The sequence below is a fragment of the Pseudophryne corroboree genome, chromosome 2 (genome assembly GCF_028390025.1).
Source record: "Pseudophryne corroboree isolate aPseCor3 chromosome 2, aPseCor3.hap2, whole genome shotgun sequence".
Classification (NCBI taxonomy): Eukaryota; Metazoa; Chordata; class Amphibia; order Anura; family Myobatrachidae; genus Pseudophryne; species Pseudophryne corroboree.
In genome coordinates this window covers 269806687-270095044 of record NC_086445.1, presented here as the reverse complement: position 1 = coordinate 270095044, position 288358 = coordinate 269806687, and the positions used below count along the sequence as shown (strand labels likewise).

General features: G+C 44.2%; 2 long non-coding RNA genes and 1 pseudogene across 4 annotated transcripts; 2 read left to right on the top strand and 1 right to left on the bottom strand.

The window, feature by feature from the left end:
• Positions 1 to 45704: 45704 nt before the first annotated feature.
• On the top strand, positions 45705 to 46990 carry LOC135050717 (uncharacterized). Its single transcript, XR_010241762.1, has 3 exons — positions 45705 to 46335; positions 46409 to 46527; positions 46756 to 46990. It is a non-coding gene; the product is annotated as an uncharacterized LOC135050717 (long non-coding RNA).
• Positions 46991 to 68469: 21479 nt separating this feature from the next.
• LOC135051846 (5S ribosomal RNA) lies at positions 68470 to 68588 on the bottom strand (annotated as a pseudogene).
• Positions 68589 to 141300: 72712 nt separating this feature from the next.
• Positions 141301 to 285005, top strand: LOC135015440 (uncharacterized). 3 transcript variants are annotated; one of them, XR_010213710.1, is made up of 7 exons: positions 141301 to 141371; positions 141454 to 141560; positions 143878 to 144140; positions 144430 to 144627; positions 144918 to 145115; positions 145405 to 145569; positions 284807 to 285005. It is a non-coding gene; the product is annotated as an uncharacterized LOC135015440 (long non-coding RNA). The 3 variants fall into 3 exon arrangements; XR_010213704.1 differs by lacking the exon at positions 284807 to 285005 and adding an exon at positions 185744 to 186615; XR_010213698.1 differs by lacking the exon at positions 284807 to 285005 and having other exon boundaries at positions 145405 to 145921.
• The last annotated feature ends 3353 nt before the right edge of the window (positions 285006 to 288358 follow it).

Here is a 288358-nt window from a genome sequence, read left to right as displayed (position 1 = left end):
TGTAAAAACAGGGAATCTGCTTGCCGCAATGTGTAAAAAGGGGGACTGTCTACCGCAATGTGTAAAAAGGGGGAATCTGCTTTCCGCAATGTGTAAAAAGGGGGAATCTGCCTGCCGTAATGTGTAAAAAGGGGTAATCTGCCTGCCGTAATGTGTTACAAGGGCACGCTGTCTGCCGTAATGTGTAACAAGGGCAGACTGTCTGCCATAATGTGTAACAAGGGCACGCTGTCTGCTGTGTAAAAAGGGGGAATCTGCCTGCCGCAATGTGTAAAAAGGGGGAATCTGCTTGCCGCAATGTGTAAAAAGGGGGACTGTCTGCCGCAATGTGTAAAAAGGGGAATCTGCTTTCCGCAATGTGTAAAAAGGGGGAATCTGCCTGCCGTAATGTGTAAAAAGGGGTAATCTGCCTGCCGTAATGTGTTACAAGGGCACGCTGTCTGCCGTAATGTGTAACAAGGGCACACTGTCTGCCGTAATGTGTAACAAGGGCACGCTGTCTGCCGTAATGTGTAACAAGGGCACGCTGTCTGTCGTAATGTGTAACAAGGGCACGCTGTCTGCCGTAATGTGTAACAAGGGCACGCTGTCTGCCGTAATGTGTAACAAGGGCACGCTGTCTGCCGTAATGTGTAAAAAGGGCACGCTGTCTGTCGTTATGTGTAAAAAGTGTACGCTGTCTGCCGCTATGTTTAACAAGGGCACGCTGTCTGCCGTTATGTGAAAAAAGTGTACGCTGTCTGCCGCTATGTGTAACAAGGGCACGCTGTCTGCCGTTATGTGTAAAAAGGGTACGCTGTCTGCCGCTATGTTTAACAATGGCACGCTGTCTGCCGTTATTTGTAAAAAGTGTACGCTGTCTGCCGCTATGTGTAACAAGGGCACGCTGTCTGTCGTTATGTGTAAAAAGGGGACGCTGTCTGCCGTTATGTGTAAAAAGTGCACGCTGTCTGCCGTTATGTGTAAAAAGGGCACGCTGTCTGCTGCTATGTGTAAAAAGGGCACGCTGTCTGCCGTTATGTGTAAAAAAGGGGGACGCTGTCTGCCGTAATGTGTAAAAAGGGGACGCTGTCTGCTGTAATGTGTAAAAAGAGGAATCTGTCCGCCGTAAGGTGTAAAAGGGTCTCTACCTGGTGTAGTGGTGCTACTGTGCGGCGTAATTTGAATAATGGAGACTACTGTGCACCGTTTTATGAATTGGTATTATTTTGTGGCCACACCCCTTCCCCACGAAGCCACGCCACTATGTATTTTTGCGCGCGCCTACGGCGCGCACTGCCCCTGTTTTGCATGCAGGGGTGGGGCTCCGATGACGTTTCTTGCACACAGTGCTAAAATGTCTAGTTATGGCACTGTTGCTAGGTATCCACTTCCCTGAGCAGGTCCCCCTCACCAGATCCTCTCCAGGGGTGAGGGGGTGGACTTGGATGGGATAAGAACGCTGGAGTGAGGGCCAATAACGAGTGGTACAGTTATATTAACGTACACTTGTCGGGATACTGACCCGCTACATGTTGCAGAGTATATGTTAGAACAATGACATGGGCACCAGCAGGGATATGAAAAAGCTGTATATTTCGCCTGCTGTTTTAATAGAGAAATAAGTTATTTTTTAAAACTAGTGGTCATCCACCTTAAGGGTGTATGACTTTGAGAAAAGATATTAGTTTGAGAGTGCCATAAACAAGGAATACTTTGCTCTCTTGAGCTGTCTTGGCATGCAAATGGTGGAAGGAGCCACCTTTTCCCGTCCAGTGTTGGGAAGGTCAGGTTCGCAACCGCCGACACATTTGGACTCTCCTTGGGGATTTGTGATACCATCTTAGAATGCACAGTTTTTTGCTGTGTTTTTGCCAGCTTAACTCTTATAATTTTTCTAGCAGGAGGGTGAGGGCTTCCATCGTCATGTGAGGCTGAACCACTAGTCATGAACATAGGCCAGGGCCTTAGCCGTTCATTGCCACTCCGTGTCATAAATGGCATATTGGTAAGTTTACGTTTCTCCTCAGACCATTTAAATTTATTTTTTGGGGTCTTTTTACTGAACTTTGGCTTTTTGGATTAGACATGCCCTTTACTATCACATTGGGCATCGGCCTTGGTAGACGATGTTGATGGCATTTCATCATCTATGTCATGACTAGTGGCAGCAGCTTCAGCACTAGGAGGAAGTGGTTCTTGATCTTTCCCTATTTTATCCTCCAAATTTTTGTTCTCCACTATTTTTCTGGAGTTATATAACACAATGGCCCTCATTCCGAGTTGATTGCTCGCTAGCTGCTTTTAGCAGCAGTGCACACGCTAGGCTGCCGCCCTCTGGGAGTGTATCTTAGCTTAGCAGAAGTGCGAACGAAAGGTTAGCAGAACTGTGCGTAAAAATTTTCATGCAGTTTCTGAGCTGTTCGAAACTTACTCCTACCTTGCGAACACCTCAGTCAGTTTAGTTCCTGCTTTGACGTCACAAACATGCCCTGCGTTCGGCCAGCCACTCCCCCGTTTCCTCAGCCACTCCTGCATTTTACCCAGACACGCCTGTGTTTTTCAGCACACACCCTGAAAACGGTCAGTTTCCGCCCAGAAACACCCACTTCCTGTCAATCACACAACGATCAGCAGTGCGACTGAAAAGCGTCGCTAGACCTTGTGTAGAACTGCATAGTTTTGTGTGAAAATACTTTGCGCCTGCGGACTGTGGCCCGTACGCATGCGCAGAAGTGCCGCTTTTTCAAGTAATCGCCGTGCGGAATGAGAGCCAATATGTGGCACAGGACAGCGTATCCCTACACCACACAGGGCAAACCCTTTTAAAATTATTTGGATTAAATATTAATAACCCCTTTAAATGGAGTAAATAATATACAGCACAGGTCAGTACCACTGGAATTATATGGCAGTTTCACTGGATTTATGTGGCAGTATCACTGGAATTATACGGCAGTACCACTGGACTTATACGGCAGTACCACTGGACTGGATTTATACTGCAGTACCACTGGACTTATACGGCAGTACCACTGGATTTATACAGCAGTATCACTGGATTTATACAGCAGTATCACTGGAATTATATGGCAGTATCACTGGAATTATATGGCAGTACCACTGGACATATATGGCAGTATCACTGGACTGGATTTATATGCCAGTACCACTGGATTTATACGGCAGTACCACTGGACATATATGGCAGTATCACTGGAATTATATGGCAGTAACACTGGACGTATACGGCAGTATCACTGGACTAGATTTATACGGCAGTATCACTGGACATATACAGCAGTACCACTGGACATATATGATAGTATCACTGGATTTATATGGCAGTACCGCTGGACATTTATGGCAGTATCAATGGTCATATACGACAGTATCACTGGATATATACGGCAGTACCACTGGACATATACAGTACAGCAGCACAGGGACACCACCACTGGACTGGTGCAGGATAACACAACACCACTGCAATGCACTGGACTTATACAGCAGCACTGGACATATGGCAGCAGAAGACACCACCACTGTGACTGGACTGATGCAGCACAAGACACTACCACTGTACTGATGCAGGACAATACAGCACCACTGCAATGGACTGGACTTATACAGCAGCACTGGAAATATGGCCGCAGGGGACACCATCACTGTGACTGGACTGATGTAGCACAATACACCACCACTGAACTGATGCAGCACAACACAGCACCACTGGACTGGACTTATACAGCAGCACTGGACATATGGCAGCAGAGGACACCACCACTGTGACTGGACTGATGCAGCACAAGACACCACCACTGGACTGATGCAGCACAAGACAGCGCCACTAGACTGGACTTATACAGCAGCACTGGACTTATGACAGCAGAGGACACCACCACTGTGACTGGACTGATGCAGCACAAGACACTACCACTGTACTGATGCAGGACACTGATGATAGAGACACGTCCTCTCGCTACACTCTCCAATGCCGTAGTGAAAATTGCGGCAATGCGTGGCTCCTTAAATGGAATCCAAACCCTGCGAGAATCCGACAGCGGGATGATGACGTTTTGCCTCGTTCTGGTTTCCTAGTCAGGTGGGAAAACCCGAGCCTGACTCAGATCCGAGCTCAGGTAGTGAAGTCCGATAGGGTTCAGTTCTCAGGGAACTGAACCCGTTCATCTTTAGTTAGGACCTTCTCCTCTGTAAATGTACTTTCATTTACTTTATTATTATGCATGTCCTTGCAACTTAACTGTGGCCCTTCCCTACTTCTGTTGTGAATACTGGGCAAAAATAATTATTTAGATGATCTGCTATTGCCTTGTCTCCCTCCTTCAAGTTGTCACTCTCTGTCTTCAATCTTATAATTCCTCCATTTGATTTTCTCCGTTCACTTATATACTTAAAAAAGTTTTGCCCCCTTAATCTACTGACTAGGCCATTTTCTCCTCAGCTTCTGCCTTTGCATGCCTAGTCACTTTCGTAGCCTCCTTCCGTCTGTCAAGATAAACCGCTTTGCCGTTATTATTTTGAGTCTGTTTGTATTTCCTAAAGACCACCTTTTTCGCTTTTACCCTCATTGATACTACTTTTGTGAACCACACTGGCTTCCTTTTCATGGTGATACAGGTCCTTTTGCCTTTTGTATTGCACTTTTTAGTTTTTCCCAACTCTCTGCACTCCTTTCAAGTTCCTCCAGTCTGCCAATGAATCACTTAAACATCTCCCCATTTTTGCAAAGTCAGCCTTCCTAAAACACCTTTGTTTTTGTGTGACAGGAGTTGGACCCTGCATTTATACTAAACCATACTACTTGATGACTACTGGATCCTAGTTTCTCACACGCATATATGTCTGATATCCTGTCACCATTTGTGAGTATTAAATCTAATATTGAGTCTTTGCGAGTGGGTTCCCTCATCAATTGCTTAAGAGATGCTTGAGAGATTTGCCGCTTGTAGTTGAACTTGCAAAAGATCTCTCCCAATTTACATCAGGTTGATTAAAGTCTCCCAGGAGTATAACCTCTCCCTTTAAAGTCATTTTAGTGATATCCAGCAATAGGTTTCTGTCCAAATCATGCTCCTGTCCTGGTGGTCTATAGATCACCCCAGTGCGAATAAGGGCCCTCATTCCGAGTTGATCGGTCGGTATTTTTCATCGCATCGCAATGAAAATCCGCTTAGTACGCATGCGCAATATTCGCACTGCGACTGCGCCAAGTAATTTAACAATGAAGATAGTATTTTTACTCACGGCTTTTTCATCGCTCCGGCGATCGTAATGTGATTGACAGGAAATGGGTGTTACTGGGCGGAAACACGGCGTTTTATGGGCGTGTGGATGAAAACGCTACCGTTTCCGGAAAAAACGCAGGAGTGGCTGGAGAAACGGAGGAGTGGCTGGAGAAACGGAGGAGTGGCTGGGCGAACGCTGGGTGTGTTTGTGACGTCAAACCAGGAACGACAAGCACTGAACTGATCGCACAGGCAGAGTAAGGTTGAAGTTACTCAGAAACTGCAAAGTAGTTTGTAATCGCAATATTGCGAATACATCGGTCGCAATTTTAAGAAGCTAAGATACACTCCCAGTAGGCGTAGGCTTAGCGTGTGTAACTCTGCTAAATTCGCCTTGCGACCGATCAACTCGGAATGAGGGCCAATGTTCTTCTCCCCTTTTTCTAGGGTGACCCAAAGGGCCTCAGTTTTTTCATTAAATATTTTGTATTAAAGTACCATCTATGCTTTTTTTCACATACAATGCTACTCCTCCTCCAATTCTTCCCATTCTATCCTTCCTAAATTAATTGTATCCTGGTATAGCTATGTCTCAGTCATGATTCTCATTGCACCATAATTTCCATAATATCTCATCCCTTGTCAGTATCACAATTAGGTCTGGAATTTTGTCTCCTAAGCTCCTAGCGTTTTAAGAATCAAAGCTTTAAGAATTTTTTATTTACATCTGTTATTAGTAGCCATGTTCAGATAGTACAAAAAAAATTGTCAAGTCTAATGTTGCTATTAATGTTTGGTGATGTTGTTCAATGTTTTTTTTTTTTGGGGGGTTTTAATGTTCAGAAATTACTTACAACATGGCTGCATCTCACTAAATTTAAATATATAGTAAGTCTGTTTAAAACAGGCTACACCTGGGGCGTGGCTTAGCTGTCCGTAAGGAAGGACGCATTACCGGTGAGCTCCTGCTGCCTTTCCCTCTCCACCTCTCACAGGGAGGTCTCCGCTCCCTCTCTCAGCCCCCGGCCCTGACACTGTGTCTGGGTGACCCCCGTCGCTCTTCTCCTGGCTGGCCACAGCACTCCCCGCTGTCTCCCACGGTCGCGGCCTAGATCGCCGCCTGAAGCCGCGGCCTTGTCTGAGCTGCAGTTCCCGGCCGCGGGCTCCACATTGCTGCGACTATTGTGATGACTGTTTTGTGGCCCCGCTGAGCAGCACAGGGCCCTGCTGTCCTCAATGCCTGACCCCTGGCAGGTGTCCCCGCTGGTGGCTTGCTGCTGGAGGCTGCAGCAGCTTAGCTCCCCTTTCACTCTAGAGCAGTGAATGTACTGGCAGCCATCTTTGAAATCCTGATGTACCTGGATCTGACTGACCTGGACCACTCTTTCTGCACTTAATACCAGGTGTGGGGGCCAATACAATACACTACTGCCTCTAGCCCAGCCAGGTGCCCTCTCATATCACAAAGGGCTGTGGCAGCCTTCACAGCAGAGCTTTTTGAGAGTGTTATTACCTGCAGTGGAATACCGGCATACTCCCTTACCTACTATATTTTTACACTGTGCCCTCTCTCATGCCTTTGGCCCTCCTGCTGCAGGAATCCATCTGGCTGATTGTGTGTACCCTGCCTGTGTCCTACGTGTGGCTGCTATCCCCATGATTACCTGCTCCATCATGCTGTTTATGTAACTCTCCTTCCTCGCACACATGAGACCTCACCTACTACTTCCTGCATGATTTGGCCTTGTCTGCATATGTACCGTTGATTCTCCAGCTGCTGCCGGCTAATTTCTCTCCTGATCGGCCATCATGCCCGTCAAACGGGGCAAGCTCTCCACACTGGCTCCTCCCATTAGATTTACTGCTCAGAAATCTCCTGATGTGGCACCCTTCAGAAAATCTCCTGCTGCATCAGTTTCCATGGCTGCGTCATTGCCTGCCTTGGACTCTGGTTCCAACCCACCGGCTGATGCTCCGCTTACGCTACATGTGATTCTCCAAGTGCTCCTGTCTGATATTACATCTGACTTCCAGGCCTCTGTCACGCAACTTCATAGTGAGGTGGCGGACATTGGAGATCGCACCAATCACTTGGAGAATACGATGCAGGACCTGGTCTCCTCTCATAATAATCTTCTCACCTCACACAATTCGGTACTAGCCGAGCTTTCAGCAGTTAAAGATAAGCTTGCCGAAATGGAAGACAGGTCCAGGAAAAATAACATTAAGATCAGGGGTGTTCCAGATTCCTTGACTAATGACGCACTCCGGGACTTTGCATTGACTTTTTTCAAGAAATTGTTGCCTTCTGTGGAGGATCGTGACCTCTTGATTGATCTGATCCATCGTCTCCCAAAGCCTCGCTCCGCTCCTGCAAGCTCTCCCCGGGATACTCTTTTACGTCTTTACTTCGGGCTGCTCGTTCGGAGGAAGACTAGAATGTACTGGATGGATTACATTTGTTCCTAGACTTCTCGATGCACACTATCACCAAACGCAGGTCTTTCCAGAACATTGCGAAAGCACTCCGGGACTCTGACGTGCAGTATCGCTGGGGGTAAACGGTCAAACTTCCGGTGCATAAAGATGGCTACACTCACGTCATTTCGACCACTGAAGCAAGAGTTAAGCTATTGACGGAATGGAACATTCCTGTTTCCTCTGACCTGACTCCTCAGAGTCTCTCTATTCAACTTGAATGGTCCAAAGTAGGATGATGACATTCCGACCTCCAACGTACTGTTCCCTCAGGCTCTCTTGACAGTACTTTGGCTGATGCCGGTTTTGCTTTGCAGTGGATCATTGCTGACTGCTTTACTCTGCCAACCTTATGTACTGATGAGCTGAATGTTATTCTGGACGCTGTCTCTCCCTGACCGGCCACCCTATGTACTCCGGTCCTCCTTTTTATGTACCGAATTCAGCTGTCTCTGGCCGCAAGTATCTCTTGATATTTGATATTTGTTCTCTACTGTATTTCCGTATACTTTATTTAGTTTGACTCATTGATTGTGTTATGTCAATCTACTGTTTTATTTGGATTTTTTTTTGCACATGTGTTCTGCTTTGCACAACCAAGGTTTTTTCTGATTTGCTTTAGATCTGAGGCTTTCTGTCTTGTTCTGTGGCCTAGTTTTTGTTTTTGTGTTTGTAGCCACATTATGTACTACGGTATGTTTTGTATATCAATGCAGTTATAACCTGCAGTTACATGCTTTATTCTCTGTTAGGTCTCATGGGTGGGGTATGTGTTTTCCCGCCCACACCAGTTTACCATGTTGCCGTTTTTTTCCCTTATGGCGACTACTGAAATCCGATACACTGGGTATTTTGTTTTTTTTTGCCTCCCCTTGGTTTGTTCTCCTCCATCTCCCCTGCCCATCCTGTCCCCCTCTCCTGTTCTGTGTGACAGGTATATCTCAGACCTCCCTATCTCCTTGTTTTATATTGCCCACAGGTTAAAATGTTTTCCTTTAATGATAAAGGGCTTAACTCTCTGCATAAGAGACGGCTGGCCCTCTCCATCTTCCATAAACACAGGGCCAATATTGTGGCTTTACAGGTGACTCATTTCTCCTCCAAAGCTCCCCCTATTTTCAGAGACCACAGGTACCCCTTGTGCTACACCTCTAATTGCCCCGCCAAGCGTAATGGAGTGGCCATACTGTTTCATAAAGATACCCCTTTTACTCTCCACGATAAAATTGAGGACAAGAATGGTAGATATCTTATCCTCACTGGTCTTGTAGACGATACCCCAGTTACCCTAGTTTCTTTGTATGCACCTAATACTCGCCAAGTTCCGTTCCTTTGGAACACATTTGAGGAAATTATAAAGGTTCGCCAGGGCACACTTATTTTATTAGGAGACTTCAACTTAGTAATTGACCCTAAAATGGATAGATCCTCTCCTCGCTGTCCTACTCCTTCACCCTGGGATTTACGGCCCTCATTGGCCTTTAAAAAATTGCTAGCTGAGTTTGACTTGTATAATGCTTGGCGAACGTTCTACCCCTAGGTAAAAGATTTCACTTATTACTCCCCGGTGCATAATAGCTACTCTAGGATCGATTTCATCTTTTTAGATAAATTAATCCTTCAATTTACCAAGAGGGTTTAGATTCTTCCTACCACGTGGTCTGACCACGCCCTGATCCTTTGGGTTTGGGATTCGAAACGTTGCACCCCGTTTACACGCCCTTGGCGACTGCCTGACTATTAACTTTCTGCTCCTGAGACTCTGATGGCTCTTAATGATACTCTTGATATGTACCTACAGACTAATTCTCCAGCTGATACTTCTGTCTTTACGTATTGGTGTGCATTGAAGGCGGTGATCCGTGGTACCTCCATTCAGAAGGGGGTTCAGCTTAAGGCTTGATCCTGTAAAACACAGAACGATCTGGAGCTGTCTCTTCGAGATTGGAGTCCCAGAATCAAACCCATCCCACTAGAGCTTTGCGTAAACAGCTGCAGGAGGTAAGGCACCAATTACAGCAGCTTTTTATGCAACGTATGCAATTGGCCCTCACTCGTCTCCGGTATAGATTTTACACAGCGGGTAATAAAGCCTCACTCCTATTGGCCCATAAGCTCCGTGGCCAACAGGCTCGCAATCAGATTAAGTGCCTCCTGGCCCCTAATGATTCAAAATGTCTCAACCCTCTTGATATCGCTAATCTGTTTGCCGAGTATTATGCTGGTCTTTATAATTTACATGGTGACCCTTCCACTCCCCAGCCATCATCAGCGACTATCTCCATGTTCCTAGACAGTTTCCACTGCCCCTCCCTAGATAATGACAGCCTGGCGTCCCTGAATGCCCCCTGGTCTTTGGAGGAGATACAGATGGTGATTCACCAGTTACCAAAAGGGAAAGCTCTTGGTCGTGACGGTTTTATTAACTCCTTTTATTCTACATTTAGTGAGACCATCTCCCAGATTCTTTTGCAGCTTTATTCAGAGGCTTCTAAAACTGGTGCATTTCCAACAGAAATGGTGGAAGCTCAGATTATTACTATTCCGAAGCCTGGTAAAGACCCCTCTGACTGCAAAAATTATCTTCCAATAGCACTCCTTGACACTGATATAAAAATGTATGCTAAATTGATTGCCAACTGCCTCAATCCTTTGCTTCCCCAACTTATTCACTCTGATCAGGTAGGTTTTGTTCTCAGACGTCAGGCTACTGATAACACCCATAGGGTTCTCGACTTAGTTGAATGGATGTCTTACACCAAATCACCATTTCTCCTCCTCTCCCTCGACGTTGAAAAGGCATTCGATTGACTCCATTGGTGATACATGTATCAGGTGTTATCCAAGTTTGGATTTCAAGGTGATATATTGCGCTCCATTTCCACTCTTTATGTTAGGCCGTCAGCCCGCGTCTTTAGCAATAGTTTTCTTTTCTCCCCTTTCCCAATTTCCAATGGAAATAGGCAGGGGTGTCCCCTTTCCCCACTGATTTTTTTATTGGCCATCGAGCCCCTTGCCCAAAAGATTTGCTCATCCTCACAATTCCCTGGGCTTTCTGTGTATGACACTTGTCACAAATTATGCCTTTTTGCTGATGATGTTTTGATGTTTGTAACTAACCTGGAGACCTCGCTGCCTTGCCTTCATGACATTCTCGATTTATACAGCGCTGCCTCCTACTATAAATTGAATACTACCAAAACAGAAGCCCGTCCCATCAATATCCCTCATGTGAGTTTGCAGTTCCTGAAGACTCGTTTCCCCTTCATTTGGAAAGATAATCCTCTCTTTTATTTGGGTATTCACATTCCTTCTTCCATTTCTGATGTTCACAAAGTTAACTATGCTCTGCTGTTGACCCAGCTGACATCACTGGCGGCAGCCTGGATGACTCACGAGTTCTCCTGGTTGGGCCGACTAGCGGCATTCAAAATTATGTTTTTACCAAAACTGATGTTTCCCTTTCGTGCAATTCCTTATGCCATTCCTTGTAATTTATTGCAACAAATGTGGAGGTTAATTCTCCCATGTATTTGGAAACATAAGCCCGCTAGAATGGCGTACTCTCATATGACCCGCACTAAACCGCAAGGGGGTCTCACCCTTCCTGACTTGACTAGGTACCATGAGGCCATCCTATTATCTCAACTATCTGACTGGTTTCTCCCACCTGGCATTAAGCCTTGGGTAGACCTGGAATGCGCTCTCCTTCAAGGCTTTCCTCTCCCTGACCTCCTCTGGTTGCCCCGACAGTTTCGTCCTCAACTCCCATTGTTCCTTCTGACTGTCTGTGATGTCCTTAAAGTGTAGGACCTTCGACATCAGTCTCATTTTGAATTTTCTCTCCCCACTAGAAATGTCTCTCTCCAAGCACTGACTAAATCCCTGTTCCACCTTCATATCTCCTATTGGGTGCGTTTGTGTGTTGGAACTCTGTGAGATCTGCTTTCATTGTCCTCCATTCTCTCCTTCCCTGCCCTCTGCTCCAAATGGTTTTACTTTTTACAACTTAAACACTGAATTGATAGCCTATCTAAAGATACTGCATTATTGGGCCTGCCCTCGGATAATATACTGAGTAGATTGTTCAACCCTTCCTCCTGAGGTGCCATATCATACTGGTACCATTTATTATCTCCCCCTGATTTAACTGAAAAGTCCTCTGTCCATCTTACCTGGGAAAGAGATCTCCATCGGACATTTACCATGAAACAGTGGCAGACTATTCATCTCTCCTCCTTCTCCCTCTTCAAATGCACTAACCACACAGAGATGCACGTCAAACTGCTTAATAGGTTATATCTGACTCCCACCAAATTACACAAAATGTTTCCTGCATCCTCCAAATTTTGCTGGCGGCTCTGCCATGCAGAAGGTACCCTTTACCATATTTTCTGGGATTGCCCAGTTATACAGCCCTTCTGGACAGAAGTATTTTCCCTTATTTATGATGTTTTAGACATCCGCTTGACTCCAGACCCTTCTCTTGCTCTTTTGCATTGGTACCCCCTCATTGTCCCTAAATCTGCTCGCTATGTTTTAGGTCATATATTATTATCAGCTAGGGCCACCATTGCGCAGCACTGGAAGTCCTCCTTCCCTCCCCCATTCCAGAAAGTTACATCCAAAACCCACTTCCATTTTGAAATGGAGACTAGAGATGTACCATACTCTACTGCTCCCTCTTCTCCCCTCATGAAATGGCTTCCATGGCATCTGTATGTTTCAGATGGTAAAGGTGCCCGCCCGGCCTGCCCTGTGTGACAAGGCTCAACTCTTCCCTTCCCTTTGACGGAAATCTCTCTTGATGACCCCAATGCCTAAATCTGTTTTTTTATTTTTGTTGTGTGAATAATGTCTGTGGATGACCTGACCTCCTTATCTCCCTGTATTTCCCTCCCTCCCCTTGTCACCCCCTCCCTGTTTTTCCCTTATTTTTCTTATTTCTGTACTCTATAATTGTTTTGCTCATGTTCAATAAAAATGTAATGATGGAAAAAAAAACAACAGGCAACACCTGACCACAAATGGCCAAAGCATATAATTAGCACTATGTTTGAGTAGACACCAGGCAGCATGCATCAATAAATTCTCAGTCACTGAACAACTTCCCCACAAAAGCAATACCAATTACAAGCAATTCATTAAGTTCAAAACCTGGAAACCATACAAGCTCAAAAACATAGAAAAAAAGGGGGATACCTATAACCTGAATAGGTTAACACTCTGAGATGGTCGAGCACTCATACATTAATGGTAGCAATTTGAGTATATGTAATTAAAATGTTACTTTTATTCTTAAACTTAAAATAGTTGTAAAGTGAAATATTGACAATAAAAATAAACAAACATACACAGTAATAACACAATAATAAATGATGTCCAGGTTCTGTTTACCATTCCCACAAATAAAACCAATTGTTGCAATTTCCCAGTGTGCTGTAAACCGCTGGAATAGAAATAGATAGGCAGGACTTGTTACAGCACTTTCAGAATTCTGCTGTCCCCCATCTGCTGAAGCATTGAATGGGGGATGAGAGATTGTTACTAATGCCAGCCCTTGGAAAAAATATAGTAGAGTCAAAGATTAAGGAAACCATTCATTTCTGCTTTTGGCTGTTGATAAAAATCAGTGCAGCCAATGAGAGAACTACTGGGTAACCTATACTTTGACTGAAATGAGAGATGACGAATCATACACAATCAAGTGATAATCAGTGTATATATCAGCACATTAGCACTTTAACCAACAGTTACAATCTAGTAATGATCAGTGTAAATACCAACACATTAGCACATTAACCAGCAGTTACAATGTCACATAGTATTTTTATACGCAATTAAGGTCAGAAAAATTTATTTGATCAATAGGTAAAATATCCCTAGTCTCTTTGGAGCAAAATAAGTCAGTACAAAATATTATCAAAAGATTATCTCTTCATTGTAGCTGACCTATTGATCCCACATTGTTCACTAGATCAAAGCAAATCACATGTAACTTATGAGATCATTACCAAAATAGTAATAGTAAGTGTATGCGCCAGCGTATTAACCAGCGGTAACAGTACAACTTAGTAAGTTCCTCTAGCAACTTTGGTAAAAAAAAAATACTCAATCAGTAGGTATAATGTGAAATCCCAGATCTCTTTAGGCAGCATCAATTAATGTCAATATATTGCAGATAAATTCTAGATCAAACCTAATCACATGTAGCCTAAGAGGTAAATGACTGGTCACGGCTATAATGAGCCTAAAATAGTTATCAGTGTGCCTAATCACACGGTGACTGTCTGAGGAATGATAATTTTGCCTTAAGCAATAAATATAATATTGGGTTGCTTACTGGACCTGAACATCGGGGTATCCCGCTATGCACAAATCGCGGGCATACCCTCATGCTTCCTGACGTATGTTTCACCGGGTGGAGGGCTTGTTCACAAGGAAAGAGCTCACAGAGACTGGAGCTCCATTCTGCACCTTTATACCTAGTGCTTCCGATTACTGACATCATCATGGGAGGAGTTTCCATTCACCTAGTATGTGGTTCTAATGCGGCAGGTGTCCTGTGTTTAATGAATTAAGTAGCTCAGCGTTTCTAATAGACAACACATGGAAACAAACATATGATTGTATAAAAAGTGTCTATTACAATTGCAACGTGGTAATATATCGGTAAGTGAATCGGTAACAATGTATCCACGTTGTTACAGGGAATCCTATTAATAAAGGATTTTCTAAAGACAAAGGCTAATTTTTTAAAACTTAGTGGGATTCATAATTGATCTCCCTCCAAGGTAAATACAGTAAATCGATTGAGTGGCATATCATATTTCCTGCCCTTAATATATTTATAATTAGTAACATTGAGAAATTGATACAAATCCAGATAAGATTATAACCAAAATACAATTCTTTGTAGATAAAAGTACTGGTTCAAAAAGTAAACCATATCTAAATGGGGGGGGGGGGGGGGGGGGGAAAGAGAAAATAACGTACAATGGGATATCATCCATATTAGTTAAATATCAGTCGTTGCTGAAAGATATACATATTTGTTTAGCAACGATATCATTGTCGTTGTCTTAGCATAGTTCAACAATGTATAAATGTAAGGACGCTAACATGCAATGGAAGAAATCCCAGAGTTCACATGTCAGTCTGATTAGTGTGATCCTCTGCACAAAGAGCATAGCTGCACCTATGCATCTCTTATAGCCGTGATTGTGCGGTAACCACACAGAGCCCTAGTCTGTCAGAGGAAAAACATGTCACTCTAGTTTGAAACTTTGATCTAGTGGGCTACCATACTTAAATATGCATCCAATGCAAGTACTGAACACTCAGAATAATAATTCGGAAACATATAAGTCAAATTCTGTGTCCAACAGTTACAGGGCAATCATTGCCGTTGCACCGTTAGATGAATTCATCAATCATTAATTATATGAGTATCAAAACTATAGATACATATTCCAAGTGTGTCCGCAAGTAGTTAAACATCCGTTGTTGACAAGAATCACCTAGATTTTTTTTTTAAATAAAACTAAAAAATATATGTAAATAAAATAAAATTAAAAATAAAAGAGGTAGTCTAATAAAGGAGACTTAATTTCCCATATTACAAAGTGCAAAACCTAAAATAAATTTATATTGTGAACAAGTGAAATAAAAATACCAGATACGTGTGTGTACATAAATATGCATGAAATAAAAGTATGCTAAGATGAATCACTAATGAGATGAAGAGAAAAGAGTAGTATCATTGTATGTGTATGTGAATAGATGTAGTTTAGTAATACCCCTTTCACACTGCCAATACTGGATCCCATCCGGGAATTGGAAACGGGTCCTTCCCGGGTGGGATCCGGCATTGGCCGCTGCTGCTGGCTTCCACGACCCGGCAATATGCCGGGTGGGTTGCCATAGCAGCGGGGGGCGGAGCCGGCAGCGGGGGTGGAGGTGGAGGCGGCGCTTGGAGATTAGATAATCTCCATGCAGCCACTCCCTGCTGTAGTAAACGGTCCCGGGTTGCATCGATCCGGGAGCCCGTTTACACTGCCTTTGACCCGGTAGTCAACCCGGGTATAACACTGCTTTATTCCCGGGTTGAATTGCTGGGTCAGGTGACCTGGGATTTCGGCTATGCCCCGTTCACACTGCACACTGACCCGTGTCAACCCGGCAAAATGCCGGGTCGATGCCGGGTTATTTGTGAGGTGTGAAAGGGGTAAGTGTATCAAATAGTAAATGAATAAGTACATAAACACTAAAAGGAAGAACAATAAAACAAGGCAAGAACAAGCAAGAGAAAGACATGGAAGAAGAGAGACGAAGGAGAAAAAGATTTGTTTATGTAAAAGGAAACATCGAGTGTAATGCAAATTATTGTAGTCAAAGGTGATGTACAGTGCAGCGTATGTCCTTGGAATGATTAAAATGTGTTAAGTGCAAAATGTTATAATTGCTTTGAAGTTTATAACACTGTTGTGCCAATTAGTGATTTTATATTAAAGAACAACATATCTTATAAAGTGAATCAGAGTTCTTCTATATGCTAATCATGTACTGTATTATATAAGTGAGCCAATCTGGTAATGAGTGAAACATAGTGAGATCGAAATTGGATAGTAAAAAAGTGTGTATATTAATGGTGTGAGCTGAATTGCTATGAACCTAGTAGTGAATAGATGAGTAAACGAAAAATGAATAAATAAAACAAATTAACTAGGATGTCGTAAAATGTAAAGACCAAAGTGCCGAGACTTCATATAGTATGAAGGAAAAAAAGTTAAGTAAATCAATTTCTCATTTGGTCAAAAAGGGGCTGAAGCTATTATACTCATTCATACCAAATGGTGTCACAGTTCCTAGTTTGAAGATCCAATAGGTCTCCTTCTTGAGGAGGGTATTGCTCAAATCATCTCCCCTTATGCCTAAATTAACTCTTTCCAGACCAAGAGCCCACATTTGTCCAGGATCACTGTTTTGCTCTCGTAAGAAATGCCTGGCCACTGATGTAAATTTTTTATTTTTCTTAATATCCGATTGGGCATTCCATATGTTGTTCACGTGGTCCAGTATTCTCACTTTCATCGCTCGTGTAGTTATGCCCACATATTTGAGGTTACATGTGCACTGTAGACAATACACTACCCCAATTGTTTTACAATTCATGAAGTCATGAGAACTTAATTTCACTGTTTATCTGTTACCTTGTTTGTTTTCCTAATATATGTACAAACCTTACACTCTCCACATGGGACTGTTCCCATGAGTACAGATGGTTTTCTCTTTGTTCTTTCAAAGTGGCTATGCATCAGATAATCTTTGAGATTCTTTCTCCTCCTCCAACTCATGGAGACTGATGTTCCTATTACTTCCTTCAGACCAGAGTCGAGTTGTAATCCGGACCTGTGTTTGTTGACAATGTTTCTAACCTCCCTCAATTGATCGCATAAATCTCCTATAAACCTAACTGTGTCAATATTGGTTGTTTCTTTTGGTTTAGGGAAAACCAGAGTATCCCTATTCATTCCGCTCACAAGATATTTAGCTTTTTTAATGGAACGATTGCTGTATCCTCTGTTTTGGAGTCTCTAACTTAGGTCTAGGCATTGTTTCTGAAAGTTTCCTTCATCCGAGCAGTTTCCTCTAAGACGTAAGAACTCTCCTTTAGGTATATTGCTAATTGTTGGTGGGAAATTGCAACTAGTCTTATGTAAGAGACTGTTCGTGGCTGTTTTCTGTACAGATCTGTTACGACTTCACCTGTTTGCTCCTTGGAAATTTTTAGATCTAGGAAAGAGATGCTTAGTTTACTAATCTCATAAATGAGTCTTAGCTTCAGAGAGTTATCATTTAATCTGTTGACAAATTCCAGAAATTTCATCGATGTATCTCAGCCACTGTACGACATGTTTGGTAAATTCATCATGTCTCTCTGAGAAGACTTCCTCACATTCCCACCAACCCAAAAACAAATTAGCATAGGTGGGGGCACATGTGGAACCCATCGCTGTGCCCCTCACCTGTAAATAAAATTTGTTATCAAAGATGAAGTAATTCTTGTTTAAAATTAATTTAAGGAGATTGACTAGGAAGGTATTGAAGTCATTGTCACCTTCATCTCCCATGTCCAAAAAATATTGAGCTGCTTGAATACCATTGTCATGACTGATAGAAGTGTACAATGACTACATCTAGAGAGATCAACAGATGATCTTCCTTCAGTTTTATTCCATGTAATCTCTGTAGAATATCTGTTGTCTCTCAAATATGAGGGTAAATTGGTTACATGTTTCCTAAAATGAATATCCACACAATTACTGGCTTGTTCTGTTAGTGCTCCTATGCCGGAGACAATGGGTTTTCCAGGGGGATTTAGGGCATTTTTATGAACTTTGGGAAGTGTATAGAAGGTTGGTACCTTGGGATTGGTAACTGTAAGAAAATCAAACTCTTGTTTGGTTATTACTCCTCTATGGAAATTCTATTTGAGCAATCTGTTATAAGAGATAAGGAAGTTATCCATGGGATTAAACATTAATAGTTTGTAACATGAGGCATTATCAAGTTGTTTCCTTATTTCCTTTAGGTACATTTCCTTCGGCCACAGTACCACATTGCCCCCTTTATCAGAGGGTTTAATAATAATGTGGTCCCAGCCCTGTATTTCTTTTAATGCCTGATGTTCTTTCCTGGTAAGATTTTTGTTATTATTACCAGGTTTGTTTCTATGTTGGTTAATCTGTAAATTGTCAAAGTCTCTAGAGACTAGTTGTAGAAAAACTTGGACTGGTGAGCAAATATTAGCTTGTGGAAAGACAGTTGACTTTCTTTTGCAAATTGGTCTTGTTGTGTCCATCCAAAAGGTATTGGTCGGACTTGATTCATCAAGGAGAGATACGAGGTCTAAGAGGGCTTCCTCATCAATCAAAATCAAAGAGGGTTGATTCAGTGGTTCAGATGGCTGCATGGTATCTGCATTAGCTCTATTTCTTGTCTGAATTGAAAATATTTTTTTTAACAATAGTTTTCTACCAAATAATTGGAGGTCTTTCTCCCACTTAAATCTGTCAAAGTGGGAGGTAGGACAGAATGTGAGACCTCTCTTTAACACACTTGTTTGTGATGGAGTCAAAGCTTCCTGTGACAGATTGATAATTTTCAAGTCATCCGGTTTGGTATCTACTCCTATTTCCTCCTAGTTGCCTGTGATGATTGCCTCTGGGGCATGGGTGAATCCCATATTGTTCAACTTCTTCCTCTTTTTAGACCTCTTGCTCCTCCTTGTCCTCCTCTTGTATGGTACCTTTCTTTGGTACCGTGACCAACATCTAAAAAAGATGAATTGCAGGAATCAGATAAAGTAGGTCTTAGATTCCTGTAATGGGTAATTACTTTGTCTTCACCCCCTGAAGACTCTAACTCAGAGGAGGAATAATGATATTCCCTTCTATTATCCTCTAATGATTTCGGTATTCGATTCCACCTAAAAATCCTTCCCGTGGCAAAATCTTTCTTGTCACGACTGATTTTGTTCCTTTTGCATTCTATTAGTACTTTCTCAAAGTCATCTCAAAGTCATCCAAATCCTTTTTATTCTTTTCAAAATGTTTTTGGAAGTTGTTGTCCTGTTCCCACTTTTGTAATTTCTTACCTAACTCGTCAATCTCCTTTTCACAGTTCTCCAATACCAGCAAATTGTGTTTAATTAATATCGTAATTAATTCTTGAGAACACTTAAGGAGGGAGGCCTCCAATTCCTTTTGGAGGTTTTCAGTGATCAGGTTAAAATTAGGAAATATCTTTGGGCATAAGCCCCTTAGTGATATTTTTTGTTTTTGATAGTTCTCTAGGGTTGTAAGGTCCCAACTTGTTCGTAATTGTTTATGTAGGTGGAACTTTAGCTGCTTAAAGTCCACCTCCCAATTTATACTGGGTGGGTTTTCCACATATGGAAAGATACATAGATACACAAACATAGATGTTAATTTTTTGTTGCTGCTTGAGAACTGAATCACATACTTTTGTGGCATTTATGCAGTCCATCTGTAGTAGTGTTGGTTTGTAAAAGTTTCCCTTCAGTTTTCCTTTGGTTTAACGCAGGTATAATGCTAAAATCTCCAGTTCCTGGAAATACATTTCTTAGCTTTTAATGGGAAAAGAAACTAGAGAGTCCCACCTTTCAGGAGGCACTAGGGACTTGGAGCTCATAGTTCAGGAGCCAGAGCAATCCACCAATGAAAATATAAAACTGCATACCAGGCATGTGGAGCTGGAGAAGGGACCAGCTGCTTGAAGACTGATATCTCTGGATCTGTGCATAGTAGAGGCAAGCTGCCAGTGTCCACAAAAAGGGAGAGTCCCAGCATTTTGTGTATACCCTCAGAAAAATTCAGTCAGACAGAGCCCAAGATATCTGGCTGCCAAGAGCAATTAACAGGCCTGGATGGGGACCACTGCTTTGAAGTCAGATATCTCCAGTTCCCCAGGGCCAAGTTAAAAAATGTTGGTAACCCTGGAAAAGAGGACCCTCAGCTATCAGCCTGGGGTCCTTATACTACTGGGGCGCTTGGGCAGCTGCCCATTGAGCCCAAACAAAAGGACATCCCTGCACTCTGGGTCACCAATCACTTTGTGATTAGAGGGGGGAAGGGGGGGTACCTGGCAGTAGTGCATGTGCAGCATTTCTCCATGAAGTGTGGAGAGAGGATTTGCCGGGACAAACTCTGCGATGTATTCAGTTTTGAGATTTTTGGTGATTTCAGCACATCCTGTCCGCATCTGGGTGTGCCCCATAGTCACCTTATTTTTGGGCTGTAAACCCCATGCTCTGAGGAAAAAGTTACTTTAATTGGTCAGACTGAAAGTCTTTTGCAATATTATCAGTGTTTTCCTGTTATACCCCACACTATGTAAAATTAGATGGTTACAGGATTTTAATTTATCTTAATCTTTATAAATAATAAATACTTCACCTTTTTGTATTCAACAATCCAACAAAAATCATTAGGTTGTCGCAATAGACTTTTTTGCAATGATACTGTATGGTAATTCTCATATGATATTCCCCTTATATACCAACCAATAAGACATGGTAACATAGTAACATAGTAATTGAGGTTGAATAGAGGCAAAATGCCCATCGTGTTCAACCTATATTAAGTTGTGTTGATTATAATGTACCTGCTGAAGTAATGTTTTATGACTAGTTAACAACTATAAATCATGTTACACCCAGATTAACAACGTCAATATTTTAAATGTTATAACCTTTATCCAATCATTTTTTAAATGCATTTACAGAGTCCGCCATTACTACCTTCCCTGGCAGTGAATTCCAATTTCTTATTGCCCTAACAGCGAAGAACCCTTTCCTCCGTTGCGTACGGAAATTTTCTCTCCTCCAGCCTCAGCGAGTGCCCACGTGTCCTAAACAGTGTTATTTTAACAAATAATTCCTCTGATAACTCTTTGTAGTGCCCCTTTACATATTTGAAGATATTAATAATGTCTCCTCATAGACGCCTATTTTCCAGAGTATATATATTCAACCTAATAATCCTTTCCCCGTAATCCAGTCCCTCTAGTCCTTTCATCAATTTAGTAGCTCGTCTTTGAACCCTTTCGAGCTCACTGATATCTATTTTATACAGTGGTGCCCAAAACTGAACACAATATTCCTGGTGCGGACGTACCATTGATTTATACAGCTGCAGGATTACATCCTCGTCCCTTGTCTCAATTCCCCATTTTATGCACGCTAGCACCTTACTTGCCTTTTTTACTGTGCTTTGACATTGTGTACGGTTATTAAACCTATTATCAATGAGTACTCCCAAATCTTTTTCCAATACTGTTACCCCTAGACTTTCCCCATTTAATATGTAGGATGCAAGTTTGTTTTTAGTCCCGAAATAGGGCCTTATCAATGTGTGATCTGAAATGAAAGAACCCAGGCCCTATTTAGAGGTAAGTCCTGAATACATTTATAGAATGTGATAGTATTAGGAATGTTAGGGACCCATGTGATGAAGTCACCTGGCCGTGGTACATGGGCCCGCATATTTGTGCAAATGTGTGCTAAGAACTTCAATTATACTCCATGTTAATTGTGAGGGTTTATTTAAATTATTTTTACTATCAGTGTTCTTAGCGCTAAGAGTGTGCATCTGCATCTCTCTTCCTCCAGCTTGGTTACAAGATGCCCCAGGAATCGCGGTATCGTCATAACTTTTTAAATCTTGTGCTTTTTTGGCCAAACTGCTCCAATGTAATTGTTATAGCAAGAGGTGTAACTAGAACTATGTTTTGTGGGTCTCATAACAAAATGCTGAAGGTTCCCCCAATGCTTCTAGACAGAAACTTCTCTCCACAGTATAACATTGTATAACATTGCTTACTGGATAAGCTAACCACAGTTTTTATCCTGTATTCTACATAAACGAACCCTTATATATTCTTTCGCCCTGCTTATTTTGTCCTGTGGTGCAAGTGTGTGGGTACGGGTGGGTACGGCGTACCCGTAAGAATTTGGCCGTGGATACGCCGTACCCACACCGACGGGCCGCCGCTCCTCTTCCCTCCCTCTGCTGCTCTCCGCCGCACCCGCCGTCCCCGCCGCACCCGCCGCTGATGTGAGGGGAGGAGAGCGCAGCCTGCGCCTCTCCTTCCCCTCAGTCTCCGGCGGGTGTCTCAGTTTAATTCAGCGCCGATTTGGGGGGATATCTGGCACTGGGGGCATATCTGGCACAGGGGGGCATATATACCTGGCACTGGGGGCAGTGGCGGAACAAGCAAGCGGTGGGCCCAGGTGCGACAAAATGCTTTGGGCCCCCCCCCCATCCCATCCAAGTCCACCCCATGGGCAGTGCGCGCAAAAATACATAGTGGCGTGGCTTCGTGGGGAAGGGGTGTGTCCACAAAATAATACCAATTCATAAAACGGTGCACAGTAGTCTCCATTCTTCAAATTACGCCGCACAGTAGCACCACTACACCAGGTAGAGACCCTTTTACACCTTACAGCGAACAGATTCCCCTTTTTACACATAACGGCAGACAGCGTGCACTTTTTACACATAACGGCAGACAGCGTGCCCTCGTTACACATAGCGGCAGACAGCGTGCACTTTTTACACATTACGGCAGACAGCGTCCCCATTTTACACATTACGGCAGACAGCATACACTTTTTACACATAATGGCAGACAGCGTGCCCTCGTTACACATAGCGGCAGACAGCATCCCCTTTTTACACATTACGGCAGACAGCATACACTTTTTACACATAATGGCAGACAGCGTGCCCTCGTTACACATAGCGGCAGACAGCGTGCCCTCGTTACACATAGCGGCAGACAGCGTGCACTTTTTACACATTACGGCAGACAGCGTCCCCATTTCACACATTACGGCAGACAGCATACACTTTTTACACATAACGGCAGACAGCATCCCCATTTTACACATTACGGCAGACAGCATACACTTTTTACACATAACGGCAGACAGCGTGCCCTTTTTACACATTACGGCAGGCAGATTCTACCTTTTTACACATAGCGGCAGGCAGATTCCCCATTTTTATACATAGCGGCAGGCAGTCCCCCCTTTTTACACATTGCGGCAGGCTGATTCCCCCTTTTTACACATTGCGGCAGGCAGTCCCAACAAATAAAAAAAGAAAGAGACAGAAAGAAAGAAAGAAAGAAAGAAAGAAAGAAAGAAAGAAAGAAAGAAAGAAAGAAAGAAAGAAAGAAAGAAAGAAAGATTATACTTACCCTCTCTGTTGGCTCAGGCTCCTTGTGCAGCTTCCCGGGCAGTAGAGAAGAAGGAGGAGGGAGGTGGAGGAGGGAGCCGCAGCAGCGCTGTGTTATTGGTGGAGGCGCTGCTGCCCCTCTGCTTCACTATAGGCTGTTCTCAGAGACAGCCTATAGTGAAGCAGAGGAGCAGCAGCAGCAGCGCCTCCACCAGTAACAAAGCGCTGCTGCGGCTCCCTCCTTCACCTCCGTCCTCCACCTTACCCCGTACCGCTGCAGTGCGCGCCGCTCCTCTCCTCTCCGGGCGGCTGTGCGCTGCGGGCAGCGGTTGCCCGCAGCGCACAGCGGCATGTAATGAGTCAGTTTGACTCATTACATGCTTGGGCCCCTGAACAGTGGCGGGCCCCAGTGCAACGCACTGCTTGCACTGCCGGTAGTTCCGCCTCTGACTGGGGGATATCTGGCACTGGGGGGGCATGTATACCTGGCACTGGGGGATATATGGCACGGGGGGGCATTTATACCTGGCACTGGGGGATATCTGGCACTGGGAGGGCATGTATACCTGGCACTTGGAGCATATCTGGCACTGGGGGGCATGTATACCTGGCACTGGGAGCATATCTGGCACTGAGGGGGACTTGTGTACCTGGCACTGGGGGATATCTGGCACTGGGGGCATATCTGGCACTGGAAGGACATGTGTATCTGGCACTGGGGGCATATCTGGCACTGGGGGGACATGTGTATCTGGCACTGTGGCCATATCTGGCACTGCGGAGACATGTGTATCTGGCACTAGGGCATATCTGACACTGAGGGCATATCTGGCAATGGGGGCATACTTGTGTATCTGGCACTGGGGGCATACTTGTGTATCTGGCACTGGGGGCATTTCTGTTTCTGGCACTGGGGGCATATCTGGCACTGTAGGGGCATTTCTGTATCTGTCACTGGGGGGCAATGTATATCTGACACAGTGGGGGCATTTGTGTATCTGGCACTGTGGGGCAATGTGTATCTGACACTATGAGGCAATGTATATCTGGCACTCTGGGGGCATTTCTGTATCTGGCACTGTGGGGCAATGTGTATCTGGCACTGTGAGGCAATGTGTATCTGGCACTCTGGGGACATTTGTGTATCTGGCACTCTGGGGGCATTTGTGTATCTGGCACAGTGAGGCAATGTGTATCTGTCACTGTGGGGCAATGTATATCTGGCACTGTGGGGCAACGTGTATCTGGCACTATTGGGGTCATACGTGTATCTGCCCCTCCCCCCATATGTGTATCACGCCCCCATTTCATTGGCCACACCCATTTTTTTGCGCGTAAGACATTTTTTCTACTTGCACCACTGATTTTACCTCACTATATATTTTGTTGACTGTATATCCCAACTACTGCATTATATATCTCCCATAATTATCTAAACTTGTCAGCCATTTTAAAAATGTACTTGCTGTTAATATAAATCCTGTATATATTGTCTGCCACAAAAACTAACCCTTCTACTTTTTGTCTCTTAAAACTATCAGTACTAAAGCATCTAAAAAACATATCACATTGTTTTATAAACCAGTATTTGCCATTAAATCTAAGCTAGTAGGTACATATAGTACACATTGGCAGGAAAAGGTATGTGAACCCTTTGGTATTACCTGAATTTCTGCATAAATCGGTCATAAAATATGATCTAATCTACAGTACAACTAGGTCACAAAAATAGACAAAAATATACAATCACACTCCTCCATGTGCCCTTTTGTGTCATTCGACTCACATTCCCATAATATGCTATTAGACCCTTTCACTTGCCCTAATGTGCCATCAGACCAATCCTTATGCCCGTTATACACCATCAGCCCCTTTTGTGGCATCAGACTCCTCTACATGCCTATAATATGGGGACACAGTTAATTTCCCAACTGTTGGGATCCCAGCGGTCGAAATACCGATGCCGGAATCCCGACAATCATTGACATGCCAGCATTTTGAACACAGCCCACCTCCCGGAATCCCCACTTTGCTGAGGGGGAATAGGTTAGTGTCACCACTGGGCCCAAAAGTGTGGTGCGTGCAGCTAGTCCACAGGGGGATACGCTGCGCTCGAGGTCAGTATTCCAACTGTCGGGATTCTGGCATTGATATTTCGACCTCCAGGATCACGCAGTCGGGATTTCATACCAAATCCATAATATGCTATCAAATCACTCCATATGCCCCTTATTTGCCATCAGTCCCCTCCAGATGCTGGCCCATGCCATAACCTGTTACCTTCCACCACATGGTTATTAATAAGCAGCTCACAGTGAGTTCTGACCAAAATGCTCAAACACCTCTTAATCTCCAGGCAGTTCTCCATCACTTCTTCATCCCTCCTGTCACAGGTTGACGTAAAGAATTCTGAGAGCATGACAGTTCCTCCTAGCCAACAGTGTTTGGCAGAGTGAAGGGACCTGGGAAAATGAAGGAGGTGGACCGCAGAGGCGGGGTAAGGTAATGTGAGATAAGTTGGGCAGAGCTAGATTTAGCTGGGCTTCTCTTGGTATAATATTTCTGCATAAATCGGTCATAAAATGTTATTTGATCTTTATGAAAGTGACAAAAATAGACAACCGCAGTCTGCTTAAACTAACACCAAACAAATATAAAAAAAAATGTCAATATTGATTACATATTTATAACATTCAATTGTATATAAATAGTTGTAAATTATATTTTCAGTCCTTGAAAAGTTCAAAGTGGGGTTTAGCCTGTGAGAGCAGGTAGAGAGCAGCCTGTTCCTGCAGCCTGTGCAGTCCCATATAGTGGACGGAGCTGTATCCAATGCTTTTGGACTGTGTTGCTAGTTTGTGCTGTCCATAATAGAATCAGCAGAATTCCCAATGTGGTGAAGGTTCTTATCACCTTAATAGTATATAGAACTGGGAGAGTCTTTAGTATCTGTGTGGGTACTCCATGACCAGTGGAGTCTAACATGTTTTGCTGATAGCTTTAGCTTCATTAGAGCCTGTGCGGCTCATTTTATATAGACAATCCCATTCAATCTCAACTTCCTCCCAGCAGTCTAATCCAAAACAGCTATGATACTTACATTATCTTCACTTCACTCCTAACCATAAACTCCAATTACAGCTCATAACCTCAACCCAACTCTACCTAGTTTTGAACAATATATACACACAAAATCCGGCGCTATTGTTGTTGTGAAAACGCCTACCCTGTGTCCAAAAGGCTAGGTTCGCAGCCTGAACAACAACATACAAAAATACAAGGACAGCGCTGGCACATTCACATTAAAAATAGTTGTTTTTAATAACCCATATAAGAACATTCAAATATGCAATATTACTATTTAATATAATAAAAATATGCAATTCATACCATATTACTATCTTTTGTTGCCAACCAGAGAATTTAAACACTCCTAACTATGTATAAATACGTGCAGCTAAACACTTAACCTGAGCAATCTCATCCAACACGATTGTCACAATTGTAACCTTTTTCGTCAATCTGCTACAATAGTAACTGGTGTCTCAGTTATAATTTAATGCCTGTGTAGCTGTTTATCAGGCCTCTATTTGTATTTCAAGTAGCAGTTCTTTGAGTGCACAATTGGTTAGAAAGCGGTTTCCAAACGGAGTTCCCCCGTATACTTATGCTGGTATTAAATAGTACTTCCAGTTTTAATAGTCATTCATAGTCCCCGCTCATCAAAACCATAGGGCTGTTTATCCACATATTAATTTGCAGCTTTACACGTGCTTAAATACTTCTCCTCCAAAACTAGCCTTATCCGGAGTCCACTGTATGATGGATAACAGGTAAGATGTCCACTCCTTTCCGTATATTTGAATGTTCTTATATGGGTTATTAAAAACAACTATTTTTAATGTGAATGTGCCAGCGCTGTCCTTGTATTTTCCTACCTAGTTTTACCATTTGCCAATAACCTTTCCTGTAAATAGACCTGAGAACACCCATGCTGAGTAGCATTGAAAAACTGGGGAGGCAACAAGCTTCAGAGCAACAGACACCAGAGCTCAGAAGTCAGGAGCTGGAGACCCCAGGGGATGGTAAGCAATCAACCACTGTGTCAGACTGGGGCATGAAGGACCCATCAGGGGGAATGCAGTTTTATGAATGTGGCCAGCCACCAGGTGTGTGTGGTCAGCCCCCATATCATTTTTGCCTAACCATTAGAGCAGGCATTCCCAACCACGGTCCTCAAGGCACAACAACAGTGCAGGTTTTAGTGATATCCAGGCTGCAGCACAGGTGACTTAATTAGTAGCTCAGTTATTTTGATTCAACCATCTGTGCTGCAGCCTGGAAATCACTAAAACCTGCACTGTTGGTGTGCCTTGAGGACCGTGGTTGGGAATGCCTGCATTAGAGAGTACATGGTCTGGGCCCCTTGATAAATATATATAGTAAATACTGCTAGTACAGTACGTGCATTTTAGTGTACCAGATAAATAACAACAATGCACTGTACAAATTCTGCCATAGTCCTGAGCAGTATAATGTAAAATATATATACTGTACAGATGTAGCCAAGCTCATCGTTGCTGCTACTGCATCATACAGGTGTCTTAGTCGCGCCATACAAATAGCGCCCGAAGGCGAAGTAAGGAGTGATAAGGCACAAGAGGATCCACAGCATGCAATACACAGTTTTATCACCGGATGGTGATTGTTCCAATAATGAAAACTACAGTACAATGCTGAATAGTAGTGGATGTATATGGAACTACAGAATACTGAATAATGTAGTAAACCCTGACAAGCGGGCCAATGCACATTAAATATAGTAGTTCTGTTTTTAATACATTGCAGGGCGGAGTACAACATCACTGGAACGGCAGGCACCCAGTGACAACATGCCTTAGAACTGAAACTTTGCCTGGTGCGCTGTCAGGGGCGGATCCAGAAGAAAATGATAGGGGGGGGGCACCATGGAAGGGGCAAGTACATTTGCGTGCGGCTTCGGTGCATGTGAGGTGGCGCTTCTTATACAATGCCCACAGTTGTAGCGCTCATTATGCAATGTCCACTGTACTGGTAGTGCCCCTTATACAGACCCCATAGTCAGTGGCGTAAGTTCGCCCCAGTCGCCCGGAGGCATGATAAAATGTTGGTGCCCCCCCACCACCCCTATACATATAGGGATGTATATATATATATATATATATAAAACAAAACGGGCGGCACTCGGAGTCTCAATCTTAATAATCAAAGTGCAGTGACTTTATTGTCAACATAGACTTCAACGTTTCGGGGTCGCAGCCCCGTCGTCAGGATCCCCCGAAACGTTGAAGTCTATGTTGACAATAAAGTCACTGCACTTTGATTATTAAGATTGAGACTCCGAGTGCCGCCCGTTTTGTTTTCTCTGTTGCTGGGCTGCAGCCCTGTGGGAGGGCACCGTGAGCATTGTATTTTATTACAAGGGACTGCTGAGTGCCGGGTCGTTATGCACCATATATATATATATATATATATTATAATTAGTGATGAGCGGGTTCGGTTCCTCGGAAACCGAACCCCCCCGAACTTCACCCATTTTACACGGGTTATATATATATATATAATTATATATATATAATTATAATTAGTGATGAGCGGGTTCGGTTCCTCGGAAACCGAACCCCCCCGAACTTCACCCATTTTACACGGGTCCGAGGCATACTCGGATTCTTCAGTATGGCTCGGTTAACCCGAGTGCGCCCGAACGTCATCATCCCGCTGTCGGATTCTCGCGAGATTCGGATTCTATATAAGCAGCCGCACGTCGCCGCCATTTTCACTCGTGCATTCGAAATGTTATGGAGAGGACGTGGCTGGCGTCCTCTCCGTTTATTCATTGTTGATGCAAATATTTGTGCTTGCTTATATCTTAATTGTGGGGACTGGGGAGCAGCTGTATTATATAGGAGGAGTAAAGTGCAGAGTTTTGCTGACAGTGACCACCAGTATACGTTGTCTGCCTGAAAAACACTCCATATCTGTGCTCAGTGTGCTGCATATATCTGTGCTCACACTGCTTTATTGTGGGGACTGGGGACCACCAGTATAATATTATATAGGAGGAGTACAGTGCAGAGTTTTGCTGACCAGTGACCACAAGTATACGTTAACTTGTCTGCCTGAAAAACACTCCATATCTGTGCTGCATTGTAGTATATAGTAGGAGTACAGTGCATAATTTTGCTGACCACCAGTATATAATATATAGGAGTACGGTACAGAAGGCCACTGCTGTACCTACCTCTGTGTCATCAAGTATACTATCCATCCATACCTGTGGTGCATTTAAGTTTTGCACAGTTTGCTGACCACCAGTATATAATATATAGCATTACGGTACAGTAGGCCACTGCTGTACCTACCTCTGTGTCATCAAGATTACTATCCATCCATACCTGTGGTGCATTTCAGTTTTGCACAGTTTGCTGACCACCAGTATAAAATATATAGCATTACGGTACAGTAGGCCACTGCTGTACCTACCTCTGTGTCGTCAAGTATACTATCCATCCATACCTGTGGTGCATTTCAGTTTTGCACAGTTTGCTGACCACCAGTATATAATATATAGCATTACGGTACAGTAGGCCACTGCTGTACCTACCTCTGTGTCGTCAAGTATACTATCCATCCATACCTGTGGTGCATTGCAGTTTTGCACAGTTTGCTGACCACCAGTATATAATATATGGCATTACGGTCCAGTAGGCCACTGCTGTACCTACCTCTGTGTTGTCAAGTATACTATCCATCCATACCTGTGGTGCATTTCAGTTGTGCGCATTATATATAGTAGTAGGCCATTGCTATTGATACTGGCATATAATTCCACACATTAGAAAATGGAGAACAAAAATGTGGAGGTTAAAATAGGGAAAGATCAAGATCCACTTCCACCTCGTGCTGAAGCTGCTGCCACTAGTCATGGCCGAGACGATGAAATGCCATCAACGTCGTCTGCCAAGGCCGATGCCCAATGTCATAGTAGAGAGCATGTAAAATCCAAAAAACAAAAGTTCAGTAAAATGACCCAAAAATCTAAATTGAAAGCGTCTGATGAGAAGCGTAAACTTGCCAATATGCCATTTACGACACGGAGTGGCAAGGAACGGCTGAGGCCCTGGCCTATGTTCATGGCTAGTGGTTCAGATTCACATGAGGATGGAAGCACTCATCCTCTCGCTAGAAAAATGAAAAGACTTAAGCTGGCAAAAGCACAGCAAAGAACTGTGCGTTCTTCTAAATCACAAATCCCCAAGGAGAGTCCAATTGTGTCGGTTGCGATGCCTGACCTTCCCAACACTGTACGGGAAGAGCTTGCGCCTTCCACCATTTGCACGCCCCTGCAAGTGCTGGAAGGAGCACCCGCAGTCCAGTTCCTGATAGTCAAATTGAAGATGTCACTGTTGAAGTACACCAGGATGAGGATATGGGTGTTGCTGGCGCTGGGGAGGAAATTGACAAGGAGGATTCTGATGGTGAGGTGGTTTGTTTAAGTCAGGCACCCGGGGAGACACCTGTTGTCCGTGGGACGAATATGGCCATTGACATGCCTGGTCAAAATACAAAAAAAAATCAGCTCTTCGGTGTGGAATTATTTCAACACAAATGCGGACAACAGGTGTCAAGCCGTGTGTTGCCTTTGTCGAGCTGTAATAAGTAGGGGTAAGGACGTTAACCACCTCGGAACATCCTCCCTTATACGTCACCTGCAGCGCATTCATCATAAGTCAGTGACAAGTTCAAAACTTTGGATGACAGCGGAAGCAGTCCACTGACCACTAAATCCCATCCTCTTGTAACCAAGCTCCTGCAAACCACACCACCAACTCCCTCAGTGTCAATTTCCACCTTACACAGGAAAGCCAATAGTCCTGCAGGCCATGTCACTGGCAAGTCTGACGAGTCCTCTCCTGCCTGGGATTCCTCCGATGCATCCTTGAGTGTAACGCCTACTGCTGCTGGCGCTGCTGTTGTTGCTGCTGGGAGTCGATCGTCATCCCAGAGGGGAAGTCGGAAGACCACTTGTACTACTTCCAGTAAGCAATTGACTGTCCAACAGTCCTTTGCGAGGAAGATGAAATATCACAGCAGTCATCCTGCTGCAAAGCGGATAACTCAGGTCTTGTCAGCCTGGGTGGTGAGAAACGTGGTTCCGGTATCCATCGTTAATTCAGAGGCAACTAGAGACTTGATTGAGGTACTGTGTCCCCGGTACTAAATACCATCTAGGTTCCATTTCTCTAGGCAGGCGATACCGAAAATGTACACAGACGTCAGAAAAAGAGTCACCAGTGTCCTAAAAAATGCAGTTGTACCCAATGTCCACTTAACCACGGACATGTGGACAAGTGGAGCAGGGCAGACTCAGGACTATATGACTGTGACAGCCCACTGGGTAGATGTATTGCCTCCCGCAGCAAGAACAGCAGCGGCGGCACCAGTAGCAGCATCTCGCAAACGCCAACTCGTTCCTAGGCAGGCTACGCTTTGTATCACCGCTTTCCATAAGAGGCACACAGCCGACAACCTCTTACGGAAACTGAGAAACATCATCGCAGAATGGCTTACCCCAATTGGACTCTCCTGGGAATTTGTGACATCGGACAACGCCACCAATATTGTGCGTGCATTACATCTGGGCAAATTCCAGCACGTCATATGTTTTGCACATACATTGAATTTGGTGGTGCAGAATTATTTAAAAAACAACAGCAGCGTGCAAGAGATGCTGTCGGTGGCCCGAAGAATTGCGGGCCACTTTCGGCATTCAGCCACCGCGTGCCGAAGACTGGAGCACCACCAAACATTCCTGAACCTGCCCTGCCATCATCTGAAGCAAGAGGTGGTAACGAGGTGGAATTCAACCCTCTATATGCTTCAGAGGATGGAGGAGCAGCAAAAGGCCATTCAAGCCTATACATCTGCCCACGATATAGGCAAAAGAGGGGGAATGCACCTGACTCAAGCGCAGTGGAGAATGATTTCAACGTTCTGCTAGGTTCTGCAACCCTTTGAACTTGCCACACGTGAAGTCAGTTCAGACACTGCCAGCCTGAGTCAGGTCATTCCCCTCATCAGGCTTTTGCAGAAGAAGCTGGAGACATTGAAGGAGGAGATAAAACAGAGCGATTCCGCTAGGCATGTGGGACTTGTGGATGGAGCCCTTAATTCGCTTAACCAGGATTCACGGGTGGTCAATCTGTTGAAATCAGAGCACTATATTTTGGCCACCGTGCTCGATCCTAGATTTAAAACCTACGTTGTATCTCTCTTTCCGGCAGACACAAGTCTGCAGAGGATCAAAGACCTGCTGGTGAGAAAATTGTCAAGTCAAGCGGAACGTGACCCGTCAACAGCTCCTCCTTCACATTCTCCCGCAACTGGGGGTGCGAGGAAAAGGCTAAGAATTCCGAGCCCACCCGCTGGCGGTGATGCAGGGCAGTCTGGAGCGAGTGCTGACATCTGGTCCGGACTGAAGAACCTGGCAACGATTACTGACATGTCGTCTACTGTCACTGCATATGATTCTGTCACCATTGAAAGAATGGTGGAGGATTATATAAGTGACCGCATCCAAGTAGGCACGTCAGACAGTCCGTACGTATACTGGCAGGAAAAAGAGGCAATTTGGAGGCCCTTGCACAAACTGGCTTTATTCTACCTAAGTTGCCCTCCCTCCAGTGTGTACTCCGAAAGAGTGTTTAATGCAGCCGCTCACCTTGTCAGCAATCGGCGTACGAGGTTACTTCCAGAAAATGTGGAGAAGATGATGTTCATCAAAATGAATTATAATCAATTCCTCCGTGGAGACATTCACCAGCAATTGCCTCCAGAAAGTACACAGGGATCTGAGATGGTGGATTCCAGTGGGGACTAATTAATAATCTGTGAGGAGGAAGATGTACACAGTGAAAGGGGTGAGGAATCGGAGGATGATGATGAGGTGGACATCTTGCCTCTGTAGAGCCAGTTTGTGCAAGGAGAGATTGATTGCTTCTTTTTTGGTGGGGGCCCAAACCAACCAGTCATTTCAATCACAGTCGTGTGGCAGACCCTGTCGCTGAAATGATGGGTTCGTTAAAGTGTGCATGTCCTGTTTATACAACATAAGGGTGGGTGGGAGGGCCCAAGGACAATTCCATCTTGCACCTCTTTTTTCTTTCATTTTTCTTTGCATCATGTGCTGTTTGGGGACAATTTTTTTGAAGTGCCATCCTGCCTGACACTGCAGTGCCACTCCTAGATGGGCCAGGTGTTTGTGTCGGCCACTTGGGTCGCTTAGCTTAGTCACACAGCTTCCTCATTGCGCCTCTTTTTTTCTTTGCATCATGTGCTGTTTGGGGACTATTTTTTTTAAGTGCCATCCTGTCTGACACTGCAGTGCCACTCCTAGATGGGCCAGGTATTTGTGTCGGCCACTTGGGTCGCTTAGCTTAGTCACACAGCTACCTCATTGCGCCTCTTTTTTTCTTTGCATCATGTGCTGTTTGGGGACTATTTTTTTGAAGTGCCATCCTGTCTGACACTGCAGTGCCACTCCTAGATGGGCCAGGTGTTTGTGTCGGCCACTTTTGTCGCTTAGCTTAGTCACACAGCTGCCTCATTGCGCCTCTTTTTTTCTTTGCATCATGTGCTGTTTGGGGACTATTTTTTTGAAGTGGCATCCTGTCTGACACTGCAGTGCCACTCCTAGATGGGCCAGGTGTTTGTGTCGGCCACTTGGGTCGCTTAGCTTAGTCACACAGCGACCTTGGTGCACCTCATTTTTTCTTTGCATCATGTGCTGTTTGGGGACTATTTTTTGAAGTGGCATCCTGTCTGACACTGCAGTGCCACTCCTAGATGGGCCAGGTGTTTGTGTCGGCCACTTGTGTCGCTTAGCTTAGCCATCCAGCGACCTCGGTGAAAATTTTAGGACTAAAAATAATATTGTGAGGTGTGAGGTGTTCAGAATAGACTGAAAATTAGTGTAAATTATGGTTATTGAGGTTAATAATACTATGGGATCAAAATGACCCCCAAATTCTATGATTTAAGCTGTTTTTGAGGGTTTTTTGTAAAAAAGCCCGAATCCAAAACACACCCGAATCCGACAAAAAATTTTCAGGGAGGTTTTGCCAAAACGCGCCCGAATCCAAAACACGGCCGCGGAACCGAATCCAAAACCAAAACACAAGACCCGAAAAATTTCCGGTGCACATCACTAATTATAATATATAATACATACACCATATGTAGATATCTGGTATCTGGTACACAGGGTGAACAGTAGCAGCGTACTCACGTGCCTTTCAAAATAGTATAGATACACACACACACACACACACACACACACACACACACACACACACACCTCTTTTCTTTGCACACACACGCCTTTTTCACTTAAAACACACACACCTCTTTCACTTACACACATACACACACACACACACACACACACACACACCTTTTTCACTAACTCGCACGCATCTTTCACTTACACATCTCTTTCATTTACACACGCCTTTTTCACTTACACACACCTTTCTTTCACTAACTCACACGCCTCTTTCACGTACACACACGCCTCTTTCACTTACACACGCCTTTTTCAATTACACACAATTACACACACACGTCACTTTCACTTACTCACAATTACACACACACGCCACTTTCACTTACATACACACGCCACTTTCACACAATTACACACACACACACACACACACACACACACGTGTCACTTTCACACATACAAATTACACAAATGCCTTTCACTTACACACACACACACACACACACACACACACACACACACACACACACCACTTTCACTTACACAAACACACACATGCCTCTTTCACACACACACACACACACACACACACACACACACACACACACACACACACACCACTTTCACTTACACAAACACACACATGCCTCTTTCACACACACACACACACACACACACACACACACACACACACACACTTACACACACATGCCACTTTTACTTACACACAATTACACACACACACATGCGTCTTTCACTTACACACACACCACTTTCACTTACACACAATTACACACGTCACTTTCACACACACAATTATACAAACACACACATGCCACTTTTACTTATACACAATTACACACACATGCCTCTTTCACTTAAACACACAACTTTCCTTTAAAAACAGACACACACCTCACTTAAAAACATTCACACACATAAACACAGTGCTGCCAACATTTATTAAAGATACCCCCCCGACACACACACATAAACATACACCACACACATACACACACAATGCAGCAGTTGGAGGCAGGTGGTGCCAGTGCCTACCTGTTGCTATCCCCAGGACGGAGGAAGAGAGAGCTTCAGCCGGCCAGCTCTGTTGGAAGTCCTGTGAGCAGCTGTGCGCTAGAGCTCCCCCTAGCTGCAGCCAGCTGTCAGCTGAGCTCTCGTCTCTGTGCATAGATACGAGGAGGCAGCTGCTGCTGCCGTGTCCACAGCTCCTCCGTCCACTCGCGGCGATGGATTGTCGGGTGGGAGGCAATAGAGAAGTGCCCCCTGGAGGTCAGGAGCCCGGCGGCAGCCGACTCCATTGCCTCCCACAGTTCCGCCACTGCCCATAGTAGTGGTGCCCCTTATGCAATGCCCGTATTGCCCCCAGTAGTAATGTTGCCTGTAGTAATGCCCCCAGTCATTTAGCGTCCTAGTAGTTATGCCCCCAGTGGTAATGCCCTTGCAGTTATAACCCCAGTAGTTTACCCACCCCTTTAGTTTAGCCTCCCAGTGGTAATGCCCCCAGTAGTTTGCCTGCTTGTAGTTTAGCCACCAGTAGTAATGCCCCCCTGTAGTTTGCCCCATTGTAGTTTAGCCCCTGTAGTTATGCCCCCCTTGTAGTTTAGCCCCCAGTAGTAATGCCCCCAGTAGTTTTGCCCCTGTAGTTATCCCCCAGTAATTTGGCCCCTGTAGTTATGCCCCCAGTAGTTTGGCCCCCCTGTAGTTTAGCCCCCAAGTAGTAACACCCCTGTAGTTACAACACCAGTAGTAATGCCCCTGTAGTTACACCACCAGTAGTAATGCCCCTGTAGTTACGCCGCCAGTAGTAATGCCCCTGTAGTTACGCTGCCAGTAGTAATGCCCCTGTTGTTATGCCGCCAGTAATAATGCCACTGTAGTTACGCCGCCAGTAGTAATGCCCTCCTGTAGTTTGCACCAGTAGTTAGCCCTTTTGTAGTTGGCCCCCAGTAATAATGTCCTCCAGTAGTTTGCCCCAGTAGTAATGCCCCTTAGGAGTTTGCCCCCAATAGATGACCCCCAGTAGTAATGCCCCCAGTAGATGCCCCCAGTAATAATGCCCCCAGTTGTAATACACCCAGTAGATGCCACCAGTAATAATGTCCCCCAGTAGTTTGCCCCCAGTAGATGCCCCCCAGTAAAAATGTCCCCCAATAGCTGCCCCCAATAGATGACCCCCCAGTAGTAATGCCCCCAGTAGATGCCCCCCAGTAATAATGCCCCAGTAGTTTGCCCCCAGTTGTAATGCCCCCCCAGTAGTAATGCCCCTTGTTGATGCCCCCCAGTAGTAATGTCCCCCATAGTTTGCCCCCAGTAGATGCCTCCCAGTAAAAATGTCCCCCAGTAGTTTGCCCCAGTAGATTCGGTTTTACTCGTATTTACTCGGTTCTCAAAACGGCATCTGATTGGCTATCCAAAACACGTGACATCCGTGAGCCAACAAGATGCTGTTTTGAGAACAGAGTAAATCCGAGTAAAACCGAATCCGCTCATCTCTAATTAGAGCAATGGGGAGACTCAGGAAGAAGTACAGTAAGCTCAGTCTCATTAAGATATGTCTTATGTAATTTGAAAAGCCATACTTGTATTGTACTGTACATATGTGTAAAAAGTGGCTTTTACAGCTTATTTTTTTTATAATTTTGAATGTATATCCGTGTCCATGTCTGAGTCTGTACATGAAGCACAACAGAGCTTGTTTTGGGAAAATTCTAAAAAAAACAAACCCATGGATGCTATTTTTTTACAGATATACAATATAAATGTACAAAAGAATTTGATGGAGTGCGCTGTCAATAGCCGCTGGTGTAGGGGGTGGTAAAACCCCAGGACAATGTAAATACAGAAAAAAACAAGAATCACCAGCACTCTGTTGCTAATGGGGGTATATCGCCCAGCTTGATTAAATAAATATATAGTGTAAATAATAATATAGAATCTAAAAAAGGACGGTAGGTTTTCAGTTGAAATAATAATGAATAACTTATATATTTAATCAAAACAATGTCTAAAAACACAGATGTCTTTCTAACATATAGAAACATATATTAAAAGTGAATAAAATTCATGGGTCATGACACATTCACAAATCCCCTCAGGAGAAGGGAAAGTGTCCAATTGATGCCGTCTGGGTAGAGTTGAAGAATGTCTCAAGTATTGCTGAGGGGATTTTTTAGAAGTGTCCAGCAGTCTCGTCTCAACGCGTTTCGCTGGTGTTAACAGCCAGCTTCCTCAGGAGTGAATGCCCCTTTTCCCATGGACATCACCAGCTGTGGAGGAACTGGAGGTATCCCTACCTGCATGAAAAAGCTTGCACTACTGTGCTTAAAAGGGACTTACTGAACTCCATCATCCTACCATTCTTCAATTTGTCAGTGTGGACTTAATTCCGGAGGGAGTCCTAGCCGGGGTATGATTTACTTCTCCTGAGGGGATTTGTGAATGTGTCATGACCCATGAATTTTATTCACTTTTAATATATGTTTGTATATGTTTGAAAGACATCTGTGTTTTTAGACATTGTTTTGATTAAATATGTAATATATTCATTATTATTTCAACTTAAACCTACCATCCTTTTTTAGATTCTATATTATTAATTACACTATATATTTATGTAATCAAGCGCTGGTGATTCTTGTTTTTTTTCTGTATTTACAATACAAATGTGTTCTTTGTGGGAATTGGACCTTAGCTCACAGGCATGGTAACCATGGTGATACCACTATGCCAAGGGAGCTATGGAGACAGGTGATTGACACATGCAGTGACATAGTGATATTGCTCATTGTAATTTTTTTTTTAAAGTGCTGTGTGTCCTAACTATATTGCTGATTGTAATGATTTTTTAAAATTATTTAATGGGGATTATCCAGATACTGTACACATAATATTACACAATAAACCCTGCTTCCTTAGTTAAAATTTGCATTTTTCACTTGAGAGAACTCCCAGCAAGTAATCTGTGAAGTAAAAATGTGCTACAGAATTGAGGGTGCTAATTACACTGCCAGAATTAATTGCAGTCTGTGATATTTAGATGCAAAGTCACTTCATTATTTTGACTACTGTTCAAGGAATAAAACATTACTGGCTTTGTTTTCAGTCACATTTTACTATGTGTTTCTCAGCAAAAAGTAACATTTATGGCTTCTGTGGAAACAATACACAGCACAATCACAGTCACTCATAACACTGGCCAGATGAAGCATAATTGTAGGTTGATATCAAGAAGTAATAATATAATTACTGTATATTTTATTCCTCAGAGGGATACAATCAACTTTTCAGCAGTGTTTGATTCAAAAATTCAGGCAACACCTACATTATTAATAGTATGTAGAAATACATATACAAGGCAATACGCTAAAGCTGTACACTATATATATATATATATATATATATATATATATATATACACACACACATATTTATATTTATATATATCTATATCTATATATATCAGGGACGTGCAGTCAGGGGAGGCAGGGGAGTCAGTGCATCCCTTGTCATTATTGATTAAAATAATACAAAGAAGATACTTATGACACATATTTTGTGTTATAAGTATCATCTTTATATTATGCTAATCATTTTAGCACCTTAAATTGGATTGGGAGGCACCGATAGCAGTGCCTCCTGTTGGCAATGGGAACGGGACTAAGCAGGGGGCGGGGCCTAGCACTTGGGCTGTAAAAGCCAATAAAAAAAAAGAAGAAGGTAGAAGCGGTACTTCTACAAGTGTCTCGTTGACAGGGACACCACTCCCATGTCCGCAAGGCAGCTGTGATTGGACACCGGGTCCAGTGCTGATTCCGCTGTCCAATCACCTATACGTGGCGGGCGGAAGCGGCGGCGAGACCTGTGGTGACTGGCGTTGAAGCTCTCCCTCCCTGGCTTCTACAGCAGCGGTGGTCCTAAAGGCATTGGGGCTGTGGTGCGTGCGGCGGAGACAGAGGACAACAGCACTCTTCCCTTCCTTCCACCCTCCCAGCCAGCAGCAGCGGCACTGTCCTGGACACGCAGGTGAGACAGGGGGCCGCTGGGTTGGGTATTGCATTGATTATATATATATGTATATATATGTATATATATATATAAAAGAACAAATGAGGAGCGCGGAGTATAAGTAAAACAGTTGTAAGCATTTAATTAAAAAAGTATATGCATACATACATCTCAGTTAGAGAGAAGCAGCTTGATGTATCACACAGAAACGCCTCCGGACAGCGTCAGTGGAACGGCCGCTATTCTCAGCTCATCAACCGATCCCTGGCTCGGGACCACACATGATCAAGTCAGCAAGGACGTAATTACATCAAGTGTCCAGTTACCACGCCATGTAATTACGTCCTTGTGGGTTTTTTCTCTTTCCAGAGGCAACTGCCTGGGTGATGACCCCTAAAGGGGCCCCTTTGGAGGTGGAGGCTACTTCTGATGAGGCTGTATCATTGGTGTCGCTGGCTGATGTGCTATGTTGATGTCTAGGCGGTCTGCGTCTACGTCCCCTGTTGGGGCGTGTGCCTCCCTGGTTACTGGCATTATTGGATAACCATGTGTATACGCGGTGCTGTTCATAGTCAGCCTGCACCTTGCGCAATTTTTCTTTTTTATATTTGGTCAGCTCAATTCTGTACGCATCTACTTGAAACTTCAATTTTTCCAGCCAGTTAGTTGACTTGTCATCCGCCAATGTACGTAGATGTTGTTCTTCAAATGTCTGTAATTTCTCTTTAGTGAGGTTAACCTCACGGGTGGACTCCTCAATGCCAAGCAGCATCTGGTCCATTGCACATTTGTTAAGGACCGAGATCCAGCGTTTACAGAATAAGGCATTATACCGCCCAATCGTGGGGGTATTCTGTACGCGGAATCCCTGTGGGATCTGCTTGTTTCTAAAATAATCAGACAGGGTCCTCCCATGGTACATAAAATCAATCTCACGCTTGCGTAGCTTAAAGAGCTCACGAAACACCTCTTCATTCGTTGCCATGGAGTCCTCCTCACCAATGGGTTCTTTGATAAGTATCTGTTCAGCTTCTATATCTGAAAAACTTAGCGTATCATAGTTTTCACACTGTAGCACATAGGTCAAAGGGTCGCCTGGCTCGACTTCCATAGTAGCCATATTTAGCCCCGACTGCTGCACAGTTCCAGCAGCGTATGTAGCTGCTGTGGCTAGATAATGCTTGCAAGTTACAGATATCAAATACAGTCTCTTGTTCCCAAGCCCCCGTGCAGTGTGGATGGCTGTATTCCTGAACGGAATAAGTATTCAAGCAAAAGGGGGAGGTGCCTTGACTGAAATGAGTCCGCTGGGTCACTCGACGCAGAATCCCACATATGTATTCCTCGCTGCAGTCCGGCACTCTCACTCCACCTGGGTACTGGCTCGGGTGCCTTCCTCAAGGAGTATGCTTCATTATACAACCACAGAAAGGATATACACTGCTCAAAAAAATAAAGGGAACACTAAAATAACACATCCTAGATCTGAATGAATGAAATATTCTTATTAAATACTTTGTTCTTTACATAGTTGAATGTGCTGACAACAAAATCACACAAAAATTATCAATGGAAATCAAATTTATTAACCCATGGAGGTCTGGATTTGGAGTCACCCTCAAAATTAAAGTGGAAAAACACACTACATGCTGATCCAACTTTGATGTAATGTCCTTAAAACAAGTCAAAATGAAGCTCAGTAGTGTGTGTGGCCTCCACAGAGTAACTACACCATAAGAAAATACACTAACAACGTCATTTTGGAAAAGATCATACCTAGTTACATGTAGAAATAGCTCATGGCAGCTTGTGGGCTCTGTACATGTGTCAGACACTCAGTCTGTAAGGAGGCACAACAGGAAAAAATAATCACCAACCGTAATCATGTGTCAGAAGGGAGCTGCAGGAGAACCATACTCACTGCTCAAGTGTCCAGAGCCAAATGGAAGCTGCATAAAGTTCAGCCTCAGCTGAGCACTATTTAAGGATCAACCACAGGAAGTGCCAATTAAGGAGATTAGTATAAACCCAGTCTCTCATTAACTGATCACCTCTCAGATAACTAACTCAGACCAACTGGGAAAAAAGTTACAGGGTTCACAGGACAGGCAGTGGCTATCGCTAACGCACGGCTACTTAAATGAGTGTATTTTAACGATTTGGAAGGGCAACTGTATGTTATTAATCTAATTGCTATACCTGTTTGAGTTTTCCAGTCTAAAGAGTGTTATGACTCAGAGCGGGGTATATTTGTTGGATGATGGCCTACTGGCCAAAGCTGAAACTGGTATAGTTTCATTTACGGATGAGGACACTGAAAAATTACTATTCGATAAATTAGAGTTTGAGGCCTTACCAGCCGAAACCCCTGTGGATTTGTTTTACAAAGTGCTTAAACACAGACAAAAAGAGGTTGATTTGACTTTACATGGTCAATTTTTGTCGGAATACCTCAGGAGAAAACAAATCCCCCGGGGTTTCCGTATTTCTAACGTTCCAACATTGGGTAGAAACAACCCTGTCTTCTGCAGCCGGTGGTGTGGAGTATTGAACAAATGTTCGCTTGACCTCATGACCCTGGTAGTGGAGGAAGTTGGCATTGAGTTAAAGAAATTATCTACTGAAGTGGATATTACCATCAAATCTCACACCACCGTGCTGCAGAATGACAAAACCCAAAATTGGATCGAACGTCTACAGACACAGGTGGACACTTATAAACGTGATCTAATTTCTTTTAAACGAAAAAAATTGTCCACTGTAACTAACGACTACCAAACGCATACTGTATACCGCTGGTTACTTGGAAACAATACTAGTGAACGTCAGAATAGACAATACACTAGGCGAAGGGCCCAACCTTTTGCCCATGAATTTGTTTCCTCCGCCTCTACCTCAGACACCGATTATTACGAAGGGAACAACGACTCCACTCGTTTTTTAGATCGAGGAGGAGAGGCCTCCTCTACCCGTTCCAGGGTTCTCAGAAGCGGCACAGACCGCACCCGAGGAGAGGGGGGTACCAAGAGAAGAGGGAGGAGGAGACAGTAGGTGACAATGTCTTTAATCTATCTAGCGTAGAACTGAGTCCAGCGGAAACTAAACTTCTTGCCCGAGGTTTATCTTTCGTCCCCACATGCAGAATTAATTCATTCCAACAAACTATAGATCAGTATAAATTTGGCCGCTCCCTCCGTCTGCGGGAGTTCTTTGCTAACAAATCCACTAACAAAGAGATACCTCAATTCAGACCCAAATCGACATTCGATCCTCCATCCTCCAATCCCAGCATCAAAACTTATTTACGGTTAGTCCAAAGAGACTCTGAGAGCTCACCCCCCAAAAGGATGTTTGATAACCTGTCCATAGCCGAGAGGAAAGCATTAAAAACTTTAAAGGATTCTCCCCATATAGTCATCCGCCCGGCGGATAAGGGAGGAGCAATAGTCGTCCAAGATTGGACTGACTATGACATGGAGATCAACCGACAATTAGCAGATGACATGACCTATCAGAAATTAACCACCAATCCGGTTCCTAAAATTAAATCTAAAATCGATCAATTTCTGAAGTTAGGTTTTGAGCAGGGCTACATAAGTGAAGACACATTAAAATATTTGACCATCAATTCACCCAGGTGTCCCATCCTATACACTCTGCCCAAAATTCATAAGACATTAGTTCACCCTCCCGGCAGACCCATTATTGCCGCGGAAGGCTCTCTGTTACAGCCAATTGCTGTCTTTATTGACAGTATCCTACAGCCTTTGGTATTAAAAACTGATAGCTATTTAAAGGACACTGGGGATTTCCTCACACATCTACGGACATTTACCCATCTTAGTGAAGGCACTCTTCTGGCCACTATGGATGTGGGGTCCCTTTATACCGTTATACCACACCACTTAGGTTTGGATGTTATACGTCAATTTCTTTCCAACAGCCCCTGCAAAGATTACCCCACTGAGTTTGTGTTGGAACTGACCTCATTGGTTCTTACGTGCAACCACTTTATGTATAAAAATGATTATTTTCTTCAAATCGCCGGAACCGCGATGGGGTCGAATTTGGCCCCCGCCTACGCTAATCTGTTCATGGCGCACTATGAACATACGTACCTGTTACCTAGGTATGGGCACAAGATTGCCTTCTTTAAACGGTACATTGATGACGTCTTCTTGCTGTGGGAGGGCACCGAGTCTGAGTTTCTTGACATGGTGAACCAATTGAATGCTTTGGATAATCCTATCAAGTTCACATACACAGTATCGGCCACTAACATCACTTTCCTGGATGTCAGTATCACCAGAAATGGTGACCGACTGGACACCTCGTTGTACCGTAAACCCACTGACCGCAATCTGACCTTGCATGCTAGCAGCCATCATCCCCCAGCCCTCAAAGAAGGATTGCCCATATCCCAGTACCTCAGAGCCATGAGGATCAATTCCAACGCAGCACTCAAAGATCAACAATGTAACGAGATCACTTCTCGCTTTCTGGAGCGAGGGTACACTAGCAGTGTACTTACTCGCTGTCTCAATAAAGCGAACAGCATTTTTCATGGACAACAGGTTAAAAACCCCATTCGTAACAATCGGATGATTTGTTCCACTCAGTATGATGGTTCCACTAGTGCAACCAGAAAGGCCCTACGGAAACATTGGCCAATAATAGCCACCGACAACAGTTTGCCTTTTCTTAAAACACCTGCTCCTATGGTTGCATACAAACGAGGGGCCAACCTAAAGCAATTACTAATGAGACCCACGATTTTCCCTGAACAGAACACATCTCAAATCCAGCTTATGCAAGCCAAACCTGGCAGTTTTTCCTGCGGGGGGTGCACAACGTGCAGATCTATGATCACTGGTCCTTTTTTGTATCACCCACACACAGGGAAAAAAATCTTTATCAGATATCATCTCCACTGTCGACTGGATCATGTCGTCTACCTTCTAAAGTGCCCATGTGGGTTATGTTATGTCGGACTAACCGCGCGTCCCTTTCGCGACAGGATGGCAAACCATCGGTCATCCATACACACGGCCCTCAATGTGGGCTTTTCTGACAAACCGGTAGCACGGCACTTTTTGTCAGTTAGACATCAAGTATCTGCCCTGAAGTGTCAGCTGATTGACTGGGTGCCGCCACCTGTTAGTGGAGGCGATCGCACCTTGTTACTTAAACAGAAGGAAAGCTTTTGGATACACAAACTCAATACAGTGTCACCAAAGGGCCTCAATGAGGCCAACCCCCTTAATATTTTTCTTTAGAATTTTATTTTGCCATAGTTGATTGGATACCTTGGAACACACTTTGTATGTTTCAGGGACATAGGGCACTGTGATACAATCAGCACATACAGGCTGGGTTTCGATTTGTGTTTTATATGTTCTATGTTTTATTTTTTTCATTTTTTTCATTTTTGTATGTTCTTTTTATGTATATAGATTAAGAAAGTAAGGACAGTTATTTATACGTCCTTGCTTATGTTTTTTATATATATTTTTCTGTTGTTTCCCGGAGCCTTCCCAGGTCCTATACTAGTCACGAGGGTCCACCAATTTCAATGACCACACCACCCACTATTCCCTTTTATTATTTAAAATCTTTTACTACATTATACCAATGTATTACTATAAAGATATTACACTCACATCAGTATTCAATTTGCCTTTGTTGATCAGATATATGTTAGTTTGTATGCGTAGGGTGAGTTGTGGTCATTTGATCTGGTGCCCTCTTATGTCATTTTTGACATTTTTGACATTTCATATTATGGATCATTATTTACATTTGCACTCTTTTTCTTCTGTGGTGATTGACAGGCTACACATAGGTTAATCCAGGATTATACGTGAGGAGACCTCCGGTATACCTCCGAGTCCCTGTGAGCTATGAGTGAACCTGTACATTGATGATTCCACCTGGGGGAGTGTTCATTCTCTGAGAACACCCCCCTCTAGGTTGTACACCTCCTTTAAACATTAGCCAGTGGATAAGCCTAATTACGGTTCTTTCCGCGAGTGGAACGCAGAGACTTCCGGCCAGCGCCTCTTCCGCGGAATGGAACGCATGGTGTTCCGGTCGGTGGAACGCAAAAGACGCGTCTCCGGCAGTTGCCCTTCCAAATCGTTAAAATACACTCATTTAAGTAGCCGTGCGTTAGCGATAGCCACTGCCTGTCCTGTGAACCCTGTAACTTTTTTCCCAGTTGGTCTGAGTTAGTTATCTGAGAGGTGATCAGTTAATGAGAGACTGGGTTTATACTAATCTCCTTAATTGGCACTTCCTGTGGTTGATCCTTAAATAGTGCTCAGCTGAGGCTGAACTTTATGCAGCTTCCATTTGGCTCTGGACACTTGAGCAGTGAGTATGGTTCTCCTGCAGCTCCCTTCTGACACATGATTACGGTTGGTGATTATTTTTTCCTGTTGTGCCTCCTTACAGACTGAGTGTCTGACACATGTACAGAGCCCACAAGCTGCCATGAGCTATTTCTACATGTAACTAGGTATGATCTTTTCCAAAATGACGTTGTTAGTGTATTTTCTTATGGTGTAGTTACTCTGTTATTTATCTAATAGGTGACTACGCCTTGCAGCTTCCCCTACGTTATAGGCTTTTTAACTTCATTATGTGATCAGGCATGTTGCCAACTTTGAAGGCCATTCCACACATCTGAGTGATCTGGCTTGCCGTCCAGGTAATCATTTGCCTATCTAAACAGATAGTCCTAATGGTGGAGGTGTCTCTTTCATCACACGTGGATTATTTCCAAGTATCTCTTTTTTACATATATAAAAAAACAGCTTTTTAATACGTTTTCTGGTTTTTGTGACAGTCTTCAGGGCCTGGGAGGCACTGGTGGTGTTGGTGTTGAATAAATCTGGGTTCTTATACATATTAATTGTAACTGTTTCTGATTGTATAGGTGATTTAAGTGCCAATCTTGATAAAGGTCCGCATAAGGACCGAAACGTCGATGAAATACGGCATCAACAGTGAACCCGAATAAAAATATACTGAATTTACAAGTGACTTCAGAGACTAATTTCTGGGCGTGAGTGCACCTTCCACCTAGGTGGTTGTTGTGGTATATTGGTGGCCTCTCTGGTCATTAGGAGCACCCGCCGTCGTTATTACTTTTGATGAGAGTGCAGGATCTTCCAAGACTATATATATATATATATAGCAAAGATTGCTAGCAGAATATTTTTGTACCAGAGCAGGTCGGTGTATATGTAATTGTAGCTAGGAGGAATCACGCTGCTTCCAGAGGAAAAAATACAAATCTCCCGAGATGTTAACTAGAAGTATGTTTGTCATTTATTGTAATTCTATTATTCATTTTTCAAGTGATCCTAATTATGCTGTCAAAGAGAAGCAAATCTGTATAGTATTTCACAATATAAAGAGCAGGATAGATAAGAATGCATTATACTGTTAAGCTTTTATTGCTCTGAGAACTGTGATGTAATAGTGCTGTCATTTGAGGATGGTAATGAGCAAAACACTAGTGTTTCAGATTTTCACATTAACTGAAATGTGGAGCTGTTAATCCAGTATTAATAAAACTGCTGACTATCCACATTTATTTTCTGCTTCACAGCTATGTTTTAGTACATATGCCATAATGTTAAATTCATGATATATACATATATTTTTTTTTCCATGTAATAAAATAATAATAATAATAATAATAATAATAATAATAATAATACCCGACAGCAGACTAACGGGGATCCTGAGGGTCAGAATTCTTATGGATCCTGGAAGTAAATACCGATCTTGGAGTTAGGGTTAGACACTATGGGGAGGGTTAGGGTTAGGCTGCGTGGGTGGGGGAGGTAAGTAAGGGTTAGGCTGCTGGGGTGGGGGAGGTTAGGGTTAGGCTGCTGGGGTGGGGGAGGTTAGGGTTAGGCTGCAGGTGGGGCAGTTAGTATAAGGATGTGGGGGGGGGAGTTAGGATTAGGCTGCGAGAGGGGTGGGATAGGGTTAGGCTGCAGGAGGGTGAGGTTAGGGTTGGGCTGTGGGAGGGGTGGGTCAGAGTGAGGATTAGGGGTATGGCGAAAATACTTACCGGGATTCGTCAGGATTCTGATGGAATTTCATACTTAACCCCTTTATTTCTCTCCACTTTATCGCTCTCCAAGGCTTAGTACATCTGCCCTTTATTCATCTACAGTATATTGAAAACAGAGTTTCAACTTTAAGAACAGCCATCAAACTCCTGGTTTTGACTAGTGTAATCATACTGTAGCTCCCGTGTAACCATAGCTAATGTGTAATCATGCTTGCTCAACATGACAACTGGAGGGAATGACCAGTGTATGGCAGGTCTAACATCACAAAGCTAGCAGGGAAACTCTCTACAAATGACTTATATTTGTACTTTAATCAAATAAAAAACTTTTTTCTCTTACGTCCTAGAGGATGCTGGGGACTCCGTAAGGACCATGGGAATAGACAGGCTCCACAGGAGACATGGGCACTAAAAAGAACTTTAGGTATGGGTGTGCACTGGCTCCTCCCTCTATGCCCCTCCTCCAGACCTCAGTTTAATACTATGCCCAGAGGAGACTGGATGCACTACAGGCAGCTCTCCTGAGCTTCCTGAAAAGAAAGTATTTTGTTAGGTTTTTTTTTTTCAGGGAGACCTGCTGGCAACAGACTCCCTGCATCGTTGGACTGAGGAGAGAGAAGCAGACCTACTTAAATGCTAGGCTCTGCTTCTTAGGCTACTGGACACCATTAGCTCCAGAGGGAGTCAGAACGCAGGTCTCCCCTAGCGGTTCGTCCCAGAGCCGCGCCGCCGTCCTCCTCGCAGAGCCGGAAGATAGAAGCCAGGTGAGTATAGGAAGGCAGAAGACTTCAGAGGCGGCAGAAGACTTCAGATCTTCACTGAGGTAACGCGCAGCGGTAACGCTGCGCGCCATTGCTCCCACACAGAACACACACAGCGCACACTGTTGGGTGCAGGGCGCGGGGGGGCGCCCTGGGCAGCACTGTATTCCTCTAGGACTGGCTGTAAGTAAATATACACTTATTTGTGTGTTTTGGTATCCCCGCCAGTTTGTTCAAAGAGCGGGACCGAAGCCCGCCACTGAGAGGCGGGGCTTCTTCCTCAGCACTCACCAGCGCCATTTTCTCCACAAGCACACGCTGAGAAGCTGGCTCCCCGGACTCTCCCCTGCTGATCACCGGTGACAAAGGGGTTTAAAGAAGAGGGGGGCACATAATTTGGCGCAGTGAATATACAAATAGCGCTGTATCTGGGTAATTTTTTTTCCCAGGGTTATTGGCGCTGGGTGTGTGCTTGCATACTCTCTCTCTGTCTCTCCAAAGGGCCTTGTGGGGAAACTGTCTCCAGATAGAGTCTTCCCTGAGTGTGTGGTGTGTCCAGAGCCGGCCCTAGCCAATTTGATGCCCTAGGCAAAATTTTGTCTGGTGCCCCCTAGCTCCGCCGCTAGTTCTGCATCTGTACCTGCAAGGCTCAGGTAGTGGGGCCCACCGGGGGGGTTACCCTGTGGGCCAGTTCAACTCTGCACAATGCCACACAGTAATGACCATAATACATATAATTCCACACAGTAAAGGAACCTTACATATATGCCCCACATTAGTAATGCCCATAATACACATAATGTCACACAGTAATGCACCTTACACATATGCCCCACATTAGTAATGCCCATAATACACATATACTGCCACAGATACTGCCACACTTGCTGGTTATACAAAAAGATCAGTATCAAACATGTAGAAACTGTCCATTCTCTTCACTATTCAGTGTGTTTGCTGGTGTCTGTTACTCCCGTTAACTGCATGCACTTTACTTTATACTGTGGGAGCTAAATGCTCTGCCCTCCAGTCTGATGTGTCCGAAAGTCACGCTGCACTGATGTTTCATATAGAAATAGCACAACGCAACTTACTGACCACGTTACAGTGCTAGATGGCAGGGGAATTTTACGATATGGACTGACTAGGAAATAAAGTGTGGGGAGAACACTGCCCATGTTATGTCCCTGCAGACACCTGGGGTTTGCACAGGGATAAGGGACACACACAGGATGGCAGGGCCCCCCTCCCCCATGTGCACAAGCAGTATAGGTGATGTCAGGTTTCTGTGAAGCAGTCTTCCAAAATACACATGTGTTATCATAAGAAGCCATCCAGTAATAACCTTATATAGTCAGTAAAAATGTCACAGGTCCGGGAATTGCATTTACTGGGCTTCTGCTGTCTGTCTGAGGTCTCACAAGTCAGGGGCATTCGAGCAAGTCGGAGGAAGTTTAAGGCACAGTGTGCATTTTTTTTGACAAATGTAAACAGCAGTGTATACAAGTACTGATTGAATACATTTGGAAAGTAACAGTTAGTTTGCGGACTGTCCCTCTCAGCATGAGATACTGCAGGGACATGCTTGGATGCCCCTAGACATGCTTGAATGCCCTAGGCAAATGCCTAGCCTGCCTATAGCTAAGGCCGGCTCTGGGTGTGTCAGTACGTGCGTGTCGGCATGTCTGAAGCGGAAGGCTCTCCTAGGGATGAGGTGGAGCGCAGGAGTGTGGTGTCTCCGTCGACAACGCCGACACATGACTGGATGGAAATGTGGAATATTTTAAATGCAAATGTGAATTTATTGCACAAACGTTTGGACAAAGCAGAGTCCAGGGACAGTACAGAGGGTCATACCCTGCCTTTCCCTATGTCACAGGGGCCATCGGGGTCTCAAAATTGCCCACTTTCTCCGGTAGTTGAAACTGATATCGACACAGATTCTGAATCCAGTATCGATTATGATGATGCGAGGTTGCAGCCAAAATTGGCAAAGAGTATTCATTATATGATTATTGCTATAAAGGATGTGCTGCATATTATAGATGACCCCGCGGTGCCTAATCCAAAAATCCACATGTTTAAAGATTAGAAACCTGAGGTTACTTTTCCACCTTCTTTTGAATTAAATGAGTTATTTGAAAGTGCTTGGGAAACTCCAGACAAGAAACTGCAGATTCCCAAAAGGATTCTTATGGCATATCCTTTCCCGATCAAGGACAGGATACGGTGGGAATCCTTCCCAAGGGTGGACAAGGCGTTGACGTGTCTTTCCAAAAAGGTGGCGCTGCCGTCTCACGATACCGCTGCCCTCAGGGATCCTGCGGATCGCAAGCAGGAAACTACCTTGAAGTCAATTTACACTCATACCGGTACCTTACTCAGACCGGCAATAGCGTCGGCCTGGGTTTGTAGCGCTGTTATAACGTGGACCGATACATTATCTGCTGATATGGATTCAATGGATAAGGAAACTATTTTATTGACCCTGGGCCATATTAAGGATGCGGTCCTTTATATGAGAGAGGCTCAGAGGGATGTAGGCATACTGGGGTCCAGAGCGAACGCTATGGCGATTTCTGCCAGGCGAGCACTGTGGACCCGACAGTGGACAGGTGATGCCAATTCAAAATGGCATATCGAGGTTTTACCTTACAAGGGTGAGGACTTGTTTGGGGAAGGTCTTGCAGACCTGGTTTCCACGGCTACTGCAGGTAAATCAACTTTTTTACCTTAAGTTTCCTCACAGCCTAAGAAAGCGCCACATTATCAGATGCAGTCCTTTCGGTCACATAAATCCAAGAGAGCTCGGGGATCTTCCTTTCTTGCCAGAGGTAAGGGCAAGGGGAAAAAGCTGCCAACTACAGCCAGTTCCCAGGAACAAAGGTCCTCCCCGGCTTCTACTAAATCCACTGCATGACGCTAGGGCTCCGCGGGAGGAGTCCGCTCCTGTGGGGGCACGTCTTTGTCTGTTCAGCCAGGTCTGGGTTCACTCTCAGGTGGATCCCTTGGCAAAAGACATTGTTTCCCAGGGGTACAAGCTGGAATTCAAAGAGGTGCCCCCTCGCCGGTTTTTCAAATTGGCACTGCCGACTTCTTCCCCAGAGAGGGAGGTAGTTCTGGCAGCAATTCAAAAGTTGTGCCTTCAACAAGTGGTGGTCAAAGTTCCCCCGCTTCAGCAGGGCATGGGCTATTACTCAACCCTGTTTGTGGTCCCGAAACCGGACGGTTCGGTCAGACCCATTCTGAATTTAAAATCCTTAAACCTATACTTGAAGAGGTTCAAGTTCAAGATGGAATCGCTCAGAGCGGTCATCGCAAGTCTGGAGGGGGGTGATTATATGGTGTCCCTAAACATAAAGGATGCATACCTTCATGTCCCCATTTATCAACCTCATTAGGCGTTCCTGAGATTTGTGGTGCAGGATTGTCATTACCAATTTCAGACGTTGCCGTTTGGGCTTTCCACGGCCCCGAGGATTTTTACCAAATTAATGGCAGAGATGATGGTGCTCCTGTGCAAGCAGGGTGTCACAATTATCCCACTTGGACGATCTCCTGATAAAAGCAAGATCGAGAGAACGATTGATGGACAGCGTATCACTCTCCCTGAGGGTGTTGCAACAACACGGTTGGATCCTAAACCTACCAAAGTCACAGTTAGTTCCAACGACCTGATTGCCTTTCTTAGGCATGATTCTGGACACGGAACAAAAGAGGGTTTTTCTTCCAAAAGAAAAGGCCCAGGAACTTCAGAGCTTGGTCAAGGACCTGTTGAAGCCAGACAGGGTGTCGGTACATCACTGCACTCGAGTGCTGGGAAAAATGGTGGCGTCTTACGAGGCCATTCCATTCGGCAGGTTCCATGCCAGGACTTTTCAGTGGGACCTTCTGGACAAGTGGTCCGGGTCACATCTACAGATTCATCAGATGATCCGCCTGTCCCCCAGGGCCAGGGTGTCTCTCCTGTGGTGGCTGCAGAGTACTCACCTTCTAGAGGGTCGCAGGTTCGGCATCCAGGACTGGGTTCTGGTGACCATGGACGCGAGCCTCCGAGGATGGGGAGCAGTCACACAGGGAAGAAACTTCAAAGGTCTATGGTCAAGCCAGGAGGCTTGTCTACACATCAACATTCTGGAATTAAGGGCCATACACAACGGCCTTCGTCAGGCGTAGACCTTACTTCAAGGTCTACCGGTTCTGATTCAGTCAGACAACATCACAGCAGTGGCTCATGTAAACCACCAAGGCGGCACAAGGAGCAGAGTGGCAATGGCAGAAGCCTCAAAGATTCTTCGATGGGCGGAGAGTCATGTAAGTGCTCTGACAGCAGTCTTCATTCCAGGAGTGGGAAGCAGACTTCCTCAGCAGACACAATCTGCATCCAGGAGAGTGGGGACTTCATCAGGAAGTCTTCGAAGAGATTGCAAGTCAGTGGGGACTGCCTCAAATAGACATGATGGCTTCACTTCTCAACAAGAAACTTCCGAGATATTGCGCCAGGTCAAGGGACCCTCAGGCAGTTGCAGTGGATGCACTGGTGACACCGTGGGTATTTCAGTCGGTCTATGTGTTCCCTCCTCTTCCTCTCATCTCAAAAATACTGAGAATCATAAGACGAAGAGGGGTTCAGGCAATTCTCATTGTTCCAGATTGGCCTCGAAGGGCCTGGTATCCGGATCTGCAGGAAATGCTCACAGAAGATCCGTGGCCTCTTCCTCTCAGGGAAGACCTGTTACAACAAGGGCCGTGTCTGTTCCAGGACTTACCACGACTGCGTTTGACGGCATGGCGGTTGAACGCAGGATCCTAGTGGAGAAGGGCATTCCGGAGGAGGTCATTCCTACTCTGATTAAGGCTAGGAATGGTGACATTGAACATTATCACCGTATCTGGAGGATGTATGTGTCTTGGTGTGAAGCCAAGACTGCTCCTCCGGAAGAATTCCATCTGGGCCGTTTTCTCCACTTCCTGCAAACTGGAGTGAATTTGGGCCTAAATTTAGGCTCCATTAAGGTTCAGATTTTGTCCCTATCCATTTTCTTTCAAAAGGAATTGACTTCTCTTCCGGAAGTCCAGACTTTCGTGAAGGGGGTGCTGCATATCCAGCCTCCTTTTGTGCCTCCGGTGGCACCATGGGACCTTAACGTGGTGTTACGGTTTCTTAAGTCTCACTGTTTTGAACCGCTTCAAACAGTTGAGTTGAAGTATCTCACTTGGAAAGTGATCATGTTATTGGCCTTGGCCACGGCGCGGCGAGTGTCGGAGTTGGTGGCTTTGTCTCACAAAAGCCCTTATCTGATTTTCCATGTGGATGGAGCTGAGTTGTGGACTTGTCCTCAATTTTTGCCTAAGGTGGTTTCTTCTTTTCATATGAAACAACCTATTGTGGTGCCTGTGGCTACAAGGGACGTGGAGGATTCCGAGTCCTCTGGATGTGGTCAGGGCATTGAAAATTTATGTGGCCAGAACGGCTCGGGTTAGGAAAACAGAGGCTCTGTTTATCCTGTATGCAGCCAACAAGGTTGGCGCTCCTGCGTCTAAGCAGACTATTGCTTGCTGGATCTGTAACACGATTCAGCAGGCTCATTCTACGGCTGGATTGCCGTTGCCGAATTCGGTTAAGGCCCATTCCACTAGGAAGGTGGGCTCTTCTTGGGCGGCTGCCCGGGCCGTCTCAGCATTACAACTTTGCCGAGCAGCAACTTGGTCGGGTTCAAACACTTTTGCAAAATTCTACAAGTTTGATACCCTGGCTGATGAGGACCTAATGTTTGCTCATTCGGTGCTGCAGAGTCATCCGCACTCTCCCGCCCGTTTGGGAGCTTTGGTATAATCCCCATGGTCCTTACGGAGTCCCCAGCATCCTCTAGGACGTAAAAGAAAATAAGATTTTAAACCTACCGGTAAATCTTTTTCTCGTAGTCCGTAGAGGATACTGGGCGCCCGTCCCAGTGCAGACAACATCCTGCAAGACTTGTATATAGTTGTTGCTTACAAAAGGGTTATATTTTTCAGTTGGATCAGTTTTGGACTGATACTGGTTTTGTTTCATACTGTTGACTGGTTCGTATCTCCCATGTTATACGGTGTGAATGGTGTGGCTGGTATGAATCTTGACCTTGGATTTACAAAATCCTTTCCTCGTACTGTCCGTCTCCTCTGGGCACAGTTTCTCTAACTGAGGTCTGGAGGAGGGGCATAGAGGGAGGAGCCAGTGCACACCCATACCTAAAGTTCTTTTTAGTGCCCATGTCTCCTGTGGAGCCTGTCTATCCCCATGGTCCTTACGGAGTCCCCAGCATCCTCTACGGACTACGAGAAAAAGATTTACCGGTAGGTTTAAAATCTTATTTTTACTAAATTATGTTTTAGTCATAGTAGTCTTTTGGGCCACACATGCTTAAATATAAAAATTGGAGCAGGCTTACTCAGAAACATTACAGAACCACATGATATAAAATATTCTAGGAAGAAAAATGGGTACATTTTTAGATAAATCTCTGATACTTACAAATATACAGTTAAACATACAAGATGTAAGTTAAGTTCCAATATGCAATGAAAGATTTGTTTTGCCTCAGTCAAGGATGACCACAAGTTTCAATGGATTACCTCCCAGATCTTTCACAGTAGAGTATTATAGTTAGCGAAAATAGTTTTTAAATCACCTAGAAATGTTGCTATTAATGCAATATTCCAAATGATGACTTAATTACAAAATATGGAAATTATTGCAGATGTAATAGGTAACATTTGCAATTGCAACATAATATTTGTATGTATTTATCTACAGCTGAAGTATTCATGGCTGAAAGCATGACTAATAAATGTAATTTTCTTTATTAAACTTTTTCTTATGAACTATTTGTATATAATAGAGATTATAATAGAAAAAAAAATTACGTTAAAAATAATCAAATTAACTGTAGTTTCTCAGTTTTTACTTATATTATTCCCATTGGATGTTAACTTTTATATCTCTGTTGTTAAACCTAGGATCATCTTTGAATGCCTCTCAAAGATTTTGATGGTGCTAACTCCGGAGAGTTAAGTAAATGGGTACAGGGTGTGTGGCCAGGGGCGTAAGTTAATACCAGACGCCCGGAGGCAAAAAAATATAAATCCCCCCCCCCCCCCCCCTGGCCCAGTTATGGTATACACACACACAGCCACAAATACACACACGCATATGTATACAAATACACACCCACCCACATATACACACAGTCATATATACACATACACACACTATCCCACTTATACACAAATAGACACATATACACACACACAGCCACATACACCTATACAAATACACACATAGCTACAAACTCACACCTATACAAATACACACACACACACACACACACACACACACACACACACACACACACACACACACACATTGACGTACACACTTTCCCAACCCTCACACTCTCCTCCATCATTCAGTTACAGCTTAGTTCTCACCATTGGCAGGTGTCAGCATGTAGGCAGGGCCGGTGCAAGGTTTCTCGGCGCCCTAGGCAAAATTTCATCCCACTGCTCCCCCCCCCCCCCTCCATCAATATTTCTGAAAGTGAATTCTAATAAACACGTGAAGTGTGAGGTGTGATATAGAAGCTGTGTAGTCTGATTCTGATCTTCCTGAAGCGGCACATAGCACAAAAAGAAAAACTTATGATTTATACAGTATTACGTAAATGAAATGTTAATATGAACCCAGTCCCAAAAACAGATAAGGTATAATACAGTACCACAGACTGTTGTTTTATATTATAGATAGGCACTATCTCATTAGTAATAACACACACACAGCCATAGGCGTGCGCAGCACATTTTATTAGGGGGTGCACCATCGGAGGGGCGTGTCTAGTGCCACCTAATGTCATTCCTTTCCATTCCAAATGCAGCTTACCCATTTGGTGGTTTCTCACAACAAGGAACCTCTGAAGAAATGTGTTCTCCCTGGGCAGACGGCGTCTTCAGTCAGTATTCACTATCATGTAGGATAATACATGGTCCAGAAGATGCCTGTTTGTGTAGGAATAGAACCAATGTCAACATACAACAGAGGTTCAGCCAGACTCATGTCACCTCCTGTCCTCTGAGTTTCTCAGCCACCCCATCTCCTGCTTGCATCTCACAGCCCCATCATCATCTCCTCCCTGCATCTCTCTGCACACCATCATCTCCTCCGAGTTGTCTCTCGGCCACACCATCATCTCGGCCACATCATCTCAGCCGAGTTGTATCTCTGCACACCATCATCTCCTCCGAGTTGTTTCTCTGCACACCATCGTCTCAGCTGAGGTGTCTCAGCCACACCATAATCACCTCCCTGTCTCTCCGCCACACCATCATATCCCGCTCTGCATCTCCCTGCCACGCCATCACCTCCCGTCTGCATCTTTCACCATCCCCCTTCACTCTGTGCCTCTCAGCCTCCTACTCTTCGCTATTTCTCAGCTTGCCCCCTACACTATCTGCCTCTTGGCTTAACACCCACACTTACTCTAGGTCTCTCAACTGCTCCCCCTTCAGTCTGTGCCTCTCACCGTTGTGTCTCTCAGTCTGCCCCCCTTTCACTCTGTGCCTCTCAGCCTCCCACCTCTGTGTGTCTCACTCCCTCTGTTTTCTAAACCCCACTTTACTCACTATATACTATTAACTTACTGTCTGTTATGGGCCCTACATACATGCCGATATCACTGCACGATATGAACGATCTTGTTCATTAATGAACGAGATAACGTTCATATCGTGCAGTGTGGAGGCACCAGCGATGAACGATGCGCGGCCTCGCGCTCGTTCATCGCTGGGGCCATGTCGGCTGTGCATGCAGGCCAATATGGACGAGATCGTTCATATTTGCCTGCATGTCTACGGAGCCGGGTGACGGGGGGAGTGAAGAAACTTCACTCCCCCTGTCACTGCCCCTCCCCGCCGCCGGGTCGCCCGTATCGGCGTTCGGGCAGCTCGGCGGCACATCGCAGAGTGTGTAGGGCCTATTACTTTCTTTCTCATCCTGTCACTTTCATTTTGACATGTTTCTCACTCTTTTTTTTCTGTAGTAGAGTGAGGGAGTCGAGATCTAGCAGGCCTGTATGCGAATCTTGGGCAGCGTGCAATTCATCACACACAAGAATGTGTGCTTGCACTTGCTGTACGGTACTCTGGAGGGAAGGAGCTGCATGGCATGGCTGTGAGGATATGCTGTTTTCCTCAGTACAGCTCGGCCTCATACTCTGCGGAGCACAACATGTGCCCCCCTTCTGGACCACCATGGATATGCGATCGCGTCTCTCTGAAGTTTCAGGGGAAACTTACAACTACTGAAACCTCCCTGTATGCGCACTTGTCAGCGATGAGCGCTGACAGCATTTCAAATGTGGCGCCCGAGCTCACGTTCTGGCAGCCAATCAGAAGCTGCCGCTCCTGATTGGCTGCTGGTCTGTGGCCTCCAATTGGCTCGCGGCCAGTGCCACATTTCAAATGCTGCCAGCTGTTCTGTATCTCCATGGCTGCTAAGCATAGTAAGACGTTCCTGACCGGGTGCAGCGGTGCAGCAGGGGGAGAGGACGACACAGGAATCGGCATTCTGCACTCTGATACTGCAGCAGCAGGCGCGTGTGTGTGGGGTGCCTGTGCGCACCAGGCACCCCCCATGGCACACCTATGAATACAGAATGCATTGCACATATATACACACACGCATATCACTAGAGATGAGCGCCTGAAATTTTTCGGGTTTTGTGTTTTGGTTTTGGGTTCGGTTCCGCGGCCGTGTTTTGGGTTCGAACGCGTTTTGGCAAAACCTCACCGAATTTTTTTTGTCGGATTCGGGTGTGTTTTGGATTCGGGTGTTTTTTTCAAAAAACACTAAAAAACAGCTTAAATCATAGAATTTGGGGGTCATTTTGATCCCAAAGTATTATTAACCTCAAAAACCATAATTTACACTCATTTTCAGTCTATTCTGAATACCTCACACCTCACAATATTATTTTTAGTCCTAAAATTTGCACCGAGGTCGCTGTGTGAGTAAGATAAGCGACCCTAGTGGCCGACACAAACACCAGGCCCATCTAGGAGTGGCACTGCAGTGTCACGCAGGATGTCCCTTCCAAAAAACCCTCCCCAAACAGCACATGACGCAAAGAAAAAAAGAGGCGCAATGAGGTAGCTGTGTGAGTAAGATTAGCGACCCTAGTGGCCGACACAAACACCGGGCCCATCTAGGAGTGGCACTGCAGTGTCACGCAGGATGGCCCTTCCAAAAAACCCTCCCCAAACAGCACATGACGCAAAGAAAAAAAGAGGCGCAATGAGGTAGCTGTGTGAGTAAGATTAGCGACCCTAGTGGCCGACACAAACACCGGGCCCATCTAGGAGTGGCACTGCAGTGTCACGCAGGATGTCCCTTCCAAAAAACCCTCCCCAAACAGCACATGACGCAAAGAAAAAAAGAGGCGCAATGAGGTAGCTGACTGTGTGAGTAAGATTAGCGACCCTAGTGGCCGACACAAACACCGGGCCCATCTAGGAGTGGCACTGCAGTGTCACGCAGGATGTCCCTTCCAAAAAACCCTCCCCAATCAGCACATGATGCAAAGAAAAAGAAAAGAAAAAAGAGGTGCAAGATGGAATTGTCCTTGGGCCCTCCCACCCACCCTTATGTTGTATAAACAAAACAGGACATGCACACTTTAACCAACCCATCATTTCAGTGACAGGGTCTGCCACACGACTGTGACTGATATGACGGGTTGGTTTGGACCCCCCCCAAAAAAGAAGCAATTAATCTCTCCTTGCACAAACTGGCTCTACAGAGGCAAGATGTCCACCTCATCTTCACCCTCCGATATATCACCGTGTACATCCCCCTCCTCACAGATTATCAATTCGTCCCCACTGGAATCCACCATCTCAGCTCCCTGTGTACTTTGTGGAGGCAATTGCTGCTGGTCAATGTCTCCGCGGAGGAATTGATTATAATTCATTTTAATGAACATCATCTTCTCCACATTTTCTGGATGTAACCTCGTACGCCGATTGCTGACAAGGTGAGCGGCGGCACTAAACACTCTTTCGGAGTACACACTTGTGGGAGGGCAACTTAGGTAGAATAAAGCCAGTTTGTGCAAGGGCCTCCAAATTGCCTCTTTTTCCTGCCAGTATAAGTACGGACTGTGTGACGTGCCTACTTGGATGCGGTCACTCATATAATCCTCCACCATTCTATCAATGTTGAGAGAATCATATGCAGTGACAGTAGACGACATGTCCGTAATCGTTGTCAGGTCCTTCAGTCCGGACCAGATGTCAGCATCAGCAGTCGCCCCAGACTGCCCTGCATCACCGCCAGCGGGTGGGCTCGGAATTCTGAGCCTTTTCCTCGCACCCCCAGTTGCGGGAGAATGAGAAGGAGGAGATGTTGACAGGTCGCGTTCCGCTTGACTTGACAATTTTGTCACCAGCAGGTCTTTCAACCCCAGCAGACTTGTGTCTGCCGGAAAGAGAGATCCAAGGTAGGCTTTAAATCTAGGATCGAGCACGGTGGCCAAAATGTAGTGCTCTGATTTCAACAGATTGACCACCCGTGAATCCTTGTTAAGCGAATTAAGGGCTGCATCCACAAGTCCCACATGCCTAGCGGAATCGCTCCCTTTTAGCTCCTTCTTCAATGCCTCCAGCTTCTTCTGCAAAAGCCTGATGAGGGGAATGACCTGACTCAGGCTGGCAGTGTCTGAACTGACTTCACGTGTGGCAAGTTCAAAGGGCATCAGAACCTTGCACAACGTTGAAATCATTCTCCACTGCACTTGAGACAGGTGCATTCCACCTCCTATATCGTGCTCAATTGTATAGGCTTGAATGGCCTTTTGCTGCTCCTCCAACCTCTGAAGCATATAGAGGGTTGAATTCCACCTCGTTACCACTTCTTGCTTCAGATGATGGCAGGGCAGGTTCAGTAGTTTTTGGTGGTGCTCCAGTCTTCTGTACGTGGTGCCTGTACGCCGAAAGTGTCCCGCAATTCTTCTGGCCACCGACAGCATCTCTTGCACGCCCCTGTCGTTTTTTAAAAAATTCTGCACCACCAAATTCAAGGTATGTGCAAAACATGGGACGTGCTGGAATTTGCCCATATTTAATGCACACACAATATTGCTGGCGTTGTCCGATGCCACAAATCCACAGGAGAGTCCAATTGGGGTAAGCCATTCCGCGATGATCTTCCTCAGTTGCCGTAAGAGGTTTTCAGCTGTGTGCGTATTCTGGAAACCGGTGATACAAAGCGTAGCCTGCCTAGGAAAGAGTTGGCGTTTGCGAGATGCTGCTACTGGTGCCGCCGCTGCTGTTCTTGCGGCGGGAGTCCATACATCTACCCAGTGGGCTGTCACAGTCATATAGTCCTGACCCTGCCCTGCTCCACTTGTCCACATGTCCGTGGTTAAGTGGACATTGGGTACAGCTGCATTTTTTAGGACACTGGTGACTCTTTTTCTGAGGTCTGTGTACATTTTCGGTATCGCCTGCCTAGAGAAATGGAACCTAGATGGTATTTGGTACCGGGGACACAGTACCTCCAACAAGTCTCTAGTTGGCTCTGCAGTAATGATGGATACCGGAAACACGTTTCTCACCACCCAGGATGCCAAGGCCTCAGTTATCCGCTTTGCAGTAGGATGACTGCTGTGATATTTCATCTTCCTCGCAAAGGACTGTTGAACAGTCAATTGCTTACTGGAAGTAGTACAAGTGGGCTTACGACTTCCCCTCTGGGATGACCATCGACTCCCAGCGGCAACAACAGCAGCGCCAGCAGCAGTAGGCGTTACACGCAAGGATGCATCGGAGGAATCCCAGGCAGGAGAGGACTCGTCAGAATTGCCAGTGACATGGCCTGCAGGACTATTGGCATTCCTGGGGAAGGAGGAAATTGACACTGAGGGAGTTGGTGGGGTGGTTTGCGTGAGCTTGGTTACAAGAGGAAGGGATTTACTGGTCAGTGGACTGCTTCCGCTGTCACCCAAAGTTTTTGAACTTGTCACTGACTTATTATGAATGCGCTGCAGGTGACGTATAAGGGAGGATGTTCCGAGGTGGTTAACGTCCTTACCCCTACTTATTACAGCTTGACAAAGGGAACACACGGCTTGACACCTGTTGTCCGCATTTCTGGTGAAATACCTCCACACCGAAGAGCTGATTTTTTTGGTATTTTCACCTGGCATGTCAACGGCCATATTCCTCCCACGGACAACAGGTGTCTCCCCGGGTGCCTGACTTAAACAAACCACCTCACCATCAGAATCCTCCTGGTCAATTTCCTCCCCAGCGCCAGCAACACCCATATCCTCCTCATCCTGGTGTACTTCAACACTGACATCTTCAATCTGACTATCAGGAACTGGACTGCGGGTGCTCCTTCCAGCACTTGCAGGGGGCGTGCAAATGGTGGAAGGCGCATGCTCTTCACGTCCAGTGTTGGGAAGGTCAGGCATCGCAACCGACACAATTGGACTCTCCTTGTGGATTTGGGATTTCGAAGAATGCACAGTTCTTTGCTGTGCTGCTTTTGCCAGCTTGAGTCTTTTCATTTTTCTAGCGAGAGGCTGAGTGCTTCCATCCTCATGTGAAGCTGAACCACTAGCCATGAACATAGGCCAGGGCCTCAGCCGTTCCTTGCCACTCCGTGTGGTAAATGGCATATTGGCAAGTTTACGCTTCTCCTCCGACAATTTTATTTTAGGTTTTGGAGTCCTTTTTTTTCTGATATTTGGTGTTTTGGATTTGACATGCTCTGTACTATGACATTGGGCATCGGCCTTGGCAGACGACGTTGCTGGCATTTCATCGTCTCGGCCATGACTAGTGGCAGCAGCTTCAGCACGAGGTGGAAGTGGATCTTGATCTTTCCCTAATTTTGGAACCTCAACATTTTTGTTCTCCATATTTTAATAGGCACAACTAAAAGGCACCTCAGGTAAACAATGGAGATGGATACTAGTATACAATTATGGACTGCCTGCCGACTGCAGACACAGAGGTAGCCACAGCCGTGAACTACCGTACTGTACTGTGTCTGCAGCTAATATAGACTGGTTGATAAAGAGAAGATGTCTATGTAACTATGTATGTATAAAGAAGACTGAAAAAAATCCACGGTTAGGTGGTATACAATTATGGACGGACTGCCTGCCGAGTGCAGACACAGAGGTAGCCACAGCCGTGAACTACCGTACTGTACTGTGTCTGCAGCTAATATAGACTGGTTGATAAAGAGAAGATGTCTATGTAACTATGTATGTATAAAGAAGAATGAAAAAAAACCACGGTTAGGTGGTATACAATTATGGACGGACTGCCTGCCGAGTGCAGATACAGAGGTAGCCACAGCCGTGAACTACCGTACTGTACTGTGTCTGCAGCTAATATAGACTGGTTGATAAAGAGAAGATGTCTATGTAACTATGTATGTATAAAGAAGAATGAAAAAAATCCACGGTTAGGTGGTATTACAATTATGGACGGACTGCCTGCCGAGTGCAGAGACACAGAGGTAGCCACAGCCGTGAACTACCGTACTGTGTCTGCTGCGACTGGATGATAAATGATATAAAAAATATATATCACTACTGCAGCCGGACAGGTATATATTATATATTATATAATGACGGACCTGCTGGACACTGTCTGTCAGCAGAATGAGTTTTATTTTTATAGAATAAAAAAAAAAAAACACACAAGTGAAGTCACACGACGAGTGTTTAACTTTTTCAGGCAATCACAATATAAGTATACTACTAACTATACTGGTGGTCAGTGTGGTCAGGTCACTGGTCAGTCACACTGGCAGTGGCACTCCTGCAGCAAAAGTGTGCACTGTTTAATTTTAATATAATATGTACTCCTGGCTCCTGCTATAACCTATAACTGGCACTGCAGTAGTGCTCCCCAGTCTCCCCCACAATTATAAGCTGTGTGAGCTGAGCAGTCAGACAGATATATAATATATATAGATGATGCAGCACACTGGCCTGAGCCTGAGCAGTGCACACAGATATGGTATGTGACTGACTGAGTCACTGTGTGTATCGCTTTTTTCAGGCAGAGAACGGATATATTAAATAAACTGCACTGTGTGTCTGGTGGTCACTCACTATATAATATATTATGTACTCCTGGCTCCTGCTATAACCTATAACTGGCACTGCAGTAGTGCTCCCCAGTCTCCCCCACAATTATAAGCTGTGTGAGCTGAGCAGTCAGACAGATATATATAATATTATATATAGATAATAGATGATGCAGCACACTGGCCTGAGCCTGAGCAGTGCACACAGATATGGTATGTGACTGACTGAGTCACTGTGTGTATCGCTTTTTTCAGGCAGAGAACGGATATATTAAATAAACTGCACTGTGTGTCTGGTGGTCACTCACTATATAATATATTATGTACTCCTGGCTCCTGCTATAACCTATAACTGGCACTGCAGTAGTGCTCCCCAGTCTCCCCCACAATTATAAGCTGTGTGAGCTGAGCAGTCAGACAGATATATATAATATTATATATAGATAATAGATGATGCAGCACACTGGCCTGAGCCTGAGCAGTGCACACAGATATGGTATGTGACTGACTGAGTCACTGTGTGTATCGCTTTTTTCAGGCAGAGAACGGATATATTAAATAAACTGCACTGTGTGTCTGGTGGTCACTCACTATATAATATATTATGTACTCATGGCTCCTGCTATAACCTATAACTGGCACTGCAGTAGTGCTCCCCAGTCTCCCCCACAATTATAAGCTGTGTGAGCTGAGCAGTCAGACAGATATATATAATATTATATATAGATAATAGATGATGCAGCACACTGGCCTGAGCCTGAGCAGTGCACACAGATATGGTATGTGACTGAGTCACTGTGTGCTGTGTATCGCTTTTTTCAGGCAGAGAACGGATTATAAAGTAAACTGCACTGTCCTCACTAGTAAACTCTCTCCACTCAGTCTCTACACTTCTACAGTAACAGTACTCCTCCTAGTCAGCTCCAGTAAATCTCTCTCAGTCTCTTATAATCTAAATGGAGAGGACGCCAGCCACGTCCTCTCCCTATCAATCTCAATGCACGTGTGAAAATGGCGGCGACGCGCGGCTCCTTATATAGAATCCGAGTCTCGCGATAGAATCCGAGCCTCGCGAGAATCCGACAGCGTCATGATGACGTTCGGGCGCGCTCGGGTTAACCGAGCAAGGCGGGAAGATCCGAGTCGCTCGGACCCGTGAAAAAAAACATGAAGTTCTGGCGGGTTCGGATTCAGAGAAACCGAACCCGCTCATCTCTACATATCACACACATACAGTATGCATATTTACAGTATATATACACACATACAGCATGCATTGAACATGTACACACACACACATACAGTATACACAAGGTATAGATACACACACATACAGCATGCATTGCACATAGACACACATATACTGTACAGCCTACACATATACAAACACAGCTTTGCTCCTGTCCGCACTCTGTCCACTACCAGCCTTGTTGTGACACAGGGTCTTCTGCATCCAGTTAATATGGCACAGCAGGGAGAGGGCAGCAGGGCGCAGTGTCCTGACCTCCAGGATTCAGGCTGCTGATCCACCACTGTACCTCTGCTCCCGTCCAGAGAAGCTGCGCCCCCCCGAACCCATCACTTCCCCACACAGCAATAGCATGCCCTGCTCCGCCGCCGTCTCCGTCCAGGCAAGCAGCCCCTGAACCCGTCACTTCCGCACACATCAGCCGCAGCAGCACGCTCGGCTCCGCCGCCTCCTCCACTCACCAGTGTCTCTCTCTGTCAAGAGAAAGTATACCCAGGCATCCCCCGAGCCTGTCACTCCCGCAAACGCTGCAGCATACGCGGGTCCGCCGTAACCACCGCCGCCTCCTCCGATCCCCCCTAGTCAAACAACAGATGCAGCTGTTTGGACAAAAAAGTTGTTTTAGCAGGATCATACCGCCCTCCAGTGGCAGGCGCCCATAGGCAGCTGCCTAAAGCTGCCTAATGGTGGCGCCGGCCCTGCATGTAGGAGTCGGGCAGCGGCGCTGAGGGGAAGTAGCCAAAGCTGGCCAGCTGTGCTGTGAGGCGGGAGCCGGGCAGCTACCCTGTGGGGCGGGAGCCGGCCAGCCGTCCTGTCATCAGGCTGAAGCCGGAGCTGGGCAGCTGCGCCTTTGGAGTGACAGGGAGGGCGGGCGGAAGGCGGCCAGACATGCTATCATTATGCGGGAGCCGGAGCCGGCCAGCCGCACTTGTCGGGGGGTGGGACCTGGCGGGTCATGCGGGAGACGGGAGCCGCAGCCAGAGGCAATGGAGAAGGTGCCCCCGTCACTGCTGGAGCCCGGCGGCAACCGACTCCATTGCCTCCCGGACTTCCGCCACTGTGTGTGGCATAGGCCTCCTGAAGCGGGGGATCTGTGTGCATTGCACACCCTGCACACCTATGTCTGAGAATGATAAGTTATAGAAAATTCCTAGAACCTATTAGAAACAGCCACATTCTACATAAGATTGGAGTCATACCATCTCCTATTTTGTTTCAACAAATCATCGTGTTTATAAAAATAGCTCATATCCTCTCCACATTGGTGAGGTAGATATACATGTGTGTGTGTGGTGGTTGTGGTGGTGGTGGCAGGCCGGAACCAGTGTATGGGCGTTGGGCAATTGCCTTAGAACCTGCAGTGAATTCAAGTGGACCCTTAGGAAGAAGATGGACAACATTGCGTTGTAACTGTGTCAAACTTAGCTATAGTATGCAGCAATGTAGTGTTAAGGTGTGTACACACGGTGAGATCCTTGCTATGCCCGATTTTCACTTGCGATTTCCCTTGAACTCCCCGGAGCCCAGATAGTACAGATTTTGACTAACTTTTCTTGAAATATGGACTATGTGTGCATACGATTTTCAAGAAAAGTTAGTCATAATCTGTACTATGTGTGCATACGATTTTGGCTTATGTGAGATTTTGGCTTATGTGAGATGTCATTGACATGTGAGATGAACTAGATAGTACACCGATCTAGCAAGGATTGACTTGCCTGCACAGTCTATCTTTTCTTGCGATGCCGACCTGGCGGGACAGCGCATCGGGATCGAAACGGGATCGCAAGGTGACTTTCACCTTACGATCTGCACTAACTTTTCTTGAGATTTTGACTACTGTATATAGTCAAAATCGAAAGAAAATATCTCACCGTGTGTACACACCTTTACACCCCAGTATCCAATTATGGCTCCTTAGCAACCTCAAAATCTACATTTAAACAATTTGCAATACAGAGCTTACTTTTTGTAACACAACAGATTTCCCATACTGAAAGAAAGGAAAAAAAAAAGAGTGAGGGAAACAATTTAAGCAGCCTATAGAGCTATTATAATTATTATTATTTTTATTTATTTATACCAATATTATTTACTTTGAAGAGTTTTTCATATAATGATACTAATATATACAGTACCACAACTAAATACAAGTTGCAAATAATCTAGAAAAGTATGGAATTCTAATTCCTCAACTTTATTAAAATCTGTGGTGACTGGGAATATATGTTATGGATTGCCCTATTTGAATATGACAGGGATCTACAGGGTAATTAACCTGGAGTTAGCAGGATGACACAGCAGGGCAGGGGTTAACAGATCCAGACTAGACTTGGGTTATATAGACTGGAATAACTACTGTAGCAGATGAGACTGAATACTGTAGGATTGAACACTGTAGGATTGGATGTATACTGAATGCCCGACAGGATAATGGTTAATGAGGTATAGAGTGTAAACAGCTGGTAAACATAGCCAGGTGATGGTTAATTGCTAGAACAGTCAGGAACTGGGTGTGTACTGTGGTCTGAGGCAGTTTCCTGCAGGGAGACTTAATAATAATAATAATAATAATAATAATAATTTTATGTATACAGCGCTCTTTCTCCAAAAAGACTCAAGGCGCTTTGCAGGCATAAAATACAAAGCACATAGTACAAAAATGAATACAGTAATACAGAAATAAAAATAAAACCTAAAGCACAGAGTAAGCATAATGCAGGGTTGGTGCAGAAATTTTTGAAAATAACTTCTATGGGTTATATGTTCCATCCACAAAGGTCGTAGGGAATAATAGTAGGGGAAACAGCACAGGTTAGGAAAAATGTTATGTATATATATGATAGTTGTAGTCTAAAAAAACTGATTTATATTAATGAAGTTACTTCATATTTAGGTAACCATACAACAAAGAACTTTCTGTCGTCAGTATATTGTATAAAAGGTGACCATCAGTGGTGCTCCCCTGAGTCCAAATATATCAATGTAGATACAGAGAGAAAAGAAAAATAGTAGACCATTGTTGGGGAGCACTCTATTTTAGACAGACTATTGTATTAAATTGTCAAAATCTGATAAGATCATAAGATTTTTAATAGTATCAAGTTAAAATTAGTGAGTTACAATTCTGCCAAAAGGTGTGAATTAATAAAAAATTGTACAATGTATAGCTGAAGGCTATGATACACAATAAGCCGGATAATTTATATAGCCATTGATGTAATGTGGAAAAAATGTCTATGATTTCTTTATTTTGGAAAAATATATGACCGTCATTTATCCTGCATACGATCTTTAAGAAAAGATTGGTGCAGGGGATTGAATCATAGGTCACAAGCCAACATATTGGATGTATCCAGTTTCTCTGTAATGCCCCCTATTGGTGACATCTGGGTATAGCATACAGCAGTAAATTGCAGTACCTGGGTGTTCCAAGGTGGTCTCCCATCCGAGTACTTTCCGGCCCTCCACTGCTTGGCTTCCAAGATCAGATGAGACTGGGCATCTCCAGTGGGGTATGTCCGCAAACACTATGTTTATCCCTCTTGTCACTATATTTGGATAAAAAGTGGCCACCTTGTGCCAAACGGTAACAACACGTTTGAATATCTGATGTCACCCAGGAACAAAAACTCCAGAAAAAAAAATATAATATTGCTACGCCTTAGCGAGCTCAGAGGGGGCACGTTTAAAGAGCACAATATGTCTTCACTAATGAGAGGAAATTCCAAATTACAAGAGATAACCATGTAGGTCTCATGTAAATAAGTGAAAGACAACAGGATAAACCCACGCAAATAGAACCATCAATTATGGATGCCACATAAAAGAATAATAATTTTTGGTGTAAAGTGCTACTCGTATGCTCCTCAGAAATGATAATCTGAAAGAATCAACCAATGCTGATAACATACAGTATGAGGTGCCAAACATATGTTCCTCATCAACTGTAAATAGAAAGTAGGCAAACCAACGCTCATAACATGCAGTGATAGGTATCACGATAGGTAAATGCAGATTCTACCAAAGTCCCTGTGTGTAATACTGGCATCTCACTTCTGCTTTTCTTCCATCTTGCCTGTTTGCATAGGATGGAGAATGAGAGCCGACATCAACAGGTTAGAAAGGAAGGTAGTAGAGCTATCAAGTATGTGGTGACTGACACAAATGGCCCTGTTACCTCTGTATTGCAGGGCTCATATAGTGCAGATCACACTTCATACATCCTGCTCTTAAGAATATAATACCTGCAAGGTTGCTTAATAGCGTGTAAAGCATCTCAGGATCTTTAGTTTCAGACCTGTCTGATTCTCCACCAGGTTTTTGTACTCCACAATTTTGTTGACCACTTCACTCTTCTCCTTAAGAAAGTACACGTGTGTCATTCTTGTGGCATCATCAATGAGAGTCATGAAATACCTGTAGCCACTGATTGATTCTTCCTCCATTGGACCACACACGTCTGTGTGCACTAGAGCTAACGGTCTCTCTGCTCTATTAACTGACTTTGGAAATGGGTTGCGAGTTTGCTTGCCTTTTATGCAACTCTCACACATGGGAATGCCATAGACTGGTACACAGAAGGAGACAGGTACAGAGCGCACCATGAGGGTCATTCTGACCCGATCGCATGCTACAGTTTATCACAGCGGTGTGATCGGGACAGAACTGCACATGCACCAACGCCTAGTGCGCCGGCGCATGCCAGACGGCCGAAGGCCGTTGCTGCGCTACGATTGCCTCTGATTGACAGGCAGAGGCGGTCGCTGGGCAGGGGAGGGGGGGGCGAACGGCGGGATTTGGCTGCCGTTTCATGGGCGTGGTCCGGCCAATGCAGGCGTGGCCGGACTGTGTGTGTGTGTGTGTGTGTGGGGGGGGGGGGGGTGCAGCGGCTGCGTGACGTCACAGGCAGCTGCTGCGGGGCGGGGAGCGACGAGTAGCTCCCGGTCAGCACACTAAAGCTGCGCTGGCCAGGAGCTTCTCCTAAGGTGCAAAAGCATCACCGCTGTGCGATGCTTTTGCACTTCTGCTCGGGGGCCGGCACTGACATGCGGGGCGGGATAGCCCTGTGCTTGGTGTCCCCCCGCATGTCTATGGTCATGATCGTAGTCCTGCAAAATTTTGCAGGGCTACGATCAACTCGGAATCACCCCCCATATCCTAACAGTTTTGTGATGTAGGCACCCACTAAGAAGGGAGTTTTCAAAAGTGAAGGGGTGAAATGTGTTTTTTTTTAAATAAATTCCTCATTATCTCTTAATCCAGATAAAATTTAAATTTGGTTTTTGCATACAGACGTTACCAAATTAAGGGGGTAATTCAGAGTTGATCGCAGCAGCAAATTTGTTAGCAGTTGGGCAAAACCATGGGGTTCATTCCGAGTTGATCGCAGCCAGCAACTTTTTGCAGCTTGAGCGATTTACTAATCCACGCTTACGGGGGAGTGTATTTTAGCTTAGCAGGGCTGCGAACGCTTGTGCAGCCCTGCTAAGTTAAAAAAGTTTCCAGCAACCTAGGAGTAAGACTGGATCTACTTACCCTCTGCGGCGGATCCATCGACGTTCCTCCTGGCTTTGACGTCAGACATCCGCCCTCCATTGAGCTGGATACGTCTGCGTTCGGACGGCCACTCCCCAAAAATGGCATCTACTGGTGAGTATCTGCCCTGGACCGCATCTCCGTTGTCTATCTTCCTGCGTTCGGCGTTGCGTCTTTTTTTCCCATTGTGAGCGTTGTTGCCCGGCGACTGTAGTCGCCTGGCAACGACGCGCGTGCGCAATGCATACACCGCACATGCGCAGTTCCGGCCCATTCGCACCGCACTGAAGAATTGCTGCGTGCGAACGGGTCAGAATGACCCCCATGTGCACTGCAGGTGTGGCAGATATAACATGTGCAGAGAGAGTTAGATTTGGGTGGGTTATTTTGTTTCTGTGCAGGGTAAATACTGGCTGCTTTATTTTTACACTGCAATTTAGATTTCAGTTTGAACACACCCCACCCAAATCTAACTGTCTCTGCACATGTTATATCTGCCTTCCCTGCAGTGCACATGGTTTTGCCCAACTGCTAACAAATTTGATGCTGCGCTCAACTCTGAATTAGGCTCTAAGGGTGTCATTCAGACCTGATCACACACTGCTATTTTTCGCAGCACAGCGATCAGGTCACTACTGCACATGCGTATGCACCGCAATGCGCAGGCGCGTCGTACGGGTACAAAGCAGATCGTTGCTGTGCGATGGCTATAATGAAGAATCCATTCGCACAGCCAATCGCAAGGAGATTGTCAGGAAGAGGGCGCTTGTGGGTGTCAACTGACCATTTTTGGGGAGTGTTTGGAAAAACGCAGGCGTGTCCATACGTTTGCAGGGCGGGTGTATGATGTCAATTCCGGGACCAGACAGGCTGAAGTGATCGCAAGCGCTGAGTAAGTTCAGACCTACTCAGAAACCGCACAAACTATTTTTGTACCGCTCGGCTGCACATGCGATCGCACCCTTGCACAGCAAATATACACTCCCCAGTGGGCGGTGACTATGCATTTGCACGGCTACAAAAAGTAGCTAGCGAGTGATCAAGTTGGAATGACCCCCTTAGTGCCTAATTAGGTGTATATATTTTTAGCAGCATGTGACCATTAACAAAGCTCAGGGGCAGAGCTAGAAAGTGGCTTGTAGTGTGGATCTGAGTAGTGACTGCTTCTCCCATGGCCAGTTGTATGTTGCCTGTTCCAGAGTCAGCTTCTCTGACAGCCTGGCCATTCTCCACCAGCCTGAAGGAAAGACTAAAAATGTAGTTTACCAGGAAGTCCCTTAAACTTAAAGTTATATGCATGGAAATACTTGAAATACACGAGTATTCAGCTAATATATATATATATATATATATATATATATATGTGCAAAGAGATGGTATAGCGCCACTTGTGAGGCGAAAAATCTCAGTAAAATCTATGTAAATGAACTATAAAATTTCAATAAAAACACTAAAAGCCCACGTAACCTTATAAAATGGTGTCAGCCCTACCCTAAAAATGCAACACTGTTATAGTATTGTTAAAAAGTATAGAAAATGGGGGGATAGGGATAGTGGCGACAAATGCAGCTAAAAAAACAGTGTTTTTACGTGTTTTAAAAACGCCAAAAGATGTTATAAAATTATAAAAATAATTTTTAATATATATGAGAGTAAAAACAGTTTCAAAAAAAGGTTTTTAAAATACAAGAAAATTGTTTCTATGTAAAACCATACAAAAGTAATAAAAGGATAGGAATTCAAACTTAACTTAAAAGCAGTGGGTGGTCAATACAGGCCTGAGTCTTGAGGAAGTCCCAAGGCATTGTGGGACGAAACGCGTTGACGCTACATTGGACATCCAGCAGTGCATTGATCCACCGGGATAAACCGATTTGGCTTCTTGAAAGTATATACAGAGATTCTGCGGCAGTATCATCATCAGTAAGCAGCTTCCTACATTGCCGTTCCACCTGCTTGTTAACCTAGAACTGTTGAAATTTCTAAGTGTCTCCTATCCAGCGCTCTCCTCAATTTTATAATGAAATAAGGAAAAAGAAGGTGTATCTCTACTTATCTTAAGTCAGGTATTTTCCTCTTAATATTATTACTCCTTCTTCCTACCCCCTTGTGATGTCAAACGGGGTGTATGTTCATTCCAGGGTTATACATGTAAAAGAGAGGTTATAAAACACTCTAGTGTATTAACCTTTTAACAATCAAAACACAATCCCTTGCCAGGAATTGTGGATTATAAGAACAGGAAACAATCGTAAAAAAATGTTTCTGTTTAATAATTCAAAAAAAAAGGGTAAAAAATCCAGGTATAAAATCTTCATCACATAGAACAAGATTTTCACATTCAAGCAAGGTATGAGGGTGGCTTCCTACCAGATTTGGGGTTTTGTAAGTGCACCAAAAATTTGTCGCTGTGTTGATGTTTCCAACGTCCCCGGGAACGGTCAGCTCCAAGCAATGGGCACCTCGTCCTCTCCTCGTCCAGGTAATCAGCCACCAGAATGTCATAAATCAGCCAACGCGTTTCGATCCGTGGATCTTTTTCAAGGCTTATCCTTCCATGTCCTCTTCCCAGCTATTTATACCCTAATAGATTGATACTCCCAAATACTGGGAGGAGCCACTCTCATTTACAATTCAATATGTGCATATACATATTAGGGTCACACTAATTCCTAATCTAACATAGATGATCTATTCTACATTATCTAATATACCTATTCTAGCAAAAACCGCCATTTAAAAGGGCTTATTTTTGATAAAAAAAGACATAAAACATCAAAATATCATACACGGAAGTGCCATGTGCATCTTTGTTATTGTTCCTACATTTACTAAAGAAAGGTTCCTCCTCATGGTTTGCTGCTAAAAGTGTCCCAGTGTTACTTCTGGTCACCTGACCGTTTAAACCGCTGGTTCCCGCTAATAGAATAGGTCCGGTCACGTGACACGACCGGAAGTACCATTTCCGCCATCTTTGAAAGTCTGAAAAGCGGAACTAAATCGATCCCCAAATACCTCCGCTTTCCCACTTAATAGATCCTGCATGTGAATACTGAAGGCATTTTCTCCCAATAAAGGGCTGCCATTTGATGTAAAAAAACAGTTTAAACTGCTAGTTCCTACTAGTGGAATGAGTCCGGTCACGTGACGCGGCCGGAAACACCATTTCCGCCATCTTTAGAAATCCAAAAAGCGGAGCTAGCTCAAACTCAGGTACCTCCGCTTTCCTACTTCACAAATCCTGTATTAAAGCACTGAACGGCATCTCCTCACAATAAGGGGCTGCCATTTAATACAAAAGGAAATCTGGTTTATTTAGGCGGATTTTGCCCGGTCATGTGATCCGACCGGAAGTTCCTTATCGGCCATCTTTGTAGTTCCATAACATACAACTTCAGTACAGAGGAAACTTATAAATAATTCATAATGTTATAAACACAAATACCTTTGACTGAATTAAAGTGCCATAAACATTAGCAATTAACTTTGAGAACATAATAGTGCAATAGTCACAAATAAATATAAAACTGTAATTCCATACATATTTCGCCATTTATATATCTAAAAATCATTCTTCTTGAATACTTAGAGTGATTCATATTCAGGATTTCTTTCTTCTATAATCCCATAAAGGAGAATAATAAACGTTCCCAATATTTTGAGGTTTCTCTATTTTGAAAAAAAGTTAAAAGAAATGATTAAAACATGATGTAATAGCAAATTTTACAATCATAATTTCACTCATCAAGATGTTACTAAGTGAGAAACCACTTCACTTCGAAATCCTTATTCAGACCCCCCGGAATCAAGGTTTTCAATGAGTGTATATATCGCATCTCGGTTTTTGCCAGAATTGTTGCTACATTGTTACATCTCCAGCTTCCTTTCACTTGTTTAAGTGCACCAAATTTTGTTAGATGTTTTATATCTTGATTATGGACTTTTTTAAAGTGAGCTGAAAGTGCATGGGTTTCGACACCATTTTTTATATTACGCAGATGTTCCGCATATCTGACTTTTAGGTGTCGGCTGGTTCTACCGATATAAAATAGATCACAGCTGCATCCCAAGAAATATATTACATTTACAGAGGTGCAAGTTATAAATTCTTCAATCTTAACTTTTTGATCATTTATGTCTACCTCTGTACATTTCTTGGGGCCCCTGACCGATTTGCACATGCGACAATCCCCACACCGAAAGAAACCTTTCGAAAGGGTGCGAATATCAGGGAGTACTGATTTTAGTAAAGGATCCCCCTTTAGGATTCGCCAATGATTTTTAAATTTTTTTTCAATTTGTTTGTGTTGTATGTAAATCAGTACTCCCTGAACGACCCCAATTTATTTACCGGAAGGCTAAGAATATAAAAGATAAACTAGTAAGGAGTGCATATTCGCCTCCTAAGGCTAATATTCGCACCCTTTCGAAAGGTTTCTTTCGGTGTGGGGATTGTCGCATGTGCAAATCGGTCAGGAACATCTGCGTAATATAAAAAATGGTGTCGAAACCCATGCACTTTCAGCTCACTTTAAAAAAGTCCATAATCAAGATATAAAACATCTAACAAAATTTGGTGCACTTAAACAAGTGAAAGAAAGCTGGAGATGTAACAATGTAGCAACAATTCTGGCAAAAACCGAGATGCGATATATACACTCATTGAAAACCTTGATTCCGGGGGGTCTGAATAAGGATTTCGAAGTGAAGTGGTTTCTCACTTAGTAACATCTTGATGAGTGAAATTATGATTGTAAAATTTGCTATTACATCATGTTTTAATCATTTCTTTTAACTTTTTTTCAAAATAGAGAAACCTCAAAATATTGGGAACGTTTATTATTCTCCTTTATGGGATTTTAGAAGAAAGAAATCCTGAATATGAATCACTCTAAGTCAGGCATTCCCAACCGCGGTCCTCAAGGCACACCAACAGTGCAGGTTTTAGTGATATCCAGGCTTCAGCACAGATGGTTAACTCAAAACAACTGAGGTACTAATTCAGTCACCTGTGTTCAAGCGTAGAGATCACTAAAACCAGGACTGTTAGTGTGCCTTGAGGACCGAGGTTGGGAATGCCTGCTCTAAGTATTCAAGAAGAATGATTTTTAGATATATAAATGGCGAAATATGTATGGAATTACAGTTTTATATTTATTTGTGACTATTGCACTATTATGTTCTCAAAGTTAATTGCTAATGTTTATGGCACTTTAATTCAGTCAAAGGTATTTGTGTTTATGACATTATGAATTATTTATAAGTTTCCTCTGTACTGAAGTTGTATGTTATGGAACTACAAAGATGGCCGATAAGGAACTTCCGGTCGGATCACATGACCGGGCAAAATCCGCCTAAATAAACCAGATTTCCTTTTGTATTAAATGGCAGCCCCTTATTGTGAGGAGATGCCGTTCAGTGCTTTAATACAGGATTTGTGAAGTAGGAAAGCGGAGGTACCTGAGTTTGAGCTAGCTCCGCTTTTTGGATTTCTAAAGATGGCGGAAATTGTGTTTCCGGCCGCGTCACGTGACCGGACTCATTCCACTAGTAGGAACTAGCAGTTTAAACTGTTTTTTTTACATCAAATGGCAGCCCTTTATTGGGAGAAAATGCCTTCAGTATTCACATGCAGGATCTATTAAGTGGGAAAGCGGAGGTATTTGGGGATCGATTTAGTTCCGCTTTTCAGACTTTCAAAGATGGCGGAAATGGTACTTCCGGTCGTGTCACGTGACCGGACCTATTCTATTAGCGGGAACCAGCGGTTTAAACGGTCAGGTGACCGGAAGTAACACTGGGACACTTTTAGCAGCAAACCATGAGGAGGAACCTTTCTTTAGTAAATGTAGGAACAATAACAAAGATGCACATGGCACTTCCGTGTATGATATTTTGATGTTTTATGTCTTTTTTTATCAAAAATAAGCCCTTTTAAATGGCGGTTTTTGCTAGAATAGGTATATTAGATAATGTAGAATAGATCATCTATGTTAGATTAGGAATTAGTGTGACCCTAATATGTATATGCACATATTGAATTGTAAATGAGAGTGGCTCCTCCCAGTATTTGGGAGTATCAATCTATTAGGGTATAAATAGCTGGGAAGAGGACATGGAAGGATAAGCCTTGAAAAAGATCCACGGATCGAAACGCGTTGGCTGATTTATGACATTCTGGTGGCTGATTACCTGGACGAGGAGAGGACGAGGTGCCCATTGCTTGGAGCTGACCGTTCCCGGGGACGTTGGAAACATCAACACAGCTACAAATTTTTGGTGCACTTACAAAACCCCAAATCTGGTAGGAAGCCACCCTCATACCTTGCTTGAATGTGAAAATCTTGTTCTATGTGATGAAGATTTTATACCTGGATTTTTTACCCTTTTTTTTTGAATTATTAAACAGAAACATTTTTTTACGATTGTTTCCTGTTCTTATAATCCACAATTCCTGGCAAGGGATTGTGTTTTGATTGTTAAAAGGTTAATACACTAGAGTGTTTTATAACCTCTCTTTTACATGTATAACCCTGGAATGAACATACACCCCGTTTGACATCACAAGGGGGTAGGAAGAAGGAGTAATAATATTAAGAGGAAAATACCTGACTTAAGATAAGTAGAGATACACCTTCTTTTTCCTTATTTCATTATAAAATTGAGGAGAGCGCAGGATAGGAGACACTTAGAAATTTCAACAGTTCTAGGTATTCTTCATTTGGGATGAGGGTAACATCCCACCTCTAAGTGTCCACTGACCTGCAGCTTGATAGCGCAATTTCTTTTCTGGTGTAAAAAAAAAATTTTTCTTCGTTGTGCTTGTTAACCTGTCTGCTGAATACCATCACGCTGCAGCATATCGACAGCAGGATATTTGTGGGCGGCATCTACGAACACTCGGAGCACATCACCCGGGGCGGTGACGGCCTCACCACCGGGAGAGGGAAGACGGCACAATACCTCAGCAGGAACGATCCGTGAGTCCTTTGGCTCTTAATTATTTACGGACACACGATACTTCACGCCCGGGGCGGTGACAGCCTCACCACCGGGAAAGGAAGGACGATTTCAGTCACAATTGTGACAGCCACAGGCGGTAAATATTAAACTTTCAGTTTATTCTGAATCAATCATTATAGCCGGGACGCCGGCATATAAAGCCATCTGCTAAACCCGTGTGGATCTTGCAAAGGATTGTATTTATTGATACATATTGTCTCTAAAAAGGATACGTAGTATTTATTTAAATACAATATAGCATATTCATCTGAGCTGTTATAACAGTTATATTTATTTATATATCTTGGAATGCTTTATAATTATTAAATGTTTGATGCTTGCATAGAAATTTTATAAATATATTTTATTTCCATATTCCACATGGTGGAGTATTTGGTTTAAAATAAAAAGTATTTTATTGTTTATAAACAGTCTCCCGACCTCATTTCTGACAGCTTCACAGCCTTATTTTTACATTTATAAAAATTCATCCTTATATATATATATTTTATTTTATTTAATTAATAGCGCGATGTTTCTTAGATCTATATTACTTTGTTTATGCTAGAGACCCTAACCAAGTCTCAAAACATATGCTGCTGTTTATCTATATGAGATATATTTATACTAATAATCTTTTCTTATTTATAATAATTTACTAAACAGCGCCAGGAGAGTGGGATTGGCATACCACTGGGGATCCTTTTCTCCTCTATATCCTTGTATGTGACAAATGATTAGCCACAAAAGTACACTGATCTTTTTTTTTATTTCATATGAATGATTTTCCAATTCCATACAATATTATGGCAACACAAACTCGTTAGATGTTTCAGATGATGTAGAGAAAACTGATTTTTCTCTTCATTATCTGCTTTCATACATACCAAGGTTCATTGTAAGTGTGAAATAGCGCTGGCTATAGTGCATTTGGCACTTACCACCTCTTCTAATGCCTCTTACCACCTCTTCTAATTCCTGCCTTGAGGAAGACACCGTGTGTGTCGAAACGCGTTGGAAGGAGGATTTGCTTGTTGTGGGGAAGACGATTGGAACATCACTCGTGGAGCTGTACAGCTGTTTTTGGGGACGCCCGGCTATACCATCTTTTAAACTTGCTGTTTTGTCTACTGTTTGTCTGTAGACCACTTCTAAGGGTGAGAGACCATCTATTCCCCAATTGTTATTATATGTTTTAAGCAGTGATTAAAAAGTGTTACACCATCGGAGGCTATTATTTCTCTCTTTTGGGTATCGTGTTTTGGAGGAGGAGTCAAAGGTTTTAGGAACTGACACTGGTGAAAATCCAGCTCCCACAAAAAGCGTGAATGTCTACTCCTAAAAACAGTAGACCAACATTTTAGGTACAAGACGTACCAAAAGACTTTTATTATTTGGTCTTTATTTGTCTATACTTAATACACTATGAGCATTTATTTTATTTGTTTTTCCTGAGCGCCCCGGGATTCGATTGGTACTAATAGTTGGTCCAGTGTGTCATGCCTGACGTCACAACTGTACAGACATTTACATGTGCCCAACCAGTTATAATGTCAGTCACCAGCGGCCTCTGTAGCAAGTGTTTTTGCAGTCAGCTGACCGCCTATACACACAGCACGATACGCCAATATATCTGCAAATATATCGGTCGGCCATTGGCTGTGCTGCACAGCTGATGCGATTATCTGTGAATTACATTGTTTACAGACATATACAGATGTGTCCTCATATTTCTTGCCTCAATACGCCACGTAGTGGGAGATGCCTGGCATGAGTGAGCTGACAGGTCCAGTGCAACTCCGTTAGCCTCGGGTGTCTTTTTTGCTATGCCTATAGGACACACAAGCAGACTGAAAATAAGATGTGACATGCATTTATTCTCTATGCGTCTGTATACAACCACAGTCACAAATAGAATATAAGCATGCCGCCTGCCATTTTAATCAGCAAAAGCTGCTTTTGCATCCTTTTCACATTGTTTTGCGAATAAGATTGATTTTAATGGAAAAAAGTCGCACGAAAAGATGCTCAGCACTACCAGGTCATGCCAGTGTGACTAGAAGGGCTGTTTAATGTGCAGGGAGGCTAGATGTAAGTGGAAACATCTGAGCTGGTACACACCTGCCAACTCACCCACAATATATATCGGCCATTCAATTGGATGGTGATATATCGTCCAGTGTGTACTCAGCTTTACATCAACACCCATATGCTGTATTGAAACTACAACCATGTTAAAGAAAATCAGTTGTACCACTCATTTATCCTGGGGTGCAGTGTTCCAATGCTGTACTTGGTCCATGGTATCCAGTATTGGAATAGCTGCTGCTCCCAGATGTGTATGAGGGAGGTTTTGCCAGCATAAAAGGGCTGCACCTATGGTTTGTTGTGTGTTGTAAACCTGATGTCTCACACCCAAGGAGGCTCCCCAACTGGCAACTAAGTTTCAAATCGACAGGGGACGGAGCTTAGCATGACCAAGTGGCAGAGCTTTGGTGGCCATGAGTGGAGTTTTGCACAACCAGGGGGCTTCCTTATTGATGTCACAGCTACGAGTGACAGGGAGTGGAGCTTACTGTAACTGGGGGGGTGGGGGCAGAGCTTTCCGCTGGATGGTGCGGAGCTTCGGCAGGCCCAGATGGTGGTCCAAAGCATGAAGGGGAGCAAGGGGAGTGGCGGGCCCTGCAGGCAGCCCGGGCCCCATAGTAGCCACTCCCCTTGCACCAACGGTAGTTATGCCACTGTGCTGAGTACCATCCAGTTGGTAGCACTGAATGAGGATAAGTGTTTTCAGCCCACATAATTTCAATCACCACAGTTCTCACCAGTTCAGTCCAGTGGTCCCAGTCCAAAGCACAATCTCTGTACCTGACACCCCAACAATGACACCCCAACAATAAAACAATCTCTTCTCGCCTCCCCAGTGGCAGTAAACCCCCAGATGCAGTAGATTTCAATTAGAATTAACCTGCGGGGGGTTAATGAGTACTACTATGCCTTGAAAGTGAAACTGTTGCAATTAACTTGGAGATCATGCATTGTATATATTTGGAAGTAGAGCAATCATAATCATTTATTATTATTTACTGCGAGAACATCCTCCAAAAACTGTTTTATTAAAAATAATAATAATAATAATAATAATAATAATAATAATAATAATGTATATATTTTTGCCATAAATATATATACATATATATAATGCCCTTGCCTCTGCCCTAGCACCACTGATACTGTAGATAGATCTATCTATATGAATATAGACAGATCTATCTCTGTCATCAGGTAGGTGGTGTGACAGGTAACTCCAGCTGCCCCTCAGGGGGTAGCATTCATCGATTTAGGGGCACCTAAATTAAATTATATCTTGGCCCTCAACCTAAAAAATGTTCTGGCATCCCTCTCTACAGGGGATGATTCAGGCCACCGAGAGGGGCCATTTGGCCAGGTACTGGAGTACATGGCCAAATCCAGGGAATCGTGGACACATCACCTACAAAAAATACATTAAAAAAATAGCATGTGTGATGTCGCACTGCTAAGGGGGCTGGTGGCTGCACAGTGCTGCAAAGAGGGACAATGTGGTGATCTATATTGGCTTTGAAGATTTTCACTAAGGAAGGATAAGGATTATATAACCATCCTTGTAATATGATCACCTTACAAAATCTGATACGTGGTAAGTGCATCTCAGCTTCCTACCTATCTGTTTGTAGAAGCTCCACAGTTTTCTCTCCAATAGCAACCTCATGTGGTAGATATCCTGTGAAAGACATTGGATTTAGAGGAGTGACATATCAAGAAATCAATCTTCATTCTTCAGAAATCAGGAATCTGGTAACATCTGTTAAGTTTTTAGTTGCTTGATTTTTTATATATATATATATATATATATATATATATATTTATTTATTTGAAATGCTTATAATGTAGCTATACTATTTGGGTAATCTATTGACTGTATATAGGTGCTGCAAATGATTATTTGCATAGAATTCCTTAGTGTGTAGAACTGTATGTCTATTATACGGTATTGTTAGCTGACATTATAATGTAAAGCTTACAGTAGGTTGCATAAACAAATACAAGTTTCATAGTCTATCACTGCTGTTTACTGAATACACATGCTCATCATTTGGTTGTGTACAGTATATGCTAGAGGCCTGTGTGATTTTCCTATTCTGGCTGTACCTATGCTTTAGGTCATATTAAGAGCATAGCAATCAATCAACCTGGATTCTTTGCAGGGGTTTCATACTTAACATATTTTCATGACGAGATCTATTCACCAGAGCTCCGATTTGTGGTCTATGAAGTTCCTGTACATGGGATAATTACGGGTGGATGTAATGACTCATCACGTATTTAGAATGCATATTTTGTGGCATCCCGGGAGCATGTTTTACTATATATAATGCTTCTTGAATAAAATATAAACATTAATTAAGGTCTGGCTCATATGTATCCTGCTGTGCAACACGCTGTTATGTGTCTGTGCCTGGAAAGTTCAGTTAGAAAAAAATATATATTTTATTTATTTTTTATTGTAGCTTTTCAAAATTCTTGTAATGGTCAACTATATTTTCTACATCTCATTTGAACCCATCCAGCTTACTTGATTCTCACCTTCCCACAATCCATTTAGTGCATATTAGCTGTGGTCATCTAAAATTCATAAGATGAAAATGCATAAACTTTGACTGATTCAATTGGGTCAATTAAGTTATCGGCAAGTCCCCTGTGCAAGCTTGAGCGGCTATACAGTATGCTGCACTTATGGTACCTCCAGACTCACAGATTTTGTTCACAGCCTCATAGTGGTGAGATCGGGGTAATTTAAATGACCCCATTATGTCAACCAGAGTTAAGTGGTTCAAGAAGAAGACTGTCCTCCATGTGAGCTAATGTAATACTATACCCATTACAGAAATCACAGCTGACTATACACAGTAATACAACTTTGGAGTTGTAGCAGAACACGTTGCTTTGCAGAGGTACAATGGGGGTAATTCCAAGTTGATCGCAGCAGGAATTCTGTTAGCAATTGGGCAAAACCATGTGCACTGCAGGGGAGGCAGATATAACATGTGCAGAGAGAGATAGATTTGGGTGTGGTGTGTTCAATCTGCAATCTAAATTGCAGTGTAAAAATAAAGCAGCCAGTATTTACCCTGCACAGAAATAAAATAACCCACCCAAATCTAACTCTCTCTGCAAATGTTATATCTGCCCCCCTGCAGTGCACATGGTTTTGCCCAACTGCTAACAAAATTCCTGCTGCAATCAACTTGGAATTACCCCCAAAGTTCTTAGAGCTACAAAAGTAGCATGTTGACATGCTTGGCATGTTGAAATTGACCACGTCAACATGCATCATGCCAACACTGCTTAAATGTTGTCATGATTAGAATGTTGACAAAATGTCCTATGTGGGCTAGTGATGACCTTACCTGGTACGATGGGTCCAGTGGCACCTCTGGTGGGGAGTATCGCTAATTCTAACCCATCTTCTAGTGCCTAACCCTAACCTTCCCCTGTAACCTAACCCTAACCCTCCATTAGCCTATATCTAATCCTCTTCTACCGCAGCCTAACTCTAACCCTCTGGTCCCTGCAGAATGTCGATATTTCACATGTTGACATTGAGAACATGTTGACATTATGAAGATGTTGACAAATTCAATGTCAACATTTCAACAATATTTACATCATACCTGTTGACATTTTGGTGTCTTCATTATGAATGTCGACATATTAACTACATCACCAAGTGAGTGCTACACCCATTTGTGTAAAGTATCTTGCGCAAAATCATTCCACACATGCCCAAACAGTAGGTGCTGGTGGTTCTGCCACTTATCCCTACTTGCACTGACGGGGGTGGTCTAACCTAGGCTGAGTAGGGTATGGCCGTGTTCATGCAATTGCGAACAGATGCAGACCATGACACTTTATTACTTTTATTATTATCGACCTTTATTTGTAAGGCACAACAAAGGTTCTGTAATGCCATGCATAATAAAAGGAATACATAACAAAATGACAAAGTAGATGGGAGATGAAATAGCTATAGAGAGGTTCACAGCGTTACAGACGGCACCGCAGTGGGAGAGAAGGCAATGACCTACTGTATACAGTATGTGCCTGTGACAGCTGTTCAATTTGCGGGTGGTAATAGGGAGATGTAAATAGCACAGTCTCCAGCTCTAGTAGATCTCTTGTGATTGGCTGTTTGCGAATGCTGTACTGGAGCTGATTGGTTTCTTCATTGCTCTGGCATATATTAAGTAAATATTAAGTAGATTTGGTTCTTTAGAAATCTGAACCCACCTGAATTTTGCTGATCTGAACCGAGTCCCAATTTAGATCTTCCTGTGGTTTGGAATTCAGATTTTAGGGTTCTGTATTTCCAAAAATTACATGATTTTAGCTGTTTTTATCTCTTTTTGAGAAATCCAAAACCGAAGATTCAGATTTTAAATCCGAACTCCGAATCAAAACACTTGAGGCTGATTTTGCAAAACTGAAACCAGAACATGGCGATGAAATTAGAACCAAAATACGAGACTCTGCACACATCTATAATATTAAGCTGGTGCAGATTGGGCCATTGAAAACTAGATCTGCCTCATGTTATGCCCACATGTAAAAAAGAAACATGTTGTTTTGTGGGAAGAGATTTAAAAATGATATTTAGCATATGAGATAGAAAGGGTGCATTGTTGTATTGTATAACTCTAAGTCAGCCCTATGGTGTTCATTGTAAATGCTGGAATGCATCATGGCAAAAGGAATAGAGAAGGTAGCAAGCATTATCCATTTCAGAACTCCAGTGGACATTGGGGGTCATTCAGACCTGATCGCTCGCTAGCAGTTTTTTGCAGCACTGCAATCAGATACAGGGGAGTGTATTTTAGCTGTGCAAGTGTGCGATCACTTGTGCAGCCGAGCGGTACAAAAAGATCTTTTGCAGTTTCTGAGTAGCCCAGGACTTACTCAGCCGCTGCGATAACTTCAGCCTGTCCGGGGCCAGAATTGACGTCAGACACCCACCCTGCAAACGCTTGGACATGTCTGCGTTTTTCCAACCACTCCGAGAAAATGGTCAGTTGCCACCCACAAATGCCTTCTTCCTGTCATTCTCCTTGCGATTGGCAGTGCGAATAGATTCTTTGTAAAACCCATCGCACGGCAACGATCCGCTTTGTACCTGTGCGACGCGCCTGCGCATTGCGGTGCATGCGCATGTTCAGTTCTGACCTGATAACAGTGCAGCGTAAAAACCTAGCGTGCGATCAGGTCTGAATGGCCCCCTCTGTATTTCTCCCTGGAAATCAATGATCCCTATTTTAAATAGTAATGATGCTGTGTTCACCATGATGTTGAAAAGAGCTCAGGTCAGATCAATCATGGACACAAGTAACTACTGTTGTCTACATTCTAAAGAGTAAATATTTACCTTCTATCATCTTAATCAAACTATCAAATACAGTATATTTGTAGTGGACACCATAAAAGATAATTATTGTCTCCTTACAAATAAAACACCTCTTGACTGACAAACTTATGCATCACAATAAAAGACATTTTCTGGAGAATGCGTTGTTGCATATACAAGTGACTATGCGTTGTTATGAAGCAGGAATCTGCTAATACATGGAGCTGCTCCTTGATGCTTATAGTAAAATCAGGATTAACTCATTATATACCAGCAAGCATTAAGTTAACTTTCGAGTGATGCATTACTATATAATGTTGTGTGGCTCATCAATAAGATATCTGCTTACATACAGCGCTACTTCATAAACAAGATATTTTTACAAATCTAGGAAACAACCCTTGGGACTGTTGTAGCAATAATATTATATTCCCGTGTCTATGATTAATATTGTACTTTTGAGAGTGCTAAAAACACGCTGTAACTTATGAAACTCAGAATTGTTGAAAAGTAGAATTGGTGAGTTTTTGGTGGGATTCAGCAGTCATCACGTTGACAGAAGTTGACCTTTGAGTTACATAGGAACCTTCTAACTGACCTCCTATCACTTGCTATTCAAACTCGCCATAAACCAGAATGTTTATTCTGGCTAGAAACTCAGAAGCTATTACATTTACCTCTAAATCTATCTGCACATTTTAAATCTGCCTTATCTGCAGTGCATCTTGGTGTTGCCAAGGTGCAAATTGCTTCTTTATTCATTTGCTCATAACGAGGGGCGTATCTAGTGCTTGGCCAGAATGGCACTCGCCAGTTGTGCAGGCTGAGGTGGGGAGCTGCCTGGTGGTGCCTCCCACTGCTATATTCCGGCAATACAGTATGGGGTACTGTATGTAGTCTGGAGTACAGGGCCATAATGAAAAGCTCAGCCGTCACTGGCACCACCGAGCCACAATGTAATCCCTCTTGCCAGTCTCCCACTGTGATGAGCGGTGCACTCAACTCCTTCTGATATCTGCCCAGCTCCTTCTTTCTGCACCCCAGCTACCATGACATCTCACACACTAAAAGCACCAGCAGCTTGCTATAAGTGTCCTTTTCTCTGGAGCTCACACAATGGGACACAAGATCAGGAAGAAGGTCTTGTATTTTCTCTTAGAATATGATACCCCGATGGTCCTGGTCCGGGACAAGAAAGTAGCACTGACATTTAGACTCATCCAGTCCTGTGCTACATTTTTGGGTAAGGACTACAAGTAACCATAGCAGCAGTGAGTGATGCATGCTGTATATAAGGCACTTCTATATTACTAGCAGAAGTCTTTCAGATGCATTTAGGAGACAGGAGCTGGAATACTCAAAGCAATATGCAGTATTTCTTATTGTGCAGTAACAGCTGACTAATTCAGATCAATTTATATGATAATATTTTATTTATTCATTTATTAACAGTTTCTTATCAGCACAGCAAATTCCGTGAAGCTCTACAATTGGAAACAACAGTGATAAAACAAAACTGTATAATAACAGACAGTCATATGCAGGAAGACCCCTCTCGCAATCTTACAATCTATACTGTAAAAGTGAAGAGAGAGAAAATATTTATATATATTTATATATAGGGCTGTACAGTGGGGATGTGACTGGATAGGAAAGTTTACAGTATGAAGGTTATGTGGGTGTTCCGGAATTTGATAAGCTAGTCTGAAGAGGAGAATTTTCAGGGAATGCTTGTAAGTTTGGAGACTAAAGGTGAGTTGTATTTGTTTAGTTTGGAAGCAAAGTTCTTATTTTTACTAAATATGATTAATATTCTAATATCATTTATCAGGTAAATACTGTTACAGAATGAATTACTGTACATGTAACCTGTGCCACGGCTGCCATCAGAAATTTGGGGGCATGGGACTGGCAAAATAGACAGGGCCCCTCCCTCCCTAAAAAAGATTCTGCCATACTTCTCCACCCCTATGTGATGTCATACATTGTGACGTTACATATAAGTGGAGTGTTGCAGACCTACAGGAACAGTTCACAGAGAGCTGATGCACAGGTAAGAAGTCCTCCCTGCACATCAACCTGCTGTTGATTCACATACTGGGGTAGCTCTACAGGTATTGGTGGTAGGAGCCGGAGTGGGCCCCCTCTTTGTATGGGCCCGGGACACCAGTCCCCATAGTCCCCCTCTGGTGGCTGCCCTGGCTGTACATTAGATGTGTCAAACTGAGTCTGTTAACTTAGTTAGGATGTAAATAATATTTTGTAATGCAATAACATATTTTATTTCATTGGATGTTTTAACTATAAAACCATATTTTAAATACTACTGTGTGGTGTAATGTGAATAAGGGACATTGCTATGCAATGTAATGTGAGTAAGGGACACTACTGTGTGGCGTAATTTGAATTGGGGGTTCTATTATGTGGCCATGCCCCTCTCCCATGAGACAATGCCCCTTTTTCAACATGCATGTGTCGGTATCCCTATTTAAAATATGGGGGCAGCAGTCCCTTACTTTTCCTGTGGATATACTGTACCCCTGGTAGTAACACTCAATTAAGACCTACATGTTTTAAGTTGATTTCCTTTAAGGTAGGTACACACAGGGAGATTTCTCCCAGAGATGTGTGTTGAGCATTTTAGTACCGAACGCTCAGCACACATTTCCCTCGTTCCTACACACAGCGCGATCTGTGCTGAGCGAGGGGAGGGAGGGGGCGCTCACTTCACACAGCAGTGAAGTGAGCGATCTACTAGATTTGTATGCCAAATCTAGAGTCGGCAATAGTGACGCATCACTGTCTCCAGCTCCCTACACACGGAGAGATCTGTATTTAATCTCTAATCAATCTAGTCAGATTTTTAGAATTTAAGCACGGATCTCTCCATGTGTACTCCCCTTTAGAGACTGTAATTGCCTCTTTTTGGGAGCAGCAACCTATTTCTGTTATCAGCTGATATATTATTTAGCTCCTAATACATTTTCTTATTCATCATAATACATGATAAAATGAAAATAATATTTCAAGCAGACCACATCATTTTCAGAGGTTTCATTTATGAATCAGTGTATTATAACACTATATATATTGTACTGTATGTTTTCTTTCCTACGTTTTCAGTCATACATGCTACAGAAATATATGCACTGCCCTACACATGCAATTACCACTTTATTTAGTATGTACAATTTGCCAACTTTTCTTATTTTAAAATATGCCTCGCTGCCTACATTATTGCTATATAATATAATTGTTTAAGGTTGTATCAAATGTTATTACCATTTTACCTCCCGGGATGGACATTAATTTACCTGTATTACATATCAAATACCCCAAAGGCTCTTTAGTAATTTATTAGTAATTTATACTTGTCCTTCCAGGCTTCAAGCATGTTTGGAGGTCAACGTTCTGACAAGAAAAGTCACACATCAGTGAAAAAGATACGGTGAAGCTGTCTAAACCTATAAATGTAGAAAGTCATTTTAAATTGAAGGCTACATGTAATTTGTACTCCTACCTACAAAAACATTTTCCTGAAATGATCTCTCTCTCTCTCTCTCTCTAGTCAGAGCTTGTTATATGCAGCCATTTCCTGGGGTACTGCAAGTTCTTTTTATTAACTTTAAACTGTGTCAGAGAAGGTGTGTGAGTGAGGATTAATCACAAACTGCAATCTCCTGGCTGCGGCTATGATTGGCCCTCCTAAATAAATGCAGCCCCTTGGTGTTTCAATGGGATTATGTGAGAAGAGATGGGCTCTGCCAAAGTGGTAACACAGAGCATTCCTATAGGTAGAGTGACCATATTATCCCTTTTACCTGGGACGCTCATGGATTACACAGGTTCTGTGGCTGATTAAAACCAGCTGAAATGTAGGCTTGACGTCAGCCAGCCACAGAACCTGTGTAATCCATGAGCGTTCCAGGTAAAAGGGATAATATGGTCACTCTACCATAGGGGAAGTGGACATGCTAGGAAAACATTTTCTTATGTACAGATGTTGCCACTCTGATCTTACTCATGAACAGGTCCCGCGACAGTTGTGGCCCATTTGCGGGAACGTACACACCATCAGAGACTTTGGATCGCGGATGCATGCGCACACCCCCGGGCATGCTATTTGCAGCAATCCAATCACAGTTGCTGCAAAACATATGCAGGATGAAGGAGATCCTGCAACTTTAAAATAGATTACTGTGTACTGTACTTGTATTAGCCTTATTGTTACAAGTTACAACCATGACAGTTTATTTGACACCACACTTAGATTGGAGCAACATCAGTGCGCTTCTTTCCAGGAACACAGCAATGTAACTATTTGAACAGAACAGATACATAAACCAAGCAAGAAGAAAGTAACAAGTTCCAGCATACACTTCTGCCTGAAACAATAATAAAAAAAAAATACTAGAAACACCACACTCCTCCCATTATAGATAAGTTTGCAACATAATTTACAAAAGATCAATGTTAAATATTATTAGAAGTTCAGTCTTTGTGCAGCCCTCCGTAATGTTAGATTTGGGATGTTCAAGCTCTGTAGATGTTTCTACTTCTGCAGGAATGCCCAAGCAGTCCTAAACTGGTTCAGGCAGGGCCGGATTAAGGGCCACATGGGCCTGGAGCTGAAAATATTCAAGGGCCTATTGAGAAAACAGGGGAGTGCTGTGTGAGTGTGGCCAGTGCCATATGGGCATATACACCCTCTACACTATAGAGCTCCAATGTCACCCTAAATATGTGAAAATATAAAAAATTGCATGATTTTATGAGAAAAATAGAAATGCAAGCCTAATAGTTATGCTTTGTGGCAGACCATGTGGACAACTGGTGGCTAGTGATCATCATGCTGCCATGATGATGTGCCTATTTTTATGTGTAGGCCTGGAGCTGTAGTTCCATCCGCCCTATTGTTAATCTGGCCCTAGGTTCAGGTAAGGCTTCTGGGCCTAATTCAGACCTGATGCTGGGCTGCTAAAATTGTTGTCCTGTGATCAGATAGTCTCCGCCCAAGGGGAGTCTATATTCGCTGTGCAAATGTGCGATCGCATGTGTACACCAAGCAGCTAAAAAATCCCTCAGTCAACAGACAGCTGCAAATCCGTTCACACCTCACTCACCAGTGATTGGTTTTTAATTTTTACCAGTGTGTGCAGTGTATGCGCAGCCCAGGACTTACTCCTACAGTGCAATCAGAATGGGCTGATCGGTTCCGGAGCCGACGTCACACACCCTCCCTGAAAACGCTTGGGAACGCCTATGTTTTCCCTTACACTCTAAGAAAATGGTCAGTTACCACCCACAAATGGCCTCCTCCTGTCAATCAGCATGCAAATGGCTGTGCGATTGAAATTTTCGCACCTGCCTGACGCTGTCCGGCGATGCCTGTTGTTTGCCGAAGCGCGTGCACAGCAGTGATCAGGTCTGAATCAGGCCCTTAATCATATTATCTGGGTCATTCAGCTCAGGTTTATATAAAGAAGGCTTTAGTGAGTTAATGACTGTAAAGCTTGGAAGGTTAGGGCTCATTTTGATCTCAACCATCCGAATACACTCAATAATTTGATTCTCCTCCCACCTGAACTTGTATATCAAGGATCAGGGTTTAGATATCACCTTGCTTGCTTGACAATAATTATCTGCTTTGAAATCCAATAAGCACATCATAGCTGCAACAAATCTTGTATAGCTCATTGGTAGACCTGATGGACCTGTTTAACCTTTACCTCTCTACTCACATCCAGCTTCACTAAGTCCCACTGAGAACTCAAGTTTCTCAGTAGAGACAAAATGGCAAGAAATTTCCTTATAATTATCAATTTTTTTGCTGATGTGGCAAAAGGTTTTTACTCATATAATTGCTAGCTCTCTAAAAGTCAGTATAAAACTATCGGACAGGCCACTGGTGGCTGAATGGTGAAGAGTCAAAGAATAATATTTAATTCCATTTCCTTTCATAAATCACTGGAACTCAGCAGACATTAATGGCTGACCATCTCCACTACAAATCTGGTTTGACAGCTCATCCATGGCAAAGATATTCTTAGAAACTGATATCGTTTTCTCTGATATAGCAGATAACATTTGAATTACCCCAGGCTATTTGGAGTGAGTACCAACTGCAATAAAAAACATACAGTCCACGAACAGTTGTGAAAAAATCAATGTGCACCCTCTGCTATGTGAGGATTACCAACACATGAACGCAAAGATGTCACTGGAGGAGAATGTGCACCTTCATGCAGCCTGGAAACTCCTTTGTCAAACTATCAATATCAATTCTGGGTGACCACACGTAGGTTTATTAACAAAATCTGCATTTTAACAGTTCCCATGTGGCCTGCATGCAATACTTTGAAGTTTGGCTGGTATAACCTCCCTTGTTCCACATATGAAGGTTGCCTGCATATTAACAATTGTTCTCCCTTACCAGAATATCCATGATATAAAAAATAAAATAAAAAAGATTGTTCCTTGTTTCTCTGATAAATATCTTATTGGTCACTGACAGCTGATAAACCTCCATGGGATCTTTCCTTTTGTCTTCCTTAGACTGTTGCAGTGGAGAATGTTATAGACCATCAGCGTTGTCACGTTGTTTGGTTCCTCTGAATACTACAGTATTCATACTGATGAGTACCCAAGAGTACCTTTGATCTGTTAAACTTAATGGGAGATGCTTACCCTTACACCTTGGGTACCTGTAGTGGAATTACAGAGGCCTCTGGAAGAAGAGCCAGTGGACTGGTTGTAGCTTCTGTCAAGGACAATCTTGAGATACCTTTACCCACACTGTTATATACCATCCAACAAAGAGGAGATTCCTACACCAGAGGCCGTTCTTCATCACACTCTCCTAAGGCCTATATCCAATGAAATACCAACTCTTGACAAAAATGCAGAGATCTTACTTCTGCTCGGTAGAGACATTCTCAGGGTACATAAAGTATGCAAACACATCAATGGCCCAAATGATGCTCCATTCGCCCAACGTCTTGATCTAGGCTGGGTTATCATAGGCAATGTCTATATAGACAAGATGAAGACGCCTACCAAGATTTCCTCCTTTAAGACAAACATCTTGCCTAATTGTCGCAGCACCTGTTTTCAGCCATGCCCACATCATTACTGGGTGAAAGAGAAGCTGGGCAGCAGTAATTTGCAGCATGGCCATCCAGATAACATGAACATGGTCCTGTCTTGGGACGACAGTGTTCAATTCAACAAGTGAGGACATCAAGTTGGCATCTGCAAGAAGATAAAGAATTTCTCAAGATAATGGACAATGATTTCACTCAGGACGATTCGAACAACTGGGTAGCACCTTTACCTTTCCGCTTTCCCAGAGTGAAACTACCAAACAATCTACAGCAAGCAGTTGTTAGATTTTCTTCTTTAAAACGAACTCTAAAGAGGAAACAGAGATGGAAAGACATTTTGTGGATTTCATGCAAAACATATTTAACAGAGATCACACAGAACCTGCACCACCAGTAAAGGAAGGAGAAGAATGCTGGTACCTTCCATCCTTTGGTGTGTATCACCCGCGGAAACCCAATCAAATTAGAATGTTTTTTTATTACAGTGCTCAGTATGATGGTGTCTCCCTCAACAATCTTCTCCTTACTGGGCCAAAACCTAAACAACAGCCTCATAGGAGTACTAATTCGCTTTAGACAAGAGCCTGTGGCAGTAGTAACTGACATCCAGCATATGTTCCATTGCTTCATAGTCAGGGAAGACAATCAGAACTACCTGAGGTTCCTGTGGCACAAAGACAACATCAATAATGAAGTCATAGATTACCGGATGAAGGTACATGTATTTGGCAACAGCCCTTCTCCTTCTGTAGCAATCAATGGACTCAAGAGAACAGCCCAGGAGGTGAGAAGGACTATGGATCTGACGCTCGTCATTTTGTTGAAAAGAACTTCTATGTTGATGACGGATTTAAATCCCTACCCACAAGTGAAGAGGCAATCGATCTCCTCACCAGAACACAAGAAATGCTTTCTGTAGCAAATCTCAGGCTCCACAAGATTATTTCCAACAGCCAGAAAGTAATGGAAGCATTTCCTTCTGATGATCATGTCACCAATTTGAAAGATCTTAATTTTGGTTCTGATGTTCCTCCCATACAACGCAGTCTAGGCTTGCTCTGGGACATCAAACAAGACATATTTACATTCCAAGTGTCAGGCTATGACAAACCTTTCACCAAATGAGGAGTTTTATCTGTCATAAACATTATCTATGATCCTCTTGGATTTGTAGCTCCAGTCACCATCCATGGCAAGATGTTGCTGAGACAGTTAACCAAGGTGAACTTAGACTGGGACACTCCATTACCTATTGAGCAACAACAAAGGTGGGAGACGTGGAAGAAGTCGTTGAAGATATTAGAACAACTCCAAATATCACGTTGTTATACTCCTAGATCCCTTTCAGCTGCCACCAGGAGAGAAATCCACATTTTCTCAGATGCATCAGTTGAAGCCATAGCTGCAGTAGCCTGCCTGAGGATCTCTGAATCCAACAACAAACTACACTGTGGATTTGTCCTGGGTAAAGCCAAATTAACCCCAAAACCTGCACACTCTGTACCAAGACTTGAGCTTTGTGCAGCTGTGCTAGCAGTAGAAATTGCTGAAGTTATAAAGGATGAAATGGACGTTCCAAGTTATTCATTTGCATTCTACACAGATAGCAAGGTCATGCTTGGTTATATACACAACCATACAAAACAATTCTATGTATACGTCAGCAACAGAGTAGAGCGCATCAGAGGTTTCTCCACTCCTGAGCACTGGCATCACATCACCACTAACCTTAATCCAGCTGATCGTGGAACAAGACCTTCACCAGCATCCAACCTTTGTGACATGTGGTTGTCACCTCCAAGATTTTTATATGATGATCCCTGCTTACCTCCTACCAATACCAACTATGGGCTGGTCGATCCCGAGTCCGACAAAGAAATTAGGCCTACAAGCTCCACGCTCTACACTACCGTGACTACAAAACTGAAGCTGAAGTCACATCGTTTTGAGCATTTCTGAAGTTGGTCATCTTTAGTGCGAGCTGCTGCTTGCCTAAACCACATTGCTCACTGCTTTTCAAAGGACACATCACCAGAGTGTCATGGTTGGCATATCAGTAAAGAAGGTTCTCTCAAAGTTTCTTCCATCCATTTACTGAACTAGTACTTCTTCTTCCAAAAGAAGATATCAATATAAAGAAGGACATGGCTACTAGATTCACCTCATGATGGGAAGTATTCTACCACAAACTTCCAGCTATGATATACCATCGACACTTTATTATTTGGATTATGCCGTGGGTTGGTGGAAGTGTTTGCAAGTTGCGACTTCCCCAATCCGAAGATGAGTTTACTACTTGGATCTTGATCTAACATTCCCTACTATTATGGATTACAAGCCTCAAGTCTTTCAGCAATAAGACTTAGGCTACACTTATTTCTTTTTATTGTTTGTTTATTGTTGCAGGTTCTCTCTTTTGTCTTACAGGTCGCAAGATTAATTCTGGACTTCATCTAAGGACATTACTATAATGTTTGATTTATCGTGAAATTTAAAGATTTTAGACGGGGAGTGTCATGTCCCACGATATATGTGTTTCATAAGCTGTCCTGTTACCATTGCAAAGCTTTGCATCTTCTTAAACTTTGTCCCTCCTGATTTCCTGTAGCTAGGCTCTGATGTCATTAGTCCTGCCCTCATCCTGTCCCCAGCTCCGTGTGGGTCTGCCATGTTCACTTTCTGACTAGCTCTGGTAAATCATCATCTTTTCATCTACTTTTTTCTGCATAACTACAAGAATATCAGCTTGAAATAAATCCTCATCTGGATTCTTCATACATGCCTCTTCAGTCGAGTTGACACTATCTGACAAGGTACCTTGGTGTGAGTACTGGTTCATTTTAGACATACACAGAGGATCTGTCTGAGGAGCCTTACAGTTACAGCCTGGTTATTGAGTCAGAATAGATCTTAACATGTATAGTTTGGAGGAGAGAAGGGAAAGGGGGGACATGATAGAAACTTTCAAATATACCAAGGGCTTTAACAAAGTTCAGGAGGGAAACATTCTACAAAGGAAGAGACTATTAGAACTCAAGGACATACACTGAAACTGGAGGGACGTTCAGGGGAAATTTAAGGAAAAATGACTTCACAGAAAGGGTAGTGGACAAGTGGAATAGCCTCCCATCACAGGTGGTAGAGGCTAAGACTGTAGAGCAATTTAAACATGTTTGGGATAGGCATATGAATATCCTTACAAAGAATTAAGGTTCAAAAAGGGTTGAGATTACCTAAAGGATAAAAAAAGGGGCAGACTAGATGGGCCAAGTGGTTCTTATCTGCCGTCAAATTCTGTTTCTATGTTTAAGTTTCTGTGACATAAGTTAGAAATGTTGTATGTGAAAGCCTTTTGTCACATGACAGATATCAATATGATAGTCCAATTCATTCCAAACACACCGGATCATGTCCTAGTCAACATTCACAACAGCTGCTGTAATGTGTTGCTTTAGATTGTTTTCAATTATAGGAAGTGGGAGAAGAAGAATAAAATCACAACTGGGGTAAATGTTTTAATGACTATAGCTGTTGCGTGGTGTCAGCATCACGTGTGCAGTCATTGCGTCATGTAGGCAACATGGCTGCTACATTGGTAGAGAAGGATTAGTGAGAACAATCTCTGTTATTGTTGTACAGTGGCATTTTAGAACGCGATATGGGGCCACGATCTTACACAGGTCCAGTGGCCTAATTCAGACCTGACCACTGTTGTGTGAAATTAATCAAATGACTGCGCACGCGTATGCACCGCTGTGTGCACGCACGACCCCAAACAGTGACAAAATGGTGTGAAAATTACGATCGCTAGGCGAGTTACCATCTTGACAAAGGGGCGCTGTAGCCCCGAACTGTTGGGATTGCTATGTGCGTGTGTCACGAACCGGTCTCTCACCTCTGCGGGTTCTGGAATTCGTCCGTTGCCAGTGCGGTTGCTCGCGGTGCTGTGCGCCCGTGTGGGGACGCGGCGTGATCAGTGGCACAGGTAATGCAGAGTCTGGGAACTGGGAGTGCGGGGACCAAATGGCCTAAGGCACTGCGGTGTGTCTGCTGTATAGGAGGTGGCCATGTTGGAGACCAAATAGGTAATACAGAGCACTTGTGAAAACACCTGTGGGCAGGTGTAAGCCAATCCCGTGCTTGTGCTGCCTTTAAGTAGGCTGGGATTATGTTACTCTGGGCCAGTGCTTTGTTGTATCAACGCTGTGCTCTAGCTCTGAGCTCTCTCCGTGCATTCCTGTGTGATTCCCGTGGTCCAGATATCGCCTCCGTTCCCAGAGGTCCGTCTGCAGCCTTCACTGCTAAAGATCCACCGGCTCTCCGCTGTGCTGTCAGTTAATTGCACACCTACTGGAAACAGTTGGATTACCAGAGTCTTGAATGAGGTTACCTTGTCTGCCTGCCTTCAACCATACAAAGTTTGGCGGATTCCACTACCCTCAGCTGTTCGTTTGTTTTACTCTGCATTTAACCCGTTCATCACCTTGTCATCTGCTACAGTTTTCACAGTGATCTCCGGAACCCGCAAGTAACCCAATTCAGTACTTTTATTTTTTATGTTACCATAACAAGGATAATTCTTCACAGCCTTTCAGTTAACTCTCAAAACTTAATTGCAAATCCTTACAGTTATTTCTTCATGTCTGCATTACCCAGTTAAACACATTCTGCAGTTCAGCATCAAAGCTTGTTTATATTTGGACAATTCAACATTTATTCATCAGCTTGTTTTATATACAGTTCCATGAACATTTCTTTTATTTGTTTTTGAGATTTATCCTGCATATTATTTCTGCCATTCCTGCAATACTTCAGTATAATATGATGATTAACAACTTGTCATTTAACTCTTTACTGAATTGTTATTTTTAATAAATATATGAAACGGAACTTTCTTCGTCCTCCCTGCTTTCTTCATACCCCAGCACCTACACCTGTGGTTGGTCCCGGGTTAACGTATTCACAAAAACACCCGGACCTGACAGCGTGTAAATACTAGTGATGTGCACCAGAAATTATTTGCGGTTTGTGTTTTGGTTTTGGATTCGGTTCCGTGGGCATGTTTTGGATTCGGACGCATTTTGCCAAAACCTCCATGAAATTTTTTTGTCGGATTCGGGTGTTTTTTTTACAAAAACAGCTTAAATTATAGAATGTGGGGGTCATTTTGATCCCATAGTATTATTAACCTCAATAACCATAATTTCCACTCATTTCCAGTCTATTCTGAACACCTCACACCTCACAATATTATTTTTAGTCTTAAAATTTGCACTAAGGTCGCTGGATGGCTAAGCTAAGCGACCCAAGTGGCCGACACAAACACCTGGCCCATCTAGGAGTGGCACTGCAGTGTCAGACAGGATGGCAGATTTAAAAAATAGTCCCCAAACAGCACATGATGCAAAGAAAAAAAAGAGGTGCAATGAGGTAGCTGTGTGACTAAGCTAAGCGACCCAAGTGGCCGACACAAACACCTGGCCCATCTAGGAGTGGCACTGCAGTGTCAGACAGGATGGCAGATTTAAAAAATAGTCCCCAAACAGCACATGATGCAAAGAAAAAAAAGAGGTGCAATGAGGTAGCTGTGTGACTAAGCTAAGCGACCCAAGTGGCCGACACAAACACCTGGCCCATCTAGGAGTGGCACTGCAGTGTCAGACAGGATGGCAGATTTAAAAAATAGTCCCCAAACAGCACATGATGCAAAGAAAAAAAAGAGGTGCAATGAGGTAGCTGTGTGACTAAGCTAAGCGACCCAAGTGGCCGACACAAACACCTGGCCCATCTAGGAGTGGCACTGCAGTGTCAGACAGGATGGCAGATTTAAAAAATAGTCCCCAAACAGCACATGATGCAAAGAAAAAAAGAGGTGCAATGAGGTAGCTGTGTGACTAAGCTAAGCGACACAAGTGGCCGACACAAACACCTGGCCCATCTAGGAGTGGCACTGCAGTTTTCTAGCGAGAGGATGAGTGCTTCCATCCTCATGTGAATCTGATCCACTAGCCATGAACATAGGCCAGGGCCTCAGCTGTTCCTTGCCACTCCGTGTCGTAAATGGCATATTGGCAAGTTAACGCTTAACATCAGATGCTTTTAATTTTGATTTTTGGGTCATTTTACTGAACTTTTGTAGTATACTTGATGACACAGAGGTAGAGCAGTGCACTACTGTACTGTACTGCTATATATATGCTGGTGGTCACAGCAACATTCTGCACTGTCCCCTCCTACTATATACTGCGCACAACTAAAATGCAGCACAGGTATGGATGCATAGTATACTTGACGACACAGAGGTAGAGCAGTGGACTACTGTACCGTACTGCTATATATATATACTGGTGGTCACAGCAACATTCTGCACTGTCCCCTCCTACTATATACTGCGCACAACTAAAATGCAGCACAGGTATGGATGCATAGTATACTTGACGACACAGAGGTAGAGCAGTGGACTACTGTACCGTACTGCTATATATATACTGGTGGTCAGCAAAATTCTGCACTGTCCTCCTACTATATATACTGCGCACAACTAAAATGCAGCACAGGTATGGATGGATAGTATACTTGACGACACAGAGGTAGAGCAGTGGACTACTGTACCGTACTGCTATACTGGTGGTCAGCAAAATTCTGCACTGTCCTCCTACTATATACTACAATGCAGCACAGATATGGAGCGTTTTTCAGGCAGAGAACGTAGATATTTTCAGCACACTGAGCACAGATATTTTCAGCACACTGAGCACAGATATTTGCAGCACACTGAGCACAGATATTTGCAGCACACTGAGCACAGATATTTGCAGCACACTGAACACAGAAACTGAGAGAAAGCTGCACGTCCTCTCGCTATCATCTCCAATCATGAGTGAAAATGGCGGCGACGCGCGGCTCCTTATATAGAATACGAATCTCGCGAGAATCCGACAGCGGGATGATGACGTTCGGGCACGCTCGGGTTAACCGAGCAAGGCGGGAAGATCCGAGGCTACCTCGGAACCGTGTAAAATGGGTGAAGTTCGGGGGGGTTCGGATCCCGAGGAACCGAACCCGCTCATCACTAGTAAATACACAATTTTTTCAAGCCTTTGAATGCTGTACAGTATTTTAGAGTAATTGAGTGGTTAATTCACATGCCAGACCGCTTTATAATTTGCATAAAAACTAATATATATTTATTAGTAAATACAGTATCTTATATATTTTTGGTCCCGAGGTAGAAATTATTACCAAAGTTCCTCAGTGATTACAGTGCTACTAGGGAACATAAATGTTACATAAACATTAAAGCTGCATTACCAAGTATGGAAAAGATGTCACTAACATATTCTTTCCCCAGGCTAGAGCCAACAGGCTCTGCTAGTTTGGTCAGGCAGAATAGGCAAATCTGATGACTTTCCATTTTAAATGGTAATGGGGGACATTTTAATGATGTAATCTGCATAAGTAAATAGCTGAAATTTAATGAACATTATGCAATAAACTGACATTAAACAGGCCACCTTTCCCAAGACGTTTGGCTGAAGAAAAACTTTATATCAGCTTGGAAGAAAAAAAAACAAGCAGAACAAACATTGCTTATTATGAACTATTAACACTAAATATAAAAATCATGAAACCTATATATTTCATAGTAAAAATGTTTTTTTTCTGTATCAGCTGGAGGGATGATACAGAATTGAGGGGGACATTTACTAAGCAGTGATAAGAGCAGAGAAGTGAGCCAGTGGAGAAGTTGCCCCATCATCCAATTAGCAGCTCTGTATTATTTTATAGTATGCAAATTATAGATATTACTTCAGTGCTGATTGGTTGCCATGATCAACTTCTCCACTGGCTCACTTCTCCGCTCTTATCACTGCTTAGCAAATGTCCCCCTCAATGCATTAAGGACCTATGATATTGTCAGGTCCAATAGTCTGATTATACTAAGAAGCTGTAAACAGCTACAGTGGAAAGAAATGGTTATTAACAATAAAGCTGTAAAAGTATTATGACTCAGAAGACTAAGGACCTAATTCAGACCTGATCGCAGCAGCAAACTTTTTCTCTAATGGGCAAAACCATGTGCACTGCAGGTGGGGCAGATATAACATGTGCAGAGAGAGTTAGATTTGGGTGGGTTATTTTGTTTCTGTGCAGTGTAAATACCTCCCAGAAAACGGTGAGTTGACACCCCCGGACGTCCTCTTCCTGCCGATCTTCTTGCGTTTGCCGCTGCGAACGCTTTCTTCTGTGTTTTCATCACTGCCCGGCGATGGGCGGCGACGTCCAGCAACGCGCGTGCGCATTGCGGCCCGCGCGCATGCGCAAGTCAGACCTGATCGCACGGCTGCAAAAAACTGCAGTGTGCGATCAGGTCTTTTTTGCCCATTAGAGAAAATTTTTGCTGATGCAATCAGGTCTGAATTAGGCCCCAAAATGACTAGCTCTGACCATCACAACTAACAAAGAAAACTGTTGAGTATGTGCCTGCAGTCAGGCAATGTATGCTGTTACATGACACAAGAACAGGAGACTGCTATAGTCAGTGATTGCCTGTTGGGACATGAATCAACCACATTACATCACATCAACTTACATACATTGCACAGAAAGCTCCCTCTGGGCTTCAGAAATACCCACAAAGTATGGTACTTACAGAATAAAAAGTCCAAAAAAATCAATCATGTCACAGGCTGATCGTCTGACAACTGCAAGGTAACTTATTTAAATGTTTTAAAATAAAATTATTGTCATCTTGAGTTGCCAGATCATCCCTATAATATGGGACGCCTATGAATTACAGATTCTGTGGCTGGTTGATTTCAATTCTCCATTTCACCTGGTTTAAATGAGTCAAAGGACCTGTGTAATTCTTATATGTCACTTATTAGGGATAATCTGGTGTCCCCATGGCCCAGAATGTCTGTGACACTTCTGAATTTTGGGTAATTTTCCAGGATACACAAGATAGCAGAGCAGCTTCCCGGATCCGCCAGTTTGTCTGGGATCTCAGCGTACTGCATCATTGTACAGCGGAGGGGCAGGGCAGTGATTATGTATTTACAACACTATTGTCCTCCCACCTGAGCCCCCATTGGCATCTACTGGGTGGTTCAGGTCAAAAGTTGACAAGTATGTATTTTTGCCTTATTAATATTAGTTAAAATTCAAAGAATTTGTTTACAAGCACATTTCATGTTTTTAAGTACATATCACTTAATAATAGACTGAAAGAAACTCTATATATAATTCAATTGAAAATATTAATTCAACTTTGTTAAAAACAAGCAAAAAAGACAAATAGTCTTACATTTATTTATACTCCATGTTAGAGATTTTGTAATAAAATGTATGTTTTAGTTAATTTCACACAGTGCAATAATTCTGCAAAAAAATTGTTCACACGCAAAATAGAAAGATACAGTATAACTGCTAAAGGTGGAAAACAAAAGTACACACCTACTGCGCTGCACAACAAAGCAGCAAAGATATTACCAAAATGAGTCACCAAACTCACATGCGAACAGTGAAAAAAGAAAGCATTATTACAGAATCCACATGTGAAAGGGGGATGAAATGGTGATTAAAACAGTCCCATCCAAAAGATAGAGATGGCCAGAACTGAAATGAGGTATATCTATGATTTAAATACACTCAAACCAACAGACCTTAATCATGATTTTGAGATGAGATCAGATGGTTCCTGTTGGACAGAAATGAAATATCCTCTGTTGGACAACCGGAAATGCAAGTGAGATCGTTATATTCAGCAGCGGATTGGTACGCCGGGATGCTGGGACAGATTTCTGGTAGGCTGCCCTCCTTGTGCACTTTAGTGGCTGTGTTCCCCCCAATGTTAGATAGCTACTGTTATGAGCCATGGCTGTGGCTCATTCCTGTTTTGCATTTTGGTTTTGTATTTTATGTTATACTTTTGTTTCTGTTCCCCTTGATTTTTATGGGGTGTAAAGGAGTCCACCCTTAAGGAGGGGGTACTGTTATGAACCACAAGCAGTGGTTCATTCCTGTTTGCTTTCTGTTATGAATTTTATGTTATAGTTCTGTTTGCATGCCAGGATGTCTATGGTACTGGTTTAGAAGACTCTTGTTGGCTACCGGTGGTGAGTCTGTGTAACTGCAGCCGGTTTCTATGTGTTAAGCCTCACCTGTCAGATATTTGGTCATTATGTGGTGAGTCTCTGTACTGCAGTCTGGCTCTTGTCTGTGTACCTCACCTGTCAGTATTTTGGCCATTACCTTGTGCCTGGCTTCCAGCCATCCTGATTGGGCGTGCTTCGCTTACTACCCAGCTAGCTCAGCAGTCCAGGGCTGGTGATAGAAGTTTGTCATGATACCAGTATGTTCCTGTGAGAACCTGTCAGCTTCTTGTGGAGCTGCTTCCTGCCCTGGAGTGTTCCTATCCTGTGATCCTGTGACCCTGTTATCTTGTGATCCAGTAGTCCTGAGTCCTGGTGTCCGGAGCCTGTTATTGGTATCTGTCCAGCTTTCCAGTCCTGTGTGTCAGTGTCTGCAGCATTGGGGTTCCTGTTCCCCTGCGTGCACCTTTACCGGTGTTGTGAGTAGCGGCTTTGCCGCACCTTACAGCCTTGGCCATATCATTCTCTCTATTTTGCTTTGGTGTTTTCTGCGGAGGTTTCCGCTATCGCTGTCCTCGTCGAAATACGATGGTGTCGTGTTTGGTGTCTGGACAGCGTCGCTTTTGTTACAGTTTGTCTTGGCGGCCGCACCACACATACCGTTGTTGTAGTGTCCAGTAGTTTCCCCAATCTCTGTGTTTCTGTTTTAGTTAGAGGTTCCCCTTGTTCTCGCCCCATCTCGGTTTACGCCTTGTCTCCAACTAAGACCGGGGGGCATTGGAGTTGGGCAGACCTAATCTGCCCTTCAAACGCGGCTGCCCCTTCAAACACGGCTGCCGTGGACTCAAGAAAACATAGTCTCACAGGCATAGACCGACCACGTGGGGGAGACAACGTAGTCAGGGTTTCCATTGGGGTTGCTGCTGAACTCAGTTCCAACTGCAGCATCACGTTCCTGTACTTGGAGCTTATCCACCCTGTCCCATGAGTACCAAGTACAGTGAACGTAACAGCTACGGCTGCTGCAGCTCAAGCCATGGCTGCAGCGATGAAGGTTCTGTGTGCCGCCCACTATCACAACAGCAGAGCGAGGGACGTCCCCGGCTTGGATGTTTTGTTCCCGCGCTGCTGCCGCGTAAGAGGTAAACATAGTAACATAGTATCTAAGGTTGAAAAAAGACAATTGTCCATCGGGTTCAACCTATTTGTGGTCTCCTATGCACGATTATTTTGTATAAAATTTTGACTGAAGTTGCTGACTGCCGTTCAGATTAACCCCTCTTTTTTATAATAACCATAGTGCATGACTATACCCCGTAACCCTGGATATCCTTATCCATTAGGAATTTATCTAACCCATTCTTAAAGGTGTTGACTGAGTAGTCCATTACAACTCCCTCAGGCAGGGAATTCCAAACACGTATCGTCCTTACCGTAAAAAAGCCTTTACGCCGTATTGTGTGGAATCTCCTCTCCTCTAACCTGAGCGAGTGTCCACGAGTTCTCTGTGTTGATCTAACCAAACACAGGTACTGCGCAAGATCTGTATATTGTCCCCTTATATATTTGTAAATGTTGATCATGTCCCCTCTTAATCTCCTCTTTTCCAGTGTAAACATGCCTAGTCTTGCAAGCCTTTCCTCGTATTCCAGCGTCTCCATACCCTTAATTAGTTTGGTCGCCCGCCTTTGAACCTTTTCTAGCTCCAGGATATCCTTTTTGTAGTAAGGTGCCCAGAATTGTACACAGTATTCAAGGTGTGGCCTCACAAGTGATTTATATAACGGGAGTATAATACTCTCGTCCCTAGCATCAATTCCCCGTTTTATGCATGCTAATATCTTATTAGCCTTCTTTGCTGCAGTCCTACTTTGGGTACTACTGCTTAGTTTGCTATCTATGAGGACACCTAAGTCCTTTTCCAGTACAGAATCCTCTAATTTTACCCCATTTAGTAGGTAGGTGTTATTTTTGTTCTTGTTACCACAGTGCATTACCTTACACTTGTCTGTATTGAAGCGCCTTCTCCATTTCGCTGACCAAGCTTCTAATTTAACTAAGTCATTCTGAAGCGAATCAGCATCCCCCTCCGCATTTATAACTTTACACAATTTGGTATCATCTGCAAAAATTGACACCATGCTCTCTAGACCTTCTGTTAGGTCGTTAATGAAAATATTGAACAATAGCGGTCCTAATACTGAGCCTTGCGGCACACCACTTAGCACTTCAGTCCAAGTTGAAAAAGATCCATTAAACACAACGCGCTGCTCCCTATTATCTAACCAGTTTTTGACCCAAGTGCATATTGTGCTTCCTAGCCCTGATTCTTGTAGCTTGTAGATAAGTCTGTGGTACAGTATCGAACGCTTTGGCAAAGTCTAAAAAGATTACATCCACGTTTTTACCCTGATCTAGGTTTGCGCTTACTGTTTCATAAAAGCCAAGTAAGTTGGTTTGACAGGATCTGTCCTTCATAAACTCATGTTGATTCCTTTTAATGACCTTATTGGTTTCAAGGAACTTCTGAATACTATCTCTTAGAATACCTTCCAATACTTTCCCCACTATAGATGTAAGACTAACTGGTCTATAATTACCTGGTTCAGCTTTACTTCCCTTTTTGAATATAGGCCCTCATTCCGAGTCGTTCGCTCGTTCTTTTTTTTCGCATCGCAGTGAAAATCAGCTTAGAGCGCATGCGCAATGTTCGCACTGCGACTGCGCTAAGTAATTCTGCTATGAAGAAAGGATTTTTACTCACGGCTTTTTGTTCGCACCGGCGAACGTAGTGTGATTGACAGGAAATGGGTGTTACTGGGCGGAAACACGGCGTTTTATGGGCGTGTGGCTGAAAACGCTACCGTTTCCGGAAAAAACGCAGGAGTGGCCGGAGAAACGGGGGAGTGTCTGGGCGAACGCTGGGAGTGTTTGTGACGTCAAACCAGGAACGACAAGCACTGAACTGATCGCACAGGCAGAGTAAGTCTGGAGCTACTCTAAAACTGCTAAGTTTTTTTTGTTCGCAATATTGCGTAAACTTCGTTCGCACTTTTAAGATGCTAAGATACACTCCCAGTAGGCGTAGACTAAGCGTGTGTAACTCTGCTAAATTCGCCTTGCGACCGATCAACTCGGAATGAGGGCCATAGGCACTACTTCCGCTGCACCCCATGTGAGTGAGGGGAGCGGCTTCCACAGCTCTGCCTCTGTCACTCACTGTACATTTCCCTCCAGTGTGTGAGCTGTGAGGTACCTCCTCCCAGCAAGCCCCACCTCCACATACCAGCAGCCCAGGAGCGCATCAATCATCTGTACTGAGTCTGCCCCGGCCTGCACATGAAACTCTGTTCCAGCCAGGAGCTACTGTGTCATCCGCTGGTGAGTTACTGATCACTGCCAGGTCACAGTGTCCACTCAGGGCCTGGTTAACAATGGGGTGGGGGTGCACCCCATATGTAAGTCCCCTCCATCACCCCCATACTTACGTCCCCTCCGTCACCCTGTGTGTACGTCCCCTCCGTCACCCTGTGTGTACTTCCCCTCCATCAATCCCGTACGCACGTCCCCTCCATCACCCCCGTACGCACGTCACCCCCAGTGACGTGCGTACGGGGGTAGTACCCAAGCAGTAGTACCCAAAGTAGGACTGCAGCAAAGAAGGCTAATAAGATATTAGCATGCATAAAACGGGGAATTGATGCTAGGGACGAGAGTATTATACTCCCGTTATATAAATCACTTGTGAGGCCACACCTTGAATACTGTGTACAATTCTGGGCACCTTACTACAAAAAGGATATCCTGGAGCTAGAAAATCACGTCCCCTCCGTCACCCCCGTACGCACGTCCCCTCCGTCACCCCCGTACGCACGTCCCGTCCGTCACCCCAGTACGCACGTCCCGTCCGTCACCCCCGTACGCACGTCCCGTCCGTCACCCCCGTACGCACGTCCCGTCCGTCACCCCCGTACGCACGTCCCGTCCGTCACCCCCGTACGCACGTCCCCTCCGTCACCCCCGTACGCATGTCCCCTCCGCCACCCTGTGTATACGTCCCCTCCGTCACCCTGTGTGTACGTCCCCTCCGTCACCCTGTGTGTACGTCCCCTCCGTCACCCTGTGTGTACGTCCCCTCCGTCACCCTGTATGTACGTCCCCTCCGTCACCCTGTGTGTACGTCCCTCCGTCACCCTGTGTGTGTTCGTCCCCTCCGTCACCCTGTGTGTACGTCCCGTCATTCACCCTGTGTATATGTCCCGTCAGTCACCCGTGTGTCCCAACAGGCACTGCCTGCTTACAATGGCAGTTAACTCCGGCCAGCGGAACACACAACATAAGACCCCAAACAGCCACGAAACACACTACAATGGTGGCCGGCCAGGTCAGTGGCTAATGGGGTGATGGGAAAATTGTGTCCATGTGTACTGTTTGTCCCTCTGTCATCACACATATATGCCTGTGTCACCCTGCGTATGTCCCTGTCACCCCACATATACTATATGCCCCTCTGTTACTCTGTGTATGTCTCTATCATCCCACTCATATGTCCCTCTGTCACCCTGTGTATGTGTGCCACTGTCACCTTTTGCATGCCCCTCTGTCACTGTGTGTGTGTGTGTGTGTGTATATATATATATATATACATATATACAAACAGAAAGTTCAGCACTCACCATAGCAAGCTCACTTATCCTCACAACATCAATAAATAAATGATGGGGGTTTAGTTAGTGAATTGGCCAATGCATGGAAGCCTGCATACCGCTCGCCAAGGTACCCCACCTTCATGCAGGTCCTACACTATCACAAAGTCTCAAAAATTACGGGGTTAATCTTTGGTTAACTCTTATTAACCGTGGTCACAGGCCTTTTCATGCACCCCTGTGTAATCTCACTTGTTCTAAACCTGTGTCAGCTGTTCCTTAGTAATTTATCAGCCAGTGTCAGGTGACTAGTGTACCTTTAAAAGCCATAAGATGCATGGCAGATACACATTAAACCTAGTGGGTATGTGTGCAGTATATTATGTGTGATACAGTTGCCAGGTTTTAATTTTTGAGACTTTGTGATAGTGTAGGACCTGCATGAAGGTGGGGTACCTTGGCGAGCGGTATGCAGGCTTCCGTGCATTGGCCAATTCACTAACTAAACCCCCATCATTTATTTATTGATGTTATGAGGATAAGTGAGCTTGCTATGGTGAGTGCTGAACTTTCTGTCTGTATGTATTTGGGTTGGTGGCCATGGGCTGCATGCACCCCACCCTATGAGTGGTGAGTGCGGATATTGCACCCCGCTTCTGGGGTGGCGAGTGCTGTGGTTTTCTAGATTTGTTTTTATATATATATATATATATATATATATATATTAGGCAATTTGTTAGTGGCGGCACTCACTGGACTTATACATACAAATGAAGACACTGCACTACCACACCAGCACAGTACTAACGTTTCGAAGTTTAATCCTTCATCAGAATACTCTGATGAAGGATTAAACTCCGAAATGTTAGTACTGTGCTGGTGGTAGTGCAGTGTTTTAATTTACATGTATAAGTCCAGTGAGTGCCACCACTAACAAATTGCCTGTCTAACTTCTTTAGGATGGCACTGGGGCCGTTGTAACATCTATTAGGAGTGCCGGGCTCTGCTACAGTTAAGCAATGTATGTATATATGTATATATATATATATAGATAGATAGATATAGATATATATATATTAGAGATGAGCGGGTTTGGTTTTACTCGGATTTACCCAAATCTCCTTATTGGCTTATGGACGTCACGTGTTTTGGTTAGCCAATAAGAAAAAAACAGAAGAAAAGAACTTGCGATAGTTCTGGCGTTAAGAACCGAGTAAATCCGAACCGCTCATCTCTAATATATATACAGTATGTATAATGTGCTCTACCTGGCGCATAGTGTATAACGTGCTCTACCTGGCGCATAGAGTATAACGTGCTCTGCCTGGTGCAATATGTATAATGTGCTCTACCTGGTGCAATGTGTATAACGTGCTCTACCTGGTGCAATGTGTATAACGTGCTCTACCTGGTGCAATGTGTATAACGTGCTCTGGTGCAATATGTATAATGTGCTTTACCTGGAGCAATGTATATAATATGCTCTGCCTGGCGGAAAGTGTATAATGTGCTTTACGTGGTGCAATGTGTATAATGTGCTCTGCCTGGCACAAAGTGTATTCCGTGCTCTACCTGGTGCAAAGTGTAGACATGCTCTATCTGGCGCAATATCTATAACATGCTCTAGCTGGCACAGTGTGTATAGGAGGTTCTACCTGGTGCAACGTGTATAAGCGGCGCTACTGTGTGGTGTAATGTGAATTGGCACTATTATGTGGTCACGCCCCTTCCCCACAAAGCCACGCCCCTAAAATTTTGTGGCACGCACTTTACATATCTACGTATGATCAGGACTTCTGAGCATTAATCTCGCCCACTTGACAGACCCCACCCCCTCAACAGACCCCACCCCTATTAGGGCTGCTTCCATAAATTTCCCTGGCTGGTTTTCGATCCCAGTCCACCCCTGGTTATATTTCTTTTTTTTAAACTGCCTAAAGTAAGTAAAAGCTGTTCCACTGAAAGTAGTCCAGCAGATTCTGATTTTGTGACTTTTAAATTACTAAAAAATTCTGTGGGTGTCCATGCAAACCAGCAACAACTTTAACCATATATAATTTCTTAACCCACAAAATAAAAGTTAATTTTTTAAAACTGCATATAAATGATTATTATTCCATGTTCTACATTGTCTAGGGAATGGTCAAAATCTCCAAAGATTCAGTCAGGTTCACCAGAGATATATTAACCGCAGACAGGACCCATGTGCTTCCAGCAACCTCCCCCCCGCCTTCCTTTTATACAGTGCTCCCCCCCACACGCAGCACCCCCTTCTCGTCCTACAATTTGTTCTGCTGGCAGCCTCATTTTTTTCTAGAAATAGCTTTAAAAAGATGGTGCATATGTAGTTAATATGGAAGATTTTCCACACTGCCATAGTTTGTCTATCTCTCAACCTTTAGTAGATGACATCCTGCCACTGCAATATAGGATCTGTAGAAAGAGTGCAGAAGCATACAGTAGGTGAATGGTTTCTCAATACAAAAAGTAAGCAGCTTTTGCATAGTATTAGACAAGTGTCTAATGTATGAATTTGAGAAGAAATAGGACAACAATGGGGGGAATTCAAATGTTAACGCCCCTGATCTCCCATCTAACGGGATGGGAGATCGCCGGGGGCAATATTCATTTGATCCCCCCTATAGCACTGATCGCACCCATTAGTGTTGGGTTTAGCCGCGTAAAGCGATCGGGAATAGTGACGTTTGGGCGCTGATCACTTTTCACACATTTTAGCCCTTTACCCCCAGTGGATGTGAGCTGAAATGTAGATGCCGGCAGCCAAGCGCCCCCGAACGAAGATACATTTCAATATCTCCATTCGGCACCATCTAGTGGCTGCCGGCATCAAGAGGATTTGAATCTCGCCCAATGAGTCAAATATCGCAGGCATTTTTTTGTCACTCTGATGTTATAACAATACCATCTGCACTATATTCCGTATTTGTTTTTATATTTAAGGAACAACTTTGTGTATAGCAAAGGAATTACTGAATATAACCAGTCTGGTATTGAGCGCCTATATACTGTATACAGTTGTATTTTCTTTATGGTTTGATCTGTATGTTGAAGGTTTTGGTGTTACCTTTTCCGCTGGTCGTGGGCTGCTTTACATCTTAAAGCGCAAACTTTTCCTTTCCAACACTCTTTTGTTCTACTGTCAACATTCCTGATTGGAAAAATTGGGACAAAATAGACCACACTTCCTATTTGTCCAAACTATTACCAAACCACACCCATTTCACATCTTACATTGTCTCAGCAAGGTATAACACATTTGGCACCAAAACCCATGGCAATTCTAAAAAAATTGGAATGTTGGTAGGTAAATTACTGATATAGGCTTCAATGAAGCCTTTGCTCCATCTAATATTGCTTCAAACTTCAAAGAACTTTAGACTAGAGATGTGCAGCGGGCATTTTTCGGGTTTTGTGTTTTGGTTTCAGAAGCGTATTGGCAAAACCTCCCTTAAGAATTTTTGTCGGATTCGGGTGTGTTTTGAATTCGGGTGTTTTTTTTCAAAACCCCTCAAAACCCCTCAAAGACAGCTTAAAAAATCATAGAATTTGGGGGTAATTTCGATCCTATAGTATTATTAACCTCAACAACCATAATTTCCAGTCATTTCCAGTCTATTCTGAACACCTCATACCTCACAATATTATTTTAAGTCCTAAAATTTGCACCAAGGTTGCTGGATGACTAAGCTAAGCGACCCAAGTGGGCGGCTCAAACACCTGGCCCATATAGGAGTGGCACGGCAGTGCCAGACAGGATGGCACTTAAAAAAATAGTCCCCAAACAGCACATGATGCAAAGACAAATTAAAAAAAAGAGGTGCAAGATGGAATTGTCCTTGGGCCCTCCCACCCACCCTTATTTTGTTTAAACAGGACATGCACACTTTAACAAACCCATCATTTCAGCGATCTGCCACAGGATTGTGGCTGAAATGACTGGTTGGTTTGGGCCCCCACCAAAAAAGAAGCAATCAATCTCTGCTTGCACAAACTGGCTCTACAGAGGCAGGATGTCCACCTCCTCCTCATCGTCCAATTCCTCACCCCTTTCACTGCGTACTTCCTCCTCCTCACAGAGTATTAATTCGTCCCCACTAGAATCCACCATCACAGGTCCCTGTGTGCTTTCTGGAGGCAATTGCTGGTAAATGTCTCCACGGAGGAAGTGATTATAATTCATTTTGATGAACATCATCTTCTCCACATTTTCTGGAAGTAACCTCCTACGCCGATCGCTGACAAGGTTACCGGGTGCACTAAACACTCTTTCGGAGTACACACTGGAGGGGGGAGGGGCAACTTAGGTAAAATAAAGCCAGTTTGTGCAAGGGCCTCCAAATTGCCTCTTTTTCCTGCCAGTATACGTACGGACTGTCTGACATGCCTACAGTAATGCTGTCACTCATATAATCCTCCACCTTTCTTTCAATGGTGACAGAATCATATGCAGTGACAGTAGACGACATGTCAGTAATCTAAAAAAGAGGATGATAGAGGACTGCTGCGCCTCAGAGAGCTGCAGTGGGGACACCAACGGGTGATCACTCAATCACCCTGGAACAATACTGCACAAGGAAATAAGGAATCCCTTCTGCGCTCATCCAACAACAATGAACAATAATAAAATAAAATATGGGTTCTCAATTGATCAGTCTATGACTCAGTTCTAGTCTCTGCTTCAGTTCTTTTTCAAAGCGGAAGTGCTAGGTGTAGGGAGACTCGATGCGTACCGTACTCACATGGAGTCGTGGTATGTCCCGCGTATAAAGGTATCTTTGATCTCTTAATTCTTTTTTCTTCTCCGAGGTGGAAAATTCTTATCCTCGCAGTTTGGAAAAAGAAAAATGGGACAAAGGAGCAACTGATAGTGTAGTAGGTTCGTACAAACAGGAGATCACTGGATACAGATAAGTGATGGAGTATATTCAACGTGGCTCTAGGGGTAGTGATCCGGAATTTTCATCCTTTCTATAAGTGATGGTATAGAAATGGAAGTGCTCGGAATGAGTGGTGATTTAACGCGTACCTTACTCACGTTAAATCAGGGTTAATCTTGCATGTAAAGGTATCTTTGATCCTTCGTTGTTCGTCCTTCTTCTTCTTATTCTTCCTTCCTCACAGAGAGAGTGCTGGATCGGGGTTGTTTTCTCAGCGAAAAACAGAAGAGAACAGATGATGGTGTAGTACGTACGTAACGACACGTGGTCATGTGACTGTTAGAGCAATAAGTGACCTTTATGCTAAACTGATGATCAGGTGCGTACCACACTCACATCCATACGAGGAAGGCAAAAGCACATCAAGGTATCTTTCCCTTGGACTGGAATTTTTCATTAATACAGTTGTATCACTCAGAGTCACTCACACCCGAACGGGACACAGGATAAATGAGAAATGGGCGTACCCAACTCACACTCAAAGGTGTTGAGATCTGTACATAAGGGTATCTTTGGGATGGTCCTATAAGTCCTGGATCCCCAATTCCACTCCTCTCGTGGGTGGCGGTGTACGTATGGGGAGGAAAGCCGAGTGTCAATAATTCACAAATGGAGTATTAACACACCAAAAAATTTATTGAACACAAACAAAAGGGAAAAACTGGCAAAAAACCAGTGGTCAAAACAGGGGAGGCGTTAGCAAGGATGGGTGCAAGATGTCAAGAGAGTCCGGATTATCCTCACCTTAGCTAGTACCGTCCTGATTGATCACTGGTAGTCCTGGCCCTCACACCAACGCGTTTCGACATAGAAGTCTTTTTCAAGGTGTGTGATGAGGGCACTGGTACAGATATTTATACCCCCCAACAGGAAGTCATATGATGGGGGTGGGGTTACATAATTGTGCAATTGCATACATAAAACCAATTCAAATAAGCAATAAACATCCAGAAATAAATACTTAACAAGTAAGCACTAAAAATGGTGAAATACCATATTTAAAACTTATTAAGAACGCTTCATTTAAAAGGATTAAAAGGTTTAAAATGGTCACTTCCTGTCAAGTGGAACGCATGAAGTGCCGGAAGTGACGCTCATGCGTTCCACACCGGACAGAGGAATCGACTGAATAGTAAAGAGAATGGCTAAAATTCTCCCCATAGGTTGAATCCCTGAGACGGACATAGTGTACATAAATGTTTCATGTATCCGGGAGCGCAAGCAAGCATCTCCGTAACATGCTCGCGCTCCCGGAAGTAGTGTGCGTGCAGTCATACTGTGGACCGCATACACAGGAAGTGACGAGAATGCGTTCCACCGGCCCCGGAATCGGGATCCTTCCTGTGTGTGGAGCGCAGGGAACGGCTGTGCGTTCCACTAAAAATAAGGCTTGAATAAAAAATTCTACAGCATATAACGCCTAATGGGACAAGGGGCCAAACAAAGTGTAATATATGAATGGCAGAATAAAAGAATTAAATAGAGGGGCAGAATTATATAAGCAGGACTGACATAAATAAAATAATGTTTAAAAGCACAAACATGGATAAACATCTAATACACCAGTTATAGGTACAGATGCCCCTAATTCATATATGCATAAACAAATTGAAGAGGCATGGAGTGGTTAAGGGCATTATTTATCCCAATCGAAAGACAACAACGGGAAAACTAGCAAATAGCAGATTATTTATCTGTGGGTGCAAAAAGGGGATAGTGCGTAGCACAGAACTAAACAGAGTCCTCAGGAGATTTTAAAGGGATCCGGATAGGTTGGCTGTTCTTACAGGAACCATTTGGTCTCAAATTCTAGATTAAGACCTTTAGGTTTCAAAGTGCCCAGATTAAATATACTCCTCATCTCGGTCCGGGCAAGTCTTTCCTCAATGTCGCCTTTTCTCCAATTCCCTAGTACTGCTTGGATACCGCAGAATGAGGCTAATTCCGATGTTTTGCAGTCATGTTCTTCCTTAAAATGTGCTGAGATCCCATGTGTTAGCAGTCCTTTCTTAATATTCCTCAGGTGTTCACCCATTCTTTCTTTGAGTTTTCTAGTGGTTCTCCCCACATATTGTTTGTTACATTTGCATTGTACAAGATATACAACATTTTTACTGTCGCACGTTATAAATTCACCAATATTATATTTCTTTTGGTTACTTGTGGATGTATAACTAGTTACGACTGATGTGTTACTTTTGCAATTACGGCACATTTGGCAAGTGCCACAGCGATAAAAGCCCTTATTTTTGATGGTTAAAGTTCTTTTTGGAACCTCCAATGCACTTTTAACTAAGCGTTTCCGTAAATTGTCTGCTTTTCGGTAAATGAATCGTGGTTTATCTGGTATATATTGTCTAAGCACAGGGTCCTGTAGAAGTAATCCCCAATTCTTTCTCACGATATGCTCGAATCCTTTGTATTGGCTATTAAATTTCGTGATGAAGGTAACCTTGTCTCCCTCGGCTCCTTTTCCACCTTTCTCAGAATTCTCTGTAGGTCTTATCATTAGTTCCCTATCTGTTTGTAGGTATTTTTCATAAGGTTCGTCCAGTGTTTTGGTCTGGTAACCCTTCTTACAAAATTGCTTTTTCATCAGTCAGTCCGGACCAGATGTCAGCTATCGCTCCTGACTGCCCTGCATCACCGCCAGCGGGTGGTTTGGGAAATTTTATCCTTTTCCAGGCAGCTCCAGTGGTGTGAGAAAATGAAGGAGGAGCTGTTGGCGGGTCGCGTTCTGCTTGACTTTACAATTGTCTCACCAGCAGGTCTTTGAACATCTGCAGACTTGAGTCTGCCGGAAAGAGAGATACAACATAGGCTTTACACCTAGGATCAAGCACGGTGGCCAAAATGTAGTTCTCTGATTTCAACAGATTGACCACCCATGAATCCTGGTTAAGCGAATGAAGGGCTGCATCCACAAGTCCCACATGCCTAGCGGAATTGCTCCATTTTAGCTCCTCCTTCAATATCTCCAGCTGCTTCTGCAAAAGCCTGATGAGGGGAATGACCTGTCTCAGGCTGGCAGTGTCTGAACTGACTTCATGTGTGGCAAGTTCAAAGGATTGCAGAACCTTGCACAACATTTAAATCATTCTCCACTGCGCTTGAGTCAGGTGCATTTTCCCTCCTTTGCCTATATCGTAGGTAGCTGTATAGGCTTGAATGGCCTTTTGCTGCTCCTCCATCCTCTGAAGCATATAGAGGGTTGAATTCCACCTCGTTACCACCTCTTGCTTCATCTGATAGCAGGGCATCTTCAGGAATGTTAGCTGGTGCTCCAGTCTTCGGCACGCGGTGGCTGAATGCCGAAAGTGGTCCGCAATTCTTCAGGCCACCGACAGCATCTCTTGCACGCCCGTCGTTTTTAAAAAAATTCTGCACCACCAAATTCATTGTATGTGCAAAACATGGAACGTGTTGGAATTTGCCCACATGTAATGCATGCACAATATTGGTGGCATTGTCCAATGTCACAAATCCCCAGGAGAGTCCAAGTGGGGTAAGCCAATCTGCGATGATGTTCCTCAGTTTCCGTAAGAGGTTGTCAGCAGTGTGCCTCTTATGGAAAGCGGTGATACAAAGCGTAGCCTGCCTAGGAATGAGTTGGCGTTTGCGAGATGCTGCTACTAGTGCCGCTGCTGCTGTTGTTGCTGCGGGAGGCAATACATCTACCCAGTGGGCTGTCGCAGTCATATAGTCCTTAGTCTGCCCTGCTCCACTTGTTCACATGTCCGTGGTTAAGTGGACATTGGGTACAACTGCATTTTTGTGGACACTGGTGACTCTTTCTGACGTCTGTGTACATTCTCGGTATCGCCTGCCTAGAGAAGTGGAACCTAGATGGTATTTGGTACCGGGAACACACTACCTCAAGCAATTCTCTAAGTCCTTGTGAACTGTCGGCGGATACCGGATGCACGTCTAACACCAACATAGTTGTCAAGGCCTGAGTTATCCGCTTTGCAACAGGATGACTGCTGTGATATTTCATCTTCCTCGCAAAGGACTGTTGGACAGTCAATTGCTTACTGGAAGTAGTACAAGTGGTTTTCCGACTTCCCCTCTGGGATGACGATCGACTCCCAGCAGCAACAACAGCAGCGCCAGCAGCAGTAGGCGTTACACTCAAGGATCCATTGGAGGAATCCCAGTTAGGAGAGGACTCGTCAGACTTGCCAGTGACATGGCTTGCAGGACTATTGGCGTTCCTGTCTAAGGAGGAAATTGACACTGAGGGAGTTAGTGGTGTGGTTTGCAGGAGCTTGGGTACAAGAAGAAGAAGGGATTTAGTTGTCAGTGGACTGCTTCCGTTGTCACCCAAAGTTTTTGAACTTGTCAATGACATCTGATGAATGCGCTCCTGGTGACGTATAAGGGAGGATGTTCCTAGGTGGTTAACGTCCTTACCCCTACTTATTACAGCTTGACAAAGGCAACACACGGCTTGACACCAGTTGTCTGCATTTCTGTTGAAATAATTCCACATCGAAGAGGTGAATTTTTTTGTATTTTGACCAGGCATGTCAATGGCCTTATTCATCCCACGGACAACAGGTGTCTCCCCGGGTGCCTGACTTAAACAAACCACTTTTCCATCAGAATCCTCCTTGTCAATTTCCTCCTCAGCGCCAGCAACACCCATATCCTCATCCTGGTGTACTTCAACAGTGACATCTTCAATTTGACTATCAGGAACTGGACTGCGGGTGCTCATTCCAGCACTTGCAGGGGGCGTGCAAATGGTGGAAAGAGCCACCTCTTTCATCCAGTGTTGGGAAGGTCAGGAATCGCACCCGACACAATTGGACTCTCCTTGGGGATTTGTGATTTAGAAGAATGCACAGTTCTTTGCTGTGCTTTTTCCAGCTTAACTCTTTTCATTTTTCTAGCGGGAGGATGGGTGCTTCCATCCTCATGTGAAGCTGACCCACTAGCCATGAGGAACATAGGAGAGGGCCTCAGCCGTTCCTTGCCACTCCGTGTCGTAAATGGCATATTGGCAAGTTTACGCTTCTCCTCAGACGCTTTTAATTTAGATTTTTGTTTCATTTTACTGAACTTTTGTTTTTTTTATTTTACATGCTCTCTACTATGACATCGGGCATAGGCCATGGCAGACGACGTTGATGGCATTTCATCGTCTCTTCCATGACTAGTGGCAGCAGCTTCAGCACTAGGTGGAAGTGGATCTTGATCTTTCTCTATTTTACCCTCCACATTTTTGTTCTCCATTTTTTAATGTGTGGAATTATATGCCAGTAATATATCTGGAATTAGACGGCAGTAATGTCTGGAATTAGATACCACTAGATAGATACCAGATACTACTGTGACTGGAATGATGATTTCTATGCACAGTGACAGGACACTACCACAGCACCCTACAGCAGCAAGATGCAGCACAAGACACTGGACTTTTAGTCACCACAATGCAGCACAAGACAATGAATAGTGATACTGAGCACTGATGAGGATACTAGAACTGACACAGGCAGTGAGAACAGCACTGGACTACTGTACTCTAGTATTAGATACTGGTCACCACAATGCAGCACTGATACTGATCACAGATATTAAGCACTGATGAGGATACTAGAACTGACACGGAGCAGCAAGATACAGCAATGGACTACTGTACTGTACTACTATATACTGGTCACCACAATGCAGCACTGATACTGAGCACAGATATTGAGCACTGATGAGGATACTAGAACTGACACGGAGCAGCAAGATACTGCAATGGACTACTGCACTGTACTACTATATACTGGTCACCACAATGCAGCACTGATACTGAGCACAGATATTGAGCACTGTTCAGGATACTAGAACTGACACGGAGCAGCAAGATAAAGCAATGGACTACTGTACTGTACTACTATATACTGGTCACCACAGTGCAGCACTGATACTGAGCACAGATATTGAGCACTGTTTGGGATACTAGAACTGACACGGAGCAGCAAGATACAGCAATGGACTACTGTACTGTACTACTATATACTGGTCACCACAATGCAGCACTGATTCTGAGCACAGATATTGAGCACTGTTCAGGATACTAGAACTGAGACGGAGCAGCAAGATACAGCAATGGACTACTGTACTGTACTACTATATACTGGTCACCACAGTGCAGCACTGATACTGAGCACAGATATTGAGCACTGTTTGGGATACTAGAACTGACACGGAGCAGCAAGATACAGCAATGGACTACTGTACTGTACTACTATATACTGGTCACCACAATGCAGCACTGATTCTGAGCACAGATATTGAGCACTGTTCAGGATACTAGAACTGACACGGAGCAGCAAGATACAGCAATGGACTACTGTACTGTACTACTATATACTGGTCACCACAATGCAGCACTGATTCTGAGCACAGATATTGAGCACTGTTCAGGATACTAGAACTGACACGGAGCAGCAAGATACAGCAATGGACTACTGTACTGTACTACTATATACTGGTCATCACAATGCAGCACTGATACTGAGCACAGATATTGAGCACTGTTTGGGATACTAGAACTGACACGGAGCAGCAAGATACAGCAATGGACTACTGTACTGTACTACTATATACTGGTCACCACAGTGCAGCACTGATACTGAGCACAGATATTGAGCACTGTTTGGGATACTAGAACTGACACGGAGCAGCAAGATACAGCAATGGACTACTGTACTGTACTACTATATACTTGTCACCACAGTGCAGCACTGATACTGAGCACAGATATTGAGCACTGTTTGGGATACTAGAACTGACACGGAGCAGCAAGATACAGCAATGGACTACTGTACTGTACTACTATATACTGGTCACCACAATGCAGCACTGATTCTGAGCACAGATATTGAGCACTGTTCAGGATACTAGAACTGACACGGAGCAGCTAGATACAGCAATGGACTACTGTACTGTACTACTATATACTGGTCACCACAATGCAGCACTAATACTGAGCACAGATATTGAGCACTGATGAGAATACTAGAACTGACACGGAGCAGCAAGATACAGCAACTATATACTGGTCACCACAATGCAGCACTGATACTGAGCACAGATATTGAGCTCTGTTCAGGATACTAGAACTGACACGGAGCAGCAAGATACAGCAATGGACTACTGTACTGTACTACTATATACTGGTCACCACAATGCAGCACTGATTCTGAGCACAGATATTGAGCACTGTTCAGGATACTAGAACTGACATGGAGCAGCAAACTACAGCAATGGACTACTGTACTGTACTACTATATACTGGTCATCACAATGCAGCACTGATACTGAGTACAGATATTGAGCACCGATGAGAATACTAGAACTGACACGGAGCAGCAAGATACAGCAATGGACTACTGTACTGTACTACTATATACCGGTCACCACAATGCAGCACTGATACTGAGCACAGATATTGAGCACTGTTCAGGATACTAGAACTGACACGGAGCAGCAAGATACAGCTATGGACTACTGTACTGTACTACTATATACTGGTCACCACAATGCAGCACTGATTCTGAGCACAGATATTGAGCACTGTTCAGGATACTAGAACTGACACGGAGCAGCAAGATACAGCAATGGACTATTGTACTGTAGTATACTGGTCACCACAATGCAGCACTGATACTGAACACAGATATTGAGCTCTGTTCAGGATACTAGAACTGACACGGAGCAGCAAGATACAGCAATGGACTATTGTACTGCAGTATTATATACTGGTCTCCACAATGCAGTACTGATACTGAGCACAGATATTGAGCACTGTTCAGGATACTAGAACTGACACGGAGCAGCAAGATACAGCAATGGACAATTGTACTGTAGTATACTGGTCACCACAATGAAGCACTGATACTGAGCACAGATATTGAGCTGATATTTAGCGGATATTGGGCTATTCAGGCAGAGAACGTAGCCACGTCCTCTCCGCTCAATCTACAATGCACGAGTGAAAATGGCGGCGATGCGCTGCTCTTTATATGGAATCCGAATCTCGCGAGAATCCGACAGTGGGATGATGACGTTTTGCCTCGTTCGGGTTTTGCGAGTAAGGCGGGAAGAACCGGGGCTGCCTCGGACCCGTGTAAACCACGTGAAGTTTGGGGTGGTTCGGATCTTGATGAACCAAACCCGCTCATCTCTACTTTAGACCATAAAGTACTGAAGAGGAACAGTCCCAACACACTTCTCTGTAGAAGTGGTGTTAAGGAGAGACTGGACAGTGTGATCTTTGATCAGATGATACGCTTAACATGTTAACTCTTAATAACAAAATGCTAACAAACTCAGTAATGCCAGACACAAGTAATTTAGGGGCCTGCTTAGTACTTACAACCTTAACAGCCCTATAAATCATGCGTAAACAGCAGTTTCCATGTGATTTATCTACACTACTATTTATCATATGCTTAATGCAGGAACAACACATATTCACCTACATTATAGATTATAGATACATTTGCTGCATACTGTAGTCCCTCACTATACCTTGTATGGGAAAGTAATTGTATCAGTTGTGGAATTTATCAAACTCTGAAAACCTATTGGAGTGCTAATATGGATTAATTCAGAATCCTTCTGCCCCTTTTCGTCTCTCCTGTACTCTTGCAGAACATACATTTTTGCCACAGCAGTGATCAGAGAAAGTGTAAGAGGGTGGCGGTGCGGTGTTGTGCCTGCTGCCATGCAGGTGTAGGTTCACCACTTACCAGATGCTGCACTCTCTCACCTTCAGGTACCGGAACCTTCAACGGACCTGGAAATCTTCAGTCGGACCCGGACACGGCGATCCCCTCTCGGAGCTGATGGACGAATGAACTGAGGAGAAAATAAACTAACTTAAGGGGTGGTATCAACCCTTCTTCCACCGGAAAAGGGAATACACCAGGGGTGGCGGCGACCTTCACCGGTTGGGTGTAAGGTCATCACCGGCACAAAGCCTCAGCCACCCAATTCTCACACACTCGCACGTAGTGTGATCAAGGGGTTCTCACGTCCGTGAGCAAACCCCTATTCCGGCGCTCAGGGGACAGACAAAGGGACGGACAGACACAGATGTTACTCACCGTTAGTTCCGCACTGCTAACTTCTTCTCCACTTACAGGTCCCTGTAAGGAGACAAACAAACAACAGTCGTGCAGGGCCTAACTCTAACCTAGTGTAACACTCCTATACCAACTATAACAGCAAAGCCCTCAACTAACTCTGTGGGTGTGGTGCAACAAAACTAGACACAAACTTAAACTTGGCCCTGCACGGAGACAACACACATCACAATAGCAGTGTGAGTAACAACCACGGTGCTGTCCCTTTAATTACCCGCTTCAGAACACCAGGGAGTGGGCGCCGTACAGCTCACCCACCTCCCGTACACCTACTTGGGCCTACTGCCCCCTATCTGTCCACAGGCCCGAGGCCTGGCTTCACCCTCGGGCCTAGCGCCCGCCTAACTTTGTGCCCATTTGGTTGACCTGGGCCTAATGCCCAGGGTCACCTTATTTCCCTAAGCAGCCGTGAATGAACTAGGGCCTAATGCCCCCTAATGCCCCATAGGCCTATCACCTGAAATTGCCCCTCGGGCCTAATGCCCGCCTACTGGTGCCACAGGCCTGTGTCCTGACTATTCCTACCCGGGCCTAATGCCCAAACTGAGCCCCAGGCCTAGTGCCTGCCTAATGGGGCCTCGGGCCTAGTGCCCGGTTAATAGGGCCACGGGCCAGGAGCCCGGCTATACATGGCCACGGGCCGAGAGGGCCCGACTATTTGCCCACAGGCCGGGAGGGCCTGACTGCACCCACGGGCCTAATGCCCGAACACCCGTTGGTCTAGGGAGGAAAGGGGTAGCAGGGGCACCTGAAAAGGGCCTACCTGACCCGGTGGGAGAGGCACCAGGGGGTAGCTTCGTCCGCTATTTTCTTCCCACCCCTGGTGGCCTCTCCGGCGCTCCCCTACACTCTTCTGCCGCTGGCCCGTCCTGGCCAGCGGCGCTGACGTTGCCTCTCGGAGTCCAACCGCCTCTGGACATCTTTTCTCAGGATCCAGTCGTCTTCTGGCCTCTTCCGCGGCCTCAGGACCTTCCGCTGCTACGTCCTCTTCTTCCTCGCGTCGCCTAGATCTTCACCGCTCTTCGGCGCGGCTTCTTCTCTGTTCGGGTCCCGTCCGGCGTCTGACGTCACACGCTGTGGGCGGGGCTTATGACGTGGAGAGCGCCGATTGGCTCGCCGCGCCCTCTCCTGATTTGCCGATTGGCTCGCGGACAGCACCGGGTTTGAAAAGACGCGAGCGGCGCTTCTCATTGGCGCCCAAAGTGGACACCTGCCGCTGCTGCACACTGACAGGCGCTGGGGACAGACAAGCTGCCCCAGCGCTGCCCACAGCTTGAATATGCACCTCTGATGTACCCTGGGACACAGGGAACATCTCTACATTTCCCCCCCTTTTTCCTTTGTAGTCCCTACAAAGGTCCTCACGATGTCCATCGTCCGCGGGTCAGGGAATTCCAAGGTCCTTCCGGCGAGGGTGCATTCGGGGGGCCAGCCCGGACAGACTGTGACCCCACATCCTTCCTCCACCGGTTCCGGGTTCCTTCGTTCCTCCTGACCTCCATCGGTGGATCCTCTGGGGGAGTGGCATCTCCTCACATTCGTTCCTCCTGACCTCCATCGGTGGATCCTCTGGGGGAGTGGCATCTCCTCACATTCGTTCGACGTGGGCCACCAAGGGGAATCTTCCTCCACTGGGGCAACAGTCACCCACTCTTGGACTCCCATATCGCCTGGGGCATCATCCCTGTCTTCAGGGTGTGGTACCGACCACCACCCAACAGTGGAATCATCCAGGGCTTCCATTTCCTCCTGGGCAACAACCCCCATCTGTCGCATTTTCTCGTGGGGTATCTCCAAAGGTCCCATGTCTTCCTCTGGAACGGGTCCTCCCACGGCATTACAATCCTCTCCCCGTACATCCTTCCAACTCGGCTCTTCCGGCAGGTATTCTTGCTCCAGGACTATCTCCTCCTCTTCACGGAGGGCAATCAACTGGGAGCACGACTCCACCCGATCCTGCCAGTCACACTCATCGGCACTCCCGATGCCCGAGTCGTCCTCCATCTGTTCTTGGAGGGATTCGTCGGCGGACATTTCACAGTAGTCTGAGTCCTCCTCCACCGATACCTGGATTAGGGGACTATTTTCTTCCTCAGCGTACTTCGTCTCTTCTGCTGGCATCTCTAATTCCTCAGCGTACTTCTTCTCTTCCGCTGGCATCTCTAATTCCTCAGCGTACTTTTTCTCTTCCGCTGGCATCTCTAATTCCTCAGCGTACTTTTTCTCTTCTGCTGGCATCTCTTGGTACCCAGGACACACCTGTTCCACACGTCCTGGTCGTGGATGGTTCCAACGCGGGGAGATTCCGGACGTCCCCGTCACTGGGTCTTCACGCTTTTCCTCGCAGCGTGGTCTCTTCACCTCCCAGTCATTCCCCTCCGCCTTATGCGGGAAAGGATCCTTCCTTACTGGGTTCGCTTTCTTGGGGCAGAGTAGGTCCGCGGCATCTTCCCAGGGACACTCATTGGTCGAATGTCCTGGTCGCCGACACTTCCAACAAGGGAGGGTCACTTCCACCTTCTCCAAGATGGGTTCCTTGGCCACCTCCTTCACTGAGGGATCTTCACCCATTGGTTCCGGCACAGATGAAATGGGCACCTGCGAACTAACTTCAAGCAGGCTCTTCTGCTCCATTTCTCTGGTTTACTTCTCCCATCTCTGGGCACGACCATGCGCAATCATCTGGTCTTCATTCCACGGACAATCGGGAAGCTCATGTCCCCTAGCCTCGCAGAGCGCACACACGGGCTCTGCAGCCACCCGGTTCCAAAGTTGCTGACGAGACTCCGTCAGCTGCTTCACTGTGGCCTCGTAGTCTGTTTTTTCCTCAGTCCATGGACACTCCGGGAGCAGATGTCGGGGATCTCCACAGCTTTCACACCGGAAGTTGACCTTGTCTTGGCTCCACTCTTCGTCCCAGGGACAACTGTTATGCTCATGCCTGTAGTTTCCGCAGAGCAAACTTCAGGACTCCTTCTTCACTTGGCCCTTCTGACGGCTTCGGTCCACTTGCTGGACCACCTTCTTTGAGGATGTCTCTTTCCAGGTACATTCGTCGGCAAAGTGTCGCGTTTGCCGACATTTCTTGCATGGCGTCACAGCGGCCTTCTTGCGCCCCTTTTCCCGGCACTCTTCCTTTCCTCGCTGGACTGACCACTGCACCATCTTCAGGAGGTCTGCCCCAGACACCGTCACCCAGTCGCTTTGGTCTGCACACATCCAGGGGTGGGTCTGTTCCGGAGCCGTCCGCAGGGGGGGTCTTCTTGGGGACGTTCTACATCGCGTCTGTGATCCTTGATCCTGCTGAATACGCCAAATGTAAGAGGGTGGCAGTGCAGTGTAGTGCCTGCTGCCATGCAGGTGTCGGTTCACCACGTATCAGGCGCCGCACTCTCTCACCTTCTGGTACCGGAGCCTTCAACGGACCTGGAAATCTTCAGTCTGACCCGGACACGGCGATCCCATCTCGGAGCTGACGGACAAACGAACTGAGGAGAAAATTAACTAACTTAAGGGGGGTATCAACCCTTCTTTCACCGGAAAAGGGGATACCCCAGGGGTGGCGGCGACCTTCACCGGTTGGGTGTAAGGTCATCACCGGGACAAAGCCTCAGCCACCCAATTCTCACACACTCGCACTCTCGTGCATAGTGTGATGAAGGGGTTCTCACGTCCGTGAGCAAACCCCTATTCTGGCGCTCAGGGGACAGACAAAGGGACGGACAGACACAGATGTTACTCACCGTTAGTTCCGCACTGCGAACTTCTTCTCCACTTACAGGTCCCTGTAAGGAGGAAAACAAACAACAGCCGTGCAGGGCCTAACTCTAACCTAGTGTAGTGTAGGGGCAGCAGCGGCACCTGAAAAGGGCCTACCTGACCCGGTGGGAGAGGCACCAGGGGGGAGCTTCGTCAGCTCTTTTCTTTCCACCCCTGGTGGCCTCTCCGGCGCTCCCCTTCACTCTTCTGCCGCTGGCCCGTCCTGGCCAGCGCCGCCGACGTCGCCTCTCTGAGTCCAGCCGCCGCTGGACATCTTCTCTCAGGAGCCGGTCATTTTCTGGCCTCTTCCGTGGCCTCAGGACCTTCCGCCGCGACGTCTTCTTCCTCGCGCCACCCGGATCTTCACCGCTCTTCGGCACGGCTTCTTCTCTGTTCAGCTCCCGCCGGCGTCTGACGTCACATGCCGGGGCCAATGACGTGGCGAGCGCCAATTGGCTCGCTGCGCCCTCTCCTGATTGGTTGGCACCCCGCGAGCCGTGATTGGCTCGCGGGCAGCACCGGGTTTGAAAAGACACGAGCGGCGCTTCTCATTGGCGGCCAAAGAGGCGCCAAGTTTGAAACGCTGCTGCGCCGCTTCCCGTCGCCGCTTCTCGTCCGGTGCAGGGAACCGATACACTGTCCCTGCACCGGACACCCGCCGCTGCTGCACACTGACAGGCGCTGGAGACAGACAAGCTGCCCCGGCGCTGCCCACAGCTAGAATCTGCACCTCTGATGTGCCCTGGGACAAAAAAAGTAAATAAAGTAAACTGTGTTTGTGCCGTAACTAGGTGTGTGGCAGTGGTGCCTTGCCCACAGTGCATATGCACTGTGGGCGCACCATCTGGCAGCACCACCTGCACGGCCCACTTGCTCCACTCTCCATCGCCCACCTCCCACTGCTGCAGCCAGGGCTGTCCGGCACACTGCGCAGGCGCGTACGGCACCAAGATGTAAGGGCGCTTCAACTAGTACCGCTGCTAGACACCGACCGGCAGGGCCGCCATCAGTGGGGGAGTTCCTGACATTATTACTCACACCGGGACAGGCAAGTCATCAACTCGGGCTCCGGAGACCGGCGGTAAAGGAGGTATGCGGGAGAAGTGCTGGGGAAAGGTGCCGGCTGACTGCCTTCAGGTGCTGTGCAGCTCAGGCTCCAGGGACAGGTGCCAGTGGAGTAAGCAGGAAGGGTGCAGGCTGTGGTGAGTGGCTAGCTGCAGACCCTGTGTATTGCAGCTCGTGTTCCACAATGAGGCTTCTGGATGTGATTTGAATGAAACTTTTTTTCAGTGCTTGTGTCTGTTGAGTGAGGCACAGTGTGTGTGTGGGACAGTATGTGTGTGCAGTTATGCATAGGTAGGTGTGTATGGGGGCAGAGTCATAACTATGTGTGTGCGGATGGTACCATGTCCACCGCGCATTTGCAATGTGGGCGCACCATCTGGAATCCCACTGATAGTCCACAGCTGTTTGTGACCGTGGTGTATATATTGTAGGCAGCGCAGGGGGCACTGTGTTTTCTGTATGCTCCACCCCCTCCTGTTCTGCCTTCCATGTGCTCCGCCCCTGCCCTGTCCTGTCTTCCGTGCGTTGTGCCCCGGCCCCCTCCTGTCCTGTCTTCTATGTGATCTGCCCCCTCCTGTCCTGTCTTCTGTGAACTCCACCCCCTCCTGTTCTCTTTTCCGTGCCCTCCGCCCCACTGCACCCCACCCCACCCCACCCCATCCTGTCTTCAGTGTGCTCTGCTCACACTCCCTCCTGTCCTGTAGCGTGGTTTTGGGAGCAGGCGGGTGGGTGATACTGGGGCCGGCATCGGGCACAGGATGAGGGTTTCTGAGCATGTACGACACACACATATACCACACCCATCCCCACCCCCTCTCTCACGTGGAATGCAAAATAGGGGCTCTACCTGGTGTTTATGTGAAGGAAATGTACCTGGTATAATGTGTATAAAGGGCTGTAAATGGTGTAATGTCTATAACGTGCTCTACATGGTGTAATGTGTATAAGGGCCTGTACCCAGCATAATGTGTATTAGGGGCTGTACCTGGCATAATGTGTAAAAGGGGGCTGTACCTACTGTAATGTGTGACAGGCTCTACCTGGTGTAATGTGTGTAAGTGAAAATAAAATATAAGGTATGTTCCTGCGCACTCTCTTTGCTGCCTTGCGTAGGGTCCTACCCTGATGTGTCACCACACACACACCTGTAGGGGATTATGATAAATAAAAGATAGGATGGGATCCTACTATTGGCGCAAAGTCAAAATAACAGTGGTGTTTTACCGTGGTGGTCACTGTCCGTGAAAACTATTTGAAGAGTCCATAAATTTCACAGTGAGTGGTCCTCGTAGGAATTCAATTCCATTAGACGATATGTAAAAAAACACAAATGGTATAAAGAAGTTCAGTAGCAGTTCCAGAAAGAATTGATAAAGGAGGGTGACTTCTGCCCGGACTTCTTAGACTATGGTGATTCGGGAAGTGTGGTAGTATCTGTATAGGTTCACCCCGGTGTCGAAGGAAAAAGTGGCTCCTCACATGTGTGCTTACTTACTTTCATACACCTAAGAAAAACCTATAAAGGTTTCTTTAAAGCCTCTAAGTGAATTACTCCTAGTAACCAAATAAGATGTGCCACAGATATTCACGTATTGATTCTTCTGAAAATGATGCTCACATCCGTGCTTACTTCAAAAGACGCCGTTCTTCCATATAACGGGTTCATTTTTCAGCAGGCTGGCTTATCGTCCTCACTCACTTCATGACTTCATATTAGGCTCGATATTAAGCATAAACACGAAGGGATGTATGAGGATTCATATAAATTTATTATTAACATTTCTTAAAAATAGATTCTGGTTGATATACCACAACAAAGACCAGCAAAACAGATGTTATACAGCACAGTCCAACAGTGAAATAAGATGTTAACATGGGATATCTCACCGCTTTATTGCTGAAAGAACTGGCTGGAGTGGTACTTCAAACCTTTACATGCTCCACCAACGCGTTTCTACTAGTTAGTCTTTATCAAGGTCTATGTGTAATGTGTGTAAGTGGCACTACTGTGCTGCATATTTTCAATAATGGAGACTACTGTGCACCGTAATATAAACGGATATTATTTTGTGGTCACGACCCTTCCCCATGAAGCCTTCGGCACGCACTGGCTCTAATTTAAATATGGGGGGGGGGGGAGCGCAGATGCTGTTTCTTGCACATATCACTAAAATGTCTAGTTACGGCACTGGTGTACAGTATTCATATCTGTTTTTCCACATATTTTATGATGGGAAGCCACAAGCGCTGGTTTTGTCTATTACACTGGCAGTAAATAATTCTATTTGCTCCTGGACCACCAGCCCAGAGCACCCCTGCAAGTGCACAGAACACAGTTTGAGAACCACTGCTTTAAGGAGATAATTTGACTCATAGCAGAAATTCTAATAAGTATTTTCTGCTCAGATATATACAGGTTTAGACAACAACAAAAAAATAGCATTGATTTCTATAACAATACTTTTTAATGAAGTTACACACTTTATTTTGATACTATGAAACAGTATTGCCTTTCCGCCTTTCACATCTTTTGTACAACTAGCAGGTTTCTGTTTGTGGATTTGGGTACTGCTCATGAAATAAATCTTAGTAAATGGGTGTAAGTTAATTGTTGACATTCACTACAGCAGCAGTAGTGAAATGTCTAATACTGAGCTATTACACAATCTATTCCACATCTAACACATGCAAATCATTTACGAAACAGCCTCTTGGGTTGAAAATTAATACAGTACAGTGTGTTTTTTCCTGAGAAGGTGAAAATTACCTTAGGCTTCTTGTGAAAAGTGAAGTTGTTCTGTAATAAAACAATTCGGTCTTTGTGTTACACTGTTAATGTTTTTTTTTCCCTATATCTATCATCTAGCAGCAATTAAAATTTCCCAAATGTCAGATTGGGCAAGAGTGGTGTTCCTATTAAAGCCACAGGGAAATTTGAGTTTTTTGGTTGTCCAGAATAACTTTGACAAATACTCTCTGGAATACTGTGGAATTCCACAAAACCAGTAACGCTGTACCACTTGTGCTCAGCAGATGTGTGATAAATATATCTGCATATCTGGTGTGTCTGATAAAAATAATGACATCATGTTAGAATGTAATGACAGTTGTCTTACCTCTGACCCCTCCGAGAGTATCAGCAATCTAAACGAGAGAGTGAGGGGAAGGTGGTGGAGGTGGTGGGGGTAGATGATAGAGAGACACAGTGGGGGAGGCAGATGGAGAGGTGGGCAGGGGCGCCAACAGCTGTGTCAGGCCATGTCTGAGGGAGCATGGCCAATGTACGGTAATATGGGCAGCTCCCCTACTTATGGATTATTTAAAAAAAAAAGTTAAATGGAGGGGGTGGGATGGGGGGGGGGGGGGGGGGTTGTGTGCTGGGTGAGGAGCAGGGGGCAACTACTGGGGGGGGGGTGAGTGTGATTGCTCACTCAGCCCTCCCAGGCACATCATGCTGGGAGAGAAAGGACATTGCTTCTGCACCTGCCTCTCTCCCCAGCACAGCACACAGCAGTGTCCCCTCTCTCTCCACTGCAGCTGTCTACAGTGGGGAAGAGGGGGGCAGAGGGACCGTGGAGGTGGGAGGAACGTGTTGGAGGTAGAGAGTTGGGGAAAAGAAGACAAAAGGGCATATTTATCACAATCTGTATTTTTAACGTAGATGTGATAAATATTTTTTTGCATAAGTCACAAAGTGAAAACAAATATTTTTACACAAATTTGCTCTTTGTCTCTTGCCAGGAGACATGCTCACACTGCTTCCTGGCTTGGGTCTACAACAGCCAATGTGCATGCGTGCCTGATGGCCAAAACATGTGTCACCAGTGGCTGATGGAGAGGAATCCCTCTCCAGAATGTGCTTAACAGTAGCTTATACGTTACTATAGGCTAACACAATCTTGATTTATCTAGATAATACATAATGGGTTAATTTATTTGTTGTTACAGTATAGGAGGTATTCTGGGCTCAAATTTACTCGGGACTTTATATGAGCACCATGTGATTGTTGATCTGCCAATAAAATGCCATAACAATTTTAATTGTTTAATTCTTCTATAGCATTATGATGGTGCATTCACAAACCCTTGGACCCAGAGCTGGCTCTAACCAAAATGATGCCCTAAGCAAGATTTTGGCTGGTGCCCCTAGCACCACCACTAGTTCTGCCTCTGACCCTGCACCCCTTTACCAGCACCATGACTCCTCACCCATAGCAGTCCGTGTTCCAAACCCCTATATTTTAAATAGGAACAGTGCACACATTCGGCGCTCAGCCCAAAAAGAGGTGCATTCTTGCTGGGAAGGGGCATTGCCAAACAATAGTACCCCCAATTCAAATTACGCCACACCGTAGTGTGATTTTATTCACATTTTATCATGCGATAGTGTCCCTAACTCACATTACATCATACAGTAGTACCACTTTACCTTATGTACGTTACTCCTCTCTTAGGATCTCCTGCTCTGTGCTGCCACGTCGCCATGGCAACCCTCCCGGTGCAAGTGTTAGCAAAGTAACCTGAGCGCAGCTGATACTCCGGTCTGGGTTTTTACTGTGTAGTGGTTACAGGCTCTGTGCACGGCAGAGAATCCGGCGCTGGTTTTGTGCTCACAGTCTGTGAGGTCTGAGTGGGGCGTGGACAGCACCTGCTATATAAACCATCCTCTCAGGCTAGGCAAATGCTGCTGAATCTTTGTTTGTTAGTCAGTTCCAGAGAGTTAGCTAGTACTGTGTGACTTTGTATTTACTTGTTGCTTACTGCGAATAGGCCTTGGGATTCGGTACTTCATTCTGCCAATCCGGACCTAGCAGTAAGACTGGAGTCAGTTGTTTGACCTGCTGGGGTTCTTTTGCTATTCTGTGAACCCAGCAGGTTTGCGGCTGTACTCTCAGACCTGCTTGCCTAATCCTCCCTCACTGTGCAGGGCGTCCAGGTGTCAGTTTAGTGGCAGTAAGCTGAACCTGTGCCTTGCAAGTGGGGGTTAGGATTGTGGATACTCTCCTTGTGTCTATATTTCTATCTCTGACCAAGGAGTTTATTCCCACACCCGTTGGTAACCCTTTGGGTTTTTTTCTGTTGCTCTTAGCAACATCATTTCAGATGCTCCACATGTTAAATCACTACACATCGCTTCATTGTCCGCTCTATTCCATCTGAGCATTCCTGACACTAGGAAGACACCCAATTCCTGAATCTTTGTTTGTTAGTCAGTTCCAGAGAGTTAGCTAGTACTGTGTGACTTTGTATTTACTTGTTGCTTACTGCGAATAGGCCTTGGGATTCGGTACTTCATTCTGCCAATCCGGACCTAGCAGTAAGACTGGAGTCAGTTGTTTGACCTGCTGGGGTTCTTTTGCTATTCTGTGAACCCAGCAGGTTTGCGGCTGTACTCTCAGACCTGCTTGCTTAATCCTCCCTCACTGTGCAGGGCGTCCAGGTGTCAGTTTAGTGGCAGTAAGCTGAACCTGTGCCTTGCAAGTGGGGGTTAGGATTGTGGATACTCTCCTTGTGTCTATATTTCTATCTCTGACCAAGGAGTTTATTCCCACACCCGTTGGTAACCCTTTGGGGTTTTTTCTGTTGCTCTTAGCAACATCATTTCAGGTGCTCCACATGTTAAATCACTACACATCGCTTCATTGTCCGCTCTATTCCATCTGAGCATTCCTGACACTAGGAAGACACCCAATTCCTGAGCCTTTGGGCTTCTCCGTTCACTTTGTGTTTATTAGTTATTCCATCACCTCCTGTGTATGTTATGTTATACTGTCTGTGAGTTCGTTTGCTTCGCTTTCCTCTCTGTTCATACACCGGTATACTCCTGTTAGCACTGGTGTGCGTAACATATTCAGCAGCCCTACTCCTGTTGAAATTTTGTGGGAATATGGAGCATACCCCTCAAAATACTTTGCAACAGGTGGTCAATCAGGTGCAGGTCCTGACTCGACAATTTAATGAGATGTCCATTAAAATGAACACCCCGCAGGCCGCTAGCGGAGCTCCCGCAGCAGCAGCGGCAAGTTCAGGGGTTAAGGAGCCGAAAGTAAATCTCCCGGATCGTTTTTCTGGAGATCGCTCGCAGTTCTTTTGTTTCAAGGAGAGCTGTAAGCTATATTTCAGGCTTAGGCCCCAGTCTTCTGGGTCGGAGATTCAGCGGGTGGGCATGGTGATTTCCTTGCTACAAGGAGACCCACAGGTCTGGGCATATGGGTTACAGCCTGACTGTCCGTCGCTTAAAAGTGTTGATGCTTTTTTTACGGCACTGGGCATTTTGTATGATGACCCTGACAAGATGGCTTCAGCCGAGGCTCAGATTACGGTTCTTAAGCAAGGGCGACGGCCAGCTGAGGTTTATAGTACGGAGTTTCGGAGGTTGGCACATGATACCCAGTGGAATGACCCAGCCCTGAGAAACCAGTACCGAAGGGGCCTTTCTGACCAGATAAAGGACCAACTGGTACAATATCCCTCGCCTGATAGCTAAGATCAGCTTATGCAGTTATCCATCCGGGTGGATAGACGGCTGAGAGAGCGTAGGCTTGAAAGGGAGACCGCAGTTTCCTTTTTTCCCAAGGGAACCTCAGACTCTGAGGAATATTCCGAGGAGCCTATGCAGATTGGGGCTACCCGCCTCTCCTCGCGTGAGAAGACGCGGAGGAGACAGCAGGGTTTGTGTTTGTACTGTGGGAATAAAGGTCATGTTGTAGTATCATGCCCAGAAAAACCGGAAAACTTCAGGGCCTGAGGGTGATGGGAAATATCCTGTCAGGCCAGAAGTCAGAATTTCCCCAAAAGACTTTTCTCATTCCGGTGACTTTGGAGATCCTCGGTCAAACTGTCAAGACTGAGGCCTTTGTTGACAGTGGGGCCGATGGGGTTTTCATGGACCGTCAATTCGCCCTGGAACACTCTGTTCCCTCAGTACCTTTGGCATCAGAGATTGAGATCTGTGGGTTAAACGGGGAACCATTGTCCCGGGGTAAAATTACCTCCTGCACCAGCCAAATTCCTTTGTTTATTGGAGCCACACACTCTGAAAAATTGTCTTTTTATGTGACTGTCTGTTCTTTTGCCCCATTGGTTTTGGGGTTACCCTGGTTAAGGGCCCATAACCCTCAATTTGACTGGGTCTCTGGGGAGATTCTGAGGGGTAAATTTACTAACATTCGTAATTTTCGGAAAAAGGTCAAAGTTCAATCACGAATGACATCGAAAGTGTAAAACTGCAACTTTTTGAATTTATTACGCCTAATTTACTAAGCTGTCGTATTCGGATTTTTCATTTGTTCCGATGTCGATGTCATTCGTGTTTTTTTCCCGTTTTTTACGGCAGTGATTAGCAAAACACTGCCGACTTTATCACACTGAATCTCGGCCGGATCTGTGTGATCCGTGCTGGGGTTCATTTTTTTTTTTTTAAATAAACACTGTAAAACTTAAAAAAAAAATTGCGTGGGGTCCCCCCTCCTAAGCATAACCAGCCTCGGGCTCTTTGAGCCGATCCTGGTTGCAGAAATATGGGAAAAAAAATGACATGGGTTCCCCCATATTTAAGCAACCAGCATCGGGCTCTGCGCCTGGTCCTGGTTCCAAAAATACGGGGGACAAAAAGAGTAGGGGTCCCCCGTATTTTTAAAACCAGCACCGGGCTCCACTAGCTGGACAGATAATGCCACAGCCGGGGGTCACTTTTATATAGTGCCCTGCGGCCGTGGCATCAAAAATCCAACTAGTCACCCCTGGCCAGGGTACCCTGGGGGAGTGGGGACCCCTTCAATCAAGGGGTCCCCCCCCCAGCCACCCAAGGGCCAGGGGTGAAGCCCGAGGCTGTCCCCCCATCCAATTGGCTGCGGATGGGGGGCTGATAGCCTTTTGTGAAAATGAAAAGATATTGTTTTTAGTAGCAGTACTACAAGGCCCAGCAAGCCTCCCCGCATGCTGGTACTTGGAGAACCACAAGTACCAGCATGCGACGGAAAAACGGGCCCGCTGGTACCTGTAGTACTACTACTAAAAAAATACCCAAAAAAAGACAATACACACACACCTTGAAAGTAAAGTTTTATTACATGCATCCACACAAACATACATACATACTTACCTTATGTTCACACGAGGGTCTGTCCTCTTCTCCAGTAGAATCCATGGGTACCTGTTGAATAAATTCTACTCACCAGATCCAGGGTCCCAGGCTCCTCGTAGCATCCATTTGTAATCCACGTACTTGAATAAAATAAAAAAAACGGAGAGCCGAGCCACGCACTGAAAGGGGACCCATGTTTGCACATGGGCCCCCTTTCCCCGAATGCCAGAAACCCACTCTGACTGATGTCTAAGTGGGTTTCTTCAGCCAATCAGGGAGCGCCACGTTGTAGCACCCTCCTGATCGGCTGTGTGCTCCTGTACTGTCTGACAGGCGGCACACGGCAGTGTTACAATGTAGCGCCTATGCGCTCCATTGTAACCAATGGTGGGAACTTTCTGCTCAGCGGTGAGGTCACTTTCGGTCAACCGCAGGGCAGAAAGTTCCCACCATTGGTTACAATGGAGCGCATAGGCGCTACATTGTAACACTGCCGTGTGCCGCCTGTCAGACAGTACAGGAGCACACAGCCGATCAGTAGGGTGCTACAACGTGGCGCTCCCTGATTGGCTGAAGAAACCCACTTAGACATCAGTCAGAGTGGGTTTCTGGCATTCGGGGAAAGGGGGCCCATGTGCAAACATGGGTCCCCTTTCAGTGCGTGGCTCGGCTCTCCGTTTTTTTATTTTATTCAAGTACGTGGATTACAAATGGATGCTACGAGGAGCCTGGGACCCTGGATCTGGTGAGTAGAATTTATTCAACAGGTACCCATGGATTCTACTGGAGAAGAGGACAGACCCTCGTGTGAACATAAGATAAGTATGTATGTATGTTTGTGTGGATGCATGTAATAAAACTTTACTTTCAAGGTGTGTGTGTATTGTCTTTTTTTGGGTATTTTTTTAGTAGTAGTACTACAGGTACCAGCGGGCCCGTTTTTCCGTCACATGCTGGTACTTGTGGTTCTCCAAGTACCAGCATGCGGGGGAGGCTTGCTGGGCCTTGTAGTACTGCTACTAAAAACAATATCTTTTCATTTTCACAAAAGGCTATCAGCCCCCCATCCGCAGCCAATTGGATGGGGGGACAGCCTCGGGCTTCACCCCTGGCCCTTGGGTGGCTGGGGGGGGACCCCTTGATTGAAGGGGTCCCCACTCCCCCAGGGTACCCCGGCCAGGGGTGACTAGTTGGATTTTTGATGCCACGGCCGCAGGGCACTATATAAAAGTGACCCCGGCTGTGGCATTATCTGTCCAGCTAGTGGAGCCCGGTGCTGGTTTTAAAAATACGGGGGACCCCTACTCTTTTTGTCCCCCGTATTTTTGGAACCAGGACCAGGCGCAGAGCCCGATGCTGGTTGCTTAAATATGGGGGAACCCCTGTCAATTTTTTCCCATATTTCTGCAACCAGGATCGGCTCAAAGAGCCCGAGGCTGGTTATGCTTAGGAGGGGGGACCCCACGCAATTTTTTTACAGAAAATAACCACTTTCCCACCCCTTCCCACTGATATACATGCACGGATCTCATGGATCCCTGCATGCCTATACAATCACGGATTAAAAAAGCAGGTCTGTTTTTTTTTTGCACTTTTTTACGAGTTGTAATTTTTCACGGCAGTGTTTGTTTTTTTTTGCTTTGCACTTCTTAGTAAATTACCGAGATTCATAGTTAAACACCCGCGTTTTGACCGATGGTGTATTCATTCGTAATTTTTTTGTTGGACTTCCAAAAAATTACGAATGCCCTCATCACTGCCGTGATTATTGCTTAGTAAATTACCGAGATGACACTTTGATGAACAAACGGCATCTCGGTCAAAATCGGGACCTTAGTAAATTTACCCCTTAGTTGGGGTAGTGATTGTTTCAGGAGTTGCTTGAGCCTTCCAGTCAGGCTCTCGCAGCTAAGTTTGCCAGGATTGCCAGGATGTTATGCAGATTTTGCGGATGTGTTCTCCAAAAAAGTTGCGGAGTTACTACCTCCCCATCGCCCCTATGACTGTGCCATTGATTTGTTGCCGGATGCTAAACTTCCCAAGAGCAGGTTGTTCTCCCTGTCACGTCCTGAGACTCAGGCTATGGCAGAGTACATTCAGGAGAACTTGGCTAAGGGATTTATCAGACCCTCACAGTCCCCAGTTGGGTCGGGGTTCTTTTTCGTGGGTAAAAAGGACGGTTCGTTGCGACCCTGCATCGACTTCAGAGGATTGAATCGTATCACGATTAAAAACTCGTACCCACTGCCTCTCATTTCGGTTTTGTTTGACCAGCTTCGTACTGCCACCATTTTTTCTAAGATTGACCTACGCGGTGCTTACAATCTAATCCGAATAAGAGAGGGGGATGAATGGAAGACTGCCTTTAATACCCACTCAGGGCATTATGAATATTTGGTGATGCCTTTTGGGCTCTCTAATGCCCCGGCAGTCTTCCAGGAATTCATGAACGATGTGCTCAGGGAATATTTGGATAGATTCTTAGTTGTTTATCTAGATGACATCCTAATCTTCTCTCATTCCCTGGAGGAACATCGGAAGCATGTACGCTTAGTCCTCCAGAAACTCAGAGACCACCAGCTTGGGGCGAAGCTGGAGAAGTGCGAGTTTGAAGTCCAGCAAATCGCATTTCTAGGGTATATTATCTCCTCAGAAGGTTTCCAAATGGAGGGTTCTAAGGTACAGGCAGTCCTGGATTGGGTGCAGCCCACTAGTTTGAAGGCGCTTCAGCGTTTTCTGGGCTTTGCAAATTTTTATAGACGGTTTATCGCTGGATTTTCGTCTATAGTGGCCCCCTTGGTGGCACTCACTAAGAAAGGGGCGGATGTTGCTCACTGGTCTTGTGAGGCCAAAGCCGCCTTTGCCCGTCTCAAAAGGGCATTTGTCTCGGCCAAGGTGCTGCGACACCCAGATCCAGAGCGTCCTTTTGTGGTAGAAGTGGATGCCTCTGAGATAGGTATTGGGGCAGTGCTCTCTCAGATGGGGGTGTCTGATAATCGCCTTCATCCCTGTGCTTACTTTTCCCGTAAATTTTCGTCTGCCGAGATGAATTATGATGTGGGTAACCGGGAATTGTTGGCTATAAAGGATGCACTCGGGGAGTGGAGACACTGGCTTGAGGGGGCTAAGTTTGTGGTCTCAATTCTCACCGACCATAAGAATCTGGCATATTTAGAGTCAGCGAAGCGGCTCAATGCCAGGCAGGCACGATGGGCTTTGTTTTTTGCTCGCTTTAATTTTTTGATAACATATCGCACTGGGTCAAAAAACATCAAGGCTGATGCGCTCTCGCGGAGTTTTGCTCCAGTTCAAGAGACCACAGAGGAGCCATTGCCCATTGTGTCCCCATCATGTATTAAAGTGGGCATTACCCAGGACCTCTTGTCATTAGTCCTTAGAGCACAGGAGCAGGCTCCTCCAGACCTTCCGGTAGGTCTCTTGTTTGTGCCTCCTAGGTTAAGACAGCGAGTGTTCCTGGAATTCCATGCCAAGAGGTCGGCAGGGCATCCGGGTATTGCCAGAACTCGGGAGTTACTGTCTAGGGCGGTGTGGTGGCCCTCGGTGGCTAGGGATGTGGATCAGTGGGTTCGGGCATGTGACGTTTGTGCCCGAAATAAAACTCCTAGAGGGGTTCCTGTCGGCCCATTACATCCACTCTCTATTCCGTCTAAGCCATGGACCCACATTTCCATGGATTTTGTGGTGGACTTGCCCAAATCCTCGGGGATGACAGCCATTTGGGTTGTCGTTGACAGGTTTTCGAAGATGCCGCATTTCGTTCCACTGGTTGGGTTGCCATCGGCCAGACGCCTGTCTGAGTTATTTATGCAGCATGTTGTGCGCCTCCACGGGTTTGCCACTTGATGTGGTCTCTGACCGTGGATCCCAGTTTGTGGCCAAATTCTGGAGGGCATTTTGTTCTGATCTCCAGATTTCTGTGATCTTGTCGTCAGGCTACCATCCACAGTCTAATGGGCAGACTGAGAGGGTGAACCAGTCCTTGGAGCAGTTCCTCAGGTGTTATGTCTCCAAGTGTCATACTGACTGGGTTGCTCATCTGTCCATGGCGGAGTTTGCCTAAAACAACGCGTAGTGTTCACTCTAGGTGTCTTTCACAGGGCGCTGCGCCCTGCCCCTTTTTTAGACCCCTGAATCCCGCCCTGCCCGTTTGTTTGCGCCCTCCCGCCCCGCACTTTGCTGCCCGCTGGACCCCGCCACGCCGCCAGACACACTAAGCACACTGCACTGCATTATTATCACTGTCTCCGTGCATGTGTCGAGACGGAGACCTCCGCGGCCCGCCCCGCCCCGTCCGCCTTGTCCCGCCCTGTCCGCCCCGTCCCGCCCGTCATTAGCTGTCAGCGTCCTCTGCGAGCAGACCTATAGGTCTGCTCAGGGTCTGGTGAGACAGGAGGGCTGGGTTTGCCTCTCCCGCCGAGGCAAACCCAGCCCTCCTGTGTGGATGAATGTTTAAAAGGAGACGCCAGGGAGGATCACCCGGCCGCCATCTTTAATACCGCTCCGCAAGTGTGGCTGGGTGATCAGCGCTCCCCCTCTGTGATGTAAGTACTCAGTACATCAGTGTTCCCTCACACCCCGGTCTGTATGTACCCTTCCCTCACACCCCGGTCTGTATGTACCCTCCCCTCACACCCCGGTCTGTATGTACCCTTCCCTCACACCCCGGTCTGTATGTACCCTCCCCTCACACCCCGGTCTGTATGTAACCCCCCCCCTCACACAAGGTCTATGTATCCCCCAAAGACCTTGCTCTGCAGGGGGATACAGGGGGGTGTTACATACAGACCGGGGTGTGAGGGGAGGGTACATACAGACCGGGGTGTGAGGGAAGGGTACATACAGACCGGGGTGTGAGGGGAGGGTACATACAGACCGTGGTGTGAGGGAAGGGTACATACAGACCGGGGTGTGAGGGGGGTACATAATATGCAAATAAGAATACATTATATATATATAGTCTTCTTATATAGCTGAAATACCTTGCTTTTTATATAACAAATCTGTGCAGCCACATTTAAGGTGTGAGTAGACTGTCACAAGTGGTTTTATATTTTATAAGTTCAAGTTGTATGTTGAAGAGATTTAGGGGACAAAATAGAATAAATATATATTTGAAAAAGCTACCATTACATGACCCACTGCACTCTGTTGGACTATTGGTCCTATTGTGTGGAGTTTGTATATTCTTCCTGTGCTTTTCACATTTTTATTTTTTTCACATTTTTCATGATTAACTATCCACGCGAACTATAAGTGGGAATAGTAACCTGTCCGAATGTTCAGAACCATCAGGAACAGCCTGGAGAAGTGATAAGTGCATTAAATATGAATGCACCATCCAATCATTACAGGTTTTAAATGACAGGAGCTGACTGGCTAATGCACTATCACTTCTCCAAGTTTAATACATCTGCCCCAGTTTACTTTATGACTTGGGGGCCATTATTGAATGGTCATCATAAATGATGACCATAATAATTAAGGGCCCCCAAATCATACAGCATCCTGATGACATAAGGTGCAACACTTAAAATTCTATAAGTTAATTGAAAAATCTGTCCACATTTATTACGTTCTTTTTTTTCCCTAAAGCTGGCACATCCTCATCCTCGTCTCTATGTACTCAATCACATGACAACTATCTGTCACATCCATCACTGCACCTCTGACTCCTGGCACTCCACGCCACAGGCTCCATAGCAGCATATTCTGGCTCCTTCTTTGATCCTCACGGTTTACCGGAGTCCTCAATTTGCCTCAGGTGAGTATGCTGGTACTGAGAGTAAACAGTGGCTCTCATCCTAGGGAGCTTGAGTGTGTTAAAGTGTTTTGTTCTTCCACAGAAAGCTGGCTCATCCTCATCTCTGTGTACTCCATCACGTTAAGCAATCCGATTGCATCAACTGGCGCATCACTCCACACCACAGGCTCCAAAGTGGCATATTCTGGCTCCTTCTTTGATCCTCTTGGCTTCACCGGAGTCCTCAATTTGCCTCAGGTGAGTATGCTGGTACTGAGAGTGAACAGTGGCTCTCATCCTAGGGAGCTTGAGTGTGTTAAAGTGTTTTGTTCTTCCACAGAAAGCTGGCTCATCCTCATCCTCATCCTCGTCTCTGTGTACTCCATCACGTTAAGCAATCCGATTGCATCAACAGGCGCATCACTCCACACCACAGGCTCCAAAGTGGCATATTCTGGCTCCTTCTTTGATCCTCTCGGCTTCACCGGAGTCCTCAATTTGCCTCAGGTGAGTATGCTGGTACTGAGAGTGAACAGTGGCTCTCATCCTAGGGAGCTTGAGTGTGTTAAAGTGTTTTGTTCTTCCACAGAAAGCTGGCTCATCCTCATCCTCATCCTCGTCTCTGTGTACTCCATCACGTTAAGCAATCCATTGCATCAACTGGCGCATCACTCCACACCACAGGCTCCAAAGTGGCATATTCTGGCTCCTTCTTTGATCCTCTCGGCTTCACCGGAGTCCTCAATTTGCCTCAGGTGAGTATGCTGGTACTGAGAGTGAACAGTGGCTCTCATCCTAGGGAGCTTGAGTGTGTTAAAGTGTTTTGTTCTTCCACAGAAAGCTGGCTCATCCTCATCCTCGTCTCTGTGTACTCCATCACGTTAAGCAATCCATTGCATCAACTGGCGCATCACTCCACACCACAGGCTCCAAAGTGGCATATTCTGGCTCCTTCTTTGATCCTCACAGCTCACCGGAGTCCTCAATTTGCCTCAGGTGAGTATGCTGGTACTGAGAGTAAACAGTGGCTCTCATCCTAGGGAGCTTGAGTGTGTTAAAGTGTTTTGTTCTTCCACAGAAAGCTGGCTCATCCTCATCTCTGTGTACTCCATCACGTTAAGCAATCCAATTGCATCAACTGGCGCATCACTCCACACCACAGGCTCCAAAGTGGCATATTCTGGCTCCTTCTTTGATCCTCTTGGCTTCACCGGAGTCCTCAATTTGCCTCAGGTGAGTATGCTGGTACTGAGAGTGAACAGTGGCTCTCATCCTAGGGAGCTTGAGTGTGTTAAAGTGTTTTGTTCTTCCACAGAAAGCTGGCTCATCCTCATCCTCGTCTCTGTGTACTCCATCACGTTAAGCAATCCATTGCATCAACTGGCGCATCACTCCACACCACAGGCTCCAAAGTGGCATATTCTGGCTCCTTCTTTGATCCTCTCGGCTTCACCGGAGTCCTCAATTTGCCTCAGGTGAGTATGCTGGTACTGAGAGTGAACAGTGGCTCTCATCCTAGGGAGCTTGAGTGTGTTAAAGTGTTTTGTTCTTCTACAGAAAGCTGGCTCATCCTCATCCTCGTCTCTATGTACTCCATCACGTTGACCAACCATTGAACCAACTGTGCATCACTCCACACCACTGGCTCCAAATCAGCATATTGATCCTTCTTTGATCCTCTTGGCTTGAATGACCGGAGACCTCAACTTGTCTCAGGTGAGTTTGCTGGTACGGAGAGTACAGTGGCTCTCATTCTAGGGAGCTTGAGTGTGTTAAGTGTTTTTATTTTTATTTTTAGAAAACATGCCTACTCTTAAAAGGAAAGTGAAAGAACATGAAAGAAAAAACAAGGAAATAGGCAGAAAATGTTTTAAAATCAATCAAATGTTTTCAGGAAAAAAGAAGGTAGGAAAACATTTAGATACACCCATTTTAAACCCCTGTAAGAAAGTGTAACAAATATTTGAATTTAGATTACGATTTTTATTAATTACAGAAAATAAATGCAGCAGAGTTAGATCCTGTACCCAGCACCTCTGATCCTGTACCCAGCACCTCTGATCCTGTACCCAGCACCTCTGATCCTGTACCCACAGATAATCAATGCACTTCCCAAGATAATTCACTGGCCACAGTTAACACAAATTGCAGCAATGTAGATGACTCGGTATCGACGTCATGTAATGTCATTGTTAATGAAAACACCATAGATGTGCATTCTCAATCCTCCGTCTCTCTTGCCAACTGTTCTCAGAATTTAGAGTGCGACACCTCACCCCCTATTATTTTGGATGATGACCTATCTGAAGAAAGGTGCTCTTCTAATGAAGATACAGATACAATAAATGACATTGGGTTAGTGCTTCTCCAAAAAAAAAGTCAAAACATAAAGTTGGTTTCCAAATAAAATGGAAAAGAGAGTTTCCGTGGCTTAGTTGTAAAAAAAATGGTGAAAGAGAATCTCTACTCTGCAAGCTGTGTTTAAAACATCTGTTGAACGACACAAAATACAACAAATCTCCATGGATGAATAGTGGGATGAGCACAGTAAGGCGCGATAAAATTAAGGAGCATTCTGTTTCCGAGATGCACAAGGCGGCAATGCAAACTGAAATAATCTGTTGTAATGCTGAGGCTTCACAGAACAGAAAAAATAGACCAGAGTCAGAGGAATTCAAAGCTGTGGAATGTGCTATGAAGTGCCTGGATTTTCTAATCCAGCATAATATACCACATACAACTGTTTTTAAACCATTTGTTGTTTTCTGTATAGAAGAATTAAAGTCTCCAGTTTTAGCCCCTCTGAACAAATCTAAAAATGCCTCATATACAAGCTACCAAACAATCAACGAATTTGTTAATTCGATGGCCAGTGTTCAAAGAGAGAAAGTTATCTTGTCTTTACAGAAGAGTCCATCATTTTCAGTTATGTCAGATGAAACTACTGATGTCAGCAACAGAAAACACTTGGCAACTGCTGCAAAATATATAAAAGATGGAGAAGTCAGTGTGTCCTTTATTAATGATACAGAAATTCCAGATGGAAAATCAGAAACTATTTTCAATGCTCTTTCACAGACTATAGAAGACTGTGGAGGGTTTGAGAAATTAGTAGGCTTTGGAAGTGACGGCGCCAGTTCAATGGTTGGTCACCGTGATGGAGTAGCAGCCAAACTAAAGGCCAAAAATAATAAGATTATTTCAATACATTGTCACAATCATCGTTTAGCTCTTGCAACAAAAAATACATTTGAATCTTTGAATCCTTTCCTGAAAATGGATGAAGTATTAACAAGTATTTACAAATACTATAAATACAGCTCTGTGAGGAGCAAAACTTTGGAAGAAATACAAAGAGTATTTACTAAATGTAAGGGAACAAAAATAAAAAAGGCTAGCCACACAAGATGGCTATCACATAAAAATGCTATTAATTCAATAAGAATTAATTATTATTCGATCATTGTCGATTTGGAAAATGCTGTTGTAACTGGACAGTCAAAGACTACAAGTGGTGTGAGTGGGCCAACTGCTGAAGGACTTCTCAAACATCTGAAAAATTTTCATTTTTTTCAATTAATTCACTTTCTTTGTGATGTACTGAGCCTGCTTTCCAAATTAGTTTTAATCTTTGAAAGAAGAGATATTGACTTGTCTACAATACACAGCAATGTTTCCATTACGCTTGGTGCTTTGAAAAATTTAAAGCGTAAGCCTGGGGGTCAGTTTTGCAGGAACCTGGAAAATGCTGCAAGAAAAATAGGAATTCAGGCTCCTATAGCAGCAGAAAATTGTAAGTTTGAAGGAGATGCAAGGTGTTTTCTAGATCTATTGGTCCAAAACATTTCAGAGAGGATGCATAATATAGCTATACTTGATCATCTAAGTGTCTTAGATATGAGGCATCTTAATGCAGACAAAGGTGTGGGATTTTATGGTGTGGCCGAAATGGCACAGCTTGCTGATTTTTATCAACTGGACGAAGATCTTCTGTTATCAGAATGGGAAGACTTTAAATCTGTATTCTTACAAACGGAAGAAGAAAATTCTGATAATGAAAGATTGTCCATGGTCAACGTGTACAAGACTTTAGAAAAATCTGAAGACACAATTGGCGTAGCATTTCCTCTAATTCAGAAACTTGTTTCAGTTGGCTGTGTTCTACCACTCTCAACTGCTGAAGTTGAAAGAACTTTTTCGCAAGTTAAATTTATCTTAACAGATCACAGAAACCGTCTCAAGGTGGAAAATGTCAACAGCATATTAGCCATTAAGCTAAATGGCAAGGTAAACTACAGAGAGGCGGTGAAGCACTGGATGAAAAAACAAAGAAGAATATTTTCTTGTAGACCACACACAGCTGGCCACCGACCACACTCTCCAATCAGAAACACCTGTACTGTAGATTGTGAGCAACAACCAAGGACAACGCACATAAACTGACCCACCCAAGCTACTTGGAGCCCAACTTTCCAGTTCAAAAAGGTGAGTACCAAGTAAATGTGGGAGGAGGGAGAGTATTCCTACTTAGAGGTGGTGGAGTGGCCCTAGTATGTCCATAATCCTGTTATCAGAGTCCCTTTTCTGCTTTGTTCTTTAGTTCTTCAAAGCATAAGCCCTTATTTTTGTGGGGAAGAATTGTAAGAGACTAAAAATCTATGGTGGTCTTACAATTCTACTCCAAGGAATAAGCTGTGCTTTGAAGAACTAGGAATGCAGTACAAATGGACTCTGATAACATGCAGTCAGTTTATGTTGTATGGTTCTGTTTCAGCTACAGCACAGCGCCTAAGAGGATATTTACAGCCAGTGACAAGACGGCATCCGCCTGAGCCTGCATAAATAGTTGGACGGCTGTGGCGATTGCTCTTCTTCAGTTACCAAATCTGCACTCAACATTTCAGATGACAACCGAGGACTCTGCACCTGAGCCACCCAAGCTACTTGGAGCCCAACTTTCCAGTTCAAAAAGGTAGAGTACCAAGAAAATGTGGGAGGAGGGAGAGTATTCCTACTTAGAGGTGGTGGAGTGGCCCTAGTATGTCCATAATCCTGTTATCAGAGTCCCTTTTCTGCTGTGTTCTTTAGTTCTTCAAAGCACAAGCCCTTATTTTTGTGGGGAAGAATTGTAAGAGACTAAAAATCTATGGTGGTCTTACAATTCTACTCCAAGGAATAAGCTGTGCTTTGAAGAACTAGGAATGCAGTACAAATGGACTCTGATAACATGCAGTCAGTTTATGTTGTATGGTTCTGTTTCAGCTTCAGCACAGCGCCTAAGAGGATATTTACAGCCAGTGACAAGACGGCATCCGCCTGAGCCTGCATAAATAGTTGAACGGCTGTGGCGATTGCTCTTCTTCAGTTACCAAATCTGCACTCAACATTTCAGATGACAACCGAGGACTCTGCACCTGAGCCACCTAAGCTACTTGGAGCCCAACTTTCCAGTTCAAAAAGGTGAGTACCAAGTAAATGTGGGAGGAGGGAGAGTATTCCTACTTAGAGGTGGTGGAGTGGCCCTAGTATGTCCATAATCCTGTTATCAGAGTCCCTTTTCTGCTGTGTTCTTTAGTTCTTCAAAGCATAAGCCCTTATTTTTGTGGGGAAGAATTGTAAGAGACTAAAAATCTATGGTGGTCTTACAATTCTACTCCAAGGAATAAGCTGTGCTTTGAAGAACTAGGAATGCAGTACAAATGGACTCTGATAACATGCAGTCAGTTTATGTTGTATGGTTCTGTTTCAGCTTCAGCACAGCGCCTAAGAGGATATTTACAGCCAGTGACAAGACGGCATCCGCCTGAGCCTGCATAAATAGTTGGACCCTTCTGTTTTGAACAGCTGACACCTACATCTTTACTCCAGATGACCTGTAGGACGTTTGATCAGCTACCTGCATCCAATCCACATGGTACTATTATTATAACTTGTATAAAATGCTAGGATTAGTGTTTATTTTAGCACCTTCACAACCTGTGCAGTTCCTCCTGCCTGGGGTGTCGTTCTGTACTCTAGTGCTTCTATCACAAGTCTTCCACTGAAATAAAGACCAGAGTGATAGAAGCACCAGAGCAGAGGACGACACCCCTGGCAGGAAAGAATAACTGCACAAGTTGTGACAGGTGCAGGATGATAGAACACTGTAGTTGTAATCTACCATACAGTAGAGCTACATTGGTGATGAATGGACCACAAATACTTTTATTTAACACTCTTCACTTTCAAATCCTTGTCCGCATGTAAAAGGTAAACATTAAATAAAATGGGTGCACAAACAAAAAACCATGAGTCTTTGTACTCATTTTTAGTTAAGACACCTGTCTAAGCATTACAGTATGGACATAATCGTGCCCTCTCGAATGAAAAAAGTGCCCTCCCGAATGAAAAATGTGCCCTCCCGAATGAAAAATGTGCCCTCCCCGTGATCAGCACCCTGCCCTAAAAAATTCCTAGAGTGAACACTAAACACGGCTCACTCTGCTACAGGGATCTCTCCCTTCCTTTGTGTGTATGGGCATCATCCTAAGGCCAATTCTTTTGACCCCTGGATTCCACGCCTGGTGGTTCCTCTGTTGTTTCGGTCCTTAGGGGTATTTGGAGGAAAGTGAAGAAAGCCCTTGTGTCTGTGTCATTAGTGACCAAAAGGGTTTTTGATAAGCGGAGAAGACCCTGCAGCTTCAAATTAGGAGACTTCGTCTGGTTGTCCACCAAGAATTTGAAGTTGAGACAGCCATCTCATAAGTTAGGCCCCCGGTTCATCGGCCCTTATAAGATCACCAGGGTTATCAATCCGGTGGCATTTCAGTTAGATCTGCCCCGTTCATTGGGTATCAATAAAACATTTCATTGTTCCCTTTTAAAACTGGCGGTTAGTAATCCTTCTTCCAGTGGAAGACCTTCTCCTCTTCTGATACGGGGTCAGAGGGAGTTTGTGGTTGAAAGGGTTCTTGACTCCAAGATGGTTCGGGGTCGGCTGTCATTTTTGGTGCACTGGAAGGGGTATGGCCCGGAGGAGCGGTCGTGGGTGCGCAGTTGTGATCTTCATGCCCCCAGACTGATACGCTCTTTCTTCTCGCAGTTCCACGATAAACCCGGTGGTAGGGGTTCTTTGACCCCTCGTCAGAGGGGGGGTACTGTTAGGATCTCCTGCTCTGTGCTGCCACGTCGCCATGGCAACCGGGAGGCAAGTGTTAGTGAAGTAACCTGAGCGCAGCTGATACTCCGGTCCGGGTTTTTACTGTGTAGTGGTTACAGGCTCTGTGCACGGCAGGGAATCCGGCGCTGGTTTTGTGCTCACAGTCTGTGAGGTCTGAGTGGGGCGTGGACAGCACCTGCTATATAAACCATCCTCTCAGGCTAGGCAAATGCTGCCGAATCTTTGTTTGTTAGTCAGTTCCAGAGAGTTAGCTAGTACTGTGTGACTTTGTATTTACTTGTTGCTTACTGCGAATAGGCCTTGGGAGTCGGTACTTCATTCTGCCAATCCGGACCTAGCAGTAAGACTGGAGTCAGTTGTTTGACCTGCTGGGGTTCTTTTGCTATTCTGTGAACCCAGCAGGTTAGCGGCTGTACTCTCAGACCTGCTTGCTTAATCCTCCCTCACTGTGCAGGGCGTCCAGGTGTCAGTTTAGTGGCAGTAAGCTGAACCTGTGCCCTGCAAGTGGGCGTTAGGATTGTGGATACTCTCCTTGTGTCTATATTTCTATCTCTGACCAAGGAGTTTATTCCCACACCCGTTGGTAACCCTTTGGGTTTTTTTCTGTTGCTCTTAGCAACATCATTTCAGGTGCTCCACATGTTAAATCACTACACATCGCTTCATTGTCCGCTCTATTCCATCTGAGCATTCCTGACACTAGGGAGACACCCAATTCCTGAGCCTTTGGGCTTCTCCGTTCACTTTGTGTTTATTAGTTATTCCATCACCTCCTGTGTATGTTATGTTATACTGTCTGTGAGTTCGTTTGCTTCGCTTCCCTCTCTGTTCATACACCGGTATACTCCTGTTAGCACTGGTGTGCGTAACATCCTCACAGTAGTTCCCCTTATTCACATTACATCAGCCTGAATTGCTCCTTATTCACATTACACCACACCATATTGCTCTTTATTTCACATTAGACCACACAGTAGTGCCCTTTCTATATGTTATGCCACACAGTAGAGCACCTTATACACAAAATGCCACACATCAGTAATGCCTTTATACGCTTAATAAACACAGTAATGCCCATTACACATATGGCACATATTATTAATGTCCTTATAAACATAATGCGCCTTATACATTATGCCAACCTTTATTAATGCCCTTATACACATAATATCCCTTACATATATTCCGCACATTATTAATGCTCTTATACACATAATGACACACACAGTGCCCCTTACACATATGCCGCAAATTATTAATGCACTCATACACATAATGACACACATAGTGCCCCTTGCACATATGCTGCACATTTTAAATGCCCTTATACACATAATGAAACACATAATGTCCTGACACATATGCTGAACACTATTGCACGACCAACTCCCCCTGCACACAGCACTAACATGGCCACTAACACTGTGACCTCTGCCTCCGCTTGGATACAGATGTGTACTCATACATCCTGCCTCAATAAGCCATGCAGCAGGAGATGCCTGGCATGAGTCAGCTGGCAGCTCCCGGCCAGCTCTGCTAACTTCGGCACCTTTTTTTGATGAAAGTGCATCTTATTTGCATTACTATGTGGCTAGGATGCACAAGCAGCTTCTGCTGTTCAAAATTATATGCGGCATGCCTATATTATGTGCGCGACTGTGACTGTATATGTATACGAAATTCTAATTTAGTGATTTCCAGTAATACACTGTAATGTAGCATTTCGTATGCAGATACAGCCGCATTCACACACAAAATATAGGCATGCTGCATATCATTTTAATCAACAGAAGCTGCTTGTGCCACTAGGTATACCACGTTTGCCTATGTATAGAACCGGCTCTCCTTTGACCCATATGCACGCGCTATATAAGAAACTGTTAATAAATAAACAATATATATGCACATAATTGGGCTTTCAATTGCACTAATAAAAATAAAATAAGAAAATAGAATATACATATTTAAAAAAAAATTGTTCAAATGAAAAAAATAAAATAAAAATATTACAATTTAAAAATGCCACTGGCAATAACAGTCTAGGTGAAGTGAGAAAATGTTATCGCTTTATGGGCCTCATTCCGAGTTGTTCGCTCACTGCTAATTTTAGCACAATTGCTAATAGGCTAAAATCCGGCAGTTCTGCGCATGCGTATGCACAGCAGGGCACACGCGCTAAGCAAATTTACACAAAACTATGCTATTTTACTCACAGGTGAACTAATCTTTTCAATCGCTCTGCTGATTGACAAAAAGTGGGTGTTTCTGGGCGGAAACTGGCCGTTTTCAGGGAGTGTGCTAAAAAACGCAGGCGTGCCAGGTAAAAACGCAGGAGTGGCTGGAGAAACGGAGGAGTGGCTGGTCGGGCATGTTTGTGACGTCAAACCAGGAACTAAACGGACTGAGGTGATCGCAATCTAGGAGTAGGGCTGGAGCTACTCAGAAACTGCAAGGAAATTGCTTTCGTTAGCAATTCTGCTAATAATAGCAGAATTGCTAATCTTTCGTTAGCAATTGCTAATCTTTTGTTAGCAATTCTGCTATGCTAAGATACACTCCCAGAGGGCGGCGGCTTTGTGTTTGCATTTCTGCTAAAAGTAGCTAGCGAGCGAACAACTCGGAATGAGGGCCAATGCCCATTAGAAATTGGACTGATTACCACTAGAAGGGACAATGGGGGTAATTCCAAGTTGATCGCAGCAGGATTTTTGTTAGCAGTTGGGCAAAACCATGTGCACTGCAGGGGAGGCAGATATAACATGTGTAGAAAGAGTTAGATTTGACATTAAAAGTTATATTTTAGATTAATTATAATCTTTTCTTCTTTCCGTGCGCCAACAAAGAGACAATCTTTTCTATCCTCTTTTTTATTATTACTAATGGACCTGATACATGTGCAGAATGCTAGTTTCCATATGTTTTAAGTAGCAATACACAGAAAAAGATGGCGCCAATAGTAGAATGATATATATATATATATATATATATATATATATGTGCAAAAAAGATAGTATAGCGCCACTTGTGAGGTTAAAATCTCAGTAAAACTATATGAATGAATTATAAACTTTTGTTAAAAAAGCTACAAGCCCACGTAACCTTTTAAAATGGTGTCAGCCCACCCCTAAAAATACAACACTGGTATGGTATTGTTAGAGAGTATAAAAAATGGGGGGATAGGGGTACTAGCGACGAGTGTGGCTAAAAACAATGTTTTTGTATGCTTATAATTAGAAGCCAAAAGATATTATAAAATTATAAAAATAGATTTTAATATATACGAGAGTAAAACAGTTTCAAAGAATGGTTTTAAAAAGTACTGACCACCCACTGTTTTCAAGCTAAGTTCTGAATTCCTATCCTTTTATATTTCTCGTTTATTGACAAAAGTTTTTTATTCTTGTTTTTAAAACCATTCTTTGAAACTGTTTTACTCTTGTATATATTAAAATCTATTTTTATAATTTTATAATATCTTTTGGCTTCTAATTATAAGCATATAAAAACATATATATCTATATATATATATATATATATATATATATATATATATTTTTTTTTTAACTATTTTTAGAAATACAAGTTATTACGACACATTATTAAAACACCGGCCAGCATTTAAAATACATCAATGAAGAAAAAAATAAAAAACAATCACTCATATGGTCCGCATATTTTGAGGCTATTTCAACTTTGCCCACTGGGACAGATAACATGATGTCTTATAAACTTCTATACACTATGTCTCTTGTGCATTAGCGGGCATCAGCAATCCACAACAGTCCTTAGTCCTGGCCAGGACTTTAAATGTTTAATACACTGTTGGGCATGTGCCCACTCACTTCCACCTGAGGGGTCCTGATATCTCCCGGCTCCTTATGGATCCAATTCAGTCGCCAGGTGGGATAGCTTTTTCAGGGATGTCCTCCTCCTCAGCGTGGATAGTGTTATGCCGGCTTGTGGTGGTTAGAATACAGGTGCTTACGCATTTCTCCGCCTCCCCAGGGGTGAGTCCCATTCATTACTACGTGCCCGATGGGGCCACCTAACATTTAGCAAACTAGGAAAACTGAACATTTTCTGATTTTGCCTGTGAGGACCAAAACCATCTGAAGATGGTGTTGATTCCTGGAGCCCCACACTTTCCTATGGGTCTGGGGTTGCAACCCAAGCAGAACCCTCCATCGCTTCCCCTCAGTGACCTGTTGAATTCTCCTTGTGAGGATAACTAAATTAACCATCTTGTTGCTGTTTGGGTTGTTAGGTAAAATTAATGAATTGAAAAGGATGTATAAAAATCAATTATTATTTATTCAAAGGGCCACGCCCGTATACGGGGAAGAGAGACATCCTCTCTTCCTGTGTCAAATCATTTTAACAACAACATACACATATCAACAATGAGTTTTATATAATACAAAGTAACGCCCATTTTGTATATCCCTCCCCTATGATTTCATACTTCTGGAATACAATGTTAGGCAATAGAGTTATGCAATATTGGGACAATTATCAAGAATACTAAAATGATACTCGTGATATTGAACTGTGTCCATATTAGGAATTACATCTGGACTCTGAGCTTTTAGAAAGTGCGTATGTGGAATTAATACTCAGCCAACAAAGTTGTTTTTCTCTCAGGGTGTGTATAAAGTTCAAGATGAATTTGCTATATCATCTAGCTAGAATCAAAATGGATTCTGTTATGCTTTCATATTATACTAGTGAATATGAGAACCCTTTGCTTATTGAATGTATACATAATATACGTACTATCCCGTAGTGCACACACATAACTGTTAGGCCTTCAGCAGGTTGCCTCAGTCCCAGTATTCGACAGCTCCACCCTTTGATCAGGGACATTATTCATGTGCCCTGTCATCTCAGGAGAATTTCTGGGAACGTATAGTTTGCTAATAATTTTTTTATGTAGTATTGCTATTGCTATTTTTAAATACAACATAGGCCGCACCTGTAGACAGTGAACATTAAATGACTGTCTATAATTACATCGGGGTTACCAAAGAATAAACCTCATTACAGAATACATTATTACATACAATCACATACAATATATTTAAAAAAACATTTTCCTAATTCTGAAATTGAATACTAGGATTTAAACATTTATCTTTTTTAGTTTATATTATAATGCCTTGGTTAAAGTTTTTTTTTATCATGGGCCTCCTTTATATACTTGGCATTACACGTATCAGGATCCGTAATGTCTTTGGTCAAATAAGCACAGCAGTGAGCTCAAAGTGCTGTTTCCGGACATCAACAATATCCTCCAATTTGTGGTATTAAAAAAAATGTAGAACAATATGATATCGTAATAGTTCATGTCCAATGTCCTGGAATGTTCACAGTTTTGGAATATCCTATCATAAAGATCAATCATGTTATCAATAATTTAATTGAAATAAAACGTCAACTTCCAGTTGATTAATCATATGATTTCATTAGCCATAGGAGAACTTATTAGCCACCTTTACCACTTTGAGGTTTTATTGATACTCTGGTGGCTGGAACATGTTTCCTGATTACTGAGTCAATTACTTTTCTTAGGAATAGTTCATCCTGCAAGAAAACTTTTTTTAAGTTATTATGTGTTTTTGTATAAAATTGCTAAATCAATCTTCTTAAATAACAAACATTTTTTTTTTGTTTTTTTAGAAGTAATAGGTAAACAATTATATATTATATCCTAAGGACATGGTGACAACTACCATTTCCCGTTATGTATGATATCTTCTTTTAACCTTTGAATCTACTTCTGGTAAAATACATTTACTAAATCATAAACTTTAATGAACATCCTATGTAACCATTACTATTTATATACCTAACTCATTATATTTAGCACATTTAGAAACCTTAGGTTAGTATATTGTAACAATCCTTTTACATTCCCTTAAATCAACCTTTTTTATTTACATAAGATAATTTTTTTTTTTTATTGACCTATTTTATTTCCACTAACTGAAATACACCCGATATGTGTAGCTAATATTATCACTAGTGGTGGTTTTTTTTTGAGATACTATTGTATTTATACACATGTACCGTGTTTCACTATTATTACGACTCTATAAAGTTTTGGTAATTACATCAAATGTAACTTGCATAGAGAACTTTGGCCTGCTAGTGTCTATGTATACCTATCTAACAATTATAATAGTCTTAAATAATGATTAGCAATACAATTTATATAGCTGCAGTACTTAAAATCTTTCCAACAATTAATGGTATTGCTGGACTGGATACTCCTCAGAATAATATCCTAAATTATTTAACTTATCCATGCATTAATCTATACATCTGTCTTCAAATGGAGTATAATACTCACAACCACGTTTTTCAAAGTGTGTGTTCGTTACACCGGTCATAAATCCCTCTGGATTTCCTGCTTAGAAAAGAAAAGAGGAAGGAAGGGTCTTATTGAAATAATTCCCATCCACAATAATGGATGAGTACTCATACCTACACCACACTTTTGCTCGCTCTCTCTTCAGAGAAAAATAAATAAATTAAGTCTTAATGCTGTTATAAATAACGTCGCTCCCGTATACTTTCAAAAATATTAAAAGTTCTGTAGGATATTAGCTTATAAGCACATAGTCTATTATCAATGATCATAATCATCTCTATCTTGATTGAAGGGTTCATTCAAATACAACTCTGTGGTAGTAACAGTAGTAACAGTCTCTGTATCTCCATACAATTGTTTTTAGTGTTAGGTTCCTTTAAGCTCTGGTCTCTGACCTTTTCATTTCATTGCAAGCTCATGGATCTAGGTGTCCTTCTTCTGCAGCCTTTGCAACGGCTGTATCAGAGTCAGCGGTACTTGCCAAGGACCATCCTATGCGATCTGTAATGGAACCAAAACATAAGCAACTTCTCACCATAACACCGTCTTCACTCTCTTAGTGATTGTCCTGTGCCGGACTGTGTGTTTTCATGTTGGTTAAATATCTTTCCAAGGTTCTTGCAGCTTTTGATATTCTTGTAACTGTTTAAATAATTTGTGTGACACATTTGAATCGTCAAATCATTTTGTAGTTTTGAATCAGTCTCTGGATAATATATCTTTGCAGGATAACATATCTTTGCTGGATTCCAAAAAGAATAACAAAAAATGATATAGAAGAGAGACTAAGCAGAGGCTTAGGTGTAATTCTACCACTATTGAACCAACGATTGGACCATGCCATGATTCAAATTCTGCCTTTCCTGTCTCTTTTGTAGATTAATAATGCTTAATTCTTTAAACTTTCCTTGTCACATTATGACTTTTTATTCTCAACATTACACATATTAAACACAAAATATTTTTCAAACTCCTATAAACTCTTTCTATCAGTAAAGAAACTTTACTGTCTTTTGAAACAATAGCTCACACCTCTGGCCTTATTATTCATCTCTCAAATAACCCCCTTAACACCTGTTACACCTACTATAGTTCCTTTTTTTGCATTAAACTATGTTGTATTAAAACAATGTTGTTTTTAATCAACCCAATCATCTGCAGTAAACATGCTATAGCTTTCTTTATCACCATCACGATCCCTCTTATTATCACATAATTTGTTATTTTGGTCCCATGCCAAAACACAATGTACACTTCTCCATTAAACTTCATCCCACTATAGAAAGCTTGTGAATCTATTTCATGTTAATTACCCTTGGATTTGCATAACTCATGACATTTCCCCTTAATGAAAATTGGCAACAACACTTTATTATTAATAATACTAATTCACCAATTCACCATCCCATTATCCCCTATGGATGCTCGAGAAATTATTCTCCTGTTAATCAGTTTTTTTTTTTTTTTTTTCAATTCCTTTAAATGCAATGTAAAATGCGATGTAATCATAATTGTCTTACTCATCCACATTATATTCCTTATACTCCCCACTTTTGGGGGTGAGGAAGACAAGTATGCAGCTCTTAGCTGTATCTAAGTTGTGGTGGATCCTGTGAATCGGGAAACACTCTGAGCTGGGCATCACTGTGCCACCAGAGGAAACCCTACCAGGATAGGTTTTTGGACAGGGGAATTGGGTGACGAGGGTCAGTGAAGCAAGTAAAAGGACTGATACGCTGAATAAACCATCTGTGGTGGTGCCTAGGCTATTTTCAGCCTCGGACCCATGTTGCTTCTTTAAGCTAGCAAACCGCAATTCCATTATATGTTGAGAGATTTACATCTATCACACGGTCACTTTAACTGGTCCAGATTCACCCATGCACTTTATGTATGTAGTATGTCAGTGAGTTTATGTGTCCTAATAAACACATTTTTTATGGAACAAATCATGTGTTACAATTTCCCTGTTAGTTCATATATCCCCTATTGAGTGAAGGGATATATCTTTAAATCTGAAATTTCTCCGTAAGCTACACTATTGCTATATTATATCTGAGTTGTATACTGTTATAGGTAAAATGTACACATCATATAAAATCTACTGCTTAACCTCAGTATTAAACCTATATACTCAGTATTAAACATATATGTTCTTGCTTATGCATAAGTGGATGGTTTGGCTCTGACTGTGTATCCATAATGTTTTATTTATGATAAAGTGTAATATTGTATTACCTTCTATAATTTCTTTGGTTATGAACTTGAATGTATGCATATAGCATTTACAAAAAAATTACTGTATCTAGAGATTTATCATCTGGTCATACATATCTATCTATCCATAAATGTATACCAAGGCTCCACCCTCTAAGGGTTTTAACTATCTTTGGCCTAGTGCCAAACAATGATCTAGGTAGTTAACTATGTCAGCACACCGTTGACTTTTGTCTTGCGCCACCTTGTGGTCTTTTCTGTAAAAAAACACAACTGTTTAGTATCTGACACCAATACTTCAAATAATTTGTAACACAAAGGTATATCATCCACATACTGGTTACATTTTTCATCATATCATTCAGACTGGCCAGTCCACACAAACTGTACGTTTCTCATGCACACCCATCCCTTCCTGTGCTTCTAAGCAAACTTTTCTTGGACTGTGTCCATCCCATGGATGTTTTGGCACATATACATATTCACTGAAAAATCACTTACAAAACTGAACAACGCTCCTGCTCACATTTCTATCTGTATAACTATTCTATACAATCATATCCCCACACTTCCTGGCTACGGAACCTGGTTCATCACCGCATATTGTGCAGTCCACTAAGAACTTTTGCAATGTATTATATCGATGCCTATACAATGAGATGGATTTTAGCAAGCATATTATTTTTTTTTTTTTACCTCACGAACCCAGGGTAAGTGATATATAGATATGCTGTGCATCCAACTTAATCTGTTCCTACTTTATTCTTCCTGGAATCTTTAGAAATACCCAGGGTAACTTTTACATTAGGATTCTTCCAAATAACTTTGAAGAATTGTCTAAAAGTATTTTAATACAGGAATCGTAGTGATTAATTGCTTGTTGCAATGTTTGATTTACAGCATATACATTAAAGAATGCGTATTCCTTTATCTTTCCCTATGATTTTAGCTGCTGCTTTGAAAACTTTAGCTCACCAGAGACAGGGCGTTGTCTTCTTGACTGTCTGCCAGATGCAGATGTGTTAGCTTTAACGCTGTTAGCGCGTCTCTAGCCCATATCTGTTGCTGGGATTTTTTTGTTCTTATATTTTCTGATTACAGTTATGCTGTAGAAAGAAATTGGCAGCATTTTCTACAGGTTATCTGGTAAAGATATTAGTTTTTTATATTAAAACTAGAGTAGATAGTTTGTATAACATATGCAGAGGTTCCCAAACTGTGTGCCGTAGCTACCTGGGGTGCCTAGGACACTTGTAGGGGTGCCCTGGGTTGATGGTCTAGTACCAATTCAAATTATTCAGTGCTGGTGGCTGCCAGTCATAAAATATGTGGCCAAACAGAAGCAAATATCCCTCACCACACAACTGACTCTAAGGATGGCATATAAACGCCATCTACTCCTTTTTTTTACATTTCTTCCTAGGGGTGTTGTGAAAAAAATTCTGATATTCTAGGGCTACATGATTAAAAAAAATTGGGAACCACTGACTTATGCTTATTATGATCCATCTTGTTAGATGAAAAAATTAAAGCTCACTGAACACTTTTTTTTTTTTCTTTACTGCGTCATGGCTTACACTGCTGCTGGAAAGGAGGGGGCACGTTTCTGCGTTTTTACAATTCTCCCTAGCTTTCCCTGCTACACAGCATTGGAAACTGAAGGGGTTTTCTTCTCTTTCTGCTGGCAGACCTTCTCACAATATATTGCATTAAAGAATATTTGCGTATTAAACAATACCATATGGAAACTTCACTTCATAGTTAGATAGTAACATTAAATAAACACATATTTTTAACTACAGATCTGCCAAAAGCCATTTGAACACGGACATCAACTTTTTGTTTCCTCCGTTCACAAATATATATATATATATATATATATAAACTTTATTTCAAAACTTGTAACCATGCCAATCACAGACATAAGGTTTCTATTAGACACAGATCTGAATATACTCCATTAGACACAGATCTGAGAATATACTTAACTGAACATTATGTCCCACACACAAAATCATAACACACAAATTTAATTACAGTTTGCAAACTTCAATTTCTTGCAGATTTCAACAGTTTTGCCGATTTCAAAATACGCTTAGTATTGGTTGATCAGGCCAATATTATACAGCATGATTGAAATGCAAAACATATACTGTACCCTTTGTCACAGTACTATACAAAACTTGTGCTTCTATGGAATATTTCTTCCATACATGATATGCACACTTAGAGTTAATCCTCCCTGCCCTTCCCATACGCTGGAAAAATTCGCAATCCCTGCAATTTTTCACACACGCGACACGTCTGTCAACTGGGAAGCGCTGCAGTAGATCCTCTTATCACAACTACTATCACAAAGCAACATGCCATGTTATGGTTAGCACAACACCTCTTATGGTTAAAACAACCAGCAGCTCTTAGTAGCTCAGTATTGCAATATATTATTACACTCAATTACATATAATCCCTATAACCTCGGGTTGTTCACTCTATTTATTTTATGTATCCTTCTTACACGTATAGCTGACTAACAAGGGGAGGTGATCTATGTGCTTTTTACTTTATTTGGCTCTTGATCCAAAGCACTTATTCACGCAATCATTCATAGAGTGAAAAACACAGGTCACTGTTTCTTTGCTCAAATCTTTGAATTCATTTTGGTATTCTTATTTACATGCAACAGCATCTGTCAATCATCATTTCCGAGTTACTTGGTCCTTCAACCGATTTGGACATAATTTTGGTATTAATTTTACAAACAAACAACAACAACAAACAGGTCCCTGAGTTATTGTACTAGTTTGTCAATCTCTCCACTTATAATTCTCATATTATAAAAAATACAATCACACAGACAGCTGGCAGGTATAGAAACAGCATGTACTGGAATATAGCACATACCATGGTATTCTATACTTACCAGTGCTGTAGTGACTTGGTATGTTCCTTCCATCATCAACTGCTGGCTGGCTGGCACACCCCTTTGAGAATTTGATGAAGAGATCGAGATATATAGTTCCAAGGACATAGCCCCCATCTTGTTGAATTCTCCTTGTGAGGATAACTAAATTAACCATCTTGTTGCTGTTTGGGTTGTTAGGTAAAATTAATGAATTGAAAAGGATGTATAAAAATCAATTATTATTTATTCAAAGGGCCACGCCCGTATACAGGGAAGAGAGACATCCTCTCTTCCTGTGTCAAATCATTTTAACAACAACATACACATATCAACAATGAGTTTTATATAATACAAAGTAACGCCCATTTTGTATATCCCTCCCCTATGATTTCATACTTCTGGAATACAATGTTAGGCAATAGAGTTATGCAATATTGGGACAATTATCAAGAATACTAAAATGATACTCGTGATATTGAACTGTGTCCATATTAGGAATTACATCTGGACTCTGAGCTTTTAGAAAGTGCGTATGTGGAATTAATACTCAGCCAACAAAGTTGTTTTTCTCTCAGGGTGTGTATAAAGTTCAAGATGAATTTGCTATATCATCTAGCTAGAATCAAAATGGATTCTGTTATGCTTTCATATTATACTAGTGAATATGAGAACCCTTTGCTTATTGAATGTATACATAATATACGTACTATCCCGTAGTGCACACACATAACTGTTAGGCCTTCAGCAGGTTGCCTCAGTCCCAGTATTCGACAGACCCTACAGCCACATGTGCACTGGACAGACCCATCACCGGTAAGTAACACTGCCACTTCAGTGGCATTGTTAGGGATTGCATAGATAGCTGCTTTTCAGATGTGTTATTTAAGTATCCACTGTCGCAATTCGATGATGATGAATAGGCCTCTAAATCTCTGCCTGGAAAATACAGTAGTGAAATTGTCGTAGACAGAAATACTGTAAATGTACATTAACATAATGCTTCATGTATTACTCAAATGGTAATGGACATATACTTTGTGCAGTTAATTATATCTTTTTGTGTCTCATTAACGTTTTCTGCCTCCAGGCAAATTGTACAGGTCTTCCTTTTCTTGTAATGATCCATAATTATTCACATGTCTTACTGTAACATCATGAATATTACATGATGTGTGTTGTTGGGATAGTCAGCAAAGTTAGTGATTTAAAAGGAAATAATAGAATGTTACCTGCAGTTTTGTGCAGAGAATAACTACCATTCATTTCATATGTATGACTTACATATACAGTATATATATATATATATATATGTATATACAGTATATATATATATATATATATATATATATATTTATTTAGATATATATATATTTAGATAGATAGATATCTATATCTATCTATATCTATCTATCTATCTATCTATATATATATATATATATATATATATATATCTATCGGTGGCGTGCAGGGAGGTCAGTGGCTGGTGAGTCACTGCAGCCATAATGACCGTCGAGTCCCACCAAAGATTCCTACCACCGCAGAGCTAATCACTGGAATTATACGCAGGATCACTGGAATTATACAGCAGTACCACTGGACTTATATGGCAGTATCACTGGACTGGTCTTATACGCCAGTACCACTGGAATTATATGGCAGGATCACTGGAATTATACGGCAGGATCACTGGATTTATACGGCATTATCGCTGGACATATACGGCAGTATCAATGGACATATACAGCAGTACCACTGGGCATATACAGCAGAACAGGGACACCACCACTTTACTGATGCAGGACAACACAGCATCACTGCAATGGACTGGACTTATACAGCAGCACTGGACATATGGCAGCAGAGGACACCACCACTGTGACTGGACTGATGCAGCACAATACACCACCACTGGACTGATGCAGGACAACACAGCACCACTGGACTGGACTTATACAGCAGCACTGGACATATAGCAGCAGAGGACACAACCACTGTGACTGGACTGATGCAGCACAAAACACTAACACTGAACTGCTGCAGGACACTGAGGGCGGAGACACGTCCTCTCTCTACACTCTCCAACGCCGGAGTGAAAATGGCGGGGACGTGTGGCTCCTTATATGGAATCCAAACCCTGCGAGAATCCAACAGCGGGTTGATGACGTTTTGCCTCATTCTGGTTTCTGAGTCAGGCGGGATAAACCCGAGCTTGACTCGGATCCGGGCTCGGGAAGTGAAGTTCGGGGGGGTTCGGTTCTCAGGGAACCGAACCCGCTCATCTCCAGCCAGAAGTAAGAAAAAGGGTGAGTAGGTTGCCTGTGTCCCGGATAGCGGGTCGCCGACTGTAATGGCGGCACAAGGAGTAGGAGCGCAGCGCTGATAATCAGGCTGCGGCTCCAGGCTTCAGAGGCATGCAGGGTGCTGTGTGTCCCGCTGTGAGAGGCGAGCTGAGGCCACAACAAACATATCCCCACACTGGCAGCAATTTTACAGGGGTTTTAACCCACTGCAGAACAGAAATTACCTCAGTCAGTATAAAAAAAGCGGGAAGACCGCACGCCATTAAGGGGGCGGGGCTTCACTATGAGCGGATCCAGCAGCTCACCAGCGCCATTTTCCCTCTGCAGCTATACACAGACAGACTGTCAGGGAAGCGCAGCTCCTCCACAAGGACTCCAGATCACCTCAACAGTACCAGGGGATCATAGCAAAGGGGGGGAGCAATATTTGGTTTACTAAACCCTATTAAGGAACCAGCTGAATTTGTACTTTAGCTATAGGGGAGCTGTGTGGCTGGCTCCATTATACTCCGTGTCTCCCTAGAGGGCTCTGTGTGGGTGAACTGTGTTTTACCCCATTTTCCTGTGTGTGTGTGTGTGTGTGTGTATCATGCACAACAGAGTGTTTTAATCAATCTGGGGAATCACTGCCATGTACTCAGGATAGTACACATTCTCAGGCTAGTGGATCTGAACCAGTATGGTTAGATTCATTAAAAGGGATGATTTCAAATATTTCAAATAAATTATCCCAAAATGAGAAGGAGAAGCAATACTTAAGGCAATCTGTTGATGACCTGATAGGTAAATCCTGACAAGAAGTTTCAGATCCCAAAACAGTTACTCACATCCTTTCCGTTTCCTCAGGATGATAGGAAAAAATGGGAAAACCCACCGATAGTTGACGCATTGGTTTCTAGGCTGTCACGTAAGATAGTTTCACCTGTTCCTGGGGCAGCTTCCATGAAGGATGCTGCAGACCGCACGATTGAGATCACTCTCAAATCTCTGTACACAGCTGCGGGGGGTGGCCCAGAGACCCACTATAGCTTGTGCATGGATCTCTAGAAATGGTCAGGTAATCTAATTGACGGGTTAGATTCCTTATCCAGGGGGGAGATAATTTTACTCCTACAGAACATACAGGATTCTGCTAACTTTATGGTAGCGGCCATAAAGGAAATTGGTTTACTCAACGCACGCACCACTGACATGGCAGTGTCAGCATGCAGGGGCTTGTGGCTACGCCAGTGGACTGCGGATGCAGATTCCAGGAAAGGCGTGATAAACCTAACTTTCACAGGTTAAGCCCTTTTTGGAGATGAACTGGATACGTGAATATCCAATACTACAGCGGGTAAGTCTACATACCTTCCTTTCGCAGCTGCCCCGACTAGAAAATCCTACACTGCTCCAACTCTGCAGTCCTTACGGACAGCGAAATGAAAAACCAAAACCAAAGGTTCTTCTACGGCCTTTAGAGGTAATAGAGGTAAACCCAGAAAACCAGCAACTGCCGGTTCACAGGAAAAGAATCCCGGTTCTGCTTCCTCTATGCCTTCAGCATGACGGTGGTCCACACTTCCTGGAAGACAGGCAGGTGGGAGCCCGTTTGAGATTCTTCAGTCACATATGGGCAACGTCATGCCAGGATCCGTGGGTCAAAGATCTTATAGCAGGGCTACAGACTGGAGTTTCAGGAACTCCCACCCCACAGATTCTTCAAATCAGGCTTACCAGCTTCTCAAGAAGCAAGTATGACTTTACAGGAAGCAATTCTGAAACTGGTACAAACTCTAGTCATTGTTCCAGTTCTGCTTCAGCTGAAAAACTAGAGTTATTATTCCAATCTGTTTGTAGTTCTGAAACCGGAGGGTTTGGTAAGGCCCATTTTAAACCTCAAGAAGTTGAACCCGTACTTACGGTGTTGAAGTTCAAGATGGAGTCTCTGAAAGCGATGATCTCAGGTCTGGAGGAGGGGGGATTCTTGGTGTCTATGGATATCAAGCATGTGTACCTTCATATTCCAATTTGGCCACCTCATCAGGCTTATCTACGGTTTGCATTACAGGACAGTCACTACCAGTTCCAGGCCCTGCCATTTGGCCTCTCTACGGCACCAAGGGTGTTCACCAAGGTAATGGCAGAAATTATGTTTCTTCTCCGTAAATAGGGAGTGAACATAATACCGTACCTGGACGATCTGCTGATAAAGGCACCATCCAGGGAGATGTTAGTCAACATTGCCCTCTTAACCTGGCTACTCCAGGATCATGGGTGGATTTTGAACCTACCAAAATCTCATCTGAAACCAACACAGAGGATTCCGTTCCTGGGGATAATATTGGATACAGAGGCGCAGAAGGTATTCCTTCCATTGGAAAAGGCATTGGTGATCCAGCCGATGGTGCGGGATTTTCTAAGACAAACCCGGACTTTGGTGCATCTATACATTCGCCTTCTTGGAAAGATGGTAGCCGCTAACGAGGCGCTGCAGTATGGAAGGTTTCACGCAAGTCCCTTCCAGCTGGATCTGTTGGACAAATGGTCCGGACCTCATCTTCACATGCACCAGAGGATCCGTCTGTCATCAAAAGCCAGGATTTCTTTTCTGTGGTGGCTTCGGACTTCTCACCTAACCGAGGGCCGACAGTTCGGGATTCAAAATTGGATTCTGCTAACTACAGACACAAGCCTCAGAGGTTGGGGAGCAGTCACCCAAGGGGAACAGTTCCAAGGAAAATGGTCAAGTCAGGAAGCTATTCTTCCAATCACATTCTGGAACCAAGGGCCATATACAACATCCTTCTACAGGCATCGCATCTTCTTCAAGATCAAGCAACTCGGGTTCAGTCAGACAATGTGACGGCAGTAACGTATATAAACTGACAGGGTGGAACGAAGAGCAGGGCAGCAATGTCAGAGGTAACAAGGATTCTCCCTTGGGTAGAAAGACACGCTGTGGCGTTGTCTGCGATCTTCATTCCGGGAGTAGACAACTGGGAAGCAGACTTCCTTAGCAGGCACGTCCTCCACCCAGGAGAGTGGGGCCTTCACCCAGAGATGTTTGGGTGCTTGAAACGTCGGTGGGGAATGCCGCAAATCGACATGATGGCCTCTCATCTAAACAAGAAGCTCAAGCGGTATTGTTCCAGGTCGAGGGACCCGCAAGCAGTGGCGGTCTACCAGATGATGTATGGTTTTTTTTTACCACTCCCATTGATACCAAAGATTCTCAAATGAATAAAAAGGGAAAAGGTTCAAGCAATTCTCATTGCTCCGGACTAGCCAAGAAGGGCCTGGTTGTTACGTTCCTGATGCTCAGAACTAGAGAGATGTTGCGTAGTGAGTCCAGAGCACCAGGACGTGACGCTGAAATAAGGGGTGGTACGGAAATAGCCCCTAGCACCCTACCTCCATTGTTTTACCCGTGTGGTCAGTTCACGCCTGAGTGACTATGGTTTCTTGGGCCCACGGCAGCCGCGTTTGAAGGGCGGATTAGGTCTGCCCAACTCCGATTCCCCCAGGTCTTAGAGTGAGACAAGGCGTGAGCCGAGACAGGATAATAACAAGGGGACCTCTAACTAAAGCAAACAGAAAGCTAGGGGCTACTAACTACCCTAAAACTAAATATATGTGCGGCACGCCGCCAAAGGAAAAGAACAACAAAAGACACCACTGTCCACACCCCCACACAACACCGCCGTGTACCGGGGAGGACAGTGAAAAGCGTAAAACTCTGCAAAAACCACCAATACAAAATTAACACAAGGACTGAGCGGCCTAGGCCGCAACCCGCAGCAGAAGCCGCTACTCACGGAACCGGGAGAGAACCCCAACAAGCGAGAACCCCTAGATGACCGCAACAGGTTCACTTGGACAGGAAGGATTCCCAGGACCGGCTTCAGAACTCCAGGACTCTGGAGTGCAGGGAGCAGGATCGACCAGATACAGCTAACCAGGAACAGACGTTTGCAAGGCAGGAACAGCATACAGGAAGCTATCACCGGCGAGGCTGTAGTGTGCTGGCTCCCATAAAAAGGCCCTGCTGGCCAATGACAGGAGGGCCAGCAAGACCAGCCCCCCAGACCCTAATTACTAGTTTCCGTGCAGCTGCCCTGCTGCACGAGCAACTAATCAATCTTTATCTGGCAACGGGGAACGCGGTCCGCCAATGGCGTCCCCGTTGCTATGGACCCAGCGGCTGTGGACGCCCGGCGTCCTAGCGTTGCCAGGGACCCGACGGCTACAGTACGCATAGCGTCCTGGCGTTGCTAGGCGCCGGGCGGGCAGGGAGGGAGGTGCGGCGGCCGTGAGCGTCGCTCGGAAGCAGACCGAGCAGCGCCGCGGACCGCGGCACCTAACAGTACCCCCCCCTTGAGGAGGGGTTAAAGAACCCCTAAAGCCGGGTTTCTAAGGAAATTCCTGAAAGAATAGTCTCTTAAATTTAGGGGCATGTAAATTGTTATCCAGGACCCAAGACCTTTCTTCCGGGCCATAGCCTTTCCAGTGAACCAAAAAATAAAGCCGGCCCCAAGAAACTTTGGAATCTAAAACTTTCTCCACCAAGAACTCTTGTTGCCCCTGAACATCCACCGGAGGTCTACCCTGGGAAGTCTTCCGAGGGAATCTCCTGGAAGAAATATACTGCTTCAGAAGGGAACAGTGAAAAGTATTGCCAATTTTGAGTTATTTAGGCAAACGTAGCCGAAAAGCAACTGGGTTGACCTTCTTAACGATAAGGAACGGTCCAATACATTTGGGTCCCAATCTAGCCGAGGGTTGTCGGAGCTTGATGTTGCGGGTTGACAACCACACCTTATCTCCCACCTTAAAAGTGCATGGGCGTCGGAACCTATCAGAAATTTTTTTTTCTCGGAAGGCAGCCTTCTTAAGGGCAAGGTGCACCTTTTCCCAAATCATTCTGAGACGTGAAGTTAAGGTCAACGAGGAGACTGGAGAATGAGGGTAAAAAGAATTGGCTCTAGGATGAAAGCCCAAGACCGAAAAGAATGGGGACTACTTGGTGGAAGAATGACAAGAGTTATTATAGGCAAACTCGGCCAAAGGAAGAAATTCAGACCAATCATTCTGATGTTTGGCCGAATATAGCCGTAAATACTGTTTTAACGACTGATTAACACGTTCAGTTTGTCCGTTAGACTGTGGATGGTACCCAGATGTTAAAGAGAGTTTCATATTTAATGAGGCACAAAAACGCTTCCAGAAATGGGCGATGAATTGCGGTCCCCGATCAGAGACAATATCCCTGGGTAAACCATGGAGCCTGAACACATGGCGGAGAAACAAAACTGCCAACCCTTGAGCAGAGGGTAATCGGGGGAGAACAATGAAGTAGGCCATCTTACTAAAACGGTCTACTACCACCCAAATGACTCGAAACCCAGCTGAAAGAGGAAGGTCCACCACGAAATCCATGGATATATGTGACCATGGCCTGAGAGGAACGGCTAGAGGCATGAGTTGCCCGACCGGCAACGATCGAGATACCTTGTACTGAGCACAAACCTGACACCTGACAGGAACGGACAAATTCCCTTACATCTTTAGAAAGATTAGGCCACCACACTGAGCGAGAGATTAACTCCAAGGTCTTAGTGATACCCGGATGACCAGAAACCTTATTATCATGAAACTCAGCTAGAACAGTGCCCCTCAGAAATTCAGGGATGAAGAGACGATCTGCAGGAGTGACTTTGGGAGCCTGCTGCTGAAGCTGGACTAGCTGTGTAAATAAATCCTGTGTGAGGCCAGCCCGGATGACAGACGATGGGACTATGCGGGTAGTAGCCGGGTGGTTATTGTGAACCGGAAGAAAACAAAGTGACAGGACATCGGCTTTTGTAATCTTGGAACCGGGCCTGAAGGTGATTATAAACCTGAAACGAGTAAAAAACAGCGCCCAACGTGCCTGTCGAGCATTAAGCCGTTTAGCTGACTCAATATACTGCAGGTTCTTGTGGTCAGTAAACACCGTAATGGTATGCCTTGCTCCTTCCAGCCAGTGCCTCCACTCCTCGAAAGCCCATTTAACTGCCAACAATTCTCGATTACCAACATCATAGTTGGATTCTGCGGAGGAGAATTTTCTGGACATGAAGGCACATGGGTGTAATTCCTGAGACTCCGGGTCTTCCTAAGAAAGGATAGCCACCACTCCAACCTCTGAGGCATCTACCTCGACAATAAAGGGGAGATCCGGGTTAGGGTGTCTGAGTACTGGAGCTGAGACAAAGGCCTGCTTTAAGGCCAGGAAGGCAGACTTGGCTTCAGGCGACCAATTGGAAGGGTCCGCTCCTTTTTTAGTCAATGCCACAATAGGAGCAACCAAATCTGAGAAGGTATGAATAAAACGCCTATAGTAATTTGCAAACCCTAAAAAGCGCTGAATTGCTTTTAAGTTTGTGGGTTGTGCCCAATTTAGGATGGCCTGGAGTTTTTTTGGTTCCATGAAAAACCCCTTAGGAGAAATAATATACCCCAGGAAGGACACTTCCGTGATGTGGAAATCACATTTCTCCAGTTTGGCGTACAAATGATTTTCCCGTAACTTCTGAAGGACCAGTCGCACATGGGTAATATGTTGTTCAAAAGACTCAGAGTAAATCAAAATGTTGTCTAAATAAACGACTACGAACTTTCCTAGGAAGTCGCGAAGGACGTCGTTAATGAGATCTTGAAATACAGCAGGAGTATTAGACAGCCCAAACGGCATCACCAGGTATTGATAATGTCCCGACTGTGTGCTGAAAGCCGTTCTTCCACTCATCCCCAGATATTATTCGGATGAGATTGTAAGCCCCTCTAAGATCGATCTTGGAAAAGATAACGGCAGTCCGGAGCTGGTCAAATTGTACTGAAATCAGTGGCAAGGGGTAGGTGTTTTTAACAGAAATTTTATTCAGAGCCCGATAATCAATACATGGTCTGAGCGACCCATCTTTTTTCTCAAGAAAAAAGAACCCTGCACTCAAGGGAGATTTTGAGGGCCTAATGAAGCCTTTTTTCAGGCTCTCCTGTACATAATCATTCATTGCCGTAGTTTCCGGCCCAGACAGGGCATATAGTCTCCCTTTAGGCAAAGAGGCACCGGGAACTAAGTCAATAGCGCAGTCATAGGACCGATGAGGGGGCAGAATATCCGCATTACCCTTGGAGAAAACATCGGCAAAGTCCTGATATTCCAAAGTAATAAGTTCTGGGGTGACTGCCGCAACCCGGACTGGACGGGAAATACATTCCTTAACACAAAAGGGACCCCATCGGGAAATCTCCCCAGACCGCCAATCTATGGTGGGATTATGGAAGGCAAGCCAGGGGTGACCCAACACTACGGGGACAGCCGGACAATGGGTAAGGTAAAATTCGATTTTCTCCGAATGTAGGGCCCCCACTGTCAGTTGTACTGGAGGTGTGCGGTGAGTGATTACCCCATTAGAAAGCAGACCACCATCCAAACCGTGCATGGTGATACGTTTATCCAAAGGTATCTGTGGAACGCCCAAAGCCTGAGCCCAACCAAGATCCATGAAATTTCCCGCAGCTCCACTGTCGACGAAGGCCGATACCAACGAACTGAGACTACCTAAGGAAATTTTTACAGGAACTAATAAGGAATCATTAGAGGAGATCAGTTGCAGACCCAAGTGAACCCCCTCACAATTCACTTGGTCAGAGCGTTTCCCTGCTTATTCGAGCAATTACGCGCGATATGTCCCTTGCCACCACAATACAAGCAAAGACCAGAATTTAGCCTTCTGGTTCTTTCCTCTGGGGACAGCCGGGAGAGACCCATTTGCATCGGCTCCTCGACGTCCTCAGGGAAAGTATACACACATGGACTAGGCCTGAAACTAGCTCCTCTTTCAGCCCTCCGCTCTCGGGGACGACAATCAATTTTAATAGCAAGCTCCATGAGTTTGTCTAAAGTCTCTGGAGCGGGGTACTGAAGGAGACTGTCTTTAATAACTTCAGACAAACCGAGGCGAAACTGACTGCGCAGGGCCGGATCATTCCAGCCACAGTCGTTCGACCAACGGCGAAACTCGGTACAATACGCCTCTGCTGGATTTTTCCCTTGCTTAAGTGCACGCAGATGGCTCTCAGCCGACGCTTCCCTATCAGGGTCATCGTACAAAAGGCCTAGGGACTTAAAAAAGGCATCTACAGAAAGCAAGGCAACATCATCGGCTTTTAGCCCAAAAGCCCAGGTTTGCGGATCGCCTTGTAGTAATGACATCACTATCCCGGCCCATTGAGACTCCGTACCAGAGGATCGGGGCCTTAAACGAAAATAAAGCTTACAAGCTTCCTTGAAATTAAAAAAATCCTTTCGGTTACCTGAAAAACGGTCAGGAAGGTGCATCTTTTGTTCTGGAATCATACTCGGGGAGGCTCGCAAAAGATCTTCCTGCGATCTCACCCGAAGAGTAAGATCCTGAACCATCTGAGTTAGTTCCTGAATCTGGTTGGCCAAAAGCTGGCTGGGATTCGGTCCTAATACTGCCGGATTCATGAGGCCGAATTTCAAGGCCCACCAAAAACAAATAACTCTTTATATATATATATATTTTTTTTTGGGCCGGTGATAATGTTACGTTCCTGATGCTCAGAACTAGAGAGATGTTGCGTAGTGAGTCCAGAGCACCAGGACGTGACGCTGAAATAAGGGGTGGTACGGAAATAGCCCCTAGCACCCTACCTCCATTGTTTTACCCGTGTGGTCAGTTCACGCCTGAGTGACTATGGTTTCTTGGGCCCACGGCAGCCGCGTTTGAAGGGCGGATTAGGTCTGCCCAACTCCGATGCCCCCAGGTCTTAGAGTGAGACAAGGCGTGAGCCGAGACAGGATAATAACAAGGGGACCTCTAACTAAAGCAAACAGAAAGCTAGGGGCTACTAACTACCCTAAAACTAAATATATGTGCGGCACTCCGCCAAAGGAGAAGAACAACAAAAGACACCACTGTCCACACCCCCACACGGCACCGCCGTGTACCGGGGAGGACAGTGAAAAGCGGAAACCTCCGCAAAAACCACCAATACAAAATTAACACAAGGACTGAGTGGCCTAGGCCGCAACCCGCGGCAGAAGCCACTACTCACGGAACCGGGAGAGAACCCCAACAAGCGAGAACCCCTAGATGACCGCAACAGGTTCACTTGGACAGGAAGGATTCCCAGGACCTGCTTCAGAACTCCAGGACTCAGGAGCGCAGGGAGCAGGATCGACCAGATACAGCTAACCAGGAACAGACGTTTGCAAGGCAGGAACAGCATACAGGAAGCTATCACCGGCGAGGCTGTAGTGTGCTGGCTCCCATAAAAAGGCCCTGCTGGCCAATGACAGGAGGGCCAGCAAGACCAGCCTGCCAGACCCTAATTACTAGTTGCCGTGCAGCTGCCCTGCTGCATGAGCAACTAATCAATCTTTATCTGGCAACGGGGAACGCGGTCCGCCAATGGCGTCCCCGTTGCTATGGACCCAGCGGCTGTGGACGCCCGGCATCCTAGCGTTGCCAGGGACCCGGCGGCTACAGTACGCACGGTGTCCTGGCGTTGCTAGGCGCCGGGCGGGCAGGGAGGGAGGTGCGGCGGCCATGAGCGTCGCTCGGAAGCAGACCGAGCGGCGCCGCGGACCGCGGCACCTAACACTGGTATGCAGATCTACTGGAGATGCTCCTAGAGGACCCGTGGCCTCTACCTCTTTGCAAGGACCTTCTCCAACAGGGGCCATTCGTCTATCAAGACTAACCATGGCTACGTTTGACGGCATGGAGGTTGAGCATCAATTTCTAGCCCAGAAAGGGATCCCGGATAGGGTTATTCCAACCCTGATCCAAGCCAGAAAGGGGGTAACGTCTAAACATTACCACCGTATTTGGAAAAAATACGTCTCTTGGTGTGAGAACAGGAAATTTCCTGCAGTGGAATTTTAATTGGGACGTTTTCTCCTTTTTCTGCAGTCATGTGTGGATGTGGGCCTACGTTTGGGCTCCATAAAAGTCCATGTTTCGGCCTTATCCATTTTCTTCCAGAAACAATTGGCTTCTCTCCCTGAGGTTCAGACAATTTTGAAGGGGGTTCTGCACATCCAACCGCCCTTTGTTCCCCCTACGGCACCTTGGGATCTCAACGTGGTGTTGCAGTTCCTGCAATCGGATTGGTTTGAGCCTTTACAGGACATTGACGTCAAGTTTCTTACGTGGAAGGCCGTCACACTGTTCGCCTTGGCTTCTGCGAGGCATGTGTCGGAGCTGGGGGCATTGTCTCACAAAAGCCCCTATTTGATTTTTCATGAAGATAGGGGTGAACTCAGAACTCATCAGCAATTTCTTCCAAAGGTGGTGTCTGCGTTTCATATCAACCAACCTATTGTGGTTCCTGTGGTTACCGACACCTCTGCTGCTTCAAAGTCCTTGGATGTTGTGAGTGCTTTGAAGATCTATGTGAAGTGGACAGCTTGTCATAGAAAATCTGACTCGCTGTTTGTCCTCTATGATCCCAGTAAAATTGGGGGTCCTGCTTCAAAGCAGACTATTGCACGCTGGATCAGGCTTACTACCCAGCATGCTTATTCCACGGCAGGTTTGCCGTGTCCAAAATATGTACAGACCCACTCTACTAGGTCAGTGGGTTCTTCCTGCTGCCTGGGGTGTCTCGGCTTTACAGCTCTGCCGAGCAGCTACTTGGTCAGGTTTGAACACGTTTGCTAAGTTCTACAAGTTCGATACTTTGGCCTCTGAGGACCGTCAGTTTGGCCAATCTGTTCTGCAGGAACCTCAGCACTCTCCCACCCGGTTTGGGAGCTTTGGTACATCCCCATGGTACTAACATGGACCCCAGTATCCTCTAGGACGTAAGAGAAAATAGGATTTTAATTACCTACCAGTAAATCCTTTTCTCGTAGTCCGTAGAGGATATTGGGCGCCCACCCAGTGCTTCGTTTTTTCCTGCACTGTTACTTGGTTAAGTATTGTTGGTTCAGTGGTTGCTGTTCTTGGTTTTATGTTGGTTAGCTTGGGTTTCCTTTCCTCTAGTTTGTGTGTGCTGTTTCGGAATCTCACCACTATCCTTTATATCCTTCTCTCAAAGTATGTCCGTCTCCTCAGGCACATTTTCCTAGACTGAGTCTGGTAGGAGGGGCATAGAGGGAGGAGCCAGCCAAACTATCAATTTCTTAAAGTGCCCATGGCTCCTAGTGGACCCGTCTATACCCCAAGGTACTAATGTGGACCCCAGTATCCTCTACGGACTACGAGAAAAGGATTTACGGGTAGGTAATTAAAATCCTATTATAAGATGTACAGGGTCATGTCAATTAATCTTGCGTACTCCATGGTAACACTATAGAGGCTTAATGCACATAGAGGCAAAGTGTGTGAACCCTGAACCCCGATAGCATTAACAAACTTTGGGGAAGATGTATAAAGCCTGGAAAAGTGATAAAGTAGTGATAAAGAAATGAAAAGTGGTAGGTAATAACACACCAGCCAATCATTATGAGTTTGAAAAATGACAGTTAAGGGCCGTACTGACGGGAAGATTTCCCCAGAGATGTGTGCTGAGCGGTCTGCTCCTTTGTTTTTGCATTTAGCTGCAGCCAGCAAACCTTGATTCTCCCCTTCTCTCTCATCATAAGCAGCACAATCTTACTACCTACCTTGCACAAAACTCCATTTTGTAGAGCTAAACAATGCAGATAGCAACATACAGTAAGTATATACAAAAAAATAGCACAGCAATATGATATTATAAAAGAACAACAAATAACATTAAAGCATAAGGGAGCCTTATTGTTTACACCAATCATCTCCCAGAAGTTGCAGGAGACTCCCTGAACAGTTTCAATCTCAGGTAACTCTCAGATTCTTCAAAATAGGAATGAAAGTAAGAAATCAAGAAATGGTTACCGTTTTATTTTAATTAAAAAGAAACAATGTTTTGTGTCTGAAATAAGAAATGTAAAAATACATTACAATGGGCGAAACTGGCAGTGTCTGTACTTTCACTAATTGTACCTATGAATCAGATCTCATATTATTATAGGAATTAGAGGGGCTAATCATGTTTAATTACGGCACAATTTGAATTCCTGAATGTACTGATTCACTGTTGTATGTCAAGCATAGGCTGTATGTAATTGGTTGTACAAAAGAACAATGCTGTCTGGAAAAGTAATTATAGTTTCCATTGTTTGAAGATTCAGCACAGCTAAAATAAGATGGGGGGAAAAAAATTGTACAATTTTTTTATTTTTATTGGTTTAATTGTTTTTCCTTTGAGACTTCACCAGGGCAGTTGAGAGCCAGGCTGGGCCCAGGTACTTTTCAAGAGGTGTGGCCTAATCACAGGAGGTGTGGTCATGTTCACTTAGAAAAAATACAAAAAAAAGGTATTTTAAGCACCTCCCTGGCCACACTGCAGCCCAGCAAACAGCAGCGTGTGCTGGGCTGAGAAGAGCTGCAACTGCTGCTGCCAGGTAATGGGGAGGGGACCTGGGCCCCAATTGGACCCTCTCTGGGCCCCTCCACCAGACCTGGGCCCGGGTAATTTGTACCCTCTCCCCCCTTCTCTTGGCAACACTGGACTTCACATAAATATTTCCCTATGATAAAATAAAAAATAATAGATTTTGCCAAGGTGTAGACAGATCATTCACCAAATGCTAAAAAAAATTAACTTATTAATAGAAAAGAAAAACTCAAATTTAGAAACCAACAGAATCTGCCACGGATTGATGGTAGATGGTTTGTGGTCAAAACCGTTGCATTTAGTGAAGGTTGTTTTGAGCTTTTTCTAAACCTAAAGGCCCATATTTTCCTATGGTTCAGAAGCCCCACCGATGTCATAAAGCTGCCAGAAGAACCCAGGAACAGTCAGCCTATCACTGTTGCTCATACCCACCTACAGTACCTCGGCTATGGTTGGGCCTAGCAGGGTCTTATTACCATTACCAGAGGTTAATTATGTAGATTACACAGCTTAGATCCCATTTACACTATTTCTTAGGAGAGTGTTGCTCCCTTTCTCTCTCTCTTGCTCTATGTCTGTTCCTCCCTCTTTCACTCCATCCTTTCACTCAATCTCTATTTCTTCCTTCCTCTCTCCCTCCCTGTCTTTCTCTCTCCCCGCCACTCGCTCCCTCTCTTCCTCTCACACTCTCTCTCTCTCTCTCTCTCTCTCTCTCTCTCTCTCCCTTCCTATCTATCTATCTCACTCTCCCTTTCAAACCTTCTTTTCTGTCCTTCTCTCATACTCTGGGGTTGATTTATCAAGCCTTTTTTTAAAACTAAAATAATGTAAAAAAAAAAAAGGGGGAGTTTTCACATCATTTTGACATTATGTTAGGAACAGCTTCCATGAAAAACTGCTCAAACCCCTTTAATTCACATTTTTTTAAGTAACCCAGATCACATTTGCCATAACTTATAATAAGAAATGCGATCTGGATGAATTTATAAAAAAATAAAAAAGTAAATAAATACCGCAGTGAGCCCTGTGATAATTACACCAGCATCAGTTGGTGTAATCACAGAGCAGCACTGCCATGTGAGTACCTCTGCACAGTGGAAAGCAAGCAGTGTGATCAGCTATGTGACACATGAGCTGATCACCTTAAAAAGTTTTTATGTAAATCATACTTACACATCCAGGAGCAGGTGGTCGGTGCTCCGGTGAGCGCTGCTGGGCAATGGGACCTCCTGCTGCTGTGCTGTGACCCCAGAGCAGTAAAGTTATGCTGCAAAGCGGCCGATCACTTTACAGCAGCAATGGTCACAACACAGTAGCAGGATCCAGTGTCCTGCAGCCTCCTAGAAGCAGCAATCACTGGCTGTTTTTTTTTTTATACACAGCCATGACACTTCAATGACACCCCACAAGTCAGGGTGTTATATGTAATCACATTGCTACCTCCCAGATCACGCCCAAAAATGCCCTATTTCAGGGAAAGACAGATCTAGCCATGTTACGGCCAAAGATGCATATATTTGCTTCTGCAGATGTGCTAACACTCACTATTTGCATACATGAACAGAGCTCTGTGTGACTTAGAATCGGGCTCTATGAGAGTAAAATACTGCTCTAGTCTGCCGTGACCATGGAGTCATTGTAAGTACAAGTATGGTTACATGTTCCTTTGAAGTACAAAGTGGTCACCAATTTCAGGTTGCAAGAGCAGACCAGAAACATATTCATGTAATGTTGAGTCCAAGGTGCTAATAAAGGTGTAGTGATAGATAGCTGTTAGGTTAATCATTATAGATATAGGTTCTGGTTCGAAAACTGTAAAAATGTCGACACCATAATGTACAATATGTTGACTGTAAAAATGTCAACAGTCAAAATGATGGCAGGAACAAAATGTAGACAATCAACATGTCAATGTGGTACAAAGTGTGGACAGACACAAAATATTGACAGTGACAATGCTGACAGTTCAATATTAGTATTTGCTGCGTGAATCTTATTATGGATTAATTAATGTCATATAAAATAAAATGTAAGATGTGGGTGCTAGGGTGGCAAGGATGCATTCTGGATTGCAACTTAAGTGATAAGTGCTAGGCCCACTAGGGTGGGTGCTAGGCTGGTGAAGGGTGGACTGGCTAGCAAGCGATTGGTGCTATAGTATGGTTATTAGGGGTGGTCTGGGTAGCAAGGGATGGGTGCTAGGGTGGCAAGGGTTGCAAATGATGGGTGCAAGGGTCATTAGCTAAGTGTGGGTGCACTGGAAGTGCTTTCTTCTGCATCGCACACCATGAGAGATTAATGAAGGATATGCACTGTGGGGCATTTGTGTACCTGGCACTGTGGGGCATTTGTGTATCTGGCACTGTGGGGCATATGTGTATCTGGCACTGTGGGGCATATGTGTATCTGGCACGCTGGGGGCATATCTGGCACGCTGGGGGCATCTGTGTATCTGGCACGGTGTGGGCATATCTGACACTGTGGGATCATATATGTATCTGGCACTATTGGGGTCATATGTGTATCTGGCCTCCCATATGTGTATCACACACCCATTTTCATTGACCACGCCCCTTGTGGCATATGCCATTTTTTCATTGTGTGCACACAATACCTTTAAGAATTATTTTCTACTTGTACCACTTTTCATCAGGGTGTGACAGAGCTCGTGAGTCCTGCTGGAGATAGAGCACTATATAAATACACTTATTATATATATATATATATATATATATATATATATATATATATATATATATATATATATATATATAGAATGGGGGAATATGGGTACCGGCGACTGGTGTTGTTTAAAATACATGCACTATAAAATACGATTTATGAGCCAAAAGATATAAAATTAACAAACAAGCCGTTTAATATAATAATGGAATAAAATACAGAATATTTGGTTTAAAAGCATATAAAATCTCAATAAAAAGGTAAGGGATTTGGACTTAGCTTTTTAAAAGGCTGGGGGGGTCACTGCAGGGCACCCAACGCGTTTTGTCTCAATCAGACTTCTTCAAAGGGCCTTTGAAGAAGTCTGATTGAGACAAAACGCGTTGGGTGCCCTGCAGTGACCCCCCCAGCCTTTTAAAAAGCTAAGTCCAAATCCCTTACCTTTTTATTGAGATTTTATATGCTTTTAAACCAAATATTCTGTATTTTATTCCATTATTATATTAAACGGCTTGTTTGTTAATTTTATATCTTTTGGCTCATAAATCGTATTTTATAGTGCATGTATTTTAAACAACACCAGTCGCCGGTACCCATATTCCCCCATTCTATATCCTATTGGCAGTATTGTGCCTGTACTGCACCTTTAAGGGTTGGCTGACACCTTTAAATAGGTACGTGTGTGTTTTTAATCAACAATTGGTTTTTTAATTAACATTTGGTTTTTTAATCAACATCATATCCTTTACTGAATTTTTATCCCACAAGTGGCGCAGTATCATTTTCTGTTACACATATATATATATATATATATATATATATAAAAAAAATCACTGACTTAAGCCATCAAAGTAAGGATTTTCTGAGTGTAATGTGTTATTTGATTGATTGATTGATTAATTAAGTAAGTAGTTAATAGTAAATAAGTTAAATAAGGCAATGAAATAAAGTATATAACTGTTAAGGGGGGGTTGAGTATGCGTGACTGGCGGTCAGGAGACCGCTGGTCATCATACCGACGCTGGGATCCCGGCTTTTAGATGTCTGGTGGAGGGGCAAGTGCAACGACACCCCTTCCAGGCTCAGTGGCGAGCTGCTCTCGCCACAGGGTATATTCCCACTCTATGGGTGTCGTGGACACCCACGAGTGGGAATAGTCCCTGTTAGTATGCATGCTGACTGTCGGGACTGTAAGGGGGTGGGAATCCAGCATCGGTATTGTGACCGGCGGTCTCCTGACCACCGGTCACGTAACTACCTCCAGTTAAGGTTGTAACATCCATGTCATAAACTCATTTAATCCTGAAGAGGTAACAGATGAGAATATACATTAGATTTAAAAGGGAAAAAGGATTTTGCTTTACAAAAGAATGTGCTATCTTATTATTGATTTTCATGGATAGGTACATGGGTTTCCCAAAACAATGCATATCCTGGGAAAATTATCATATGTATTAATCGTAGTGCTTATAGTTATATATGTAATGTTTACGTGTGGCTTTAAGCAGCTTAAATGCGTAACAATCGGGATAACCAGTAGAAACGAAGAAATTTTGTTATAATCGTCACAAAGAAATGAAGATGTTTCGGATTTTGACATCTTCAGATGGCCGAACTGTTAAGGGTAAAATATATAAATGTGCTTAGCCATACATAACCCTATACCTAATGAAATCTGAAATTAATGTTATGGATAGTTGGATGTGATTACTGTATGTTAGGAATAAAAAAACATCAGTCATAATGATGATAATAATAATAATAATAATAATAATAGTTGTTATTTTAAGCAAGCTTTCAATTTATAATCCTATATTTTAGTGATGTGCACCGGAAATTTTTTGTGTTTTGTGTTTTGGTTTTGGATTCGGTTCCGCGGCCGTGTTTTGGATTCGGACGCGTTTTGGCAAAACCTCCCTGAAATTTTTTTGTCGGATTCGGGTGTGTTTTGGATTCAGGTGTTTTTTTACAAAAAAAACTCAAAAACAGCTTAAATCATAGAATTTGGGGGTCATTTTGATCCCATAGTATTATTAACCTCAATAACCATAATTTCCACTCATTTTCAGTCTATTCTGAACACCTCACACCTCACAATATTATTTTTAGTCCTAAAATTTGCACCGAGGTCGCTGGATGACTAAGCTAAGCGACCCAAGTGGCCGACACAAACACCTGGCCCATCTAGGAGTGGCACTGCAGTGTCAGACAGGATGCCAGATTTAAAAAATAGTCCCCAAACAGCACGTGATGCAAAGAAAAAAAGAGGTGCACCAAGGTCGCTGGATGGCTAAGCTAAGTGACCCAAGTGACCGACATAAACAACAACAAAGGAAATGCTGTCCACACGCCAACACAAAACTGTTGTGTACCGGCGGTGACAGCATATGCAGAACCCTCTGCAAAACACCAGTAACTAGAAACTAAAGAATACAGCGGCCTTGGCCAACGGACGCGACAAAGCCGCTACTCACGGAACCGGTACAAATACTGGCAAACGGACAGGAACCCCCAATGTAGCTGACACAGGCTCCCAGGACCAGAGGACAGGCAGAGTTCCAACGACTGAGCAGTGGACACCAAGGAACAGGATACGGAATCAGGATCAGGAACAGACAAAGCCACTGGACTTCAGAACAGGAACGCTTCAAGGCAAGAAGCTGGATCAGACACTGGAAGCAGCTAGACAGAAACTGCTAGACAGAAGCTCAGAAACTGGACAGAAACTATCACCGGCGTCTGTGAAATGCACTGAGACAGAATATAACAGGCAGCCCTCCAATAGCTGCAGAGAACTTAATTAATTATGTTGTGCAGCTGCCCTGCTGCACAACTGACAGGTGCAATTAACAGACAGGTGAGGCTGAACACATGGGAACAGGCTGCAATTACACAGACTCACCACCGGCAGCAAACAAGAGTCTTCTAAACCAGAGCATAGGTAAATCCTGGCCTGCAAGAGAACTAACACATAAAATACATAAACGGAAAACAGGAATGAACCACTACTTGTGGTTCATAACAGTACCCTCTCCTTAAGGGTGGGCTCCGGACACCCCATGACACCCACGGGGAACATAAACAGAAGTATAACATAAAATACATAACCAAAATGCAAAACAGGAATGAGCCACTGCCGTGGCTCATAACATAGAGATGTGCGGGTTCGGATTTACTCGGTTCTTAACGCAAGAATTAAAGCAAATTCAGATTTTCTGGATTTTTCTTATTGGCTAACCAAAACATGTGACATCAGAGAGCCAATAAGGAGATCCATGTAAATCCGAGTAAATCCAAACCCGCTCATCTCTAATTATAATTAGAGGTTGTTTGCATATAATTGGACAATAATATGGGCTTGCTCACCGCGTCAAGGTCACCTCTGTCAAGCAAGTCCCTAACACTTTGGGGTTCAAATCCGGGGCGCAGGGCACCTCCAAACCAGCCCAGTCCCTTATAGATTGTGCACAGTGAGGCTGCTTTCAATGTGGTCCGCTGAGGCATTAACAAACTGAAGTGTTGTAAACTCTTCTATGCACTATGTGTACTGTATATTATTGGGTACCAAAATTTCACAGCAGTCCTCCGTCCTGGCCAGGACTCAAAATAACAGCTTGTACAGTTAACAGTCAAATGCACATATTAGAGATGTGCGGAAAAGATAGCCAGGTGGCGCACTGCCTCACCTGTCATAGACTTTTTACTCCAAAGTTTAGTTATAAAAATGATTAGAATAATACAAAGAAGATACTTGAAACATATTCTTTGTATTTTTCATATACTGTACTTTATACAGTCAAAACTCTGGCACAAACGTTAGTATGACAGGAAATGCTCTGCCTCGCCTGCCTCACCCCACCGCACATTATTTATTTTTAGTGGTTTCCACTACAAAACTAAACCATTTTTATGAATATTGGTTCAGTAGTTTTTGCGCCAACTTGGAACAAATAGACAGACATAATATTCTTTTAATATTAGTATAGATATAGTTAATGATAGCAAGTGGACGTAAGAGTTGTTATTACAAGCTAGTAGTTTTATCTTTGGTGTATATACCATCTGTGACGCTACAAATAGAGCAACATGGGTGACACGATGAGACATAGATAATACAAGAGCCAGGCATTGTAGAAACCTACCAATAGTCATAACTGTCCTCTGGGGTGTAGTACTGGTGACCGGCGGTCTCCTGACCGCCGGTTACCTTACCGACGCCGGGATCCCGGCAGCATACCGACGCCGGGATCCCGGCGGGGAGGGGCGAGTACAGCAAGCCCCTTGCGGGCTCGCTGCGCTTGCCACGCTGCGGGCTCGGTGGCGACCTGCGGTCACCACGGGTTCTATTCCCACTCTATGGGTGTCGTGGACACCCACGAGTGGAAATAGTCCCTGTTGGTCGGCATGCCGACCATCGGGATAGTGAGCCGTCGGGCTCACGGAGGAGGTCATGTGACTGTCGGTCAGTTGACCGGCGGTCACATGAATACCACCCGTCCTCTGCATGTATAACAAGTCTCCATCCTCTTCTGATTGTATGATATAGAGCTAGGACTCACAGTATACATACCATGAGCAGCAGCAGCTGCACTCACCTAGGAATCAGCAGCCACCACCACACACATTTACTGTTATTATATAAATGTGTCAGGTAGGGCCACAAGCTGATCTAAGCTGAAGCCATCTCTAGTTGCTGTCTACATGCATTGTGAGGTCACAGTCCAGTTCACAGCCCTATATACTGGATGCCCAGTTACTGGCAGCCATTTTGAGGTGGCATTTTGTTCTAGATGGATACTCTGCGTAATTCCTACTTCATTTAAGCGACTTTGGAAAATGGCTACAGAGATAAGGATTTTGGATTAACATCTTTCAATAAGATGCTGAACAACATCTACTGATAAGGACTCCGAGTTATATCATCAGAAAAGAATTTGAATTACATCTTCAGGTTAGGACCAACTAACAACTTTTGGCCTGTCACACTTACCCCATGAGATGCCTCCTTCCATTTTATTTGTAGTTTTGAATATAGAAACAATGGATAAAGCTAAGTATTCATCCAATGTGATGCTGCATGACTAAGAAATAGAAGTAGAAACCATAATGTACACTCAGATGAACTGCTAGTTGTGTATATCGCGGGTCCGTCGGCCAGTGTGTACGGCTGATACATCTGTGAACTTTGTCGTTCACAGACGTATCACGTCGGCCCCGCAGCACAGCCGACGGCCAATATATCGGTAGATATATTGGCGCGTCGCTGTGTGTGTACGGGCGGTCTGCCAACCGCCCATACACATGCTGCGGCGGCCGGCGGTGATTGACAGCTGAACTGGGCGGGCGTGTGTACCCGCCCGCCCAGTTCATGACGTCAGTCCCCGACGGATTTGGCAGTGTATATGCACAGCACACTGCCCGATCCGTCCATAGATATATCTGCGGATCAGTTGATCGGCAGATATATCTACCAGTGTGTACCCACCTTTATTCTCACTATTTACTGTATATAAGCAACCAAAGGGTTTATATTAAACTTCAGCATCATGATGGAATTTCCACAGCACATCCTGCATAAGAGGAAAAAAAGAATTGTCTAATAAAACACAATATAAAATGACCAAAACTAATAAATCACAATAATGAGCAAAGCATCACTGTTATCCGCGGGCTCCAGCCCAGGCCATTGTCTAGGAATGTCTAGCAGTACAATAAAATCACATTGGTACAGGACAGCTATTGTGCCAGGGTAAATATATATACAGAAATAACAGCAAATAGAACAATTGTAGATGTTTTCTAAGATTCCCAGCATATGGTCATGGAAATTATTTGATGGTCAGGAGGAGGACAGCACTGTAGTTGTTGACAGCAATTCTTTTCTCTTTTGTGTGAGGCAGATACAGATCCTCTTATTTCTATATTATGTATGGCAGACTGCAAAGGGCCAGCGGGAACACAAAACAGCTGCTACTGTGTTTAGCAACAGACTTATGCTAATGTACATTATGCACAATATTACATTTCACCGCGGCATCATTTTTAATATACTATCATGTAAAAATATATTTTTTGAACAGCTTGATTCACACATGTATATGGCAAGCAAGAAGTTGTGCACATTATTACAACTGATCTGTATCTGTGTCAGTTATGTAATACTAGCTGCAAAGACAAAGAATAATAATAGATTCAATTAATAATCATATTTGCCATAGAAAATATGGCAATCAGTTCCATAAACGGAAACCAGCATACGTAGGGCCTAATTCAGACCTGATCGCAGCAGCAAAATTGTTCTCTAATGGGCAAAACCATGGGCACTGCAGGGGGAGCAGATATAACGTGCAGAGAAATTTAGATTTGGGTGGGTTATATTGTTTCTGTGCAGGGTAAATACTGGCTGCTTTATTTTTACACTGTAATTTAGATTTCAGTTTAAACACCCCTCCCCCCAAAATCTAACTCTCTCTGCACATGTTATATATGCCCCACCTGCAGTGCACATGGTTTTGCAGATTAGAGAACAATTTTGCTGCTGCGATCAGGTCTGAATTAGGCACTTAGTTTACACAATGAGAGATGACTGTATACGCTATATTTAATAAAATATATAACTATTAGTTATTGCTTTGGGACTGTTTACATTATTGTGTAGTAAATAAGTGCATTAATACCATTTACAACGTTCTATTAGCTACTTATTTTGTATTGCTAAAATCTTAGACGTTTTATGTATACAGGAACTTATTCTGCATTAATGAGGACTGAAAACGTTCTCCTTAGTTTGGGGAACATTCTTTTTAGTATTATAGAGAGATGATTTTACTTACATTGTACTGTCACTCTTTCAAGTGTCCACATTCCTTTTTCTGAAGGTTTTACATAAGTGTCTAGACAATAGAGGCATCATGTTATTAAATAGGTTAATGTTGAAAAAATAATACGTTTTAAGCCATGAGAAAAGGAGCTTAATAGCAATATATGATCATAGCCAGTAATGTTTGTTTGGGTGCCAGTAGGCTATCTGAGTATACAAAGAGTGAAACATCTTTAACTGAACTGTTTCGATAGGTGACAATTAGGTAGAATAGACTAAAAGAAGCTACAAAAATGGTTTGGGAATCTGATACAGTAAGTGTGTTTAAAGAGATGTGTTTTCAAGGAATGTTTATAAACAAGAGGAAATTATTGTGTGAGAAAGAAAGGGTAGTCTGGAAAAAGTCTTGGAAAGGGAGCATGTAATGAATGAGAGGTGTAGATCATGGGAAGAGCAGAGGGGTAAAGTTGGAATATGTTTTTAGAGAAATTAGAACATATGAACAGGGACGAACTGGGGCTGTGTCACCGCTGAGTTTGATTGTGCACCCGGTCTAGTACTGGACACTGGGTCTGGTCTTGAGCGCTGTGCTTAAGAATTGGTCTGCTCATTCAGGCATATCAGTCAGGCAGTAGGAACTGTGATGGTACTGTAGGGGACTGGCTATGGGTACTGGAACACTGATGGTGGGAGCCACCAGTGCAATGGGTAGCCGGGTAACACCTATAGGGAGAGTTATGTGAGGACTGGTGAGTAATGGAATTCTGGGAGGAACAGCAATGCGGTAGAGGCTCGGATCACTGGCTGGAACCAGTGTGGAAGCTGTGAAGAGGTTAAAGTCTATGGCAATGACTGTAGACAAGAACTGAGGATATCAGCAATAACTGTAGAAGAAGCTGAAGGCATCAGCAACCATGGTAGATGAAACTGTGGAAAGAGCTGAGGGTATCAGCAATGCTTGTAGACGCAGCTGAGGACGTCAGCAATACTAGAAGACTAAGCCGAGGATGTCAGCAATACTTGTAGATGAAGCTGAGCACATCAGCAATACTTGTAGCCGAAGCTGAGGATGTCAGCAATACTTGTAGCCGAAGCTGAGGATGTCAGCAATACTTATAGATGTCCATTTTTTTCCCACCTACCTTAAGGGCAATTTTATAGAAACCTTCAGCCTTTTGGTTAAAGAAGATTTAGAGAAATTGTCTCAGCGAAAGATTTCATATAAGTTAATAAATAAAGAAAGGAAGGCGTTGAAAAACCTAAAATCGAAATCAGGTGGTACTGTATTAATGAATAAAGAGGGCTATGAGGCCGAAATTTATAAATGGGAACAGGAGACATATAAGAAATTAAGAGGGGATCCAACTGAAAAGGTTATACTTCTAATGAAGGAGCTTGCGGAAATTTTTTATAAAAAGGGTATACTTACTAATGATGAAGCTACATTTTTAATGATATCCAACCCAGTGGTGCTCACCATATATGTTCTTCCCAAGATTCATAAGAATTCAACACATCCCCCTGGACGTCCGATTGCTGCAGGGGTGGAATCAGTAACGGCCAACCTGTCCCAATGGATGGATTACCATCTTCAGCCATTGGTACTTCTAAATCCCTCCCATCTCAAAGACACCAGAGATGCATTGGAATTTTTAGAACAGGTTTCATGGAAAGATGACTACTATTTAGTCATTGCTGCAGACGTAGGGTCATTATATACCATCATTAGTCACCAACAAGGTATGAATGCAACAACAGAAGTTCTAATTAAATTATCATTGGAAAAATCCCTGCAAGAGTTCATACTGCAGGGGATACAACTTATTCTGCATAATAATTATTTTTTTTCAAGGATGAATTTTTCATGCAATGTCGGGGCACCGCCATGGGCATTGGGTTCACCCCAAGTTACGCCAACATATTTATGGGCATATGGGAGAATGAAATGATATGGAATAACCCATATCATGTGAACCTACTGTCCTGGCGGCGCTGTATCAACGACATTATTTTTATTTGGAGTGCAGACAGAGAAGATTTAAACACCTTCTGTCAATATTTAAATACCAATGAAAGGAATATAGTTTTGAGTTTCAACATAAGTAAACATCAGGTAGATTTCCTTGATTTGAACATTTATGTGGAAGATGATAGGGTGAAAACAAAAAACTATGTAAAACCTACAGACTCAAAAGGTTACATACAATGGGACAGTTGTCATCATCAAAACTGGCTGGATTCTATACCATTAGGAAAGTTTAAAAGGTTACGGCGAAACTGCGCTGAGGATTCCATCTTTAGTGAACAGACAGTGGAAATGATTAATAATTTCCTAGCGTGTGGTTATAATAAAGAAAAAGTTTCAGATTCTCTCGAAATTCCTCCAAAATAAATAGAAATGACCTCCTCAAGAAAACAAATCTTAGAAACAAGAAGGACAATGAGAAGTTTAAATGGGCATTTATTACTCAATACTCATCCCAGCATATACAAGTGAAGAAAATTTTAAGAAAGCACTGGGATTTATTAAGGAGGGATCCGCTGAATGGTGGTGATATCCCAGAATCGCCAGACTATTTTTTCCGTAGGGCACCAAATTTTAAGTCAGAGCTGGTGAGAAGTTTTCACCCAGCTCCTGTTAGGGTAACCAACATCCTTTCTAAGGGATTCTTTAGATGTGGATGCTGTATAGGGTGTAAAACGGTAGAGAATACCTTCAGGAATAAGAAAGAAAGTGTCATGATCAATGGTCAATGGTGTAAAATTAAGGAATTCATTACATGTAATTTAAATAATGTTTTTTATGGTATTGAATGCTCATGTCATTTGTTTTATATTGGTAGAATGAGTAGACCATTAAAAATCCGGATTAGTGAGCACCTCCGCAAAATAAAGAAAGGAATTGAAACACACGCTTTATCTATGCAGTTTAAAGAGCAACATAACAGCGATACTAAACATATTTAGAATTATTATGGTTTGTGTGGGGTGTCAGGTAATATTAGATCAAAGGATATAAATAGCAAATTGGTTAGGAATGAAATGAACATGATCTATCAATATAAAACAATGGCCCCCATGGGTATCAATAAGGATTTTGAGCTTAAATGGTTTTTATAGTGTGTAATTTTTTCATGTTTAAAATGTACTTTTGTTCTTTTAAGGTAAAATCTACTTGAATATGGTGACTTTATATAAATCTGATGTGAAAAAATCCCTTCAAATATGGCTGCCGTTCGTGCATAAAATAAGAACAACTTTTGACTATGGAAACTTGATGTGTATTCTCCACATAACAGATGACGGAAACATCCGGTATGGAAGTAGGAACTACCGCCATGAATAGTAAAGATAGACGAGCGGAGCAGGAACTTCCAGTTGCGTCATCAAGCTTCCGGAAATGTCATCTGTTGAGATATGTATGGATTCTCTTTTTCCAGCATTGTGATTTGATCGGTGATACACGGACTGTGACTTCCGGTCACGTGTACCTTCACTTCCGGCCGCGCCTATATCCGGAGGCCATACTAACATATGGCGGGCTCATTTAATGTATGAGATGTTATAAAAATGGGTAAATGGAATTGAAGGAAGGGATTTATCACTGTGAAGGATAGGATGTGTTTAGACTAGAAGTGCCATGTCTGGAATTAGGTTATTTTCTGGTAATAGGAAGTGCGGTACAAATTCCCCTCACTCACAATGCTTTCCATCTGCCTTGACAAAGATATATGTGATATTGAAACGCATTGGCTAGGAAAGCGTGCAGAGTGCGGACCTATACCCACAGGAGCAGGTAGGACGGTTCCAGGGACGCCTGAGGTTCTTCATAGCTTATGTGTGTTTGTCTACATTTCCGGTAGACAATTCCATCTGGTATGAGTCCACACTTGTGCATTGTGTATTTCACTTTGTTCATTCATGATTAGACCTACCGATTGGGGGGAATCTATTTTATGCTGTACAGAGTTTTAATAAATTGTATTGGAAACTTTTACACTATGGAAGTTCTTTTTGATTTACATGTGTGTAAACTGGAGTGGAACATCTTGAAAAGTGGGAACATCCGAGGACCGCTTAACATCGGATATATTCTGCCTCCCTGTGCTGGTATTGTCTGCTATTCTGGTAGACAATATTTTGCGGGACGAGTTTCTCCTTTTATACCCAAATATTGTTTTACTAATAGAGTTACACTATTATGGTTTATTTTGTTCCCTTTGAGGTACTGAAAAGAGATCCCGAGGGAATCTGAATCAGTGAACAACCAGTCACTTGTATCATAAGTATAGTGTGCGCTTTTGGTGTGGTGGTTCTTTTTCTTTGCACTATTGTAATTTCTGAGTGTGGGTGACACTCTACTCACTTAAGCCTATAGCAGCTGTATTTGCACAGCGGTGGTATTCTTCTGTTTGTATTTTTTGTATACTTATAGACGAAGCTGAGGACATCAGCAATACTTGTAAACGAAGCCGAGGACTTCGGCAATGCTTTTTAACCGAAGCCGAGGACTCGGCAATGCTTTTTAACCGAAGCTGAGGATGTCAGCAATACTTGTAGCCGAAGCTGAGGATGTCAGCAATACTTGTAGCCGAAGCTGAGGATGTCAGCACTACTTGTAGACGAAGCTGAGGACATCAGCAATACTTGTAGACTAAGCTGAGGACATCAGCAATACTTGTAAACAAAGCCGAGGATGTCAGCAATGCTTGTAACCGAAGCAGAGGATGACAGCAATACTTGCAGATGAAGTAGAGGATTTTGGCAATGCTATTTTCCAGATGCTGGGCAGTTGAGGTATCGCAATAGGGATTCCGTATGCTGTGCAGTGCAGTGTCTGCACTGCTGGTTTCCCAGTAGCTGTGATGCGGTGGTTCTGCACAATGGATACTGCAATGTTGTAGACAGCAGTGGCAGGTTTTCCGGATACTATGGTGAGCTACCGTGCGCAGCGGTGAACTAGAAGTTGACAAGAACCAGCAAAGTCTAGGGATATTGGATGGTTCCTCTGGATCACTGAAGGACTTCTAGTGAGTCTGGAGATGCCAGGATGTTGTGGCAGCAATGGCCCTTTAAATCATCCAGGGAGTCAGGCAGTGTGGGGAATGGTAACTTTCACTGAGTTTATTACCAGCAGGAGATTTTGGAGCTCACTCCAGGCTGAGAGACACCAAAGCACTGACAGCCTGTTAGTGCTGAGAGCTGGAACTTATACCCAGTGCTTGCAGCTGAGTGGATGAGCTGCTCACATGACACGGAGAGACTCTGGGTTGGCTCCTGGGGAATCAGCTGACTGGAGACTGTCATGGCGCTGCTCATGGAGGGTAGCAGCGGGATCTCTGGCGCGCTGCGGCCTGGACCAACGGCTGCCAGCAGAGAGATGCTGGTCCACAGCCATGAATGCCGGGACAAGCGGCAGGACACAGTGGGAACGGGCTTGAACAAGGAATTGTGCCCAGGCTTGCGGTGGAGGTAGACCAAAGCACGGCTGGGGAGCGCAGTTAACCTCCATTTTGTAACAGGCTGTAATTCAGCTTTGGCATCCCTTTATGTGTGCAGCGCAGATGTGCGTAGGAAAAAGGGGTGTGGTCACACCTCATGGGCCCATGTTGTGAGTCTGAGGGCGTGGCCTTGTGGTACGTGCTGTCTCCCTATATGCATTCTGGCTGAGCAGAGCTGCTCAGCCAGGCTTTCAGGTTTTACACGCCCATCAGGCCATTGGCCCTTGATGTGAAATATGTTGGTACAGTTTTTTTTACTGACTTTATGGGGTCTATTCATGAAGCAGTGAAAAATGTGGAGAAGTGAGCCAGTGGAGAAGTTGCCCATGACAACCAAATAGCATAGAAGTAACATTTATAATTTGCATACTAGACAACTGTAAGGAGCAGCTGATTGGTTGCCATAGGCAACTTCTCCACAGGCTCGCTTTCTTCACTCTTTTCAGTGCTTCATAAATAGACCCCTATGTTACAAGTTTTATTTATATTGGTTTCGGTAAAGTATATTGTTAAATATCTAAGTGCATAAGGAATTTAATTTATTTAAATAATGCAATAAACTCGCCTATTTTGTGGTACACAGCTATACCTATCATATAATATAAACCCTCACTCTCTATCCATTTTGTTTTCTAGGTGACCTTTATATGGACATTACTCCACTTATAAGATACATGTACCTTTAACAGAGTTTAGCAGACTCATTGTGTGTAATTGTAATTAGTGATGAGCGGGTTCGGATCCTCGGGATCCGAACCCGCCTGAACTTCACCTTTTTTTTCACGGGTCCGAGCGACTCGGATCCTCCCTCCTTGCTCGGTTAACCGGAGTGCGCCCGAACGTCATCATCCCGCTGTCGGATTCTCGCGAGATTCGGATTCTATATAAGGAGCCGCGCGTCGCCGCCATTTTCACACGTGCATTGAGATTGATAGGGAGAGGACATGGCTGGCGTCCTCTCCGTTATAGTAGAAGAAAAGAGTAAAGAGACTGAGTGACTTATAATTGTGGGGAGGATTGGGGACGGGGAGCAGCTGTTGGAGTACAGTGCAGGGTTTTGATTATACCACCAGTGAGTTTAATCCTTTGTTTCTCTGCCTGAAAAAAAACGCTCCACCATATCTGTGCTCACTCAGTGTGCTGCACTGCTGCATGATATATCTGTGCTGAGTGCACTGCTCAGTGCTCACACTGCCTAATTGTGGGGACTGGGGAGCAGTTATAGCAGGAGTACAGTGCACAGTTTTGCTGACAGTGACCACCAGTCCAGTATACGTTTGTCTGCCTGAAAAACACTCCTGTGGTGGCTTTTTTTTCTTCATACTAGTTTAGCAGTCTGCTGACAGTGTCCACCAGGTCCATTATTATTATACAGTATATTTATTATATCTATTAGCAGTACGGTAGGCCACGGCTGTACCTACCTCTGTGTCGTCAGTGCACTTGTCATCCATAAGTAATACAATACTATACTATCCATCCATCTACATTGTATACCTGTGGTGGCTTTTTTTTTCTTCATACTAGTTTAGCAGTGTGCTGACAGTGTCCACCAGGTCCGTTATTATTATACAGTATATTATATATATATATAGCAGTACGGTAGGCCACGGCTGTACCTACCTCTGTGTCGTCAGTGCACTCGTCGTCCATAAGTAATATAATACTATACTATCCATCCATCTACATTGTTTACCTGTGGTGGCTTTTTTTTTCTTCATACTAGTTTAGCAGTCTGCTGACAGTGTCCACCAGGTCCGTTATTATTATACAGTATATTATATATATATATAGCAGTACGGTAGGCCACGGCTGTACCTACCTCTGTGTCGTCAGTGCACTCGTCGTCCATAAGTAATATAATACTATACTATCCATCCATCTACATTGTATACCTGTGGTGGCTTTTTTTAGTCTTCATACTAGTTTAGCAGTCTGCTGACAGTGTCCACCAGGTCCGTTATTATTATACAGTATATTATATATATATATATAGCAGTACGGTAGGCCACGGCTGTACCTACCTCTGTGTCGTCAGTGCACTCGTCGTCCATAAGTAATATAATACTATACTATCCATCCATCTACATTGTATACCTGTGGTGGCTTTTTTTTTCTTCATACTAGTTTAGCAGTCTGCTGACAGTGTCCACCAGGTCCGTTATTATTATACAGTATATTATATATATATATATATATAGCAGTACGGTAGGCCACGGCTGTACCTACCTCTGTGTCGTCAGTGCACTCGTCGTCCATAAGTAATATAATACTATACTATCCATCCATCTACATTGTATACCTGTGGTGGCTTTTTTTTTCTTCATACTAGTTTAGCAGTCTGCTGACAGTGTCCACCAGGTCCGTTATTATTATACAGTATATTATATATATATATAGCAGTACGGTAGGCCACGGCTGTACCTACCTCTGTGTCGTCAGTGCACTCGTCGTCCATAAGTAATATAATACTATACTATCCATCCATCTACATTGTATACCTGTGGTGGCTTTTTTTTCCTTCATACTAGTTTAGCAGTCTGCTGACAGTGTCCACCAGGTCCGTTATTATTATACAGTATATTAGATATATATATAGCAGTACGGTAGGCCACGGCTGTACCTACCTGTGTCGTCAGTGCACTCGTTGTCCATAAGTAATATAATACTATACTATCCATCCATCTACATTGTATACCTGTGGTGGCTTTTTTTTTCTTCATACTAGTTTAGCAGTCTGCTGACAGTGTCCACCAGGTCCGTTATTATTATACAGTATATTATATATATATATAGCAGTACGGTAGGCCACGGCTGTACCTACCTCTGTGTCGTCAGTGCACTCGTCGTCCATAAGTAATATAATACTATACTATCCATCCATCTACATTGTATACCTGTGGTGGCTTTTTTTTTCTTCATACTAGTTTAGCAGTCTGCTGACAGTGTCCACCAGGTCCGTTATTATTATACAGTATATTATATATATATATAGCAGTACGGTAGGCCACGGCTGTACCTACCTCTGTGTCGTCAGTGCACTCGTCGTCCATAAGTAATATAATACTATACTATCCATCCATCTACATTGTATACCTGTGGTGGCTTTTTTTTTCTTCATACTAGTTTAGCAGTCTGCTGACAGTGTCCACCAGGTCCGCTATTATATTATACAGTATATTATATATATATAGCAGTACGGTAGGCCACGGCTGTACCTACCTCTGTGTCGTCAGTCGTCCTCCATAAGTAATATAATACTATACTATCCATCCATCTACATTGTATACCTGTGGTGGCTTTTAGTTGTGCGCATTAAAATATGGAGAACAAAAATGTGGAGGTTAAAAAAATAGGGAAAGATCAAGATCCACTTCCACCTCATGCTGAAGCTGCTGCCACTAGTCATGGCCGAGACGATTAAATGCCATCAACGTCGTCTGCCAAGGCCGATGCCCAATGTCATAGTACAGAGCATGTAAAATCCAAAACACAAAAGATCAGTAAAATGACCCAAAAATCAAAATTAAAAGCGTCTGAGGAGAAGCGTAAACTTGCCAATATGCCATTTACGACACGGAGTGGCAAGGAACGGCTGAGGCCCTGGCCTATGTTCATGGCTAGTGGTTCAGCTTCACATGAGGATGGAAGCACTCATCCTCTCGCTAGAAAAAAGAAAAGACTTAAGCTGGCAAAAGCACAGCAAAGAACTGTGCGTTCTTCGAAATCACAAATCACAAAGGAGAGTCCAATTGTGTCGGTTGCGATGCCTGACCTTCCCAACACTGGACGGGAAGAGCTTGCGCCTTCCACCATTTGCACGCCCCCTGCAAGTGCTGGAAGGAGCACCCGCAGTCCAGTTTCTGATAGTCAAATTGAAGATGTCAGTGTTGAAGTACACCAGGATGAGGAAATTGACAAGGAGGATTCTGATGGTGAGGTGGTTTGTTTAAGTCAGGCACCCGGGGAGACACGTGTTGTCCGTGGGAGGAATATGGCCATTGACATGCCTGGTCAAAATACAAAAAAAATCAGCTCTTCAGTGTGGAATTATTTCAACAGAAATGCGGACAACTGGTGTCAAGCCGTGTGTTGCCTTTGTCAAGCTGTAATAAGTAGGGGTAAGGACGTTAACCACCTCGGAACATCCTCCCTTATACGTCACCTGCAGCGCATTCATAATAAGTCAGTGACAAGTTCAAAATCTTTGGGCGACAGCGGAAGCAGTCCACTGACCAGTAAATCCCTTCCTCTTGTAACCAAGCTCGCGCAAACCACACCACCAACTTCCTCAGTGTCAATTTCCTCCTTACCCAGGAAAGCCAATAGTCCTGCAGGCCATGTCACTGGCAAGTCTGACGAGTCCTCTCCTGCCTGGGATTCCTCCGATGCATCCTTGAGTGTAACGCCTACTGCTGCTGGTGCTGCTGTTGTTGCTGCTGTGAGTCGATCGTCATCCCAGAGGGGAAGTCGGAAGACCACTTGTACTACTTCCAGTAAGCAATTGACTGTCCAACAGTCCTTTGCGAGGAAGATGAAATATCACAGCAGTCATCCTGTTGCAAAGGGGATAACTCAGGCCTTGACAACTATGTTGGTGTTAGACGTGGTTCCAGTATCCGCCGTTAGTTCACGGGGAACTAGACAATTGCTTGAGGTAGTGTGCCCCCTTTACCAAATACCATCTAGGTTCCACTTCTCTAAGCAGGCGATACCGAGAATGTACACGGACGTCAGAAAAAGACTCACCAGTGTCCTAAAAAATGCAGTTGTACCCAATGTCCACTTAACCACGGACATGTGGACAAGTGGAGCAGGGCAGACTCAGGACTACATGACTGTGACAGCCCACTGGGTAGATGTATTGCCTCCCGCTGCAAGAACAGCAGCGGCGGCACCAGTAGCAGCATCTCGCAAACGCCAACTCGTTCCTAGGCAGGCTACGCTTTGTATCACCGCTTTCCAGAATACGCACACAGCTGAAAACCTCTTACGGCAACTGAGGAAGATCATCGCAGAATGGCTTACCCCAATTGGACTCTCCTGGGGATTTGTGGCATCGGACAACGCCAGCAATATTGTGCGTGAATTACATCTGAGCAAATTCCAGCACGTCCCATGTTTTGCACATACCTTGAATTTGGTGGTGCAGAATTATTTAAAAAATGACAGGGGCGTGCAAGAGATGCTGTCGGTGGCCAGAAGAATTGCAGGCCACTTTCGGCGTACAGGCACCGCGTACAGAAGACTGGAGCACCACCAAAAACACCTGAACCTGCCCTGCCATCATCTGAAGCAAGAGGTGGTAACGAGGTGGCATTCAACCCTTTATATGCTTCAGAGGATGGAGGAGCAGCAAAAGGCCATTCAAGCCTCTACATCTGCCCACGATATAGGCAAAGGAGGTGGAATGCACCTGTCTCAAGCGCAGTGGAGAATGATTTCAACGTTGTGCAAGGTTCTGCAACCTTTTGAACTTGCCACACGTGAAGTCAGTTCAGACACTGCCAGCCTGAGTCAGGTCATTCCCCTCATCAGGCTTTTGCAGAAGAAGCTGGAGGCATTGAAGGAGGAGCTAAAACAGAGCGATTCCGCTAGGCATGTGGGACTTGTGGATGGAGCCCTTCATTCGCTTAACCAGGATTCACGTGTGGTCAATCTGTTGAAATCAGAGCACTACATTTTGGCCACCGTGCTCGATCCTAGATTTAAAACCTACCTTGGATCTCTCTTTACGGCAGACACAAGTCTGCAGAGGTTCAAAGACCTGCTGGTGACAAAATTGTCAAGTCAAGCGGAACGCGACCCGTCAACATCTCCTCCTTCACATTCTCCCGCAACTGGGGGTGCGAGGAAAAGGCTACGAATTCCTAGCCCACCCGCTGGCAGTGATGCAGGGCAGTCTGGAGCGACTGCTGATGCTGACATCTGGTCCGGACTGAAGGACCTGCCAACGATTACTGACATGTCGTCTACTGTCACTGCATATGATTCTCTCACCATTGAAAGAATGGTGGAGGATTATATGAGTGACCGCATCCAAGTAGGCACGTCAGACAGTCCGTACGTATACTGGCAGGAAAAAGAGGCAATTTGGAGGCCCTTGCACAAACTGGCTTTATTCTACCTAAGTTGCCCTCCCTCTAGTGTGTACTCCGAAAGAATGTTCAGTGCCGCCGCTCACCTTGTCAGCAATCGGCGTACGAGGTTACTTCCAGAAAATGTGGAGAAGATGATGTTCATTAAAATGAATTATAATCAATTCCTCCATGGAGACATTCACCAGCAGCAATTGCCTCCAGAAAGTACACGGGGACCTGAGATGGTGGATTCCAGTGGGGACGAATTAATAATCTGTGAGGAGGGGGATGTACACAGTGAAAGGGGTGATGAATCGGACGATGATGATGAGGTGGACATCTTGCCTCCGTAGAGCCAGTTTGTGCAAGGAGAGATTGATTGCTTCTTTTTTGGTGGGGGCCCAAACCAACCAGTCATTTCCGTCACAGTCGTGTGGCAGACCCTGTCGCTGAAATGATGGGTTCGTTAAAGTGTGCATGTCCTGTTTTTTCAACATAAGGGTGGGTGGGAGGGCCCAAAGACAATTCCATCTTGCACCTCTTTTTTCTTTCATTTTTCTTTGCGTCATGTGCCGTTTGGGGAGTATTTTTTTGAAGGGTCATCCTGCGTGACACTGCAGTGCCACCCCTAGATGGGCCAGGTGTTTGTGTCGGCCACTAGGGTCGCTTAGCTTTGTCACACAGCTACCTCATTGCGCCTCTTTTTTTCTTTGCGTCGTGTGCTGTTTGGGGAGTATTTTTTTGAAGGGCCATCCTGCGTGACACTGCAGTGCCACTCCTAGATGGGCCAGGTGTTTGTGTCGGCCACTAGGGTCGCTTAGCTTAGTCACACAGCTACCTCATTGCGCCTCTTTTTTTCTTTGCGTCATGTGCTGTTTGGGGAGTATTTTTTTTGAAGGGCCATCCTGCGTGACACTGCAGTGCCACTCCTAGATGGGCCAGGTGTTTGTGTCGGCCACTAGGGTCGCTTAGCTTAGTCACACAGCTACCTCATTGCGCCTCTTTTTTTCTTTGTGTCACGTGCTGTTTGGGGAGTATTTTTTTGAAGGGCCATCCTGCGTGACACTGCAGTGCCACTCCTAGATGGGCCAGGTGTTTGTGTCGGCCACTAGGGTCGCTTAGCTTAGTCACACAGCTACCTCATTGCGCCTCTTTTTTTCTTTGCGTCATGTGCTGTTTGGGGAGTATTTTTTTGAAGGGCCATCCTGCGTGACACTGCAGTGCCACTCCTAGATGGGCCAGGTGTTTGTGTCGGCCACTAGGGTCGCTTAGCTTAGTCACACAGCTACCTCATTGCGCCTCTTTTTTTCTTTGCGTCATGTGCTGTTTGGGGAGTATTTTTTTGAAGGGCCATCCTGCGTGACACTGCAGTGCCACTCCTAGATGGGCCAGGTGTTTGTGTCGGCCACTAGGGTCGCTTAGCTTAGTCACACAGCTACCTCATTGCGCCTCTTTTTTTCTTTGCGTCATGTGCTGTTTGGGGAGTATTTTTTTGAAGGGCCACCCTGCGTGACACTGCAGTGCCACTCCTAGATGGGCCAGGTGTTTGTGTCGGCCACTAGGGTCGCTTAGCTTAGCCATCCAGCGACCTCGGTGCAAATTTTAGGACTAAAAATAATATTGTGAGGTGTGAGGTGTTCGGAATAGACTGAAAATTAGTGGAAATTATGGTTTTTCAGGTTAATAATACTATGGGATCAAAATGACCCCCAAATTCTATGATTTAAGCTGTTTTTTAGGGTTTTTTGAAAAAAACACCCGAATCCGACAAAAAAAATTCGGTGAGGTTTTGCCAAAACGCGTCCGAACCCAAAACACGGCCACGGAACTGAACCCAAAACCAAAACACAAAACCCGAAAAATTTCAGGTGCACATCACTAATTGTAATACAATTGGAATTAGCACCAAATAAGGCTAACCAGCTCCTAGCTGGTACCCTGTCCTAATATGAGCATAACATTGTACTCCAAGATGCATGAAATCAGTGGGAGGGTTATAAGAATTGGGTGTAACCATGTATTATAAACCTAAGTGAATCACCATGTTTTTTTTTTGTTAATGTCTTTGACCCGGGCTGACAGGATGTGCCTCTCAGCCTGTATACGGGCGTGGTCTTTTAAATAAATAATTAATTGTTTTATAAATATGGCTTCAATTCAATCTTTTACTTAGTTGCAACAAGGAAACAAAATGGCTAATATTAGGATTCAACAATATGCACAAATTAAGGATTTGACAAAGCTGAGTAGCAGTGTTAGAAAATTTTACGAGGAAAATGGAATGGAGTCACATTGGGGGGTTATTCAATTGTTTGAAAAGTCGGTTGGGTGTCTGTTTTTTCCTGTCTATTAGATAGGAAAAAAACAGACACCCAGCTGACTTTTCAAACATTTGAATATCCCCCAATGTCTGCTTAGCAAGGAGCCGGAGGGAATTGCAATAATCAGAGAGATGCATGTATTGAAGGTTTTGCAGGTTTATATGTGAGTTATGAGCATAATCAAAGGAACTTATTAGTTTTGTCATGTACTAAGATATATTTACCGTACAGTATTACTGCATATTATTTTGATACAGCGATTTCTTAGATTTCCCCTCCTTTATAGCATACTTGTGCCCTGGGCTCTCATGATGCTGGCAGGGTGCATTGTCAACAGTTCTTAGCAATTTTTGTAAAGTTAAGAACCTTTTGGAGCCTTCATTTGGACCCGTTGGATCAGGGGATTGTAGTACCATCATTAAGTTTAACTTTGTACTTTATGACTTGAAATGTACATTTTTCCTTTTAATTCCCTTATACTATAGATACAATTTTCACATCAAACTGATTTTTATATATCACATTCTGCCACTCAAATGCACTGAACAATTATACAAATGTCATTGTCTTTGATCTGAAAATGTATCAACCTGTCAGCCTACAAACACCATAAATTAATTTGCATATTTCATATGATAATAAGTGTGAAAAAAAAACTGAAGGTGTGTTAAACCTGATTATGTTTATGAGAAATATTTGCATTTTGAGTAATGAATTTGAACACTCTCATATGACATGTTTGAAAATGTGTTCAGTTTAACACTGTAAATTATTAAAAATCTGTTGCTACTTCGTTGCACTGTATATGTGAATACATTGTATATTTGTATTATATTTTTGCCATAATTTATCTTTTCGTTGTCATTTATCAAATGACCTATTAATAAGTATCTATGGGCATATTCATGAATATACCTTGAAAGTGTCCAGGAACTCTGGTATCCGGTTTGCCGCAAGTTGCGGCACCGGATTCCACATTACTGGGGAAAGTTAATGTTACTCGGTTTGAGGACAGCTGCTCGCAAAAGGAGCAGTCTCCTTGATCCTAAACCTGCCAAACTGAGTTCATACAAGTGCACTAACGAAGGGCTCCCAGTACGGAGGGGGCAAAGTAATTCAATAGGAAGGAGCAGGGTTCAGAAAAAAACAATGCTATCAGTTTTCTGAATATTAGACTAATCCATCGGGTCCCTAATAATGAATAACCCTGTTACTAAAAAAAATGCAGAAACTAGTAGTGTGAGATTCTTGTGGGTAGTTCATTTGAGCACAAGCCCTGTATAGTTTGTTATTGTTTAAAGTACAGTTTTTGTGTTAAACCAATATTAACTGTGGCATCCATGGCTTAAAAGCACTTCTTAGGTTAGATGCTACACAACGCATTTTAAAAATAGCAGAACCTGTACCCAGAGCCGGTGCAAGGTTTCTCGACACCCTAGGCAAAACTTCAGCCTGCTGCCTTCCCCCCTTCCCCCTCCAAACCACATGCCAGTACCCACTTTCCAGCCCCTCAGGTGAAAGTATGGAGGTAGCATCTTAGAAGTTCATATAAGTTCCACAGCTGCCATCTTCATTAAGTTTAGCAAGGATTCCTCTTTCAGAGTTATCCTTAATTTTGTGATAAGCAGACTCAGCTCTGCCCTCCCAGAACCTGGCGACCTAGGGAGCTGCCTAATGGTAGAACCAACCCCGCCTGCACCATTTTCAGGGTATTTCGTAATATTTTCTGCTTTTTTATTAAGTGTTTTTTGCACACTGTGAATGCAACACGACATTCTAAAACTCTTAAACAGTGAAAAAAAAAATCACAGAATTTTGTTTTTCTCAATACAGGGAATTCAAAGGCACAGAAAAAAAATATAATAATAGAAATTGCCTGGACATTTATCAAGCAGCTATTTAGTTAAAATGCCAGCTTGTTTTTGGGTGGTTTTAAATCCACCGGATGTGTCAAAGACAAAATGGCTAATAATCACGTCAAGGCATTGTCAAACACAACACACCCCGGCCGTAAGTTATTGCATGTTAAGAATACAAATCATCAATTTCAAACCACAATCAAAGCCACTGGAAAAACTGCCAGAAAAAACAGAGGTGATTTTGAGAGGCAAGATTTATTGTGCACACTCGTGACTCTTTGGGGTAAATTTACGAAGATGGGAGTTCTATTTAAGACGGGATGCTGCCCATAGCAACCAATCAGATTCTGCTTCTCATTTATCTAGCACCTTCTAGAAGATACCTGGAATATGATCGGTTGCTATGGGTAACAGCCAATCTTAAATAGAACTCCAATCTTAGTAAATTTACCCCTTTAAGTGCCAAAAGGGTGCACTTTAATTGGTGTCCACGTTATGAAATAATTAAGTTTGTCCCCAACAAAAGTTTAATATTAATTTGCATTATTATTATTATTATTATTATTATTGTTGTTAGAATACAGACATTTTGCCTCCATAAAATAATGTTTTGGCTGGTTTAACCACTTTACTAATGATTTTTGTTGCAGAAAATCGCTCAGAAATTGTCATTTTATTTAATTTAAAAAAGTTTAAAAAGTATTTTTAGTAAAATCTATAAATATTTTTTATAAAAAAAAATTATATATACCTACAGATGTATCCACGCAGTGAGACATGCTGCAAGTATGGTCTATGTATGATCTATGATCTATGCACAGTATGATCTGAGCTATGATCAGTCACATAGGAACGAATGGCATGCGCATGTGTACACACACACAGGTGTGTTTTATTCACGGGCACACTAGTCATGCCAAATATGCCTTGCGGGATGGATGAGCATGGTTACATCTGTAGGGGGTGTTTTACATCCCCCTCTTATCCCCCTGTGCCCATGTGCCCCCATTGTAATATTTCTTCTCACCCCCCAGTGGCAAACAAGCCCCAGCATTATCTACCCACACCCCTCTAGTGGTAATTGATCCCAGAGGCAGAGGCCCCTTACCCCACTGTCATTGGGCTCCCCACTGTTTCACTATGCTCCACTGCTCTCCATGTGCGCCATTGCTTTATTTTTAATATACGATCCCCCCCCTCCCCCAGCTAGAAAAATCTTTTTATGGGCCCTCCCCTACCTCCGCTTAGTGTCAAGAGATGAGCCCCACTATTTTACCCCCATGTATAGTTCTGCCCCTTACCTTATTGCAGACAGCGCAGCGGGACATGGGACCGGGGGAACTGTTCACCAGTCACCCCCAGCGGCAGCTGATATCTGCACAAGCATATCTATGCTGGGAATGTGGGAAGCAGTGGGCCAGCTACTCAGTGGCAAATGCAGGATTTCTAAGGGGGGGTTTCCATGTGTGTTTTGCTATGTTGTTGCTGCATATAACAGCATTTAATAGCAGCACTGCGATGCGTATGCATCATGGTATGCCGTGCTCAGTCGAAGTTAATGGATAGTGGGAACACGCGTCCCACGTTATGAATGATGCGATGTGGCAACAACAAAGCAGGACACATCTATATACAGTATTTACACAAACGGGATCCCAGGGGTCGATATACCGATGCCGGGATCCCGATGGAGGACACATTCACGGCGTCAATGTACTGACATAAAACAGGATGCCAGCATCAAAATACAGACAGCCTGCATCCCAAACGTCCGCATAGCGGAACGCACTGGGAAGAGGGGGGGGGGAGGATAGGTTCGGGCAGCAGAAGGTGGGTTAGACTTACGGTACACTCCCAGGAAGGTTAGGGACTGGAAAGGGAGGGTTAGGCACATACAGGGGGAGGTTAGGGTTAGGCACCTAGCGGGGAGGGTTAGGTTTAGGCAGCGGGAGAGGGAGGTTTAGGGTTAGGCATCACTCGGGATGGTTAGGGTAGGGAAAACATGAGGGTTAGGGGGCTAAATGAGGGGCTGTCGGGATTATAATAGACGGGATGCCGCTGTCGGTATACTGACTGCCGGCATCCCATCCATCAGTATCTCATACTGATCCCAGAGATATATGTATATATATATCTATATAAAAAAAATGGAAACCAGTCCATAGATAGATAGACAGACAGACAGACAGACAGACAGACAGACAGAGAGATAGATAGATATATAGATAGATGTAGAATCCAGATAGAAAGATAAATGTAGAAGCACTAGAGAGAGAAAGAAAGAGACACTGTAGATAGAGACAGAGAAAAACTGAGTGAGAGAGAAAGACTGTAGATAGATCACACACAAAGCCAAACTTACTCTTCCTCTGTAGGATCCCAGCTCCTGTGTGTGTGTGATCTCTGGAGTCCCCTGTGTCAGGTCAGGTCTCTCCCCCACGTTTCCTTCTCCTGCCTCTGACTGAGCTGCATGCCTCATGTCAGCTCGGTGCTCAGGGACGACTTCTTGCTCTGTGGACAGCACAAATGAAGATGGGGGCCTCTAGAAGCTCCTGGCAGTACTGCACTCGGCAGTGGCACTGATACTGTAGCTCCTCTCTGTCAGCGTCCGGCCGGCTCATCATAACAGCCGTCCAGGTCAGAGATGCAGACAGAGTGTCTGACGGCCAGCACTGATCGGGGGGGGGGGGGGTTTCTGGGTACTCAGAAACCCCCCCTGCGTGCGCTGCTGCTACTGGCATATTTATAATGGGTGCAGTGTGTGCACACCCTGCACCCATTTTTTTCACTACTTACCCTTTTGTGTCACAGCAGGAGCGCTGCAGAAATCACTGGGAAAATGGTGTAGCAGCCATTGGTGTTTCACACATGTGCAATAGGAAAATCACTGGGAAAATGGCCATTGGGCCATTTTCCCAGAGACCTGCACATGCACCCTAGACTCTTGGACAGCGCTAGGGTCCCCTAGTGACCCTAGTACCCAGAGTTAAGACCACAGCCTACTCCTCTCTGAAGAGGCCTCTGGGGCCAGCCAGACGTATGCGATGCAACCTGGCCAGATAATGCACTCCTGGCTGCATTCGCATCACAAACAGTATTTACCAGACAAATGGTTAATTAAGAAATAATATTATCCATGATAATTCATCAATGTAAGGTGCCTCCTTATTATGTTGATAATGGTCAGATACTGTAGCTCAAACTACATTTCATTATTTTTTACCCTCAACACCACTGGCAATATGTATTCAAAACTGACAGGATCCCAGCATTTGATAAATCCCCCCAAGTCTGGAGTAAATTATGCTAGATGCAGAAATTTGAGTAGCTTGCCTTAAAAGTGCTATGTCAAGCTAACTCTACTTGTTTATTTAAGGTAATGTGAGAATATAGATTTCCTTTAACATTCAGAGGTACAGTATGTTGATTATTATATTCATGATTTTACTACTCCATCAGAATGAAACAATATGAACACGTACATATTAATAAACTTGTATTGGGAATCATTGTTTATTTGAAACTGGAGATGTGTGTGGAGCCGCCCCGGAACGTCGAGGCAGCTTTACACTATCTCCTGCAGATGACCCTCCCCTCCAGTGATGTCACATGTTTGGGGAGTGGCCAGCACAGAATAAAAGAAAGCTCTGCTCCGTCACTATGACATAATGGGAACTGGGGCACTACTATGTGGCATAATGTGTACTGAGTGACGTAATGTGAACTGAGGGCACAACAATCAAGCGTAAAATGAATAACTTCTGCAGAGAGAGGTTTCTCTCTAGATGCATGGTGAGAGCCTTCAAAATACTGCTATAATTGGGCACAGAAAGTTCTAGTAATGCAACTGATCTTGAAGCTATGCAACCTAATATTTACTTATGTAATACTAGCTGTTTTACCCGTTCTTCGCAAAGAGAGTTTCTGATTTTCACGGTTGTAAATATAAATGAGTGTTAAAAATTTGGTAAATCTATAGATGTAAATTTGAGATGTCTTAATGTAAGTAAATATTAATCCATGGTTCTTGGCGTTACCCAAGGAGCACCCGTAGCAGATACGGTAAAAAGTGAAAGGACCTTTTTTGGAGTTTATTAAATTCTACACACAGGAGGTGCAACCCAAATGTTGATCTGATTGTCCGTTTGGGCGTTATCGTTCATGCAGCGCAAGCCACGTATTGGTAATGATGTCATTATGTCAACCCCCTTTTCATCCCCTTAGGGGAGGTTTATTAAAATTCTAATTATGTAATTTTCCTATTTCCCACCTAAAGAATACCTATGTTAAATTTCAGCTTCCTAACATATCGGGAAGTTAGAGAATTAGTGATGAGTCAGTGAGTGAGTGAGTGAGTGAGTGAGTGAGGGCTTTCGCATTTTTGTAGTTTATTAAATTCTACACACTGGAGGTGCAATCCAGATTTTTATCAAGATGTCCATTTGTGCGTTATCATTCACGCAACGCAATACACACATCGGTAATGATGTCATTATGCCAACCCCTTTTTCATCCCCTTAGGGGAGGTTTATTAAAATTGTAAATACTGTACGTAGTTTTCCTATTTCCCACCTGATGAATACCTATGTTAAATTTCAGCTTCCTAACATATTGGGAAGAGATTTAGTGATGCGTGATGAGGGCTGTCACATTTATATATATATATATATATATAGATATATATATATATATATATATATATAGATACAGAGTGTATTTTACTCCAGTCACAATATCAAAGAAAAAAACAAACAAACCAGGTTTAACAAAAATCTTTATTTTGCTAAAGACTCTAAACTCTGTGTATATACTGTAAAATGTTTGCTCCATTCTTAGAGCATGGCAAAAAGTAGAAGCAAGTAGGAGTGGTTGCTGCTGGAGTTACCATGGCATATTCTATAGTGGGCACAAGCTTTGACTACTGCAGTTATCGTCAGTAGTATATAATGACATATTTCTTACAGGTGATTCACCAATATCTGTTGCAAAACGACATATTGCAATATAAAAATAATCAATAAATAGAATATCTCAATCTATCTTTTTAGCTTTCATTAAAATTAACATAATGTGTGACAGAATTATTAGGAAGTTACATACACTGTTATAACATTACCTTATAGCGCAGCATAGGCTTAATTCCATATTAGAACATGTAATTCTCTAGAGGTATTCCACTTAAGCTCTTCATTAGATTGTACATCTAAATAGCTTTAACAAAATGAGTTTAAGCTTCCATTGCAGAAGGAATCATTATAAGTACTCAGTGAGAATAAAACGGATCACACGGAGATCAGGAAAGTGTTGCCTACAGTCCTAGTTTTAAATTGTCTAAAAAGAATTCCACAAATATCTGTATCTGTGCATCCAGACTGCAGTGTCCTGTGTGAAAACACTGTAGAATCAAAGCTTTTAAAGGAAAATGTATAACTAGGCTCCAGCTCCAGCCCATGATTCACTTGCATTGTTCTCTAAACAAAGATATTGTTTTGAGATTCTCAAAAATCAAATTTAAAAATGTTACAACAAATGCCAGCTGGGTATGAAAAGTTTTATTTTTGATTTGTATGCTAGCAAAAAATGTGTATCTGTAAAAAATAAATAAATGAAACCCCTTATTTCTTTGGATATCATATTAGTATTTATCAACATGATTGGAAGTTGTCTGGAGACAATGGTCCAAACCTTTTTAATGTTGTGACACATTTTCTGTTTTTAGGGATAGATAGATAGATAGATAGATAGATAGATAGATAGATAGATAGATAGATAGATACAGTAGATGGGGCATTTACACTGGTCCCACAATAAGGTTCCTAAAGTAAGTTTATCTGAGCTCCAGCTGGCTTTCAGGAAGGCAAAGTAACTGCTGATTCAAAGAGGGGTCTTCACAACACAACACGCACAGCAGCAATCAGATCTGAATTAGCCCCTTTATGTCACAGTAAAAATCGCACACATTTAAACACCTTCATTATTATGGGCTGATGTACTTCCGTAATAACAATATAGCAATCAATTTTCAGCAGCAATCATCAGCCAAAAAAATAAATAAACCAGCACACCACCAATGCAAGTACATAAAGGGTGTGTGGTTATGAGGCCGGTGTTCGGGATCCCGGCGGTCAGCATACCGACGTTGGGATCCCGACCACCAGAATGCCGACAGGGGGCCGAGGGCTATTCTCATGGGTGTCCACAACACGAACCCGCAGCATGGTGAGTGCAGTGAGTCCGCAAGGGGCTTCATTGCGTTCGCTCCGCTGTCAACGATCGGGATCTCGACGTCAGTATGCGGACTGCCGGGATGCCGAACGCCGGTCTCGCATACCCAGCGTACATAAAGTGCTTATAATTAGTATAATAGCAGCAAATGTCTAATAAAAAAAACAACAACTTCCAGTCAGGATTACCATGAAACCGGCATGGTACTTATCATGTCCCAATGGGTATAGTTTTGAGTAGAAATGTGTGGGTTTGAATTTACTCAGTTCTCAACCTTCAAATTAATGTGAGTTCGGATTTATCCGAATTTTTCTTATTGGCTATCTAAAATTCGTGACACCCGAGAACCAATAATATGCCGTTTTGAGATTTGGGTAAATCCGAGACCCACATCTCCAGTTTTGAGAGCATGTGCCCCTCCTGCACGACAGATGTTTTGGTGGACTCCCATCTTCCTCAAGAATGCATAAGAACTACTTAACAAAGCTGCCTAATAAATGGTAAAGCGCCTCTCATCAGCATCATATACCCAGCGGTGCAAGTATGCAGGTACGGGTGGGTATGGCTTACCCTTAAGAATTTAGCTGTGGGTACGCCGTACCCACACCGACGGGCCGCCACTCCTCCTGTCCCTCCCACCCTCTGCTGCTCACTGCCGCTACTGCTGATGTGAGGCGAGGAGAGCGCAGCCTGCACCTCTCCTGCCCCTCAGTGCCTTCGTTCAATTCAGTGCCGCCCGTGAGCCAATCAGAGCTCGCGGACCGGCAGAGCTTTGATTGGCTCGCGGATCGGCGCTGAATTTAACTCGCCCGCACTTGCCGGAGACTGAGGGGAAGGAGAGGCGCAGGCTGCACTCTCCTCCCCTCACACACGCAGGACAGCAGCAGCGGTGAGCAGCAAGGGAGGGGGTCTCCATGTATACCTGGCACTGGGAGCATATCTGGCACTGGGGGGCATGTATACCTGTCACTGGGGGCATATCTGGCACCAGGGGGGCATGTATACCTGGCACTGGGAGCATATCTGGCACTGGGGGGACATGTATACATGGCACTGGGAGCATATCTGGCACTGGGGGCATACTGTATCTGGCACTGGGGGGACATGTGTATCTGGCACTGGGGGCATATCTGGCCCTGGGGGGACATGTGTACCTGGCACTGGGGAGACATGTGTACCTAGCACTGGGGGCATATCTGGCACTGGGGGGACATTTGTATCTGGCACTGGGGGCTTATCTGGCACTGGGGGGACATGTGTATGTGGCACTGGGGGCATATCTGGCACTGCGGGGACATGTGTATCTGGCACTGGGGGGACATGTGTATCTGGCAATGTGGCCATATCTTGCACTGTGGGGACATGTGTATCTGGCACTGGGGGCATTTCTGTATCTGGCACTGGGGGCATATCTGGAACTGTGGGGGCATTTCTGTATCTGGCACTGGGGAGCAATGTATATCTGACACAGTGGGGGCATTTGTGTATCTGGCACTGTGGGGCAATGTGTATCTGGCACTGTTAGGCAATGTATACCTGGCACTCTGGGGGCATTTGTGTATCTGGCACAGTGAGGCAATGTGTATCTGGCACTGTGGGGCAATGTATATCTGGCACTGTGGGGCAACGTGTATCTGGCACTGTTGGGGTCATATGTGTATCTGCCCCTCCCCCATATGTGTATCATGCCCCCATTTTCAATGGCCACGCCCCATGTGGCATTTGGACACACCCATTTTTTGGCGCACAAAGTACCTGTAAGACATTTTTTCTACTTGCACCAGTGCATATACCCCCTCCTGTGAAATCTGCTACTCACTGTGCACAGCCTTGCATAAAGACATGTCCATGTCAGCATCCAATATCTGGGAACTCCTTAAAGGAAAGCAGCCGGATCGCGGTGGATCGCATTTCCGGTACCAGCCTGCATTGCATTATTACCTCACTTCTGGTAGAAAGGCCAATGCTCGTACTATTGCACCGGAACATAGCTTAAAAGGTAACCATAGTAACTGGGAACATCAACTCTGCCACCTCCATATAAAGTTACCAAGGAAAATACTACCAGAGGATTAGAGTCAGAGCAAAACACAGGTGCACTGGGCGCCCTCCCATTACACCTACAATCATGCAACATAAACTAAACTTAAAGAAAAAAAAAGAAAACCAAAGTCACAAAAAACGCATATAACCAATAAATGAATAAAGTATAAGACCACAACACTAAACAAGCAGCTCTCTTGATGACTCAAGATATTACTAAAACAGGCTAAATTTCAGTTCTTCATTAAGACCATATCGGCATAAGCTTAACGTCTTTCAAGGTGTGACCAGCAGTCACAAAATGTCTTGCAACTGGTAGTTTGCTCTGATTGATTTTTAGCAACTTTTTCTTAATTGAAGAATGGAGCACTTCAATGGATTCTTTAAGTATACTTATTGTTTTACCTTCATATATGAGCTGACAGGGACAAATAATTAGATATACAATATATTTGCTTTAACATTAAATATGATGCCTGTGGACATGTACCATGCCAGCTTTGGGATGTATAAAAGAATCACATACCAACATGTTATGGCAGTAAACACTTTAACTGCAGCAATAGTACTTTCTTCAGAGACAACCAGTTGGTCTTGGAGACTGCTGGGCTAATGTCAGCAGGAGCGGCTCTTGCCATGGGTAAGCAGGCTTTTTGCCCGGGGCACCGCAGTCCTGGGGGCACTGCTGCTGCCACCTGACACTCCCACATGCTCCCTGACCCTCCCACATACTCCCACATGCTGCCATGCACACCACAATGCCGCGCACCACATGGATTTGTGCGAGCGGCCGCAGATGCTAGAGGTAATAATTGACCTCTAGTGTCTGTGCGGCGCTATGGGAGAGACATCATGATGTCTCTCCCATAGATCCGAGGAACGGCGGCCAGATACGGAGGACAGCAGCAGCAGTCGGGAAGCATGAGTGAGTATTTTTTTGTAAGCGGTCCTACTAGGGGCATAACTACAGGGGCACATCTACAGTGGGCACAACTACTGAGGGCACAGCTACTGAGGGCAAAGCTACAGGGTCACAACTACTGAGGGCACAGCTACAGGGGGCAAAACTACAGGGGGCACAACTACTGGGGGCACAGCTACAGGGGGCACAACTCTAATGGGGGCACAACTCTACTGGGGGCACAGCTATAGGGGGCACAGCTACAGGGGGCACAACTCTACTTTGGGCACAGCTACAGGGGGCACAGCTACAGGGGCCACAACTACAGGTGGCATAACTGTGGCCACGCCCCTTCCCTATTTGTTGCCACATGCCTGTGGCGCACTATCCCTGTTTTGCCTGTTGGGGGGGGGGTAACTTTAGCCCTGGGTGCCACAAGCTCTAGAACCGGCCCTGAATGTCAGAAAGAGGGTAGCCATAGATTTTAGATATCTGCTTTGTTTGTATGCAAACAGTGGTCTATTCTTACACAAAGATCCAATTGTTGGATCAGATTCCAAGATGTGCCATTGTCTCTAAATGAATTCCTGAAGCCAGCACAAGGAAATTGAGAAGGTACTAGGGAACACCATCTGGCCCATATGGGCTGTTTTCTGATCCCTACTTAATAAAGTAGGGATAAGCTAATGTCATTGTTTCAGTGCCTTTACTATATCAGCATTTTCATAATGACAAAGTGCATATAAACAGGCTTATCTTAAATCAGGTCCAGTGAATGCCATTATCCGGTGGCAGGACCACTAACCTGTCAGGCTGTGCATGTGTGAGTGATGGCATCACAGTGGGCTTGTCATCTGCACACCATACAGCAGTGCAGTACAGGTACAAAACATTACAGTATACACCAATAAAATATTAATAAATAGATGCAATGGAGAGATAGAATCCTAATCAAGAACAACACCTAAAAAAGGGGGGAACTACTCTATAATCCAGTGATGGGGAACCTTTGGCACTCCAGCTGTTGCTGAACTAAAAAAATCCCAGCATGCCCTTCTACAGTTTTGCTATTTGGTCATGCTAAAACTATAGCAGGGCATGCTGGGATGTGTAGTTCAACAACAGATGGAGTGCCAAAGATTCCCCATCACTGCTATAATCCCACGAGGGGGTAAAAGTAAAAGGTAAGTATCCAAAGGTATCGCAGCCAGGGTTTCAGTTTTGCATCCGACTTTGGTGTATGTCGATACTTTCGTGTAACCCTGCATACGCGAACATCCACGTTAATTAAGATATTACATACTTTACCTTGTCTGGATGATGATATCTGGCTATGTAGTATTGATGTGTGTAGCTTGTATACAGTAATGCCCCACGAAATGCATTTGGCTTTCATTAGTAGATTACTTGCACATTATCCTTCATATGAAAGTGCTGACTTGGAATTGATCATTGAACTAGATTTTATCCTTACAAAAAATGTTTTTCTATATAATGGCAAATTCTATCTGTAACTTGTAGGATGTGCAATGTGGTCCAATGTGGCCCCATACTGCGCAAGCATTTTTATGTTTAATGTAGAACAATATATGTTTTGCATACCCTGCTCATAGAATCATTTTTTATACTCCTTATATAGACGATCTGCTGATATTTTTGAAGGGACCTAAGGAAGATCTTATTTCCGTAACTGAACATAATAATGCTAGTATTATCCTGGTAAAACTTACCTACAGTATGTTAATAGTGACATGCAGGTCAACATCTTGAATATGTCTATTTCCTTTAAAGTAGACAGGATTGAAGCATGGCTACATACTGCACTAAAGCACCAGACAGAAATGATATCTAGCAAAAAAAAACTGCTTCCTCCATAAATCGCTAACAAGGGGATTTCCATATTTGCAGCTCTTGCATATTAAATTAATTATGTTAGATCCTTTTGTAGCAGAAGCCCAAATGGATATCATGGTTATTAAATTGTTGAAAGATGGTATCATCCCATAGACCTAGAAGAAACCAAGTTAAAGGTATCACCATAAGGAGGTGCTACTGCATAAACAAAATAGCAAAGAGAAAGTACCATTTTTGCTGTGGTTTAAGCAATATAATAAAGCAAGTGCTGAAATTAATATAATTTCCCAAAAACTTTAGCCTAACATATAAAATACCCTGACATTAAATAAGCAGATACCATGATTATATCCTGTTACACTTGTGGACACAATTTGCGTGATATGTTGGTAAAAATCACTATGACCCATGTGAGCTGCAGTATTCTTGCCCTCCCTAAGAAAATGGGTTGTTTCCAGTTGCAAACGCAGGATTTCTAGAGGGGGGTTTCCAAATGCAATCCACAATCTCCCACTCTGTGGAACATGGAATACAATATTAATATTTAACACTAGGCTCGGACTGGGCCACCGGGGAGCCAGTGAACTCACCGGTATGCCCAGCTGAGTATAAGTCACACCCTCTTTTGTGTGAGGACTGGGCCAATAGTGTTGGTCTGAGGGAAGGAGAGGTGAGGGGCGCGCTCTCCTCCCCGTCCCTCAGCCAGCAAGTGATCCCGGGCAGCGGCGGTGACGCAGTGTGGGACTGAGAGGAGGAGAGACGCGCACTGCACTCTCCTTCCCGTCCCTCAGCCATCAAGTGATCCCGGACAGCGGCGGTGACGCAGTGTGAGACTGAGAGGAGAGGTGCGCACTGCGCTCTCCTCCCCGTCCCTCAGCCAGCAAGTGATCCTGGGCTGCGGCGGTGACTGCCTGTAGAATAAAGAGCAGTGGGGAGCAGCCTGTATTCAGCAGTGGCACTGCTACAGTGTTATCTATTCCCAAACGGGATATCTGCACCACCCACTAATTAACTTCAACACAGCCACCCTGGGGTGCTTCAGCACCCACACTTACTGAAACGCTGACCGCTCCGATCATAAGTAAGGGTCCCTCTGCAGCCAGCTCCTCCCGACGGTCGCCAATCTCTGCTACCCCCGCCGCCCAGCTTACCCCCGCTGCCATCCCATTCACGCCCGCCGTCATCTGCACTCCTGGTCACTGCTGTCAGCGCAGCCGTTGACAGCAGCTGCAGGACTGGACCCTGTGTATGGCCAAATCTGACAGTCGGATTTGGCCATCCAATGAATAGTGGTTGTCGGATCCATTCCGACAACTGCATGTCGGAATGGATCCGGCTCTTATTGAATATACCCCTAAGTCATTAAATATGGCTGCACACACCTCAGGATGAATCTGTCATGGATCCCGGTGTCTCTCTCATGTGATCATACAGATCCATGGCTCCTGATCTGCAGCAGTAACAAGATCCTGATTATAGGAGATAATTAGGCAGCATTAATCCAATGTGAGATCAACCCCCTCCCCTGGATGCTGCATGAGGGATTGTGTGGTACCCTCTAATTGGGAGCAAGGATGCAGTGTAGCCTATATGTAGCATGCTGTGCTGCCCTAGTGCCTGGATGCAGGATGATGTGTTGCCCTAGTGCCTCTTCTCCCCTGCCCTCAGACGGAGCAGCAGTAGTAGCTTGAGTGGCAGCAGAGCCCGGACGGCGGTGGTGACTGTGTGAAGCAAAGTCAGAGGCCTCAGACACAGGAGCAGCAGCAGAGCCCAGGCAGTACCTGTGTATCTAGGACTGTGGGGGCAGTATCTGTGTATATGGCACTGTGGGCATATGTGTATCTGGCACTATGGGGACATGTGTGTGTCTGGCACTGCTGGGGGCAGCATATGTGTATCTGGCACTGTGGGGGCAGTATCTGTGTATCTGGCACTGCTGGGGGCATGTGTGTATCTGGCACTGCTGGGGGCATGTTTGTATCTGGCACTACTGGGGGCATGTGTGTATGCCACTGCTGGGGGCAGCATATGTGTATCTGGCACTGCACTACTGGGGGCGCATATATATCTTGCACTGCTTTACTGGTGGCATATGTGTATATGGCACTGCTAGGGACGTATATGTATCTGGCACTGATGGGGGCGTATGTGTATCTGCCACTGCTATTGGGGGTATGTGTATCTGGCACTGCTGGTGGAAAATGTGTATCTGGCACTGCTGGGGGTGTATGTGTATCTGGCACTGCAGGGGCATATGTGTATCTGGCACTGCTGGGGGCGTATGTGTATCTGGCACTTCTGGGGGCGTATGTGTATCTGGCAATGCACTAATGGGGCATCTGTGTATCTGGCATTGCACTACTGGGGGCATCTGTGTATCTGGCACTATACTGGGTCATTATGTGTATCTGGTACTATACTGGGTCATTATGTGTGTCTGGCACTATACTGGGTCATTATGTGTATCTGGTACTACTGGGATCATTATTTGTATATTTGTATCTGGCACTCTACTGGGGTCATTATTTGTATCTACTGTTGTCTCCCAGTTTAACCCAGGCGCATATACTACTGTTCTCTCCCGTTGTAACCCAGGCGCGTATACTACTGTTCTCTCCAGATGTAACCCAGGCACATACACAACAGTTTGAAGTGGGCAGCGAGGAAGAGCTCTTTTTCTTTATATACTATGCTAGGTGGCGCCTATAATGGCTGGCCACTCCTCTCTGGTCACATGGCCACACCTCTTCCAGCATATGGCAATGCCCCTTAGTGGGCCCCTGTGATAACATTTCCCTGGTGGGCCCTTCATGCCGCAGTCTGACACTGTTTAACACTGTAGATGGTCTATAGTATAGGCTGTATCAAACATATTTAATATAAGTAAGATAATGTAAGTGGTCAGGAAAAGTTTAAACATATCATAAGAAAGAAAAAGAAAGAAAGAAAGAAAGAAAGAAAGAAAGAAAGAAAGAAAGAAACATAATAGAACCAGTACTGCACTTTCTAAGCACACATTCTCCCAATTCATGGTAAGGCTCCTGTCTCTTCTTCCTGGTAGCTACTCTCTGGTCCAGTGCACTGGTTGAGGACTCAGAAGCAGAAGAAGCTTCTACCCCTGGGCATGTGCAGCAGCTTAAACTGCATGATGTGGTGGCTGCTCTAGTAATTGTATTATATACCATTGCAATTCTCATAATTTGAGCCACTTGCCAAGAGGAGGGGGGTTTCCAGGAAACCAGAAACCCCCCCTGCGTTTGCCTATTGTTTCAGCTGTATATGCATTACATGTCGGCATCTTATTGCTGGTGACACCCTTTATTACCCTCATGGAGGTCAAATATATACTATTAGACATAAAATGACATACAACTCCAAATATGTTGTATATTAGATTACCTGTCCCTGTCCATGCAGCCTATCCTACATAGGTAAAACAGTAAGTTATTTTAAAGAAAGAATGGCTGTACGCAGATCAGCCATTAAAGCAGCCCTTAATACAGGTAATAGCGAACAACCTGTAGTCAGACACTTTTTCGTGGTACCTCATACACTAGCCTCCCAAAGATACCGCACAATCAACCATACACCTTCCTCTTTATGTGGAGGTTATTGTTTTTTTTTAAATTACTCCAATGTGAAACCACGTAGATACATTGGTTGGGTACCCTTGTCAACAAGATAGTCAACGAACACCTGGGTCTCAATTGTTTTTTTTAATAAATACTTATTGTTTACCTTCCCTTACCCATGCTTAATCTGTTTATACTTAGTATTACAGTATGGCTAGACAGAGCCTGTTATTTGTTTTAGTAACTGTATGGTTTTTAAGAGAGCTTTATATATAGCACTGGATTAACTGTCTAATGATTCTTTTTTCTATGAGACCTTTAATGTCCCTTGGTATGTTATATTGCCTATATATACCTTTGGATACTTACCTTCTGCTTTTATCTATCATGGGATTATAAAGTAGGTTATCTCTTTTTAGGGGATGTTCTCGACCCTGAATCTGTCTCTCCATTGCATCTATTTATTTGTGATTTATTGGTGTATATTGTAATGTTTTAAACCTGTATTGCACTGCAGTAACTTCTGTTTTAGACTGTACTGCAGTTTGGCATGCTTTTTTATTGAGCCCACTGATGACATCACTTGCCATGCGCCGCTGACTGGGTGAGTGGTTCCACCCCCAGATAATGATGTTCACTGAGCGATTAACCTTATTTAAGGTAAGACTGTTTTACAGTATATGCACTTTGTACTAATAAAAATGCTACTATAGTAAAGGCATTGAAATGCTGACATTCACTACACTATTGCAGTGAATGCTATTCGTATGCAAGGAGTGCCGCACCACCTTTGTAACATGTACCATGATTACTTCATGAGGGTGCATTGCTATTTGAGTGGGAGTGCCAGACCCTATGTTGTTTTATATACACAGTATATTTTGATAGATAGATAGATAGATAGATAGATAGATAGATAGATAGATACATAATAAATATTCAGAGCTAGGTTTGCTTGTAATTATTTTGGGGGAAAAATCCTCAGACTTTCAACAGTAGCAAATGCGTACTGTATAACTTTTGACACTGTCATTTCACCTACAGCAAGTGGGTTGGAAACATGTACAACTGGGAATTAGGAATTTCCATAAATACATTTAGATTTCTCAAGATCGCCAACCCACGCTTGTCAAAATGTCAAAAGTTCTTATACTTGCAGAATTTTTTTTTCTATTTGTATCAGATCTATTACTTGATTAACATTAATTGTTTCTTACTTTGGGGCTCATGTACAGTGAACTTCTGACTCAAGCATATAGGTAAAATGGAGAGTGCAAAAACTATGCCCTTTCTAGATTCTAGCTTAACAAATTGTGTTACTTAGAATGTATCTACATCAAGATTCATTTAAACCACATCAAGACACTGTATGCCTTCAACGTATATTAATGCATTTGTATACTAGATAGAAAAGTGTGTGTGTGTGTGTGTGTGTGTGTGTGTGTGGAACGTGGGTGGGGATTAACAGCATTGGGTGCCACCACAAAAGAGACAATCAGCACCAGCTTATGGCGGGTTGTGTTATTCACACTGCAACATCAGAAGCCATTTTGTCACACTGCAACAGCCATTTTATAAGCAAGATAAGTGAAGGCAACAATGTCGCAAGAGAAGGCGTACCAAAAATAAATGTGGTTGCCAGGCCTTGCTGGTACCAACATCATGTAGTATCGAGTGGCTCACACCAGGGTTTTGAGATGCAGTGGTGCCAGTATCATACCTCAAAATATTTAGACACACAGGGGTACATTTACTAAAGTGTTGGTGTTTAGAAGTGGAGCTGTTGCCCACAGTAACCAGTCGGATTACAGCTATTATCTTCTAAAATGTGCTAGATAAACAATAAGCACAATCTCTTTGGTTGCCATGGGCAACATCTCCACTTCCAAAAACCCATACTTTAGTAAATATACTAGAGATGTGCACTTGAAATTTTTCGGGTTTTGTGTTTTGGTTTTGGGTTCGGTTCCGCGGCCGTGTTTTGGGTTCGACCGCGTTTTGGCAAAACCTCACCGAATTTTTTTTGTCGGATTCGGGTGTGTTTTGGATTCGGGTGTTTTTTTCAAAAAACACTAAAAAACAGCTTAAATCATAGAATTTGGGGGTCATTTTGATCCCAAAGTATTATTAACCTCAAAAACCATAATTTCCACTCATTTTCAGTCTATTCTGAACACCTCACACCTCACAATATTATTTTTAGTCCTAAAATTTGCACCGAGGTCGCTGGATGACTAAGCTAAGCGACCCTAGTGGCCGACACAAACACCTGGCCCATCTAGGAGTGGCACTGCAGTGTCACGCAGGATGGCCCTTCCAAAAAACACTCCCCAAACAGCACATGACGCAAAGAAGAAAAAAAGAGGCGCAATGAGGTAGCTGTGTGAGTAAGCTAAGCAACCCTAGTGGCCGACACAAACACCTGGCCCATCTAGGAGTGGCACTGCAGTGTCACGCAGGATGGCCCTTCCAAAAAACACTCCCCAAACAGCACATGACGCAAAGAAGAAAAAAAGAGGCGCAATGAGGTAGCTGTGTGAGTAAGATAAGCGACCCTAGTGGCCGACACAAACACCTGGCCCATCTAGGAGTGGCACTGCAGTGTCACGCAGGATGGCCCTTCCAAAAAATACTCCCCAAACAGCACATGATGCAAAGAAGAAAAAAAGAGGCGCAATGAGGTAGCTGTGTGAGTAAGATAAGCGACCCTAGTGGCCGACACAAACACCTGGCCCATCTAGGAGTGGCACTGCAGTGTCACGCAGGATGGCCCTTCCAAAAAACACTCCCTAAACAGCACATGACGCAAAGTAGAAAAAAAGAGGCGCAATGAGGTAGCTGTGTGAGTAAGATAAGCGACCCTAGTGGCCGACACAAACACCTGGCCCATCTAGGAGTCGCACTGCAGTGTCACGCAGGATGGCCCTTCCAAAAAACACTCCCCAAACAGCACATGATGCAAAGAAGAAAAAAAGAGGCGCAATGAGGTAGCTGTGTGAGTAAGATAAGCGACCCTAGTGGCCGACACAAACACCTGGCCCATCTAGGAGTGGCACTGCAGTGTCACGCAGGATGGCCCTTCCAAAAAACACTCCCCAAACAGCACATGACGCAAAGAAGAAAAAAAGAGGCGCAATGAGGTAGCTGTGTGAGTAAGATAAGCGACCCTAGTGGCCGACACAAACACCTGGCCCATCTAGGAGTGGCACTGCAGTGTCACGCAGGATGGCCCTTCCAAAAAACACTCCCCAAACAGCACATGACGCAAAGAAAAAAAGAGGCGCAATGAGGTAGCTGTGTGAGTAAGATAAGCGACCCTAGTGGCAGGACACAAACACCTGGCCCATCTAGGAGTGGCACTGCAGTGTCACACAGGATGGCCCTTCCAAAAAACACTCCCCAAACAGCACATGACGCAAATAAAAATGAAAGAAAAAAGAGGTGCAAGATGGAATTGTCCTTGGGCCCTCCCACCCACCCTTATGTTGTATAAACAGGACATGCACACTTTAACCAACCCATCATTTCAGTGACAGGGTCTGCCACACGACTGTGACTGAAATGACGGGTTGGTTTGGACCCCCACCGAAAAAGAAGCAATTAATCTCTCCTTGCACAAACTGGCTCTACAGAGGCAAGATGTCCACCTCATCATCATCCTCCGATATATCACCGTGTACATCCCGCTCCTCACAGATTATCAATTCATCCCCACTGGAATCCACCATCTCAGCTCCCTGTGTACTTTGTGGAGGCAATTGCTGCCGGTCAATGTCTCCACGGAGGAATTGATTATAATTCATTTTAATGAACATCATCTTCTCCACATTTTCTGGAAGTAACCTCGTACGCCGATTGCTGACAAGGTGAGCGGCGGCACTAAACACTCTTTCGGAGTACACACTTGTGGGAGGGCAACTTAGGTAGAATAAAGCCAGTTTGTGCAAGGGCCTCCAAATTGCCTCTTTTTCCTGCCAGTATAAGTACGGACTGTCTGACGTGCCTACTTGGATGCGGTCACTCATATAATCCTCCACCATTCTTTCAATGGGGAGAGAATCATATGCAGTGACAGTAGACGACATGTCCGTAATCGTTGTCAGGTCCTTCAGTCCGGACCAGATGTCAGCATCAGCAGTCGCTCTAGACTGCCCTGCATCACCGCCAGCGGGTGGGCTCGGAATTCTGAGCCTTTTCCTCGCACCCCCAGTTGCGGGAGAATGTGAAGGAGGAGATGTTGACAGGTCGCGTTCCGCTTGACTTGACAATTTTGTCACCAGCAGGTCTTTGAACCCCAGCAGACTTGTGTCTGCCGGAAAGAGAGATCCAAGGTAGGTTTTAAATCTAGGATCGAGCACGGTGGCCAAAATGTAGTGCTCTGATTTCAACAGATTGACCACCCGTGAATCCTTGTTAAGCGAATTAAGGGCTCCATCCACAAGTCCCACATGCCTAGCGGAATCGCTCCCTTTTAGCTCCTCCTTCAATGCCTCCAGCTTCTTCTGCAAAAGCCTGATGAGGGGAATGACCTGACTCAGGCTGGCAGTGTCTGAACTGACTTCACGTGTGGCAAGTTCAAAAGGTTGCAGAACCTTGCACAACGTTGAAATCATTCCCCACTGCGCTTGAGACAGGTACATTCCACCTCCTATATCGTGCTCAATTGTATAGGCTTGAATGGCCTTTTGCTGCTCCTCCAACCTCTGAAGCATATATAGGGTTGAATTCCACCTCGTTACCACTTCTTGCTTCAGATGATGGACGGGCAGGTTCAGGCGTTTTTGGTGGTGCTCCAGTCTTCTGTACGTGGTGCCTGTACGCCGAAAGAGTCCCGCAATTCTTCTGGCCACCGACAGCATCTCTTGCACGCCCCTGTCGTTTTAAAAAAAATTCTGCACCACCAAATTCAAGGTATGTGCAAAACATGGGACGTGCTGGAATTTGCCCATATTTAATGCACACACAATATTGCTGGCGTTGTCCGATGCCACAAATCCACAGGAGAGTCCAATTGGGGTAAGCCATTCCGCGATGATCTTCCTCAGTTGCCGTAAGAGGTTTTCAGCTGTGTGCGTATTCTGGAAACCGGTGATACAAAGCGTAGCCTGCCTAGGAAAGAGTTGGCGTTTGCGAGATGCTGCTACTGGTGCCGCCGCTGCTGTTCTTGCGGCGGGAGTCCATACATCTACCCAGTGGGCTGTCACAGTCATATAGTCCTGACCCTGCCCTGCTCCACTTGTCCACATGTCCGTGGTTAAGTGGACATTGGGTACAACTGCATTTTTTTGGACACTGGTGAGTCTTTTTCTGACGTCCGTGTACATTCTCGGTATCGCCTGCCTAGAGAAGTGGAACCTAGATGGTATTTGGTAACGGGGGCACACTACCTCAAGAAATTGTCTAGTTCCCTGTGAACTAACGGCGGATACCGGACGCACGTCTAACACCAACATAGTTGTCAAGGCCTAAGTTATCCGCTTTGCAACAGGATGACTGCTGTGATATTTCATCTTCCTCGCAAAGGACTGTTGGACAGTCAATTGCTTGGTGGAAGTAGTAAAAGTGGGCTTACGACTTCCCCTATGGGATGACCATCGACTCCCAGCAGCAACAACAGCAGCGCCAGCAGCAGTAGGCGTTACACGCAAGGATGCATCGGAGGAATCCCAGGCAGGAGAGGACTCGTCAGAATTGCCAGTGACATGGCCTGCAGGACTATTGGCATTCCTGGGGAAGGAGGAAATTGACACTGAGGGAGTTGGTGAGGTGGTTTGCGTGAGCTTGGTTAACAAGAGGAAGGGATTTACGGGTCAGTGGACTGCTTCCGCTGTCGCCCAAAGTTTTTGATCTTGTCACTGACTTATTATGAATGCGCTGCAGGTGACGTATAAGGGAGGATGTTCCGAGGTGGTTAACGTCCTTACCCCTACTTATTACAGCTTGACAAAGGCAACACACGGCTTGACAAATGTTGTCCGCATTTCTGTTGAAATACTTCCACACCGAAGAGCTGATTTTTTTGGTATTTTCACCAGGCATGTCAACGGCCCTATTCCTCCCACGGACAACAGGTGTCTCCCCGGGTGCCTGACTTAAACAAACCACCTCACCATCAGAATCCTCCTTGTCAATTTCCTCCCCAGCGCCAGCAACACCCATATCCTCCTCATCCTGGTGTACTTCAACACTGACATCTTCAATCTGACTATCAGGAACTGGACTGCGGGTGCTCCTTCCAGCACTTGCAGGGGGCGTGCAAATGGTGGAAGGCGCATGCTCTTCACGTCCAGTGTTGGGAAGGTCAGGCATCGCAACCGACACAATTGGACTCTCCTTGTGGATTTGGGATTTGGAAGAACGCACAGTTCTTTGCGGTGCTTTTGCCAGCTTGAGTCTTTTAATTTTTCTAGCGAGAGGCTGAGTGCTTCCATCCTCATGTGAAGCTGAACCACTAGCCATGAACATAGGCCAGGGCCTCAGCCGTTCCTTGCCACTTCGTGTGGTAAATGGCATATTGGCAAGTTTACGCTTCTCCTCCGACAATTTTATTTTAGATTTTGGAGTCCTTTTTTTACTGATATTTGGTGTTTTGGATTTTACATGCTCTGTACTATGACATTGGGCATCGGCCTTGGCAGACGACGTTGCTGGCATTTCATCGTCTCGGCCATGACTAGTGGCAGCAGCTTCAGCACGAGGTGGAAGTGGATCTTGATCTTTCCCTAATTTTGGAACCTCAACATTTTTGTTCTCCATATTTTAATAGGCACAACTAAAAGGCACCTCAGGTAAACAATGGAGATGGATGGATACTAGTATACTTATGGATGGACCAGCGACTGCCGACACAGAGGTAGCTACAGCCGTGGACTACCGTACTGTGTCTGCTGCTAATATAGACTGGATGATAATGAGATGAAATCAATATATATTATATCACACTAGTACTGCAGCCGGACAGGTAGATATATTTATTATGTAATGACTGATGACGGACCTGCTGGACACTGTCAGCTCAGCAGCACCGCAGACTGCTACAGTAAGCTATTATAGTAGTATGTATAAAGAAGAAAGAAAAAAAAAACCACGGGTAGGTGGTATACAATTATGGATGGACGAGCGACTGCCGACACAGAGGTAGCTACAGCCGTGGACTACCGTACTGTGTCTGCTGCTAACATAGACTGGATGATAATGAGATGAAATCAATATATATTATATCACACTAGTACTGCAGCCGGACAGGTAGATATATTTATTATGTAATGACTGATGACGGACCTGCTGGACACTGTCAGCTCAGCAGCACCGCAGACTGCTACAGTAAGCTACTATAGTAGTATGTATAAAGAAGAAAGAAAAAAAAAAACCACGGGTAGGTGGTATACAATTATGGATGGACGAGCGACTGCCGACACAGAGGTAGCTACAGCCGTGGACTACCGTACTGTGTCTGCTGCTAATATAGACTGGATGATAATGAGATGAAATCAATATATATTATATCACACTAGTACTGCAGCCGGACAGGTAGATATATTTATTATGTAATGACTGATGACGGACCTGCTGGACACTGTCAGCTCAGCAGCACCGCAGACTGCTACAGTAAGCTACTATAGTAGTATGTATAAAGAAGAAAGAAAAAAAAAACCACGGGTAGGTGGTATACAATTATGGATGGATGAGCGACTGCCGACACAGAGGTAGCTACAGCCGTGTACTACCGTACTGTGTCTGCTGCTAATATAGACTGGATGATAATGAGATGAAATCAATATATATTATATCACACTAGTACTGCAGCCGGACAGGTAGATATATTTATTATGTAATGACTGATGACGGACCTGCTGGACACTGTCAGCTCAGCAGCACCGCAGACTGCAACAGTAAGCTACTATAGTAGTATGTATAAAGAAGAAAGAAAAGAAAAAAACCACGGGTAGGTGGTATACAATTATTGATGGACGAGCGACTGCCGACACAGAGGTAGCTACAGCCGTGGACTACCGTACTGTGTCTGCTGCTAATATAGACTGGATGATAATGAGATGAAATCAATATATATTATATCACACTAGTACTGCAGCCGGACAGGTAGATATATTTATTATGTAATGACTGATGACGGACCTGCTGGACACTGTCAGCTCAGCAGCACCGCAGACTGCTACAGTAAGCTACTATAGTAGTATGTATAAAGAAGAAAGAAAAAAAAAAACCACGGGTAGGTGGTATACAATTATGGATGGACGAGCGACTGCCGACACAGAGGTAGCTACAGCCGTGGACTACCGTACTGTGTCTGCTGCTAATATAGACTGGATGATAATGAGATGAAATCAATATATATTATATCACACTAGTACTGCAGCCGGACAGGTAGATATATTTATTATGTAATGACTGATGACGGACCTGCTGGACACTGTCAGCTCAGCAGCACCGCAGACTGCTACAGTAAGCTACTATAGTAGTATGTATAAAGAAGAAAGAAAAGAAAAAAACCACGGGTAGGTGGTATACAATTATGGATGGACGAGCGACTGCCGACACAGAGGTAGCTACAGCCGTGGACTACCGTACTGTGTCTGCTGCTAATATAGACTGGATGATAATGAGATGAAATCAATATATATTATATCACACTAGTACTGCAGCCGGACAGGTAGATATATTTATCATGTAATGACTGATGACGGACCTGCTGGACACTGTCAGCTCAGCAGCACCGCAGACTGCTACAGTAAGCTACTATAGTAGTATGTATAAAGAAGAAAGAAAAAAAAAAACCACGGGTAGGTGGTATACAATATTATATATATATTATATACAATTATATATATATATATTAAACTGGTGGTGATTATTAAACTGGTGGTCAGGTCACTGGTCACACTATCAGCAACTTGCAAGTAGTACTCCTAAGCAGACAATCACAATATATATTATACTGGTGGTCAGTGTGGTCACAATGGCAGTGTGGCACTCTGGCAGCAAAAGTGTGCACTGTACGTTATATGTACTCCTGAGTCCTGCTCTCAGACTCTAACTGCTCCCCACTGTCAGTGTCTCCCCCACAAGTCAGATAATACAGTCACACTATCTATCACTTCAGCAAGTAACTAGTCTAGTACTCCTCCTAATGCTCCCCAAAATTACTACTGTGTCTCTCTCTACTGTCTCACTCTCTTCTCTATAAACGGAGAGGACGCCAGCCACGTCCTCTCCCTATGAATCTCAATGCACGTGTGAAAATGGCGGCGACGCGCGGCTCCTAATATATAATCCGAGTCTCGCGATAGAATCCGAGCCTCGCGAGAATCCGACAGCGGGATGATGACGTTCGGGCGCGCTCGGGTTAACCGAGCAAGGCGGGAAGATCCGAGTCGCTCGGACCCGTGTAAAAAAAAATGAAGTTCGGGCGGGTTCGGATTCCGAGGAACCGAACCCGCTCATCTCTAAAATATACCCCACAAAGTCAGGACAAATAAGCCTCTCATGATCCACTTAAACCTCACCCCCAACCCCCATAACCCCAGACATGCCCACTTTTAATAATTTCTCCCTTTTCTAGCACTAACAAATCCAAAATAAATTGGACGATTTTAGGAAGCTGACCTGACATTTATTATTTCTATAGCATAGTTTGGGTTTTTATTCTGTACACTCTTGTTCTGGTTCCTGGTGTGGTCTTCTGCTGCTCTAGTCCATCTACTTCAAGGTTCAACATGCTGGCCACTCAGAGATGCTGTGCTGCATACCACTGTTACAATACATGCTTTTACTATCCCCTTCCAGCCAGCTCAAACCAATCTGGTCATTCTCTTCTGACCTCTCTCACTAACTAGGCATTATATTTTGATTACTATTCTCTGTAATCTTTAGAGACTATTATGCATGAAAATTCTAGGAGATTAGCAATTTCTGAGCTACCCATATCACCTTGTCCGGCACTAACAGCCATTACACAGCTAAAGTTACTAATGTCACATTTCCTCCCTATTCTGGTTTTTAGTCTGAAAAACTGAACCATGTCTGCCTACTCATTGAGTTGCTGCCACATGATTGGCTAATTAGATCTTTGAATTATAAGCAGGGGTACAGGTATACCTAATATATAGCACATAACCTCCCTCACATTTATACACAGCACATTCACTTCATATCACTTTGTAATCCCGGAGCCGGATTTAGGGGTCAGGCCACCCCTCGGACACAATGACGTTGGCCGTCCCCCCCCCCCCCCCCCTCCCACACAGCACAATGAAATTAGCAGCCCTCACCCCCGTTTACAGGGCTTAAATACTCACCGCCTTTCCTCCTAACCTGCTATTCCGTCTGATGCAGGGGGGGGGGGGGGAGACGACTGCCTGCAGCTCCTCTGTTGTGGGCAGCACGGGGGGACTACTGTTCCATGCTGCTGCTCTTGTGCGGGGATGGCTGTCTTGCCGCCCACAGCAGGTGCCGCGCGTAGGCACGTGCCTAGTGAAAAATCTGGCACTGTGTAAACCCCTTCTTTTTAGTCCTTATTTCCACCTCACGCATGCTCTGAATTCTACCTCATACTCATCAAGGTAAGGCCAATTCAACATGCAGTGGTAGTCATGTTAGGTGTATATTACCACAGCAGATCCTATTTATGTGAGACTTCTGTTGAGGCACTTGCTATCAACACTGTAGCACTGTGGGCCAGATGTACTAAGCCATGAAAAGTGCTAAATTGCACGGTGATAAACAACCAACCAACCAACCAACCAACCAGTTCCTGCCATTTTTCAAACCCAGCATGTGATATGATAGTTAGGAACTGATTGGCTGGTGCTTTATCATCGTGAAATTTATCACTTTTCAAGGTTTAGTACATCTCCCCCATAAGTGAGAGTCTACAGACAGGAGGATCCGCAGCCTTCTTACTTTTATTAATATCAAAAAATTCATTCTGATAAGGATAATTTTGGAACTATTTCATGTACTGAACTTGTATATTAATTGAAGATTGTTTTAAAAGTTATACAGTAATGCACTATTAATGGGTATTTATTATTATTATTATTATTATTATTATTATTATTATTATATAATTGCATGGTACATTTAGTGACTCTACTAAAGGAGGAGAACTGCTTCCCAGACTCCAGAGATAATACCAATTGTACACTGACACTATTAAATAAGCACATTATCAATGGGGTTTGAAATAGTCCAAAGCACTATGCACGCCTATGCTGACTTATTGCCATACAGTACAATATGAGTACTTCACTGTCATGTTATTTCTTTAACAAGTACTGATGACCAAGTTGGAATTCCAAGCTAATGTGTGCAAAGAATCAACTTAAGGAAAGTTTTTTTTCTATGTTTGATTTCCAATTTTATACCTAACATATATACAGTATATAATATATTGCATATACCAAGGGCCTGGAGGTGAAATAGAAGGTGGTGCCTACCAACCACAGTGACCCCAGCTTGCACATGTGCTGATGTCCGTTGGCATATGTGCAGTAGCTGAGGGGTCAAAGGAGAAAGTAATGTGATCGCAACAGAATCACATTACTTCTCAGCAGTTGCCGGAATTGTTGAGATTCACCAATGATACAGTAAATCTGGGAGAATAAAGATTCCTCATTGCGCTAATTGCGACGATAAGGAATCTTTTTTTCCCCAGGTGCTGGCTGCAAATAAAAAAAAATAGAGCCCTAAATGTTTTATTTTAACAATTAATGTACTTTCTTAAGCAACTTCTGCTCTCCTTTCTTTCATCACACAAGACACAACTGCAGAGCAGTAGCTCACTATATAAACACTTTGATGTGTCCCACTCTGCTGCTGCTAGCACACATTATAAGACTCTTCAGCTCAAGGACAGCAGTCAGCAGTGACTGTAGCAAATCACTATGAAATGAGTGAAGAGAGATCTGTCTTAGATCAGCAGTATCTTGGTCTTTCTTCCTTGGTGCCCCCTGGGCAGCTGGACCAGTGCCAGTGGCGTCACAAGGGGGGTGCGGCACACACCCTGGTATCACCCACCTAGGGGGTACACCAAAATGCCAGCTCCTGCATAGTGACAGGAGCCGAGTGCTGCACTGTTACATTATGTGCATCACTCGGCTCCTGACACTGTGTACTGTGGCCACGGTACTACCCGGGGAACAGCCCCACTTCCCGAACTCCCGGAGTGCCGAAAAAATGAGGTTGAGATGTGAAGATCCCCCCCTTGTGAATACCCACCCCTTTCCACAAAGCCCCACCCCCTTTTCCCTGGCACCGCACCGGGTGTACTTATAGGAAGTGATACCTCTGACTAGTGTTACCACTGTCTCCACAAGTTATGCCACTATATATATTTAAGGTCAGTAGTTGTTAATATCTGAACATTCTCCAAGTGCCGCTCCCTTTGTAGACTTCTCCTGAAAAAGTCCAGAAATCTAAATTTAAAACAGACAATAGTAAAGTCCACAGTAAAATGTTTTAATGCTTTTTTTTTTTTATTAAACATGTAAATAAACTAAAGATGTGCGGCTGGTACTTTTCGTGTTTTGGTTCTAATTCCACTTTCGTGTTTTGGTTTTGGCTTGGTTTTGCCAAAACCACCCTTTTGTGTTTTGGTTTTGGTTTTGGATCTGGTTGATTTTTGAAAAAAAACCCATAAAAACAGCTAAAATCACAGAATTTGGGGGTAATTTTGCTTCTACGTTATTATTAACCTCAATAGCATTAATTTCCACTCATTTCCAGTCTATTCTGAACACCTCACAATATTGTTTTTAGGCCTAAGAGTTACACCGAGGTGGCTTTATGACCAAGCTAAGCGACACAAGTGTGCAGCACAAACACCTGGCCCATCTAGGAGTGGCACTGCAGTTGCAGACAAGATGGCACTATTCAAAAACTAGTCCCCAAACAGCACATAATGCAAAGAAGAAAAAGAGGTGCACCGAGGCTGTTGTATGACTAAGCCAAGCGACACAAGTGTGCGGCACAAACACCTGGCCCATCTAGGAGTGGCACTGCAGTGTCAGACAGGATGGCACTTTTCAAAAACTAGTCCCCAAACAGCACCTCATGCAAAGATGTAGAAGAGGTGCAATGAGGTAGCTGTATGACTAAGCCAAGCGACACAAACAATTGGCCCATCTAGGAGTGACACTGCAGTAGCAGACAGGAGGGCAGATATAAAAAAAGGCCCCAAACAGCACATCATGCAAAGAAGTAGATGAGGTGCAATGAGGTAGCTGTATGACTAAGCTAAGCGACACAACCACCTGGCCCATCTAGTAGTGTCACGCAGTGGCTGAATGTCGAGAGTGGGCCACAATTGTTCGGTCCACTGACAGCATCTCCAGCACGCCCCTGTCATTTTTAAAAAAATTCTGCAATTGGTGGACTTATACGGCAGTACCCCAGGAGTCATACGGCAGTGTCAGACAGGATGGCACTTTTCAAAAACTAGTCCCCAAACAGCACCTCATGCAAAGATGTAGAAGAGGTGCAATGAGGTAGCTGTGTGACTAAGCCAAGCGACACAAACAATTGGCCCATCTAGGAGTGGCACTGCAGTGGCAGACAGGAGGGCAGATATAAAAAAAGGCCCCAAACAGCACATCATGCAAAGAAGTAGAAGAGGTGCAATGAGGTAGCTGTATGACTAAGCTAAGCGACACAACCACCTGGCCCATCTAGTAGTGTCACGCAGTGGCTGAATGTCGGGAGTGGGCCACAATTGTTCGGTCCACTGACAGCATCTCCAGCACGCCCCTGTCATTTTAAAAAAAATCTGCAATTGGTGGACTTATACGGCAGTACCCCAGGACTCATACGGCAGTGTCAGATAGGATGTCACTTTTCAAAAACTAGGCCCTAAACAGCACCTCATGCAAAGATGTCGAAGAGGTGCAATGAGGTAGCTGTATGACTAAGCCAAGCGACACAAACAATTCCAACTGGAATTATATGTCCAAATCACTGGAATTAATTGGCACAATCACTGTAATTAATAATTATACGTCCAAATCACTGGAAATTTACTGCAAAATCACTGTAATTATACGTCCAAATCACTGGAATTAATTGGCAAAATCACTGTAATTAATAATTATACGTCCAAATCACTGGAATTAATTGGCAAAATCACTGTAATTAATAATTATACATCCAAATCACTGAAATTATACTGCAAAATCACTGTAATTATACGTCCAAATCACTGGAATTATATGTCCAAATCACTGTAATTAATAATTGTATGTCCAAATCACTGGATTAATTGGCAAATCACTGTAATTATACGTCCAAATCACTGGAGTTAATTGGCAATATCACTGTAATTAATAATTATACGTCCAAATCACTGGAATTAATTTGCAAAATCACTGTAATTATACGTCCAAATCACTGGAATTAATTGGCAAAGTCACTGTAATTAATAATTATACGTCCAAATCTCTGGAATTAAATGGCAAAATCTCGGTATTGCCTGCCTAGTGAAGTGGAATCTAGATGGGATTTGGTACCGGGGACACAATACCTCCATCAATTGTCCAAATCCCACTGCACTAATGGCAGATACCGGACGCACATCTAACACCAACATAAGTGTCAAGGCCTCAGTTATGAAGGCTTCCATCGTCATGTGAAGCTGAACCACTAGTCATGAACATAAGCCAGGGCCTCAGCCATTCCTTGCCACTCTGTGTCATAAATGGCATATTGGCAAGTTTACGTTTCTCCTCAGATCATTTAAATTTATTTTTTTGGGTCTTTTTACTGAACTTTGGCTTTTTGGATTTTACATGCCCTCTACTATCACAATGGGCATCAGCCTTGGCAGATGACATTGATGGCATTTCATCATCTATATCATGGCTAGTGGCAGCAGCTTCAGCACTAGGAGGAAGTGGTTCTTGATCTTTCCCTCTTTTATCCTCCAAATGTTTGTTCTCCATTATTTTTCCTCGAGTTATTTAACACAATATGCGGCACAGGAGAGCGTACCCCTACACCACATATCACATATCACTGGAATTATACGACAATATCACAGGAATTATACGCCAGTATCACAGGAATTACACAGCAACATCACAGGAATTATACGGCAGTAACACCGGATATATGGCAGCAGAGGACACCACCACTGTGACTGGTCACTGGACTGATGCTGCACAAGACACTTCCACTGGTCTAATGCAGGACAACACAGCACCACTGAAAGGGATATATACAGCTACACTGGATATATAGCAGCAGAGGACACCACCACTGTGACTGGTCACTGGACTGATGCTGCACAAGACACTACCCCTGGTCTGATGCAAGACAGCACAGAAAAAATGCAAGGGACTTATACAGCAGCCAGCAGCACTGGGGACATATAGCAGCAGAGGACACCAACACTATGACTGGCTGGACTGATGCAGCATAAGACATTGACTACACTGGACTGGACTGAGCTGCACAAGACAGCACTAGACTCGCCACCCCACTTTCCTGCCCCCACACAGACACTGAGGACAAAGACACGTGCTCTCACTACACTCTCTGAGACTGGAGTGAAAATGGCCGTGACACGCGGCTCCTTATATGGAATCCAAATCCCACGAGAATCCGACAGCGGGATGATGATGTTTTGCCTTGTTTGGGTTTCCGAGTCAGGCAGGAAAACCTGAGCCTGACTCGGAACCGGGCTCAGAGCGTGAAGTCCACTAGGGTTCAGTTCTCAGAGAACCGAACCCGCTCTTCCCTAAAATAAAATAAAGCTCAGCAGAGCATAAGACACATTGTAATCTCAAACTCCTGGCATCACCTGCAAGCCTCCCGAATCTTGGAGCTTTACAGTCAGTCATAGTTGTAGTGAATATAGTCCTGTTTCCTGCTCACAAAGGACAGTGTTGACACCCAGAACATGCCCAACTGGTTTCATCATCCAGTGTACTTCTTCAGGGGATATGGCCTGTGGACACTGCCCACCATCTTCCTGTGCCAAACAATCACTTCATCAATCACAATATATTTTCTTAAGTGTTTCACCTGAACACATTGCGGCTACAAACACATTTTGACATTTAAAAGCTATCATAGGAAAAATATAATATTTCTTTCAACATTAATTCAGTCTGTAATCCACTTTCGATCAAATCAACATAGATAATATAATAATATTATCTATAATGTAATAAGAAATAAGGCATTTAGTATAAATATATGCCTGGATGACCGATCATGTCAGGAATTGATTCCCTCACTTCCCATCTATCTGAATATATAGATATCTTTTTATACAACTACGTCATCCTATTAAGATCCTTATTGAAGGACATAAGCAGTGTAATCAATGTTTTGTTTGAGATTGAATGGAAGGATTCTTATATCTGGATAACTATCAATGCTCAAAGCCTTTATACTTGCATCATCCATGAGAAGGGAATCAAAGCCTGCAGGAGATTTTTTGACAGAGATTCTGAATTATCACTCACTCACAAAAATTCAATATGTAATTTCATTAGATTCATCCTCAGTCATAATTACTTTATATTCTAAGGCAGGCATTCCCAACCACGGTCCTCAAGGCAAACCAACAGTGCAGATTTTAGTGATATCCAGGCTTCAGCACAGATGGTTAAATCAAAATAACTGAGGTACTAATTAAGTCATCCGTGCTCAAGCCTGTATATCACTAAAACCAGGACTGTTAGTGTGCCTTGAGGACCGAGGTTGGGAAACACTGTTCTAATGTATGTTCTTTTTGCAAATTTATGGCACCACTATGGGGACAACTTTTGTCCCCAGCTTTGCCAACCTTTTGATGGGATCCTGGGAGGAAGAATTAATATACAATAACAATCCTTTTTTGAAACAGCTGATAGTCTACAAACATTTTATAGACTGCATTTTGATCATTTGGGAAGGAGGTGATCTGTTCAAGGATTTTTTTCGAACATATATCAAAAAAATCAATACAAAATTAAATTCACACATTCAGTGAACAAAGAAAAAATTTACTTTCTAGACCTGACTCTTTCAAGCAATGGAACCAAAATCACAACTAGTAATCATAAAAAGAAGGTTGATACCAATAGCTACCTCCACTTTAAAGGTTGCCATGCGAAAAATTGGAAAACCAATATCCTATATTCTCAGTTCTATAGAATTAAGTGGAATTGCAGTAACGAACAAGACTGCGAAAAACAATTATCTACTTATGCCACTAGATTCAAAGAAAGTCAATATCCTGAGCACGTCATCAAAAAAGCTTTGGATAAAATTGCCAAGATGGATAGAACAAAACTTTTTGCAAAAACACCCCAGGAAAAATTTGATAACTTCATTTCGTTCATCACCACTTTCAGTAACCAGGAACTCATTATTAAACAGTCATTCAAAAGACACTGGGACATTCTTTTAATGGACCCTGTCTTAAATGAAATCCTCCCACCTCAAGAAAGTATTGATTTTAAGAAAATTAGCAATCTGAAGGATATTTTGGCACCAAGCCACTTGAAATCAAAAGTGACGACATGAAAAACACTTTTACAAGTTGCAAGGGATGTTTTAAGTGTGGAAACTGTAATATCTCCAAATTCCTTCATCCTTACAGGAAAAAGTTCTTTAATCATAACAATACAAAAGAGTATTCAATGAAGGACTGTTTAAACTGCAATTCTACAATGGTGATATGTACTTATTGGATTGTACCTTTGGATACAAATATGATGGAAGACCAAAAGAACACTAAAATTGAGAATTCAGGAACATATCAGAAATATAAGAAACAAAGTAGAAAATCATATGATTTCAAAACATTTTATTGAAAAACATAAGTCAAATCCGGACGTCATCACATTTAAGGGGGTGTGGTATGTTAGGTAGATTAGACTAAGGTCGACAGTGTTTAGGTCAACAACTATTGGTCGACAGTAAGTAGGTCGACATGGTTTCTAGGTCGACAGGGACTCTAGGTCGACATGTACTAGGTCGACATGAAAAAAGGTTGACATGAGTTTTTTTTAGTTTTTTTGGTGTCGTTTTCTCTGTACAGTGACCGGGTACCCCAGTTAGTGCACCGTGTCCCCTCGCATGGCTTGCTTCACTTGCCATGCGAAGGCAAGGTGCCTCGCTCCGCTACCGCTGCACTCAGCACAGGTTACTGTTCCCAATTGAGGTCCATGTGGATCGTAAAGTATGAAACAGTTCTAAAAATTAAAAAAACTTTGAAAACTCATGTCGACCTTTTGTCATTTCGACCTAGAGCATGTCGAGATAGAGTCCATGTCGACCTAGACACCACGTCGACCTACTTACCGTCGACCAATAGTGGTCGACCTAGACAGTGTCGACCTACTTACTGTCAACCTACTGTCCCCTTTTAAGGCCAAAGAATTAGTGAAACGTGGCGATAGAGGAGGAGACATCCTCAACAAACTCTCCAAAACGGAGATGTTTTGGATTTTAGAACTTCAAACGTTATTACCCTTAACCCTCAATGAAAGCTTCGAAATTTCTCCGTTCCTCTTACCAATTACTACCAACTAGGACATATATATTTGTATAAATTTATTTATCACCTAACATATTCCACTTTTTACATCTTTTTTTTTATATCATTTTTCTTACCTGCTTGCTACTTATTGCACGTGTTAATCACCCATTATAACTTCTTTATGGTTAAATACCAATTTGTATATATTCTTTTGTATTTTTTTTCAGTCCACCAACCATGGTTATAGTTCACCTTTAAGAAAGTATAAAGTCGATGTAGTCGAAAGGACGACTGATTGAAAATCTATGGATATCAATTTGAAATGTTTGGACTTGTTTTTTCACTGCTACGGATTTACTGTACTTCACATATATTGTTTACTTATTTCTGCCCATGTTTGGATTATATTTATATTTCATGGCCCTTCCCTCTTTTTTGGAGTCTTTCACAATGCTGGTAGCATGTCTTTTTTGCCTTTTTTTATTTTTACATTTTAATTCCATTTTTTTGGTCCATTGTGTCCTATCACAATTGCATTTTTATCCTAATATACATTTTTTGATATATTATTCTGGTCAGATGTACGATTATACATATCATTTGCCTTTCCTGTTTATACTGTTCCTGCAAAATGTTGGTGCATTCCATCGCGCTCCACCTCCGGTATATAAACAAATATGACAGTGCGTTCCACGACCACCATACCTTTAGTGAAAAAGGTGGTATGTTCCTCCGCTTTTCACTTACGTAGATTTACTACATTGTTCTACGCCCCTCCCAGCCTTGTCCCCTTTTCCTATACGCCACTTGTACGTGGTAGTGCAGTACCCGTCCATGGCTGAAGTGTTGAAAACCAATATGGCGGTGCATTCCGGATGCATTCCACCACCTTATCCGATGGCGGTGCATGCCACTTGGTGTTCCACCGCCATCATTTCTGGTTCCTATTCCTCGAGCAACAAATTTCAATCTTCTGTCAAGCAGCTCAATGTTGATAGTGTGGCATCCATAGTTGTTGTGATTGTATCAAGCCATCTTTGTTGGTCTTCCCCATTTTTGTTTGCCTTCAACTTTTCTTAGCATAATGTCATTCTCTCGCAGGAAGTATTAAAGGTGTAGTCTTTTCATTTGTGCTTCTAGGAAGAGCTTAGGTTTTATCTTGTCTAATATTAATTGATTTGTTCTGTGGGCAGTCCATGGTATACGTAATATTCGTCTCCAGCACCATAATTCAAAAGCATCAATAATCTTCCGATCTGGTTCTTGACTGTCCAGCTTTATAACCCATATGATGTTACTGGAAAAACCATAGCTTGGACGAGTCATATCTTTGTATGCAAGACACATATTTGCACTTCAATATCTTGTCAAGGGTGTTTTACCCAAGTGCTATTTGTCTTCCGATTTCTGAACTGCTTGCTGCTTTAGTGTTCATTAGTGATCCCAGTAGGTTAAAACTATCAACTATTTTAATTTCTTCACCATTTAGGTGAAAATAACTAAGGTTGCCTGTTGTTAAAATCTTTGTCTTCTTCACATTAAGATGCAAAACCATTTTCAGACTACACTTTTTGATCTTAATTAGTAGCTATTTCAGGTCTTCTTTATTTTCTTCTAGCAACAGAGGTTATTGGTAAGTCTTCCATCAATTTTTTACACTCTGCTTTTCATCGTATAGCCCTAAATCTCTGATGATTTGTTCTGCCTACAGGTTGAACAGTTATGGAAAAAAAGAATGCAGCCTTGTCGTGCAGCTGATTTTAAACCAATCTGTTTCTCTTTGATATATTTGGACTAAAGCTTCTTGCTCTATGTAGAGATTCTGTATGAGGATAATCAGATGTTCTGGTATGCCCATATTTCTTAATGTTTTCCAAAGCTTTTCATAATTGACAAAGTCAAAGGCCTTACTGTAGTCAAAGAAGCACATGGAGATGTCCATTGATAATCCTTTGTCTTTTCATGTAGCCACCTTACATTCCCTATGATGTCTCTTGTGCCTCTTCCTTTTCTGAACCCTGCTTGTATTTCGGGCAATTCACACTCCATATACAATTGTAGTCTCCACTGGATGATCTTTAGCAGGACCTTGCTAGCATATGGAGTAAGTGCAATTGTTAGATAATTTCCTCAGTCAGTTGGATTACCCTTCTTCAGTATTGGTAAGAACACAGAATTTTTCCAGTCCCTATGCCATGATGATGTCTTACAAATTTGCTGGAAAGTTTCGTAAGTGCTGTGATTGCCAATTCAGAGCTCTGTAGTAGTTCAATGGGAATACCATCAGTGCCTGGTGCTTTGTTCTTTGATAAAGCTTTTAATGTCGCTTAAAATTCTTCCCTCATTACTGATGGTTTCTGATCATATTGTATATCTTGTAAAGGCTGTTGCACAGCTTGAACTTTGCAGTACAAGGACTCAGTATATTCTTTCCATCTGCTCTTGATCTTCTCAGGGTCATTCAAAATGGATTCTCAAGCATCTTATAGTAGCCCTGTTCGAGGTTGGAATTTGCTCTTTAGCTCTCTTAGCTTTTTGAAGGCTGAACTTGTTTTTCCTTTAATATTTTCTGATGCTATTTCATTGCATGCATAAATGTAGTACTTTTCTTTGTCTTGGCTTGCAGCACATTGGACATTTTGATTAAGTATCTTAACTGCATCTTTGTCACCCCGAGCTTTAACAGTTCTGCATTTGGGCAATTTGTAAAGATTCAGCAGACATCCATTTTAGTCTTTACCGCTTTTTTACTTTTTGCACAGAATCAAGTACAACTTTCATGATGTCTTCCCATAACTCATCTAGTACATTTTTGTTCCTTCTATCTATCTATCTATCTATCTATCTATCTATCTATCTATCTAAAACCAAAAATACAATACACAACATACATGTGGCCTCAATCTCCACATCCACCCACATGTAATACATTCAATACATACATAAGCATAGAAAATGCACAGAAGACAAGGCAAATTTGTATAAAAGAGATTATGTCACATCCTTCATTCAGCTTCACACTAATATCACCACGCCAATCATCTATTTTTACATGTTCAATGACCTTAAAAGAGAAGCTCGTTAATGAGGCTGCTTGGCAGTCCCAAAAATGTGTGGGCACAGTATGATTTTGAACCTTGTTCCTGACATTCCTGGTGTGCTCTAAAATATGTTATAAGTGCTTTTCAGACTGACCTTTAACTTTTAACATGCTTTGATAAAGATCATAAGTTATTATTTTTAGTTCTATTTATATGGCATCACAAGGAATCCACAGCGCCCAATTACAGAGTACATAAACAAATAAGCAAAACAGGAAAATAGTGACTTATAGTTGAATACAGTATAGGATAAGTACAAAGCAGTGACGTGCGGTGAAGTCAATGGTTGGGGACGCACTGTTAAAATGAATCTGAATATATATGTCACAACTGAGGGTTTAGGCTGATGGGAGGAAGCCTCAGTTGTAGGGGCTGAGATGAAATTAAACCTGGGAGGTTTAATCAGACCCCTGGACATGTAAGTGCAGAATGATTACCCGAAGGTGTGACCATGACAACCAGTTTAAAATTCAAAATAAAAGTTTATTAACAGACTCCGTGTGATAACAAGCAGTATTCAAGGTTTAGCAAAGACAGTGGCAAATAACACAGTTCCTGGAACACATAACCATAGAAGGTTTCTCAGAGCACTGGTAGGTTTAGAACAGATGTAAAAGTCCTTTGATGGAATCACCTTACCAGGCCTGGTTGTAGTAGTAGAAATAGCTGGGGAACATGCCAGTAGTTGTAGCAGGTGAATCTGTAACTTGAGTATGCTGCTGTATCAGCTGGATGGAACCAGCCAGGTGGTAAGACACGGAGTGGATGCTGAGTGGAATCAGCCAGGTGATGAAACACAGGGTGGATGCTGAATGGAATCAGCCAGGTACTAAAGTCACGGAATGGATGCTGGATGGAGCCAGCCAGGTGATGAACACAGAGTGAATGATGTGAGATGCTAGTGAGCGTAGAAACAGAATAGCTGATAGATGATTACCGGTGGTAGTGGATACTGCTGGTAAGACAGGATCCGCTGGATCAGCACCGGTGTTTGGTAGAAGCCGGAATCAGTTGAAAGCTGGCTGCTTGGAAGCAGATAGTAGATAGCTGGAAACTGGACAGCCACGGAAGGCTGTAGAGTCAGGCTGCACCTGCAGGATGGAAAGCAGGTGCGGGTCTCTTTGTGGATGCTGGAGACAGGAACTGGAACCTGGAGAAACAAGCCACAGGAGAGAGAGACTGGAACAAGGTATGACATTCAAAGCACTGACATCTATCTGGCCCAGACACAGGATACTTATACCTACTGCTATGCAGGCATTGGCTGGGCAATTATGCAGATTCCAGAGACGGTGGATTGGAGGAATAGGAGCATGTGATCAAATCCAACATGGCTGCGCCCATGCTGGAACCTGGAGGGAAAACTGGTTTGAAATGAAATGTGCAAACATAATGATAATGGCGGCGCCGGCCGCGGAGGACAGGAGACGCCAGATGACAGTTATATGCTGAGACACTTGGAGGGCAGCAGAGGCCGCGGCAGGCATGATACACGATTCTGAGAACCTGCAACAATAACACAGTAACGGCGGCGGAGGCCACGGAGGACGGGAGACGCCATGTTGGATTCAAACATGGCGCCGCTGTGGTAGTGTCTCAGAATGACAGGAGGGATGTGCAGAGCGTTGACACAGATGAGATCCAGACTTGGAACGCTGGGCCAGTCTCAGAAGACACCTAAATGGCAGGTAATGGTGTCCAGATACCCGGATCGTGACAGCAACCCCCCTTTAGGAGTGGCCCCAGGACACTTCTTAGGCTATAAAGGAAACTTTGAGTGGAAATTTCGGACCAAGGCAGGAGCATGGACGTCTGAGGCATTGGTCCAAGAGCGTTCTTCAGGACCACAGCCCTTCCAGTCAATGAGATACTGTAACTGACCGTAACGGAAACGTGAATCCAAAATCTTGGCCACATCGTACTCGACTCCCCGTTGAGTCTGAACTTTGGGAGCTGGAGGAAGTGCGGAATGAAACTGATTCAGGATCAGCGGTTTCAACAAGGAAACATGAAATGTCCTGGGTATTTTCAAGAAGGGTGGTAACTGTAATCTGTAGGCAACAGGATTGATGACTTGTACAATCTTGAAGGGACCGATGTAGCGAGGTGCAAATTTCATACTGGGAACTCTCAACCTCAAATTCTTCGTGGACAACCACACACGATCACCCACCTTGAGAGCAGGAACCGCTCTACGCTTCCTATCGGCAAACTTCTTATACCTGGATGAGGCTTTAAGCAGGGCTGCGCGGACGTTCTTCCAGTTATTTGAAAACTTACGCAAGGTGGCATCCACTGCTGGAACAGAAGTTGCGGGAAGCGGTTGAAATTCTGGGACTTTAGGGTGGAATCCATAATTAATGAAGAATGGTGTTGAAGAAGATGAGGAATGGTATTGATTGTTGTGGCTGAACTCGGCCCAAGGAAGGAGTTGAACCCAGTCATCTTGAGAGGAAGACACATATATACGGAGGAAGGCCTCCAAGTCCTGATTCACCCTCTCGGTTTGACCATTGGTCTGAGGATGGTAAGCTGTGGAAAACTTTAACTTGACTTGGAGGGCTTGACACAAACTTCGCCAAAATTTGGCTACAAATTGTACTCCACGATCCGAGATGATCTCTTCAGGAAGACCGTGAAGACGGAAGATCTCTTGTATAAACACTTGAGCCAACTTGGAAGCTGACGGAAGACCGGTGAGAGGGATGAAATGTGCCATCTTGGTGATCCGGTCAACTACCACCCAGATGGTATTAAACTTGTTGCAGATAGGTAGATCAGTAACAAAGTCCATCGACAAATGGGTCCATGGTCGACGGGGAACAGATAATGGAACCAGTTGCCCCGCAGGCGACTGGCGGGAGACTTTGTGTTGGGCACACTTTGGGCAGGAGGCAATAAATTCCATAACGTCCTTCTTCAGAGTTGGCCACCAGTAGGATCTAGAAATAAATTCAAGGGTTTTCTGAATGCCTGTATGTCCAGCAAAATGGGAAGCATGGGCCCAATGCATGAGCTTCTTCCTTAGAACTGGCTTAACAAAACTTTTCCCTGGTGGGGGCGTAGAGTCCATCCCTACCGTGGAGAATGCCAACGGATTAATAATAGGATGCTTGTCTGCAGACTCGGACTCATTTTCTTGCTCCCATGAGCGGGAAAGGGCATCGGCCTTACGATTCTGAGAACCCGGACAGAACTGGAGTTTAAAGTCAAACCTAGAGAAGAAAAGTGCCCATCTGGCCTGACGAGGGTTCAGACATTGTGCGCCTTTGAGATATAAAAGATTTTTGTGGTCGGTAAGTATGGTGATTGAATGAGAAGCTCCCTCCAACAGGTATCTCCACTCCTCCAGAGCGAGCTTGATGGCTAGCAACTCCTGATCGCCAATGGCATAGTTGCGCTCAGCTGGGGAGAACTTCCAGGAGAAGAAACTGCAAGGATGTAGATGTCCATCTTTGGCCCTCTGGGATAACACCGCTCCTACTCCAACGGAGGAGGCATCTACCTCTAAGATAAAAGGAGAGTCGGTGTCGGGCTGTTTCAGAACTGGTGCAGAGATGAACCGTTGCTTCAGAAGGTGAAAGGCCTGCGTAGCTTCTTCGGACCACTTGGACGGATTAGCACCTTTCTTGGTTAATGCAGTGATAGGCGCCACAATGGTGGAAAAGTCTCGTATAAACTTTCTATAATAATTGGCGAACCCTAAGAACCTCTGGACCCCTTTGAGGGTTAAGGGTATAGGCCAATTCTGGATTGCTTGGAGTTTCTCAGGATCCATCTCTAGTCTGGAACCGGACACAATGTAACCTAGAAACGGAATGGTTTTAACTTCAAACACACACTTCTCCAATTTACAATATAGGTGATTGACACGGAGACGGGAAAGAACCTCCTTTACCCAGAAACGATGATCTTCTAGATTATTAGCAAAGATGAGGATGTCATCTAGATAAACCACGACATGGCGGTATAAGATGTCCCTGAAGATCTCATTCACGAAGTGCTGGAAGACTGCTGGAGCGTTGCTCAATCCGAAGGGCATGACTAGGTACTCATAATGTCCGTCACGGGTGTTAAAGGCGGTCTTCCACTCGTCACCCTCACGGATTCGGATGAGATTGTAGGCACCCCTTAAGTCCAGCTTTGTGAAAATGGTTGCACCACTAACTCTATCGAAGAGTTCTGTAATCAGGGGTAAAGGGTATCGGTTCTTAACGGTAATGTCGTTCAGACCTCTGTAGTCGATGCACGGACGCAGACCACCGTCTTTCTTCTTAACGAAGAAGAAGCCTGCGCCGGCTGGAGAAGAAGATGGTCGGATGAAACCCTTCGCCAGGTTCTCTTTGATGTACTCTTCCATGGAGTGTGTCTCAGGCAGAGACAACGGATAAGTTCGGCCTCGCGGTGGAACCTTCCCTGGAATGAGGTCGATTGGGCAGTCCCATTCTCTATGAGGAGGAAGGATATCAGCAGAGGCTTTACTGAACACGTCCGTGAAGTCTTGATATGGAGGAGGTGGAACATCAGATGACCTGGGGAAGGAAGAACAAACAGGAAGAACTTTGGCTAAACAAGTCTCAGCACAGGAGGGACCCCATGCCAGTATTTGCGTAGTCGTCCAGTCAATCGATGGGTTGTGGAGACGGAGCCATGGAAGGCCTAAAACCACTGGATGTGTGGCTCTTGGAATCACTAGAAAAGAAATATACTCAGAATGAAGAACTCCCACTCTCAGACGAACTGGAAGAGTCCTTAAGGAAATGACTGCGTCAAAAATCTTGCTGCCATCCACGGCAGTCAAAGAGATGGACGAGGACAGTCTCTCGGTGGGTAGGGACCACCGTTTAACATAAGCTTCGGTTATGAAATTCCCAGCTGCTCCGGAATCAAGGAGGGCAATGACGTTCCTGTAACGTTGAGCAATTTGGAGCGACACTGGGAGGTTACAATCATGAGGAGATGGAGAGGAGATCATTACTCCTAGCCAGCCCTCTCCTTGGCGAGCTAGGATCTGGAGTTTCCCGAACGTTTGGGACAGGCGTTGATAGTGTGCGACGGAGCTGCACAGTAGAGACATAGAGACTCGGAGAGGCGTCTTCGGCGCTCAGCGGGAGATAGACGGGAACGACCAATTTGCATAGGCTCATCCTTGGATGGAGATGGTTGACGAGGAGGAGGAGCAGAAGATTTAGGAACGGATGATCTTCCTCGCTCGGTTGCTCTCTCTCTGAACCGTAGATCAACCTTCGTGCATAGTGAAATTAGCTCATCCAACTTAGAAGGCAAGTCTCTGGTAGCTAACTCATCTTTAATGCGTTCTGACAAGCCATGCCAGAATGGAGCATACAGGGCCTCGTCGTTCCAGGCCAGTTCAGATGCCAGGATTTTGAACTGTATAAGATACTGTCACACAGTACATGTTCCCAGGCGTAGACGGATAATCTCAGATGAAGCAGAGGAAACCCGGCCCGGCTCGTCGAAGATGCGCCTGAATGATGCTACAAAGTCAGTATAGGAGGAAAGCAGGGGATCAGACTTCTCCCATAACGGTGATTCCCAATCAAGGGCTGAGCCACTGATGAGAGAAATAATATAAGCAACTTTGGTACGGTCACTGGGGAAGTTGCCAGGTTGAAGCTCAAAATGGATTTCGCATTGGTTGAGAAATCCCCTGCAGAACCTTGGAGATCCGTCAAATTTTGCTGGCGTTGGAAGATGAAGACGTGGAATGGAAATGGGTAAGATGGGTGGGGTTACAGCTGGAGTCACTGTGGTGGACGCATCAGACGTGACAGGTCCACGGAGGGTCGTCTGAATCCCATCCAGCCGAGTAGAAAGATCCTGGAGACAGCGGATAATGTGACCTTGTGCAGCCTCCTGATGTTCGAGTCTGGCTGCCAGTTCTTGCATAGGTCTAGCCGCTTGATCCTGGTCTCCGGCTGGATTCATATGGTCAGTGCTTACTGTCACAACTGAGGGTTTAGGCTGACGGGAGGAAGCCTCAGTTGTAGGGGCTGAGATGAAATTAAACCTGGGAGGTTTAATCAGACCCCTGGACATGTAAGTGCAGAATGATTACCCGAAGGTGTGACAATGACAACCAGGTTAAAATTCAAAATAAAAGTTTATTAACAGACTCCGTGTGATAACAAGCAGTATTCAAGGTTTAGCAAAGACAGTGGCAAATAACACAGTTCCTGGAACACATAACCATAGAAGGTTTCTCAGAGCACTGGTAGGTTTAGAACAGATGTAAAAGTCCTTTGATGGAATCACCTTACCAGGCCTGGTTGTAGTAGTAGAAATAGCCGGGGAACATGCCAGTAGTTGTAGCAGGTGAATCTGTAACTTGAGTATGCTGCTGTATCAGCTGGATGGAACCAGCCAGGTGGTAAGACACAGAGTGGATGCTGAGTGGAATCAGCCAGGTGATGAAACACAGGGTGGATGCTGAATGGAATCAGCCAGGTACTAAAGTCACGGAATGGATGCTGGATGGAACCAGCCAGGTGATGAACACAGGTGATGATGTGAGATGCTAGTGAGCGTAGAAATAGAATAGCTGATAGATGATTACCGGTGGTAGTGGATACTGCTGGTAAGATAGGATCCGCTGGATCAGCACCAGTGTTTGGAAGAAGCTGGAATCAGTTGAAAGCTGGCTGCTTGGAAGCAGATCATTTTGATCCCATATTATTATTAACCTCAAAAACCATAATTTCCACTCATTTTCAGTCTATTCTGAATACCTCACACCTCACAATATTATTTTTAGTCCTAAAATTTGCACCAAGGTCGCTGGATGACTAAGCTAAGCGACACTAGTGGCCGACACAAACACCTGGCCCATCTAGGAGTGGCACTGCAGTGTCACGCAGGATGTCCCTTCCAAAAAACCCTCCCCAATCAGCACATGACGCAAAGAAAAAAAGAGGCGCAATGAGGTAGCTGACTGTGTGAGTAAGATAAGCGACCCTAGTGGCCGACACAAACACCGGGCCCATTTAGGAGTGGCACTGCAGTGTCACGCAGGATGTCCCTTCCAAAAAACCCTCCCCAATCAGCACATGACGCAAAGAAAAAAAGAGGCGCAATGAGGTAGCTGACTGTGTGAGTAAGATTAGCGACCCTAGTGGCCGACACAAACACCGGGCCCATTTAGGAGTGGCACTGCAGTGTCACGCAGGATGTCCCTTCCAAAAAACCCTCCCCAATCAGCACATGACGCAAAGAAAAAAAGAGGCGCAATGAGGTAGCTGACTGTGTGAGTAAGATTAGCGACCCTAGTGGCCGACACAAACACCGGGCCCATTTAGGAGTGGCACTGCAGTGTCACGCAGGATGTCCCTTCCAAAAAACCCTCCCCAATCAGCACATGACGCAAAGAAAAAAAGAGGCGCAATGAGGTAGCTGACTGTGTGAGTAAGATTAGCGACCCTAGTGGCCGACACAAACACCGGGCCCATTTAGGAGTGGCACTGCAGTGTCACGCAGGATGTCCCTTCCAAAAAACCCTCCCCAATCAGCACATGACGCAAAGAAAAAAAGATAGCTGGAAAAAGATAGCTGGAAACTGGACCGCCACGGAAGGCTGTAGAGTCAGGCTGCACCTGCAGGATGGAAAGCAGGTGCGGGTCTCTTTGTGGATGCTGGAGACAGGAACTGGAACCTGGAGAAACAAGCCACAGGAGAGAGAGACTGGAACAAGGTATGACATTCAAAGCACTGACATCTATCTGGCCCAGACACAGGATACTTATACCTGCTGCTATGCAGGCATTGGCTGGGCAATTATGCAGATTCCAGAGACGGTGGATTGGAGGAATTGGAGCATGTGATCAAATCCAACATGGCTGTGCCCATGCTGGAACCTGGAGGGAAAACTGGTTTGAAATGAAATGTGCAAACATAATGATAATGGCGGCGCCGGCCGCGGAGGACAGGAGACGCCAGATGACAGTTATATGCTGAGACACTTGGAGGGCAGCAGAGGCCGTGGCAGGCATGATACACGATTCTGAGAACCTGCAACAATAACACAGTAACGGCGGCGGAGGCCGCGGAGGATGGGAGACGCCATGTTGGATTCAAGCATGGCGCCGCTGTGGTAGTGTCTCAGAATGACAGGAGGGATGTGCAGAGTGTTGACACAGATGAGATCCGGACTTGGAACGCTGGGCCAGTCTCAGAAGACACCTAAACGGCAGGTAATGGCGTCCAGATACCCGGATCGTGACAATATATATATATATATATATATATATATATATATAATAGAAAGTACCCAAAAAAACTACACGTGTAGAGTAGAGATGAGCACCTGAAATTTTTCGGGTTTTGTGTTTTGGTTTTGGGTTCGGTTCCGCGGCCGTGTTTTGGGTTCGACCGCGTTTTGGCAAAACCTCACCGAATTTTTTTTGGCGGATTCGGGTGTGTTTTGGATTCGGGTGTTTTTTTTAAAAAACACTAAAAAACAGCTTAAATCATAGAATTTGGGGGTCATTTTGATCCCATATTATTATTAACCTCAAAAACCATAATTTCCACTCATTTTCAGTCTATTCTGAATACCTCACACCTCACAATATTATTTTTAGTCCTAAAATTTGCACCAAGGTCGCTGGATGACTAAGCTAAGCGACACTAGTGGCCGACACAAACACCTGGCCCATCTAGGAGTGGCACTGCAGTGTCACGCAGGATGTCCCTTCCAAAAAACCCTCCCCAATCAGCACATGACGCAAAGAAAAAAAGAGGCGCAATGAGGTAGCTGACTGTGTGAGTAAGATAAGCGACCCTAGTGGCCGACACAAACACCGGGCCCATTTAGGAGTGGCACTGCAGTGTCACGCAGGATGTCCCTTCCAAAAAACCCTCCCCAATCAGCACATGACGCAAAGAAAAAAAGAGGCGCAATGAGGTAGCTGACTGTGTGAGTAAGATTAGCGACCCTAGTGGCCGACACAAACACCGGGCCCATTTAGGAGTGGCACTGCAGTGTCACGCAGGATGTCCCTTCCAAAAAACCCTCCCCAATCAGCACATGACGCAAAGAAAAAAAGAGGCGCAATGAGGTAGCTGACTGTGTGAGTAAGATTAGCGACCCTAGTGGCCGACACAAACACCGGGCCCATTTAGGAGTGGCACTGCAGTGTCACGCAGGATGTCCCTTCCAAAAAACCCTCCCCAATCAGCACATGACGCAAAGAAAAAAAGAGGCGCAATGAGGTAGCTGACTGTGTGAGTAAGATTAGCGACCCTAGTGGCCGACACAAACACCGGGCCCATTTAGGAGTGGCACTGCAGTGTCACGCAGGATGTCCCTTCCAAAAAACCCTCCCCAATCAGCACATGACGCAAAGAAAAAAAGAGGCGCAATGAGGTAGCTGACTGTGTGAGTAAGATAAGCGACCCTAGTGGCCGACACAAACACCGGGCCCATTTAGGAGTGGCACTGCAGTGTCACGCAGGATGTCCCTTCCAAAAAACCCTCCCCAATCAGCACATGACGCAAAGAAAAAAAGAGGCGCAATGAGGTAGCTGACTGTGTGAGTAAGATTAGCGACCCTAGTGGCCAACACAAACACCGGGCCCATTTAGGAGTGGCACTGCAGTGTCACGCAGGATGTCCCTTCCAAAAAACCCTCCCCAATCAGCACATGACGCAAAGAAAAAAAGAGGCGCAATGAGGTAGCTGACTGTGTGAGTAAGATTAGCGACCCTAGTGGCCGACACAAACACCGGGCCCATTTAGGAGTGGCACTGCAGTGTCACGCAGGATGTCCCTTCCAAAAAACCCTCCCCAAACAGCACATGACGCAAAGAAAAATAAAAGAAAAAAGAGGTGCAAGATGGAATTGTCCTTGGGCCCTCCCACCCACCCTTATGTTGTATAAACAAAACAGGACATGCACACTTTAACCAACCCATCATTTCAGTGACAGGGTCTGCCACACGACTGTGACTGATATGACGGGTTGGTTTGGACCCCCCCCAAAAAAGAAGCAATTAATCTCTCCTTGCACAAACTAGCTCTACAGAGGCAAGATGTCCACCTCATCATCACCCTCCGATATATCACCGTGTCAAAGTCAGAAAAATGTCTCAATGCACGTTGCCATATTTGCACCGCACACTGGTCCGCGCTGCGCGTGCGTACGCTCTCCCGTGGAGGCGCATACCCGCAATAGCGTGCACTCGCAGGCGCGGTATGCGTATTTACGGTAGAGTTTATGTAGTCGTAGCGTGCGACTCATTCGTTACAAATGTTCACAATTAATGTAGTTTATAGATCATGGTCCCTTTGATAGATTCTGAAAGTTTGGTTAAAATACAATGTCCCAGAGCTGAGGAATCCCTCTTTATATCGTACGAAGGGTCTAACAGGAATCATACAGCAGTGTTTGGTACCCATCGGAAGAGTATTTAATTAGCAATATTCCGGTGTTGGTTTGGAGCGTATTAATCGCTCGTGCGAATAGTTATGGACATAAGAAGTTTATGTCCATTTCTATTATTTACACATACTCAGGTATGCGGCGGGAAACCCAGTTTCCCACCCACCTGAGCTGTTGGAAATCGTCACAGCCCACCTGTATGAATCACCCTATGACCTTTTGTTATGATACAGGGCCGAATTCCTTCGGCCAATGGACAATGGGATTGTAGGACCAGGAGATTGCATTGTGTGTGGGGCATAAATAGGCAGGCCGACCACATCCAGCTCTCACTCTTCAACGGTTCTCATTGCTGAAAATCGGGTGCTGGATGTCCAGGCGCATGCGATCGTTTCCCCTTGTGCGTAAGTTTCTCTCCGTAATCATTGTCTTTCTGTGAGCCAACTTCTCTCTATCTCTCTCTCTCTCTCTCTCTCTCACTCTCTCTCCTCTTTTCTCTTATATCTCCCATAGTATTATAGTATTGTATTGTATTTCATTTAGGTCAGAGTAGTATTGTCTTTTTGTATTTTAGTTCTGTGGTTAGGAAGTCTCTGTTATATTGTAGTGTATCATTTGTACTGTTATCCCCTTTTACAAGTATATTAGATATAATACAGTTAATAGGCTTTGGAACCTAAACCAGTATCTGTGTGTTTTCTATAGCGTTAAGTGTTCACTTGAGCGTCGGTGACGCTCAAGCAGCTTTGTAGTTAGTCAGGTTACACAAGGTTGCACTTACACCCTGTACTCACATTAAGGTATTCTTTGTATTTCTTTGGTATAAGGTTTAAACATTAAGGTATAGCGTTGTGAGCGTCTGCGCCGCTGGTGACCTCCTCGTGGTCTCGAGCGTAAGCTACGCCATAGCGAATCATTACTCTAGTCATAGCCAATAACGTGTCCTGTGATCCCTGGGCCGTGAGCGAACGTGACGCTTGAGCGTCTCGCCTACGGCTGAGCGATCGTTACGCAACTAGCGTACCATTACGGTACTTCTTAAGTAAACAGCGTACAGTGTTCTTAGCTTCATAAAGGGTTGTTTATACGACAAAGGAATTTAGCATTGTCAATTGGGGACTCGTCCTATCCTTCTCATATCTGCACTAGGTAGATCAGCAGACATTATCCCCCAGCAAAGGGTGGGAGGTTGTCTCCCAGTGCTGACGGGATAAGCGTCTGCTTCGCTTAGATAAAGAGTGCTGAAGGAATCCGGGAACCGGAAGTAAGAACAAAACGCTTGTGTCTTTTAAAACTGTTTATTTCTCTTCTGTCTTGCGTATACACGCACGCATACATATATCTGCATTTTCTGTTTCATTTTCGTATATCACTATTCCTGTTTGCCAAATTTTATAGTTGATAGAAAGTGCTAAAAAGAGATTTGCTGTTATTTCATAGTAGAGGTGATAGTTAAAGTATAGAACAAACACACGGTTTGTCTGAGATACAAGGCAGTCAGTGTGGATTGCGGTAGATGATCAGGGATCATTTACATTGATAAAAATAGAAATTGTGTTACGGTGGATCTTTATATTGCGTACACGTGTCGCTAACAAAGACTAGCGTACGCAATCCAAAGGCAGACGCACGCAGCGTTCATTACGCAACGTAGCGTCCAGTTACGCCCACGTAGCTCAAGCTGTGATAAAGTGAAGTAACGCAAAGGCAATAATTAACGCACAGCGGTAGATAACGCGACGCGGTAAATAACGCAAATCTATTTTTGGAAAAATCTGAAATTTAGTTTAACAGATCCTGCTCCTAATTGGTAACACTTTTGGCCTAAAGACAATTTCTGCGCAGAAATAGATATAGAAACAAAAGTGTACATGTGTTGAGTGAGTGTGTTTTGTATACAAAAGTTTATATAACTTTAAGGTGGAACCAAAAGGAAAGCCGGGTACTCGTCAAGGGACATACGTGTAAGTGACATATACGGTGGCTAGGGAGGCATCCCTGGTTAAATAATATTTGAGCATTAGAGTATAGCGGACCATAAGGTAACAAGACCAGGAGGTCATAAGGTAACAAGACCAGGAGGTCATAAGATAACAAGACCAGGAGGTCATAAGGTAACAGGTAAAATAGACAAAGAGGTCCGCTATAAAAGTCCAGTGGCACAACGCCTGGGGTGTTGGTGCAGAACCCATATAGGCCATACAAGCTCTTGCTGAAGGAATCGCGGCCGGAAACATCGATTCCATTGATCTTTCAGTACATGACAAGTAGTGCTCGTGTACTGAACGATTGGACCGCACGTAATTGTGTGCAGTAGTTAGTAATCTGACCTAATACCATTAGAGTAAAGTGGTCACAAACGCTATTTGTACATTCTGACGTGATTTGTGTAATTTTTTATTTTTGGAAGGGAAGTTCGCTGGTCACTCAGGAACTATCCAACAACCGATACTTGCTGGGGAACGCGCCCCAGTAAATAAAGGTTCACAGGGGCCCTAGGTTGGGTACAGCAGCTCTGGTTACAGTGATTGCAGTACTGGCCAACGTGGGCGAGAAGTAAGTGGGGTACTTGATAAACCACCACCGCCGGCCTGCCCAAGGACATCTTGGTTTGTTTGTAAGGGTTCGCTGAAAACCTTGAGATAAAGATCCAAGGAGGAATAAGCAACGCCTGCAGATTATGGGGGCCATTTGTTCAGGTAGGGGGCGATCAACCTCGGTTCGGGTTGATTCAGAGAACCGACCAGTTGGGTCGGCACGATATGTAATGTGTGAAAAATACGGTAGTCACACAGAGGTTTTATGTGATGAATGGGAGAGAATGACTGTACAAGACAGGGACAAATTCCCAAGAATAGGTAGCTTCAGTCCAGAAGTGTTACAAAATTTAAGGAGGAGGATATGTCTCGTAAAATCAACAAAGAGACGAATTCAACATCATGATTGTTTACAGTTATGGCACCAGGAAGGTGAGATACAGAGAGGTTTGGCTCTGGCGGCAGGATCTGGGGCAGTCAGGAAGTTGATTGCCACAGCTCCTCCTCCACCATACATTGCAGGAGAGAAGTTGATTGCGGAGAGAAACGCACTGGGTTGTAAAACACAAACTCTTAGTAACCCTGTAAATGTTAATGACGTTAACCAAATAACTCATGCAAGTATTAACCCGTGCAAGATGTACCCTGTTTTGAACCTTCCTCAGGAGTGTGATCAAGAAGACGATTCAGCAACAATTTCAGCTCTCTCTCTTGCAGCCACCATAGCAGAGACCACAGTATGCACAGCGACACCCACGAGATTAGTGAAAGCCCCTAGCGGAGGGATAGGTGAGGTCGTGTCAACGGGTAAGTACGGCACCATGCACTACACTGAAACAATTGTACCACAACAAGCAGTAGAATCTACACAGGAAGAGGCTGTTAGAATTGCTCCTGTAAGGGTAATAGCAGTTCCCAATGGAAAACAGATGTGTCTGGAGCCACTCCCATAAGGAACATTGCCATGTACACTCCATTTTCCCGAATGGAATTAAGAACAATAGTGTCCGAATTTCCTGACCCCAGGAAGGATTTAGTTGCTAGCCAAAAATACATCAGGGATCTAGGTAACACTGTAGAACCCAACAACAAGGATTGGCAGATACTGCTAAGAGCTTGTTTACCTTCCAATGTTGACGCAACTCAATTTTTAGCTGATTGTGCATTGGATAAAGATGTACCGCTTACAGACGTGTGCAACAAGGATAATGTAAAAAGGATAAATTTACAGCTAAAAGAGTATTTCCCAGCCGTTGTTAAATGGAATAAAATATTTTCCATTAAGCAAAAGGAGTCCGAAACGGCAATAGAATATTTTCACCGGGCACTATTAGAAATGGCAAAGTACACGGGTATAGAAGACATAAAGACCAACCCAAACCATCGGGAAGTAGCAGTATCTGTACTGATGGATGGTTTAAAGGAAACATTAAAGACTAGGGTTCAGACCACGCAACCATGCTGGCGAGGTCTGTCAGTGTCCGGCTTGAGAGAGGCTGCTATTGATCACGACAGAAACATCACTAGGCACAGAGAGTCGCAAAGTGATAAGTTGATGTCCGTAAGTATACAGGCGCTGACCACAAGGCAGCCTGCGTATGTACCACCGAATCCTGTGGGTAAGGCAAGTGTAATAACATGTTTTTCTTGTAACAGACCGGGACACTATGCACGAGAATGTAGAACAAAGAATGTACAAAGATCTTTTCAACCCCCTAGACAACAACACAACACACGACATTGGGAGCAGGGTCCACAGAGGCGGAGTTTTGAGCCACATACAGGGGAAACAAAAAGATATCCCCCGAACAGAGATTGGCATGCCTCTGGTAGTTCCCAGCTAACTCCCCCACAAGTAGTTGCTGCCAATGGGATTCAGGGAGGTCAGCATACCCAATAGGGGTATGGCCATACCTGTAATCTGCAGCCAGTTAAGTTGATTGCCAGTCTTGGAAGCGAACCAGAGATTGCAATCAATGTGGCTGGTAAAACTTTAAACTTTCTTGTAGACACAGGGGCGGCCAAGTCAGTGATAAATTCGACAGTGGGCATGAGAACCACTGGTAGGACAATTCCAGCCATGGGAGTAACAGGAGTAGTCCAGCACTACCCTGTTAGCAAACCAGCCGAGATTACAATAGGGCCTTTGCATACCAAGCATTCCTTTTTGCTGGCTGCATCTGCACCAACTAATCTCCTGGGAAGAGACTTACTATGTAAAATGGGTTGCGTCATTTATTGTACTCCTGAAGGTGTATTCTTGGACATTCCTGAGAATCACGCTCAGGAAGTACGAGACATGCTAGACTCCCCATCAAAATTAATGTCACATTCCATTATGACAAATAGGAATCCATCCCAAGTAGAAGAGATGACATCTCAGATACCAGAGTCGCTTTGGACAAAAGATGGACAGGACACTGGATTAATGGCAAACGTAGCTCCAGTAGTTGTGCAAGTAAAAGATGGTAGGATAGCTCCAAAAATCCCACAGTATCCTCTGAAGCCAGAGGTGGAGCTAGGAGTTTTTCCCGTAATAGAGCGCTTGCTACAACAGGGCATTCTAGTAAGAACGTCCAGCACCGCAAATAGTCCCATCTTCCCTGTTAAAAAGAGTGGGGGGAGGGGTTACAGGCTAGTGCAGGATCTAAGGGGGATTAACAAAATAGTTGAGAGTCAGTTCCCCGTAGTGCCTAATCCAGCTGTCATCCTAATGCAAATTCCTCCCACTGCCAAATTTTTCACTGTTATTGACCTCTGCTCCGCTTTCTTTTCGGTACCTCTGCACCCTGACAGCCAATATTTGTTTGCATTCACATACAGAGGAGTCCAATACACGTGGACTCGGTTACCCCAAGGTTTCATAGACAGTCCAAGTATATTTTCTCAGGCTTTGCATGATTGTTTACAGTCTTTCCAACCGGAGAGTGGATCAGTGTTGATACAGTACGTGGATGATCTACTACTGTGTTCTGATTCATTGGAGGCATCCCTGAAGGATACGAAACAGCTCCTGTTTCATCTTTCAGACACAGGTCACAAGGTTTCCAAAGACAAGTTGCAATTATGCCAAGCTAAGGTAAAATATTTGGGACACTGTCTAACACAAGGACTGAGACACCTGACCGCTGATAGAATCCAAGCCATTAGAGACATGACACTGCCACAAACCCAGCAACAGATCAGGACGTTTTTAGGAATGTGTGGGTATTGCCGTAATTGGATCCCAGGGTTTTCCATATTGGCGCTACCTTTGCAGGAAATGGTCTCTTCAAACAAACCTGATCGGATTTCGCATACAGACGAATCTGAAACAGCATTTGAGAGACTCAAACAGTGTCTAACGCAGGCACCAGCACTAGGTATGCCAGACTATGGGAAACCCTTTGAACTATACGGAACAGAAAGTGCTGGGTGCGCAGCAGGTGTACTAACACAAAAACACGGTGATGCCAGCAGGCCAATTGCATACTACAGCGCTCAGCTAGATACGGTAGCGCGATCCCTCCCCACATGCTTGCGTAGCGTTGCGGCGATAGCATTGCTAGTGACAAAAAGCGAAGATGTCGTGCTAGGCCACAACCTCACAATCCATACACCGCATGCGGTATCTGCCTTATTGAATTCTGCCCAAACCAGACACGTCTCATCAGCAAGGTTTACAAGATGGGAATTGGCATTAATGGCCCCCGTAAACATCACCATAAGAAGATGCAGTGCATTAAACCCTGCAACATTTCTCCCAGGTGTGCCTGGTCAGACACAAAGGGTGGAAGGTGAGAGTGATGGGGAAGGAGGATTTAATGCAAAGGAAGATACACATGATTGTATGGAATATTTGACCCAAAATTTTACCGCAAGGCCTGACATCAGTGACAATCCACTGGAAGATGCAGAACTCACGTTCTACACGGACGGTAGTTGTCACAGACAGTCAGACTCGGGAGACTTGTGTACTGGATACGCAGTCGTAGATGACCAAGACACCATAGAAGCGGAACCGCTAGGCCCACCTCACTCAGCCCAGGTTGCTGAACTGGTCGCCCTAACCAGAGCATGTGAATTGGCTAAGGGTAAGTCTGCCAATATCTACACCGATTCTAGATACGCGTTCGGGGTAGTACATGATTTCGGAGCGCTATGGCGTCTCAGAAATTTCATGACGGCAGCTGGTACACCGATAGCGCATGCAGCTCACATAAAAAGGCTTCTAACAGCGATACAGGAACCCGATAGAGTGGCTGTTATCAAATGTAAAGCACATACATATAGCCAAGACCCAGTATCCCTTGGTAACAGCCGAGCAGACGAAGCCGCAAAGCTTGCAGCTGCTACCCCCATACAGACAGACACCACACAACTGATGGTATTTAATACCATCAACACACAGAAGTTGTGTGAGATGCAGAATTTGTGTTCCACACAGGAAAGAGCAGTCTGGAAGGCAAAGGGATATGGCCAGGAGTCCTCAGGGCTCTGGACGGATGGACATGGTAAACCAGTGGCCCCCAGGGCATACCTTCCATGTCTGGCTGAAGCAGCTCACGGGCTGACTCATCTAGGCAAGGAGGGGATGTGCAAATTGGTAAGAGCATACTGGTGCGCCCCAGGATTCTCCTCTCATGCGGGTAAAAGAGCAATGTCATGCCTTACCTGTCTGAGAAAGAATATTGGAAAAGCAATACCTACAGAACCATCCCATATCCCACCTGCCGGCGGCCCTTTCCAGGTAATACAAATTGACTTCATTCAATTACCCCCATGTAGAAATTTGAAATATGTACTTGTCTGTATAGATGTTTTCTCGAATTGGGTCGAAGCTTTTCCAGCAGCTACAAATACCGCTATGTTTACAGCTAAGAAAATTGTGCAGGAATTTGTATGTAGATATGGTATCCCTAGAATCATTGAAAGTGATAGGGGTACCCATTTTACAGGTGATGTCTTTCAAGGAATGTGTAAGTTGATGGGAATTGATAGTAAGCTGCACACTCCGTACCGTCCACAGGCGAGTGCGAAGGTCGAAAGAGTGAACAGCACTATTAAAAATAAATTGAGTAAAGTAATGGCAGAGACAGGATTGACGTGGCCAGAAGCTTTACCCATTGTTTTGTATAGCATCAGAACCACTCCCAGGTCCCCTCTTAACCTGTCCCCTTTTGAAATTCTGTTTGGTCGACAACCGCATGTCATGATTAACCCTCAGGATGATTTGAAATGTAACAATGAAGTAACTGTAAAATACTTGATTAACATGAGTAAACAGTTGAGGAATCAAAATGATAATCTGAAGTTGGTGATTCCTGATTTACCAGATAGTAATTGTCATGACATTGAACCTGGGGATTATGTAATGATACGAAATTTTCTACGCTCAGGTTGTCTTATTGATAGATGGGACGGACCATACCAGGTCTTATTGACTAGCACCACAGCATTGAAGGTTGCTGAGAGAGAGACTTGGGTCCATTCATCCCACTGCAAAAAGGTTGCCGATCCAGAGAAGTCCCGTGATAAGGAACAGACGGTAGAGGTTGTATCACTGGAGTGTCTGTTCCAGGAGGACTGAGGCGGCACCTGAGCCTTGAAGACCGAAAGCAGTTGTCGACTCCCTTCTCCCTTTTATTGTTTTTCTCCACTTCCCAGCCCCTCTCCCTTAAGATTTCTTTTTCCCCCTTCTCATTCTTCTCTATTTTTTCCTCAAAGATGGACTTGCCCCAAGAGACTGTGATCCGGATTTTGATGTTAACCATGATGTTGACCAGAGCAGTCTGTTCCGGCGAGAGTACCATAGAGGTCGAGAGAGGTTCTGGAATGGGTTCCGATTATGATGATGGAGGCGTAGTTTTCCAAGATCAACCAAACCAACAAGCAAAGGCGAGTATCAGAAAACGATCCGATAGAAGAAATTGTGATGGATTGTTAGCTGAAGAAAATTGTATCTGTAGGCTCTGTGATAATCTGGTTGAAGATGGATGCATAAAGAAATGCCAATCTAGTTTTAATATCCATATGGACCGGCATCCATTGAGTGACTATCACTCTCTAGTGGGTAACGTGTTAAACCAAACAGATTGTTGGGTATGCTCTCAAGTACCTCAGGGTCACAGTAAATCAGGGCTAGTACCATTTCCTTTAACGTTAGGGGAGGTACTTGAGCTAAGTGGTGGGAGACCGGTGGACCGGAGGTTTAACATCTCCAGCCCTCCTAGTTTGAAGCTCCACCAATACCATGTGGATAGGTCCCTCTTATGTTTTAACATCTCCAATCCCAGAAAACCGGGAAATTGGGAAGTGTCATGGAGCAACCTTACCATGACCTTTTCACACAGAGCAGATAGAATGCCTACAGATACAGAGCTCGTACGCCACATAGCCAGTAGAGGAAAATCTTTCCGGTATCGATATACCTTAGGAAATAGGATTACTAGAGTTGGAGAGGTATCACCAGGATACTGTGCACATATCGTACAAACCGATACGTGCATTAGGCAGATGGAAGAATTAGGGTCAGGAGATTTCACCTGGAAGGTTTGTAACATGGTCATGTCCTTCTCCGTCCCCTATGTTCTCCCCGATGACGCATATTTCATATGTGGGAGAAAGGCGTACAAGTGGCTTGCCCCAAACTCTGAAGGATTGTGTTATATTGGAAAAGTATTGCCTGAAGTGATGACTGTTACACATGACAAAATGAAGGACATACACCGTGGTGCCCAAGCTCCTTATACTCACACTCATTACGAGCACCGAGTTAAAAGACAACTGTCAGAAAGGTTAGAGCATCCGGCCTCTGATCTTATCCATGAATCCACCGGGATTCAGGTTCTGGTAGCGTTAGATTTCACTCGTACCGCTCGAGGAGTGATGAATTATAGATACATTTCCGCACTCGCCAATTTGTTAGATAATATCACTGAAATGTATGATGACACGTTTAGATACACTGGAAGAGAACTTCAAGCTTACAAAACAGAACTAGTTCAGCATAGGATGGTTCTTAATTATCTTACAGCAGTAACAGGCGGATATTGTGTTACATTGGCAACACAGTACGGCATAAAGTGTTGCACGTATATCACAAATAGCACCGAGGATCCGGTAGAGGTCATAGACCAAAAGATGGACGATATTCTCCAATTGAAGTGGGAATTTTGTCGAAAACACAATCTCACCCTTGCTGCTGTAGGTAATGAGCTGACTGGTTGGGTGTCATGGTTGAACCCGCGAAATTGGTTCTCCGGTTTGGGAGACTGGGCTCAAGGAGTCATAATGGATGTTGGAAAGTTTCTACTATGTATCTTGGGTGTCGTTATATCGATTGGATTGATATTTAGATGCGGGCAGGCTTTAATGAGGTGCAAACAAAGTACAAAAGTGATGAGCTTGAGGAGTGAGGAAACCGTAATTAACCTGGATTTGATTTATGACCCAATGATAGAAACCAGGATGTGATGAAAATGCGATTATACGGTCCGTTTCTTTCACCTGTTTTTCTGCTTTTTCTCCAAGATACAAAGACCCCCTTGGACGAGGAAGCTGACGAGACGAGATGTATACAGACAACGGATTGACCAAAGAAGAAGATTTGACAACTTTAAATATGGACACTTGATGAACTTTGCCATGGATCCCCAGTTTCCCTAGTACTTTTAAACTCACGCTAGCCCAACATTTTTTGTAAATCTGATGGCTCAGACAAAGCTATTTGCTCATGCCCAAGGAGCAATACAGCGCAAAGAAGACGACTCTCAACAGATACCGAACACAACTTCGACGACAGATGTACATTTCCCTGACATAGAATATCATTGCATTTTCCATAAGTGTTCTTTATCTTCATCTCTACAACCCTCAGGTAATGACACACATAGACGATAGGGAATACAGGCACAGATATCAGCAACCACATACCTCCCCCATTCATGTATCATCAACTAAAATGTGCTCCCCATTTTGTTCAAAATCCGAAAAGAGCTCGGTAAAGTTTGACAGCCCATCCACAGACCTGTACCACAGGATAAGAAGGAATTCAAATGTATACTTCGCAATACCTCGAAGCTTGATTTACAACACGTACGGCACGATGATACATGACCCCCCAAACATGGATTCATACACACATGCTTCTGCTATCTCACTAGGTCACACCCTCTTCACACCTTCTCCTCTCTCCTCCCTTACCCAACCATGGAAATCAATTAACCCCTGACTTGCATTTTTCTCCTTAAATGTTTTGTGGCAGTTATTATTGACTGCCAAAGGGTGGACTGTCAAAGTCAGAAAAATGTCTCAATGCACGTTGCCATATTTGCACCGCACACTGGTCCGCGCTGCGCGTGCGTACGCTCTCCCGTGGAGGCGCATACCCGCAATAGCGTGCACTCGCAGGCGCGGTATGCGTATTTACGGTAGAGTTTATGTAGTCGTAGCGTGCGACTCATTCGTTACAAATGTTCACAATTAATGTAGTTTATAGATCATGGTCCCTTTGATAGATTCTGAAAGTTTGGTTAAAATACAATGTCCCAGAGCTGAGGAATCCCTCTTTATATCGTACGAAGGGTCTAACAGGAATCATACAGCAGTGTTTGGTACCCATCGGAAGAGTATTTAATTAGCAATATTCCGGTGTTGGTTTGGAGCGTATTAATCGCTCGTGCGAATAGTTATGGACATAAGAAGTTTATGTCCATTTCTATTATTTACACATACTCAGGTATGCGGCGGGAAACCCAGTTTCCCACCCACCTGAGCTGTTGGAAATCGTCACAGCCCACCTGTATGAATCACCCTATGACCTTTTGTTATGATACAGGGCCGAATTCCTTCGGCCAATGGACAATGGGATTGTAGGACCAGGAGATTGCATTGTGTGTGGGGCATAAATAGGCAGGCCGACCACATCCAGCTCTCACTCTTCAACGGTTCTCATTGCTGAAAATCGGGTGCTGGATGTCCAGGCGCATGCGATCGTTTCCCCTTGTGCGTAAGTTTCTCTCCGTAATCATTGTCTTTCTGTGAGCCAACTTCTCTCTATCTCTCTCTCTCTCTCTCTCTCCCTCTCTCTCCTCTTTTCTCTTATATCTCCCATAGTATTATAGTATTGTATTGTATTTCATTTAGGTCAGAGTAGTATTGTCTTTTTGTATTTTAGTTCTGTGGTTAGGAAGTCTCTGTTATATTGTAGTGTATCATTTGTACTGTTATCCCCTTTTACAAGTATATTAGATATAATACAGTTAATAGGCTTTGGAACCTAAACCAGTATCTGTGTGTTTTCTATAGCGTTAAGTGTTCACTTGAGCGTCGGTGACGCTCAAGCAGCTTTGTAGTTAGTCAGGTTACACAAGGTTGCACTTACACCCTGTACTCACATTAAGGTATTCTTTGTATTTCTTTGGTATAAGGTTTAAACATTAAGGTATAGCGTTGTGAGCGTCTGCGCCGCTGGTGACCTCCTCGTGGTCTCGAGCGTAAGCTACGCCATAGCGAATCATTACTCTAGTCATAGCCAATAACGTGTCCTGTGATCCCTGGGCCGTGAGCGAACGTGACGCTTGAGCGTCTCGCCTACGGCTGAGCGATCGTTACGCAACTAGCGTACCATTACGGTACTTCTTAAGTAAACAGCGTACAGTGTTCTTAGCTTCATAAAGGGTTGTTTATACGACAAAGGAATTTAGCATTGTCAACCGTGTACATCCCCCTCCTCACAGATTATCAATTCGTCCCCACTGGAATCCACCATCTCAGCTCCCTGTGTACTTTGTGGAGGCAATTGCTGCTGGTCAATGTCTCCGCGGAGGAATTGATTATAATTCATTTTAATGAACATCATCTTCTCCACATTTTCTGGATGTAACCTCGTACGCCGATTGCTGACAAGGTGAGCGGCGGCACTAAACACTCTTTCGGAGTACACACTTGTGGGAGGGCAACTTAGGTAGAATAAAGCCAGTTTGTGCAATGGCCTCAAATTGCCTCTTTTTCCTGCCAGTATAAGTATGGACTGTGTGACGTGCCTACTTGGATGCGGTCACTCATATAATCCTCCACCATTCTTTCAATGGTGAGAGAATCATATGCAGTGACAGTAGACGACATGTCCGTAATCGTTGTCAGGTCCTTCAGTCCGGACCAGATGTCAGCATCAGCAGTCGCTCCAGACTGCCCTGCATCACCGCCAGCGGGTGGGCTCGGAATTCTGAGCCTTTTCCTCGCACCCCCAGTTGCGGGAGAATGTGAAGGAGGAGATGTTGACAGGTCGCGTTCCGCTTGACTTGACAATTTTCTCACCAGCAGGTCTTTCAACCCCAGCAGACTTGTGTCTGCCGGAAAGAGAGATCCAAGGTAGGCTTTAAATCTAGGATCGAGCACGGTGGCCAAAATGTAGTGCTCTGATTTCAACAGATTGACCACCCGTGAATCCTTGTTAAGCGAATTAAGGGCTCCATCCACAAGTCCCACATGCCTAGCGGAATCGCTCCGTGTTAGCTCCTCCTTCAATGTCTCCAGCTTCTTCTGCAAAAGCCTGATGAGGGGAATGACCTGACTCAGGCTGGCAGTGTCTGAACTGACTTCACGTGTGGCAAGTTCAAAGGGCATCAGAACCTTGCACAACGTTGAAATCATTCTCCACTGCGCTTGAGACAGGTGCATTCCACCTCCTATATCGTGCTCAATTGTATAGGCTTGAATGGCCTTTTGCTGCTCCTCCAACCTCTGAAGCATATAGAGGGTTGAATTCCACCTCGTTACCACTTCTTGCTTCAGATGATGGCAGGGCAGGTTCAGTAGTTTTTGGTGTTGCTCCAGTCTTCTGTACGTGGTGCCTGTACGCCGAAAGTGTCCCGCAATTTTTCTGGCCACCGACAGCATCTCTTGCACGCCCCTGTCGTTTTTTAAATAATTCTGCACCACCAAATTCAAGGTATGTGCAAAACATGGGACGTGCTGGAATTTGCCCATATTTAATGCACACACAATATTGCTGGCGTTGTCCGATGCCACAAATCCACAGGAGAGTCCAATTGGGGTAAGCCATTCCGCGATGATCTTCCTCAGTTGCCGTAAGAGGTTTTCAGCTGTGTGCGTATTCTGGAAACCGGTGATACAAAGCGTAGCCTGCCTAGGAAAGAGTTGGCGTTTGCGAGATGCTGCTACTGGTGCCGCCGCTGCTGTTCTTGCGGCGGGAGTCCATACATCTACCCAGTGGGCTGTCACAGTCATATAGTCCTGACCCTGCCCTGCTCCACTTGTCCACATGTCCGTGGTTAAGTGGACATTGGGTACAGCTGCATTTTTTAGGACACTGGTGACTCTTTTTCTGAGGTCTGTGTAAATTTTCGGTATCGCCTGCCTAGAGAAATGGAACCTAGATGGTATTTGGTACCGGGGACACAGTACCTCCAACAAGTCTCTAGTTGGCTCTGCAGTAATGATGGATACCGGAACCACGGTTCTCACCACCCAGGATGCCAAGGCCTCAGTTATCCGCTTTGCAGTAGGATGACTGCTGTGATATTTCATCTTCCTCGCAAAGGACTGTTGGACAGTCAATTGCTTGGTGGAAGTAGTAAAAGTGGTCTTACGACTTCCCCTCTGGGATGACCATCGACTCCCAGCAGCAACAACAGCAGCGCCAGCAGCAGTAGGCGTTACATGCAAGGATGCATCGGAGGAATCACAGGCAGGAGAGGACTCGTCAGAATTGCCAGTGACATTGCCTGCAGGACTATTGGCATTCCTGGGGAAGGAGGAAATTGACACTGAGGGAGTTGGTGGTGTGGTTTGCGTGAGCTTGGTTACAAGAGGAAGGGATTTACTGGTCAGTGGACTGCTTCCGCTGTCACCCAAAGTTTTTGAACTTGTCACTGACTTATTATGAATGCGCTGCAGGTGACGTATAAGGGAGGATGTTCCGAGGTGGTTAACGTCCTTACCCCTACTTATTACAGCTTGACAAAGGGAACACACGGCTTGACACCTGTTGTCCGCATTTCTGTTGAAATAGTTCCACACCGAAGAGCTGATTTTTTTGGTATTTTCACCAGGCATGTCAACGGCCATATTCCTCCCACGGACAACAGGTGTCTCCCCGGGTGCCTGACTTAAACAAACCACCTCACCATCAGAATCCTCCTGGTCAATTTCCTCCCCAGCGCCAGCAACACCCATATCCTCCTCATCCTGGTGTACTTCAACACTGACATCTTCAATCTGACTATCAGGAACTGGACTGCGGGTGCTCCTTCCAGCACTTGCAGGGGGCGTGCAAATGGTGGAAGGCGCATGCTCTTCACGTCCAGTGTTGGGAAGGTCAGGCATCGCAACCGACACAATTGGACTCTCCTTGTGGATTTGGGATTTCGAAGAATGCACAGTTCTTTGCTGTGCTGCTTTTGCCAGCTTGAGTCTTTTCATTTTTCTAGCGAGAGGCTGAGTGCCTCCATCCTCATGTGAAGCTGAACCACTAGCCATGAACATAGGCCAGGGCCTCAGCCGTTCCTTGCCACTCCGTGTGGTAAATGGCATATTGGCAAGTTTACGCTTCTCCTCCGACAATTTTATTTTAGGTTTTGGAGTCCTTTTTTTACTGATATTTGGTGTTTTGGATTTGACATGCTCTGTACTATGACATTGGGCATCGGCCTTGGCAGACGACGTTGCTGGCATTTCATCGTCTCGGCCATGACTAGTGGCAGCAGCTTCAGCACGAGGTGGAAGTGGATCTTGATCTTTCCCTAATTTTGGAACCTCAACATTTTTGTTCTCCATATTTTAATAGGCACAACTAAAAGGCACCTCAGGTAAACAATGGAGATGGATGGATACTAGTATACAATTATGGACGGACTGCCGAGTGCCGACACAGAGGTAGCTACAGCCGTGAACTACCGTACTGTGTCTGCTGCTAATATAGACTGGTTGATAAAGAGATGTCGTAGTATGTATGTATGAAGAAGAAAGAAAAAAAAACCACGGTTAGGTGGTATACAATTATGGACGGACTGCCGAGTGCCGACACAGAGGTAGCCACAGCCGTGAACTACCGTACTGTACTGTGTCTGCTGCTAATATAGACTGGTTGATAAAGAGATGTCGTAGTATGTATGTATGAAGAAGAAAGAAAAAAAAACCACGGTTAGGTGGTATACAATTATGGACGGACTGCCGAGTGCCGACACAGAGGTAGCCACAGCCGTGAACTACCGTACTGTACTGTGTCTGCTGCTAATATAGACTGGTTGATAAAGAGATGTCGTAGTATGTATGTATGAAGAAGAAAGAAAAAAAAACCACGGTTAGGTGGTATACAATTATGGACGGACTGCCGAGTGCCGACACAGAGGTAGCCACAGCCGTGAACTACCGTACTGTACTGTGTCTGCTGCTAATATAGACTGGTTGATAAAGAGATGTCGTAGTATGTATGTATGAAGAAGAAAGAAAAAAAAACCACGGTTAGGTGGTATACAATTATGGACGGACTGCCGAGTGCCGACACAGAGGTAGCCACAGCCGTGAACTACCGTACTGTACTGTGTCTGCTGCTAATATAGACTGGTTGATAAAGAGATGTCGTAGTATGTATGTATAAAGAAGAAAGAAAAAAAACCACGGTTAGGTGGTATACAATTATGGACGGACTGCCGAGTGCCGACACAGAGGTAGCCACAGCCGTGAACTACCGTACTGTACTGTGTCTGCTGCTAATATAGACTGGTTGATAAAGAGATGTCGTAGTATGTATGTATAAAGAAGAAAGAAAAAAAAACCACGGTTAGGTGGTATACAATTATGGACGGACTGCCGAGTGCCGACACAGAGGTAGCCACAGCCGTGAACTACCGTACTGTACTGTGTCTGCTGCTAATATAGACTGGTTGATAAAGAGATGTAGTAGTATGTATGTATTGATTACACTTTAAGAGGTCTAAGAACACTGTATGCTATCTACGTAAGAAGTACCGTAAGGGTACGCAAGTTGCGTAGCGATCGCTCAGCCGTAGTCGAGACGCTCAAGCGTCACGTTCGCTTACGGCCCAGTGATCACAGGCAGGCACGCTATTGGCTGCCGACTAACGTAATGATTCGCTATAGCGTAGCGTACGCTCGGGACCACGAGGAGATCACCAGCGGTGCAGACGCTTACAACGTTAAACCTTTATATCTATACCTTTAACAGTGAGATACACAGTATACCTTAGTGTAGAGACAGAGTGTAAGTGCAACCTGGTGTAACCTGATTAACTACAAAGCTGCTTGAGCGTCACCGACGCTCAGAGAAATACTTAACACTATAAAGAATACACAGATACCTGGGCTTAGGGTCCGAAACCTATTATATGTATTATGACTATTATACTTGCAAAAGGAATCACAGTACAAATGATACACTACAATATAACATAAACCAACTAACCAGATAAACTACACAGGAAATACAATACAATACAATTAAAGTAAAATACGAGAGAGATAGAGAGAGAGAGAGAGAGATAGAGAGAGAGAGATGGCTCACAGTAAGACAATATGATTACGGAGAAAACTTACGCACAAGGGGAACGATCGCATGCGCCTCGATATCCAGCTCCCGATTATCAGCAATGAGAACCGTTGAAGAGAGAGAGAACTGGATACGGTCGGCCTGCCTATTTATGCCCCACACACAATACAATTCAATGGTCCCTACAATCTCATTGTTCATTGGACATAGGAATTCGGCTTCGCATCATAACAAAAGGTCATAGGTTGATTCATACAGGTGGGCTGTGACTATTTCCAACTGCTCAGGTGGGAGGGAAACTGGGTTTCCCGCCGCATGGGTAATAAAGTGCAAATAAAGTAAATGTTCATAAACTTCTTATGTCCATAACTATTCGCACGAGCGATTGATCTGTTTCAAACCAACACCGGAATATTTCTAATTAAATATTCTTCCGATGGATACTAAACACCACTGTATTACTCCTGTCTGACCCTTCGTATCAAACAAAGAGGGATTCCTCTGTTCATAAACATTCTATATTAACCAAACTTTCAGAATCTATCAAAGGGACCATGATCTACAAAATACATTATTACTGAAAATATGTAATGATTGAGTCGCACGCTACGATCGCATAAACTCTACCGTAAATACGCATACCATGCGCCTGCGGGTGCCCGCGACTGTGAGTATGCGCACGTACGGGAGAGCGTACGCACGCGCAGCACGGACCTGTGTGAGGTGCAAATATGGTAGTGTGCATAGAGATATTTTTCTGACTTTGACAGTCCACCCTTTGGCAGTCAATAATAACTGCCACTTCCTGAAAACATTTCAAAAGGAGAAAAATATATGTCAGGGGTTAATTCATTTCCATGGTTGGGTAAGGGAGGAGAGAGGAGTAGGTGGGAAGAGGGTATGACCTAGTGAGATAGCAGAAGCATGTGTGTATGAATCCGTGTTTGGGGGGTCATGTATCATCGTGCCGTACGTGTTGTAAATCAAGCTTCGAGGTATTGCGAAGTATACATTTGAATTCCTTCTTATCCCATGGTACGGGTCTGTGGATGGGCTGTCAAACTTTACCGAGCTCTTTTCGGATTTTGAACAAAATGGGGAGCACATTTTAGTTGATACATGAATGGGGGAATATGTGATTGCTGATATCTGTGCCTGTATTCCCTATACTATGTGTGTCATTACCTGAGGGTTGTAGAAATGAAGAAAAGACATAATTACGGTAAATGCGGTGGTATTCTATGTCAGGTTAATGTACATCTGTCGGTTGAAGTTTTGTTCGGTATCAGTTGAAAATCGTCTTCTTTGCGCTGTGTTGCCCATTAGGGGTGAGCAAAAAGCTTTGTCAATGCCATTAGATTTACAAAAAATGTTGGGCTAGCGTAAGTTTAAGAATTCTAGGGAAACTGGGGATCCATGGCAAAGTTCATCAAGTGTCCATATCTCAAGTGGTCAAAACTTCTTCTTTGGTCTATCTGTTGTCTGTATAGCGTCTCGTCGACTTCCTCGTCCAAGGGGGTCTTTTTATCTTGGAGAAAAGCAGAAAAACAGGTGAAAGAAACGGACCGTAGAAATCGCATTTTCATCACATCATTGTTTCTATCATTGGGTCATAAATCAAATCCAGGTTAATTACAGTTTCCTCACTCCTCAAACTCATTACCTTAGTACGACGATTGCACCTCATTAAAGCCTGACCGCATCTAAATATCAAACCGATCGTTATGATAACACCTAAGATACATAGGAGAAACTTCCCAACATCCATTATGACTCCTTGAGCCCAGTCTCCCAAACCGGAGAACCAATTTCGCGGGTTCAACCATGACACCCAACCAGTCAGCTCATTACCTACAGCAGCAAGAGTGAGATTGTGTTTTCGGCGAAATTCCCACTTCAATTGGAGAATATCGTCCATCTTTTGGTCTATGACCTCGACCGGATCCTCTGTGCTATTCGTGATATACGTGCAACACTTCACGCCGTACTGTGTTGCCAATGTAACACAATATCCGCCTGTCACTGCTGTGAGGTAATTAAGAACCATTCTATGCTGCACCAGTTCTGTTTTATAAGCTTGAAGTTCCCTTCCAGTATATCTAAACGTGTCATCATACATTTCAGTGATATTGTCTAACAAATTTGCGAGCGCCGATATGTATTTATAATTTAGCACTCCTCTAGCGGTGCGGGTGAAATCTAACGCGATTAAGAATTGAATCCCGGTGGATTCACTTATCAGATCAGAGGCCGGATGCTCTGTCTTCTCTATCAGGTGCCTTTTAACAACGTGCTCGTAGTGGGTGTGAGTATAAGGAGCTTGGGCACCACGATGTATGTCTTTCATTTTATCATGTGTTACAGTCATTACTTCAGGCAATACTTTTCCAATATAACACAATCCTTCAGAGTTTGGGGCAAGCCACTTGTACGCCTTTCTCCCGCATATGAAATATGCATCATCGGGGAGAACATATGGGACGGAGAAGGACATAACCATATTACACACCTTCCAGGTGAAATCTCCTAACCCTAATTCTTCCATCTGCTTAATACACGTATCAGGTTGTACGATATGTGCACAGTATCCTGGTGATACTTCTCCAACTCTCGTAATCCTATTTCCTAAGGTGTACCTATACCGGAAAGATTTTCCTCTACTGGCTATGTGGCGTACAAGCTCTGTATCTGTAGGCATTCTATCTGCTCTATGCGAAAAGGTCATGGTGTGGTTACTCCATGACACTTCCCAATTTCCCGGCTTTCTGAGATTGGAGATGTTGAAACATAATAGGGACCTATCCACATGGTATTGGTGGAGCTTCAAACTAGGAGGGCTGGAGATATTAAACCTCCTGTCCACCGGTCTCCCACCATTTAACTCAAGTACCTCCCCTATCGTTAAAGGAAATGGCACTAGCCCTGATTTGCTATGACCTTGAGGTACTTGAGAGCATACCCAACAATCTGTTTTGTTTAACACATTACCCACTAAGGAGTGATAGTCACTCAATGGATGCCGGTCCATATGGATATTAAAACTGGATTGGCATTTCTTAATGCACCCATCTTCAATGACATTGTTACAGAGCCTACAGATACAGTTTTCTTCAGCTAACAATCCGTCACAATTTCTTCTATGGTCAATGCTATCGGATCGTTTTCTGATACTCGCCTTTGCTTGTTGGTTAGGTTGATCTTGGAAAACTACGCCTCCATCTTTATCATCAGAACCCATTCCAGAACCTCTATCGACCTCCATGGTACTCTCGCCGGAACAGACTGCTCTGGTCAACATCATGGTCAACAGGAAAATCCGGATCACAGTCTCTTGGGGCAAGTCCATCTTATAGGAGGAAATGGAGAAGAATGAGAAGGAGGAAAAAGAAATTTGAGGGAGAGGGGATGGGAAGTGGAGGAAAATAATAAAAGGGAGTGGGGAGTCGACAACAGCTCTCGGTCTTCAAGGCTCAGGTGCCGCCTCAGTCCTCCTGGAACAGACACTCCAGTGATACAACCTCTACCGTCTGTTCCTTATCACGGGACTTCTCTGGATCAGCAACCTTCTTGCAGTGGGATGAATGGACCCAAGTCTCTCTCTCAGCAACCTTTAATGCTGTAGTGCTAGTCAATAAGACCTGGTATGGTCCTTCCCATCTGTCAATAAGGCAACCTGAGCGTAGAAAATTCCGTATCATTACATAATCCCCAGGTTCAATGTCATGACAATTACTATCAGGTAGATCAGGAATCACCAACTTCAGATTATCATTTTGATTCCTTAACTGTTTACTCATGTTAATCAAGTACTTTACAGTTACTTCATTGTTACATTTCAAATCATCCTGAGGGTTAATCATAACATGCGGTTGTCGACCAAACAAGATTTCAAAGGGAGACAGATTAAGAGGGGACCTGGGAGTGGTTCTGATGCTGTACAATACAATGGGTAAAGCTTCTGGCCATGTCAATCCTGTCTCTGCCATCACTTTACTCAATTTATTTTTAATAGTGCTGTTCACTCTTTCGACCTTCGCACTCGCCTGTGGACGGTACGGAGTGTGCAGCTTGCTATCAATTCCCATCAACTTACACATTCCTTGAAAGACATCACCTGTAAAATGGGTACCCCTATCACTTTCGATTATTCTAGGGATACCATATCTACATACAAATTCCTGCACAATTTTCTTAGCAGTAAACATAGCGGTATTTGTTGCCGCTGGAAATGCTTCGACCCAATTTGAGAAAACATCTATACAAACAAGTACATATTTCAAATTCCGACAAGGGGGTAATTGTATAAAGTCAATTTGTATTACCTGGAAAGGGCCGCCGGCAGGTGGGATATGGGATGGTTCTGTAGGTATTGCCTTTCCAATATTCTTTCTCAAACAGGTAAGGCATGACATTGCTCTTTTACTCGCATGAGAGGAGAATCCTGGGGCGCACCAGTATGCTCTCACCAATTTGCACATTCCCTCCTTGCCTAGATGAGTCAGCCCGTGAGCTGCTTCAGCCAGACATGGAAGATATGCTCTGGGGGCCACTGGTTTACCATGTCCATCCGTCCAGAGTCCTGAGGACTCCTGGCCACATCCCTTTGCCTTCCAGACTGCCCTTTCCTGTGTGGAACACAAATTTTGCATTTCACACAACTTCTGTGTGTTAATGGTATTAAATACCATCAATTGTGTGGTGTCTGTCTGTATGGGGGTAGCAGCTGCTAACTTAGCAGCTTCGTCTGCTCGGCTGTTACCAAGTGATACCGGGTCTTGGCTATAAGTGTGTGCTTTACATTTGATAACAGCCACTCTGTCGGGTTCCTGTATCGCTGTTAGAAGCCTTTTTATGTGAGCTGCATGCGCTACCGGTGTACCAGCGGCCGTCATGAAATTTCTGAGACGCCATAGGGCTCCGAAATCATGGACTACCCCGAATGCGTATCTAGAATCGGTGTAGATATTGGCTGACTTACCCTTAGCCAATTCACATGCTCTGGTTAGGGCGACCAGTTCAGCAACCTGGGCTGAGTGAGGTGGGCCTAGCGGTTCCGCTTCTATGGTGTCTTGGTCATCTACGACTGCGTATCCAGTACACAAGTCTCCCGAGTCTGACTGTCTATGGCAACTACCGTCCATGTAGAACGTGAGTTCTGCATCTTCCAGTGGGTTGTCACTGATGTCAGGCCTTGCGGTAAAATTTTGGGTCAAATATTCCATACAATCATGTGTATCTTCCTTTGTATTAAATCCTCCTTCCCCATCACTCTCACCTTCCACCCTTTGTGCCTGACCAGGCACACCTGGGAGATACGTTGCAGGATTTAATGCACTGCATCTCCTTATGGTGATGTTTACGGGGGCCATTAGTGCCAATTCCCATCTTGTAAATCTCGCTGATGAGACGTGTCTGGTTTGGGCAGAATTCAATAAGGCTGATACTGCATGTGGCGTATGGATTGTGAGGTTGTGGCCTAGCACGACATCTTCGCTTTTTGTCACTAGCAATGCTATTGCAGCAACGCTTCGCAAGCATGTGGGGAGGGATCGCGCTACCGTGTCTAGCTGAGCGCTGTAGTATGCAACTGGCCTGCTGGCATCACCGTGTTTTTGGGTTAGTACACCTGCCGCGCAACCAGCACTTTCTGTTCCGTATAGTTCAAAGGGTTTCCCATAGTCTGGCATACCTAGTGCTGGTGCCTGCGTTAGGCACTGTTTGAGTCTCTCAAATGCTGTTTCGGACTCGTCTGTATGCGAAATCCTATCAGGTTTGTTTGAGGAGACCATTTCCTGCAAAGGTAACGCCAAAATGGAAAACCCTGGGATCCAATTACGGCAATACCCACACATTCCTAAAAACGTTCTGATCTGTTGCTGGGTTTGTGGCAGAGTCATGTCTCTAATTGCTTGGATTCTATCAGCGGTCAGGTGTCTCAGTCCTTGTGTTAGACAGTGTCCCAAATATTTTACCTTAGTTTGGCATAATTGTAACTTGTCTTTGGACACCTTGTGTCCTGTGTCTGAAAGATGAAACAGGAGCTGTTTCGTATCCTTCAGAGATGCTTCCAGTGAATCTGAACACAGTAATAAATCGTCCACATACTGTATCAATACTGATCCACTGTCTGGTTGGAAAGACTGTAAACAATCATGCAAAGCCTGAGAAAATATACTTGGACTATCTATGAAACCTTGGGGTAATCGAGTCCACGTGTATTGGACTCCTCTGTATGTAAACGCAAACAAATATTGGCTGTCAGGGTGCAGAGGTACCGAAAAGAAAGCGGAGCAGAGGTCAATAACAGTGAAAAATTTGGCAGTGGGAGGGATTTGCATTAGGATGACAGCTGGATTTGGCACTACGGGGAACTGACTCTCAACTATTTTGTTAATCCCCCTTAGATCCTGCACTAGTCTGTAACCCCTCCCCCCACTCTTTTTCACAGGGAAGATGGGACTATTAGCAGTGCTGGACGTTCTTACCAGAATGCCCTGTTGTAGCAAGCGCTCTATTACTGGGTAAACTCCTAACTCCACCTCTGGCTTCAGAGGGTACTGTGGGATTTTTGGAGCTATCCTACCATCTTTTACTTGTACAACTACTGGAGCTACGTTTGCCATTAATCCAGTGTCTTGTCCGTCTTTTGTCCAAAGTGACTCTGGTATCTGAGATGTCATCTCTTCTATTTGGGATGGATTCCTATTTGTCATAATGGTATGTGACATTAATTTTGATGGGGAGTCTAACATGTCTCGCACTTCCTGAGCGTGTTTCTCAGGTATGTCCAAGAATACACCTTCAGGAGTACAATAAATGACGCACCCCATTTTACACAGTAAGTCTCTTCCCAGGAGATTAGTTGGTGCCGATGCAGCCAGCAAAAAGGAATGCTTGGTATGCAAAGGCCCTATTGTAATCTCGGCTGGTTTGCTAACAGGGTAGTGCTGGACTACTCCTGTTACTCCCACGGCTGGAATTGTCCTACCAGTGGTTCTCATGCCCACTGTCGAATTTATCACTGACTTGGCCGCCCCTGTGTCTACAAGAAAGTTTAAAGTTTTACCAGCTACATTAATTGCGATCTCGGGTTCACTTCCAAGATTGGCAATTAATTTTACTGGCTGCAGATTACAGGTATGGCCACACCCCTATTGGGTATGGTGACCTCCCTGAATCCCGCTGGCAGCAACTACTTGTGAGGGAGATAGTTGGGAACTACCAGAGGCATGCCAGTCTCTGTTTGGGGGATATCTTTTTGTTTCCCCTGTATGTGGCTCATAACTCCGTTTCTGCGGACCTTGCTCCCAATGTCGTGTGTCGTGTCGTTGTCTAGGGGTTTGGTATGAGTTTCGTGGATTCTTTACTCTACAATCTCGTGCCATGTGTCCCTGTTTGTGACAAGAATAACAAGTAACCATACTTGACTTACCCACAGGATTTGGTGATACAAACAAAGGCTGCCTTGTGGTCAGAGCCTGTATACTTACTGACATTAATTTATCACCTTGTTGCTCCCTGTGTCTGGTGATGTTTCTATCGTGAGCAATAGCAGCCTCTCTCAAAGTAGCCACAGACAGACCTCGCCAACATGGTTGCGTGGTCTGTACCCTAGTCTTCAATGACTCTTTTAAACCATCCATCAGTACCGATACTGCTACTTCCCGATGGTTTGTGTCTGTTTTAATGTCCTCTATGCCTGTGTATTTTGCCATTTCTAATAATGCTCTGTGAAAATACTCTGCAGCTGTCTCTGACTCCTTCTGTTTAATGGAGAATATCTTATTCCATTTAGCTACTGCTGGGAAATACTCTTTTAGCTGCAAGTTTATTCTTTTCACATTATCTTGGTTGTACACATCTGTAAGAGGTACATCATGACCTAGTCCGCAATCAGCTAAAAATTGAGTTGCGTCGACATTTGAGGGTAAACATGCTCTCAGCAATATCTGCCAGTCTTTATTGTTGGGCTCTACAGTGTTACCTAAGTCTCTGATGTATTTTTGACTGGCAACTAAGTCTTTTCTAGGGTCAGGAAATTCAGACACTATGGTCCTTAATTCCATTCGGGAAAATGGGGTGTACATGGCAATGTTCCTAATGGGAGTGGCTCCTGATGCGTCTGTTTTCCCATTTGGCACTGCTATTACTCTAACAGGTGTAATTCTAACAACCTCATTCTGTGTAGATTCTACAGGCTGTGGTGAAATAGTCTCAGCATAATGCATGGTGCCGTACTTACCAGTTGATATGACCTCACCTATCCCTCCGCTAGGGGCCTTTACTAATCTCGTGGGTGGAGCTGTGCCTACTGTGGTCTCTGCTATGGTGGCTGCTAGAGAGAGCGCTGAAATCGTTGCCGATTCGTCCTCTTGATCACACTCCTGAGGAAAGTTCAAAACAGGGTACAACTTGCACGGGTTAATACTTGCATGGGTTAATGGGTTAACAATATCATTAACATTTACACAGTTACTAAGTGATTTTGTGTTACACCTTAGTGCGTCTTTCTCCGCAATCAACTTCTCTCCTGATATGTATGGTGGCGGCGGGGCCGTGGCAATCAGTTTTCTGTTAGAGCCAGATCCCGCCGCCTGAGCCAAACCTCTCTGTATCTCACCTTCCTGTTGCCACAACTGTAAATAATCATAATGCTGGATTCGTCTCTTTGTTGATTTTATGAGACATATCCTCCTCCTTAAATTTTGTAACACTTCTGAGCTGAAGCTCCCTATTCTTGGGAATTTCTCCCCGTCATGTACAGTCATTCTCTCCCATTCATCACATAAAGTTTCTGTGTGACTTCCATATTTCTCACACATTATATACCTGGCCGACCCAATTGGTCGGACCACTGAATCAACCCGAACCGAGGTTGATCGCCCCCTACCTGAACAAGTGGCCCCCATAGTTCGAAAGTGTTGCTTTATTTAGCCAACCCTTTACGCAAAACCAAATGCCAACAATAGGCTGACGGTGGCGGTTTACCGAGTACCCCACTCACTCGCCCACGCCGACCAATACGACCTGATCACACCGATATGGTGCTGGCGTACTCGACCTAGGGCCCCTGCGACCTGAACCTCTATTTACTGGAACCTGCGAGGGTTATCCGAAGAACACTTACTCTTTCCAGTAACTATTGGTTGCTGGACAGTTCCTGAGTGAGCAGCGAACTTCCCTTAAAATAAAAAATTACACAAATCACGTTAGAGTGTACAGATAGCGTTTGTGACCCCTTTACTCTAATGGTATTAGGTCAGATTACTAACTACTGCACACACTTACGTGCGGTCCAGTCGTTCAGTACACAAACAACTAAGCTTATGTACGGAAAGACCAATGGAATCGAAACTTACGACTGCGAATTCCTTCAGCCAGAGCTTATATGGCCTATATGGGTGTTGCACCAACCCTTTTCGGTGTTGTGCCTGTGAACTGTATAGCGGACTTCCTTGTCGGCTGTACCTGGACCTCCTGGTCTGTTATGACCTCCTGGTCTTGTTACAGTATGACCTCCTGGTCTTGTTACAGTATGACCTCCTGGTCTGCTATACTCTAATGCTCAAAATTGTATTTTTAACCAGAGATGCCTCCCTAGCCACCGTGCACGTCACTTACACGCATGTACCTCACGAGTACTCGACTTTTCTTGTGGTTCAACCTTTAAAAATTGTAAAAACACTCACTCATCACATGTACACTTTTGTTTCTATTTCTATTTCTGCGCAGAAATTTTTCTTCAGATCAGGTGTGTTACCAATTAGGAGCAGGATCTGTTAACTAAATTTCGGACACCCAAAAATAGACTTGCGTTATTTCTCGCCTCGCGTTATTTATCGCTTTGCGTTATTTATCGCTCTGCGTTAAAAATCAACTTATCGTGACTTGAGCTACGTGGGCGTACCCAGACGCTCCGTTGCGTAACGTACGCTGCGTGCGTCGGCCTTTGGATTGCGTACGCAGGTCTTTGTTAGAGACACGTATACGCAAAGCAAAGATCCACCGTAACACAATTTATACTTTTATCAATGTAGATGATCCTTGATCATCTACCACACAACACACTGACTTCGCCTTATCTCCCAGGCAAAACTGTGTGTTTTGTCTATCTTTTAACTATATTACCTTTACTCTTAAACTATGAAATAACGGCAACTCTCTTTTAGCACTTCTATCAACTATAAAAACTGGCAGACAGGAGAGTGATATACGAAAATGAAAAAGAAAAGGAAATGCAGATATATATGTGTGCGTGCGTGTGTACGCAAGACAGAAAAAAATAAACAGTTTTAAAAGACACTAGCGTTTTGTTCTTACCTCCGGTTCCCGGATTCCTTCAGCACTCTTTACCTAAGCGAAGCAGACGCTTATCCTGTCAGCACTACGAGGGATACAACCTCCCGCCCTTTGCTGAGGGATAATGTCTGCTGATCTACCTAGTGCAGATATGTGAAGGACGGGCGAGCCGCCAATTGATAAAGCTAAATATTTATCGTATATAAAACACTTTAAGAGGTCTAAGAACACTGTATGCTATCTACGTAAGAAGTACCGTAAGGGTACGCAAGTTGCGTAGCGATCGCTCAGCCGTAGTCGAGACGCTCAAGCGTCACGTTCGCTTACGGCCCAGTGATCACAGGCAGGCACGCTATTGGCTGCCGACTAACGTAATGATTCGCTATAGCGTAGCGTACGCTCGGGACCACGAGGAGATCACCAGCGGTGCAGACGCTTACAACGTTAAACCTTTATATCTATACCTTTAACAGTGAGATACACAGTATACCTTAGTGTAGAGACAGAGTGTAAGTGCAACCTGGTGTAACCTGATTAACTACAAAGCTGCTTGAGCGTCACCGACGCTCAGAGAAATACTTAACACTATAAAGAATACACAGATACCTGGGCTTAGGGTCCGAAACCTATTATATGTATTATGACTATTATACTTGCAAAAGGAATCACAGTACAAATGATACACTACAATATAACATAAACCAACTAACCAGATAAACTACACAGGAAATACAATACAATACAATTAAAGTAAAATACGAGAGAGATAGAGAGAGAGAGAGAGATAGAGAGAGAGAGAGATGGCTCACAGTAAGACAATATGATTACGGAGAAAACTTACGCACAAGGGGAACGATCGCATGCGCCTCGATATCCAGCTCCCGATTATCAGCAATGAGAACCGTTGAAGAGAGAGAGAACTGGATACGGTCGGCCTGCCTATTTATGCCCCACACACAATACAATTCAATGGTCCCTACAATCTCATTGTTCATTGGACATAGGAATTCGGCTTCGCATCATAACAAAAGGTCATAGGTTGATTCATACAGGTGGGCTGTGACTATTTCCAACTGCTCAGGTGGGAGGGAAACTGGGTTTCCCGCCGCATGGGTAATAAAGTGCAAATAAAGTAAATGTTCATAAACTTCTTATGTCCATAACTATTCGCACGAGCGATTGATCTGTTTCAAACCAACACCGGAATATTTCTAATTAAATATTCTTCCGATGGATACTAAACACCACTGTATTACTCCTGTCTGACCCTTCGTATCAAACAAAGAGGGATTCCTCTGTTCATAAACATTCTATATTAACCAAACTTTCAGAATCTATCAAAGGGACCATGATCTACAAAATACATTATTACTGAAAATATGTAATGATTGAGTCGCACGCTACGATCGCATAAACTCTACCATAAATACGCATACCATGCGCCTGCGGGTGCCCGCGACTGTGAGTATGCGCACGTACGGGAGAGCGTACGCACGCGCAGCACGGACCTGTGTGAGGTGCAAATATGGTAGTGTGCATAGAGATATTTTTCTGACTTTGACAGTATAAAGAAGAAAGAAAAAAAAACCACGGGTAGGTGGTATACAATTATGGATGGACTGCCGAGTGCCGACACAGAGGTAGCTACAGCCGTGAACTACCGTACTGTGTCTGCTGCGACTGGATGATAAATAATGATATAAAAAATATATATATATCACTACTGCAGCCGGACAGGTATATATATTATATAATGACGGACCTGCTGGACACTGTCTGTCAGCAGAATGAGTTTTTTATAGAATAAAAAAAAAAACACCACACAAGTGAAGTCACACGACGAGTGTTTAACTTTTTCAGGCAATCACAATATAGTATACTACTAACTATACTGGTGGTCAGTGTGGTCAGGTCACTGGTCAGTCACACTGGCAGTGGCACTCCTGCAGCAAAAGTGTGCACTGTTTAATTTTAATATAATATGTACTCCTGGCTCCTGCTATAACCTATAACTGGCACTGCAGTGCTCCCCAGTCTCCCCCACAATTATAAGCTGTGTGAGCTGAGCACAGTCAGATATATAATATATACATAGATGATGCAGCACACTGGGCTGAGCAGTGCACACAGATATGGTATGTGACTGTCTTGTACTCCTGGCTCCTGCTATAACCTATAACTGGCACTGCAGTGCTCCCCAGTCTCCCCCACAATTATAAGCTGTGTGAGCTGAGCACAGTCAGATATATAATATATACATAGATGATGCAGGCATGCAGCACACTGGGCTGAGCAGTGCACACAGATATGGTATGTGACTGAGTCACTGTGTGTACCGTTTTTTTCAGGCAGAGAACGGATATATTAAATAAAACAACTGCACTGCTGGTGGTCACTGTGGTCAGTCACTAAACTCTGCACTCTCTTCTACAGTATCAGCCTCAGGTCAATCTCTCTCTCTCTCTCCTAATCTAAATGGAGAGGACGCCAGCCACCTCCTCTCCCTATCAATCTCAATGCACGTGTGAAAATGGCGGCGACGCGCGGCTCCTTATATAGAATCCGAGTCTCGCGAGAATCCGACAGCGTCATGATGACGTTCGGGCGCGCTCGGGTTAACCGAGCAAGGCGGGAAGATCCGAGTCGCTCGGACCCGTGAAAAAAAACATGAAGTTCGTGCGGGTTCGGATTCAGAGAAACCGAACCCGCTCATCTCTAGTGTAGAGCTCACTGTACCCCTCTGGCTTTTTCTCACTGCATCAGCGCTGTTCAGACTTCCTGGATTGGTCCATCATAGCTAAAGGCACATCCCCTAACTGGGAGGCATGCCTCACATTGCCCTATTTCTTAGCTGTATTACTGGTCTTGGTGTGGCCCTGCCCTGGTCTTCACACAGTGACATGCTGTGTCTGAGTATGAGAGGTGAGGCTGAGCTGTTGCTGCCTCACATCTTGTTTCTCCCTGTAATTCCAGGGAACCCTGCAAATCTGGCAAGTTGTAACTATAAAAATGATTGCAATATTACCAAGAAGATACTTATTATAAGTTATAAATATCTTGTTTGTATTAATCTAACCATTTTTATAGTGAAAACTGTAGCATGACAGCATACTGTAGGACAGTTACATTTAGCAGGTCTGATTCACCCCCCTAGTCTTTGCAAGTGTTGCATATGGCTGATAAAAACGTCCTGTGCCGGCTGCAGCTATAAAATTGTAAATTCATGCCAGCATTAAGTTTTATGTATTCAGTGATCTCTTCTTATCATAACTTAATTTTAGATGTGGAGCCATTTATACTGACAGTATATTTTATTTAAGACTGTAGTGTAGATGGTCACATTCATAACAGTTATTTATTATAATATTCTGACATTAACAGAATAATAAGATTTTACTCACCGGTAAATCTATTTCTCGTAGTCCGTAGTGGATGCCGGGACTCCGTAAGGACCATGGGGGAATAGCGGCTCCGCAGGAGACTGGGCACAACTAAAGAAAGCTTTAGGACTACCTGGTGTGCACTGGCTCCTCCCACTATGACCCTCCTCCAGACCTCAGTTAGGATACTGTGCCCGGAAGAGCTGACACAATAAGGAAGGATTTTGAATCCCGGGTAAGACTCATACCAGCCACACCAATCACACCGTATAACTCGTGATACTATACCCAGTTAACAGTATGAAATATAACTGAGCCTATCAACAGATGGCTCAACAATAACCCTTTAGTTAAACAATAACTATATACAAGTATTGCAGACAATCCGCACTTGGGATGGGCGCCCAGCATCCACTACGGACTACGAGAAATAGATTTACCGGTGAGTAAAATCTTATTTTCTCTGACGTCCTAAGTGGATGCTGGGACTCCATAAGGACCATGGGGATTATACCAAAGCTCCCAAACGGGCGGGAGAGTGCGGATGACTCTGCAGCACCGAATGAGCAAACTCTAGGTCCTCCTCAGCCAGAGTATCAAACTTGTAGAATTTTGCAAATGTATTTGACCCCGACCAAGTAGCTGCTCGGCAAAGTTGTAAAGCCGAGACCCCTCGGGCAGCCGCCCAAGAAGAGCCCACCTTCCTCGTGGAATGGGCTTTCACTGATCTAGGATGCGGCAGTCCAGCCGCAGAATGTGCAAGCTGAATCGTACTACAGATCCAGCGAGCAATAGTCTGCTTTGAAGCAGGAGCACCCAGCTTGTTGGGTGCATACAGGATAAATAGCGAGTCAGTTTTCCTGACACTAGCTGTCCTGGAAACATAAATTTTCAGGGCCCTGACTACGTCCAACAACTTGGAATCCTCCAAGTCTTTAGTAGCCGCAGGCACTACAATAGGTTGGTTCAAATGAAAAGCTGATACCACCTTAGGGAGAAACTGGGGACGAGTCCTCAATTCTGCCCTATCCATATGGAAAATCAGATAAGGGCTTTTACATGACAAAGCCGCCAATTCTGACACACGCCTGGCCGAAGCCAAGGTCAACAGCATGACCACTTTCCACGTGAGATATTTCAAATCCACGGTTTTAAGTGGCTCAAACCAATGCGACTTTAGGAAATCCAACACCACGTTGAGATCCCAAGGTGCCACTGGAGGCACAAAAGGGGGTTGAATATGCAGCACTCCCTTAACAAATGTCTGAACTTCAGGCAGGGAAGCCAGTACTTTCTGGAAGAAAATCGACAGAGCCGAAATCTGGACCTTAATGGAACCCAATTTTAGGCCCATAGTCACCCCTGACTGTAGGAAGTGCAGAAAACGGCCCAGCTGAAATTCCTCCGTTGGGGCCTTCCTGGCCTCACACCACGCAACATATTTTCGCCATATGCGGTGATAATGGTTTGCAGTCACTTCTTTCCTAGCTTTAATCAGCGTAGGGATGACTTCCTCCGGAATGCCCTTTTCCTTCAGGATCCGGCGTTCAACCGCCATGCCATCAAACGCAGCCGCGGTAAGTCTTGGAACAGACAGGGCCCCTGCTGCAGCAGGTCCTGTCTGAGCGGCAGAGGCCATGGGTCCTCTGAGATCAGTTCTTGAAGTTCCGGGTACCAAGCTCTTCTTGGCCAATCCGGAACAATGAGTATAGTTCTTACTCCTCATTTTCTTATTATCCTCAGTACCTTGGGTATGAGAGGAAGAGGATGAAACACATAAACTGACTGGTACACCCACGGTGTCACCAGAGCGTCCACAGCTATCGCCTGAGGGTCCCTTGATCTGGCGCAATATCTTTTTAGCTTTTTGTTGAGGCGGGACGCCATCATGTCCACCTGTGGCCTTTCCCAATGGTGTACAATCATTTGGAAGACTTCTGAATAAAATCCCCACTCTCCCGGGTGGAAGTCGTGCCAGCTGAGAAAGTCTGCTTCCCAGTTGTCCACTCCGGAAATGAACACTGCTGACAGTGCTAACACATGATTTTCCGCCCATCGGAAAATCCTTGTGGCTTCTGCCATCGCCATCCTGCTTCTTGTGCCGCCCTGTTGGTATACATGGGCGACCGCCGTGATGTTGTCTGACTGGATCAGCACCGGCTGGTGTTGAAGCAGGGGTCTAGCCTAACTTAGGGCATTGTAAATGGCCCTTAGTTCCAGAATATTTATGTGTAGGGAAGTCTCCTGACTCGACCATAGTCCTTGGAAGTTTCTTCCCTGTGTGACTGCCCCCCAGCCTCGAAGGCTGGCATCCGTGGTCACCAGGACCCAGTCCTGTATGCCGAATCTGCGGCCCTCTAGAAGATGAGCACTCTGCAGCCACCACAACAGCGACACCCTGGCCCTTGGAGACAGGGTTATCAGCCGATGCATCTGAAGATGCGACCCGGACCACTTGTCCAACAGATCCCACTGGAAGATCCTTGCATGGAACCTGCCGAATGAAATTTCTTCGTAAGAAGCCACCATCTTTCCCAGGACTCGCGTGCATTGATGCACCGACACCTGTATTTGTTTTAGGAGGTCTCTGTCTAGAGATGACAACTCCTTGGCCTTCTCCTCCGGGAGAAACACTTATTCCTGTTCTGTGTCCAGAACCATACCCAGGAACAGTAGACGTGTCGTAGGAACCAGCTGCGACTTTGGAATATTCAGAATCCAGCCGTGCTGTTGCAGCACTTCCCGAGATAGTGCTACTCTGACCAACAACTGCTCCCTGGACCTCGCCTTTATAAGGAGATCGTCCAAGTAGGGATAATTATAACTCCCTTTTTTTTTTGAAGGAGTATCGTCATTTCGGACATTGCCTTGGTAAATACCCTCGGTGCCGGGGACAGACCAACGGCAACGTCTGGAATTGGTAATGACAGTCCTGTACCACAATTTTGAGGTACTCCTGGTGAGGAGGGTAAATGGGGACATGCAGGTAAGCATCTTTGATGTCCAGTGATACCATGTAATCCCCTTCGTCCAGGCTTGCAATAACCGCCCTGAGCTATTCCATTTTGAACTTGAACCTTCGTATATAAGTGTTCAAGGATTTCAATTTTAGAATGGGTCTCACCGAACCGTCTGGTTTCGGTACCACAAACATTGTGGAATAGTAACCCCGGCCTTGTTGAAGGAGGGGTACCTTGATTATCACCTGCTGGAAGTACAGCTTGTGAATTGCCGCCAGTACTACCTCCCCTTTCTCTGAGGGCAGCAGGCAAGGCTGATTTGAGGTAACGGTGAGGGGGAGTCGCCTCGAACTCCAGCTTGTATCCCTGTGATATTACTTGCAGAACCCAGGGATCCACCTGTGAGCGAGCCCACTGGTCGCTGAAGTTCCCGAGACGCGCCCCCACCGCACCTGGCTCCACCTGTGGAGCCCCAGCGTCATGCGGTGGACTCAGAGGAAGCGGGGGAAGATTTTTGATCCTGGGAACTGGCTGTCTGGTGCAGCTTTTTCCCTCTTCCCTTGTCTCTGGGCAGAAAGGAAGCGCCTTTGACCAGCTTGCTTTTCTGAAGCCGAAAGGACTGTACCTGATAAAACAGTGCTTTCTTAGGCTGTGAGGAAACCCGAGGTAAAATTTTTTCTTCCCAGCTGTTGCTGTGGGTACGAGGTCCCAGAGACCTTCCCCAACAATTCCTCACCCTTATAAGGCAGATGTGCCTTTTAAAGTCAGCATCACCTGTCCACTGCCGGGTCCCTAATACCCTCCTGGCAGAATGGACATTGCATTAATTCTGGATGCCAGCCGGCAAATATCCCTCTGTGCATCCCTCATATATAAGACTACGTCTTTAATATGCTCTATGGTTAGCAAAATAGTATCCCTGTCCTGACAGGGTAACAGACCACGCTGCAGCAGCACTATCCATGCTGAGGCAATTGCAGGTCTCAGTATAGTACCTGAGTGTGTATATACAGACTTCAGGATAGCCTCCTGCTTTTTATCAGCAGGCTCCTTCAAAGTGGCAGTATCCTAAGGCGGCAGTGCCACCTTTTTTGACAAACGTGTGAGCGCCTTATCCACCCTAGGGGATATCTCCCAACGTGACCTATCCTCTGGCGGGAAAGGGTACGCCATCAGTAACTTTTTAGAAATTACCAGTTTCTTATCGGGGGAACCCACGCTTCTTCACACACTTCATTCACTCATCTGATGGTGGAACAAAACACTGACTGCTTTTTCTCCACAAACATAAAACCCCTTTTTTGTGGTACTTGGGTTAATGTTTGAAATGTGTAACACATTTTTCATTGCCGAGATCATGCAACGGATGTTCCTAGTGGATTGTGTATATGTCTCAACCTCCTCGACACTGGAGTCAGACTCCGTGTCGACATCTGTGTCTGCCATCTGAGGTAGTGGGCGTTTTATCCTAACTGAGGTCTGGAGGAGGGTCATAGTGGGAGGAGCCAGTGCACACCAGGTAGTCCTAAAGCTTTCTTCAGTTGTGCCCAGTCTCCTGCGGAGCTGCTATTCCCCCATGGTCCTTACAGAGTCCCAGCATCCACTTAGGACGTCATGGAAAAGGGGGTGATTCAGACCTGATCGCTGGGCTGCTAATTTTGCTGTCCTGCATTCAGATAGTCGCCGCCTCCAGGGGGAGTGTATATTTGCTGTGTAAGTGTGCGATCCTATGTGTACGCCTAGCTGCAAAAAGCCACTGTGTGCAGTCTCTGCGCAGCCCAGTACTTACTCCTACAGTGTGATGAGAAGAGACTGATCGAGGCAGGAGCTGATTTCAGACACCCACCCTGAAAACGCTTGGGCACGCCTGAGTTTTTTCCGGACACTCCCAAAAAACGCTCAATTACCACCTGCAAATGGCCTTCTCCTGTCAATCACTTTGCGAACGCCCGTGCGATCGAATTTTTCTCACCATCCCGTCATTGACCAGTGATGCCCTTTGTTGTTGTCCGACGCACATGCGCATTGCGGTGCATACGCCTGTGCATTTAGTACCTGATCGCCCGCTGTGTGAAAACGCACAGCAGTGATCAGGAATGAATCAGGCACTATATGCAGCGTTATGATATTATGGACATAGGAATTTTCACCATTACTTCTCTTTTCTCTTTGACAATACTGGTCAAAACTTGTCCTCAAAATAACACACAGTTAACTAACCCCCCCCCCTTCCCCCCCAAAAAGCAGCTGATTCATGACAACTGTCATTAAAGGCGCACACATTAGATGATGTAATGGAGGACAGAGTGACATCTCATTGAGTCCTTCATTACAATGCACCCAGTCGCACATTGGGGGGTCATTCCGAGTTGTTCGCTCGCAAGCTGCTTTTAGCAGCTTTGCACATGCTAAGCCGCCGCCTACTGGGAGTGAATCTTAGCATATCAAAATTGCGAACGAAAGATTAGCAGAATTGCGAATAGACACTTCTTAGCAGTTTCTGAGTAGCTCCAGACTTACTCGGCATCTGCGATCAGTTCAGTCAGTGTCGTTCCTGGTTTGACGTCACAAACACACCCAGCGTTCGCCCAGACACTCCTCCGTTTCTCCAGCCACTCCCGCGTTTTTCCCAGAAACTGTAGCGTTTTTTCACACACACCCATAAAACGGCCAGTTTCCGCCCAGAAACACCCACTTCCTGTCAATCACATAACGATCACCAGAATGAAGAAAAATCCTCGTAATGCAGTGAGTAAAATACCTAACTGCATAGCAAATTTACTGCGGACATTGCGCATGCGCATTAGCGACTAATCGCTCCGTTGCAAAAAAAAAATAACGACCGAACAACTCGGAATGACCCCCATTATACCTTCTGGTTGGCCGAACTACAGTATGTTGCATATGACCCACGGTAACCCACAGGTACATTAGACAATCAGAACAATTTGTTGTTCCGATATGGAAAATTGTGCCAATATCAACACACGCTACCTGGCTAATAAACCTGAGACCTGGTTAAGTTGCCTACTGTGTGGACTAACCGTCACTCACACGCAGTGGGTGCAACCTAGCACTAAAGTACTCCTAAGGCCCAGAGTACTGACATATTTATATAAGACATATTTAGAATTGAAAAGTATAAATGTTAGTTGTGATTAGTAAGATTTCACATTTGGGAAGACATGAGCAGTCATTTAATAGCCATGCAGCAAGATAATTTCATGCTATTGGTCATACTTTTAGCACAAATTGCTTAATTCTCAATAATAAAATATCTTTTATGGCAAGTACTCTGAAATACTGAAATAGCACATAATTGGTATAATTGTTTTCTATGGGAAAAATTACAAAGCACAGAACCAATTTACCAATGCTTTAAGTCACACTGGTAAGTGCTACTGTGATGTCCACCAATTTCTGAATGAGAGGAATGGCTGATAAATAGTGTTTCAGCAGACAAGGGAATGTAATGTAGAAAAGCAGTAGGCAACATGAGATTTGACAGCCATAATGTGGAACTACAAATCAGTGCATGCCTTGCCCAACATCGTATAGAATTTAAACCACTAGGGTCTAGAAAATATGTTTTTTAGGAGTGAAAGTTTTGAAGAACACATATGGCATGTCCTAGCTGCTAAGGAAAATGAAACAAAAATAAGTAAATTAAACCAGAAGACAAACACAGCAACATAAGAGAACAGCATTTTTTTATTTCCACTTTCAAATTCCAAATTTCCTGATTTCAATCTATTTTTTTGTCAAAATTTCAAATTTCACTGTTTAGATTTGCTTTTGAAATGCTGTAGTACATAGAAAAAACCCTGTATGTGGAAACACTGATAGCATTGCTGTCCCTCCCACTATTCAGACACTGTCCTGATGTCCCAACCGCGGGCCACAGTGTCCCATGGATGAGGGGGAAGGTTAGGGGAGCAATTGATCACTGCTGCTCTGCATCTAAACATTGCATAGAGGTGAGCCAGGGGGCTGCTCAGTTGCATACCCCCAAAATGATGAAAGCAGGCCTGGGCTACAAGGCCACTACCTCCCACTTGAGGTCACACACCCTTTTCCGACCCATGAGGGTCTCAGGCAGCAAAAGTTGGAAAAAATGTTGCAAGCATACTTGCCAATTTCATGACTAAGCTTTCCAGGAGTGGTGAAAGCATGCCATGTGCTTTTGTGGACAATTCATTCTCGCCAAATGTTGACAACAGTACCATAACAGGGCAGCACTGTGTCTGTGCCAGCACTGCCACCTGAGCGCATGACATCATGCTGAGGGAGTAGAGCTGTCTGCACTGGGAAGCACGGCACAGCTCAGAACATCCTTGGCATGCACTGGGGAGCACTGCAGTAGCAATACTGACTCCAGGGTGCCGTTCCAGGCACTTTGTTAGCCAGATGCAGGGGCTATGGGGCAGCAACAGCTCCACCCCAAGGGCTCTGTGGCACAGCCCTATTTTCTGCCCTGGTTGACAATATAAATGGAAAGTAATTGCCTTTCAAACAACATTTATTTTCAATAATTAATCATTACCTGCTACTATCAGTGTACAAGAACTTGCTTCCTACTTCAAGGGTAAGATTGATAAAATCCAAGATGAAATGGTATGCTCTAACTCAGCCAGTGACCTGCTCAATTCCCTGCCTGAGACCTCTGGCACTTTCTCTTCATTTGATCCCACAAGTGAAGATGAAGTATCAACACTCTTTTCATCCTCCTACTCCACTACCTCTCTTCTTGATCCTATACGCTCAAAGGTCAGTAAAACCTTGTCTCCTGTGCTTATCCCATCCTTAACTAAAATCTGTAATCTCTCTCTACTGGTATCTTTCCTTCTCTGTTTAAACATGCAGTGATTACTCCCATTCTGAAAAAACACAACTCTGACCCAAACACACTCTAACTACCGTCCCATATCTCAGCTACCAGGTCTCTCCAAGCGGCTTGAGAGACTTGCCTACACTCGCCTTGCACACTTTCTTAACTCTCACAACTTATTGGACCCACTTCAGTCAGGCTTTCATACCCAACACTCCACAGAGACGGCACTGACCAAAGTAGTGAATGATCTAGTCACTGCTAGATCGAAAGCCCAGTACACACCACTTATTCTTCTAGATCTCTCTGCTGCTTTTGAAACTGTTGACCACTCTCTTCTCATACAAATACTACAATCCCTAGATCTTCAGGACATGGCACTTACTTGGTTCTCATCCTACCTATCTAATCGCTCTTTCAGTGTTCACTTCTCTGATTTGTCAAAGTCAGAAAAATATCACGCTGCACATTGCCATATATGCACCTCATGCGTGTGCCCGCTGCACGTGCACATACCCTCCCATGCGTGCGCACACTCGCCGTCACGGGCGCATGGTGTGCGCATTTACGGTAGAGTTTGTGCGCATCTAGCATGCGACACGATCGCTACATATCTAATCAAAATAATGTATTTTATAAGTTAATATTCCCCTGAGTTCAGCAAAGTATGGTATATTTAAAATGGCTCTTTGACCTTAGAGATTCCCCAAACAATAGCTTTCATGTTGGGAGGGCTTCACATGTTCTTATGCATAGTTAAGCACAGGAATAGTAATTGAAGATTAATTGTATTCCGAATAAATAACACCTAAGACCAGTCAGTTTCTTTCCCGCAGACGGAATACAATAGCCTTTAATTACTCTAAGCTTTAAGATTCAATGAAGAGGGCTGGCACTTTGTTTATGAATGGGGCTGGTTTTGTCTCCAGAAGAATGATTGCTGAGATGTCATTGTCTCAACTGAAAGTGGACAGTGAGACAGTATTCGCCAAACAATAGCTTCCCACAAGACAGGAATTTGTTAGTCATCACCCAACATTTTGCATAACCAAGATCACATATCTAACTCAGCTCACTGATACAGCTAGCCCACATGCTGTGAAAGACACACCCACAGGTTGCCTGCATACCTGAGAACTTGATATCAGAGCTCACTCTCCCAAAACCACATATGGCAGATGTACTGGCGTATGAACGGCTTGCCCCAAACTCAGAGGGATTATGTTATATTGAAAAAGTACCGCCTGAAGTAATGACTGTATCGCATAACAAAATTGATTTGATTTACGACCCAACCATTGAAACCACGCTGTGATAAAAGGTGATTCCACGACCTGTTTCTTTCACCCGTTTCTCCTTTGTTTTCCTCCAAGGTACAAAGACATCCGCTTGGAAGAAGAATTTGACAACCTTTTACACAGACAACTGATGGACTATGCCATAGACCCCCCATATCCCTAGTAACTTTAATTTTACGCTAGCCCAACACTTTTTGTAAGTCTATGGACATTGAGAAAGCTTTTTGCTTGCATTTTGGCAAAAGCCCAAAGAGACTACAGTCAACATGTACATCAAGACAAGACAAGACAAAAGACAAGACCTCAATCGGCAAATGTATATTAAACTCACATAGTTTATGACTGCATTTACCATAATTGCTCCTTATCTTCATTTCTACAACCTTCAGGTAATGACACACATAGTCGATAGGGAATATAGGCACAGATATCAGCACTCACATATCCCCCCATTCATGTATCATCAACTAAAATGTGCTCCCCCATTTTGTTGCAACCAAAAGCCGAAAAGAGCTCGGTAAAGTTTGACAGCCCATCCACAGGCCCGTAATACGGGATAAGAAGGAATTCAAATGTATACTTCGCAATACCTCGAAGCTTGATTTAAAACACGTACGGCACGATGATACATGACCCTCAAAACATGGATTCATACACACATGCTTCTGCTATCTCACTAGGTCATACCCTTTTCCTACCTTCTTCTCTCCTCCCTTACCCAATCATAGAAATGTATTTACATATGACATATATTTTTCTCTTTTTGAACTGTTTTAGGAAGTGGCAGTTATTGGTGACTGCCAAAGGGTGGACTGTCAAAGTCAGAAAAATATCACGCTGCACATTGCCATATATGCACCTCATGCGTGTGCCCGCTGCACGTGCACAGACCCTCCCGTGAGTGCGCACACTCGCCATCACGGGCGCACGGTGTGCGCATTTACGGTAGAGTTTGTGCGCATCTAGCATGCGACACGATCGCTACATATCTAATCAAAATAATGTATTTTATAAGTTAATATTCCCCTGAGTTCAGCAAAGTATGGTATATTTAAAATGGCTCTTTGACCTTAGAGATTCCCCAAACAATAGCTTTCATGTTGGGAGGGCTTCACATGTTCTTATGCATAGTTAAGCACAGGAATAGTAATTGAAGATTAATTGTATTCTGAATAAATTACACCTAAGACCAGTCAGTTTCTTTCCCGCAGATGGAATACAATAGCCTTTAATTACTCTAAGCTTTAAGATTCAATGAAGAGGGCTGGCACTTTGTTTACGAATGGGGCTGGTTTTGTCTCCAGAAGAATGATTGCTGAGATGTCATTGTCTCAACTGAAAGTGGACAGTGAGACAGTATTCGCCAAACAATAGCTTCCCACAAGACAGGAATTTGTTAGTCATCACCCAACATTTTGCATAACCAAGATCACATATCTAGCTCAGCTCACTGATACAGCTAGCCCACATGCTGTGAAAGACACACCCACAGGTTGCCTGCATACCTGAGAACTTGATATCAGAGCTCACTCTCCCAAAACTACATATGGCAGATGTACTGTAGCTGCACACAGCTACCTAGCACCCAGAATCATGGCTGGCTCATCACCAGGACTGATCTTACGAAGGCTAAGTATTGTATACACATGGCTTAATGGCATAGAATAGTTTAAATATGTGTTTGTGGTAAAGTAGTTGTGAAATGATTGGCATAGAATAGTTAGTTTGGAGATACAAATGGCTTAAGGTTAATGATGCTTGTGCAATTGTGTGATTGTTGGGTGTTTGTGATGATTCTCTATGAAATCTGTAATGAATTGGAACAGTAGACAATCTGTAGCATAGCATCTCTGGTATACATTTATGGATGGTGATTTATAACATATTATAGTAGTTTTACATGATGCATCTTGCTGAAGGTTAGAAGTCAAAACATACTTCCTTTTGTTACTGTAGTCATGTGCTTGTAGCAATAGCAGGCTGATACTTGTGGGTACCTGGTAATCTGGCCTTGTGATGGCTCATATGGACAGCATGAGATATGTGGTGCTGATTCTGGAAGGATAGCATAGTCAGCATACCATATGCTCTGGTTATGGAGATACTGTGTTGGCTTGAAATTGTGAAAGGTGATTTAGATGGTTTGGAATTGTAAAATCAGCACATATGCATTATATTGAAGCTTAGACATTTTGGAATATAGTGGAGTCTTATGTCTTCTGCTATGTGACTATGGTGTAGCAAAGAATGCCATGTGTTTGGACTTGCAAATCTAAAATGGCTGCTGGCATTCCCTTTTGAACCATATGTTACAGACTTTGGAATCATGGGAGTTTTTCCCAAAATGGAGTCTAGCTTCTGTCCCATGCGGTATTGTAGGGACCATTGTGTTGTTGCTGTATGATGTGTATATAGGGACAGCCAGCCTGGGTGAGCTCAAGTTTCTCAACACAAAGGTTCTCAGCATTGACTAACTGCGCAGCGATCATTCCCACATGTGTAAATTCTCTGCAACCATATTTATCTCCTATTTTGTTGTAAGCCATTCTCTCTCTCCTTCCCCCTTAAATGTAATTGTGTCTTTGTTGTATTTTAACGTGTAGTAACTCGGTTAGGTATTTTATGTTATTTTGGTAGTGTATAACTTGTATTGTGTATTCTTTTGCAATTGAACGTTCATTCTCTCCCTTAAAGGTGTTAGAACCTTAGACCGGTATTTGAGTGTTTATTATATTGCTAAAGGGTTCTCAGAGCGTCACAGACGCTCATACAGCTTTTAAGCTAACAAGATAACACTGCATTACATCTACACATTATCACTGCACAAAGGTTTACAGTATAAGTACATTCCTTAAGGTATAGTTATTAAAGTTTAATTCTGTAAGTATCTGCGACGCCTGTGTTCACACCCTGTGCACAGCGTCTGCTACGCTAAGGGCGTACCCTTGCGGTACTTTGTGCGCCAATTGCGTACTGTGTCTCTTAACCTTTTAGAGTGTTTAATATAGGATATATTAGGCTTTGTCAGATTCTACCTCTTCTTCTCTACCTCTATCAGTTGGAGTACCGCAAGGCTCAGTCTTGGGTCCTCTGCTGTTCTCACTCTATACCTCATCTCTTGGTAAACTAATCAGCTCCTTCGGATTTCAGTATCATTTGTACACTGATGATACTCAAATCTACCTATACTCCCCAGATTTATAACCATCTGTATTGGCTCGTGTCACTGGATGCCTGTCTGCCATTTCATCTTGGATGTCATCTCGCCACCTCAAACTCAACATTTCCAAAACTGAATTAATTATTTCCCCACCAGCCAAGAGTAGTTACAAACCTGATATCTCCATAACTGTTGACAATGCGACTATCCACCCTACCCCACAAGCTCGCTGCCTAGGTGTCACCCTTGACTCTGAACTGTCCTTTGTTCCACACATTCAAACTGTCTCTAAATCATGTTACATGCACCTAAAAAAGATATCCAAAATACGGCCTTATCTTGCACAAGACACTGCAAAAACTCTAATCCATGTACTCATCTCCCGCATTGATTATTGTAATAGTCTCTTTACTGGTCTTCCCAAACATAGGCTCTCACCACTACAATCCATTTTAAATGCAGCTGCG